This window comes from Tursiops truncatus, chromosome 11, assembly GCF_011762595.2.
Source record: "Tursiops truncatus isolate mTurTru1 chromosome 11, mTurTru1.mat.Y, whole genome shotgun sequence".
Classification (NCBI taxonomy): Eukaryota; Metazoa; Chordata; class Mammalia; order Artiodactyla; family Delphinidae; genus Tursiops; species Tursiops truncatus.
In genome coordinates, this window is record NC_047044.1 from 41,042,991 (window position 1) to 41,273,420 (window position 230,430).

General features: G+C 39.8%; 1 protein-coding gene, 1 long non-coding RNA gene and 1 other non-coding gene across 5 annotated transcripts; 1 reads left to right on the forward strand and 2 right to left on the reverse strand.

Moving 5' to 3' along the window:
* Window positions 1–16,814: 16,814 nt before the first annotated feature.
* On the reverse strand, window positions 16,815–111,677 carry LOC117314191 (uncharacterized). 2 transcript variants are annotated; one of them, XR_012324063.1, is made up of 4 exons: window positions 111,565–111,662; window positions 101,026–101,193; window positions 100,075–100,172; window positions 16,815–17,192 (listed from the first exon to the last, which is right to left on the reverse strand). It is a non-coding gene; the product is annotated as an uncharacterized lncRNA (long non-coding RNA). The 2 variants fall into 2 exon arrangements; XR_004528884.2 differs by lacking the exon at window positions 101,026–101,193 and having other exon boundaries at window positions 111,565–111,677.
* LOC117314341 (U6 spliceosomal RNA) lies at window positions 17,912–18,021 on the reverse strand. The gene has a single exon (XR_004529092.1). It is a non-coding gene; the product is annotated as a U6 spliceosomal RNA (small nuclear RNA).
* A 1,074-nt stretch (window positions 111,678–112,751) lies between the features above and the next one.
* Window positions 112,752–145,450, forward strand: E2F7 (E2F transcription factor 7). Of its 2 annotated transcripts, XM_004316065.4 has the most exons (13): window positions 112,752–112,963; window positions 113,639–113,722; window positions 121,276–121,551; window positions 122,668–122,836; window positions 127,495–127,785; window positions 129,030–129,188; window positions 130,659–130,793; window positions 133,503–133,688; window positions 134,195–134,267; window positions 136,426–136,921; window positions 138,030–138,285; window positions 139,889–140,310; window positions 142,435–145,450. In XM_004316065.4, the coding sequence occupies exons 2-13, from the start codon at window positions 113,639–113,641 to the stop codon at window positions 142,603–142,605; spliced, it is 2,718 nt and encodes a 905-aa protein (XP_004316113.2). In that variant the 5' UTR covers window positions 112,752–112,963; the 3' UTR covers window positions 142,606–145,450. The 2 variants fall into 2 exon arrangements, with proteins under 2 accessions (XP_004316113.2, XP_033722198.1); XM_033866307.2 differs by lacking the exon at window positions 127,495–127,785.
* Window positions 145,451–230,430: the final 84,980 nt, after the last annotated feature.

A 230,430-nucleotide genomic window follows, 5' to 3' on the forward strand; every position in this document is an offset into this window, starting at 1 on the left:
CTGAGCCCAGGTCTGGGATCCATCTAAGGTGTAAGAGGCGTCATGGGCAGGTCTGCCATGAACAACATGATGCTGCCGTGATGCCAGCTCAGACCAGCCTAGAGGACCCAATCCCAGCACCCTAGTTTAGAAGAGGTGACTCACCCAGTGAGGTAGCTACTCTTCCCTTACGTTGATTCTCTGGTCACCCTCCTCTAGCATACCCCATCATCATCTTTCAGCCCTGGAGACTTTGCTACTCCCCAGCAACACTCCTGGACACCTAACAGGAAGGGAGGGAGGTTCCATCAGAGCTGCTGCTCCACTTATCAGAAGGTGAGAAAGTCCAGGACCTTGGGACCAGACTCAGGACGTTGATGAACTCTACACCAAGGGTAGAGGGTAATGAAAACCATGACTATACTCTTACAAATGGACACTGGGAAGTACTAGTCCCTCCCCCAACCTCCATAAAGTCCTACAGGCCATTCCAGGCAGTGTTGAATCCTATGTCAAACACAACTTACACTCAGTCTGGTCTCCCCATATCATATTCAATCCTTCCAGATGACAGGCTTTAAAATACTTGATAGCAGCCACCATGCCCCCCTCTGTCTTCTTTCCTCTGGGCTAAGTTTCCCTTGATCCTTCAATTAGAAAATAAGTATGCCTGAATGGAGCCATTTGAACAAAATTCCCAGCAGCCTCACTGAAGCAGGGAACCCCATCTGTAACCATCAGTGTAAACATTAAATAGGGAAATCCCTCGGATACTGTCTACAAGACAGCCATCAACACAGTGGGCCCTGTTAAACAAAGTCATTGGAGTGATGAGAATTATACAAATTAAAAAGCTACTCCCAAGTGAACAAAAGATTATTTTGTTTTGCAAGTGAACTGTCTGGCATTGTTCAAAATGGTTCCCTAGGCACTGATCTTAATGCCCATGAAACTGTAAGCTCTCTGAGGGCAGAGCCAGCATTTCCTATCACTTCCCTGTGACCATGCTGCCCAGACGTGGACACACAGTTTTCACTTAGTACAGGCTTAACGAGATGTTTGTGAATTGAATGTATGCTTTTTCTCCATTCCAAAGGACAGAGGTGTCTACCAAAGACTGCACTGAGGTATACATTTGTGCTGAGAAACTGGCATGCTGAATGGTGGGACTCCAAGATGGAATAAATTCACTTTTATGCAGAACAACCCAATGCACATACTTCCACATGGCCCTAATGAAACTATACCTTGTATCTGATTAACACTGGAATTATAGACCTGAAAATGTGAATGAACTTTAATTGAAGAGTCTTAGAATCCTGTTTTCCAAAAGGATCTACATAATCAATAGGATAACATTTTTTCCAGTTTTAATAAAAAATAATTGACCTATATCACTGTTTAAGTTTAAGGCATACAATATGATGGTTTAATTTATATACATGATGTATAACAGTAGGTTCAGCAAAAATTCATCTTCTCATACAGACACAGTAAAAAGGAAAGAAAAGAAAAAGGAAAAATGTCTCCTTATGAAGAGAACTCTTAGGATTTACTCACTTAACTTTCCTATATGTCATACAGCAGTGTTAGCTGTAGTCATTGTGTTGTACATTACATCCCTAGTACTTATTTATTATAACTGGAACTTTGCACCCTTTGACCACCTTCCTCCAATTCGCCCTCCCCCAATCCTTCACCTCTGGTAACCAGTTTTTTGTTCCCTTTCTGTTGTTTTTTTTTTTTTTTAGATTCCACATGTAAGTGAGATCATATATGTCTTTCTCTGTATGACTTATTTCACTTAGCATAATGCTTTCAAGATTCATCCATGTCGCAAATGGTAGTATCTCCTAGCTTTTTATGGTTGAATAATATTCCTCTGTGTGTGTGTGTGTACCACAACTTCTTTATCCATTCATCCATCAATGGACACTTAGGTTGTTTCCATGTTTGGCTACTGTAAATAATGCTGCTATGAATATGGGGGTGCAGCTTTTTATTTTATTTATTTATTTATTTATTTATTTTTATTTTCTTGGCCATGCCACATGGCATGTGGGATCTTAGTTCCCTAACCAGGGATCAAACCCACCACACGCCTTTCATTGGAAGCGCAGAGTCTTAACCACTGGACCTCCAGGGAAGTCCCTGCAGCTATCTTCTTAGGTTAGTCTCTTCATTTCCTTTGGATATAATCCCAGAAGTGGAAATGCTGAAGCATATGTCAGTTCTATTTTTAATTTTTTGAGGTTCTTCCATATTGTTTTCCATAGTGTCTACGCCAATTTACAATCGCACCAACAGTGAACAAGCATTTCCTTTTCTCCACATCCATACCAGCATTTGTTATCTCGTCTTTTTAAAAAATTAATTAATTAATTATTTTTTGGCTGTGCTGGGTCTTCTTTGCTGCTCACGGGCTTTCTCTAGTTGTGGTGAGCAGGGGCTACTCTTTGTTGCGGTGTGCGGACTTCTCATTGCGGTGGCTTCTCTTGTTGCAGAGCACGGGCTCTAGGCATGTGGGCTTTAGTAGTTGTGGAGTGCAGGCTCAGTAGTTGTGGTGCACTGGCTTAGCTGCTCCATGGCATGTGGGATATTCCCAGACCAGTGCTCGAACCCATGTCCCCTGCATTGGCAGGTGGATTCTTAACCACTGCGCCACCAGGGAAGTCTTCATCTTTTTGATGATTGCCCTCTAACAGGCATGAGGTGTTATCTTGTGGTTTTAATTTGCATTTCCCTAAAAACTAGTGATGCTGAGCATCTTTTCATGTACTTGTTGGCCTTTTGTATATCTTCTTCGGAAAAATGTCTATTCAGATCTTTTGCCCGTTTTTCAATTGGGTTATTTGGTTTTTTTGCTATTAAGTTGTATGAGTGCTTTGTATGTTCTGGATATTACCCCCTTATCTGATATATGGTTTGCAAATATTTTTCCCATTCCATAGGCTGTCTTTTCACTTTGTTGATGGTTTCTTTTGCTGTGCAGAAGCTTTTAATTTTGATGTAATCCCACTTGTTTATTTTTTATTTTGTTGCTTGTGTTTTAGGTGTCATATCTGAAAAGTCATTACAGAGACCCCTGTCAAGGAGGTTTGTGCCTATGTTTTCTTCTAGGAGTTTTATGTCTTACATTTAAGTCTTTAATCAATTTCAAGTTCATTTTTGTGAGTGGTATAATGTATGGGTCCAGTTTCATTCTTTTACATGTGAATATCCAATTATCCCAGTACCATTAATCAAAGAGACTGTCTTTTCTCCACTGAGTATTCTTGGCTCCCTTGTCAAACATTAGTTGACTGTATATGCTTAAGGTTATTTCTGGACTCTCAATTCTGTTCCATTCGTCTAGTTGTCTGTTTTCATGCCAGTCCCATACTGTTCTGATGACTATAGCTTAATAGTATAACTTGAAGTGTGATACCTCCTGCCTTGTTCTTCTTTCTCAGAATTTCTTTGGCTATTCCAGATCTTTTGTGGTTCCATATAAATTGTAGGAGTGTTTTTTCTACTCCTGTGAAAAATGCCTTTGGAATCTCGACAGGGATTTCATTGAATATATAGATGGCTTTTGCTAGTACTGACATTTTAACAATATTAATTCTTCTAATCCATGAATACAGGATATCTTTCCATTTTCATTTGTGTCTTCTTCAATTTCTTTCATCAATGTCTTGTAGTTTTCAGTATGCGATATTTCACCTCCTTACTTAAATTTATTCCTAATTATTTTTTGATGCTTTTGTAAACGGGATCAATTTCTGTATTTCTTTTTCAGAAATTTTTTTGTTTTTGTATAGAAATGCTAACAATTTTTGTATGTTAACTTTGTATCTTACAATTTTGCTGAATCCAGTGATTAGATCTAATAGTTTTTTGGTTGAGCCTTTAAGACTTTCTATACATAAAATCATGTCATCTGCAGAGAAAATTTTAATTCTTCTTTTCCAATTTCGATACCTTTTTTATTTCTTTTCCTTGCCTGATTGTTCTAGCTAGGACTTCCAATACTATGTTGAACAAGAGTGGTGAGAGTGGGCACTTGTCTTTGTTCCTGATCTTAGAGGAAAAGCTTTCAACCTTTCACCATTGAGTATGATGTTAGCTGTGGGCATGTCATATCACCTCTATTATGTTGAGATATTTTCCTTCTATGCCTAATATGAATGGAATAACATTTTCAGAGAAATCTGACATGGCTTTAACAAAAAATGAGGATGAAACAGTTTGAATAATTTCAAATGTAGTTACCTATCATAAAACTAATTTAATCATGTGTATCTTTATTTATTCAATACATATTTATTTAATACTTGCTATATGCCAAAGAACTAGCCTGAAACCCTGAATAAGATTAGTCAGCTATTGTTAACTATTGCTAATTTAATTAGTCAACTATTGGTGCAATAATTCTGCATAAGAAAAATAAACTCGAAATCTCAGTTGCTTAAACAGCATTTATGTAATTTTCTTGATCATAGATCTGCACATCATTAAGGGTTCAACTGGGCTTGAATCCAGGTTGTATTGAGTTCTGGTTTACACCAAGTGTTTTCATTCTGAGACCAGGAGCTACTCATAGTATAAGCTTCCCACAGAGGACTGCAGGAGGGACGAGTGGAAACACACCATTCCTCTCAAGGACAATTCTAGAAACAGTTATGTCTACTTACTTTCCCTTGGCCAAAGAAAAGCATATGGCCAAGTCCAACATCAGTGTGATAAGGAAATAAAATCTGCCTGCTCTAGTGGGAGGGGCTAAAAGGTTACATGGCAAAAGATATGGATATAAAATCTTTTATTCAAGAAGCAACAAAAGAATTAAGAAAAAATAATCCAATCTACCATGAAGGCATGACTGAGTGCTCATGGAGCTCAGGTAAGAGGGAAAAAATTTTTAAACAAATAATTATTAAGTTCAGTGGGAATTCACTATGTAATTTTAATGGAATTAATATACTGAATATATTTTAGGATGATATTTGCTTGTGAGAACAAGGGGCAGGAAGGTAAGCAGGGAGACCAGTTAGAAGCCATACAGCTAATGATGGTCTGGGCTATGATGAAACCAGAGATGATGAAGAGCAGTGGCCAGAGTTAAGGTAACCTTTAGTGGACTTGGTTAATCATTATTAGATATTGTGGGTGGGGAAGAGGCATGTTTGAAGAACCTCACTTGAGTTTCTGGCTTGAATATCAAAGGAAGTGGCGCTGAAATGGGGAAATATGAAAGGGAGAGTGTCATAGTCTTCATGGTGAATCTCTTCAATTCATTCCTTCATTCCTACAATTGATTAATCTAAGCCAGTAGTCCTAAACAAGGCATGCTCTTCTCCGACCCCTCGCCCCCCACTGCCCCAGGGTCGGGGGTCTTAGAAAAATGTGAGGTTGGGGAAGTTTGGGCTTTTCCTACTGAGAAGTTTACTAGTGTTTTTCATTCAGCATTCCAGAATGGTAAACACCGTGAGATGCATGGGTCAGGCTCACAAAACAAAGATTTGAATTGTCCTGTCCTGCCTGAAGCACCAATACACCCTGTTGAGAAACCCTGGCCTAGGCCTGTTATGATAATCCCATTCCATGCACTAATAATTGGGTTAGGAATAGACCTGGGGCTCTGTCCCGACCAGCTTTAGATGAGGAGAAATGTTCTAGAGACCTGCCATGAAAGGTTCCTTCCCCATAGGAGAGAGACAAAGGAAGAAACGGTTTTTTTCCCTCTGAACACTGTTTGGATGTGATGCCTAGAACTTCTGCGGACATCTTATGAACAAAAGGGAGGCCAATCTGAGGGCAGAGCCAGTGAGGATGAAAGAACCAAACTGTGAAAGGAAATAGGACCGTGGCAACTTCTCTGAGCTGCTGAATCAAACAATCCCAGTTCCCCACCCTCAATCATGATGTTAGATAATACATCTCCTTATAGCTTAAGTCAGCTTGAGCTGAATGTCTTTTTTTACTTGAGTAAGAAAGCATCCTAAATGACAGAGGAAGGAAACAGGTTTAGCAGTCAAAAAAAATTGAGTCCCATTTTGTGAGAGAGCAGGATATGTGAATCCAGACCTTTCAGTATGTGGGTTTGGAGTATATAAGCGGGACTGGATCTACCCTTGATATCAACACTGGAAGACTACATGTAATGAGTGTATATATATATATACATACATATATATATGTGTGTGTGTGTGTGTGTGTGTGTGTGTATATATATATATATATATATATATATATATATAAATAAAATTGAAAGTGCAGCAAACCAGACCTTCATAGTTTATACCATTAAAGATGGCAAACCTAAGATCACTGGGCATTTTGATGAATTATTCTGGCCTTTTCCTACAGTGTAGGCAAGATAATTACTCATCTCAAAGTCATGAAGCCATACACTTATTTATGTTTTCTGGTTGTTCCATGGATACTTGGTTGCTTCTCCCCAACTAAATCATAATCTGCTAAAATTATTTATTCCATATCCACCACAGCACCAAATAAAATGCAAGGCACTCAACAGGTACTAAACAAGCGCTCAATGAATTAAAATTGTTCAAAACATCTGTTGCATTTTTATAGTTGTTAGATAAAGAATAATTTCGTGGACTACATCATGTGCCTTTACCCAAAGGCTACAAATTGGAGACCAACAGGTATGTAATTGTGTGGCTTAACGTTTCAAAAAGTTTGAATTATGTAGTCACCAATATTTAAAAATTGGGAGATTTCACATTAAAATCTGGATGTTTGGCTTCAATTGATGATCTGACAACAGTGGTCCCATTTTCTTTCCTATCAATGAACTAGAGCTGAGAAAAGGGCACTGCCCACCATCCCCCATTTCCAATAGCCAAGTTCACTCACATTTGAGTTAGTGCCCCTTATTTAATCTCTCTGGGATCAGGGCTTACTTCTGTACTATCAATGGGTTGAACCAAGTGATCTTTCTAACACTGTGTGCATCTAAAAGGCTGTTTTTACAATAATACAGTAAATTAGTGAAAATCAGATTGTTTTTCCCTTCCTGTCCATCTCTCCTGAGTATTTAGCCACAACACGGCCTGTCCCTAGTCTTAGCCTACATGTACTGCCTGATGAAAATAGAAGAGTCAGAATTGTTCTAGGCAGCCTCCATATGGTTTGGTTAAAGATAAAGCTACATTTTTCCCTGTTTACCACAAGAGAGCGCCTTCCATTAGTAAGGTGAAAATCTAATAAACCGGGTAAAAGCCAGACAATGCTCTCTACTGAAATGACTCAACCGGCAAGAAGACAAACAGACTCGTCCCTCCATCCTAATACTGAAAGAAAGAGAAATAGCTTTAAAATATATTTTTTTACCTGTGTGTTGATCCATTCAAAACAAAAATTTAATTACTTATAAGTCAAAATAAATGCAATAATATTTATTATTAGATTAATAATAGATAGCTCAACTGGATACTGTGAACTTTATTTATGACCCCCTATTTTCTTTTTCGATGAAGGAGTATTACCAATTTTCAATCCCATTGAGATACTCTAAGAACGCATTTTCCAGCTCTTGTGCCATCCTGCTGTTCTATTCACTCTGTTGCACTAACAGTCCTCCCTCATTTAATCCATTTGAAAGACACACAAAGAGGTGAGACGTCAGGATTTCAGCTTATTTTCCCTTCTCACCTAAGGTTTACTAAAATAAAATGAATTCATGGTCAATAGGTATATTAAGCAGAACTGTAAATTTTTGTACAGGGGTACCTAGGGCTACCCTCTTCCTAACTCTGGAAACCATGTATCTGAAAGCCTCTTCTGCAAAGCACTGTATTTAAAGGCTTTGTACTGACACCTAGTAGATGATACTAATGTAAAAAAGCAAGATTTGGTGTTTCTAATTGCAGAGAAAATAGGAAGCCAACACTCCCGAGAGCAATGAGTTAGACAAATACCCTTCAGGTCATTTATGTCAACCAAGGCAAAAAAATGTAGGGAAGGAGAAATGTAAATCAGTTGCTCAGATGGTCATGGAAACACTGTGACTGTTAAGGTTAGCCTATAATAAGGATGAAAAACGAGATCACCACTCCATTTGTCTTCAAAAATGTCTTTTGCTCTCGTGAACATATAATACCCTGATGCTTTTACTGCACAAATACAATGCACTCTTTTTTATCCTCACTCAACAATGTGCTTAAACAGTGTGCAGTTAGACAAGCAGCAATAAGTAGTAATAGAGAGAATGATCTTTTATTCATTCAAAATGTTAAAAAAAAGATGACTAAGTATTAAGATTATGTTGACTTGAAAATTTTTTTCAGCTATGAAAGAATGTATCTAAAATAGAGAGTGCATTTAAAAGTTTTCAAATGTTATTATACCAAGGAGTGATTATACAAAACAAGTCTCAACTTCCATATACAAAGAGAGATACCTTTTACTAAGATATTTGGAAAAGATGCTTTAGCTTCTACATTGTCTAAACACTGCAGCTAGTATGTGATGTGATTCATGAGCATAACATTATCTGGAATAAGCCTTCATTCACTATTCTGTATTCCACTTATGGCTTCCCTCAAAGAGACAATAGAATGTCCAATAAAGCTTGAATCAATAGAATAAGACAAATCAGCACTGGTGAAATGCCTGCTTGTCATTGTCTCAGACATAGATTTAATGCTTCAGAATGCTTACTTTATCTACATTTTGATAAATTCCTTTCACAGTCATATTTTCTACCATCTTGGGCCAGTCTGCATGTTTTTTAAGCTTTAAGAATGGAATTTGAACCCCATTATTCAAATTGATTATTTTAATCTTTTCTACGTGTATTGGAAGAATATAAGTACCTACTCTGAGTAAAAATAAAGTATATATTACTGATGTAATCTAGAATATAGGAATGGAGTCCATTATTATAACTTTATTCTGGAGTGATGTAAGTGTTCAAAGTAAAAATTTGTCCTACGAATTCTTTGGTTTAGAAATTTCTAAATGTGAAATTGAATGATTTAATGATATTAAATGTAGATAAGAGACAACAATTTTAAAATTCTTAGGGAGCAGGTTCAAAACCAGGGTTATATAATTATAAGAAGATAGAGAACAAACCCATAACTGTTAAGGTCTTCTGGATTAATAAATACATGATATAAGTCAAATACTTAAGAGCTTTCAACCTTATTTAAAAAATAAAATATGGTGGGGCTTCCCTGGTGGTGCAGTGGTTGAGAGTCCGCCTGCCGATGCAGGGGACATGGGTTCGTGCCCCGGTCCGGGAAGATCCCACATGCCGCGGAGCGGCTGGGCCCGTGAGCCATGGCCGCTGAGCCTGCGCATCCGGAGCCTGTGCTCCGCAACGGGAGAGGCCACAACAGTGACTGGCCTGTGTACCGAAAAATAAATAAATAAATAAACTATGGTGAAACATTTAAACTTATTCAGAGAATTCCCTGTGTTGGCTACTTAATACTTTTATCTCTTCACACATTCATTCATTCATTCAATGTTTATTGAACCCTTACTGAATGCTAGGACCTGATAGAAGTTTAAAAAATACTAATTGGATGACGTTTTCCATAATCATAAAGTGTATACACACACACACACACACACACACACACACACACACACACACTGTTCTTATGTTCCTGTATCTGTTCATAAAAAATATAAAACATGTATTGATCTAATTAGCCAGCAGTGGAAGTGAGCAGGATAACAGTGTATGGCTTAGCACTTTCGCTACCTAGAGAGAAAGCTTTGGAGCTGCTATCTCCCTGGGGGAGACGCTGTCACATAAGCCTTTCTGGGAGGGATTAAGAAAGCCAGAGCAGCTGGGACCCATTTTCAAATATAAAACTGGCAAGAAAGGCTTTATGTGAATTACTAAAATGCTAAGTTCAAATAAGCTGGAAGAGCCTAAGAAGGGGCTGTCTTGGTGTTAAAACCAAAGAAAATTGATTAGATCACAAAACGGGCAGGTTTAACTTCTGATTCTGTAAGCCTAGGAAAACGAAAAACAACGATCTGCACCCTTATTTATCAGTCTTCTTGCATATTATAGTCAGAAGATGATAAGAATTGAACGTTATATAAGAAATGTAACAGGCTGAACTAAAATAATCAATACTACGATCTGGGTTAAAATCTTTCACTTTCCAAAATTTTAGATAACTTTTGGTATATCCCATTTTTGAAATTTAAAAGATGAGGAGCTTTTTGCTAAGACAAGGTAGCATTTGCCACTTTCTATTCCTTTGTCATCTCCTCCGGGGAGTAGCCTTTCACTGGTTAAGTGGTACTTTTTCTTGAGCATCTTTATACACAAGAAGAGTTTAATGTCAACTTAAAATAGGTTTTTATGTTATATTCTTAGATATTAAAGTATTTTGGCCCTTTGTTTCAATTTGAATTATAGTTAAATGAGATGTAAGAGTCCTAGGAGTTTAGAGTGGGGTCAAATTAAAGTGAAAATAATGAGACAATCCTATTATACTTCCTGTCTCTCTATAATCGAGTGACGATAGTGATGATTATTAGGTTTCTAGATATTTGGAAACAAAGCACCTATGAAACAGCACTTTGATGTTTCCGAAGGGTCAATTTCCTAAAACAAATATAGAAACCCAGCAAATATCACAAGCACTTTCCACCATCACATTACAGAAGTGTATCGAATTAGTAAAAATAAAGAGAAACAGTACACTACTTAATAGTTGATAGCCAGAAATGTTTGTTCATGAACGCTTTGCTGATTTTTGTTATATACAGCCTCTTACTGAGCCTGGCTCGAGATTCCACATGGTATGAATCACCATAGAACTACAGGTACCATTTAAATGTCACAACTTCAGGTTCTGAATAAAAAGCCATTTCTAAATTACACACTTTTCAGTTACTTAGAGAAATGATCATTCCAATGTTTTTTGATGGTAGTAACATGTAATTCTCATATTCTCTAAATTTTTCTTCTGCTAAGAAACCAAAGAAACATTCCCAATCGTGAAGGAAGTGGAATTATTGGTGTTGCGGGGTGGGGGGTTCTAGAAAACCTACTCTTTCATCCTTTCCCCTATGGGTTCTGATGAACTAGAAAAACAATTAAGGGAGATAAATGAGGATAAAAAAAAACTACTGAATGGATTTAGCACTCTCTGGTACTGGCTACATTAGAGTACTAGTAAAGCTCCCTAATACTTGTCCCACTCTTTCCCCTAATTTAGACCTTGAAGTCTATCTTGGGAAAGGTTGAAACTACTGAGCTCTCTTAGCCAAACACTCATGTGGAGCATCATGACTATAATATCCCCTGTGGCAAGTCAGAGACAGGGATGCATGGTGACTTCACCCACTGGTTACCATGAGCCAACGAATGACTTCCTGACCCCATCTCACCAATCAATATGTCATATAGAAAGAAATCAGCAAGTGACATAGAGAAAATCAGGACATTTTTCCTTCAATACTGCCCTCCTTTCAGGGTTTAGGGTGCAGGCTTCTCAAGAAAATCAAAGAAAAGATGACTAAGTATTCCCCCCAAAGCTGATTTTGTGAAAATTTACCATAATGCTTTCATGTTACTTGTGTTCTTAAAAAGAAAAAGAAATTCTATTGTTTTGCCACAGTACTTTCCAAACTTAATAGATTACACAAGATCATTTGGCCATTTTCTCTCTTCCACAGTGAAAGTCACTAACAATTATAATGATAGCATGAGCCATCTGTTCTATTGACTTGATAGAAAGTCATCATAGGATGTGCAAATTTTATCACGTATATCACTTCAGGTGTGCATCTGAGTATTTGTCTGGTGAGAACCCTTGTTTGTTTAATGGCAGCTGAGATGATCCTGAGGAATACCGGCCTACATAGAAACACTGGAGGAAGCTTTCTTCCAAGGTTCCTTTGCGCATGGATTCACCCACCACATGCCAGTCAGTGTTCAAAGCACTGGAGCAACAGGCAAGGCCCTGTTCTCACAGCCTTTCATTCTGGAAGGTGGTTACAGTCAATAAGCAAAAGAAATACATAAGCAAGATAAGTTTATGTAGTGATGAGTATAGTGCAAAACACTAAATCCACTTGATGCAATAGCAGAAATCAACTGGAGACAGGATAAGGGGAGGAATTTGGAGTAAGTAACCAAGAAAGGCTCTCTAAGGAGAAACCATTTGGGCTGAGAACTAAATTGAAAGGAGCCAGCCAGACCCGAAAGGGAGCACATTAAAGGTCCTAAGAAACGAAGGTCTAGAAATGAGAAGCTACAGTTTCAAAGACCAGCCTATTTTATTCCAAGAAAATTGCTCTATAAGATGTTACCATACAGTCAAACAGCCTACTGCTTTGTAAATAACACATGGTAAACCCGTGGGAAATGGCAGACAACTAACGATGAATCCTGTGGTGCCGATCTGTGATGAGGGATGAATGAGTGAACACATACCCACTGCCTACTAAATACCAGACTCTGATAATGGTTGTTTTATACTCTGTTCCCTGTGAACAAATACATCCATCGTTCATTCAGCGAATTTGAATCGAGTCCTCTGTGTGCCAGGCACTGTACATGGCATTTGATTCAACTGTGAACCTGACACAGTACTCCCAACAGGGCACTTGCGCTCGACTGAGGGAAGCTGGCAATTAAACAAGCAATTGTGATATAGCTTGATCAGTGCCATCAAATGAGTAAAACAGGTACTACAGGTGCACAGAGAGTTGCTCTTAGGCTACTTGGGGAAGAGGGTCAAGAAAGTCTTCCTAGATGAAGTGACACTTAAACAAGGTTTTACAGATGTCCTGGATATAGCCCGGCCGGGTGCCTAGAGAACAAAAGAGGTTAGGGAATTATAAGTTCTTCTCCAGGTCTGGAGCCATAGAAGGTACGAAAAATTGTTAAGAGATAAGACTGTAGAACCAGCAGTGGCAGATCAAACAGAGCCCTATATGCTGAGCTAAGGCTTTATGTGGAGGCAAGAGGGAACCACTAAAGAGCTTTAAGCAGGGGATTGACAGGACAGACTTGTGAGTTTAAAAACAAAAATCTCTCTAGCTTCAATGTGGAGATTCCAAGCTGGGGAGGAAGAAAAGCAGGTTGAACACAAAGTGAACATAACCCATTCAAGTAGTATGCTATGAAAACTTGAAAGCCTCCATTGAGCTGGATTTCTGCTTAAATCTCACAGCGCATTGCTTTAAATGAGCTTAATCCCTACTTATAAACTTCGCTCACATTTTTAATACTCAGGTGGTGAATTTAATCACTTGAGGTTGCGCTGTATTACCGACTTCATGTATTTTGAAATGTGCATTTTTCACTGAGTCAGCACGGCCATATCAGTTTAGCTCAGGAGAACGTGTCAGTCCTTATGTCCCTCAAAACTTTCATGAATACGCATGGCATCAGATTTTTCTAGGTGATGTAAAATTAAATCATGACTCTTTGCAATGTATTCTTTTTCTTTTTTTTTTTTTTGCGGTACACGGGCCTGTCACTGTTGTGGCCTCTCCCGTTGCGGAGCACAGGCTCCAGACGTGCAGGCTCAGCGGCCATGGCTCACGGGCCCAGCCGCTCCGCGGCATGTGGAATCTTCCCGGACCAGGGCACAAACCCATGTCCCCTGCATCGGCAGGCGGACTCTCAACCACTGCGTCAGCAGGGAAGCCCTTTGCAATGTATTCTAATCAGCAACTCCATTAATTGTTTTCAAACGGTAATCAACTTGGCTCCAAATGAACAGTTTCATATTCAGCTTGCTCCATGAATTCTATGAATGCATTTACCATTACAAGTTGTAATTATATTACTTTCAGAAGTCATTTACAGCAATTGAACAAACTAAGAAAAATGCTAAAAATCTCATGTGACAGTGCAATTAAACAATATAAACTGCAAGACTCTACTTCATATTACAAATTTTACTTAAGATGTATTTTCTGAGAAACGATAGTTTTGGAACAAATATAGACATTGTTCAGGTTAAGACTTTAAATTATGCAGCACCAAGCAAAATGATCAGATAACACTATATTTTGTTATATGCTAAATCAAATACACCTCGAACAGAAAGAAATCTTCTCTTTTAATAGGGAGGCAGGTAGAAATGTCTACAACAGAAAGACTGCTTGGGAAAAGCTAATTATAATTTTACAGCACCTGTTATGTGCCAGGCACTGCTCTACGGACTTTATGTATTTTGACCTATGTCATCTCTTTCATCTGAGTAGATAGAAGAACACATCTTCCTCAAATCAGAATCCATCAATTTCAGGTAGTTAGGTAGTTTATAAAAGAGACCACAACATTATTTCAATTATCCACTGCTACATAACACACCACTCCCAAACTTTAGGAGCTTAAAAGAGCAACCACCGTTCATTATCTTTCATCATTCTGTGTGCTGATCAGGCAGTTCCGCCGCTGTGGGGATGGCTGGGGCACTGGGTCAGCTGGAAGGTCTACAGTGGCCTTGCTCACATGGCAGGGAGTTGCTGCTGGCTGCTTGCTGGGAGCTCAGATAGGAGTGTTGGCCAGAGGCCTTGATTCTTCTCTATGGAGGCCTCTCTACATGTTTGCTTAGACTTCCTCACAGTATAGAAATTGTGTTTCAGGAAAGGGAATTCAAAGAGTGAGCATTTCAAGAATAGAAACCTACCATGCAACACTTTGGGGGTAGGTAGTATAATGCCCTCTACAAAGATACCCATGCTCTAATCCTCAAAACCTGTGAATATGTTATCTTACATGGCAAAAGAGACTGTGCAGATGTGATTAAGTTAAGGTGAGATGGAAGATTAGCCTGGGTTATCCATATGGTCCTAATGTAATCACAAGAGTCCTTATAAGAAGGAGGCAAGAGTAAGGGAAATTTGATAATGTTATACTGATGGCTCAGAAAATGGAGGAAGGGGCCACAAGCCAAGGAATGCAGGGAGCCTCTACTGCTGGACAAGGCAAGGAAATCGATTCTCCCCTAGAGCCTCCAGAAGGAATGTGGTCCTGCTGACACCTTGATTTTTGGCCCAGTGAGACTTCTGACCTACAAAATTATAAGATAGTAAGTCTGTTTTAAGCCAGTAAATTTGTGTAATTTATTAAAAAATCGATAGGAAACAAATACATTTGTCAAGCCTCTGTTATCATTCCCTTTGTTAATATCCCGTGGCTAAAGCCCAGAGTCACTGGACTCAATTCATGGAGGCATGATTCACTGTAACAGTCCACTACGAAGTAAGAATCCAACACAAGTACCGTTGCCTTCCAAATATTTTTATTTTTTTTCCTCTTGCATTACTGTTTTAAATTTTAAACACAGATAAAACTCCAAGTCATCACATAAAATGACACAGTCGGAGCCATTCAATCACTATGCTTTCATTGTTTATTTTGAATCCTCTATTTAAAGGCAAGAATATGTCATACAACAGGGACTGCAGATATAATAGCGTCCTAAGTGAACTGGTATGATTCGTTCTTTTTTTTTTTTTGCAGGTATAATAGCGTCCTAAGTGAACTGGTATGATTCTCTCTCTTTTTTTTTTTTAACTGGTATGATTCTGAATCCTCATGAACTTGTTCTTGAAATGAATGTGTGTAGATGGGTCCACAGATGCCCGAGACCAACCGTACAACTGGGAGTCAATGTCCCATTCTGCAAGTCAATGTTCATGTAGGATACAAAATTTACTAAGCGATAATTAACAAAAAGGTGCTAATTTCCAAATATTTTCTGATTTAGTTTTCTGTTGCTACTGTAACAAAGTACCGCAAACTTGGTGACTTTGCGCAATACAACTTTATTATCTCAGTTTCTGTAGGGCGTAAGTCTCACATGGGGTTTGCCAAGCTAAAATCAAGGTGTTGGCAGGGCTGCACTCCTTACCTAGAGGTCTGGAGAAGAATCCAGTTCCGAGCTCATTCTTGTTGTTGGCCGGGTTCAGTTCCTTGGGGTTGTAAGACTAAGGTCCCCATTTCCCTACAGGCTGTCAACCAGGGGTGGTCCTTAGCTCTTCAGTCCTCACATGTGACCCCTTAGATCTCAGAATGACTGACAGTACATAGAATCCTTCTCACACTTGGCATTCTCTGGCTCTTCCTTCTGCTGCAGCTTCCTCTAGCTGGAGAAAGTTCTCTGCTTTTAAGGGATTATGTGATTAGACTGGGTCCACCCATGATCATCTCCCTCTCTTAATATCTATAACCTGAATTACCTCTGCAAAGCTCTTTTTGCCATGTAACATAACATATTCACAGGTTCCAGAGATTAGGGCACAGACGTCTTCAGGGTCATTATTCTGCCTACCACAGTTCTCAGCAACCAGAATCTTCACGGCAAAGAGAAGTTAGAAATTCAGCACTGATCTAGTCTGTGCTGTCTAGGAACAAGCCCTCAAAGGCACAATTAGCACAGACAAACTCATCATTCTGTTCGCTGGCTCCGACAGCATCTCCAGGAGACAGTTTATGTGAGATGTTACTCCTCCAAAATTAGTCACAGTTGGGTATTTCATAACCAGCTCTGCTCCATCGTTAAAGGCCAAGGCTTCTCAGAAGAGCGACAATCCTATTTTTTGCAGTAACCTCATAAACTGCCCTCCATGACAACTCAAAAACCAACTGATTAAAAATGATCTCACGACATCATACGGTGGACTATGTACCGATGGTTGCATCTTCACACCCCTCTTTACTCTCCAAGGATTTTGGACCTTTTGTTCAGTATTCTGAATCTACTAATGGCTTCTTTATTGATAAAAGCAATGTAATTAGAGCATCTGGGGTGAATGTGGTTATCCTATGTTATAAACATCAGAAATGCCTCTTACTTATAGATACATAGATACATAGAATGTCTCTTACATACAAAGAGGGATCGGTAGGTAGAGGCAATAACTACACTTTCAAAAATCCAAACACCTACTGATTCATCTCAAAATATTAATTTTTTAAATACTGTATTGGATATTTAAGGACAATCTTGAAAAACAAAGCCCTAAGAATTAAGCTAAGGAATGCTGACATAGCCCAAGTTAGTGAGGAGAGTTTTAGCCTAACACTTTTATTAATTGTTATTCAACTAGAAGAGAAATATATGACTGAGCTGGTGGAAGGAAAGGACACTTTATACTCACTTCTTATCCATGATGCAAACTTAAATTCTGTTCCTCCAGGGAAAATTTCAGGGCGCTGTCCCTGCCACCACCAGTGATAGAGACGGCTTGGGAAATATTAGAACCACCTAGGAAGAAGTACGTTTAGAAGTTTTTAGTCTAACTTTATACAGTGAGGTGGGAGGGAGCCTCCTTCTGGTCAACTAAATAGAAGAGAACTTTGTTTTGCTCAGAAAGTTCTTCCTTTCCTATTTTACAGCTGAAATTGCAACCAGCTTCTCTTATTGAAAAAGTTTCTGCAGTATTAATACAAGAAAAGCAAAGAAAATGATCACTCTGCACTACCTCAGCAGAAATGTGCCCAAACATACACGCACTTCAAAGTAAAGGAAGTTCTGCACTATTTCAATTACTAGGTAATCATTTTACACAACAGTCAAATTCCAAAGAAAACACAGCCTACACATATGTTCTCAAATTATGAGTAGATCTAGGACAAATCTTATAAGCTAAATAACTTGAAAGTGAATTTTTTCCCCCCACTAGCTATCCATTTTACATTTGGTAGTGTATATATGTCCATGCCACTCTCTCACTTTGTCCCAGCTTACCCTTCCCCCTCCCTATGTCCTCAAGTCCAGTCTCTACGTCTGCATCTTTATTCCTGTCCTGCCCTTAGGTTCTTCAGAACCTTTTTTTTTTTTTGAGATTCCATATATATGTGTTAGCATATGGTATTTGTTTTTCTCTTTCTGACTTGAAAGTAAATTTTTTAAATGACCTTTTCTTTTATTAAAATATTCATTAATTTTATGTAGCCTAGATGTAGACTTCTAATACATATTTTTAAAATACGGACTGCTTCACAAATTTGCATGTCATCCTTGCACAAAGGCCATGCTAATCTCAGTGTAAAATATATTCCAATCTCAGCATATGTGCTGCCAAAGCGAGCACTAGACTTCTAATATTTATTATAATAAATGTACTATAGGAGCATAAATCCCGGTTCATATATTTTAATTTACAAATATATCAGTTTGATTGATGGAGTCATTTTTCTGTCCAATCACATTAAATTACATCCAGAGCCAAATCTCTGAAGTAAATTATGAACTCATTCAGGAAACAGCCTGCCAAGAGAGTATTTAGCACACAGTATTTAGTAGGCAGTCGAAAAATACTGAAAATAATAAACATACATTCTATCAAGGTGTACATAGTATAGATTTTCAACCACATGTAAACTCTCCAATCGAACTGTTAACAACAGTCATTAGTCCCTCATCCAACACACCTGAGAGTTGCTTCCCCTTCCATTAATTGAAATGTATGCTGGAGACAGACATTAACTAATAATAATCTAGCTTACTATGAAAGTAAAGCAATGCTACCACCAATGTACTCTGAGACCATATAATAATGATTTTAGAGTCACTACATTCCTTGTTCCCTCAGTTTATGCTGATATTGAATTGCCTGTCGTAATGTAGAAATAATCACTTGTCAAGAATAATCAGGGAGGGTGAGGTTCAGATGAGTCCTTTCCCATAATCTGGGAACACTTCCTAAATTCTCATTCACGGATATTGAATGGTGGGGGGAGGGTCCCTTACTAGATACTGTGCTAGGCATTGGGTATACAGAAGTGAAGAGATGTGGTTCCTGCCCTCAAGAAGCTTACAATCTAGTAGACAGAAGTTTAAGCTCATACGTGCAACAAAGTATTATACGAAGTGCTGAGGGAGAAAGAATGAAAACACAAATGAGGAAGTTGTCGGTTCAGAGTTAGGTCTATGGGAGAAAACCTGGAAAAAGTGCTCCCATCATACCTGAGCACATTAGTTCCCTGCTATAAAAGGCATCTGAATGTCTCCACCTTCCTGTGAGAGCTGCAGGAAATGTTAAAGAAAATTAAATACAGGAAAAGAAGGCCTGAGACAACTTGAGAAGGACTCAAGATCAAAGCATGGCTTGCCACAGGACATATATAGGACAACAGGCATAAATTTTCAAAAGCCAAAAGCAAATAGAAGAATCTAAGTTCCTACGGGGTGCTGCACGTGGGCACCGCTATGCACACGTGATATCCTGCCTTATACTGTAGATATATTTTCACTTTGGTTTTCATTCACCAGCCTTGGAAATAATCAAGGGTTGGGGGGCTGACTTACCAGGGCCAAAGCACCCCCCCACAATTTTCCCCAGCCAGTATTCTAAAAAGATTTGCATGTCCTATAGAAAAAGGATTCCTGGACGTATGTTTCAAAGTCCCAAATTATCTGAGTTCAAGGGCCCAGTGAGCTCCCTGTCCCACTCCCACCTCCCAGAAGGCTACCCCCAGCCAGCTCTGACCACTAGCACGTGGACATGTCATCCCCAGCAAGTATTATGTCTCATACTTCTTGCTTGGTATCCTCCTTAGCTCCTGCCACAGTGTCCTGCAAGTAGCTCATTAGATGATTGATAATAATGATGATAACAAACACAGAAACTCTCCAAAGATGACCAGAATGGTAAAATCACAAGATTTTTCCACGTGTTAGAAGTTCTGTGAAAAGTGTGGTTGGTGGACAGGATAGCCTATTAAATACGTTCTATTTATTTTCTATTCCCATTCTCTCTTCCCGACAGTATTGCAGATGATAGCGGGTAGGCTAACATACGTGTTCTTTATTTACGCTGCCCATGAAGAAACACAGAGGCTCCTGTTGGTACCAAATAAGGCATTTTATCTGCTTAACATAAGTCACCATATGGAGCAGGTTCTACCTGAGGCCTGCCTGAGTGAAGTCCAAGTCATCGTGAGACCTTATGTCCAACTTATCTAGGGTTCTGATTTACTAAGGAATGTCTCAAGGAGCTGCCACAGATGCAAGACCTGTGTTAGTAGAACGAGACACAAGAGCCCTAAGCTGTGTCCAATAAGCAGAGGGAAGTCTTTGATCTCCCTGGGCAGCCACACTTCTGTTGCTCGCATCCCCTTCTGAACCCATGAAGCTCCTATTTGCTGCAAGAGGATTTATTTGGAAAATTGAGGGACAAAGGGCTTGTTTGCTTTAATAAAAGCTAAGAACAAACTCACTAACTGATGGGAAGTTTTATTTGACTCCTGGGTCAGTGGTTTAATTTTACATATGTTCTCATAAATGTAACCGCAGTGTTTTGTGCAAGGATCATCCTGTAAACTAAATGTGCTGGCAGAGGAAAATCCATTTGTGGCACCCAAGACATTAGGGGAATTGGCAGCCATGGAAAACACCTGAAAAGCTTTCCTCCCCAGCCTCACAGATATCCACCAGAAAAGGAATGCTCTTGCTCCAAAACTCTCCTTGCAAGTGGTGAGCTCTTCTGCCAACTGACCACCTCCTGGGTAAATTTTAATATCAGCAAGGAGAAGCTGGAAGTAACACCAGCACTTATCTCAGTGCTGTTGTTTTGAAGAAAAATATTATATGACTTAGTAATCAGTCTCTCATGTCTCTAACACATTCCTAAACAATGGCAAATGAAGGTAAAACAAATTAAATGGAGAAATTCTCGGGTGTGTGCATGTGCGTGTGTGTGCACGCACGTGAGCACATGCGTGGGTTCACATGCTTTGTTTTCAAGTAGCCAAGACTTACATATTAAAATATACTTACGGGGGACTTCCCTGGTGGCACAGTGGTTAAGAATCCGCCTGCCAATGCAGGGGACACGGGTTCGAGCCCTGGTTCGGGAAGATCCCACATGCCGCAGAGCAACTAAGCCCGTGTGCCACAACTACTGAGCCTGCGCTCTAGAGCCCGCGTGCCACAACTGCTGAGCCCGCGTGCCTAGAGCCCGTGCTCCACAACAAGAGAAGCCACCGCAATGAGAAGCCCACGCACTGCAACCAAGAGTAGCCCCCACTCGCCACAACTAGAGAATGCGCAGCAATGAAGACCAACGCAGCCCAATAAATAAATTAATTAATTAATTAAAAATAATAATAAAATATACTTATGAGAACTTTAGAGCCTTGTATGTTTGCCTCAACCTTACCAGGGACAGAAAATCCAACAGTGCAGACGATCCCCATCTGAAGCTGCTGCTATTAAATGCTGGTGGTGTCATGAAATTGACTCAAGACAGTCTCTTCATTTTTTGTAAGCAATCCTGACACTGGGGTTCCCTAATGTGGTGATCAAAGGGTTACGATAAGACTCAATGGCTGAAGCTACCAATCGTGATTAGGACCTACCAGATGACACTGTAATAGGTATATTATCTTTAACCCCTTTCCCATACTGCTGAAATCTTACAGGACATAAATTGTTATCCCTGTTTTACAGATCAGGAAATTGAACCTCAGAAAACTTAAAAAGTGGAAAAAAATGATCATGAGCTTAAATTAGTCTGACACCATGGTCAAGCTTTTCCTACATACACATAGCCACTGACTTCATATACCTCTAGGACTACAGCCAGCCACCCAACCTTATTTCCAAGAAACCTGCTTTTCCAGGTGGTTAAAACTCTTGAGAGACACGTGCTATACTTATACTTCCCAGCTAGAAGTAGACATAGTCATTTACCCAGTCTGCTGAGCTAGGACGAGAGGGCATCCCTCCTCCCACCTGAGATATCAAGGTTTACGGAACATCAGCCACTCCTACAAAAAATCTGAGGTTTATCACGTAGTCAATCATTCATTCAATAAATATTTACTGAGGGACTGCTCCATGCCAGGCACTGTATAATGTGCTGGACTTAATGAGCACAAGATAGCGCCACCCTCAATACATTCACAGTATTAGGGAGACAGACTAGCAAAAGAGCGATTGCTATGCAAAGAGATAAAAGCTACTACTGGAACAAGCACGAGATTATTGGACACAGGGCAAGGACAACCACTTGTCATGGAGTGTTTAGAACAATTTCCAGAAGAAAAATAGCATCCAGGCAGAGTCCTAAAGAACAAATTATGGTGAGCCTGGCCTTTGAAGGGAGGTGGTTACAAGTTTTCCAGGCAGAAAGGATAGGATGTACATGGACCTAAAAGTGAGAGAGAGCCTGCATGTCCCCAGACCTGCAAGCTCTCCCATGTTACGTGAGCGGGCAAAGGGGAGAAAATAATCACACTGGACAAGTAAAAACAGGACAGATCGTGAAGGTCCTGGTGAGAAATGTTAGGACTTCATCCGGGAGGGGACAGTTTCCCTAAACAGACAGTTATAATTTAGATCCCTTAGCCATCCAAGTAGAGTCTCAGGGAGCTAAGGACATTGCTCACCTGACCCATCTTGGGAGCAAAACACTACACTCATAAGGTTTGTCCCCATGTGCTCCTCACTCAGCCCTAAAGAGTGATTGTGGTGTTTTTCCCTCATGCAGTGATGTGATTTTCTAGCAGTCTCATGAATATTCATGACAGAACTAAGGGGACCAAAGCAGGAGAAGGCTGGCTGCTGCCAAAGAGGTTGTCATTCATTCACTGGTCCATTCACTTGTTTGATCATTCATTTAATCCAGGCCATACAACAATAATGATTTAAATCAGGGGTTGGCAGTCTGCGCCTGTTAAGTCAAATGTGACCTACCACCCGTTTTTGTAAATAAAGCTTTATTGGAACATAGCTATATGTGTTCATTTATGTATTGCCTGTGACTGCTTTCATACTACAAGAGCAGAGGTGAGTTGTTGTAACAGACCAAGGGTATATACACTTGGGAGTCAATCACACATGACATCTTTAAAGCCACAGCACTAGAGGGAAAAAAGTATGTGGAAAGTAGAGAAGGGTCAGACACCAAATTCAGTTGAGGTTTGTGGGCATAAATTTAAAGTTAGACCAGTAAGCACTGTTTCATTTTTTCCAGTTATTTTCAGTTGTGCTGATGCCGGAGTGAAATAGGAAGAAAGCTGAATTTACTGAGGGTTGGAATTTTGCCAGGCAAAAACAGAAGGAGCGGGACAAGGGAGCTGAAACTATTTAACAACAGACTGAGAAATCTTAACCAGGTAAAGATGGATATTCGCCAGTGAGATGGTAGGAAGGTCAACGGACTGGGGTTCCTAATGGTGTCCAAGATTTACTGGAGCAGAATCATTCTCTACTTACTTACCCTAGAGTAAGTGAACTGGAGAAGTAAGAAGAGGTGGTCAAACAATAGACAGAAATAGTGATGTGAGAAATTTAGTAAACTAATGACTAAAATCCTTAATGCATGGGGCAAGCGATGGAGAATAAAGTAGATCACTGTAAAAAAAAAAAGGGGGGGGAGGTTGGGGGGCAAAGCGATACAGCCTAATTCCATGTGCTTCAAAGGACTAGAGAGAAAGCGGAATTAAGGGTATAAAAGCAGTCTTGAGGGAAAAGGTAGGCACCTACCCTAAATAACCTCAGTCACAGATAAGCAACTAAGAGAGAAATGATTACACAGTAGAGGCTAAATGTAAATAATGTAAAGAGAGTACCTTATTAGGATAATACTAGCTGCTGTAAGAAACAGATAAAACCCCAAAGCCCAGTGGCTTAATAGAAGTTTATTTCTTACTCAATAAATTCAATAGAAGTTTATCTCTTAGAACAGGAAGGGCTCTTTTCCATGTAAGTATGCAAAGACTCAAGTTGAGGGAGGCTTTCCCATCTGCAATACGTGGTTTCTAAAGCTGCCAGGGGTGTTGACATGAAGAGGGTAAGAGAGGAGGAGAAAAGCACTGCATTGTGGGCCAGGCCTGGAAGTGGCCAATATCAGTTTCTCCCATTTAGTAATTTGGCTGGGAATGGGGTCTGTATTTTGTGCCCAGAAATAAAGGGAAATAAATTTGATTCCTCGCAATGGAAGTCTACGGAACAGTGTAACCAACATGCTTTGGTGGAACTTTATCAGAAAAAAGAAATCACAGTATAATAAAAAATATCATGGACTCAGAAGAATTTGATTTAAAAACCTATCTTTGTCAAACATATGACCTTAAACTGGTCATGTAAACTTACTAATCCTTACTTATAAAATTGGGATAAATAACAGTTCCCCTGCCTTAAAAGGTACATGAAAATATCAAAATGAGATGTGCATTAAAAACATTAAAAAGTCTTATAAACTCTGAAGCACTGCACAAATGTCAGCTAATATTATTATTATTACTACTGAGGACATGACTGATATCTGCCCTATTCTTGTTACTTTAAATTAACTATACACTGCTATGCAAACTGGCATTATGATTCTGTAAAAAGCTGCTTCAAATACCTACATTCCCTGTCCGAAGTTTCTGCATACATGCATATTTCAATACCACCTAAGTCCCAGCTCTTGGCAACCCCAACTTCCCAGGTCCCCATATTGGTGCCACACGTAGCTCTCATTTTCTGCCTATCTCATAATATCGAGACCCAGCTTCCGGGTTTCCATCTTGTTTCTGCCCTCTGACACATCTACAGGACACAGATTTGTGTGTGTCAATGCCTGTGTCTTTACAGAGAGTGACCCTTACATTTCTGTTCCCTGCCTTTGTGCTTTTGAAGGACCTTTGCATGTAGTTGTGCAAGCTGTATACTGCACAACCCTAGAGGCCATCTTTCATATAATTGACTGAGTTATTATTACAATGTTCTAGCAGGTGGCAGAAAAGCATTTTGCTCTATCAAGACAATATTCTGTCAGAGAGAAAGTATGTGTCTTGAGGAAGAAGCTACTTTTCCTAATCCACACTAAGGTGGCACATGGACTTGCGGTGGTGCCTCATAAGAGGTCTGTTCCTGCCCAAATGTGAAGGAGAGTCACGTGTCCTGTCCAGAAAGATTAAGCACAAAACTCAAGAAGAGACTGTAGCTTAAAAGAACCAGAACTATGTCAGAGCCTTGTCTCTTGCAAACCATAGATTAAAAATATTTACCATTTCCCAATGACATGGAATTGTTGATTAAAAGAATAGTACAACAGTAAAACACATGTTGAAATTTGTTATACATGTGCCTGTGCTCATTACCGTATAAACCCATGCATAAATTTCCCATTGTAATGCTCTGGTTCTTCAAAGAAAAAAACAACCTTTCTTTCAATGCCAAATCAAAATACTCCATTCCATCACAGTTCAAGTGAAAACAAACGAACCCAGTGTCCAGGCTTTTAGGCCCTAGGCAGGTACTTCTTTGTCTTCTGGACCACAATATACACTGAAAGTCATATAACTGATGCCCAAAGATCCCTCCTGAGTTGGGAACTGCAGCTAAAGTCACATATAGACAACCACAGTAAACAGCAATCAAAATATCCATAACCTAAGAGGAAATTGCCCCAAGGAAAACAAATAAGAAAGATGATGACTTGGCTTCTATCTCAGTACATGTTACAAAACACATGCTTTGGAGGAGCTTCAAGATGGCGGAAGAGTAAGACGTGGAGATCACCTACCTCCCCACAAATACATCAGAAATACATCTACATGTGGAACAACTCCTACAGAACACCTACTGAACGCTGGCAGAAGACCTCAGACCTTCCAAAAGGCAAGAAACTCCCCACGTACCTGCGTAGGGCAAAAGAAAAAGAAAAACCAGACAAAAGAATGGGGATGAGACCTGCACCAGTGGGAGAGAGGTGTGAAGGAGGAAAGGTTTCCACACACTAGGAAGCCCCTTCGCAGGCAGACACAGTGCGTGGCAGAGGTGGGGAACTTCAGAGCCACGGAGGAGAGCGCAGCAACAGGGGTGCGGAGGGCAAAGCGGAGAGATTCCTGCGCAGAGCATCAGTGCCGACCAGCACTCACCAGCCACTCACCAGCAAGAGGCTTGTCTGCTCACCCGCTGGGACAGGTGGGGGCTGGGAGCTGAGGCTCCGGCTTTGGAGTTCGGATCCCAGGGAGAGGACTGGGGTTGGCTATGTGAACACAGCCTGAAGCGGGCTAGTGCGCCACAGCTAGACGGGAGGGAGTCCGGGAAAAAGTCTGGAACTGTCTAAGAGTCAAGAGACCATTGTTTCGGGGTGCGCTAGGAGGGGGGATTAAGAGCACCACCTAAACGAGCTTCAGAGACGGGTGCGAGCCGCGGTTATCAGCGCGGACCCCACAGACGGGCATGAGATGCTAAGGCTGCTGCTGCAGCCACCAAGAAGCCTGTGCGCAAGCACATGTCACTCTCCATAACTCCCCGCCCGGAAGCCTATGCAGCCCGCCACTGCTGGGGTCCCGGGATCCAGGGACAACTTCCCCGGGAGAACGCACGGCGCGCCTCAGGCTGCTGCAACATCACGCTGGCCTTTGCCGCCGCAGGCCCGCCCTGCACTCCGTGCCCCTCCCTCCCCCGGGGCCTGAGTGAGCCAGAGCCCCCGAATCAGCTACCGCTTTAACTCCGTCCTGTCGGGGAGCAGGGGCAGGGGGGGGGGGGGGTGGGGAACAGACGCCCTCAGGCGACCTACATGCAGAGACAGGTCCAAATCCAAAAGCTAAACCGCAGCAGCTATGCAAACAAAGAAGAGAAAGGGAAATCTCTCCCAGCAGCCTCAGGAGCAGCGGATTAAATCTCCACAATCAACTTGATGTACCCTGCATCTGTGGAATACCTGAATAGACAACGAATCATCCCAAATTGAGGAGGTGGACTTTGAGATGAAGATTTATTATTTTTTCCCCTTTTCCTCTTTTTGTGAGTGTGTATGTGTATGCTTCTGTCTGTGATTTTGTCTGTATAGCTTTCCTTCTACCATTTGTCCTAGGGTTCTGTCTGTCCGCTTTTTTTGTTTGTGTTTTTGGAGTTTTTTTAGTATAGTTTTTAGCACTTGTTATTGGTGGATTTGTTTTTTGGTTTGGTTGCTCTCTTCTTTCTTTCTTTTTTTTTATTACTTAAATTTTTTTAAAATAACTATTTTTTGTGTTAATAATTTTATTTTATTTTATATTCTTTTCTTCCTTTCTCTCTCTCTCTCTCTCCCTCCCTCCCTCCCTCCCTCTCTCTCTCTCTCTCTCTCTCTCTCTCTCTCTTTCTTTCTTTTCTCCCTTTTATTCTGAGCCGTGTGGATGACAGGCTATTGGTGCTGCAGTCAGGCGTCAGGCCTGTGCCTCTGCGGTGGGAGAGGCAAGTTCAGGACACTGGTCCACAAGAGACCTCCCAGTTCCACGTAATATCAAACAGCGAAAATCTCCCAGAGGTCTCCATCTCAACGCCAAGACCAAGCTCCACTCAACAACGAGCAAGCTACAGTGTTAGACACCCTATGCCAAACAACTAGCAAGACAGGAACACACCCCAATCCATTAGCAGAGAGGCTGCCTAAAATCATAAGGCCACAAACACCCCAAAACACACCACCAGATGTGGACCTGCCCACCAGAAAGACAAGATCCAGCTACATCCACCAGAACTCAGTCACTAGTCCTCTCCACCAGGAAGCCTACACAACCCACTGAACCAACCTTAGCCACTCGGGAAAGACACCGAAAACAACAGTAACTACGAACCTACAGCCTTCAAAAAGGAGACCCCAAACACAGTAAGTTAAGGAAAAAGGGAAGGCAGAGAAACTCAAAGCAGATGAAGAAGCAAGTCAAAAACCCACCAAACCTAATAAATGAAGAGGAAATAGGGAGTCTACCTCAAAATGAAATCAGAATAATGATAGTAAAGATGATCCAAAATCTTGGAAATACAATGGAGAAAATACAAAAAACGTTTAACAAGGACCTAGAAGAATTAAAGAGCAAACAAACAGTGATGAACAACACAATAAATGAAATTAAAAATTCTCTAGAAGGAATCAATAGCAGAATAACTGAGGCAGAGGAATGGATAAGTGACCTGGAAGATAAAATAGTGGAAATAACTACTGCAGAGCAGAATAAAGAAAAAAGAATGAAAAGAACAGAGGACAGTCTCAGAGACCTCTGGGACAACATTAAACGCACCAACATTCGAATTATAGGGGTCCCAGAAGAAGAAGAGAAAAAGAAAGGGACTGAGAAAATATTTGAAGATTATAGTTGAAAACTTCCCTAATATGGGAAAGGAAATAGTTAATAAAGTCCAGGAAACACAAGAGTCCCATACAGGATAAATCCAAGGAGAAACACGCCAAGACACAGATTAATCAAACTATCAAAAATTAAATACAAAGAAAAAATATTAAAAGCAGCAAGGGAAAAACAACAAATAACACACAAGGGAATCCCCATAAGGTTAACAGCTGATCTTTCAGCAGAAACTCTGCAAGCCAGAAGGGAGTGGCAGGACATATTTAAAGTGATGAAGGAGAAAAACCTACAACCAAGATTACTCTACCCAGCAAGGATCTCATTCAGATTTGACGGAGAAATTAAAACCTTTACAGACAAACAAAAGCTAAGAGAATTCAGCACCACCAAACCAGCTTTACAGCAAATGCTAAAGGAACTCCTCTAGGAAGGAAACACAAGATAAGGATAAGATCTACAATAACAAACCCAAAACAATTAAGAAAATGGTAATAGGAACACACATATCAATAACTACCTTAAATGTAAATGGATTAAATGCTCCAACCAAAAGACATAGACTGGCTGAATAGATACAAAAACAAGACCCATATATATGCTGTCTACAAGAGACCCACTTCAGAAATAGGGACACATACAGAGTGAAAGTGAGGGGATGGAAAAGGATATTCCATGCAAATGGAAATCTAAAGAATGCTGGAGAAGCAATTCTCATATCGGACAAAATGGACTTTAAAACAAAGACTACTAAAAGAGACACAGAAGGACACTATATAATGATCAAGGGATCCATCCAAGATGAAGATATAACAATTGTAAATATTTACGCACCCAACATAGGAGGACATCAATACATAAGGCAAATACTAACAGCCATAAAAGGGGAAATCGACAGTAACACATTCATAGTAGGGGACTTTAACATGCTGATTTCACCAATGGACAGATCATCCAAAATGAAATTACATAAGGAAACACAAGCTTTAAATGATACATTAAACAAGATGGACTTAATTGATATTTATAGGACATTCCATCCAAAAACAACAGACTACACATTCTTCTCAAGTTCTCATGGAACATTCTCCAGGATAGATCATATCTTTGGTCACAGATCAAGTTTTGGTAAATTTAAGAAAATTGAAATCGTATCAAGTATCTTTTCTGATCACAACACTATGAGACTAGATACCAATTACAGGAAAAAAATCTGTAAAAAATACAAACACATGGAGGCTAAACAATACACTACTTAATAACCAACAGATCACTGAAGAAATCAAACAGGAAATCAAAAAATACCTAGAAACAAATGATAATGAAAACACGACGACCCAAAACGTATGGAATGCAGCAAAAGCAGTTCTAAGAGGGAAGTTTATAGCAATGCAATCCTACCTTAAGAAAACAGAAACATCTCAAAAAAACAACCTCACCTTACACCTAAAGCAATTAGAGAAAGAAGAACCAAAAAACTCCAAAGTTAGCAGAAGGAAAGAAATCATATTTCTTGAGAAATATCAGATCAGAAATAAATGAAAAAGAAATGAAGGAAACGATTCCAAAAATCAATAAAACTAAAAGCTGGTTCTTTGAGAAGATAAAACTGATAAACCGCTAGCCAGACTCATCAAGAAAAAAAAGGGAGAAGACTCAAATCAATAGAATTAGGAATGCAAAAGGAGAAGTAACAAGTGACACTGCAGAAATACAAAGGGTCATGAGAGATTACTACAAGCAACTCTATGCCAATAAAATGGACAACCTGGAAGAAATGGACAAGTTCTTAGAAATGCACAGCCTTCCGAGACTGAACCTGGAAGAAATAGAAAATATGAACAGACCAATCACAAGCACTGAAATTGAAACTGTGATTTAAGATCTTCCAACAAACAAAAGACTGGGACCAGATGGCTTCACAGGCGAATTCTATCAAACATTTAGAGAAGAGCTAACATCTATCCTTCTCAAACTCTTCCAAAATATAGCAGAGAGAGGAACACTCCCAAGTCATTCTAGAAGGCCACCATCACCCTGATACCAAAACGAGACAAATATGTCACAAAGAAAGAAAATTACAGGCCAATATCACTGATGAACATAGTTGCAAAAATCCTCAACAAAATACTAGCAAACAGCATCGAGCAGCACATTAAAAGAATCATACACCATGATCAAGTGGGGTTTATTCCAGGAATGCAAGGTTTCTTCAATATATGCAAATCAATCAACGTGATACACCATATTAACAAACTGAAGGAGAAAAACCATATGATCATCTCAATAGATGCATAGAAAGCTTTCGACAAAATTCAACACCCATTTATGATAAAAACCCTCCAGAAAGTAGGCATAGAGGGAACCTACCTCAACATAATAAAGGCCATATATGACAAACCCACAGCCAACATCACCCCCAATGGTGAAAAACTGAAATCATTTCCACTAAGATCAGGATCAGCACAAGGTTACCCACTCTCACCACTATTATTCAAAATAGTTTTAGAAGGTATAGCCACAGCAATCAGAGAAGAAAGAGAAATAAAAGGAATCCAAATTTGAAAAGAGGAAGTAAAGCTGTCACTGTTTGCAGATGACATGATACTATACATAGAGAATCCTAAATATGCTACCAGAAATCTACTAGAGCTAATCAATGAATTTGGTAAAGTTGCAGGATACAAAATTAATGCACAGAAATCTCTTGCATTCCTATACACTAATGGTGAAAAATCTGTAAGTGAAATTAAGAAAACACTCCCATTAACCATTGCAACAAAAAGAAGAAAATATCTAGGAATAAACTGACCTAAGGAGACAAAAGACCTGTATGCGGAACACTATGACACTCATGAAGGAAATTAAAGATGACACAAACAGATGGAGAGATATACCATGTTCTTGGATTGGAAGAATCAACATTGTGAAAATGACTATACTACCCAAAGCAATCTACAGATTCAATGCAATCCCTATCAAACTACCAATGGCATTTTTCACAGAACTAGAACAAAAAATTTCACAATTTGTATGGAAACACAAACGACCCCGAATAGCCAAAGCAATCTTGAGAAAGAAAAACAGAGCTAGAGTAATCAGGCTCCCTGACTTCAGACTATACTACAAAACTACAGTAATCAAGACAGTATGGTACTGGCACAAAAACAGAAACATAGATCAATAGATCAGGATAGAAAGCCCAGAGATAAACCCACACATATATGGTCGCCTTATCTTTGATAAAGGAGGCAAGAATATACCGTGGAGAAAAGATAGCCTCTTCAGTAAGTGTTGCTGGGAAAACTGAACAGCTACATGTAAAAGAATGAAATAGAACACTCCCTAACACCATAAACAAAAATAAACTCAAAATGGATTAAAGACCTAATGTAAGGCCAGACACTATAAAACTCTTAGTGGAAAACATAGGCAGAACACTCTATGACATAAATCACAGAAAGAACTGGAAGTAAGAACAAAAATAAACAAATGGGACCTAATGAAACTTCAAAGCTTTTGCACAGCAAAGGAGACCATAAACAAGACGAAAAGACAACCCTCAGAATGGGAGAAAATATTTGCAAATGAAGCAACTGACAAAGAATTAACCTCCGAAATTTACAAGCATCTCATGCAGCTTAATAACAAAAAACCAAACAACTCAATCCAAAAATGGGCAGAAGATCTAAATAGACATTTCTCCAAAGAAGATATATAGAGTGCCAACAAACACATGGAAGAATGCTCAACATCATTAATCATTAGAGAAATGCAAATCAAAACTACAATGAGATATCATCTCACACCAGTCAGAATGGCCATCATCAAAAAATCTACAAACAATAAATGCTGGAGAGGGTGTGGAGAAAAGGGAACCCTCTTGCACTGTTGGTGGGAATGTAAATTGATAGAGCCACTATGGAGAACAGTATGGAGGTTCCTTAAAAAACTAAAAATAGAACTACCATACGACCCAGCAATCCCACTACTGGGCATATACCCTGAGAAAACCATAATTCAAAAAGAGTCATGTACCACAATGTTCAGTGCAGCTCTATTTACAACAGCCAGGACATGGAAGCAACCTAAGTGTCCATCAACAGATGAATGGATAAAGAAGAGGTGGCACATATATACAATGGAATATTACTCAGCCATGAAAAGGAACGAAATTGAGTTATTTGTAGTGAGGTGGATGAACCTTGAGTCTGTCACACAGAGTGAAGTAAGTCGGAAAGAGAAAAACAAATACCATATGCTAACACATAAATATGGAATTAAAAAAATAAAAATGAAAATGGTCATGAAGAACCTAGGGCAAGATGGGAATAAAGACGCAGACCTACTAGAGAATGGACTTGAGGACACGGGGTGGGGGAAAGGTAAGCTGGGACAAAGTGAAAGAGTGTCATGGACATATATACACTACCAAATGTAAATTAGATAGCTAGTGGGAAGTAGCTGTGTAGCACAGGAAGGTCAGCTTGGTGCTTTGTGACCACCTAGGGGGTGGGATAGGGAGGGTGGGAGGGAGGGGACACACAAGGGAAGAGATATGGGAACATACGTATATGTATAACTGAATCAGTTTGTTATAAAGCAGAAACTAACACACCATTGGAAAGTAACTATAGTGCAATAAAGATGTAAGGAAAAGAAAACACATGCTTTCACATGATACTAACCCATGTACTTTATGTAGCCACTTTTATCTCTGCCTATTTAGTCCTCCCATCTTTAAATACATAGCTCAAAATCAACATTCTTCTTTAAAAGGTAAATACTGTATGACCCCACTTCTCTGAGTGATCTAAAATAGTCAGATTCACAGAAACAGAAAGTAGAATGGTGGTTACCAGAGGCCTGGAGGAGGGGAAAAGGGGGAGCTGTCCTTTAGTAGGTACAGAGTTTCTGTTTGGCAAGGCAAAACAGTCCTAGAGAGCTGTTGCACAATAATGTGAATATGCTTAATGCTACTGAGTGTACACTTAAAAATAGTTAAAATGGTAAATTTTATGCTTTTTTCCTCCACAATTAAAAAATAAATTAACACAACATTGTAAATCAACTATACTCCAATAAAATTTAAACAAATAAATAATTAAATAAAAATTGTAAAGTTCTACATTCTTCTGAAATCAGCCTTCCTTGCTTGAAGTAACCCTGCCCTCTTCCCCCAAATTACTGTCTGTTCTTTTACTTGTTGCTTAGTCATGTGCTTTCTTGGAACAACTACCTTTGTCTGAAACTTTTAACTTAGAATTCTAACATAACAACTTTTTATCTATTTGAGTTTTAATTAGACAATGATAATGAAATTATTTTAAAACCAGTAGCTGCATTTTACATCATGTTCCGTTGGTGCCCTGCCTATAATGGCATTCAATAAGCACCTGCTGTTTTTACTCAGCTGTGTCACGGCAGGAGCCACCAGATTTGGAGAGCTGAGGCTGAATCTGAATTCAGCATAAAGGCTAGTGTGAGAAATAGATTAAAAGTAAAAGTCATCAGAAAAGGCACAACGGGCAGTCAAGGAGAACTAAGCTGATGTTGGCCCCTTTCATTTGCTCGTCCTTTTATTCAGTAAAATATTATTGAGCTCCTACGTCTAAGACACCATACTTATTCTGTGGGGTACACGTCTGACACAATATCTACCTTTAAGAATTTATAATCTAGCAGTTTCTGATTCTTTCTCCCAAAAAAAGCTGGGGGAAGAGGGCCAGCCAGGTTGGCCCATGTCAGCCTAGGTTCTGAGGGCTGAACGTCAGGAACAGTAGCAACTCAAGGAGGACAGAAACATGTGCTAAAATATGTGCAAGGAAAAGAAATAAAGAAACAATATGAGAAGTTAAATTGTCATGGGTACAAGAAGCAAGCACAAAGGCCAATATATGAAATGCAGACAGAGGTAAGGTAAATGCAGTAATGGAGCAAGAAGTAAGAACCAAGACTAGACTAGGACAAAATTTAAAAGGATGTTGGCCATTGTCAGAAACAGGATACCCTGAATTCTCCCTTAATGGGTTCATTTCCAGTTACAATAGGTGGATTCACCAGGGGTAAAAGCAGAGCAGGCAAGTAGGATAAATCTACAAGCAATCAAATTAAAAGTACTAAGTCCGGAGAAGGAAACAACCTAAGTGTCCATCGTCAGATGAATGGATAAAGAACATGTGGCACATATATACAATGGAATATTACTCAGCCATAATAAGAAACGAAATTGAGCTATTTGTAATGAGGTAGATAGACCTAGAGTCTGTCATACAGAGTGAAGTAATTCAGAAAGAGAAAGACAAATACTGTACGCTAACACATATATATGGAATTTAAGAAAAAAAAAAGTCATGAAGAACCTAGGGGTAAGACAGGAATAAAGACACAGACCTACTAGAGAATGGACTTGAGGATATGGGGAGGGGGAAGGGTAAGCTGTGAGAAAGCGAGAGAGAGGCATGGACATATATACGCTACCAAACGTAAGGTAGATAGCTAGTGGGAAGCAGCCGCATAGCACAGGGAGATCAGCTCGGTGCTTTGTGACCGCCTGGAGGGGTGGGATAGGGAGGGTGGGAGGGAGGGAGACGCAAGAGGGAAGAGATATGGGAACATATGTATATGTATAACTGATTCACTTTATTATAAAGCAGAAACTAACACACCATTGTAAAGCAATCATACTCTAATACAAATGTAAAAAAAAAAAGTACTAAGTCCCATTAGGAAGGAGCAAAATAATATGAAACTGCACAAGAGGCAACATAACAGAGCAGGTAACAGCACAGATACTGATGTCAGAATACCTTGGTTCAAATCACAACTATGCCAGTTATTTGCTGTGTAACCTTGGGCAAGATAAGGATATGCCTCTGTTTTCTTAACGATAAAACAGGGACAATAACTATGCCTTCCTTATAGGAGGCATAAGGGTGAAATTAGGTAATATATGTAAAAGTTCGAGGAGAGTGCCTAACACAGAATAAGATGCGTGTCAGTGTTAGCTGTCGTGCTTTAAAAGCAGGAGGGATCACTTCTAGCTGTGAGGGGCCAGGGAGAACTTTGTACAAGAACTGACATTTGAGTTTGCTTTTGAATGACAGGGACAACTTGAATGTATGGGATAGGAGTGTGATGTCAGGTCAAAGTGACACAAACGCTCAAACTGTGTTTAGAGGCATAGATATAAATACAGGGCATATGCCAGAGAATAACAGGAGACAGGGCTGGAAAGGTGATTTGCAGCCAGCTAAGCTGAATGCCAGGCTAAGGGGTCCGCCTCAGAAAGCAATGGAGAATCATCACGGGCTTCTGAACAGGGGGGCGGTCTGGTCAGAGCAGGAAGATGAATCTGGCAGCCCTTTACTGCATGGACTGTGGAGTGAAGAGATTGGAAGCAACATGCCTGGGTAAGTAGTAAAACTGTCCAGGTAAGGTATTAAGAATCAGGGAAAAAGAGTTAGGCACAAAAGGCATCACTAAAGCCTTGCAGAGCCCTGAGTTGTAAGAAAGTGCCCTTGAAAAGAGCGTAACATACAAAATACATAATGCCTGTTCTACTGTGACAAGAGAGAATTGGAATCCCTATTCACTACATTTTTATCTACCTGGATTGTTCAGTTCTATGAAAATTCCATAAGAAAGAATTCAAATTCCACCAAAATACTACCTTAACCTCGGTCTCCAACCTTCCCTCTCTCCTACCCCAACAATACACCCCGTGCCACAGTCAAATTGCATTGTTATTCCTGACCAGTGAACACACTGTGTATCATAAAGCACCGTGAAAACCTGAAGTTTTATTTATTCTTTTATTTTTTTTTCTTCACGTTGGGCCTTGGCTCACCCAGTTTTCTCCCTCTGGAAGAGTCTTTTCATTTACAATGACCAAAGTCCTATGCACCCTTTGAGGCCCAGCTGAAACTCTGCTTTCACATGAAGCCCTCCCCAGGCTCTCCAGCAGAAAATGATCTCTCTCTTGGGCTTCCCTGGTGGCGCAGTGGTTAAGAATCCGCCTGCCAATGCAGGGGACAGGGGTTCCGAGCTCTGGTCCGGGAAGATCCCACATGCCGCGGAGCACCTAAGCCCGTGCACCACAACTACTGAAGCCCGCGCGCCTGGAGCCCATGCTCCGCAACAAGAGAAGCCACCACAATGGGAAGCCCCCGCACCGCAACGAAGAGTAGCCCCTGCTCGATGCAACTAGGGAGAAGCCCGCGCATAGCAACGAAGACCCAATGTAGCCAAAAATAAATTAATTTACCTTTTTTAAAAAAAGAAAAGAAAATGATCTCTCTCTTTTTTTTTTTTTTTTTCTGTACGCGGGCCTCTCACTGCTGGGGCCTCTCCCGTTGCGGAGGACAGGCTCTGGACACGCAGGCTCAGCGGCCATGGCTCACGGGCCCAGCCGCTCCGCGGCATGCAGGGTCTTCCTGGACCGGGGCACGAACCCGTGTCACCTGCATCGGCAGGCGGACTCTCAACCACTGCGCCACCAGGGAAGCCCTGATCTCTCTCTTATCTATACTTTCCAAGCACTTGATATATTATCCTCACAATGCTATAATTTAATGCAAATAAGTTGCTATATTTCATTAATAATTGCTATAATTTAATAGCAATAAATGCTGTTTGTGAACATCTCATAACCCTGCCATTACTAATCAATTTTTAAAATTGGAATAGTGCTTGAGAGTTGACAAAGCCATGTCTCATTTCCATGTAGGATAATCTAATCCTTTTAACCACTTGTTCATACAAAAGATAGGAAACTTATTATTACTCTCATTCCTTACTGCTGATGAAAGAATAAATGAATTACCCAAATCACACAGCTGGAAAGCAGCAGCGCCAGGGCTTGAACCCAGATCCAAGGAATTTCCCACCACATGCTCTCCCACCCACTAAGGTCCTGTCACCCTCCCTACCTGAACTGCTGACCCCCAAACCTCTCGGTCAGTGCCCATGATGTGCTTGCACCAGTCCAACGAGCAGGATCTCCACTGTGTGCCGTCCCCAAGGGCAGAGGCTCTGTCATTTTCACTTTTCAGTTTCCAGGCCACCTGCCCGTGGCAGACATTACCACCGTCACAACACTCTTTCTGCGTCCAGCTGTTTATTGTAACGCCCCAAGCAGCCAGGACCAACTGACCAGAGCTGCAGTCAAAATGAAGACTATTTGCCTCCCTGGATAAGGAAACATGGAGGAATCACACTATCCATCTCAGAAAAGCAAAGACTGGATCAGATTACATCATACCTGACTACCACTGGCTTCGTACAGTTTTCTTAGCACAGATGCTCAGCAAGACATCAGATATTCTGCCCAGATTCCACCCAGTGCAGGAAGGAGGAAAGAAGATAGAGGAAAGTGAAGGAGTCCTCAGCGTTTTGCATGAATTTATAATATTCTGTGACTTTATTTAAGCATCTTGCTTTTTCTGTCACTCAGTTATAATGGATAGTTTGTCATTTTAATTTTGTAGCTTCTGAGTTAGACCAAAAGGGACAATCTAAGGGGGAAAAATGATTGATTGGTACAAGGACCTAATTCATGAAGTCCTTTGCCAAATGCTTTTCCTTGTCAAATTTTTGCCAGAATCAATTGGCTATTTTTGGAATTATTAAATATAGTACTGAATCAAGCAAATTATGCCACAAATAATATCACAAATGCTATGCAGAGAAAGAAAATAATAGACGATTAAATATCTCAGTGCAGTCTTCCCAGGACAGTGTTTTCTAATGAATTATATGATGTAGATATTTAGCAAACTATTTTCCCTTCAGAAGAATGCTCCTTTACTGACTCAGAAAAAATCAGAATGGAGTCCCACACAAATAGTACAAATTCTTGGTTTTCAAAGAGTGTTTTCATTTAAATAACAAATGTACAGGGAGAATAATATTCAATGATCTAATTTCACATTTTGAGGACTTTTATCAGTTTGATTTTCTTAAATCTTTACAGAAAAATCCAATGCTTCATCACATCTTTATCTGAATCTTGCCTGCTTTTTCTGATTATAAGAATAATGCATGCTACCATAAAATTCATATATTTCAGAAAAGCATTAAATAGAAAGCCAAGAATCCTACAATTACTCGGAATTGCTACTCTTCTAAAAATCTGTAACTACAGCTTCAGATTTTCTCAATCTATGAACTCTCTTCTAACCTCTCAAGATCAGTCCAGTTGCTTCTTTCACACTACAGCTCTACCTTTCCAGTCCACGTGCTGTTAAACATCCCCCATAATTTAAAATATGTCCTTTGACCCTTCAGTCTCTTAGTCCTACAATTTATATCTCTTTTCATTCTCATCTAAACATCTCAAGACTAAGCTACATTCGTTTCTCATATCACTGTGATTTCGTTTCTCTCCCTTCTCTTCAACTGAAGCCATGAGGTTCTGATGTCCAAATATAGCAAACATATGTGTTATCTCAGAAATCATCTCTCCAACTTCAATCCTGCTGATTCCTCCCTCTTTAAAATACATATCCCATTGGTTTGATTACATTTCTCTGCCCTGGTTCTCTTCCTACTTCTCTGGTAATGCTTTCTTGATCTCCTTTATTATCCCCTCCTCCTCTGCTTGTCCTTCTTATGTTGCTGTTTTGTCTTTGGTCCATCTTCCTTCTCACTCTATGTGAGTTATCTCATCTGAGTTGTCTAATTGATCTCAAGGTTTTTACAGCCACCTACTGCAGACTGATAACTCCCAAATCTTATTCATCTCCAGCCTTTAATATCTTCAGGCTCCATACTCATGCATGTACCTGTTTTTCCCAAAGGTACCTTAAAATCGACCTTGTACAGAGTGAATTCTTCATTGCCTCCCCCTTTTCCAAGCCCAGAGAACTCCTTCTGCTGTATTCCATGTGTCAGATATTGACACCATCACACACCTCATCACCCAAGCAAGAAACTGGGCAGTCATTTTTTACTTGTTCCTTTTCCTCATTCTTCATACAGACCTAACCATCCAAACATATCTTGAATCTGTTCCTTTTTTTCTAATTTAGACCCTAACCTTTCCTTTGTACCTTCTTATGAGACTAATTTTCTAGAGTCCAGTCCCAGCCCCTCATATACATATACATATATATATATATATATATATACACATATATATATATATATACACACATATACATATACATACTGCTTTCAACATAAATTTTGGAAAGTTAAAATCTGATCCCATTATTTCCTGTACTAAGATGATCAATGATTCCCCAAAGCTTTCAGGTAAAAATCCAAGCTCTTTAGTTTGGCATTAAGGTCTTTTATAACACGGCTTCTATAATTTTTCTACTACCATCTCACAATTTATGATCCAACAACGCTAAATTACTCATAGTTTCTTGCACACATCATGCTCTTTTCTTTATGTATGCTATTCCCTCTTAACTTTCTCTGTTTATACACATTTACTTGTCTAATTTTTCTCATTATTTCTTCTTTAAGAATAATAAAATAATGGTTAGCTTTTACAGTTTCTGAGGTTCAAAGGACATCCATAATGCACTTCTTTTTTCAGTAATAGTAGGTCAGACTGCTGCAGAACCACCTCCTGCTGGGGCAGGGGAGAACCAAAAAAAGCTAGACAAAATTTTTTTTAAAGATATGATTGAAGATATATGAGAGGTTCCAAAGCAGTGAGGATTTAGGTAACAAATACCTAAGAGAGAAGGAAATTATGGAGAGGTAAGCCCAATTTTCCCCTCAAAGCATTTTCTGGTGGGAGTATACGTTAGTACAACCCCTTTGGAAAACTGTTTGCGAGTATCTACTAAAGCTGAACTACTCATACCCTATAACAAGCAAATTCTATTCTTAGGTTTATACTCCACAGAAATGTATATCAGAAGCCACGTAGAAGAATTTACATAGCAGCATTATTCATAATAGCCCCAAACTATTTCCATCAAATAACAGAATGAATGAATAATCTGTATTATATTTATACAATGGAATACTATACAGCAATAAAAACGAACCAACTACTGCTATACATAGCAACATGGATGCATTTTCTAAACAAACTTAGTATGAAAAATGACAGATACAAAAGAGTACCTAAGGGACTTCCCTAGTGGTGTGGACTTCCCTGGTGGTGCAGTGGTTAAGAATCCACCTGCCAACGCGGGAGACACGTGTTCAACCCCTGGTCTTAGAGTCTGGTGAATGCTTTGGATTGAGGCTGCTGCAAGGCTTTTCCCGGACTTTGCAACAGGGGACTGTTTTTTACTGTATATGGGTACCTAGAAGACCTTCCAGGTTTTTTGTCTTTGTGTTCTGATGCAGAGTGGGCCTGCACAGACAGTCCTGTGCCTATCAAAGTGCCAGAAATTATTTCGACAGCTTCCAGGTGTTTTTCTAGTCTTGGGCGGGGGGATCTTTTTTAAATTAAAAGATCTTTATCTTTCAAATAGGGACCAGATTAACTATTAACATTAGATCAGTGCATCTAGATAGTAAAAATGGTGTCCAAATGAGCATCTTCAGCTTGTGGTCCAACAGGAATAGAGGAAGGAACATGCAGGAAGATGCAGGGTTAGGCATCCACCTTCTGGCTACCTGTTGCTTCCACCTGGGGTTACAGAGCTCAGCAGCCAGTCATTCCCACATCTGACCACCATGCTTCCCCACACACAGGCACAGTACCGGTTCCTTGGGCAGACATAGTAGGATGGCCTTAACGAATGGCAATAAGCAGAGAGCCCATATGTGCTTTCCTTCCTAGAGAGAAGTAAGCTCCCCACCTGTCATCTCCTAGAGTTAATATTCATTGACATAGCCCAAGTCACATTCTCCCTGGCCTCACAGAATTCTAAGCCTACGTGGAAACTCAGATATTTAAAAGTCCCTTACTCTGCAATTCTGATAAATGGGCCTTTGCTTTGTTCCCCTAGATACAAGTTTCTACTTCAGTAAACTACTCAGATCAACAACTCCTATAAATATGTGGTTTCTCTCGCTTACTCTTGTTAGTGTCCTTCTGGGAACCAGAATCTGCCCCTTACTCCCCATTAGGTGTTACTGAAACGTTTCTCTGAAGTTGATTGCTTTCCTATTAGTCTGACTTTATGCCTACCTATCTGCCTGACCGCCTAGAATTCCAGAGGAGTTGTTCACTTCCCACTGTTGTGTTTTACCTACCAGTTGGGAATTGTTTATAATCTTGCATTGGATTCTCACTCCCACCTCTATATCAAATGCTTTCTGACTCAGAGACTGTGGTCAGGAAGAGAGGACACCTCCCAAGCTCCAGCAATTGTGTCTAATGTTCCTGTAATGGACAGACACTAAGATGGTCCCAAATTATCCCCACCACCTGGTTTCCATGCCTTTGTTTCAGTTCCTGGCATCAATCATATGAACTCCGGAGAGGCTCCTCAGTCAAGCCTCAGATGAGACCCCATCCCTGTCCAACAACCTTGACTGCAGCCTTATGAGAGACCCTGAAACAGAAGACTCAGCTAAGCCATGCCTAGATTCCTGAGTCACAGAAACTATGAGATAATAAATGTGTGTTGTGTTAAGTCACTAAGTTTGTGGGAATTTGTTACACAACAATAGATCATTAATATAGTTTCCAATAACTACCCAACACTCAAAGATCACTGAAGTTAAGTGGGTTAGTCCAGACCAGTCCTAAGTTGTCACATTTTTAATAATAAGCCTCTAACTTGATAGGCTTTTGAATGTGAGGAAAGAACAATATATTTACAGAGATAAATCTAATGCTATTAAATTGTGCCATTTTTGACTGTCTGAGGTGAGTTGGTAAATAGTAAACTTCTAAATATTTCTTTTGTTCAAACTGACACAGACGTTCATTTTTATATCCTGTAGCAGATTGTGCTTCTCAAAGATGCCTGTAACAGTATCTTCCATCCTACTTGCTCTCATGCAATGTGACTTTACCACTCCTACATCAAAGGTAGAGTCTAGCTCCCCCTCCCCTTGGGTCTGGGTCTGGGTTTGTGACATGTTTATAATCATAAACACAACCAGGAAGTAGTTCTAAAAGATGGAAGAATTGAACGACTAGAGTTGGGACTTGAAAGGAAAGAGGCTGAAATCCAGAAGCTGAAAAATGTGATCACGCAAGGGGAGGCAAAGTATAAAGAAATAAAGACAAGAAATGCAGTTATTGAAAATGCTTCAGGAAGGTGAAATGAAAGATAAAGCAGAAATGCTTCTGCAAGTTGATGAATCACAAGTATCAAGAATGAGCTAACTTCACTTCACGCTGCATCAGAAAAAGAAAAATCTGAATTGAGAATATAATATGCAGAATTAGCCAAATATCAGGGTGGCAGAAAAAGGAAAAGAAACTCTGAATCCAACTGGTACAGGCAATTCCATTAGCCTTTGAGGTCAACACAAAAATGAAAACTTTCAGGGTTTTGCAAAAATGTATATATTTAATGCTGGGCAACTGCTAAACTATGCAGTTTTTGTTGAGGAAATTTAAAATGATTAGCTCAAAAACAGTCTAGAATTTTACGTCCTTTCAGCTTAAAGTGAAAGGAAGAAAAATAGAATTCCAGCAGAACTCAATGTTTATTGTTTATTCTCCATACTGTTTGTCACTTTAGTTTTTCATTGGTCAATAAAACTAATTTACTCTTCCAAAAAATAATAATAATAAATAAAATGTGCAGAAGTGACACTGCCTGATTTTTAGGGCTAGATCAGAAAAGGCCATGTCGCTGCTGCCTGGTTCTCTTGACCCTCTGCCTCTCAGGGCACTTCCCTTCAAGTTGCTTTATCTCAGAACTCTGCTACCACACTGTGAGAAGCCAAAGCCAGATGAAGAGGCCATGTGTAGGGGCTCCAGATGACTGGTTCAGCTGAGCCCAGCCTTTAAGTCAGGTACCAGAACCATGAGTGAAGAAGTCTTCTAATGGTTCCTGGTAGTTTGGATCACCCCAACCATTTGAGATTCCCTGGCTAAATTCCCAGACCTTGTGGAGCAGAGACAAACAGTGATGGTCAGTTTTACATGCCAAACTTGGCTAGGCTACAGTGCCCAGTTATTCAGTTAACCACCAATATAGGTACTGCTATGAAGGTAAGATATGATTAACATCTCCAGGTGACTTTACGTACAAAAAGATTATCCTGGATAATCTGGGTTAGCAGAATCCAGTGAGTTAAATGGCCTTAAAAATTGAAGTTGCCCTGAGGAAGAAGAAATTCCACCTGTGGACTGCAGCCTCAGCTCCTGCCCAAGAGTTTCCAGCCTGCCCTTCCTGACCACTTGCCCTTCAGATTTCAGCTAGTTTAGCCAGACCCCACAATCGTGTAAGCCAATTTCTTGCAATAAGTTTCTTAATATGACAATCTCTAGGTCCGTCCATGTTGCTTCAAATGGCATTATTTTGTTCTTTTTTATGGCTGAGTAATATTCTGTTGTACTATATATGTATCACATCTTCTTTATCCATTACTCTGTTGATGGACCTTTAAGTTGCTTCCATGTCCTGGATATTGTCATACTGAGTGAAGTAAGTCAGACAGAGAAAGACAAATATCATATGGTATCACTTATATGGGGAATCTAAAAAGGCTACAAATGAACTTGTCTACAAAACAGAAATAGAGTTACAGATGTAGAAAATAAACTTACAGTTACTGGGTGGGGGGGAAGGGGAAGGGGAGGGATAAATTGGAACATTGGGATTGACATATACACACTACTATATACAAAACAGATAACTAATAATGACCTACTGTATAGCACAGGGAACACTACTCAATACTCTGTAATGACCTATATGGGAAAAGAAGCTAAAAAAGAGTGGATAAATGTTTATGTATAGCAGATCCGCTTTGCTGTACACCTGAAACTAACACAACCTTGTAAATCAACTATACCCGAATAAAAATTTAAAAATAAGTTTCTTAATATACATCTATTCTGAAGGTTCCTTTTCTCTGGTGGAACCCTAACTATTACAGAAGTCATCTGGCCATGCCCTGTCTGAATTCCTTACCCATAGAACCCATAGCGTAATAAAATGGTTGCTTTTTTTATACTACTCAGATTGAATTTTTTGTTACGCAGAAATAGGTAAACAGAACATATCCTGTCACTTAGCCACCTTCTAAAGAATTCTCTAAATCAGGGGAAAACACTAATTGTGAGTATGTACTTTGCATCCCTCTCATACTTCAAGCAAAATTAAAGGAAAAGTAGAATACTGTTCCTGAAGCCAAACACATTTTCATTCATAACATTGAGCTCAAAATCTAAGACACCTTTCTTTATCTTTAGTCAAGACTATATTAAAAATAAACAACAAAAAAAATTTTTTAAAAAATAAACAAGACAAAAAGTTTCCTAACCTATTGTTAAGGAAGACAACTACATTTGTAACCTGGATTTTCCCTTGATAATATCAATGTGTCAGAGTCACATAAATAATAATAATAGGGGGGACCTTCAAGATGGCAGAGGAGTAGGACATGGAGATCACATTCCTCCCCACAAATACATCAAAAATACATCTACATGTGCAACAACTCCTACAGAACACCTACTGAATGCTGGCAGAGGACCTCAGACTTCCCAAAAGGCAAGAAACTCCCCACGTACCTGGGTAGGGCAAAAGAAAAAAAAAAAAACAGAGACAAAAGAATAGGGACAGGACTTACACATCTGGGAGGGAGCTGTGAAGGAGGAAAGGTTTCCACATACTAAGAAGCCCCTTCACCAGTGGAGACGGGGGGTGGGCAAGGGGGAAGCTTGGAGCCACGGAGGACAGCGCAGCCACAGGGGTGCAGAGGGCAAAGGGGAGAGATTCCCGCACAGGGAATCGGTGCCGACCAGTACTCACCAGCCCAAGAGGCTTGTCTGCTCACCCGCTGGGGCGGGTGGGGGCTGGGAGCTGAGGCTCGGGCTTCAGCTGGCTCCCAGGGAGAGGACTGGGGTTGGCTGTGTAAACACAGCCTGAAGGGGGATAGTGCACCACAGCTAGCCAGGAGGGAATCCAGGAAAAAGTCTGGAGCTGCCTAAGAGGCAAGAGACCATTGTTTTGGGGTGCACAAGGAGAGGGGATTCAGAGCACCACCTAAATGAGCTCCAGAGATGGGTGTGAGCCGCGGCTATCGGCTCAGACACTAGAGACTGGCATGAAACGCTAATGCTGCTGCTGCAACCACCAAGAATCCCATGTGCAAGCACAGGTCACTAGCCACACGCCTCTCACCTCCCCACCCAACCTGGGAGCCTGTGCAGCCCACCACTGCCAGGGTCCCATGATCCACGGACAATATCCCCAGGAGAACACATGGCGCGCCACAGGCTGTTGCACGGTCACCCTGGCCTCTGCCGCAGCAGGCTCACCCCACATTCCAATTATGACTACCATAGACCCACTTCCCCCCGGCCTGAGTGAGCCAGAGCCCCCTAATCAGTCACTGCTTTAACCCCCTCCTGCCTGGGCAGGTAACAGATGCCGGAGGGCGACCTACACGCAGAGGCGGGTCCAAATCCAAAGATGAACCCTGGGAGCTGTGCGAACAAAGAAGAGAAAGAGAAACTACTCTGTGCAGCCTCAGGAGCAGGGGATTAAATCTCCACAGTCAACTTGATGTACCCTGCAACTGTGGAATACCTGAATAGACAACAAATCATCCCAAAATTGAGGCGGTGGACTTTGGGAGCAACAGTAGACTTGGGGTTTGCTGTCTGCAACTGATTTGTTTCTGATTTCTATGTTTATCTTAGTTTAGTTTTTAGGGCTTGTTATCATGGGTGGATTTGTTTATTGGTTTGGTTGCTTCTTTTTTTTTAATTATTATTTTTTATGTTAATATATTTTTTATTTTTTTATTTTTTATTTCTATTTTTATTTTTCTTTCCATTTTTCCTCCTTTTTCTTCTGAGCCGTGTGGCTGACAGGTGCCACAGCTGGGTGTCAGGCCTGAGCCTCTGATAGGGGAGAGCCGAGTTCAGGACATTGGACCACCAGAGACCTCCCGGCCCCACGTAACATCAATTAGCGAGAGCTCTCCCAGAGATCTCCGAATCAAGGCTAAGACCCAGCTCCACCCAATGGCCAGCAAGCTCCAGTGCTGGATGCCCCATGCCAAACAACTAGTAAGACAGGAACACAACCCCACCCGTTAGCAGAAAGGCTGTCTAAAATCATACTAAGTTCACAGACACCCCAAAACACACCACCAGACACAGCCCTGCCCACCAGAAAGACAAGATCCAGCCCCACTCACCAGAACACAAGCACCAATCCCTTCCACCAGGAATCTTACACAAGCCATTGAACCAACCTCACCCACTGGGGGCAGACACCAAAAACAACGGGAGCTACGAACCTGCAGCCCGCGAAAAGGAGAGCCCAAGCACAGTAAGTTAAACAAAATGAGAACACAGAGAAATATGCAGCAGATGAAGGAGCAAGGTAAAAACCCACCTGACCAAATAAATGAAGAGGAAATAGGCAGTCTACCTGAAAAAGAATCCAGAGTAATGATAGTAAAGATGATCCAAATCTTGGAAATAGAACGGAGAAAATACAAGAAACATTTAACAAGGACCTAGAAGAACTAAAGAGCAAACAAACAATGATAAAAAACACAAAAAATGAATGAAATTTTAAAATCTCTAGAAGGAATCAATAGCAGAATAACTGAGGCAGAACAACAGATAATTGACCTGGAAGAAAAAATAGCGGAAATAACTACTGCAGAGCAGAATAAAGAACAAAGAAAGAAAAGAATTGAGGACAGTCTCAGAGACCTCTGGGACAACATTAAATGCACCAATATTTGAATTATAGGGGTCCCAGAAGAAGAAGAAAACAAGAAAGGGTCTGAGAAAATATTTGAAGAGATTATAGTTGAAAACTTTCCTAACATGGGAAAAGAAATAGTCAAGTACACGAAGCGTAGACAGTCCCAAACAGAATAAATCCAACGAGAGACACGCCAAGACACAGATTAATCAAACTATCTAAAACTAAATACAAAGAAAAAATATTAAAAGCAGCAAGGGAAAAGCAACAAAAATAATACAAGGGAATAACCATAAGGTTAACAGCTGATCTTTCAGCAAAAACTCTGCAAGCCAGTAGAGAGTGGCAGGACACGTTTAGAATAGATCCAGAATAGATCATATCTTGGGTTACAAATCAAGCCTTGGTAAATTTAAGAAAACTGAAATCATATCAAGTCTCTTTTCCAACCACAACGCTATGAGACTAGATATCAATTACAGGAAAACTCTGTAAAAAATACAAACACTTGGAGGCTAAACCATACAATACTAAATAACCGAGAGATCACCAAAGAAATCAAAGAGGAAATAAAAAAAAATCTAGAAACAAATGACAATGAAAACACAACAAACCAAAACCTATGGGAAGCAGCAAAAGCAGTTGTAAGAGGGAAGTTTATAGTAATACAATCCTACCTCAAGAAACAACAAAAATCTCAAATAAACAATCTAACTTAACACCTAAAGCAATTAGAAAAAGAAGAACAAGAAAACCCCAAAGTTAGCAGAAGGAATGAAATCATAAAGACCAGATCAGAAATAAATGAAAAAGAAATGAAGGAAATGATAGCAAAGATCAATAAAACTAAAAGCTTCTTCTTTGAGAAGATAAACAAAATTGATAAACTACTAGCCAGACTCATCAAGAAAAAAAGGGAGAAGACTCAAATCAATAGAATTAGAAATAAAAAAGGAGAAGTAACAACTGACACTGCAGAAATACAAAGGATCATGAGAGATTACTACAAGCAACTCTATGCAAATAAAATGGACAACCTGGAAGAAATCAACAAATTCTTAGAAAAGCACAACCTTATGAGACTGAACCAGGAAGAAATAGGGAATATAAACAGCCCAATCACAAGCATTGAAATTGAAACTGTGATTAAAAATCTTCCAACAAACAAAAGCCCAGGACCAGATGGCTTCACAGGCGAATTCTATCAAACATTTAAAGAAGAGCTAACACTTATCCTTCTCAAACTCTTCCAAAATATAGCAGAGGGAGGAATACTCCCAAACTCATTCTATGAGGTCACCATCACCCTGATACCAAATGATCACGGAGAAAGATGTCACAAAGAAAGAAAACTACAGCCCAGTATCACTGATGAACACAGATGCAAAAATCCTGAACAAAATATTAGCAGACAGGATCCAACAGCACATTAAAAGGATCATACACCATGATCAAGTGGGGTTTATCCCAGGAATGCAAGGTTTCTTCAATATATGCAAATCAACCAATGTGATACACCACATTAACAGACTGAAGGGTAAAACCCATATGATCATCTCAGTAAATGCAGAAAAAGCTTTCGACAAAATTCAACACCCATTTATGATAAAAACCCTCCAGAAAGTAGGCATAGAGGGAACCTACCTCAACATAATAAAGGTCATATATGACAAACCCACAGCCAACATCATTCTCAAAGGTGAAAAACTGAAACCATTTCCTCTAAGATTGGGAACAAGACAAGGTTGCCCACTCTCACCATTCTTATTCAACACAGTTTTGGAAGTTTTAGCCACAGTAATCAGAGAAGAAAAAGAAACAAAAGGAATCCAAACTGGAAAGGAAGAGGTAAACCTCTCACTGTTTGCAGATGACATGACACTGTACATAGAGAATCCTAAAGATGCTATCAGAAAACTACTAGAGCTAATCAATGAATTTGGTAAAGTAGCAGGATACAAAATTAATGCACAGAAATCTCTTGCATTCCTATACACTAACAATGAAAAAACTGAAGAAGGAATTAAGGAAACACTCTCATTTACCATTGTAAAAAAAGAATAAAATACCTAGGAATAAACCTACCTAAGGAGACAAAAGACCTATATGCAGAAAACTATAAGACACTGATGAAAGAAATTAAAGACGCTACAAACACATGGAGACATATACCATGTTCTTGGACTGGAAGCATCAACGTTATGAAAATGACTATACTATCCAAAGCAATCTACAGATTCAGTACAATCCCTATCAAACTACCAATGGCATTTTTCACAGAACTAGAACAAAAAATTTCACAATTTGTATGGAAATAAAAAAGACCCCGAAAAGCCAAAGCAATCTTAAGAAAGAAAAACAGAGATGGAGGAATCAGGCTCCCCAACTTCTGACTATACTACAAAGCTACAGTAATCAAGACAGTATGGTACAGAAATATAGATCAATGGAACAGGATAGAAAGCCCAGAGATAAACCCATGTAGATACGGTTACCTTATCTTTGATAAAGGAGGCAAGAATATACAATGGAGAAAAGACAACCTCTCCATTAAATAGTGCTGGGAAAACTGGACAGCTACATGTAAAAGAATGAAATTGGAACACTTCCTAACACCATACACAAAAATAAACTCAAAATGGGTTAAAGACCTAAATGTAAGCTAGAGATTATAAAACCTTAGGGGAAAACATAGGCAGAACACTCTATGACATAAATCACAGCAAGATCCTTATTGACCCACCTCCTAGAGAAATGGAAATAAAAATAAAATAAAGAAATGGGACCTAATAAAACTTAAAACCTTTTGCACAGCAAAAGAAACCATATACAAGATGAAAAAACAACCCTTAGAATGGGAGAAAACATTTTCAAATGAATCAACTGACAAAGGATTAATCTCCAAAATATACAGGCAGCTCATGCAGCTCAATATTAAAAAAAACAAACAACCCAATCCAAAAATGTGTAGAAGATCTAAATAGACATTTCTCCAAAGAAGATATGCAGATTGCCAGCAAACATATGAAAGGATGCCCAACATCACTAATCATTAGAGAAATGCAAATCAAAACTACAATGAGGTATCATCTCATGCCAGTCAGAATGGCCATCATCAAAAATCTACAAACAATAAATGCTGGAGAGGGTGTGGAGAAAAGGGAACCTTCTTACACTGTTGGTGGGAATGTAAATTGATACAGCCACTATGGAGAACAGTATGAAGGTTCCTTAAAAAACTAAAAATAGAACTACCATACGACCCAGTAATCCCACTACTGGGCATATACCCTGAGAAAACTATAATTCAGAAAGTCATGTAACCACAATGTTCATTGCAGCACTATTTACAATAGCCAGGATATGGAAGCAACCTAAGTGTCCATCAACAGAGGAAGGGATAAAGAAGATGTGGCACATATATACGATGGAATATTACTCAGTCATAGAAAGAAACGAAATTGAGTTATTTGTAGTGAGATGGATGGACCTAGATAGAGTCTGTCATACAGACTGAAGTAAGTCAGAAAGAGAAAAACAAATACCGTATGCTAACACATATATATGGAATCTTAAAAAAAAAAAAAAAAAAAAAAAAGGTTCTTAAGACCTTAGAGGCAGAACAGGAATAAAGACGCAGATGTAGAAAATGGACCTGTGGATACGGGGAGGGGGAAGGGTAAGCTGGGACGAAGTGAGAGAGTAGCATTGACATATATACACTACCAAATGTAAAATAGCTAGTTAGTGGGAAGCAGCTGCATTGCACAGGGAGATCAGTTCAGTGCTTTGTGACCACCTAGAGGGGTGGGATAGGGAGGCTGGGAGGGAGATGCAAGAGGGAGGGTATATGGGATTATATGTATACGTACAGCTGATTCACTTTCTTATACAGTAGAAACTAACACACCATTGTAAAGCAATTATACTCCAATAAAGATGTTAAAAAAATAAGATACAGCATTGGCCAGTAATTCTGAGATGGACAAATGCTTTTATTGGTCTTAAACATTTTCTTATTGGAAAAGTTATTTAGAAACTATCATTTGGGTGAAAGTGGTCAAAAAGGACAAACTTTCAGTTACGAGATAATTAAGTTCCGAAGATGTAATGTACAACATAATATGGTTAGCAATACCATACTGTATATTCAAAGGTTGTTAAGAGAGTAGGTGCTAAAATTTCTCATCGCAAGAAAAAAAAATGTAACTACATGAGGTGATGGATGCTAACTAAGCTTATTGTGGTAATCACTTTGTAATATATATATATATCAAATCATTATTATGTACAACTTAAATTTGTATTATGTTTTGTCATTTATATCACAATAAAACTGGAAAAAAGAAAAAATAATATTTTTATTATCAATATTATTATTACATTAATAGTAATGAACAGTATCTCTCTAGCTGTAGCCCTACCTTCTTTAAGAGAGCCTCCATTCTCTAAAAGTTCCCCTTCCCCATTCCCAAACTTTTCTGAGAATAAACTCATTCTGTCTGCTTCCACCTGGTACCCACCATTTTTTCTGCACACTTCTTCAGCACCGTTTGGAGTATCTAGTGCTGAACCTCCCACTTAGTAAAGCCCTGTGAGGATGGTGCCCTAGCACGCTGCCAGTATCTGCTGTCCGTGGTGCTAATTTTTATTTTTTTTTTTATTTTTTATTTTTTTGCGGTATGCGGGCCTCTCACTGCTGTGACCTCTCCCGTTGCGGAGCGCAGGCTCAGTGGCCAGGGCTCACGGGCCCAGCCGCTCTGCCGCATGTGGGATCTTCCCAGACCGGGGCACGAACCCGTGTCCCCTGCACTGGCAGGCGGACTCTCAACCACTGCGCCACCAGGGAAGCCCCGTGGTGCTAATTTTTGTGCCAAGGACACTGTACCCTAAGGACGCAAAGCACTGCCTCAAGTTACTATTGAATCCATTGCCCCCAGGCATTACAGCCAGAGACCCAGACATTGGATTTTGCCAGGTACCGCTGTGAAAGGTCTTGAGTGTTCCCATGGTGCAAGGGGCAGTGTTTGGCTAAAGCCACAAGTGTTATTAATATGTCAGTGCCCTAAATGTACCAAAGTTCCATATTCCCCGTACCCACCTTATTCATCTTTCCATTTCTTGAACCATGATCTTTTTTAATGGACACCAATGCAATGGCGGTTATGCTCTTAATGTACTATTAAATTTTTAGTGAAAATGAATTTTTCTGTTTTCATCTTCAGCCCTCAGTCTCCTAGAGATTAATTCATGAGCATCATGCTGAAAAGCAAATCTCAGTAGCAAACAGTATGTTGTACTCAAAATTGGTCCTCACTTCTAACTACCAAGCATGCTGTTAATTCTCTTGGCTTGGAATAAGCTCACTCTCAAGAGTTTTGCAGCCCTTCTTCCAAACAGACCCTGAGTGAACCTGCCCTGATGAGGCTAATTCTACGGTGATCAACACTTAGGCTTTAGCTGGGAATGCCTACCACACTACAGTTCTGCAAAAAATTTAGTTTAGTTCAAGGAAAGCTGTAAGTTCTTATTCCATTCTGACAAGTAAAGAATCCAGAACCCCGATTTTAATAAAAACATCTTATTTTGGCGTGTTGGTTTATTTGGATTTACTGATTCTAGTCTAACAAAGAGTATAGTAGTTAAGAGATGGACTCTGGAACCAGATTGAATTCATCTCAGGTTCGCCAATTACCAGCGGTAAGACCTTGGAAAAGTTACGTAATCACCGCCTGTGCCTCAGTGTTCCCAGCTATAAGATGAGAGTACTGATAGTGAACACACCAGGTTTTAGTGGAGATCAGTTCACATGAATAAGCAGCAGTGGCATAGAACAGTGACTGGTATATAGTAAGCTATATAGTAAGCACTATCTATGATTTGCTAATGGTATTTAACAATTGTTTAGCTGCTGTAACTTTACCAATGATCACTCATGCAAAGACTTTCTCATTTAGTGATACTGGATGAGTAAGAACCAATGTGGTCTGGACATATGACAAAGAGTTTATCTAGTTAACACTTCTGTGCATTCTGAATTGGAGAAGGGGGGTACAAAGAGGAAACTGTGCAAATGTTTGTACTTATTTGTAATAAGACATTAAATTCTAGCACATGTTGCAATGGGAAGAGGGTGTTTCTTGCGAGATAGTCTATAAGCAAATGTGTTTCATTGGCATATAGACATCTTTCCTGTGTAAATACAGTCGTGCACTCTAACCAGCAGCTGGCATAGTTACATGATGTTAATACATTAGATGTACATGTAGCCAATATACAAGCTCCTGTGTGTCAGGTTATATTATTTAATTATTCCACTGACATAAATGTCAAAAATACTCCTATTTTGACCAAGAGGAATACCTCCAACAAAGACAGAATCTCTAGTCACCGCTAACTTGTATATTTTCCTTATTCATTAGCCAAAAATATTAAGTACCTCAAACTAATTAACAAAATAAAAAATAAAGTGCAAATAAAAACGTAGATTCATTCACACACACACACACACACACACACACACACAAATGTGTACACGAATATTCATAGAAGCTGTATTTTTCTCAATAGCCAAAAACTGGAAACAACCAAAATGTCCTTCAATGAGTGAAAAGGTAAACAAACTATGGTACATCCAAATCATTAAATACTACTCAGCAATAAAAAGGAGGGAATTTTTAAATTTTAATTAACTATAGTTGATGTACAGTGTTTCAGGTGTACAGCAAAATACAGGTATACAAAGAATACTCTGTACAAAGTATTCTTTTTCAGATTCTTTTCCATTATAGATTATTATCTTTTTTAAAATTTATTTATTTTATTTATTTTATTTTTGGCTGCGTTGGGTCTTCGCTGCTGCACATGGGCTTTCTCTAGTTGCAGTGAGTGGGGGTTACTCTTCATTGCGGTGGCTTCTCTTGTTGTGGAGCACGGGCTCTAGGTGCACAGGCTTCAGTAGTTGTGGCACGCGGCCGCTAGAGCACAGGCTAAGTAGTTGTGGCACACGGGCTTAGTTGCTCCGTGGCATGTGGGATCTTCCCGGACCGAGGCTCGAACCCATGTCCCCTGCATTGGCAGGCGGATTCTCGACCACTGCGCCACCAGGGAAGCTCCTTCATTATAGATTATTAAAAAATATTGAGTATAGTTCCCTGTGCTATACAGTTGGTCCTTGTTATCTATTTTATATATAGTAGCAATATTGAATATAGTTCTTGTTGCTATACACAGAGAACTATATGGTCCTTGTTGTTTATTTTAAATATAGTAGTGTGTATCTATTAATCCCAAATTCCTCAACCATCCCTCCCCTCCCCTTTCCCCTTTGGTAACCATAAGTTTGTTTCCTATGTCTGTGAGTCTATTTCTGTTTTGGAAATAAGTTCATTTGTATCTTTTTTTTAGATTCCACATATAAGTGATATAACATGATATTTGTCTTTCTCTGTCTGACTTACTTCACTTAGTATGATACTCTCTAGGTCCATCCCTGTTGCTGCAAATGGCACTATTTCGTTCTTTTTTATGGCTGAGTAATATTCCACTATATATACATACACACATACACACACACAAACACACACCCCACATCTTCTTTATCTATTCATTTGTAGATGGACATTTAGGTTGCTTCCATGTCTTGGCTATTGTAAATAGTGCTGCAATGAACATTGCGGCACATGTATCTTTTCAGATAACGGTTTTCTCCAGATATATGCCTAGGAATGGGATTGCTGGATCATATGGTAGCTCTATTTTTAGTTTTTCAAGGAACCTCCATACTGTCCTCCATAGTGGCTGCACCAATTTACATTCCCACCAACAGTGTAGGATGGTTCAAAAAGGAATGAATTATTGATACATGCAACAACTTGGATGAGTCTCAAGGGAACTGTGCTGAGTGAAAAACAGTCAATCTCAAAAGATTACATAGTATATGATTCCATTTATATATATAACATTCTTGAAATGACAAAATTATAGAGATGGAGGACGAATGAGTGGTGACCAGAGGTTGAAGGAAGAAGTAAGTGCATGTAGCTATAAACAGGTAGCCCAAGGAATCCTTGAGATGGAACACTCTGGTATTTTCACATGAATCTACACATATGACAAAAATTACATAGAGCAAAATAGTATACACACATACAAATGAGTACATGTAAAACACCAAGCAAAATATAAATAAGATTGATTCATTTTATCAATGGCAATCTCCCAGTTTTGATACTGCACTATAGTTATGCAAATTATAACCATTAGGAGAAACTGGGTCAAAGGTATGTGAGATGTCTCTGTATTATTTCTTACAAATATATGTGGATCAATAATTATTTCGGAATAAAAAATTTACAAAAAGAAAAGAAAGTGCACCTAAGAACTTTCATAAGGTCTTGTATAAAATGTCAAAAATGCAAAATCTAAATCTAAAAGTAATATGACTTCATTACCCACAGACTTACAATGTCTGCTATTTTTAAAGCAGCAATCCCATGATTCTGTTTCAGTAAATGTTTACTGAGTTCTAGGCCTAATAGTAGGCCTTTGAGCAAAAAAAATATTATATGACCTTTAAGGACACTCTTGTGGTAGGTATACAGTCGCTACTTTACAAATGACGACATAGATCCAGTGACATCAAGGAACCTGCCCAAAGCCCCACTATCCATATACAGCAGGCCTGGCACTTGCCTCCAGGCAATGCTTTTTCCAGCACTAAATCAGAGCAGCCTCTGTCATAGAGAAAGGTACTTCATAGTACAAAACAGCAGCTGTTTAGAATGAATTTAGGAACTTAAAAACTGGACTTTGTGTTTAATTTTCTATCACAACAAGGGGGGGTAACTAATTTCATGTTGCTACCACCCCCAAGTTTTGTTCTACTATTCTTTTGCCCCATGACCACAAGAAAAACTCTCCCAGCAACATCTTTAAAAACCATCCCAGTTCTTTCCCACTTTCATAAATGTCATATAAAATATCAACCTAAAAATGTAAAATCTAAAAGTAGTATGATTTCATTACCCATAGGTTTACAATAGAACTTATCAATCCTGATTCAATCTTTAAATCCTCTTTGTTCGCCCCAACCAGCCCCTGAGTGGCTGAGCTGCTGCACACTGGACGATTGTGGGGAGTGGTACCATAGTGAAGTCACGACCTCCAACCTTGGAGCCACAGTCCCCTTCCCTGCAAAATGTACCAGCTGGTCCCAGCCTTTCCCTTGATCTGCAAAGTGCAAGTCTATTCCCTTTTCTCACAATATTACTCAAATATTTGAAATAAGTTATCAAACTGCCCAAGTCATCTTTTTCTCCAAGCTGCTGAACACACTCCAATTGGTCCATGTCTCTTTTAAGGCATGGTGACCAGAGATGGACTATAAAGTGACTGTAGGTGGGGTCTGCTGAGAGCAGAGCAAGCTTATTCTCCGCCTCATTCTAAACACAGTGCTTCTTACTAATGCAGAGAAGTTTACATGAATCTCCTTGACGTCCAGTCACTACTCATAAAATGAAATTTTACATGCCACTTCTAAGCCGTATTTCCCTTTTCCTATAACTGTGCAATTGGGTTTTGTTCCTTTGTTTTATTTTATTTTTTTTACCAAGGTGTAGGTCAAAAATACATTCAACAAACACATTAAATACCTTAAATACCTATTTTGTCTAGCATTTTTATTAGTGCTAAAGTTAGATAAATAAACAGTCTCTGACTTCAAAAAGCTCAGAGCTGTGGGGGATGGGGAAGGAGGGCAAGCAAAACAACCTGATTTTCTTACAGTGTGATGAGAGTTAAAAAAGTAAGCACAGAACTAGAACAAAAAATTTCACAATTTGTATGGAAACACAAAAGACCCCGAAAAGCCAAAGCAATCTTGAGAAAGAAAAACGGAGGTGGAGGAATCAGGCTCCCGGATTTCAGACTATACTACAAAGCTACAGTAATCAAGACAGTATGGTACTGGCACAAAAACAGAAATATAGATCAATGGAAGAGGATAGAAAGCACAGAGATAAACCCACACACATATGGTCACCTTATCTTTGATAAAGGAGGCAAGAATATACAATGGAGAAAAGACAGCCCCTTCAATAAGTGGTGCTGGGAAAACTGGGCAGCTACATGTAAAAGAATGAAATTAGAACACTCCCTAACACCATACACAAAAATAAACTCAAAATGGATTAAAGAACTAAATGTAAGGCCAGACACTATCAAACTCTTAGAGGAAAACATAGGCAGAACACTCTATGACATAAATCACAGCAAGATCCTTTTTGACCCACCTCCTAGAGAAATGGAAATAAAAACAAAAATAAACAAACAGGACCTAATGAAACTTAAAAGCTTTTGCATAGCAAAGGAAAACATAAACAAGACCAAAAGATAACCCTCAGAACGGGAGAAAATATTTGCAAATGAAGCAACTGACAAATGATTAATCTCCAAAATTTACAAGCAGCTCATGCAGCTCAATATTACAAAAACAAACAACCCAATGCAAAAATGGGCAGAAGACCTAAACAGACATTTCTCCAAAGGAGATATACAGATTGCCAACAAACACATGAAAGGATGCTCAACATCATTAATCATTAGAGAAATGCAAATCAAAACTACAATTAGGTATCATCTCACACCAGTCAGAATGGCCATCATCAAAAAATCTATAAACAATAAATACTGGAGAGGGTGTGGAGAAAAGGGAACCCTCTTGCACTGTTGGTGGGAATGTAAATTGATACAGCCACTATGGAGAACAGTATGGAGGTTCCTTAAAAAAACTAAAAGTAGAACTACCATACGACCCAGCAATCCCACTACTGGGCATATACCCTAAGAAAGCCATAATTCAAAAAGAGTCACGTACCACAATGTTCATTGCTGCACTATTTACAATAGCCAGGATATGGAAGCAACCTAAGTGTCCATCGACAGATGAATGGATAAAGAAGATGTGGCACATATATACAATGGAATATTACTCAGTCATAGAAAGAAACGAAATTGAGTTATTTGTAGTGAGGTGGATGGACCTAGAGTCTGTCACACAGAGTGAAGTAAGTCAGAAAGAGAAAAACAAATACTGTATGCTAACACATGTATATGGAATCTAAAAAAAAAAAAAAAAAGGTTCTGAAGAACCCAGGGGCAGGACTGGAATAAAGACGCAGATGTAGAGAATGGACTTTAAGATATGGGGAGGGGGAAGGGTAAGCTGCAACAAAGTGAGAGAGTGGCATCGACATAATATACACCACCAAATGTAAATTAGATAGCTAGTGGGAAGCAGCCACATAGCACAGGGAGATCAGTTCGGTGCTTTGTGACCACTTAGAGGGGTGGGATAGGGAGGGTGGGAGGGAGATGCAAGAGGGAGGAGATATGGGGATATATATATATGTATAGCTGATTCACTTTGTTATAAAGCGGAAACTAACACAGCATTGTAAAGCAATTATACTCCAATAAAGATGTTAAAAAAAAAAAAAGTAAGCACAAGAGTGCTAAGAATTCAGCAAATCATCCTCAGTCAACCCACATAGGGGAGAGCTTGAGAAGTGGTTTACAACAGACAGCAACGCTCAAGCTGGGTCTCAAAAAGCAAGAAGAAGGTAGCCAAGGAAACGGCAGAGGGGAAGTGATCAAGGGTATTTCCGATACAGCAGGTAGCACAGCCCGTCAGGAAGCCGCATGTTCTCATTGTGACTGGAGTAAACCCTGACAGAGTCTGTTCTGTTAGGCTCAGGACTCATTCCATAGAAATCTTGTGTCTCAATTCCATTGCCTAATATGTTAGTTATCTTGTCAAGCTTTATCCACAAATTTGATAAGCATGTCTTTTTTTTTCCATCCAAGTCTCTGATAAAAAGGCTTCTTGTCCTATTACACAACTTATATTTCTACTCTTCTCCAAAAGGGTATTGTGAGGGACCTTCCCAAATGTCTGCCTAAAAGTCAGACACTCTGTAACCACTGAGTTATCTTGATCAGTCAGACCAACAACTGTCAAAAAAGGAAGGAAGGAAGGGAGGGAGGGAGGGAGGGAGGGAGGGAGAATTGATTTGTGAAATATGCTGACTTCCAGTTGTTGCAAAATGCCTTCTAAACTGGCCAGAAGAATTAAACACAAGCTATTTAAAAGTCTTTAACTCAGCCACAGGTAGGGGTGAATTGACCAACCAATGCTGGGAACTAAAGATGTTTAGGAATCCTAATTTTTAGTATTGTGAATAATGAAGAAAGTTACACTAACTACCCACTTCCTTATTCCAGACCCTCGCCTCCAGCTGGCTCCCAGGTGGCCTCACAATTGAGGGATTTGCCCCACCCAGGGGGTGAAATGTTAGTGAGCCCCCCAGACTAGGATGTGCTTGTACTGGATTCCTGTCAAGGGCCCTGTCCAGGGAAACCAAATGGGGCTGGGTAGGTATTAGGGCATCTCTCAACCAAGAAGACTGTGCCAGACAGAGGAGCCTCACCTTCTAACTGAGGAAGGGTCTTTCCATAGTGTTGTCACTGTACTCACCCACCACCATCACCACCCCAGCTCGAATTCCTGTCCATCAGAGGTGGGCCTGGTCGTCACCTGTCCCTCTCCCTTCGGGTTCCTGGAAGCAAGGACTTCTCTTTTACTGGTCATTTACCCGTAAGACTCAAACAGAGAAATGGGAACTTAACCATCATCGAATGAATTGGTCCACGGTAGGAACCTTGAGGCCAATAGGCTAAGAAAAACAATCAAAATGTGCTAGTAAAAAAAAAAAAAAAAAAAAATGTGCTAGTAACATTTTAAAAGTTGAGATTTCCATCTTCTCTTGGAAAGCTGTATACAGCAATAAAGGGCAGATGCTGAGTGGGATACACTGTATGTATTCATACAGTGTAATACAATGGACATACAGGGCTCCCTTCCAAAAAGCCAGGCACTCTATAGTGCTCCACAATTCCAACAGGGTCTGCCTCATCCATGGGGGTTGCTGCCTGGCCCCAGTGGGCATTCCAGTCTGCAACCTTTGACTCAGAGAGGCAAGTTTTCTTTTTCTTTTAAATGACACCTTCGATAATGTGTCTTAGAGAATCTTTCCTGGGGCAACAGGCTCGCTGTCCAACAGTTTGCAGAATGCACTTTCTTACCCTTTGTGAAAATTCAAAGTGAACCTTGGACATTAGGAATACAAAAAAAAAAAAAAGTAGTACAATAGCAAAAGGCTCTACTATGGAAACAGGGTCAAAGGAGTTAAGGATTTAAGGTAAAAAACAAACTACATTTCTTTACTGACCATTTCCTATGGCAAGGGGACTGGCTAAGTATTTTAACGTGCATTGTTTTCAATACTTCCCAAATTTTCCTAGTGTTTCTTTAGCTTCTAGACTCCTACCCTTGGAGATTGCTTCACTGGGTCTGGGCTGAAGCTGGAAACAAGCACTCCTTGGGATTCCTGTCATCAGGGAATTTGGTAAATACTACATTATCTTATTTAAGCTTACCCTAATTCTATAAGGCTGGTACTATCCCTAAAGGAAAACCACAATTAGGTTAACACACACGGACACACTGCTGGTGAAATCAAGAGTTCACATAGATGAGGGGTCCACAAACTATGGCTCGTGGACCAATTCCTGCTCACCGCCTATTTTTCTTTGTTTATTTTAGTAAAACATATATAACATAAAATTTATCATTTTAACTTTTTTTTTTTTTTTTTTTTTTTTTTTTGCGGTAAGTGGGGCTCTCACTGCTGTGGCCTCTCCCGTTGCGGAGCACAGGCTCCGGACACGCAGGCTCAGTGGCCATGGCTCACGGGCCCAGGCGCTCCGCGGCATGTGGGATCTTCCCGGACCGGGGCACGAACCCGCGTCCCCTGCATCGGCAGGCGGACTCTCAACCACTGTGCCACCAGGGAAGCCCCATTTTAACCATTTTTAAGTGTGCAGTTCAGTGGCATTAAGTACATTCACATTGTTGTGTCACTATCACATTATCCGTCTCCAGAATTGTTTCATCTTCCCAATGGAAACTGCCTACCTGTTAAACAATAACTCCCCATTCTCCTATCCTCCCTCTCCCTGGTAACCACCATTTTATTTTCTGTCCCTATGAATCTGACTACTTGAGGTACTTCATATCAGTGGAATCATACAATATTTGCCCTTTTGTGACTGTCTTATCTCACTTACCATGATGTCCTAAAGGTTCATTCATGCTATAGCATATGTCAGAATTTGCTCCCTTGGTAAGGATAACAACATTCCTCTGTATATATATGCCACATTTAAAAAAATCTATTCATCGGTCAATGGACACTTGGATTGCTTCCACCTTTTTGGCTATTGTGAATACTGCTGCTATGAACAAGGGTGTACAAATATCTGCTCACGTCCCTGCTGCAATTCTTTGGGGTAAATACCAAGAAGTGAAATTTCTGGATCATATGGTAATTCTATTTTTAATTTTTTTGAGAAACTGCCACGGTGGCTGCAACATTTTACCTTCCCAACAGCAATACACAAGGGTTCCAATTTCGTCACAGCCCCACCGACGCTTGTTATTTTCTGGATTTTTTATAATGACCATCCTAATGGGTGTGAAGTGGAACCTTACTGTGATTTTGCTTTGCATTTCTATAATTATTCATGATGTTGAGCATCTTCCATATGTGTATAGGTTATCTATATCTTACTTGGAGAAATGCCTACTCAAGTCATTTGTCTATTTCTTAATTGGGCTGTTTGCTTTTTGTTGTTGAGTTGTAATAATGTTTCATATATTCTGAATATCAATGCTTTATCAGATATATGATTTGCAAATATTCTGTGGGTTGCATTTTCACTCTGTTGATACAGTCCTTTGATGTGCAAAAGTCTTTAATTTTGATGAAGTCCAATTTATCTATTTTCTCTTTTGTTGCCTGTGCTTTTTGGTGTCATATTTCAGAAATTATTGCCAAATCCAATGTCATGAAGCTTTTCTTCTATGCCTTCTTCAAAGCATTTTAAAGTTTTGGGTCTTATGGGTCTTTGACCCATTTTGTGTTAATGTTTATGGTATAAGGTCCAACTTCATTCTTTTGCATATAGATATCCACGTTTCCCAGCATATTTGTTGAAAAGACGGTCCTTTCTCCATTGAATGGTCTTGGACCCTTGTCAAAAATCATGTGACCATTTAAGCAGGAGCTTATTTCTGGCTGTCTATTCTATTCCACTGGTTTACATGTCCACTCTATGCTAGTACCACGCTATTTTTACCTTAGCTATGTAGTCAGTTTTGAGACCAGGAAGTGTGAGACCTCCAACTTTGTTCTTCTTCAAGATTGTTTTGGCTATTTGGGGTCCTTTGAGACTCCATATGAATTTTAAGATAAAATGATGTTCTTAGAACTCAACGTATGACCAAGTCCTTGCTGACTCAGAATAATCGGCTCTTTACTTTTTCCCAAATTCTAATAACTCACACTGATGCCCTATCTCCAAAGGAATTTGTTTGTACAAAATTGCAATTTATGTATCAAATTCTTTCAATGTCTGCTACATACCAATTAAAGGTTTTTCTTTAAATCCACTGTTTCCCTCACAATCCAGGAGCATGTATTATTTAATATTCAAAATTTTCCAAGATATGACTTCCTAGTGAAAAAAAATCCATTATTTGAATTTTTAAAGAAGTTTGCCATTACCTTTATAAGCATTAGCAGCAATGCCATTGATATATATCATGCTAAATCAAAATATAATCTCCATAACTAGCTCTTGTTTATATACTAACCAACCCCAGGAAATATCCAGACCTTTCCAGATGCAGTCTCAAAGCAACAGAGGGGAACAGGTATTATCATCACTCCCAGCCTTCTCCATCTCAATAATGGCACACTTCAGTCCACCAGTTACTTAAACCAGAAACCTGGGAATCATCCTTGACAGCTCTTTTGCCTTCATCCCCACATTCAATTTATTAATGAGTTTTGTCCATTCTGCCTTTATAATACATCCTGGATCCTTCCCCTTCTCTCCATTTACACTGTGAACCCTAAAGGAAAGTCCACCACCATTGTTGTCAATTGGACAATGTATTTAGTGTCTTAATTGGTCTCCCTTCAATCCATTCTCCACACAGCAGCCTGAAGGCTCGTGTCCCTCCTCATCTAAAACTCAATGGCTTCCCACATCACTTACAATAAAACCCAATCCCCTGAACATGACTGAGGTTTGAGAGGCCCTGGACTGATCTAAGCCTCTCAAACCTTGGCCCAGCCTATGACCACTCCCCTGTTTCTTAAGCTACAACCACATCAGCTTCCTCTAGGTTCCCTCAAACATGCCACATCCTTTCTCACCAGGGCCTCTGTAGGTGTTGGGTCCTTGTCCTGGCACAGCCTTCCTCCTTTCTTCTCTTGAAACTTGCCATCTCCTATTCAGCCTTCAAGTCTCTGCTCAAATGTCACTTCCCCAGAGAGACTTTTCTAACCAGCAAACCTAAGATTGGTTTGCCATCAGCCCCCTGGTTCTCCCTCATAGCATCCTGTTCTTTTCCTCCAAAATCTTTCACAATCTGATATTGTATTTTTGTTTACTTCTTTCTCCCGTTATATAATTTCTAATAAGGCAAAGACTGTTTCTGATTTCATCACTTTATAACCATGCCTATCACACTGTAGGCCCTCATTAAAAAATTGGTGAATGAATGAAAGGACAAATGAAAAAATTGAGGCTGGAAAATATATGCTATTTGTTCAAGGTAAAAGTTAAATAATTTTCTAAGCCAGAAATAGAACCATAATTCCCTCTGTTTTCATATAGCACTGGAGCCATTGTACCGTACTTTTCCTAAAGGAGTATAAAGTATTGCTTTTCACGTAATACATGGAGTGTAACTGTAAAAACGAAAGACTTTCAGAATCCAAAACCCTAATTCCAAAGCTGCTGCATTCCATGACTAATGAGAAACATATACCATCATTACTATAGATTCAACTATTTTGAATGTGACTATTAATTCTTTTATTTTTTAACATCTTTATTGGGGTATAATTGCTTTACAATGTGACTATTAATTCTTAATCAATAATGAATCATAGCTATTTTCAAACTGTAAACTGTCTAGAGAATAGTTGCCACTTCAATGTATGTTTCACTGATGCATAACGTCAAGATGATGCCTTATTTTACTGTTAAATTCAAAATAATGAACATTCTAATGAGGAGTTAATATGAGCAACTTTCAGCATAATATCATAAACATTTGTTCTGATGACTCTGTGTATTGTGGTTCATTTGTACCTACTAGCCTTCTTGTTCTCTGTGTTTAAATTTGAGAAATTCTGAAAAAATGAGTTTTATAAGTTATACCAGAAATGTCAAAGATTGCATGCTAAATTGGTTTGAATCGAAGTTTTTCTATTTTATATCACTTATTAGTCACAGACTGTACAACTTGGAAGAACTAAAAGTCATAATGCTTGCAAGAAGTCATAAAAATGTCTAATAAGCATTTGAATTCAACAGAGTTCTTTGATTTCTAATTTTATAGAATTTCTTTGAAACTCTTCTCAGAATTGATTACTTTACCATATTCAGTCTATAAGGAACATTCCCACTTAATTCTGACTATTCTTATAATCTCCAGATGTGTATCTATCCCTGTTATAATCGTTGTTTTACAGTGATGCATACATGATCTCTTATTATACATGACCTCTCGTTCTCCCCTATTCTTATATATTTTGTCCGTCCTCCTCTTTAGATCATAACCTTCTCGGGATGGAAATCACGTCTACACTTATTTTCTTTGAAACTTTCCACCCAGCCTTGCAAAAACACTCTGGCAGTTGTAGCTACTTAATAAACATTGGCTCATTGCCTGAAGGAAGCAATTGACAATCCAGTCATAAAGAATTCACAGTGGTGCATAAATTTATCAATTTAATTTTTTATGTTCCTGTGAGAGGTGATGTACCAAAATATTTTCTAATCTTAGCTGAGATCGACTCTGGCAACCAGACAAGAAAAGGAATAAAGTGTCACTTATTGATACATTCAGTGCTGGCTAATTTTGTGATAGCAAGCTTTTCAGTGTGTAAAAGTTAAACTTGCATAAAAGAATGTATTTGTTGGTGTGGAGTTCTTTAATGTGCTCCTTTTCTTACTGCCAAGATTTGTAATATATAATATCAACTTGGGAGACATATTAACAATCATACTTCCCTAAGAAAAGAAAAACATTCCCTAAGATACTACAAAAATGCAAAACAGTATGTTGCATTTGTTGTTGGGAGAGTGGGCTTTGAATCTGGCTTTCCTGGGTTTAGATCTTGGTTCTTCCACTTATTCATTATGTGACCTTGCATGGGTCACTTATCCTATCAGAGTCTTGGTTAATTCAACTGTAAAAAAAAAAAAAAAAAAAAATTAAAAAATCTACCACATAGTGTTGTTAGGAGGATTAAACGAGTCAGAACCTGTAAAATGTCAATCACTGCCAGTGTGAGCCAACGCCTAGCTAATATTTTTATTACATTTTCTTCCACAATAGCTTCCCTTTTGTTACAGATACCGGTTGCCAGAAGGAGAGCTGGTGAGGGGAAGAAATTATGTAATCTTTTCAGTAATCAGATAATTGCTGTAACAGGTAGCAATATTCCCCACACCAATTTCTCCCCTGCCCCTATTCCATCTCCTCACTACAAGCAAGATTCATCAGCAACAGCCGTCTCTTAAAAAAATCAACCGTAGTGTGCCGTGCACAACATTTATTTGCATAGTTTTCCTCTCTTTTCTCATAATACTTTCATTCTAAAATAGAAGATAAGGTTACGGCAACATCTGGGGGCTGCCCGCCAGAATCTTCGATAATCATTAAGAGACTCATCAGTCTCAAGTCTGATCAAGTGCTCCCCAGCATTCTCTCTCTCCCTACTGCAGCCCAGACCTCAAACATGTCACCAGAAGTCTTATCTTTTTTTTTTTTTTTTTTTTGCGGTACGCGGACCTCTCACTGTCGTGGCCTCTCCCGTTGCGGAGTACAGGCTCCGGATGCGCAGGCTCAGCGGCCATGGCTCACGGGCCCAGCCGCTCCGCGGCATGTGGGATCCTCCCGGACCGGGGCACGAACCCGCGTCCCCTGCATCAGCAGGCGGACTCTCAACCACTGCGCCACCAGGGAAGCCCCCAGAAGTCTTATCTTACAGTTAGCTTTGGTGTTGTCTTTCCTTGCTAGAGGACGTTCTGGCACTCACCATTCCCTAAAGTTAATATCCTTACCTTGGCTGTCATGGCCTTCCAGTCTGACACCCTCTGCCCTCCACTCTTTCCTCTCAATATATCTTGTCACGAGGTCAAAGAGAGTTATTGATCAGTGTTGAACACGCCCTAAACTACATGCCTTAATTATTATCGTTCTTTCCACCTGATATGCCCACTTGCCATTTATAACTATTAAACTTATCCTTTCTGTAAAATACAAATAACATTTCTTACTTTCTCTGGCTTAACCTACCTGAAACTCCCTCTTACCTCATCTTTATTACCTAAGCACCTACTCACCACTTGAATTCTAAATGCTATTTCGTCCTTGAAGCCCCCTAAGGCTGAATCCCTACCTCCCTAACCTCAGGTAGAACTGATCACTGCACCAAATTATGTGCCATATCTTCCCCTCATAGTCTGTCTCTATCACACTTTGCTGGTCTCACTTATTCACACCGCCCCCATCAAAATCCAGGTCTCTGAAGGGAAGGCACTGCATGCCCAGCACACGCCACCAATTCTTCCACTTAGTGTCCGTAAATGTATTTGCTGAATGAATAAACCCCTCCATGAGACCTGCACTATTCTCCCCCAGATCCTATTCAATAAATCTTTTTTTTTTTTAATTTCCTGTAGCTCCACGGCACTCTGTACCTCTCTGATTGGACTAACCCAACCACATTACTGCTTGGTATGTGGTTGTGTACTTGTCTTTTCCTCCCTACAAGACAGTGAGTTCCTTGAAGGCAAGAACGGGGTTTTTCCAAAGAGGGGCTTGTGCCTACCACTGTTTCTCATACAGTAGTGTTTAGTGCGTATGAGCAGTTTTGTGACTTTTTAAACTATGTGAGACAGGCCCCCAGAAGTGGGGCTCATGATCACACCCTAAAGAGGAAACACTACCATTCACAGAAGTTAGCACCACCTAAATCTAATTTTTTAAAATATAAATTTATTTATTTATTTTTGGCTGTGTTGGGTCTTCGTTGCGGTGTGCGGACTTCTCATTGCAGTGGCTTCTCTTGTTGCGGAGCACGGGCTCTAGGCACGCGGGCTTCAGTAGTTATGACACGTGGGCTCAGTAGTTGTGGCTCGCGGGCTCTAGAGCGCAGGCTCGGTAGTTGTGGCGCATGGGCTTAGTTGCTCCGCGGCATGTGGGAATCTTCCCGGACCAGGGATCGAACCCGTGTCCCCTGCACTGGCAGGTGGATTCTTAACCACTGTGCCACCAGGGAAGTCCCTAAATCTAATTTTTAAATCCCTAAAATAAGACAGGTCCACCAAAACTCTCTAGTCCAGGAGTTAGAAACTGGCTGGTACTGAGAGAATGATACACTTTGGTGTAAAATAATAGAGAGTAATAGAGACGAGGACAAACCTGATAAGAGTGTTTGACCACTGTCAAACATTGTTGCCAAATCTTCCAATTTTTCAAAAGAAGTGCCAGACATGTATTTTATATAATATCTCCCCAAATTTTAAATGCTGGAAACCAACTCATTTAAAAAGAATCGAAAACACTGTGCAAGCCAAACTAAATACATTTGTGGGTCAAATGAGGCCTACAGACTGTGTTTTTTTATCCTCTCTTCTGTATTGATGATAATACTTCCTAGCTGTCGAGGGCTTACTTTGAGCAAACCCTGCGCTAAGAATTTTGCATTAATTATATGAGTAAATGTGCATTCCTATGGTCTGAGTACTGCTGATCTGGGTAACATTAAGACACCTACTTCTCAGATGAAGAAACTGAGACACTGGGAGTTTAAGTTACACACATCAGGTGACAACATCAAACATGTCACACTCCCACGGGCACACACAGATTTTTGTCCAGCTGCAACGTAAAAATGGCTGTGAGGGCTTCCCTTGTGGCGCAGTGGTTGAGAGTCCGCCGGCCGATGCAGGGGACACGGGTTCATGCCCCGGTCCGGGAGGATCCCACATGCCGCGGAGCGGCTGGGCCCGTGAGCCATGGCCGCTGAGCCTGCGCATCCGGAGCCTGTGCTCCGCAACGGAAGAGGCCACAACAGTGAGAGGCCCGCGTACCGCAAAAAAAACAAAACAAACAAACAAAAAGGCTGTGAGTCATGTGCAGTTGCAAGCATGCTGTTATTTCAGTTCTCCCTCTCCCACTGACCTCTGAAATACCTGATCAAAACAAAGTCAAGGCTGGAAATTGCTTCTCTATATTCTGAAATTGCTAAAGTTTGCTACATACCCTATGAAAATCCTACCTTAACATTACAAATATTAGTTTTTCAAAAGACAGCCCACCATAAATACTGAATAGAAAAAAAATCTTAAATATCTTCATCCAAATATGAGATTGAAGCCAGGAAGAATATAAACGAACAGGGGGAAGGCAAGAAAAATGGCACAGACATTTGGAAAAGATTAGAACTAACGTGCTGCACTCTGCAAATGTTTTTGAGTATAGACTACATTCAAAGCTCTGTGCAAGAAGTTATTTTAAGAACCTGAGGCTAGGATGACTTCAGATTTGAGAGAGATTTTAAAATTAGAATTAATAGGAATTGGTGACTAACATGAACTGGAGGGTATGGGAGAGGGAGTAATCAGAGATGATGCCTCAGAAAGCAAGAAGAGGCTAGTGGAGCCGTAAACCAAGATGAAGGCACAGAGGAGAAGGAGCAAAGCTTGGTGTGGACGCACTGACAGTAAAAGAGGGTTCCAGAGGGCACAGCAAAGTGGGCAGATGAGCAGTCAGTAAGACGAGAGACAGGTGGGGTGAGGTTGAGACGGACAGCAATGAGATGGCAATGACAGTTTGGGAGAGGGCAGCAGGCCAGGCATCCTTGCTTTCTGGGCGATGATCAGGAGCCACAAAAAGAAGAGTCAGAAAATTACCAAACTGCCTGGAGGGACATGGGAATGATGGGGGGGAATGACACATTAGGAGCTGAGTTCCAACATCCCAAATAGTACTTTGCTGCCACAGTTCAACCGTGTCCTTCTAAAATACCTTCCTAGATGCTTCATACTGGATGAATTCTCATTGTGGTTCAACTTTATGGAATCATTGTTTGTAGCTTCAAATGTAATCAAGGGCACTGGGTTTTCAAACTGTGCTGTGCAAAGCCCTAAGGATTTTATGGAGGGGCTTAGGATTCAAAGACCACTGAAGGGATAGAGTTCTGGGCCCCTAACCTAACAGTGAAATTCCGTCTAAATTTGTTTTATATGTTGGGCTTCTCAGATACAGCTCCTGTTAAAAAGAATTCCACTGCTAACGGTGCTTTGTGATTGCCTGGAGGGGTGGGATAGGGAGGGTGGGAGGGAGGGAGACACAAGAGGGAAGAGGTAAGGGAACATATGTATATGTATAACTGATTCACTTTGTTATAAAGCAGAAACTAACACACCATTGTAAAGCAATTATACCCCAATAAAGATGTTAAAAAAAAAAAGAATTCCACTGTTAAGAATTTTTTTTAAAAGAAAAAATAGCTTTAAAATTCACTGAAGTGTTTTGATCAATTATGAAGTGAGACTTAAGTAAATTGTTATGTCTCGTAACAACGCAGTTTATAAATTTTCCATAAATTACAGATTTAAAGATATCCCATTAATAATGTCACTCACACTAACATTTCCAGTTGCATTCTTGAGTGAGAGAGAAAAGAATAAAGATATAACTAATACAGCATGAATTTCACAAAATTCAGCTACGTTCACAGGAGCGTGTTGTTTGCGTGAAAGTTATCCTTGATAACTGTTGATAGAAATAAAGGTTGAGAACTAGTGATCTCAATGATATCCAAAGTCCTTAATGCTTGTAGAATGTCCAATCCCCCCACTTCCCATCCAGAACCAGGGAAGAACAGATGGTTCACTAAAGGGTCAGAGAGTGAGGGCCTTCCTAAGGGCCACAAGTCAGAGCTGTGGACACCCTTACACAAAGGAGTTCCTTTTAAGGGTTTCAGAGAGAAAAAGGGACACACCAGGCTAAAGCCTAATCAGAAAAAAGTGAGCATGAGGGTGCTGAGGAAGGAGATTGAGTCAAAGTAAATTCAGGCCTTCAGCTGTGTAAACCACAGGAACAGTGAGCTATCTTCAACAGCTGGAGCAGGCAACGGATGCTCTAATTCTATCCCAAAGAGCATTTAATTCTTTAAGCCTTAGCAACAATGGCTTTTTAAAACTATATCTCAACTTTTGTAAGAATTCATGGGAAGTTTTAAATGAGAGTGAAGAAGAGAAAAATACATTTTATAAGACCTGATCAACAGTATGATTTTACTGTACCCTCAGGTACAACCTTCTATGAAAACCACAGAGTTAGCTAATACTGTTTCTACATTCAAGATTGTGCTTCCACGGACATTGTCTCAGCCCAATCATACAGGCATGATGAGATTTACAAAGCAAATAAAGACTTCATGCAGGGAACAGTCTAGGAAAAAAAAAAAAAAAAGGATGCTTGTCCACCAGGAGTTGAAACTGAACTTTGTTGGTGGCACACAAATTTAAAAACAGAAGCGGCATCTTTGGGGAGTAAGTCACTGCATACGATAAAAAGAGAATCTTCTGGAAATGCAGTTCTAGAAGCCAAGACACAGTAATAAAGCAAAGACTGAGCAAGCAGACAGTTTTGCCGTAGGAAAGGAGATCTCTAGAGTGCTAAAGAGAGGATTTGATATAGCAAACAGACCAACACTCATTCAATTCCAGGGCTGCAGTAGAGGTTTATTAAGCCCATTGTTAAGAACCAATGTAGAAACATCAGGACCTGCCTGTCATCTCAAGAAACCTTTGTTCTTCTCTGTCATATTGCTTTCATTCATATGTCTGATAATAAAAATATTATGTTAATAGTCTCATTAATAATGTATAGAATATTTATTACTAGGCATTATGTTGAATTTTAAAAATATATCATTTCACTTAACCCTCAGAATAAACCAACATTGTTATTAGGAATGAGGATGCCAATGTTATCTTTAACACACACACACACACACACACACACACACACACACACACATGCAATCAGCCACTCCCCATTCTTTGATACAGGCAATTGAGTTTTTGAAAAGCATTATGCAAACTCAGTGTAAACTCCCCTTCCAATCATATTGCCAGCACAAGCCACTTCTAAATAGAAATTTTGGCACTGTCTCTGATTATTATCCCCACAGACGAGGAAATAAGGCTGAGAAGTTCAGTGCTATACCCAAGGTCACACAGCCAGGATTTAAATCCAGGAGCTCTGGCCACAGAGCATACGCTCCTAGTGTCTACATGCCTTACTGACATATAGAATGGGGATTCTGTGACACCTTTAGCCTAACGTGTATAACCTGCAGATTTTACACTTTATGCTAATTGTTTCTGCTAATTAAGCCTCCTATTATGTGTATATGCTAAGGTCTGTTAGGTTGTAAGATACAAGCACTCTTGGTTTAACCTGGTGCTGGGAGTTGGTTGTAAGGATGCACAAGGAAATGGAAGACCCAGAAAACTCTTTCAGTAGCCACTCAGTTTGACCTCATAAGCCTGGTAAGTCATTCATCCCCGTTCAGAAAACAACAGACAGCAACACCTCCAGAGACCCAGTAGTATCCCTCCCTGTCATCCCCTGAAATGCATTCATCAGCTGTTGACTCATTCTTGTGACTTGGCTTCCCATCTCAGCACATGTTCAATTCTGTTCTCCCTCTACTACTACTTTTGCTGTGTATCACCTTAAAAATAAAAAGAGTGGATCCAATTTGGTTGGTAGGTCACTATCCAAAATGGAATCCCCCTACGGTATGTTACAAAACATTTGAGGAAAGCCTCTGACATGAAAGACAGGGACACAATAAACAGATGGAAGAAAGCAAACTGGAGAGACTATGCAGGATGAGGAAAACCTCAAAAATATATTAACACATTCACAGAGGTAAAAAGAAAAAATACATATCCATGAAAAAATAGGATGGTATTTAAAAAGGATATTTAGAAGTCAAGAAAAGAGTTCTTGAAAAAAATTAAAGATGGTAGTAGAATTATAGTGAATAAGCCAACAGTGAAAATAAAATGGAACACTAAAAAATATTCACTGATTCCAAAAGAAGGCAGAAAAATATGAAAAATGAACAATGATTAAATGGGACAAAAAGGAAACCAACAGCATAATGGTCAACTTAAATTCAACCAGATAGATAATTACATTAAATGAAAATGGTCTAAACACTCCAATTAAAAGGCAGAGATTATCAATTTGTATGGGGGAAAAAAAAGACACAACTATATGATAATATACATGAAGCCACTTTAAATGTAAAAATAGTTGAAAGTAAAAGGGTGAAAAGATGTACCATGAAACCCTGCAAAGGAGCAAAAGAGAATGTTTTGGTATAATTGAAATGGTTCATATATTAATTGAATATACACTGTCAAAATTTATCAAACTGTACATTTAGTGAGTGTCTTTTGTCATACATAAATTATATGGTTGTAAAGTTGATGTTTAAAAATTTAAAAGATGATTGTTGAAATTCAAAACACAATGGAAACCCTGAAATAAATATTAGTTATCCCTCAGAAAATAGAAAAATAACATTAGTGCATTAGTTTTCTATAGTAGAAGAATGATAGGAAAATGAGAGCATTAATATGAGATCCAATTGCATTATAACAGGTGTGTTCCACACGAGAATGTACAAAGTGAAAATCAAAATCAACTTCAGAAAGTGTTAGCAGAGCTGAAAAACATGAGTTTCCAGAGTGAATGCCTAACAACAGATGAAAACAGACCAACATTAATGGTGCATTCTCGAAAAGTAACAGGACACTAGAAAGAAGAGCAGATATAAAATAATCATCCCAAGAGAACAAGTTTTACACACAAACCATCAAAAACAATGATGACATTTTGGCTTATCATTAACAACAGTAGGAGCTGCGGAACGACAGAGCAACGTCTTTAAAATTGTAAGGGAAAGTGATTTGCCACCTAGAATTTTGTATCCAGCAAACTATCAATCCAAACTATCACTTAAATGTGAAGGTGGAATAAATACATTTTAGAATATGCAAATCTCAAAAAGTTTACCACCCATCCTTTCTTTCTCAGGAAGCTACTGAAGGATGTGATCCACTAATATAGGGGAGGAAATGAAGAGAAAGACCCATAACTGAAGGAACAGAGTCTTCAACATAAGAAAGAGAGAGATGAAGGAAATCCCAAGATGAGATCCTAGAAGGACAGCAGGTCTTGAAAGCCACTGTCTAAATTTTAGTGAGTTAGAAGTCTCTGGGTGTGCTGTGCATACTGTAGCAGTATTAGAAATTTAAGATGACCTCCTTTATACCTGACCAATCTCTTAATTTTTTTTTAACACACTGACTCCTATTTTCAATTGATGTTTAATTTGTATTATATTCACTACTTTTTAATTTTTCTCTTATTGGTTTAGGAAACTTCTAAAAAATCTTCACAAACACAGCTATTTTATTATGTTAAAAGTTTTAATGTTTTGATTTCCAACTGTCATCAGCAAAGTTTTAATATATTCCACAGAGGAAAAAAAAAAAAAAAAAAGAAGTCCCTGGGAAGGAAAGTTATCTCCAAAAGGTGAAGTTGATAGAATATCTAATGTGTTAATAAGAGATTTAGACAACTGGATGAGAATTTGTGATAAATACATAAAAAGAATTATCATCAGGACTTCCCTGGTAGTCCAGTGGTTAAGAATCGTCTTCCAATGCAGGGGACGCGGGTTCGATCCCTGGTCGGGGAACTAAGATACCACATGCCGCAGGGCAGCTAAGCCCACGCCGCAACTACTGAGCCCACACGCAACAACAAAAGATCCTGTGTGCCGCAACTAACACCTGATGCAGCCAAAAATCAATCAATTAATTAATTATTTAAAAAAGAATTTTCATCCAAAAAAAAGATACTTGTTAATTCCAGGAAAAATAAAATGTGCAAACAAAGAAAAATAATTATAGTATACTACATTACTCAAGTATAACCAGCATTTGTATAGTTATGGTTATTTAAATGCTGCATATGGAGCCAATGAAATTTTTAAATACTATAAAACTTTACTGAGAGGATGGGATAGTGGGTGGGAAGTGTGTGTGTGATTAGGGTGGACAAGGTGTCCATATGTACAACAACCACAAAATATCCAAAAATAGATGCAAGTGTTTGCCTCTTGGTAATGGGAAATGTGAAAGGTGGGGGAGTGGAATTGGAGGGACTGATATTTTTTACAACAAGCCTTATAGAACTCTGTAAACAATGTGAATGTAGTGCTTTGACACAAGGAAGACTTATTTTAAAAAATATGAAAAAGCCTAAAAGATATTTGTTAACAAAGCTAAAACAGATTGGGAGAGCAGTAGTTGAACAGATTTATAGGAGTGGATATCACATTGCTTCTCTGAACCCCTCCATCACTCCTTTCATTAAGTAGACCAGCAGCAGTAAAGCCAAGTCCCCTCATAACTAGTTATATTACTTATGAGATTGACATAGTCTTTCCTCTGAAGAGCTCAGCTGCTTCACTGAGAATATTAAGCATGGAACATTTTAATACCATAAAATTAAAAACAAAGGAAGTATACAGAGAGAAAAATAAAATTGAGAGATTATAAAGAGCAAATGAAATCAAATCTTCATCAGAAGACAATTAAGACAAAGCCCCTGAATAATTCTGCAGCCTCCCCAGAATGCTAGTGATAGAAATCAGTAGTGCTATTAGTTTTTTCATGAACCATTCCCACAATATGGCGCTACTTATCACTTCTGCCTTTGTCTTCCTGAAAACACTTACATACGCTTTGACCATCTGAAGTTATCAAAAACCAATCTATACCACTTCATGTTAAATATTAAGATTACCTGAGTCTACTTTGGGGAAATATGTAATCAGGGCTAACTGTGGCTTGATCTCTCTTTTATTTGTGCTTTGCACTGCCCTTTGGAAGGTCAAATAATTACTTAATCTGGCCTGGCTCAATCCTGGATACGTGGAACTTTTCTTTCTGATTTGGCCTCTACTAACAGACATTCAGGCACAGACTTGCAAAAAGTTAGGAATACCTCATTAACTCTTTGGGCTCAAAATTTGTCTACTACTGATCAGAACTGGCTAAAAATTATTAACCAGAGCCAAGAACATCTCATTCTCATTATAAGCTGGTCTGTTCATCTCCTACTTCAGGACTCCCTTTTCTGAGACTTCAAACAAACAAACAAAACCAGGGCTTGGAGGAGGATATAGGGATAATTAATTTTATTCTGACTTTTACTATAAAATATGAGGTCAGAAAAGGATTGAATCAGAGAAGACCTGACATTAATCCCCTTTTATTGTGCACTCCCTGTGCTAGCCACCATGTTAGACCCTTTATATAATATTATCTCTAGTCCTCATTATACCTCTTCAAGATACCTATTATATCTGCAATTTACAGGTGAGCACACCAGGGCTTTAAGCAACTAGTCTTTCCTATATCACCTGAGGAGCTACAGAAGCAGCGTGACCAGCTGGAATCCCATCTTCCCATAATTATGATCTACCAGTGCCTTGTAAGGAGGTGTGTCCTGGTACCATAAAATTATACCTACCCCAAAGTTGCTGCAAGGATTAAATAAATAAAATAATACAACTAAAGCACTTAGACCAGGGCCCTAAACATAGTGAGTACTTTATACATAACAGCTCTTAATGTGATTCTAACTGCCGTTATATATTTTAAAAGCTAGTAACCTTACCTTCCTCTTCTTTTTATTTTCTCTTCTTCCTTAGCCTAAAGGAAGTAAGAGATACAATATGCCTGTAAGTAGAAAGGGGTGGCTCCATGACTTAAGAGATTTAAGTAAATGCACTTCCTCCTCCAGATATTCTATGCTGATCAGGGCACAGCTCCCATAAGACAGAGCCTGTCACAACCTGGCTATTTAACAAGAGCTGGCATCCAGTCTGAAACCCACTTTCCAGTCTACCGTTGTCCTTCCGTCAGAACAGGACTGAAGGACACGTACTGCTCCCTGTGAGTTCCAGGACCAGCATCATAAATAAAGTGATGCTGACTGAGATGATTTACTCTTGCTCATTCCCGTCTCTCACACACAGACTGAGGAGAAATGAGCCCAAAATGGAGTTTGCATGGATTTCTAACACTCTTTGATTAGCAAGTCACAGCACTGTTTTACATGGATGTGAGCACAGCCGGCGTCCTACTTCGAGCACATGATCGTCTACAGCTAACTGCCTGAATACAATTACTCCCGTCAAGAGCCTCTCATAATGTTGCTTTACATCCTCAACCAATCACTGTTTCGTGCACTTATCTTACAATTTTCCCTATGGGCTCCCTCACACATTCCCACATATTCTAAACCTTCATATAAGTTCCTTCCCTTCATCCTTTCCCAACAAATACCACCCAGTTACAGGTGAGTTTTCCTCCCTTTTTCTCCTCACATGCCTGGGTCTTTCGTTAAATCTCAACTGCTTTTCTGAGTCAATTCTTATCTCCCGTCTCCGGGCTGCTGGCGGATACACAGCTGCTGGAAGGCCGCTCACCTCCTCTCCTCTGCAGGCCCCTCTCAGAGTTTCTTCCAACAATAATGCGAGAAGGGAGCTCTTTGGTCTCCTTCTCAAGTGTTCGCCCACCGGAAAGATGAAAAGAAGGCTCAAAATCTGGGAAACATTTTGTTACTTACCTCTCAGCACAACTATCTGCCTTACTCCTGACAGCACATGAATGAGTACAGATGTAATTCTTCTGCTATGACAATGCAGCGTGACAACAGTGCCCCTCATAAGACCCACGTGTGGGCACACTCATTCATCCATATAGGAATCCATCCAATAAAACTACCTTACTTGCTTGCCATGTGTTAATCACTTTGGTAAATGCCAGAGATACAAAGGTAGCTCAGATGGAAACTGGATCAGAGGAGGAAGGGCCAGACTAGGACCAAGGAAGCCAGTTAAGACGACATGGCAGTAGTTCAGGTCAGAAATGATAAGGTCCTGAATTAACCCAAACATTGGCAGTGGAGCTAGGAAGCAGAGTCAGAAACATGAGATACAAGGAGGGTATGTCAGAAGGGTATTTATCGTATGTGAGGAACAAGGGGAAAAGAGACGAAAGCCTAGGATGACTCCAAGATTTCTTGATGAGACAGAGTTAATGATGTTATCACTCCCTGTCAGAGGGACAGGACAAATAGGTTTGGAGGGAAATAATGAGTCCAGTTTTGGAAACTGAGATACCTGTGGGATCTCAAGGTACAGACAACTACTAAGTATTTAGACTAAAGCTGGAAATTTAAGTCTGTGAGATTGAATACTTGCCTCAAAATAGAATCTCATGCTCAATGTCCTCAACAGGACTCAAATGCTCTTTTAAAAATATATTTAGGGAGAACTGCTTGAAAGAACAAAATAATCTTCACTTCAAGATACTCTAAAACATTTCTTTAGGGACAAGAACCATATTGTATTGGCTTCATACTGTCACAGAACTGCTTTAACTAAATTGAATCTTGTTCCGATGCCACTGTCTAAATGGAAGGTGTTTATAAGATACAGACTCTGGGAACTCATGAATGCATCTTCTCTAATGACTTGGAGGATTTGACCCTTATCCTTTGGAGGCTTCCTCGCCCCACTCTGAAATTCTTGCTCCTTTCAGTAGCAGCAATGGTTGTATTTCTAAACAATCGGTTTGTGTATCTTACAGGCAGTTCTGGATTGTGTAACCATGATGAGATTTTACCCTTATCTCATTGGTTTCTCAAAAGCTTTGAACAAAATTTGAGACTTAGAGCGTACTTAGCCTCACCCCTCCTGGGTGATATTATGTTTTCTCCCTCACTTTTCTTCGTTCTTTTTGCCTCATACTTAGTTTGTGCTACTCAACTGGATTTTTTTGTATCCCTATTCGCAGTTTTAAATCATTCCTGAGACAAGATGTATTGTTTAGAAAGTAATTATTCATTCACTCACGTTCCTTTAGAGTTCATGAAACCTCAACCTATAGATGAAAGCCACAGAAGAGGATGAGATGTTCAGTTGAGCACATGCAAAAAGAAGAGGAAAATGGATCATTCACATTTTAGGGTGGAAACAATAGGAGGAACTGGTAGAGGAGACTGGAAAGAACTCATGAGATGACCCTGAGAGAACCGTGCCATAGAAGCCAAGGAAGAAAAGTGGACTGTGGGTCAAATGCTACAGAGAGATTAAACTAAAGTCTGCAAACGGCCCATTGGATTGGATAATTAGGCATTGATGACCAGAAGCAGAAACTTCACTGACCTGGTGGAATCTGCTGCCTGGTTTCCAAAGAGAGCATCAAGGCAAAAAATAAAGATAATTCTTGTGAGGCATTTGACTCAGAAGGGAAGAGGAGATATTAACAGACAGAGGCTGATTTTCCGCCCCCCCCCCCCCAAGAGGCTGATTTGTGATTAGGGATGAAGTTCTGTTTCATACTGAAGAGATTTGGGCATGTTAAAACTGCAGGGAAGAACTAATTGAAAGAGCAGAATAAAAGCACAGGAAAGAGCAATAAGAAGCAGTGGGTCGGGTTTTGTGTGACTGAAGGTTAGGGGTAAAAACTGAGTTAAAGATTTCAAAGGTGGTGCTGATTGGGTCCAGCACGTAGCCATGTGGGTAGTTGGAATACAGGAAGGTCAAGAAGCTTTGAGACTAAAGTATTGAATTTACCATCCATGTAGATGGTAAAGTCACCCAGGATCATGGCAGGATCCTTGGATGACCGTGATCCAGATGTCAAAACCCTCCCCAAATGAAGAGGAGGGACCTCAACTGGATGACAGCCAGAACAAGGTTAGATGGTGGTATGGTCAGTAGGCAGAGTCCAAAATGGAAGGAGGTTTTGATTAAAGGTAGAAGAGAGATGGTTTGCCAGAAGCAGTGGCAATCTGGAGGACAGTCCAGTGCTGCCTCGGAGCCTATGGGATATGCCTCCAATAAAAGGGAACATTTTATGCAATCTCTGCGTGAGACTTCTGTAGGGAGGCATGAAGAGGGGACCCAGCTGGAAGAAAGCTGAACTTCAGTTAGGGCAAGAAGGTGAGAGGTTAACTGCCACTATGATGTGCATTTGGAGAAAGGTTAGAGATGGGGGTTAGAGGAGAAAAGTTCATACCCATCCATCTCCCATTTCCTTGAAAAAGTAGCGATGACCACAAAACACACAAACCTCCAGATAAACACCTACATGCCAGTTTAGGGATGTCAAGCCTGGAAACCAGATCTGAAATGTTGAAGAAATGGAAACTTCTCCCAACACATAAAGTAGCAGCAGCCACAGCGTTTACCATGATATGACCCATGCTAGGAAACTTCTCTTTATTTGGAAGAGGAATGAGACAGAGGGATGAGTAAGATGACTGCATCGCCAGTGAGTGTCTATTTGTCAGGGTGGGGTGGGGGAAACAATGCTTTTAAGGCATTAATAAATTAACAGCTCTAATTAGACACACGGGGCACCCAACTGGGTGAAGAGCTCTACTATCATCCTGGGGGAAGAAAACCTGGGCTTGTTTGTGTCCTTTCACAAATTGAAGGACATCAAATATACATGACTGTCTGGCTCGTAACTTTTATTAAAAAAAAAAGTTTCTTTCATGTTGTGGAGTTAAAGAAAATACCTATTAGTAGCTACAGTCACTTTGATGTTCTAATAATTCTCAGAGAGCATTTTTAAGGAAATATAGAAGTCCATTAATGGTCCACATGGGATTCAAACTCTTGAGCATTTGGGCAGGAGGTAGGGGAATCCAAGTAATCAGATTTTTCTGTAAAGATCATTGTGTATTGTATGTTATCACACTTATATCTTAAAGAGTTTTAACTCAGAGCTTTGAATGTTGCACAGTCTGGGTAGCAGCCAGATTGGCTCAATAAATCTTAATGTCTCTAAATTAAAAAGTCAGTAGCTATTTGCCAACTAAATTTTCAATCTGCTACATCAATTTTTGCATAAAAACTATACCCTCTAGAATTCTACATTTTTACAGCTCTCTTCCTCATAACAGTGTCTACTCAATGCAACATCGAGCTCTGCCCTTTTTGCTTTAAGTTTTTACATTTATGTAACTTTCTAAATAATTTTTTATAAAGCTTAAAAAAGGACTGTTGCAATGGTTATTTCCATCAGATTAAATGTACATTATAAAAAACAATTAAGATATTAAAAATTTTTGCTTTCTTCCTTTCACCAAAACAACCCACTTCCAATTTAGAATCTGGAACAGCCAAACTGCTCTAATATTGCTATTTTATACATCTGATTTGCAATCATTATGTTTTCCCCATCATTATCATCTAATTTTTAAAACTATAAGAATCTATTGAATACATGGTTCAGAGTAAAAGCAATAATTTAAAACAGACTTGCTTTAAAATATTCCTGAAATTAAAAAGTAAAAGCTCATTGACATTTTCTGCTACCAAAGGGCAGCACTTCAAAACGGAAATCTGAACCATATATGTAGCACAGTTTACAAAAGAAATGAGACATGAAAGTTTTTATCGTATTTAAATAAACTTTTTCTGATCCACCATCTCTCGCCTGCCCAACTACCGTCTCTCACACTACCACCACCCACCCACCACTTTACCTCAATTACTTTTATTAACAGATTGGCAGTAAAATCCAAGTGTTTTCTTGTATGGCTTACTGCATTGGTATCACACTAAAAATAAGAAAAAAGACGGTCCACACTCCAAGAATACTTTTGAAATTCTTCCTCATTTTTTCTAATACACTTATGGGGATTTTTTAAATTAAATATTTAATCTATACTATTTAAATTAAAATGAATGTGAGCTAGAGTTCTAATTATCTTTCTTCCTTCCTTCCTTTCTTCTTTCTTTCTTTCCAAATGTAAGCCAATTACTCCAACACCATGCATTAAATAATACATTCTTTCCCTGTGGAGGTTAATGGCACCTTTGTCATATATAAAATTCTGGCATTAATAATAGTTTATACTTTCACAGTGCACACAACAGGCCAAGCAGTGTTTTAAATACTTTACATATAATACCCTTACAGCAACTCTATGCAGTATGAACCATTTTATCCCCTTTTATAGATGAGAAATTTGAAATACAGAGAGTTTAAGAATTTGCCCAAGTTCACACACTACACTCTCTCATCCGCTACATGTACCTCATCCTGAACTCTACTCTGGCCCATTATCAATCCCTCAGCTGGTATCATACTTTTAATTATTGCAGCTTTACAGTACATCTTGGCATCTCTTAGTGAACCAGCTCCCTCATTGTTCTTTTTCTGTTTTCTTGCTATTCTCAGTCAATCTTTAATGTAAATTTCATCATTCTAACTAACTAATGACAAGTTAGTTTAAAAATATTTTTTCAATAGAACTGTATGAAATTTAAACATTTGGGGAGCGCTTCCCTGGTGGCGCAGTGGTTGAGAATCTGCCTGCCAATGCAGGGGACACGGGTTCGAGCCCTGGCCTGGGAAGGTCCCACATGCCGCAGAGCAACTAGGCCCGTGAGCCACACTACTGAGCCTGCGCGTCTGGAGCTTGTGCTCCGCAACAAGAGAGGCCCGCGCACCGCGATGAAGAGTGGCCCCCACTCACTGCAACTAGAGAAAGCCCTCACATAGAAACGAAGACCCAACACAGCAAAAATAAATAAATAAAAATTTGGGGAGAAGTGATGTCTTTATAACACTGAGTCATCTCATCCAGGAACATGCCGAGATTCTTCATCGACCTGGATCTTCTTTTTGTGCTCTTCAATACAATGTTGTGGTTTTCTTCATATAAGTTTCACATATTTCTTGCTAAATTTATCCATAGGCATTATATTTTTCCACATTTTTCCCATTATATTTCCCATCTCTTACAGGTTAAAAGATCAATCAGAAAGCTCTTGACTTTTTGTATATTTCCCACATCGTACTGAATTTTCATGTTCACTTCTAACAGATTTTCAGTTGATTCAACTGAATTTTGAGGCATTTAACTATAGCTTCTAAAGATAAAAATAATTGTGTCCATTTCTTTGCAATATTTGCACTTATCTGTTTTCCCATGTTATTGCTTTGATTAGAACTTCTAGAACAGGGGACTTCCCTGGTGGTGCAGTGGTTAAGAATCCACCTGCCAATGCAGGGGACACGTGTTTGAGCCCTGGTCCAGAAAGATCCCACATGCCGTGGAGCAACTAAGCCCGTGCGTCACAACTACTGAGCCTGTGCTCTTGAGCCCGTGAGCCACAACTACTGAGCCCACGTGCCACAACTACTGAAGCCCACGTTCCACAACAAGAGAAATCACCGCAATAAGTCCACGCACCGCAACGAAGAGCAGCCCCCGCTCGCCACAACTAGAGAAAGCCTGTGTGCAACAACGAAGACCCAACACAGCCAAAAATAAATAAATTTATTTAAAAAAAACTTCTAGAATATTAAATAAGGTGTTAAGGCAGAAAGTGTTAGTTTTCCCCAGCATCTATTCTTTTCTTCATCCATAGGAAACCCTAGTTTTCAGATGAGCAAAAGGCTACTCAGAATAAAGGCTACAGTTTCCAGCATCCCTTACAACAAAGTGAAGCCATGTGACCAATGACTGACCAATGTCAGCAGAAGTATTATGTGGCAACTTCCATAAGCCACAGCAGACACCACAGTGGTCTCCCTTCTTCTTTACCCATTGTCCTTTCCTCCAACCTTCTGCCTTAAATACAGATATGAGATCTGGAACTTGGGTTATCATCTTAAAATATGAGAATGAAGACCATACCCCAGGAGTGATAGAATGAATCTGGGTACCTGAAGAGGCCATGAAGTAGGCCTACTCTACCACCCTTAACTACCTTTCTCCAGTTTTCTTGAAAAGAAGAAGAGAGAGAAATAAAACCAAACCTAATCCTAACAGATACAATTGTAATAGTGATGATCACCCTTTTACCTGAACATAATAGAAATACTACTTAGTATAATATTTGCCATTGGCTTCTTATATATACTGCTTCTCAACCTAATAAAATTTCCTTCAAACTGATTTACAAAAATTTTTTTTAATTTTTATTTTATATTGGAGCATAGTCGATTAACAATGTTGTGTTAGTTTCAGGTGTACAGCAAAGTGATTCAGTTATCCGCTTACGTGTATCTATTATTTTTCAAATTCTTACTTTTATCAAATGACTCTATTTAGATCAGCACTGTCCAACAGAACTTTCCACAACGATGGAAATGTGCATATCTGTGTTAACTCCATAGCCACGAGGCATATGTGCTTATTGAGTACTTGAAATATGGCTAGTGGGAATAAGGAACCAAATTTTTAAAAATAATTTATTTATTCAAATTTCTACTGGAATAGCTATGTGTGGCTAGTGTCTACCATGTTGGACAGAGCAGATCCAGATAATTGTATAGATATTCTCTTTTAATCTATTAATATAAGATATTGAAATAATAGATATAGTGATATTAAACCAGCTTTCATTTCTGGAACAAGATCTACTTGGTAATGCTAGATTTGACTTGCTAATATATTATTAATGTAGTAAGATGGAGGAAATTGCATTCACCAGGATTCTTAGAGAAAGCACTATATTTGTTCAGAAGAAATGCTTCATAAGTCTCTTGGGGTAGTATGTAAGATCTTGAGGGAATGTGCAAATAACAAGGATAATGGAACTTGCCCTCCATAATAAAGGAGTATGGAATTTTATGTCCTAAACAGAAAAAATGACAGGGCAGAGTAGAGCCTGCGAGGCTGAGTACTGCATGAGGAATGAAGGAGAGACAAATAAGACATTAGTGACTCCATAGAAAGAGAACGAGAAAGAAGAGAGATTTCAGATAGTTTTCTGAAAGATTGTAAATATCACGTGATATAGTTCTTCCTCTAGTCCCCACAAATTTTCAGTAAAGTCCACAAAGATCATTAATGTTGCAGAGTGTGTGTGTGTGTGTGTGTGTGTGTGTTACTTATTGGACAGGTTCACAGATATTCTATTTCTTTGTCCTTCCAGACATGTAGTAGGGTTTCGTTTTCTTAACCTCTTAAAATTAGTTGCGGCTTGCACCGACCAATAAATGTGAGTGGAAGTAACATGGGTCATTTCCAGAAAGAAGTTTTTGGTTCCCATGCGTGGTTTTCCATATTCCCTTTTCCCTCTCATGGCCATGACTCAGATAGTGGAATCTCTGACAGCCTGTGTCTCTGAATGAGAACTATATACAACAGAACCCACAGTCAACCTGTGACAGACACAGTGTGAGTGGGAAATAAGTCTTTGCTGTCTTGGGCCACTAAAATTTTTAGATCGTTACTGCAACATAATCCAGTCTATTCTAACTAATAAGGAAATTGATAGCTTATAGTGGAGTGTTGCTGCATTTTAAAAAAACATTAAAATATTTGGCACTAGATTTAGGAATGGGAGGTAGATGGTGAAGAAAACATTGAGCACGAAAAGATGAAAATCTATTTTATACAGTGAGAAATCATTTGGAACAAGGTAGAGAAAACAAAGACATACAGCAAAATGGGAAATACGTCCAGAAAAGAATTATGGTTACACCTATTGGTACATGGAGCTGACTGAAATCAAATAGGAAATTAGTCATGAATGTTTTTCAGTGATTTGTACTGCAAAATACCACCAACCTGGACAAAAAATGATTCTAGACTTATGACAACCATAGGTCCCAATCTTCTATTGAACAGGAAGTGGGCCAGTAACGCTGCCTGCCCCAGTAAAGGATATAGTCCCTGATTCCCACTTCAGATATGACCAAAGAGAATAGTGGAGAAGGAAGAATCTCTTAGAGGTAGAATCTTGGTGCAATGAATAATAACAGATGTTCAAGGAGCCAAGTCAGGACTCAACCAAAGGATAATCCCCACTTCCAGAAAAGGGGCTCTTTTCACGTTACCCAACCCGTGTGTATATTGAGTGAGGGGCAGATAACATTTTAGTTCACAAGTCTCCAGATCTTGATAGAGACTCTTTATTAGGCATCACCTCCTTGTTCATGAACAGCCCATCACACATCACCCAGAGATCCTGGACTTTAAGTCTGGTTTTGTTAGACTATAGAAATTTTGGGTAGTGTCCTTTGGAGAGGGGACAATTGTATTTTGAATGTGGAAAGGAGAGTGAAGCCAGTAATTGGTGACCAGGAAGGAATTCTCTGGTAATTATTAGGACTGTTTGCAAATATTCCAGACCTTTCTACTTCCATGATGAAGGTAGGATTCTTCTTAACCTTTAAAAGTTAGATGCAGACATGTGACTTGCCTTTGCCAATGATATCTAAGTAGAAATTATATATATCATCTCTGTAACAATACATTAAGAGGCCAGAATACGATTCCCCATATTTCCTTGGGTAATCATAATGACTGCAATTTAATGATAGCAGTCATTAAATAATTTTCCAAATGGTTGATATTCTGAAAGCCTGTATCCCTATGTGAGGAAATCCCCAGCTGACCCTCAGTTGAATAAGCAAGAAATAAGCTTTCATTGTTTTAAACCACTAAGGATTTGGGGTTTTTTGTTACCCTAGCAAAACCTTGAGTATCCTGGCAGATATAATGTGATTTGAGAAACCCTAGGAAAAGGGTGAGTTCTGCACTGAATGGTGCAGGGCCAAACAGAGTTGTCTTGTGAGGACTTGTAGATAGATGTTTTCTGGGACACATTTAGGATATATGCAACTATATTCATGTATATTCATTGTTTTCTTTTTGTGCTATAATATTTCAGTTTTTATATCAGTTATGCTAGCCTTAAAAAATGGGTAGACAAATGTTATGGGTTCTCTTTTCATATGCTTTGGAAGAGTAAAAGGAACAAAGGAATGATCTGTGCCTTAATTCATTTTTTAAGTTCACCTATAAAACCATTTTGATCAGAATTATTTCACTCGCAAGTGAAAGACTCCTAAATTAAACTAGCTTTAGCAAAAGAAAGAAAGGAAGGAAGGAAGGAAGGAAGGAAGGAAGGAAGGAAGGGAGGAAGGGAGGGAGGGAGGGAGGGAGGGGGAAAGAAGGATGGAAGGGAGGGAGGGAGGGAGGAGGGAAGGAAGGAGGAGGGAAGGAGGGAGGAGGGAAGGAGGGAGGGAGGGAGGGAGGAGGGAAGGAGGGAGGGAGGGAGGAGGGAAGGAGGGAGGGAGGGAGGGAGGAGGAAAGAAGGAAGGAAGGGAGGGAGGGAGGGAGGAAGGAGGAAAGAAGGAAGGAAGGGAAGGAGGGAGGGAGGAGGGAAGGAAGGAGGGAAGGATGGAAGGAAGGGAGGGAGGAAGGAAGGAGGAAAGAAGGAAGGAATGGAAGGAGGGAGGGAGGGAAGGAAGGAAGGAAGGGAGGGAGGGAGGAGGGAAGGAGGGAGGGAGGGAGGGAGTAGGAAAGAAGGATGGAAGGAAGGGAGGGAGGGAGGAGGAAAGAAGGAAGGAATGGAAGGAGGGAGGGAGGGCGGGAAGGAAGGAAGGAAGGAAGGAAGGGAAGAAGGAAGATGTATTGTTTCACACATAGGAAGGACAGGAGTAGCACCAAGGACTCAAACAATGCTGGAATCTTTGTCTTTTACTTTATTTCCATGTCTGAGTTCTATGTCTGCATGTGTGCCTGTCTCTCTCAGGCTCCATCTCTCAGTCAAAGAGTTTCTTATTGTGTGTCTGTCTGTCCTGTGTCACCACGCCCCTGCTCCCGATCCCTTTCTCTCCCTCTCTTTCTTGTCTTCCATTGCAGATGGGCTTAATTTATATGGGAGGGAGTTGTTGCGACCACATGTAGTTATAGGCTTACATCATTCCCATTTAGCAACCAAGACGAGGAGAACTTTTCCCACGGATGTGAACACAATATTCCCAGAAAAGACTTCGATTAACTCTACTGGGGTCACGTGCCCACCTTGGATCCTTATATACAAGGATATATACTAATATGGTTCAGCATGATTGGTTTACTTCTGTGGCCAGGAATCAGTGCAATATCCCACTATCATAATATCATATAACTGAGGTGGGGGAGGAGCCACCCCCCAAAGGAAGAAGTGGTACTGACTGATAAAAGAAAAAGAAGAGAGATATAAATGTAGGGAGAAACATAATACTTAGGCAAATAAACACAGTAGATATACACCGCCCCCCCAGAAAACTGGGCTCAGCTCTGGAGGGGAATAAATCTTTGACAACCTTTTTCAACTCCCTCCGTGGTCATTGGTCTATTTGGGTTTTCCTAACTCCACTTGAGTCAATTTTGGTAATTTATATTTTTATTAGAAAATCACTTATTTCTTCCAGATTTTCCAATGTATTGGCAAAAATTGAACAGGCTTTTCCTCATAATGTCCATCAAAATGAAAGCCAATGGCATAATGCCATGGGCAATTCCATGCAAGCAATTCTCTGGGGAACTAAACCAAAAGTATTTCAGGCTGCAGCTCTCTCTTGGTTTGGTTAATCCAGGAACAAAATTGAGTGTGTCTAAAGAACAGATGGACTGCATATCCTTCAGGCAGTTCTCCATATATATTACTTTTCACAACTGAGCTTTTGATAGGTACTGGGCAGCCGAGATTTCTAGGTTATAACCTCTGTCAAGAACCTGGAGTACAAATTATTTTACAGAGCCTCAATTTCATGTTTCATAGGTCAGTCAAAATGGAGAGAGTTGACATTCTCTTAAGAAAGCTGAGACATCTAAAATAGGACACATGTCTGAAGAGAAGAGTCCTCAATACCTTAGGTATTGAGGTAGGTAGGTCCATGGAATAAGTACTCATGGACAGGGCCAATCTCTTCTCAGATCAACTAAACAGCTGAACGAAACACAAGACAGAACGACAGACAGCATTCTGTGAGAGCTCAGAAAGAGCCAGTGCACTGCCATCAGAGGGTATGGATAAAGCAGGTGGAAAAGAAAAATGACATACAGGTTTCATCACAAAAGTGGTAGTAGAGATGGGCATTATAGGATGGGAGGGACTTCAAAGGGCAGAAGGGAAGCAGAGGGGCAAGAGAGAACTTAATGAACGAGCATGTCTTGTGAAATATATGCCTTTACAGTTTAGGGAATGCCTGAAGGGATAAAACAAAGGTCGGATGAAAAGATAAACCAAACTATTATCCAGCCACTGTGAGGTAAGGAGGTCCAGGCCGAATGATGTGGAAAGCGGCCACATGAATGACGCTAAAGATGATCACAAAAAGCAGAGGAAAAGTGCAGCTGAGCCCGGCCTGAATTCAAACCAACGCTGAGAAATAATAAACGGTCGTGGTTCTAAGCCACTACATTAGGATGTGGCTTGCCCTATTAGGTATACGGTCAGGTCTGGAACTGCCTGCCCAGTCTTGTGCTACCCTTATACTAAGTAGTATAGTATACTACCCTTATAGTAATATATATTTGCATTCTGAATCTAAACCCTCCTTCACAAAGGATCCTGAATTTCTTCTATGAGAAGGAGGATTACAGAGGTCCATGGATACTGAAGAAAAAAAGTAAATTCAACACCAGGTTTGTTACTTATACTGTGACTATTAACATTCACCTTGTGTGCACTTTCCTTTTCCCCACATGATAAAATGTTTCCTTTTATTACGATTTCAACAATGCTGTCTAGACGTTCAAAATCCAAGGTTCTATCTTTTTCCCATGAAGATGTACATGATGACTGACACTGACACGAGTGACACATTAACGTGGGTTTACTGCAGGGGCTCTGAAAGCCCACCCCACTGACTATATAATCCTCCTGCCTTCGTTCCGTAGTGCAGCCAGTTTGGAGGGGTTAATTTTGTGAAATATTTATGAAATATTTGGGAAAATTTAGAAAGCAATTTGAAAAATCATGGAAAGTCTGTCGGAATAACTTGTTCCTTGATTCAACATTCCTCGACAATGGGAGAAAAAAACACCCTGATTCTTTGCTTACACCATTCCCCTCTGTGAAGGCGGCCCTTCCTTCTCTTTCACCCCTAGATAACTCAACCTTTGATAGCCACTTGCTATCTCTAATACGCTCTCAAAAAGCAGAAATCAATTGTTCTTTCAACTGCTTCTCCCAGCCTTTTAAATGTACTTCTATGACAGGGAACTGCGTGTTATTAAACTACTTCTGTATGTGTCTCGCACTGTGAGGACAGGTCCAGTTATCACTTTTACTTTTCCAGTTCCAGGATCAGTGCACAGCAAATAGCAGGCACTTAGTAATTCTCGGCAGAATTAAAATGAAATGTGAAAACTAAAAATGTTAACTGTTTAACAGGATGTAAATAAACTTAAATGGAAGAAAATAGTCTCAATTAATTTCGGCAGGACCTTTTTAGAAAGAAATAATTTGTGAAATGATGGGGAATAAAAGAAAAAATCAGAACCAGAACAACTCAAATAAACATGTAAAAATTGTGATTAATTCTAAAAAATAATAATGCAGTGATAGCACAATTGCTTTTTTAGCTTTCTAGTATCCTCTATTCCTTCTAGAACTTTATATCTGGCTTATAATTTGACCCCAGAAACAATTACTATATTCCAAGTCAGCATATTATCTAAGACGATATGGAGATCCTTCATCATTAATCTCAAGGCATGCGCTGAAATAGCAGGAGAATGGAGAAAAGGGGAAACAAAAATGCTGACATTTAGGACTTTAATTCTTTTACTGATCTTTATGGCCACAGAGGAAATAGAGGTAAATCAGAGGCTGGAGACAACTATTATAACATTCCAAATAATATCATCAGATAATTTGGGAGCTACTACATTCACTAAAATAAGAACAGATGTCAACACAAACTATTAGAAATGCACAACCTTCCGAGACTGAACCAGGAAGAAACAGAAAATATGAACAGACCAATCACAAGCATTGAAATTGAAACTGTGATTAAAAATCTTCCAACAGACTTCCCTGGTGGCGCAGTGGTTGAGAGTCCGCCTGACGATGCAGGAGACACGGGTTTGTGCCCCGGTCCGGGAGGATCCCACATGCCGTGCAGTGGCTGGGCCCATGAGCCATGGCCACTGAGCCTGCGCGTCCAGAGCCTGTGCTCCACAACAGGAGAGGCCACAATGGTGAGAGGCCCGCGTACCGCAAAAAAAAAAAAAAAAAAAATCTTCCAACAAACAAAAGCCCAGGACCAGATGGCTTCACAGGCGAATTCTATCAAACATTTAGAGAACAGCTAACACCTATCCTTCTCAAACTCTTCCAAAATATAGCAGAGGGAGGAACACTCCCAAACTCATTCTACGAGGCCACCATCACCCTGATACCAAAACCAGACAAGGATGTCACGAAGAAAGAAAACTACAGGCCAATATCACTGATGAACATAGATGCAAAAATCCTCAACAAAATACTAGCAAACAGAATCCAACAGCGCATTAAAAGGATCATACACCATGATCAAGTGGGGCTTATCCCAGGAATGCAAGGATTCTTCAATATACGTAAATCAATCAATGTGATAAACCATATTAACAAATTGAAGGAGAAAAATCATACGATCCTCTCAGTAGATGCAGAAAAAGCTTTTGACAAAATTCGACACCCATTTATGATAAAAACCCTCCAGAAAGTAGGCATAGAGGGAACCTACCTCAACATAATAAAGGTCATATATGGCAAACCCACAGCCAACATCGTCCTCAATGGTGAAAAACTGAAACCATTTCCACTAAGATCAGGGACAAGACAAGGTTGCCCACTCTCACCACTATTATTCAACATAGTTTTGGAAGTTTTAGCCACAGCAATCACAGAAGAAAAAGAAACAAAAGGAATCCAAATCGGAAAAGAAGAAGTAAAGCTGTCACTGTTTGCAGATGACATGATACTATACATAGAGAATCCTAAAGATGCTACCAGAAATCTACTAGAGCTAATCAATGAATTTGGTAAAGTAGCAGGATACAAAATTAATGCACAGAAATTTCCTGCATTCCTATACACTAATGATGAAAAATCTGAAAGTGAAATTAAGAAAACACTCCGACTTACCACTGCAATAAAAAGAATAAAATATCTAGGAATAAACTTACCTAAGGAGACAAAAAACCTGTATGCAGAAAATTATAAAACACTGATGAAAGAAATTAAAGATGATACAAACAGATGGAAAGATATACCATGTTCTTGGATTGGAAGAATCAACATTGTGAAAATGACTGTACTACCCAAAGCAATCTACAGATTCAATGCAATCCCTATCAAACTACCACTGGCATTTTTCACAGAACTAGAACAAAAAATTTCACAATTTGTATGGAAACACAAAAGACCCCGAATAGCCAAGGAAATCTTGAGAAAGAAAAACGGAGCTGGAAGAATCAAGCTCCCTGACTTCAGACTATACTACAAAGCTACAGTAATCAAGACAGTATGGTACTGGCACAAAAACAGAAATATAGATCAATGGATTAGGATAGAAAGCCCAGAGATAAACCCACGCACATATGGTCACCTTATCTTTGATAAAAGAGGAAAGAATATACAGTGGAGAAAGGACAGCCTCTTCAATAAGTGTTGCTGGGAAAACTGAACAGCTACATGTAAAAGAATGAAATTAGAACACTCCCTAACACCATACACAAAAATAAACTCAAAATGGATTAAAGACCTTAGATGTAACGCCAGACACTATCAAACTGTTAGAGGAAAACATAGGCAGAACACTCTATGACATAAATCACAGCAAGATCCTTTTTGATCCACCTCCTAGAGAAATGGAAATAAAAATAAACAAATGGGACCTAATGAAACTTAAACACTTTTGAACAGCAAAGGAAACCATAAACAAGACTAAAGGACAACCCTCAGAATGGGAGAAAATATTTGCAAATGAAGGAACTGACAAAGGATTAATCTCCAAAATTTACAAGCAGCTCATGCAGCTCAATATCAGAAAAACAAACAACCTAATCGAAAAATGGGCAGAAGACCTAAATAGACATTTCTCCAAAGAAGATATACAGAGTGCTAACACACACATGAAAGAATGCTCAAAATCATTAATCATTAGAGAAATGCAAACCAAAACTACAATGAGATATCATCTCACACCAGTCAGAATGGCCATCATCAAAAAATACACAAACAATAAACGCTGGAGAGGGTGTGGAGAAAAGGGAACCCTCTTGCCCTCTTGGTGAGAATGTAATCTGATACAGCCACTATGGAGAACAGTATGGAGGTTCCTCGAAAAACTAAAAGTAGAACTACCATACGACCCAGCAATCCCACTACTGGGCGTATACCCTGAGAAAACCATAATTTAAAAAGAGTCATGTTCCATAATGTTCATTACAGCTCTATTTAAAATAGCCAGGACATGGAAGCAACCTAGGTGTCCATCAACAGATGAATGGATAAAGAAGATGTGGCACATATATACAATGGAATATTACTCAGCCATAACAAGAAACGAAATTGAGTTATTCGTAGTGAGGTGGATGGACCTAGAGTCTGTCATATAGAGTGAAGTTAAGTCAGAAAGAGAAAAACAAATACCATATGCTAACACATATATATGGAATCTAAAAAAAAGATGGTCATAAAAAACCTGGGGGCAAGACAGGAATAAAGATGCAGACCTACTAGAAAATGGACTTGAGGATATGGGGAGGGGGAAGGGTAAGTTGGGACAAAGTGAGAGAGTGGCATGGACATATATACACTACCAAATGTAAAATAGACAGCTAGTGGGAAGCAGCCGCATAGCACAGGGAGATCAGCTTGGTGCTTTGTGATCACCTATAGGGGTGGGATGGGGGGTTGGGAGGGAGGGAGACTCAAGAGGGAAGAGATATGGGGATACATGTATATGTATAACTGATTCACTTTGTTATAAAGCAGAAACTAACACACCATTGTAAAGCAATTATACTCCAATAAAGACGTTAAAAAAAAAAGAACAGATGTCAACAAAAAGAGCAATCAGAGAAATCAGAGAAATTTCTGGAATGGAGTAGCTCCACCAGTAATTTCAAAGCCTTCCTGACTGTAGCACCCAAATTAGACACCATGTTCCCACTCCACTGGCCATGAAGAACAGCCAGGTTAAACTAAGGTGAGGTGATCAGACATTGATTTCTTTGCCATCCATCTTTTCAATCAGCTTTATTGAAGTATAATTTACATATGATAAACTACACTTATTTAAGTATGCCATTAGAAGAATTTTGACAATTTATAACTACCACAATGTGTAACTACCACCATAATCCAGATACAGAACATTTCCTCACCCAAAAATGTTACTGTGGCTCTTTGTGGTCAACCCCATCTCACTCCCAGCCCTAGGGAACCACTTACGTGCTTTCTGTCCCAGTAGGTTACATTTTGCATTTTCTAGAATATCAAGTAAACAGAATCACACAAAATGTACTATTCTTTGGCTTCTTTGCTGCATAATAATATGTTTGAGATTCTTCCATGTTGTTGTGTTCCTTTCTATTTATCACGGAGCAATATTCTGTCATATGGCTATACTACAGTTCGTTTATTCACTCACTTCTTGATGGACCTTTGAGTTGTTTCCAGTTTGGTGCTATTATGAATAAAGTTGCTATGAGTTCATGATTAAGGCTTTGTGCTGACACAAAATTTCACTTATCTTAGGTAAATACGCACACATAGAATTGCTAGATAATATAACTGCATGTTTAACTTAAACTATATAACTGTTTTCCAAAGTGTGTGTACCATTTTATACTCCTTCCAGCAATGTATAAGTTACAGATGCTCCACATCTTTGCCAACACTTGATATTGTTAACCTTTTTCATTTTTTAAGCATGCTATGGGGTCAGTAGTGGTATATCACTATAGTTTTTGTTTGCATTATTCTGATAAATAATAACGCTGAGCATCTTTTTATGTGTTTATTGACCATTTATATATCTTTTTTGCCATGTATCTGTTCAAATCTTTTGCTCATTTATTATTGGGTTGTTTGTCTTCCTATTTTTGAGTTGTCGCAGAGCTTTATGCATTCTGGATGCCAAAAGAAAATCCAGAACAAGGATAAAAGTACCTTTTTCGTATATATGTATTGAGAATAATTTCTCCCAGTCTATGTCATGCTTTCACTTCCTTATTCCAAGAATAAAAGGTTTTAATTTCAATGAAATCTAATTTATCCTTTTTAAAGATTTTACAGTTTGTACTATCTCAAAAACTATTGCCTACTCCAAAGTCACAGAGATTGTCTCATACTTTCCTCTTAAGTTTTATAGTTTTGGCTTTTACATTTAGGTCTATGATCCATTTCAAGATAGTCTTTGTGTAAAGTGTGAAGTATGTGCTGAGAGTCATTTTATTCCATGTGGATATCCAATTATCTCAACATCCTTTGTTGAAAACATTACCATTTAATCCACTGAATGACCCTGAAATCCTATCAAAAATCAATTAATGTGTGTATATATTTTTTTTCTGGACTCACTATTCTATTCCATTCATCTGTATGTCTACTCTTAGGCTAAAATTCATTATCTTAAGTCCTATAACTTTATGACATCTTGAAATTAGATAGCATAACTTCTAACTTGATTCTTATTTCTCAAATTACATTGGCTAGTCTAGATCTTCTGTATTTCCATATAAATTTGCCAATATCTATAAAAGAAAGGCTACAGGAATTTTGACTGGGACTACGTTGAATCAATAAAACAACTGGGGGAATTTTGAAATTTTAATAGCATTGATTCCTCCAATCCATGAATCTAATTATGTGCATCCCCATTTGTTTAGATCTTTAATTTTCCTCAGCAATGTATGGTAATGTTCTATATGCACATATTCAATATATTTTGTTAAATTTATTTTTAGGTATTTTATTTTTATGCTAGAAAATAGTACGTGTTTCTTTTAATTTGATTTCCCAATTATTTGTTGCTAGTATTAAAAAAATTCAATAAAATTTTGTATATTGAACTTACGTCATCTGGCTAAATTCACTACTAGTTCTAGTAGTTTTTTTGCAGCTTCATTGGGGTTTTTTACATATACTATCATCTTCTACAAATAGAAAGTTTTACTTCTTTCTTTCCAATCTATACACCTATTATTTGGTTTCTTGCCTGTTGCAACAGCTATAATCTCCAGGAAAAATCTTGAATAAAAGTAGTGAAAGTACATACTCTTGCATGTTCCCAATCTTATAGGAAAAGTATCCAGTATTTCACTATTAAATATGGTATTAGTTGCTGGGTCTTCAAATTCCCTTTATCAGGTTGAAGAAGCGTCCTATATCTAGTCTCCCAAGGATCTTTTAAATCATTAATTAGTGTTGAATTTTTAAAAGTACTTTTACTGTACCTATGAAGATAATAATGTTTTTTCCCTTTTATTATTCTTTAATTACATTTGAATTACATTAATTGATTGTTGAATACGAAACCAATCTTGCATATCTGGGATAAATCTAATTTGGTCATGTGTGTTACCCTATTTATAGATGATGAATTTGATTTGCTAATATTTTGTTAAGAACTTTTCTGTGTTCCTAAGGAATAATGGTCTTATCTTTTAATATCTTTGTTATCAGAGAATTTCTGGTCTCATAAAATGACTTGGGAAGGGTTTCTTTCTCTTTTATTTCTTCAAGCTTTTATGTATGACTGGTATTATTCTTTCTTAAATTTTTGGTAGAATTCACTAGTAAGTCCATCTGAGACTAGAGTTTTCCTTGTGGGAAGGCTTTTAATTATAAATTCAAATTATTCAAAAGATATAATGCTATTCAGATTTTGTTTCTTTTTGTATCCATTTTGATTATTTGTGACTTTCACTTATGTCCATTTTCATTTATCTCAATTTTAGTAATGTATTTCTGTCCTTTATATCTTTTTTGTCTGATACAAACGTGTAAGAGTTTCTGTAGGATATATACTTAGATGCGAAATTTAGTGCTTTGTTTATCCTCTCCATTGTATCTTTATTTTCGTTTACATTAATCTCTGCTTTTATTTTTATAATTTGTTTTCTTTGACTTTCTTTTTCTTTATTCCATTTTTTTCTAACTGTATGTCTTCCTCCTTGATTTTCAACCTACATTCTTTTTCTTTAGAAAGCATTTATTACTATAAATTTCCTTCTAAATACCTCTGTTGCCCATCCCTCAAGTTTTATCCTTAGTACTTTCATTATCATTGAGCTCTAAGTATATTTTAATCTTCAATATTATTCCTTTTTGACTTAGAGTTATTTAAAAATACATTTTTAAATGTTCAAAAGTGTGGGGTTTTGCATTTTTTAATATCTTTGTTATTTTGATTGTATACCAGATTGCATTACTGACAGAAAATATGAATTACACGATACCTAATCTTTGAAATCAGTTAAGGCTTGTTTTATGGCCTAGCACATGGTCAGGTTTGTTTGTTTGTTTGTTTGCTTGTTTGTTTTAATGTTCCTCATATTCTCCAGTATAATATGCATTCTTTAATCAGTGGTCCTAGAAACATGGTTCTATACATATCTATTAACTCACAGCTGTTAAATGTGTGATTCATCTTCCATATGTTCATTATATATTTGGTCTACATGACCATCAATAATTGACAGTCATGTGTTGAAACATTCCATTCGAGTATTTCATTTGTCCACTTCTCATATAGTTTTATCAATTTTGTTCTATATATTTCGAGGGTTTATAAATTTTACATTGTATTTTAGATATTTTATTGAGCTCTGTAAATTTAGAATTACTAGAACTTCCTGTTGAAATAAACCTTTTATCATTTTTATGACTCTCTTATCCATAACTATATGTTTTGTCTTAAAGTTTAAGACAAGTTTAATATAACTACAGAAACTTGAACTTTCTTTTCGTTAGTATTTTCCTGGTATGTCTTTTTAAAATTCTTTTAATTCTTTTACTTTTCCTTCACTTTCAACCTTTCTTAGTCCCTATGTTTCAGGTGTGTTTCTTATAAACATGCAAATGGATTTTGCATTTTTATATCTAACAACCTCTGTCTTTTAGCTGATAAGTTCAGATGATTTACAGATACTGTTAGCTGGACTTGTTCCTATCATCTTGCTCTTTCTCTTTACTGTACTTTTTAATTTTTTTTTATTCTTTCTTTGAGCAAATTGTTGGTTTGCTCTCATTTAAAAAATAATTTTTATGGTAAAATACAAATAACATAAATTTGCCATTTTAATAATTTTTAAGTGTACAATTTAGTGGCATTAGTTACATTCACAATGTTGTGCAACCATCACCACTATTTCCAAAACTTTTTCATCACCCCAAACAAACTCTGTAACAATTAAACAATAATTCCCTTATTCTTCCCATCCCCCAGCCCCTGGTAACTTTAATCTACTGCTGTCTCTATGAATTTACCTATTCTTTTTTTTTTTTTTTTTTTTTTTTTTTTGGGGTACGCGGGCCTCTCACTGCTGTGGCGTCTCCCGTTGCGGAGCACAGGCTCCAGACGCGCAGGCTCAGCGGCCATGGCTCACGGGCCTAGTCGCTCCGCGGCATGTGGGATCTTCCCGGACCGGGGCACGAACCCGTGTCCCCTGCATCGGCAGGCAGACTCTCAACCACTGCGCCACCAGGGAAGCCCCAATTTGCCTATTCTTGATATTTCACATAAGTACACTCATGCAGTCTTTATCCTTTTGTGTCTGGCTTATTTCACGTAGCATAAAATTGTCAAAATTCATCCATGTTGTAGCATGTATTGTAACTTCATTCCTTTTTATGTCTGAATAATATTCTATTGTATGTACATACCATAATTTGTTTATCCATTCACCTGCTGATGAACATTTGACTTGTTTCCATCTTTTCTATATTCTGAATAACTGTGCGGTAGAAATGGGTATGCAAATATCTGCTCAAGTCCCTGCTTTCAACTATTTTGGGTATATACCTAGGAGTGGAATTGTGGTTTGCTTTCTTGTTTGATTTTTTCCTTCTACTGGCTGAAGATTACAGACTCTGTGTCTACTCTTTACTGATTATCTTTTAAATAATATTGGGTTGGCCAAAAAATTCGTTTGGGTTTTTCCGTAAGACATTACGGAAAAACCCAAACGAATTTTTTGGCCAACCCAATATCTTGCATTCATAATAACTAACAGTCTATAGTTAATATTTTAACCCCCTCCATACACTACAAGGAGTTTAGAAACTTAACTCTGATATCCCCCCTCTTGGCCTACATATATTTGTTGTCTAGAATTAGGTTTGTCTTCTTTTTAACCTCATAAATTATTTATTATCATCATTATAATTATTATTACTGGTATGCTGATATGATACAAGTTAAATAATACCACTGAAAGAGTATAAGTAGAGTAAGACTTAAAAAATAAACAGGAGAAGAAAAAATAAAATCTCGATTTAAAAAAAACTGTAAAAGTATCCAGATATTTTTAGTCACTAATAAAAAAATAAATTAAAAAATTAAAATTCTCAAAAAAAAAATCAATACTGTGCAGAGCAAACAAAACACCAGGGTAGCAAATTTCTGCTCAAGTTTAAAAATCTGTGATGTTAAGCTGACATCGCCACTATGTCTAACTCTGGTTTGCTCATATTTACAAACTGACAGAATATATCATTTATCTTGACTGTACTAATGAGTTCTGAACTAAGTACCTAATTCCCTTCCTCAATGCTTTATCTGTGCCTTAGCAGGCCAGTAAGGTTCAATTGTTTATTTGGTCAGCATATAATCCTTGAGTGTCTGGTACATGGCAGCACAGTTCCAGGCATGAGTAACACAGCACTGAAGCCACAGATGAAAATCAATGCCTTCAGATATTATTAAACATTCCTCCAAAGACATACAAATAGCCAATAAGCACATGAAAAAATGCTCGATATCACTAATCATGAGGCAAATGCAAATCAAAACCACAATGAGATACTTCCTCACACCCATTAAGATGGCTACTATAAAGCAAAACAAAACAAAAAAACAGAAGATAACAAATGTTGGCAAGGATGTTGGGAAATTGGAATCTCGTGCATTGTTTGGAATGTAAAATGCTGTAGTCACTGTGAAAAACAGTATGGACATTTCCCAAAAAGTTCAAAATAGAACTACCATGTGATCCAGCAATTCCAATTTTGGGTACATATTTAATTGAATTGAAATCAGGGTCTCTGTGGGATATTTGGGACATCAGGGATATATGTATACCCATATTCATAGAAGCATTATTCACAACAGCTAAAATGCAGACGTCATCCAAGTGTCCATAGACAGATGACTGAATAAGCAAAAGGTGATATATACATATAATGGAATATTATTCAGCCTTAAAAAAGAAGGAAATTTTGACATAGGCCACAACATGGATTAATCTTGAGGACATTACGCTAAGTGAAATATGCCAGTCACAAGAAGAAAAATACTGTTTCATTCTAGTTATATGAGATACTTACAGTAGTCAAAATCACAGGGACAGAAAGTAGAATGGTGGTTGCTAGGAGATGAAGGAAGAGGGAAATGGGAAGCTCTTGTCTAATGGGTACAGAGTTTCAGTTTTGCAAGATGAAAAGAGTTCTGGATATGGATGGTGCTGATGGCTGCATAAAAATATGAAGGTTTTTAATACCACTGAATGTCATACATAAAAATGGTTAAGATAGTAAATTTTATGTTGTGTATATTTTACCACAATAAAGAAATTTTTAAAAAATTATTTCAAGGAGTTTACATATAGTGAGAAAGAAAGAAAATGAACAAATACACAAAACGTGATGTGTCAAATCGTGGAATGTTCTAAAGAAAAATAAAACAAGGAAGGAAGACAGGGAATGCTAGGGGTGGCCTGCAGGTGGCTGCAGTAGTCAGGGAAGACTTCACCAAGGAGATGATGCTTGAGCACAGACCTTGTGTTGGAGAGGGCTAGCTGTCCACAATCATTTGCACTCCCCTTCTTAGATTAGAACTGTCGCTACGAGGTGGCCTCTGAGCCAGGATGACATTTCCCAAGCCCTCTCACATCTGGACATAGCCATGTAACTAATTCTCACAATGGAATTGAGCAGATGAGCTTTCTCTTACCTGTAAGCTGGGGTTTTTATGAATCTGAAGTGGCTCCTCCACTGTCTCTTTCCCTTTCTGCCAACTGAAGCAGAAGACTCTGAGGCTTTAGAACAGGGCTGTCCGAGAGAAATACAATGTGAGCCATATACATAATTTTAAGTTTTCTAGTAGCCACACTAATATATATATTGTTACTTTGTGTAAAATATATATATATATATTATAGCTTTGTGTAGTGGCAGTACTGTAGCCAAGGGAGTTCATCCAAGATGTGATTATTGCTAGCAGAAATGGGTTAAATTCATTTCAATAATGCATTTTTGAACCCAATATCTCCAAAATATATTCCAGTATACATTCAATATAAAATATTCATGAACACTTTATATTCTTTTTTTCAAAATCTAGTTATGTGTTTTGCACTTACAGCATATTTCCAGTACTGATGGCCACTTTTCAAGTACTCAGTAGCCACAGGTGGTACCACATTGGACACTGCAGGTTTAGAATATGCTGGAGCCAAGATGAAAGGAGGTGGGTCCCTGAATCTCCATGTGGAAGACAGCCACCCACCAACAGGATATAATAATTTTTAGTGTTATATGAGAGAAAAATAAACTTCTTTTATGTTAATCTTCCAAAGTTTTGAGGTCCATTTGTTACAGAAACTGATTCCTTGAAGTGGTGTCTTAAAAAAAACCCAAAAAACTAAAATATAGAGCATTGACTTGGCAATCAGGTAGGAGATGGCACAAAATAGACATTAGAAGCTGGAAATCAGAGACCCATGTAATGTTAAACTATTACGTGGGCACACTTGTAAGACAAAACAAGTACCTAGTGATCCTGTAGCATTAGAATAAGTCGTTTGAAAGATCCAGAATGCCAAAAGACGCCGTATTAGTCTACTAGGGCTGCCATAATAAAATACACATACAGCAAATACACAGCAGAAGTTTATTTTCTCACAGTTTGGAGGCTGGAAGTCCAAGATCAAGGTGCCAGCAGGGTTGGTTTCTGGTTAGCCCTCTCTCCTGGGCTTTCAGATGGCTGCCTTCTTGCTGTGTCTTCATATGGCCTTTTTTCTGTGCATATGTACTCCTGGTGTCTCTTCCTCTTCTTATAAGGACACCAGTCCTATTGGATTAGCGTCCCACCATTATTACATTGTTTAACCTTAATTACCTCCGTAAAGGCCCTATCTCCAAAAACAGTCACATTGAAGGTTAGGGCTTCAACATATGAATTTGAGGGGGCAAAATTCTGTCCAAAAAAGGTGCTGAATGCTCCTCTCTGCACTGAACAAAGAGTTCAAGAAAGAAATGTGCTCAGGAAAGAACTGGCTAGCTTGCAAACAGAAATGGAACAGAATAAAGAAAATCTAGGAATTAAGGTGGGTTTGAGGCCTTGCAGGCTTAGAAAGTTGACTGCTTCTAGACACCAAGCAGTAGGAGATAAGACCTGAAGTGTTTTGAGCAGAAGCACCCATTAAGTTGCTTTCGTTAAGCAGAGGTGTGCAAAGCTGAAACACAGATCATGGGAACTTATTCTCTTCTCATCAAGCCTATTGCTTCAAGGGGCCTCCAGTAAGCCCCATTAAATTAAGGGAAGTATAGGGGCAAGAAAGGAAAGAAAGAGAGCAGGTGTAAGAATCACTTCTAGGAAAGAACTTGGGATATGATTACCGCACATGGAACTAACTAGAAATCAAGGGAATAATGTTTCTGAAGAATAGTGGTCTGGGCCTTACAAAGCCTGTGACTGTAAAACATCCTCCCAAGGACCTCAATATGTACCAGCAGGAAGCAGGCTGTAAAAACGGTGCGAGCTCCAAGGAGGTCATATTCCTTAATGCTCATCTTAGGTATCAGCAGAAAGGATAATGGACAAGAAGAACATCCCAGAGGCCAGAGTCAAGGACCACAGAGAAGAGTGAACAAGCAAGTTCCACCCACTGAGCAGGAGCATGGTCTAAGGAAGAATCTGCACCACGTCCCGGGCAGGGAGCCTTCACAGCACCTGCCCAGTCAGATTCCTCATTGTTATGGACCAGTTACCGCCAAGGATCTCCCAGTCTGCCCTTTCACAAACACAAGTTTCTGTTGTGGTTATCCTGTTCCTCGTCCATATTTTTTTTTTTTTTTCCCAATATGCGGGCCTCTCACTGTTGTGGCCTCTCCCTTTGCAGAGCACAGGCTCCAGACGCGCAGGCTCAGTGGCCATGGCTCACAGGCCCAGCTGCTCTGCGGCATGTGGGATCTACCCAGACCGGGGCATGAACCCGCGTCCCCTGCATCAGCAGGCGGACTCTCAACCACTGCACCACCAGGGAAGCCCGCACTTCGTTTTTGAATTCATAGGTCTCTGGACCAAAGGAACACATTACCCAGAGTGCCTGGACTTTGTCATGGATGAGGCACCTGGGTGGTACTTTGGGTTGTTTCCTTTAGGGAGGAGGTCACATAGATATTGGGTGGCCAGGAGGCAGTCTGTGACAGAAATGACTAGCTGCCCCAGGAGTCTTTACTCCCTGTTCACAGTGTTAAAGTTTTGCTAGGACATGCTACAGAGCCAGTGACTACGATCACAGCTCCCCCTTGAATCCAGCGTGGCCCTGTGACTAGTTGTTCTCTCAAGAGGATGTGAGTACAGGTGACGTATGCCATGTCCACTGTCTGATTTCCCTTCCACTAACAAGAAACAGAGGCCCTGGGGGCCTGGCCAAAGAGACTGCAGAGTCACAAAGAGAAGGAGCCTGGGTTGCCAAAGAGTTGCCACTTACAGGAAAGCCACCCGCTATCCAGGTACACCATTATCAGCTGTTATAGGAGTGAGAGGTACACTTCTGCTTTGTTAAACGCACTGTAAATTTAAGGTTTCTTTGCTACAGAAGCGAACAGCACCTGAATTAATGCTCCTGAAAAAAGTGAAGGAGAGAGGTAAGCAGCTCTCTGGACAAAGCGCATTCCAGGCAGAGGGAACAGTCAATACACAGCCCTCAGGCAACAGAGTAAGTGTGCCCAGGGATCAGCAAGGAGCAGAGTGTGGCCAAAGCCAAGCAAACAAGGGGAAAAGCTGAAGACGATAAGATCAGAGGTGTAAAAAGAGGTCAAATCCTTAAGACCTTGCTGGCCATTGTAAGGACTTTGGCTTTTACTTTGAATTAGTTGGGGAGCCATTGAAGTGTCTGGAGAATGAGGACATGACCTTTTCATTTGGACCACTGTAGCTGGTGCTTAGGGATAAATTACAGAGGGACAACAAATAGAGAGATCTGTTAAAACAATCCAAGGAGGAGGTGAAGGTGGCTTGGAATCAGGAGGTGATGGTGGAGGCAGGGAGCTGTGTTTGGATTCTGGGTATGTCTTTAAGGTAGTGCCAAAGGCTTCTTGTCGGAAATTCAGGCATAAATGCTATCTATGCTTCTGGTTGGCTCACGACAGACAACTATATATGCATCAAGAGCAGAAATTGGCTCCCAGCAGCTCATAAAGTACTTGGTGTCCTCAATAGTGAAAAGGGCTCTGCCAATGCATAACAGCATTATTGTTTCATTACAGGTATAAATAATTGATGTGTAGGAACTTCCCTGATGGCTCAGTGGTTAAGAATCCGCCTGCCAATGCAGGGGACACAGGTTCGAGCCCTGGTCCAGGAAGATCCCACATGCCACAGAGCCACTAAGCCCATGAGCCACAACTACTGAGCCTGTGCTCTAGAGCCTGCGTGCCACAACTATTGAGCCTGCGAGCTACAACTACTGAAGCCCGCGTGCCTAGAGCTCATGCTATGCAACAATAGAAGCCACCACAATGAGAAGCCCGCGCACCGCAACAAAGAGTAGCCCCCGCTCGCCACAACTAGAGAAAGCCCGTGCACAGCAACAAAGACCCAACGCAGCCAAAAATAAATAAAATAAAAAAATAAATTTATTAAAAAATAAATAATTGGGCTTCCCTGGTGGCGCAGTGGTTGAGAATCTGCCTGCTAATGTAGGGGACATGGGTTCGAGCCCTGGTCTGGGAAGATCCCACATGCCGTGGAGCAACTAGGCCCGTGAGCCACAACTACTGAGCCTGCGCGTCTGGAGCCTGTGCTCCGCAACAAGAGAGGACGCGATAGTGAGAGGCCAGTGCAACGTGATGAAGAGTGGCCCCCGCTTGCCACAATTAGAGAAAGCCCTTGCACAGAAAAGAAGACCCAACTCAGCAAAAATAAATAAATAAATTACTAAACTCCTACCCCCAACATCTTAAATAAATAAATAAATAATTGATGTGTAAAAAGTAAACAAAACTAACTGAAGGTCTTATGAATGCTTTCTGAGCTACCCAGCCCATAACAACTTTTCATTGAGATTTAATACTATTAAAATATATTCATCCTCAGTGCTGTCATTAATATTAACCATGAAACTGCCATTAGCCTGAGAGACAAGATTGCTTTGGATTCTTTCAAACAGTCAACTGTGATTGTTCTAAAACAAACAAAAATGGCAGGCTACCACTTTAAATAAGAAAACGATCAAGATGTCAGTTTTATAGCCATGAAAGTCAGTGAAGCTTGACTCACAGACTGCATGGAGGGTTAACCTCTCTTACTTCTAATTGCATATTTAACAAGAGAATTATTAGATAATGGTGAGAGCAAAATTAATTTCTTTCTATTGTACAAATTTTAATCCATCTCTTGCTTTTCCTTTTAAAATTTTAGTCCTATTGTTACAACATGTGGTATTCCTCTCTGGCAATACTGTCTGCTTTCCTCTCTTTATAATATGTTCTCAGTTATGCCTCAGCTGAGTTTGTAATTTTTAACTAGTTTAGAAGAGTCACTGAAAAAACATGGAATCCATTTACATAACTGTATTGTTCTCCAACTAGCAACTTTGCCTGGTTTAAGCTGACACTGACTAAGGTGGAAACTTCTTGAAATCTGTAATTGTTTTTTAAAAATCACAAGATTACAAAAGGTTTAGGAAAAGAGCAAACACAAAGTACCCTGAGGATACTCTAGCATCATGTCACTGTAATTGCAAACATCAATAAAATATTTAATCATGAGACAAGAAATCAGTAAAATGGAAAAACCAATTCCAGAGTAAATTTCAGCAAGCTTAAGAAAATAATAAAAGTGGCCACATGGGAACATAATTAAACAATAAGAAATCCAGTAAACTGGGTGCTGGAAACAGGAAGAAGTCTTTCTTGAGTCAAAAGGATAGGCAGAATTTAACATCATCAGCTAAAAGCATGTTGAAAACTGAAACAAAGAGGAATTAGACACATACGCACTCACAAAGGATATTAGACCAGTTTACTAAAGAGGTGTAAGGCCTAAGAGGGGAGAAATAAATGCAACAAAATATTGGACATTATTTGCAAAAAGCAAAACACATAAGGAATAAGAAAATATTCTCGGGACTTCACTGGCAGTCCAGTGGTTAAGACTTCACCTTCCAACGCCTGGGGTGTGGGTTCCATCCCTGGTCAGGAAGCTAAGATCCCACATGCCTTGGGGCCAAAAAACCAAAACATAAAACAGAAGCAGTATTGTAACAAATTCAATAAAGACTTTAAAAATGGTCCACATGAAAAGTAAAAAACCAAAAACAAAACCAAAAAAACTTAAAAAAAAATATTCTCACTTTACTTAAACTACATAAAGCATAAGACAAAATAAAGGAAACTATGCTGTCTTACAAATAAGGACTTACAACTTTAAAAAATAACATTAAACAAAAGAATGTTTCGGCACTCCTTTGCACAAAACACAATCACTTTTGATGGGGCTTTTATAACAGACAACATGTGGAGAGGAGAGAAAGAGAACTTAATTAAAGTAATTATGGCATCATTAAAATGTAGACCAAAAGACTATGTCCTAATTTGCAAGGGCTTACAGGTCCCCATGCTAGATGGTATCATTCTTTATAAGTGCAGCCAACTATAAGAACAAAAGTCTCTGTTGTACCAACATGGACATGGCAGTTTATTGGACAGGCATGCTGTATCTAGAGATTTTACCCACTGCAGATTTTATTCATATCTTAAATCTCTGACAAGAATAATAATCCAAGAATCCCAAACAATTCCATTAAGTTGGTCAAGCAAGCCTCCATTTTCTCACACTCCTTTCTGAATCTTTCTCCTTTTCTCAGGAGATTCTTTCTCGTCCTACCCCACTAGGAACATAGTCACCTCCATTCAAGCTTTCCTCCTGCCCCCAATCTTACCTGATTCCACTTCCATCTGCCCCACTCAACTATGCCTGCCCTGAGTTCTCTCTCCTTGTAGGTTCTATTGTCTACAGACACATTGATAAACTTATCTAAGTATAATGAGGACATTAATACACATCCAAGAATTGGCCCTCTTAGTTTGCAACTAGAGGAGGAGAGAGGAGCATTTGGGGAAATAATTCAACCAAAGAGACCAAAATTTGGTCCAATTACAATGTCCCAACCATGGGGGGGGGGGAGGAATTATGAGTATAACACAGTGCCTACTACCCAGATGTGGTCCACAGCCTGAATGCTTAGGAATAAGGATAATAAGTGAAAAACAACCACCAAGAGGGATTGTTCTCTGACTGCCTATTTCAGCATAGAAAGGAACTGACCTGATAAGACTTTGCTGGGGGCTGAGAGGAGGGTGCAGATGGGGGTCAAGGCCATCTCCCATACTCTCCGGCAGCAGCACCAGTGAAGATCCAGATCTGGCTTCACTTGATGGCGGCAGCAGCAGCAGCTGGCGCCCTTGACAGAGGACACAGTGGCATCACAGGACATCCCTGACTTTCGGAGTGACAACAGCTTCATCAGCAGGAGTAGCCAGGCTACATGGAGATATCTGATGTCATGCATCCCCAGTAGGGGTAGAAAGAAACCAACATATTGCAGTGGAGGCCTTGGGTATCAGGGAGGTTGAAGGGACTTGTTTCAGAGTATGTGTGACTGGGGGCGCCCAGAATTCACGGGAGAGGCAGGAGTGAGTCTCTGAACAAGGCTAGAAGGTCCAGTGTTTTATAGGAGGTATTACAAAGAAACAATGTTTTGTACTTTAAGGTTAACCCAATTTTTACCCCCAGGTGTGGTCTGAGGATAAATGTCTCAACATGCTACATGGATGATGTTGGTTAAGTGATTACTCTTTCCAGGAACAGTTTGCATTTTAAGAGGGACTTCTTGGAGACAATACCTTAACCTTTGTATATCAACACTTCCCCCAACTGTTTAGTGAAGTTGTGGGCTAATGTATCTCCATTTGGGCTCAATACTCTACTTGTCCAGTTTTTCCAAGGCTGAAGGCCCCTGCATACGATGAGATGGCTCTAGGTTAGGAAAAGATAATATTTGAAGTATTTAAAGTTAAGTTTCCAGTCCCTGAGCCCCTAACCCCAGACTCTTCTTTCCACTTCACAATGAAAACATTTTCATTTGGTCCTACAAAGCATTATAATGAAAAAATGCTATTAAAATAATGCTATTAGGAAGGTATAAAAAGTTACCTGCAGCCTTTAATTCTAACCTTAGAAAAATAGAGATGATAAATGTCAGTCTTCGGCCTGATGTTTTTTAACATTCTCATTATTAATGTACGTATGTACATAATGTAATACGATTAGTAGAGATGTGTCCAGTTTCACCAAATATGGAAATAAAAAAGTGACTTCAGCAAACATCTTACACATCCACACTATGTGATTAGACGCCAGCAGCAGTTTTAAGAGGATATCCTAAGTGTCCAATAAACACTTAGAATGACAGAAATGGAAGGTTCTTCAAAGGTCCTCCAAATCACACAAACCAGTTTAAAGAAAAAAACTGAGGCCTAGGTAGGCAGTACCTTTTGTTCCACGGCCAAGCTTGATCTAGAACCTATGTCTCTCCACTACTCAAAGTGAATTCCTTCCCTTCTAGATAAGGCTCTGGAGATTAACGGGATGCCTGTCCCCCATTTTAGCCAGAATCTCGGTTCCAGGGCAGCGGTCAATCTCCATTTTTACCCTCCAAACATTATGGTCTCTCCAAACAACCACGCCCAAACCTGCAGCATAAATGTTCCATCACGTAAAGCGGTGTCCCACTATACACTCTCCGTTATCACATTATTCCCGGAAACACCTAACCCAGCTCAAAATCCATCCTATCTGCTGTGGTCTGAAATGTTACAGCACAACCCACTCCCTGCATCCTTGCCTATAACATGCACACATAAGTACACACATGCAAACATGCACACAAAATATGCTATCTTTTCATTAAGTGAGGACGCAAATCACACAATCATTAAGGAAACTGACCTTGCTCAATAGTGCCCAGGATGACAAGGAGTCTGTAAAGATAAAGAATGAATTCCCTCTGTTCCCTATGGGACACATAACCACAGCTTAAGCAGCTCTCTTTGAACAGCTGGACATCTGGATGTCATTTGAGATGGGAGCCATAACTGCCCTTTGGTATTAATATCTTTTTTTTTTAATTGTTGCTAAGGCCATGAGGAGGAACCAATCATGAACTCATTCTCCTTCTGACATTGCTTACAGTCAGCCAAGAATAAATTTTCTGCCTTCTCTGAACCTGCAAGCAGTTAGAGAAGCAAATATATCACATTCTCAGACCCAGGAATAGCTGAAGACAAAGGCCATTTTAAATGGCAGCCCTCAGTTTAAGAAGAACCGTTAAACCGATCCAGTCAGAGACCTCAGAACTGCCAGGATGTGAAGTCAAGGTCCTTCTGTTATCCATGTGGTGAAAAATCAGTTTCTAATTCCCTTCTGTGACTGAATTCTTGCGAACAGATGTTACACCAAGATGACTGTGCTTGCAGTGTAGAAAGAAAGGAAAATATCAGAGGAAGCTGATACATTAACTGGACAACTCAGGCTAAATGACATGGATCATATTTCACTACATTTATTCTTTCTGTAAAGTGTGATAAATCTTGAGATTCAGAACCCCAAAAGGGCAAAAGACTATGTCCAAGTTTGAGAAGGCATGCAGTACGTCTTGTATACAGAGGAATGTCAGTCATCATCTGTGTATATTCTGATCACAGCCCTTGCTGTTCATTCTTCTGTTAACCTCCACCTGCCCATCAGATTTCTCATTTACAACCTCATCTCCTTCCGAAAACCAGTGATGACATGGCCATAAACCAGGAAGATCCAGCCCTTTGAAACGTCTGCACCTATTCCAGAGAGCAATACACCTGCCCAACTCTTCCTGTCCTCACTGATGGGACCTGAGGATCCATTTCTGAAACCACTGAGTCAGAGGCATCCAAAGGAGTCGATGCATAACCATACAATTAGCATGTGCAAAGGAACAAGACACTAGGAATTGAAAAAAAACTTAATACCCAAGTCCAATTCCAGATCGACTCCGTTAGAAATCTCTGAGTGTGCAGTTCAGGCATAGAAATTTTAAAAAAATCTCTCCAGGTGATTTTAAAGCACGGACAGGATTGAGAACCACGGGCTTAGCACAATACAGAACCCTGGGGACTGTGGCCACGTAGGTAATATTATACTGTTCCAAAGTCAATGATCTTTCAGGCAAAGATTATCGAGGTAGTACTGTAAAATACTTCAAATAGCATGAAACGTGGTGTGGCAATTTTAAAATATGGCCCCAAATTCTTTGTCACTTCTCCCATTGAGAAGTAGGGTATATGTCCTCACCTCTTAAATATGAATGGATCTTTGACTGCTTCGTTTTAAAAAGTACAGAAGAATTGATGCTATCTTAGTTCTGAGGTTACATCACAAAAGTGCGCAAAGTAAAATTTCCACTTTGTGGGCTAGGAGACTCTTTTTGGAGCCCTGAGACACCATGTATGTCCAACCAACTTGAATCACCACGCTGTGAGGAAAATCAAGTCGCGTGAAGAAGGCACATTTTCTCGATGTCTGACCTGAGCTCCCAGCCACCATCAGCTTCAACTGAGAAACTGACAGATTATTTACAAATTCTGGGACTTGAAAACATCAGTATAAATAAGTGGTACAATATAAATGGAGTACTGTCTCTGAATTTGCCCAACAAACATGCATTTTCTAGTGTTTGTTTTGTTTTGTTTTTTTTGCAGTACGCAGGCCTCTCACTGCTGTGGCCTCTCCCGTTGCGGAGCACAGGCTCCGGACGCGCAGGCTCAGCGGCCATGGCTCACGGGCCCAGCCGCTCCGCGGCATGTGGGCTCCTCCCAGACCGGGGCACGAACCCGTGTCCCCTGCATCGACAGGCGGACTCTCAACCACTGCGCCACCAGGGAAGCCCACATTTTCCAGTTTTCCTCCAAATCTAAGATCACTCTTGCTTTAAGCAATCAATGAAATTACAAGTGTTTGAGGCTCCATATTGTTTTTCGTGTTTTGAATAGATAGAGGCTACATTTTAATTGAAATAGATGGAAAAAATACTCTGAAAATGCTAGGAAAAGGTCTGTAACATAAAACTGCCTAACTTCAAAGAAACAACCAATATTATTTTGAAATATTAGAGAAATGAATGGACTTTAATCATTGAAATGGTGATCTAGAAGGCTGAATGGGGGTCCCCAAAAAAGGCACATCCATGTCCTAATCCCTGGAACCGGTGAATGTTACCTTATTTGGAAAGGTCTTTACAGACGTAATTAAGGCTCTTGAGATGAGATCATTCTAGGTTGTATAGATGGGACCTAGATCCAATGACAGGTATCCTTTCAAGTGGCACAGAGGAGAGATTTAAGATCCACCAAGAGGAGGCAATGTGACCACCAAGGCAGAGATCTGAGTGAGACAGCCATACATTCGTCAGGACTGCTTACAGCCACCAGAAGCTGGAGGAGACGAGGAAAAGATTCTCTTCCAGCGCACCAGAGGGAGTGTGGCCCTGCCAACATCTTGATTTCAGACTTCTGGCCTCCAGAATTGTGAGAGAATAAATTTCTGGCTTACCAACCAGTCTGTGGTAATTAGTTACAATAGCCACAGGAAATCAATACAGTTGGGAAAAAAAAATCTTCATCTAATTTTCTGCTTCTACACAAGTGCAAAATTTAATAAATTGCAATTTTATTCTTTATAGTTGTCTCCTTATGCTTCTACTTACAAGACAGATTTCAGCTTAAAATATCATTTCTATTATAAAAGTGTCAAATTTTTATAACTATTGTTATTTTTCTTTAAGTTTAATATTTCCCATGCTTTTTTGGGGGGGCTTTTTAATGTATGATCTAGCAGTGATTTTTAGGCTGTATTTATCAGCAACCTAAATAGAGTACAAAGTGAAGCACTTGACTGAGCATTCTGAATTGTGCAGAAAGTTTGTTTAAGTACGTTTATATGTTTAATATATAAATTCGGGAGGTGAGGGGTGGAAAGTGAAGCACTTGGTACAGAAAGGATAATAAGGAGAATGATATCCTTGCTAGAAAGGATACAGTTTGTAGGGAAATGTCTGCAGACATGCTTTAAAGAAGGCTGGCAAATTCCAATAGTGGAACATCCTACAAAAGAACTTACCAGTCAGTACTCCTCAACATTGTCGAGGTCATCAAAAATGAGGAAAGTATGAGAAATTGTCACAGCCAAGAGGAGCCTATGGAGACATGAAGACTAAATGTAATGCTGTATCCTGGAACAGAAAAAAGGACATTGGATAAAAATTACGGAAATCTGAATAATGACTTTCGTTAAGAATAATATAGCAATATCGGTTCATTTAACAAACGCACTACACAGTAAAGATGTTCATGAATAGGTGAAACTGGGTGCCAGATATGCGGGAACTCCCTGTGCTATCGTCTCAATTTTTCTGTAAATTTAAAGCTGTTCTTAATGTCTATTAACACACACACACACACACAGACGGCTGTCTCTATCAACATTCCTATTTTAAGTAAGAAACTAAGGTTGAGGGAAGTGAAACATTTCATACAAATCAGCAATGTTGAGGAAATTTTCTCGACTTTCCCAGAATGCTAGTCCATACTGCAGAGAGTTATTTAATAAGGCTAATTATTGGCGATGATCTGAAAAGGTAACAACACCAATAAACTTTTCTGGACTTGCAAAGAAAAAACAGCTGGTTCTGCTGGCAGTCGAGTTTCCACAGCTAACTGGCGTGCCATCTGCTCGCAGCATAGAGTGGTAACCATGGTTCACGTGTCACACCAGCGTTCGTGTTAAGAAGTTTGCCCCAACAAGCCTGGACAACTTCGCTTCCGCGCAGGTTGCTGGGGGGAGGGGTGGCGGCGGCAGCATCCAGAGCATGTATATCGTTTTTCCACACTCCATCTGCTCTCCCCTCCTCAGGCTGTGCCCGCGGTCTCCCCGCGCCGCAAGCCGCTGGACGGGCGGGTCTTTTACGCATAACAAAAGAGTCCTCCTCCTCCTCCTCCCGCCGCCCCGCGCCGCCCCCACCTTGGCTTCCCGCGGCCGCCCGGGCCCGCGTACCCGGCAAGAATTGGCTCCCGGGCCCGAGGTTTCCAGGTACCCGGAAGGGGGAGGGGGCGAGGCGGCAACAATTGGGCGGGTGAGGTCGAAACGCGCGCCCAGGAGCGCCAAGACTCCGAGGGGCGGCGAGCCCGGGCCGTGCCGCCGCGCGATTGGCCGGCGCAGCCTCGCCGGCCGCCGCTGATTGGTGGATTCTCAAATTCGGTCTCAAGGCGCCAGAGGAGGTGTTTTAGCGGGGACTGCGATCCGGAGCTAGAGTCGCGCTCGGCGTGTCGGAGCGCTGGCGCTGCCCGGACGCCGCGGGGTCCCCGCTAGCGCAGGGCACTCGGAGCGGGGAACTGCGCGCCTCGCTTTCCCCGCCCGATGTCGCCGCCCGGCTGCTGATCGACTCGCCCAGCTGATCCCGCGCTGCTGTGGGGTCGTGGAGGTCCCGGTAGAGGCAGGAAGGCTCCTTCGCAAAGGGGGAGTAAGTAGCGTGCGGCCCCGGCGCTGGCGGGGAGGCGGGAATTGGGGCGAAAGGGGACCCTCCCGCCCCGGCTGCCAGCCTGCCACCCTTCCCCTCCCCGGCTGCCGCAGGACCAGGCGTGCGAGGGGTGTCTGGGCTCCAGCTCTCCCTCCGGCCGGGCAGTAGGGAACTTGCCCTTCCTCACGATCTGGGGGTTTCATTGGAAAAGTTTATATTTGGGGTCTGCTCGGAGGCCTGGGAAAGAGCTGCGCTGAGCGCTGAGTGGGTTTGGTCTAGCGATCAGGTTTCCTTCCCCCCTGATTCAAAACCCCTCAAAGCCGAATTCCTCCCCGTTCTTTGCGCCAAAATTAACTGACCTAGGAGACCCTGTGCTTTCTGACAGATTTGCCCTACACTCTCCTGACTTGAAACTTAATTTTGTCCTGTTGCTTTTCATTAAAAAGTATTATTTTTATCGGGGTTTTTTTCTTCCCAATTTCAGTAATTACTAAGCACACTTAAGTGTTTGTGCTCGTTCGTGTGCGTTTCGGAGAGTTGGAGTGGCCACAATCCTGAAAATTCCCAGGATGAGTTTAGGGAGCGGAAGTTCATGTTCATGAGCAAGTAATAGATATTTTTGTTGAAGGAAAGAGTATCCAATTTAAAGTCATTTTCTAATGTAACTGTGCATTACAGATGGAGGTAAATTGTTTAACACTAAAAGACCTGATCAACCCCAGACTAGATTTTGCAATTGAAGATGGGGAAAATGCCCAAAAGGTAAGTGAACTTAAATACCTTAAGTTCTATCATATTTACGATGGTGATGTCTAATTCAATTCAAGATTCCAAAATGCCACTTGTATTTGTCTTAAAAACATAATAATCTTGATGAACATTTTAGGACTATGCTTTTCTTTTTTTTTCTTTTTTTTTTTTAATGGAGGAGGCATCCAACCATTATTGTTGAATTTCTCAGTCATTGTGCAGTGGTTAGATGTAATGTTGAAACTGACTTATATGAATCAAAGATATGCTAGACACTGCAATCAAAGGTTTGTAATAACTGTAGTTACCAAGAGTAGAATTAGCTAATGCTGGGCAGGAATATTAAGCCTCAGTTCCCAGGAAAATAGACTGTTTCACTCTAAATGCTAGATTATTAAAGTGCAGTGAAATGTTCTTCATCCTGATGGACCAGCTCCTAGAGGTGGTTCCATTCTCCCAAGAACATGACCAGTGTCTCCCATATAGGGAGATAAAGTGACTGAGCTCACCAAGGACTCTTTGAATATTTTACAGTGTTACTTCTGGTTTTGCACTGAGCTTTCCCTTGTGGTTTTTGCATGACTTGTGATCTGTAAGACAATAGTAGCATCTTCAAGAAACATTACAAAGTGAACCGGCCATAGCAATGTCTAAACAGGACCCATGTCAGCACCAATGCCCTCACCAGCCGGTGCCCTACCGAAAAGGTGTAATAGCTTGTTAGTAGCGAACACCTAAGCATTTTTGGGCAGAGGCAAGTAGATATGACAAACCTGGGTTTACAAACTTTAAATATCAATCTGAGCATAGCAACTTCCATAGGCATTGAACTTCTCTGGTTCCTGGGCTTAATTTTAGGCTTAGCACCCACAATGAAATTGCCTGGTTGCAAAGCACCTGTTATATGGGCCTTTGAAGAATACTTGACAACCGTTAATTTTGGGTAGGTGTGAAACTGTATGCTTTTTCATGTAGGGTTTTTTTTCCCTCTACCATTTGGTTTATTTTTGTTAGGAAAAGAAGTATACCAAAACATTATTCTTTTAAAGAGCATTTTTAAAGAATTCGCTATGCCATCTGAGAGTGGCAATGCCCAGACTTTAAAGTATATATTCAGAGTTTTGGCTTTGGGAGTTTCAGAGCAAAACTTTTTGTTTTCCTTTGTAATTTGAATGGGACAGCCTTGAAAGAATGTGTATACTTTTATATAAAGTCAAAGTGTCCACCTCTTTCCTTCTGGGTCAATGACTTTTTATCGTGCCTTCAACAAGGTTACTTCTCCTACTCTAGTTAGCCCAGTAAGTGCTGTGCCCAGCTGAGCTTTCATATTTTAGTGGGTGTAGAGAAAACCTCAAATGACGCCATAGAGGTTTGGGAAAGTGGTTAAAATGTTTGAAATAGAATACACGAGCAGGGCTTATTTCACCTGTCAAAGAGACGGCAAAGGAAGAGAACAGAGCGCTCCTGCGAGATGCTAGGCTGGGCTTTTGTCTCTTTTTTCACAGTGCTGTGAAGTAAAGGAAGGAGGATTTCTAGGGCTGCCGAGAACGTGGGATTCGGAGTCAGAGAGATCTGGGTGTGATTTCCTGCTTTACCATTTGTTAGCTTCATAACCTCAAATAAATATATTTATTCAGTCTTTGAACAAATATTTATGTTTCAGGGGCTGGGGGTATAGCGGTTTAATAAGTCTCCTAGCTTCCCTAAGCCTATTTTTTTCTTCCATAAATTGAAATTAATAAGTAGCCTCTCCTCTTTGGGTGTCTGTAAAGCACCCAGCAACCCATACTGTTCACACCTTACTCTTTTTTTTTTTTTTTTTTTTTGCGGTACGTGGGCCTCTCACTGTTGTGGCCTCTCCCGTTGCGGAGCACAGGCTCCGGACGCGCAGGCTCAGCGGCCATGGCTCACAGGCCCAGCCGCTCCACGGCATGTGGGATCCTCCCGGACCGGGGCATGAACCTGTGTCCCCTGCATCGGCAGGTGGACTCTCAACCACTACGCCACCAGGGAAGCCCCACACCTTACTCATTTGAACTGACAGCCCAAAGATGAATATGATGCAGGCCTGGCCCTCGGTTACCTGAGACACTTTCAGGGACTGAGATGTAAAACTCACCAACTAGACTGTGATTTGGTAAGAGCTATAGGAGTGGGAACCAAGTGCCCCAGCAGAACAGAAGATTAAGAAAGAAATTCATGGGGAGTCTAGGGCAAGTTGGAAAGCTTCACAGAGGTAATATCTGGGCTGAGGACTTCAACTATAAGGAAACAAGAAGGAGTAAGACGGTCATTATAGGCAGACTCTATATGAGTATATGTGCTGTGGACATTCAAGAAATGTTCAAAGTTTCCAGAGTGGCCAGAAGCTAGTGGTACTTCTTGAAACCCTCTGGTGGGTGCCTGGAACAGTATCCTATGGGTCAGTCGGCATTTAGAGGACTTATCTTTCTTGACTGTCTGATCTTCATTGCTCAAGGTCTACAGGTAGGCATCCATCTTCTTACCACTCACGGAGAAACTTTTCTTTAAAACATAGAGGAGTTTTCAACGCCATTACCCCATCTTACTGTGCGCAAGTTGTGAGATTATAAGCAAGACTCTCCTCTTCAGTTGTCTACAGTGCATTTAGGAATGACAAAAGTAGAAAAAGGATGCTTTGGAATGAAGCGGTGGACAACAAGGATTGAGCTGTTGGGAGGGCTTTGTGAAGGAGATAACACTTGAGCTAGGGCTTGAAGGGATGAGTGCTAAGACTTAGGCAAGTAGAGAGGAAGGAAACTAGTAAAGAAGTAAATCAGCATGGTAAATTTGGGGACACGCCTAGACTTAGTGGGCATGGGTTTTCTTTGAAGGTCATTCATCTTTTGGGAGTGGTTAAAAAAGAAGGTGAGTTCAACTTGAAGCATGTATTTGTACCCGTGTGATTACAGGTAAATAAATATGTACAAGAGGCAGTTGGTTGCCTGATCTGGGAATTCACGGAAAGTCCTAGCCAGTTACAAACTTGGGAATTAACAACATACAGGTTGGTTTTAAAGCCTTGTACATGAGTGGGTGAGCTGCCCCGGAGAGAGCAAACAGGGAGGTGTGGAGGGCTGAGTTTCTAAGAGGGGAAAAAGAGGAGCCAGTGAAGGAGGCTGAGAAGGAACAGTCAGAAGAGAACCAAGAGAGAAAACAGTGGTAGCTCAGAAGGACTGAGAGTTTTATAAAGCAAATAGTCAACAGTCTTAACCGTTGCAGTGAGGTCAAGTGCAATATTTTGCCATTGACTTGTCAACTGACAGATGACCGAAGTGAGAGCAGTGGATCAGAGCAGACTGGTGGTTTGAGGAACCCCCTGGGAGACAGGCAGGGGAAAGCCCTCCGTGTGGATTACTAATTCTGGAATGTGTGCTCTGAAGGGAAGGAGAGTTGTTAGTCAATAGCTAGAAGGAGACGCCTCCTGACATGCCTGTCATATTTGCAATGAGTCTTAAACAGCAGGTCGGGTTTCAGTGGGCAAAGCTTAGCCCATGGCTTTAGAGTCAACGTGATGGTGTGCTCAACGGCTCAGATGTGATAAAATTTGGGGCAGGTTTGAAGAAGAACGATGGACTGTTTGGACAAAATGTGGGACGTGCATGAGATGGGACCGGAAAAGAGGTTGGCAAAATGTCACCAAGGGCCTTGAACAGGCTGATGTCTATGTACTATTTGAGGTAACATGATCAAAGCTGTATCTGAGACAGAAGCAAGACTAGAACCGAGATCTTCTAATTACCAGGTCCTTTCCATGTCAGCTTACAGCTCAGTCATAATCCTGGTATAATAAATAATAATGATGATGATGGTGATGAACATTTGCACAGCACTTCACAGACTACAAACTGCTTTCACTCTCATTATCTGATCTAATCCTCACAGCAACTGCATGGCAGGTAAGCCAAGGTGCATCACCTCCATTTGCACATGAGAACTGGAGAACCCGTTTCCTGGGGACTGTCTCCAGGCCCTCTCTAATTGAAGAGGTGATTTCCAGGGTGTTGCAGCTTGACTTCCTGGCAAGCAGATCTGACGTGGAGATTAGTGTGCAGGTGGTTTATTAGGGAGTGCCCTGGGGATGGGAGCCCATTTAAGGGAAGGGAAGGCAGCAGAATTAGACAGAGGGAGAAGCAGAGCTGCAGAACAGTCTCAGTGGAAGTTGGGTTTACCCCATAGGGAGTTCTGGGACGACCCCTCGGAGGAGTCCTGAGTCGGGGTAAGGGGACCAAGCTGTTACATGTCAATGCTGCCTCTCCCAGCCACTGAGGACAGTACCGGTCTCTCGGGAAGGCGTGTGATCCCGGATGAGTCAGCCCTCTTCAGCCAAAGCGTGAAGAAGCTTACTATTGACATTACTCCAGCAGCTGGGGAAATGAGTCATTCATTCCAGAAGTGAGCCAGGTGCATCCCAGTGTCCACCACATGGCTGGGTAGCCTTGCTGGAAAGCCTTGGAGATATATAATTTGGTCTGAACCCCTTATTTCAAAGATCTGGAAACTTGGGCCCAGACAAAATGAACAATTTGTGCAGTATCAGAAAGATATAGAGTGGAGTCAAAAACCGCTCTATTTCTGAATTCTCATTCCAATCCCCTTTCCTTTGCCTTCTACAGTGTCAGGATTGCAGGATAGACAGACGGATGGATCAGGATGTGATTAGATTGCAGCTGACTTTCTGCCCACCTGAAACCTCAGAAAACAATTTGCTTGGCATTTTTTTCTGTTGAGTAGAGGTGTGATAACGATCGTAACCTACCATGTGACATAACTCCCCTTCTACTTTAAGTATTACTTAAACTGTAGTGAAAATATGTCAAAGTGCTGGAGGAAATAATTCACCTGAATTGCTCCTTGGTAGGGAAAAAGTAGGAGCTCAGTGTTCCTGGGAGGACAGGTACCATGAGGGCTGTGGAGAAGAAGGATGAATCTCTGCACCTCAACAAGCCTGGGACACGCCCTCCACCGTTGGGATACCTTCTGAAATAACTAGATAATCAAGGCCCTGTGTTCCTTGAGCACATGCGAAGGGGAAGGCATTGTGCCAAAAACTGTGAGGAATGGGATGTGTGGAACTAGCTCCCTGACCTCCAGAAGTGCACAGTCTCGTCAATGAGACAAGACACATGCCCAGGGAGTTAAATAGCAGTACACTGTGCTATGTTATATTAGCTCTGAGGGCCAGGATGGATGGTAATAAAGAACAGGAAGTGGAGCGGGGGGAGAGAGAATAGCTAGGTTTTATTGAGTGATCACTATATACCAGGAACTATTCTCATAACTCTGGAGATCAGTGTTTTTATGAACTTCATTTTCAGTTGAGAGAATTAAAGTGAGAAGGGAATTGCCTGCTCTCACCCTGCTGATAAGTAGCAGAGGCCGGTAAGCTGGCCCTACCAGCCCACATGCAGAGCTGCTTCCCATGCTGCCTCTCCACAGAGGCTAGTGGGGCCCCGTGGCCTGCTGGATACCTTTTGCTGGAGCTGCGAAAAAGATAACTTCCTCCCAGTTCACACCCAGGACAAGCTTACTTCTAGATGCAGAATTTTGGAAACTTCTGCTGTCAGCTATTTCTTGCCTTACCAATGACTTTTATACTGACTGAGGTTGTATGTGACCTTGGGCAAGGCACCCTCTGTGTGCCTCAGTTTCTTCATCTGTAGGCTAGAAAAATACTACTACCTCGGTTACAGGATTGGATGAGGAGTTAATAGGTGTAAAGTGCATGAAACAGGTATCATGTGTAGCACATAATATGCACTCGGTACTTTCCCTTGAGAGTTCCCTGTAGAAGACTTCATCAGAATTGTATACTAGTAGGGATTTGTTAAGAGATTTGAATAGATGCACTGCCTCAGGCTGGATGCTTACTGCGGCAGTGGTGTGAGAAATCGTCACCCCCATCTCCACCCCTTTCCTGCTACCCTAGGACAGAACCTCACCATGGCTAGCTGGCAGCTTCTGCTGATCCAGAAAACAAGAGTTGGCCTGCTACCGCAAACTCCAGTTTCTCCCAATTTTTTAAAATTTATTTTATTTATTTATTTTTGGCTGCGTTGGGTCTTCGTTGCTGCGCGCGGGCTTTCTCTAGTTGCGGCGAGCAGGGGCTACTCTTCGTTGTGGTGTGCGGGCTTCCCATTTCAGTGGCTTCTCTTGTTGTGGAGCACAGGCTCTAGGCGCGCAGGCTTCAGTAGTTGTGGCTCGCAGGCTCTAGAGTGAAGGCTCAGTAGTTGTGGCACACGGGCTTAGTTGCTTCGCAGCATGTGGGCTCTTCCCGGACCAGGGCTCGAACCTGTGTCCCCTGCATTGGCAGGCGGATTCTTAACCACTGCGCCACCAGGGAAGTCCATCCCAAACAATTCTTTTTCCTTCTTCCTATGTTGCTCGTTTATAGGAAAACACTTTTTTTTAAACCACTGTTCAGCCAAAATCCAAGCATGCAATAATCTATAGAGTGATATTGTGTGCAGGAAAGGGAGTGACAGATATGTAATTCATCCACCTTCCTAATTACGTAAAGGCACTATTACCTGGAGGTGAGTTCAACTATGGGAAGAGCAGAATCTTTCTGGGTTTGAATGGCAAAAACTTATTTTAGGGGAAAGAAATTTGTTTCGGTAATTTAGTAATTCCAAACGCGAGTTGTGTGTACTTAGTCCTTTTTCTTAATGGATTAATGAACCCATCATTAATCTTTTCTTTTAATTATCTAAGATAGTCTACTCAAAGAGTCTGGGGGAAGGTGCTAGGCCACAAACTATTATCAAGCTGCAACACATCACGAACAGAACTTGAGAGTTCAGCACTTAGAAACCTCTACAGTCATTCAGTCGATCTGGCCCCTGTGACCTCTAAACCTGTGCTCAGTGGTCGCTTCTTGTCGAACAAGCTGTAGGTCAAGTTGAGTGGCAAACTCAAGAGGAGAGTCACATGTGATGGGAGTTGCATATGAGTCCTATGAAGTAAGACCGTGTATCAGTCTCCGGGAGTTTCCAGTCTGTGAAAAACCCTGGTCCTTCACCAGGGGTAGTTTGAGAAGCACTGCTCTGGGGGAGTGACATTAGATAGCTGGGTGGTTTGAAATGTGGCATTTTGTTGGATGCCCTTCCATTCATCTGTCCTGGTAATTGCTCTATTAGCACTGGTGAACATTGAACAAAAGCATAATTGCTCTTCACTAGTTAGTGCAAACTCGTAAATAGTGTTTAAAAAAATATGTCACTTAGAAGCAATATGGGCTCAACCCACATTTGCTCTTATTATCGTCCCCGCCTATTACAAGCATTCACCGCGACGCATAACACTCATGACTTCTTTCACAGAGGTGCCGTGAAAACCATGCTTAAAGGGAGTAGCAGCCACTCTTCGGTTCCCATGATCCTTCTGTTTATTTTCATTAGTCCTACCTATCCTGATACTTTTCAGCCCTGAACGTATAGGTCTGTTTGTATTTTCATGACTTAGTGAATAATGGGAATAAAGTGTACTGTTAGCTGATACCTGCCCTTTCTCATTTTCGCTAAAAGGTCTCTTTTTTAAAATAGGAAAATATATTTGTTGATCGCTCAAGGATGGCCCCAAAGACGCCAATAAAAAATGAACCAATTGACTTATCGAAACAAAAAATCTTCACTCCAGAAAGAAATCCCATCACTCCAGTTAAGCTTGTCGACAGACAGCAAGCAGAACCATGGACACCCACCGCTAACCTGAAGATGCTCATTAGTGCTGCCAGCCCAGACATAAGAGACCGAGAGAAGAAAAAAGGACTGTTCAGGCCCATTGAGAACAAGGACGATGCATTTACAGACTGTCTGCAGGTAAACAGGCTGTGCTCCTAAGACCTTTCATAGAATTTTAAAATGTTTACCTGATCATTAAAAAGTCACAGAATTCTCAGTTTTTCGGTTACTATTGAGTCAAAAGCAGTACTCCACTTAATCTTTTTATTTATTTACAGCTGAAGTGGAACTCTTATTCTATATCTCATTTTTCATAATGAATGCTTTCTTTTCTTCTGTATGATACTGTCTTCACTAGTACACATTTTTAAATGATAATTTTTTTAAGCAATGATATTTAATAATTTTGATCTAATGAAGAAATTTGGATTTTTTTTAATGCTGCCATGAATTATAATTTTTGCTTTGATTTTAAGGGTAATATTAATCTAAATGTTTTTGACTTGGGGAATTTTATCATTCTCATGTATGTTCAGTTCGTTGGTTTGGGGCTTTAAAGTTAAATCATCTTTAAATTACCTGTCCTGTAGGGAACCAGAGCTACTGAATAAGCAGCATATCTATACTTTAAAAAAAAGTTTTTCTTGGGGCTTGAACTGAGCCTTTTTCAAATGTGAGTTGATAAGACAAGGACACTAGTTTAATGTACTTACAATAAGGAAGAATAAGATTTAGCTCCCCCTGTTCAGTTCCATCAACCCTTGGTAAATTGTGAAAAATAAAGAGTCTGGTGACACACTGCAGGCAAGTACATCTCAAATTTTCACGTTAATAGGAATTACACAGGATCTTAGGAAGAGACGGATTCTGATACATCAGGTCTGAGGTGAGGCCTGAGGTTTTATACCTCTTAACATGCTCCTGGTGACGCTGATCTCAGTCTAACAAGCACGCTAGTAGCAAGGGTGTAGCAACCTATAAATCAAGGCTGTAGCAACCTATAAATGACTGCATTGTTCATTTTTTATTTTAAACAGTAGACTCAGCCTCAAATCACAAAGGAGGAAAAGTTCAGTTCAGAGAAAGCAATAGGTAAAATGTTAAGAAAATTAGATTAGGAAATGCATTTTAACCAGAATCTAGGATGGTATGGATTTAGATGTTCCCCTCCACTCGCCAATACCACCCATTGCAATTTCTCTGTTCAGATGTTAACTGTGACATTTTCCCCCTCCCTCTGTCTGCCCTCTGTAGCTTGATGTTGTTGGGGACAGTGCTGTGGACGAATTTGAAAAGCAAAGGCCAAGCAGAAAACAGAAAAGTTTAGGACTCCTGTGCCAGAAGTTTCTAGCTCGCTATCCAAGTTATCCACTGTCAACTGAGAAAACTACCATCTCCCTAGATGAAGTTGCTGTCAGTCTCGGTATGTATTGTGGGATCACCTGGAGGCCTGTCTCCGGTTACGGTGAGACGTTGATTCCTCGGGCAAGCCAAAGGCTTCAGATCACCTCCTTTACTAAGTAAAGAGTTGACCCTCAAAAGAGTGAGGACAGGGGCTTCCCTGGTAGCGCAGTGGTTGAGAGTCCGCCTGCCGATGCAGGGGGCACGGGTTCGTGCCCCGGTCCGGGAAGATCCCACATGCCGCGGAGCGGCTGGGCCCGTGAGCCATGGCCGCTGAGCCTGCGCGTCCGGAGCCTGTGCTCCGCAACGGGAGAGGCCACAGCAGTGAGAGGCCCGCGTACCGCAAAGAAAAAAAAAAAAAAGAGTGAGGACAGAGGAGCAGGTAGAGCTTTTCTTCTGTCATCATCATTATGCATAGAATTCCAGGGAGCCTTTTAGGCCTGAGGGTCAAACAAATATTTGGTTTTTTTAAGCTTAAAAAATATGTTTACAGAAAACTCACATTACAAATTAATATCTAATATCTTAATCCCATGTTATTTCAGACAAACTCAAAAGATATTTAGAAATATCCTTCTGTTTATTTTTTAAAATGCTTCAAAGAGTTCAGAACTGGTGTTATTTTTGTTATAAAGCACGATTTGAAAGCAAGAGCACTATGTTTGAAGCCCTATACTGTGACCTTCACAGCAAGTCTGCCCAACTAGTAAAAGCACATCTGGATATAACTCAAACAGCTAAGCCTTATAACAAAGAGGAATACATGCGTTCGCACGGCGTGGGTGTGTGTAATGTGCAGTGGTGTCTGGACTATAAATATGCCGACTGCCGATTCAGAATAGAGACTCCTAGTGGACGTGGATTGCTGTTGGTTTCAGAATGAACATACTGTTGACAATAAATAAGTAGAAATCACATGATTTGAAGATGTCAGAGTGTCCCCTTAAAAGATTAGGAGGGTTTACATACAGGGGAAAGAAAGGCTCGAAGAAATCAGCCCAGTAGGCTTTATGATAGAGTATATTTTTAGTTTGTTTATTAGTTCTATATCTTCCCGTAGCCCAAAGAATGTGACCCAGTAGATGGTTATCACTCTGAATTATTCAAACTGATGGCTAAAAAGATTTTATTTGCTGGAAATTGAGGTAATGAGGAACCAGTGTGTTGTGATGGGAAGACCATGGGCTGTACTTTGAGTAAGACAGAGCTGGATTTCAAGCCCAGCTCTCTAATTTACAAACTGTGAGAGCTTTAAAAAGTTAATTATTCTTTTGTCAACTACAGCCTAGGGACCATAGCACCTACCTTGCAGAAACTTAGAAAAGTTGGAGATAATGTCAGTAACATGCCCAACTCAGAGCCTGGCTTACTCTTATTGCTACATGGAACAGTTTCTACTCAGCTCTCATTAGAGGTACTCCCCCCACCCCCTCCACCATCTTCAAGCCATCCTGTGATCCTCTACAGCTAGGAGGAAGCAGAGGGCTTTGACGGGGGGCCATTTTAGAACCCGGAAGTAGAATACAGTATTCTGGCATTGGTAGCAATGAACCAAGAAGGGGAAGGTGAGCCAGCTGGACAGAGGCTTGGTGTTGACATAGCTGAGGAACTGGGTCCGGAAACTAGTCTTAAGAAGATGAGGGTAGGGACTTCCCTGGTGGCGCAGTGGTTAAGAATCCGCCTGCCAATGCAGGGGACACGGGTTTGAGCCCTGGTCCGGGAAGATCCCACATGCCGTGGAGCAACTAAGCCCGTGCGCCACAACTACTGAGCCTGCGCTCTAGAGCCGCAAGCCACAGCTATGAGCCCTCGTGCCACGACTACTACAGCCCGCGCGCCTAGAGCCCGTGCTCCCCAACAAGAGAAGCCACTGCAGTGAGAAGCCCGTGCACCGCAACGAAGAGTAGCCCCCGCTCGCCACAACTAGAGAAAGCCTGCGCTCAGCAACAAAGACCCAACACGGCCAAAAATAAATTAAAAAAAAAGAAGAAGATGAGGGTAAAACAACAGATCATACGATGTCTTTCTCATTGGGGTTCACGAAGCCACCTTCATCCATATACCCAGGCCTCATCAAGAGTCCTTGCACTGATATCAGTGCAGAAGACAAAAGATTAGATGTTGGAAAGCTACATTACAGGTCCCAGGGAGGACAGAAGAGTGGGATCCTACTCTCATATGGGCTGTAAATCCCCATGTTATAACCGCCTGGAACAGAATGCCAAAGATTTTTGCAACAGCTTCCTGCTGTTTCACAATTTCCAAGACCTGCCAGATGAACCTGCCATCTCTCTTCACGTGAGATCGTAAAAATGGAGTCCCTTCCTGGAAGCTGTTTCAGGGGTAACCATCTCCTGGGATTGAGTCTAAACTCCTGCTCTATCCCAGGTCACAAGCTTTAAGACCATATTTTAACCAACGATGTGCAAAGCATTCAAATTGCATTCATTCCCAGTTTCTGGTCTCATGTAGATTCGATACTGATATTATAGAGAAGAGGTTAAAGAACTGGGAGTGACTTTAGTAAATGGAAAGTTACACAGCCTGGGAAACTATTTATTGAGCTGAGATGCTCTTGATAAGCTCTATGGGGCATAAGGGAAGCATGGTAACAATTGGTAAATCCTCAAGGGCATAACTAATGCCATGCCTACGATTAATCGGATTGCCTTGAATACAAAAGAAAAAGAAGGCTCAGCGCCAGGGAAGACTTTCCTGGCAGAGCAAGCCCCAGAGTTACCTGCAGGACTTGAGACCTGTGACGTGGGAAGTTTAGGTGCACCCAGCCAGTGGACAGTTAGTCCAGATTGCAAAGGTGAGTGATTATTCAGGCAAGTAGCTGCCTATGGGCTTTTGCCAGCACCACCTTCTGAACACTTATGGTGCACAGCAAGCATCATCTTCCTCTCTTAGTTGTCCCAGTCTTCCTTTATTTCTTGAGGTGTCTAGCCACTAGATGGAGACTTAGCAGCTTGTGTCTAATACAGAATAACAAAACAGCCAGACATATGGCTGGCCCTGGGCTGTCTCAGTTGCATTCACATGACATTTCTAATGGGAAGGTTTGTAACGTTCCACTCTCAACAAGATGTGTTAATATATGAAAACAGACTGGAATAAGGAGCCAGGCAGATCCGGACAAGGGGCTGCTGACTGCTCTGGCCAACACCTTCCAGCAGGCATCTGGCACCAAAGCCTGAGCTTTTGAGAGTGAAGAACCTTTCCAGGTCACGAGCCGAAATGTTCTGACTGCAAAATGCCTCTTCATGCACGGGGTAGAATCTCCTCTCAGCTCCACAGTTTTCATTGTAACCTGGTTTATTTCTTGTGTTAAATCTTTGAAAGGCCAAGAGCTACGTGCACCAAGTCTGCCCTGATTATAGAACAGCTCTTGGCAAGTGAAGAGAAAGAAGGCATTTTTGTACCTGGGCCAGTCTTCTGAGAGATGCCTGGAGGCTTTTGTTACGGATACTTAGGCGAGAGCACAAGGGGCCAGTTGAGTCCCCAAAGCCTAAGGGCCTATTGCATAACAGGATGAGTCAAGATGGAAGATTTAAAAATCTGTTTCTACTGTCCCCTCTTATGCTAGCAGGAATTTTATGTATCTCCAGTGCCACGCAGGAAGTACTGATATTTACCAAATAACATACAAACAGTAGATAAATTAACACCTATCAGAAACCCTTTAAGTTTATGATCACATTTAATCCTCATCATTTTATGAGATAAATACTAAGGCACAGAGAGATTAAGTAACTTCCCAGGCTCACCCGACTAGGAAGGGATAACGCAGGGATTCCAATTCATGCAGTCTGACCCTGAAGCCCCCGCACTTAACCAGCGTAAATATTTTTAGTAAATTCAATAGACTGCTGGTAATCCTGGCTATTTAGGGCGTGTTGGGAAAGTGGGTAGGGAATTGATGAACTGGATGGTCAGCCTCTGCTAGAGTTTCTTTCTGTGCTTTATCAATGGGCTGTTTGGCAGGATACAGTGAGTGGGAGCCCAGGGAGAGTTGTCCACAGGTGTGATGAGCAGAGGGCGGCCTGTACGTTGTTCCAGCCCTGGCACTAGCTTCCTCCAGCAACTTGAGAAGGGTGCCCAAGCCCTTGACTCCTGAGTTGCCAGTGCAAAATGGGAAACAAAATATTTACCATCTGTTTTCCTTACTGGCCATTAAGAGAATTAACAAGTAATTTTTTCACATCATTCAAACTCCAGGAAAGGAGAATATGGTCCAATAATGAGTTAACAGTTACCGGACACAGTTCTATAGTCTGTATAACTAGGATCACAAGTCAAAATCAACCATCCAACATTCATCAAGCATTTATTACTATGACGTGTGTTGCTGAAGCCCACCCGTTTTAACGCACTGAAATGTTCATGTGGTTTGCCTAACAGGTCCAAAGAAAAGTTGCTCTACTGTTTATGTAATACAGATGGAACTGTCATCCATCTCAAGGTGGATGTTTATCCTAGATCTTATCGAGAGTTGGATCCCAAGAAGAAAAAAATTTCTTTTGCTTGCATTCATATAGTATGAATTTGTTGAGCAATTTTATTTGCTGGGCAGAGTATCACACAAAATAGTCCACAGACAAGGTCCAAGCCTTCAAGGACTTTATACTCAAAAATGTTGGTCGGCATGATGATGGCTGGCTTCTCTTTTTCAAACAGGCGTTGAAAGGAGGCGCATCTACGACATTGTGAATGTGCTGGAGTCGCTGCATCTGGTCAGCCGGGTGGCCAAGAATCAGTACGGCTGGCACGGACGGCACAGCCTGCCGAAAACCCTGAGGAACCTCCAGAGGCTAGGAGAGGAGCAGAAATACGAAGAGCAGATGGCACACCTCCAACAGAAAGAGCTCGACCTGATGGATTATAAATTTGGGGAACGCAAAAGAGATGGCTGTCCAGATTCCCAGGATCCACAGTTACTGGATTTCTCTGAACCGGACTATCCCTCTTGTGAGTCCACGGTACCCACACGAGTAATGGCAGGGAGAGGGCGATGGTGTCTTCTGAAGAGAGTCACTGCTAAGATGGGAGGAACCAAATGGACCACCCTGGAGGGAGATGTCCTCTTATTCTCTCTCCTGAAGACAGGGAGACAGATGGCTTCCCGACTGGGCTGCCCACTCAACCTCACTGAAAAACTGTGTAGTGGCAGTTTCACTTGGTATTTGGTGTGTTTGGACCGTAGCTCTCGAACAGCGCTGCCGTTTCAGATTGACAGCCCCATGCTGATTCCTGCTTGTGAGCCTTTAAGGAAAATTTACTTGGAAAGAATTTCTCTCTCCAAAGGATCCTGTTTGTTTAATTATATACTGGAGTAGATGACTTAGAAAAGAACCCCATTAGCAGAAAATACTGATTAGAAAGATGGACAACCTTTATTTGATGCAGGTTTTTTTTTTTACTTATATTACATTGTTCTTCCCCTCCCAGCTCATATTTATGCTGTCCCTCCTTTAACCATTGATCTTCATTCTCACCCTGCTGCTCCTTGCTAAGATAATAAAGTGCAGGTATCCCTAACGTTTCACTTGCATTTATAAGCAATAGGAATGGAAGGGTGGGCCTGGCTTTCATTCCATTTACTACCTCATGCCTTTTAATTCCACCCTATGAGCCAGTTCTTATCCTCGTAACCAGAGGAGACAGCCATCTGTCGGCGACGGTTTGCCTGCCATCAATGGCAACACACATCTAATCAGTGTCTCCTATTTACTTATTGTTTATTTCTTCACTTATTTCTGAAAAACAATGGAAGAGGTGGGTGCCTGCTATGTGGAGGGTACAGTCTAGCTATTGTGGGCTCAGAGACATAAAAGTGGAGACCTTGCCATTGAGGGAAGTGTTGATGTTCTGAAAATAGTTCCTGGTCCCTAACTCTATCCTTTTATCCCTCTACTTTGATCTTTTCCAAAACTGCTTCAGGAAAACTACTTCATGGCTTCTATTCAATGAAGTATGAATATAAAGCATTCCAGAATTTATACCTACTGTAATTTTATGACCCACAAGAAAATCTGTCTTATTTCTTTGTGAACCATCATTTTATGATGTGTGTCCAGCAGGCTTCCGCTGATCACTGTAACAAGAGTGATGTTTCCATCTGCTGATACAGTTAGATAGGTCTGGCAAACTAGAAGTACAGTCTCTCTTGTGGTAAATTACGTTTTGACGCTTTTGTCTTATTCCCTTTGTAGCATCTGCAAACAGTAGAAAAGATAAGTCTCTGAGAATTATGAGCCAGAAATTTGTCATGCTGTTCCTGGTCTCCAAAACCAAGATTGTTACTCTTGACGTGGCTGCCAAAATACTGATAGAAGAAAGCCAAGATACGCCGGATCACAGTAAATTTAAAAGTAAGCATCTTCACCTAAATCCACTTATTAGCACAGAAAGAGTGGGATGTCATATGCTGATGTTTGCTGCCTCAGAGATTTAGAAAATTATTTTTTTTTGAGACATGCACTCCTTCCTGCCTTCATAAAGGTTCTTGGTGCTGTGAGAGGTAAGCTGGTCACATACCAGAATTCCTGTGAAAGTTCTGTCCGATGCCTTTTCCCCGGCAGAGTGGATGGTAGAAGCAGAATGGCATCCCACAAATGCACGTCAGGGAGGATGTAAGAGGCTTTGCATTTCTCTTTAGTATCGCTGCATCCAAGACGGAATGTCTGAGTGTTCTTTCCCTTCTTTCCTTGCCCCCTGCATACTCTTCTGATGGGTGGACATGAAAGTTGTCTACAGGTAAGAACCAGAGGAATGAGCAGGGTAGGGTGTAGGGGTGGTGGGACATGGCTGCTGGACGAGGAAAGTGTTTCCAAGTTTCACACCCCGTGCATCTTCCTTTTCCATCAAACCTGGGTCCTGAGCCAAAGGCCCCTGGCTCCTGGTAGCTCATTCAAGTCCTGAGAAACCATGAGCTGAACATTCTCTAGCTTTTTTTTGTTTGTTTCCAGCTAGAAGTATAGCCACCCTGTGGGAGAAATGACTAGATAAAATCCAGCTCTATGAGGGTTGGGAAGACTATGGCATCTGGGGTGAATGCTTGATGTTTCTGGTCGGTAATCAAAGCCCTTTGCTTGATCCTAGCCCTAAGTTCAAGTAGGTTTCCGACCTATACGTTGATTGCTTGAGTAGAACTTACTTTGTGGGCATGATCCTGCCTGTTTAATGTGTTACCACCCCTCTGAATTTCTCCCCCAATCCCTGTACTTTCAAATGTCTCTCACAAAACCTCTTCAGGCTCAGGGAATGCCCATCCCACCCCTCCCCCACTGGGTGGCCAGAACACTGGGATTAAAGGTGAGGCGCTGCCTGTCTTCAGCACAGTCATACCTCGTAACCTGGAGCCCTAGACAGTCTGTGTGCCCAGCAGTGCAGTCTCAGGAAGCTCTGGGGAATCCCTGTCATTTTCACAGCCTAGCTGCCTGATGGAGCAGGTGCCACCACCTCCTGCTGGAAGAAACTCCAGGCAGGCTTTTCACGAGCCACAGATCAGAATTACATTTCCTAAGCCTTTCATTACAGCCCATTTCCCTCTCTTGGTACGTTTGCAATCACAGCGATCCTGGCCTGTCACCAGGTTCCTCTTGTATGAGTGTGAAGTTGTGGAAATGGGAGAACACAGTGACCTTCCCTTAGTAGTGTCATCAGATACATAAATCCTGGGTGATTTCACGCCGGAGCCACTGGTCTCCTTACGCTACCCCACTGCTCTCTGCTAGAGGCTTATATATGGTGGCTAGAAAGTGACCTGTCACATAAACTAAAACGTAATGGTGTTGCTGACCAATGTATGGCATGACCACAACTGTCTTTATATCTTCTAGCAAAGGTACGACGCCTCTATGACATAGCCAATGTTCTGACCAGCTTGGCACTGATAAAGAAAGTGCATGTAACAGAAGAGCGAGGCCGGAAACCCGCCTTCAAGTGGATTGGGCCTGTGGATTTCAGTTCCACTGGTAAGGCATGGTTTTGCTAGGGACCATTTTAGGTATAATCCCCAGTTCCTTTTCCAAATCATACACCCACCACACAGTGAAATTGATCTTCACCTTCATTTCCCATCACCCACATCACATTCAAAATTACACTAGTGACATCAGTCTTGGAACAATGAGCCTTAGTCTACAAATGGTTATGCTGGTTGGCTTACACACAGGTAACTTAGAACCTGGCAGTTTCTGGAACTATTAAATCACAGCTCTTTTGCATTTTTTATTTTATTCCAAAGTTCCTGGAAGTTTGGGACTGAGGATTAAAAATGACACTTCATAAAAGAAAAATTTTTTTAAATGACACTCCTTATGAACTCTGGTTGTTTGTGCATTAGCAGAGTAAAACATTGTTTTTCTTTGAAATTCCAGATAATGTAAAAATTATATCAATTACTATCCCAAAACTAATATGTGGTAAGATGGCTTCTAAATATAGTATGGATGTAACGAACACCTTTTTTGTAATTTATTTCAAAGGTTGCTAATGTCATAATTTTACTAAATTAGAGCAAAAGAGGGTATTATCTTCTGCTTACTTCAAAAGTAATATTTGCACAACCGGGGACTGGATCCTTCTGCACCAGCTACTTTATGTATGGCTATGCTGCCTGGAAAAAAGCCATTAAAGTTATTTTTAAGTTACCTTTCCAATTTTAGTCTTAGTAGTATAAATTCCGGCACTTAACCCAGGCTTATAAAAGATATAGCTCTCTACCTCATTTGTAACACATTATTCACTTAGGAACTAGATGAAACCACTTAAAATCAAGTCTAATTAATTCAACCCAGCAAGTACTTACTGCATGTGGACTATACAGGCATACTTCATTTTATCACACTGTGCAGATACTGTGTTTTTCACAAATTGAACGTTTGTGGCAACCCTGCGTTGTCAGGTGATGCTTAGCATTTTTAGCAATAAAGTATTTTTTTAACTAAGGTATGTACATTGTTTGTTTAGATGTGATGCTATCGCACACTACAATATAGTGTAAACCTAACTTTTATATGTACTGGGGAACCAGAAAATTCATGTGACTCGCTTTATTGCAGTGGTCTAGAACCAAACCCGCAATATCTCTGCAATATCTCCGAGGTTTGCCTCTTCTAATGCCGTGAGAGATTCAAAGACGTATGTGATACAGCCCCTGCCAGCGTGAAGTGTACAACTTTGCCACTTTCTACTCCTCTGCTTCTGGCTTCTCCCGGTCTTTTCACCTGGGAAGCTCTCTTCCCCCTTTCAACATAAAAATATTCTACTCAACCTTCAAGATGTCACTCAAACATCAGCTCTTGCATGAAGTTTCCCCTGATCACCCAGAGCAGAGCGTCTCATCTAAACGATTGCAGTTTAGCATCATGCTATTGTACTTGGTGATATTATGCTTTGTCCCCGCTGTACAATTTTGAGGGCAGACACAGTTTTTATTCACCTTTGATTACACCCTAGTACCCAAATCAGTGCTTTATGCACTTCAGTTGGTTAATGAGCTTCTGTTGAAGGTGTATAATTAGCACACATTTGAAAATTAGATAACTCTTAAGCACTGCGCATGGCAGTACCTGCTCAGTAGGAATTCAGAGAGGTTAAGTTCTTCCCAGTGACCTCTGAGGGATCACTGTCCCGATGTCCAGTGTCTTGAGAGCCATTGTTTTATATATTTTGTCCAATATTTTATTTGTTTCAGGAAGGAGGGTAGATATGATCCATTACTATCTTGACCCATTTTCTTCTTTTTGATTCTATAACCTCTGATTTTTTTTGTTTAACTTCAGATTTTCTAAACAGAACATCTGTTGGGGTTTTGTTATAAGAAAAAGAAAACTGTAAGGTGATTTTCTTTTTCAATATTTGTGTGTTTTAGAAAATGTAAGTCTAGCTGGGCCTTTCAGTTTATTAAATCAGTCTTATAATTTGAATGTACATGCTTTGAACTTACAACAAAATAGCACAGATGAGCAGGGTAGGAATGACTATCTGAACAACAGGGGTCATTTCTTTGTAGAATATAGGCCTGGTTCTGTATAGAAATTTCTGTCCTGATTTCACACAGGCTTATTTAAGCATAAAATGTGCCTCCGAGGCCCAGCCTTCTATTATCCTCACTGTTCTGCAGCATTTCAGCCGTGAAGTTTCTGCTGACCTTATTCCTTTGGTCACTTAGTAACTGAGCCTCCTACTGCATAAGAAAGAAATAATAAAGCATAATAATAGAAAACAGAGGTTCTTATACTCATTGCCCTAGGGCTGTGGCGTAAGAGGCTGATCTCAATTAATGTTAAAATCTCTAAATCTGCACATTGGGCTGAGTATGATTGGGTTTTTCTTGGATATCTCTGCCCAAAGAAAGCATCTAAAATGCCAGGTCCATTCTAATTTGGGTTATAGAACATCCTGTTCTACTTTTGTTGCAGTTTAGATAATTTTAGAATATATATGGATTCAGTCTTACTTTAAAGTCATCCACTAACTTTTAAAAGGGACTAGTACAATACATTGAAAGGAATTGGGGTTTGACACAAGGCTCATAAAATTCCTTTGATTGTCTTAGTTTTTAATTTATAGGGTAGCTCCGTTACAATGATAGGTCCTCAAAGCCATATCTTAAAAAGGCTAAAATTATCCTGAATTATAGCTGTATAACAACACTACCAATTCTCTTATTTATTTAGATGAAGAACTAGTGGATGTTTCTGCATCTGTCCTACCAGAATTGAAAAGAGAAACTTACGGCCACATTCAATTATGTGCAAAACAGAAGCTTGCTCGACATGGCTCCTTTAACTCAGATCAGGCTTCTGAGAGGATCCAGAGGAAAGTGAACTCAGAACCCAGCAGCCCTTACAGAGAAAAACAAGGTATCTGCCTTTACTTAATCCATGGAATCCATCAGTCACCATGTAATTGCAGCCCGACCCATGCACTGTCATTTTAAAGTGAGCTGACTCTAGGCTGTGCCTGTTTTTTTCACTTACCTCAAGTGAAATGATTTGGGGTGGTGGGCGGGTAAAAGAGTTGGTGACTTCAAGGTTATAAACATAGCCCCATGCCTGAAATTATTCTAGCCGGCCTTAAAAGACTGAAGATCATTTGGTTTGCCATGGTTGGCCTGTTTGATGCATCTCAGCAATTCATCAGACTTACAAAGCAATACTTGCTTTGTTTTGTTTTCTCACTAATCTTTGATGAGACCTGCATTCACCATTAACAGCTAGCTTCTGGACATTTCTCTATTTGAATCAAAACCAGAATGCATTTGAGGTAGTCTTATAATCCCTGAGCTGTGAATAATGAATCCTGCTGTATATAATTGGGGTGTATAAGTCCCTTGCTATAGTCACTAGACCTTCATTTTCCTTTTTAGGGTCAGGTGGCTACTCCTTAGAAATCGGAAGTCTGGCAGCTGTCTACAGGCAGAAAATAGAAGACAATTCACAGTAAGTAGTCTTAAAAACTCCAGGTATATTTTTTTCTATTTCCTAGTCTTAACTTTGACTAAATTGAAATGCCACCCATCAAAAGGTAAAATTTAACAGTCCTGCTCAAAAGTCAGCCATTTGTTTATTAAGAATTTTGTAAGTTTCCCCTTGTGCCCAACACTGTGCAGGATATGGCATCAGGGACACAAAAGTATGAAAAATTTATTCCCCTAGGCCATGAAAGCTTACAAGGAAAAAGATAAATAAAAAGACAAATACAATGAGAAAAGACAAGTCACTACTAATGTGACACTGAGAAATGACACATAGTCCCATGAATCACTTTGTCATCATCGTAGCTAACGTTGTTTATGAACTACCAGGTACTATTCCTGAAGTTTTATGTGTATTATCTCATCTAATATCACAAAAACAACCTTTTGAGGTTGGTACTATTATCCTCATTTTACAGAGAGGAAACTGAAATCCAGAGAGGTTAAGTAACTTGCCCAAGGTCACAATGCTATTAAGCGACAGAGCTGAATCAGATTTGGGGTCTGATTTTCAAGGAAATCATATATTAGCAGAGGAAGCAGAGGAGATGCTAAAGCGAAGACAGGAGGGGTTTATAATGCCAGACATGGGAAGAAACAGATTGTTGAGCCAGGATCAGGGAGTGGAGGGGAAATAAACTGGTTAGTCTGGCCTTAATGATTTGTCCAAATAGGATCATGAAAGGAAGTATTTATAAGAAGAACTTGGGATATTGGAGGTAAGTAGGTCAAGTTGGCAGAAAGCTTTGAAAGCCAAGTTGAAGAGTTTGGACTTATTAGATGGATGGTAAAGAGTTACTGTAGGTTCACTGGAGAAGACCATTCTGGCTGCTTTAAGCAGGTGGGCTTGGAATAGAGAAGGGCTTCAGATTAGGAGATCATAGAATAGAGCATTCCTAGTCATTCTGGTCTGCTGTGGTGCTGGTCTGAGCCGTGTCAGCTGGGGATGGAAAGAAATGGAAATCAGTATAAGACAGTGAGTCGGCAAGAGTCACTGAAGTAGAAAAGAGGCATCACAAAGAACACCTGGGTCTCAGGTGACGGTGATCTTACTGGTGGAGATGGGGAGGTTGAAGGTGAACGGCCAGAGGTAGGGCAGTGGGTGCGACCATCAGCGTGAGCACGTTGTTTCATGGAGCTGAGTGATAGCCATCACTTGTTCCGGGAGGCTGTGGTTGGAGAGCTTTACTCATCTCTGCAGCCCCGTGCACTCCGCTTATTCCCAGCGCCACAGGGGGCGAGAACGTGGGCAAAATTGCTCTCCGTGATTCCCTCACAGAGGTTTAGGGAAATCCCTGTTCTCTATTTACTAGTCCTTAAAGGAGTCTCAAAAGAGTCTTCCTCATCTACTTGCAAAATAATACTAACAATATAAACATGCTTTCTAGTATTTGGAAATTTTTCTCTATAAAAGGCCCAGACATCGTTTATAATCTCCTAGATTGAGGGGACTTAATTTTGAATGTGTGCTGCCTAAAAATTCTGTAGTAATATGGAGCAGAATGGGACAAGAATGACAGAAAATAATTTTGTAGATAAATTTATTTCCTCACTCACTGCCCACTTCATTTATCTCACAGAGGATTTGAGACAAACTCGGTATGTCCTTTAAATCAATGTCTGGCCTAGACTCCGTTATCTACCCAGGATCTCTCACAGTGACTGACTGTGAGGCCCCACTGGGTGACCTTCAGTGGGTGGATTCGCCTCTGAGCTTCAGTTTTCCTCCCCAGTAAATGGGGGCAGGGGGGACGGATGAGAGTAGCTAGTGTTATAATAATTATGTGAAATTATTACCCTATTATGCTAGTCATCGTAGCATCTGTGTGCCTGGGAAGGGGTACGTGCTGGGTAGCTGATGGCTACTGGCTGTGGGAGAGGCAGGGGAGGAGCCTCTATTAGCCCTCACCTGAGATCCCCCTACCCCAGCCCTAACCATCCATCCAGGTGATATGGTCATCTGCCTCTGGAGTCGGCTCACAGGCTCAGAGAGTGCGCTTTAATGGCATCCTGAGCAGTATCCTCGCACTCCTGCTTTGGTACATCTCTCTTTAGGAAAGCAGAGCTGGGAGTTGGCAGAATGTGGTAACTGGATGGGTCCCACTCTGTTTCTTTTATTCCAGGGCAGAAACTTTTGCCAATCAGAGAGCGATACCTCCGTCAAGCAGCCTGGAGGCCGCTGCTCCTTTCCCCGGCCTCTCTGTTGACTCAGAATACTGTGTTAATGCCTTGGCCCACCCAGTACTTTCCGTGGCTCCAACGGACTTGCAGGCCTTCTCTGCCCAGAATGGTCTGAACGGACAAGGAGGCGTCTCCCTCGCCTCTGCCGCCTTGGACGCGGAGAGCCTGAAGCCAGCTCTGCTGGCCGGCCAGCCCCTGATGTACGTGCCCTCCACCTCGCTGTTCATGCTGTGCGGGAGCCTGCAAGAGCCGCCGTCCCCGGGGTCAGGGTCAGAGAGGGACAGCAGGGGCTCAGAAGGCACAGCAGAGCGCTCAGCCACGCCCTCAGTTCAGAAGCGCCTAGGGGAGGAGAGGAAGCCCCAGGAGGAGGAAGAGCCGGCCACGAAGAGACAAAGCAGGGACTACGAAGACGGCCCCCTCTCCCTCGTCATGCCCAAGGTAAGGGGTTCCGGTGGACGTGCTAGCTGATTGGCCCGTCGACCTGTAGTTCCTTCCCAATAGAGACACACAGATAAGCTACTGAGTCTGGAATAGGAAGTGGTGCATGTGTCACTTGTCTAATTAAGGACTGGCAGCCCCAAATAATCTTGCCATGAAGCAGTACTGTAACAAAAGTGATTTTTACAAAAATCACACTTTGCATAAAACGCTAAAAAGTATAAAGGGAAAAAAACCTACCCATGATCCCACCACATAGAGGCAATCACTGTCAACATGTTTGCATATTCTTTCCCAGTCTTTTTTGCTATACTTTTTTTTTTAACACGTTGATGAAATAATCATCTTAATCCAGGGTGCACCTGGGGTCCACAGTCAAGAATGTAGGTGCCGTTTGGCCCTCAGTGTCTATGTCAGTGCTCGGGTCACTGCTTAGAGGGCCCGTTTCCCTAGCCACAAAATGAAAAGAACAAACATCTGAGCTGTCCACAGTAGCCTTTCGGAGGTTAATGAGATATGACTGGTCAAACTCCCAGGAAGCAGAAGCACTCTCCCTGCAGCCGTTTGTAGAGCATCAGGGAGGCACACCTCATGGAAATCAGTCCATTAATTAAGACCCTTCCTCCTCTATGCCTTCCTTCTGCCAGAATGAATTTTTCTAATTTTGTATATAGCCTGGGGTTGCAAAACGGAAGGAAAAGACTGACTGGTATATCTACATATATGTGTCTTAGATAACCAAGACAGCTTTGGGTCAGCCCTGCAATTCTTAACAAGCCCTAAAAGCCTGCAGCATCAACACCCTTTACGTGTTCCAGCTCAGAAATTTATTTCACAGTCTAAACACCATACCCAGTTTCCCATTATTAAAATCTCCATCGTTTCTGTGCTTAAGAGATCGTAAGCCTACAGAAGCACATGACGTGACAGTGATCTTCAGGCCGTTCCTATAAATATGACAGAAACAACTGACATACACTAATCACGGTGGCATACAGCTGTGTCTGACCTTTTTGTTTATATGTTAGCTATTTGGAGAAAGCTGTTATTATAATTTACTGCTGGGATTTTGACTTGCTTTTCTGGTTCCTGGTTGGGTTGTGCTTAGAAACCCTCAGATTCCACAGACATTGCCTCTTCCAAGACCGTGGATAAAAGGGGACCTGCACCCCATGAAGACATTCACATGAATGGACAACTTTCTGCTGCAAAGGAGGTTTCGGGGAAGGCTACAGCAGACTGCTTCATTTCTTCTGAGTGGGGAAATCCTTCTAGAAATACAGAGATAGAAAAGCCTTCGAAAGAAAATGAAAGCACCAAAGAGCCCTCTTTGCTGCAGTATCTTTACGTGCAGTCGCCAGCAGGTAAGGGGTGTCATGTCTTCGAGTCCCTTGGGGTACTCGGGTCATAAATTTGATGTTTAAATTTTTGTTCATGTCACCCGACCAAGCTGGTGCATTGATGAGCTGCCTCTGAGTCATTTCAGTCCTAGCCCCTTGCTTTCTCCATCGACGAAATGAAGGCAGAGGCTGCTTTCACTTTCACCAACCTCACGGATGAGGAGAAAACAGTTAGGGCAGGTAATTTACTTTTAATGCATTCAACTTTACTTGGTGAAAAGCACAACGTATTCAGAAGGTGATTCTGTTTTTATAATTCAGCTGAATCTGGCAGTGGTTCAGTTTAACAATGTGAACGTCCTGGCCACCATGTGCGGCTCACATGCTGATCTCTTCAATATTCAGAAGTGCTGACATGTCCTTGTGGTCGAGTGCAGGGCTGGAGTGAGAGGGCTGGACATTAAAACCACTTACTATCTGCGTGAACTTAAGTATTCAGCCCTCCTCATTGGTAAAACAGCAATAATAAGAGCACCTGCTTCATGGGGGTGCTGTGAAAATTGGATTAAATTTAATAAGATAATACATCTAGAGCACTTAGAATAATAGTGCCTGACGCTTAGTAAGACTCAATAAATGCTCTTACTCTTGAAATAAAGCTGAAATATAACAGATACCTAATTTTTAAAATATGCACTGTGTACATGAGGCTGCTCTCTTACAAAGAGACTTAAAGTGATTTTCTTCAATCCCTTGTTCCCATCACAGGTTAGGTAGGTGTTTGTTATTTCTCATTTATCTAGAAAACATTCTTTATTCCTTTAGCAAATATTTTGTTAGCGCTTCGTCTAAGCACGCTACTCAGTGTTACTGATACCTTAATAAATAAAAAAAACAGACCCGGCTTTTTCAGAATGAAAATGACAGCCCAGCATAGGGATCAGTAGCTTTTTCTGGGCCGTGGGCCCTTGGACTCTATGGTGAAGGCTGTGGATTCCTCCTCAGGATGTTTACAAATGCAGAGAGTTAAATACATAGGATTACAGAGGAAGCCAATTATATTGAAATCCCGTTAGAAAAGGAATTGTTTTAAATTATAGTAATAAAAAGATCTGACAGCAAGTGCAGGCCTCTCATAACTTCAGAGTTGTGGGGACCGTTAGACTCTTAAGACATCTGCCATCGTGGTGACATTACATGAATACACCTGTGCTTTTTACTAGTGATAAAGTCAAGGTACCGTTCATTCTGTTGTGATTTGTTGCCCGTGGTCTTAATTGAGGGAAATATAAATTTCTGTTAGAAATTTTGTAAAAAGGAAGCTATCATTGTTCCCAACCAAGTTCACTTTCCTCCTCAATTTGGATTCAGTGGAGCTCATGTTAATAAAGTCTCTCAGGAGACTCAGGCATCCACCAAACTGTCACATAGGTAACTGTGGGAATTCAGCGGTGGCCCCTGTGGCAAGAAAGCAGTGCGGGGCTGGGAGAGCACAGAGCGGGTGGCCAGGCTGCGGCATGAGGGTTGATTGACAGTGGGCTCCCGTTTGAAAGGGCCCTGAGGGGTGGGAGCTTGGATGGTGTCTTCACATTGCCCTGACTTTCACCTTGTTCTGCTTCTGATCCAGGATTAAATGGTTTCAGTGTGCTCTTATCTGGCAATCAGACCCCCCGTGCTGTGGGACCGCCTTCAGGTCAGCTGCCGCCGCTCAGTGTTCCATGCATGGTCTTGCCATCGCCGACGCTGGGCCCTTTTCCTGTTCTCTATTCACCCACGATGCCCGGGCCGGTGTCCTCTGCTTCCAGTGCTCTCCCAAGCACGGGACCTGTGAATCTTGGCTTGCCTGGCCTTGGATCAACAGCTCACCTTCTCATCGGCCCTGCTGCCCTGGTTAATCCAAAGTCATCGACACTCCCCTCCACAGATGCTCAGCTTCAGGGTCCACACTCACTTAACCTGAGTCCGGTGATGTCAAGATCACACAGCATCATCCAGCCCGAGTCCCCCGTTTACGGAGGACATCCAGCCTCTGTGGTAAAATTACAACAGGTGAGTCCTGAAGGTTCATTTCAGCTCCGCACAAGGAGCATCACTCCGTGATAGCATTTGCCTGCATTTCATCAGATTTTAGTCAAACAACCATAGGACAGGGGTGCTACAGCAGGTTCTACCTGGCTTCCATTGTAGACCCAGAGGTATCTGCTTATTTCATAAAGCATGGAGACAGAAGGTGGGAGATCCTGTGCTTTAGAGGCAAAACTCGTTTTAGGTGTCAGTCTGTTTCTTAGAACCAGAAGGAACTTATTTAAAGCATAGTTCATGGGGATTTCTGATGCACGCTGAATATTCAGATGATTTCTCCAAGCTCTCATTTCATTAGGTCAATAACGGAGACCATCCTGAATTTTAATTGTGCAGCTATAGAAACAATCAAGGGAAACGAAAGTCTTGATACTAGCTCAAAGATTTTTAGCTTCTATCATTTCATAAAATGCACTGTTTAGGAGGCAATGGCTATATGTTAATACATCCATTGTTTCCTTGATGTGTATATATATACATATTCAAAATAGATACAGATGTACATAGATAAATGTCTGTAATCGATATAAATTGATCAGTACTTTATTTGCCTCCCCCAACTCCATCTGTAGTCCAGTCAGTGAGCATTTGCTGAATTCCTGTTATGCATTAGGCATCGTTCAGAGTAATTATTTCTCTCCCAGAGAAAGAGTTACGTTGTGACCAAAAGTATTTTAGATAAGTAATTCAGGGGCTCAAAAGTCTGTTAGACATTGAAAGATACATGTTAGTTTTTAAACAAGGCGATTATAATATAGCATATGCTTCTTGATCACCAGTTACGTGCCAGGCACTGACCTAGGCAGTAAAGATGTAATAGTAAACAGGATAATGGTCCCTGCCCTTTTAGGGCACATTAAAGGGATAAATATTTAACGTGAGAGGATAAATATTAGCAGGTAAACAAAAAGAGCAAAGACACATGCACATACTACTTGCCTGGCATGATCTAAAGTGCTTTATTAATCTCACCTCCTTTAATTGTTGCAACCCTGCTAAGTTGGTACCTTTATCATCCCCATTTATGGATGAAGAAACTGAGGAACAGACTGGTTAAGTAATTTGCCCAAGGTCACACAGCTAGTTATGGAAGAGCCCAAACCCTGGCTGCAGGTGTCAGTGCCACACTTGGCAGAAAGGCAGCAGACTAGGCTGCCTTTCTGCACACAGAATAAATCAGCTAATTTCCAACTGTGGTGAGTGTTGTGAAGGAGATACATTGGAGGAGTGTGACAGAAAAGCAAAGAGGATGGAACACCTGCGTGGGGATCACAGCGACACAGGTCAAGAGGGGGCTCCTACAGTGTTAGTGGGAATGTAAGTTGGTGCAGCCACTATGGAAGACAGTGTGGAGATTCCTCAGAAAACTAAAAATAGAATTACCATAGGATCCTGCAATCCCACTCCTGGGCATATATCCAGACAAAACTATAATTCAGAAAGATACGTGCACCCCTATGTTCATAGCAGCATTATTCACAATAGCCAAGACCTGGAAACAACCGAAATGTCCATTGACGGATAAGAAGATGTGGTACATATATACAGTGGAATACTACTCAGCCATAAAAAAGAATGAGATAATGCCATTTACAGCAACGTGGATTTAACTAGAGATGATCATACTAAGTGAAGTAAGTCAGAAAGAGAAAGACAAATACCATATGATGTCACTTATATGTGGAATCTAAAATATGGCACAAATGAACCTATCTACAAAATAGAAACAGACTCACAGACATAGAGAACAGACGGGTGGTTGCCAAGGGGGAGGCAGGACTGGGAGTGTGGGATCAGCGGATGTAAACTGTTATATGTAGGATAGATAAACAACAAGGTCCTACTGTAGAGCACAGGGAATTATATTCAATATCCTGCAATAAACCATAATGGAAAAGAATATAAAAAACGAACGTCTTTGTGTATAACTGAGTCACTTTGCTGTACAGCAGAGATTGGCACAATATTGTAAATCAACTATACTTCAATTAAAAAAAGAAAAAAAAAGAGGGGGCTTCCAGTTGAGAGACTGGGTACAATTTGACTTCACTTCTGTTTTTATGTACTCTTTTTTTTTCTTCTCTATTTTAGTCACCAGTTCCAGTGACCCCCAAGAGCATCCGACGCACACATCGAGAGACGTTTTTCAAGACGCCTGGCAGCCTCGGGGACCCTGTCCTCAGGAGAAGAGAAAGGAATCAGTCACGAAACACCAGCTCAGCACAGAGGAGGCTCGAAATCCCCAGCGGCGGGGCCGACTAACCTGACACTTTGCCCAGCAGGGGTGAGATGGAGGTGCCTGAATTTCCCTGTGTTACAGGTCATGTCCTAATGGTGAACAGAAACTAGAACGCAAACCATCTGGTCTTCAGCATGCATCCTTCCTCTCTCCTGCATCCCCTGGTTCTAATGTTAACTATCCATCTTCAGGAAGCATCTATTTTCCTGAAAGTAATTGTTCCTAATTGTGCATTTCTTACCAGTTAGAGTCCAGACTCTGTTCGTGGTGTCACAGTGGAAGCACCAACTGACTGTTGTGGTTTTCATTCAAGAATCATCTTGTTGCTGGAAGGAGATCTGAACAGCCTCCTGGAGCCTTGTGGTTTTTCTAAAGTGGGGGAGGCCCGTCTAGCACTTAACTGGGTTGAGCGTTCTTGACGTGTATTCCCACTCACCCCGAGTAGATCTGTGGTGAGAGAAACTTCCTTTCTGCAGTTTGAAAAAGCTACTGCTTCCTTCGGCTTCATCAGGAAGCCAACTTCAGTTTGAATCCTATGGTATTATTTATTTTTTTCCTGAAGTGGGATTTAGTGCAAAAAGTTTACAACGACAGCAAAACACATGTTTTTCAGGGTATGACGACTTGAATGTTTGTACTTTTTTCCTATAATTTGCCCTGCACTTACTTTACAACCTAGTAATAATGTGGATAAGTGTATATACATGACGGAATGTCAAGACCAAAATAACTGTGAAGACACACCTTGCTATAATGAACTGTGCTAACCTGAGCTGGGCCTGAGAATTAAGATGAACTCTAGCAGCCAGATAGCTGCTTCTCAGTAACTGTGTGAACAGTGAGGTTTTACTGTTCGTTTGTAAAAAAAAAAAAAAAAAAAAAAGTCCTACTATGTTCAGTTTCCTTCACTACATGCCCTTGTGTTTTAATTTAAATGTTAACTGTAGAACATCAGGTATGGGATGTCTTCTAGCAATTGCTGTTTATTGAATAAATCAGGATGGTAGAAAGGAATTATATGGAAAATTGGAACCTAGTTGGGACCTTTTAGTAGAATTCTGAAGAGTGACAGTGTAGAAATTGATGTAGGACAATAGGTGATACTTTATTTTTTTTCTTTTACTTTTTTTTCTTCGTGTTGGGAAGAATAAGAGGGAAAACAGACACATTGACGTTCAGAATCCAAGAATATTCAAATCAGAGTTATTTTTCCTAGAACTGCAAAATAAGAACAGAGAGCGCAGGGGATCGTTGTTCTAGCATAAATATAATTCTGGAAATTTACCAGTATCCCTTTGTTAAACCGTATTACTTTAGGGTTTCATTAAGTAGCCAAACTAGATCTTTGTATGCCTAGATGTATTATTTACCTCATTGTCTCTTCAGAGTAAATGGCTTCCTCCTTCCCTCCCTCCCTCCCTCCTCCCTCCCTCCCTCCTCCCTCCCTTCATTTTTCCCTCCTTTCCTTCATTCCTTCCTTTCTTTATTCCTCTCTCCTTTTTTATACTTCTTAGATGTGGAATCTTGGTGTAGGATTTTATTTTTAATTTTTGGACCCAAGAAAATGTTATATGAAATAATAAAAATATTAATTTAAGAGACTCTGGGAGTCTGAATAAAGTAGCTTTATATTAACTACAGGATAATATTAGCCTTATCACCCCCACAAGATTTTTGAAAACTTGAGGTAGGTAGCAAGATTAAATAAATTTGCTATTATATAAAATTTTTATCAACACCAAACTTTTAAAGTTTACAAGATGATATTTTTTCCCCCTTGTTCACAAGACTGTGAACTCTCTAGAGTTTAATTCTCTAGAGTTAAACTGATAAAAAATGTGATTCTCATCATCAGCTAATCTAATTGCATGGTAACGATTACCCTGAACTAATATGATGGGTTCCCTATCGAAATAAAAATATGCCTTTTTCAAGTAGATTATAAGACACATGGCATATAAATCTGCATAGGATACATGCATTTTAAATATATCAATGCTTCAGACCTTCCACAAAATATTTTCACTTGAGAGGTCTATATTTAGATGAAAACACAGACACTGTTCTTGGATGCCCACCACTTTAACTTCTCTGCTATCTTTTTTTTTTTTTTAATTCTGTTCATGATATGACCACATAAACCTCAGAGGATTCACAGTTCTTGAGGGGTGTTAAGAAACAAACCCATAAATGAGATTATGATTCTGTGACCATACTTAGCAATAGAAAACCAAGAGCAGGTTCCTTTTGTTTTCAGTACCCACTTCTTCATGTGTCTTTGTGATGTGTAGAAATAATAATGCAGTGGTTGTTTCCGTCGGGAATGTGAATTTGTTTGTTACAGAGCAACTGATGGTAGTGGAGCAGCTGAGCTAGACTTGGATATCAGGGGTGGTGAAGAAGCCGTGGCAATCTTGAGTCTATCATTGTATAATTTCGTAAAAGAAGAAAAAAAATAAAAGATTGTCAGTGATCCTGCTAAGGAAATGCAGCTTTGAGTCAGCACTGAGGGAGGTGTGTGTGTGTGCCCTACACTGTCCAGGGTTTGTGAAACCCTTTCATTCTGGTACAAGAGTTGGGGGTATAACTTTTATACTTGAATCTACCTACCAAGTTTACATTTCTCAGTTCCTTTTTGTAAGGTGCTATTTCTGTATTTAAGTAACTTTTCCCAGTGTAAAGCTCTTTCTGCTTTATCTATGGCGCTGCTAGTCTTGTGTAGGTATTAATTTTATTGCTGCTTACTGCTTCTTTTGTATCACTTAGCTCTGCTCTTTCTTTTAATGGCTATATTATCTATATAATTTTTTCCTTTAGCAAAGTATTAAGCTTTATAAAATAGCAATAAAAGTTAATTCCTTTTAACAAGAGTTGTTGGTTGTGTTTGTTGGGCTTTCTGTGGGTACCAATTTCAGTAAAACCATTCACCGTTGCAGAACAGCCAACCAGACCTTCATAAACCCAAGTGAGATCGTTTTGCTGAGCCCTTCCAGTGGTTCCCAAATGCCAAAACTTACTGTATCAGAATCATGTGGGAGCTTGGGAGGGTTGAGGGACTATACTGTTGAGCTTTTGATTTCTACCAGAGATAGAATCACTGGGGGCTTGGAGCTTCCAGATGACTCTGAAGCTTCACCAATGTAAGAATCACAGGTGAGACTACCTCCTGATTTCTCATGTCACCTGCAAGGTTAAATGCTTCTCAGTCTAGCAAGTGCCCACCTGTAGTTCAAAGCCAAATTCTATTGTTAACCCTCACTTCTAAATGAACCTCCACGCTGACCTACTCTGACTTTCCTTAGCTCCTGTGATCTCCAGAGTCCGTTAGTGGTTGCGTTGTTGTCAGTCTCCCCTGCTAAATTGTCAGGTGCTGGGGAAACAGCTTTGAAACCCCAGCGTCAAGCCTGGCACTTGGGACTCCGGAAACCCCCAAAATGGTGAAAGGAGGGACCGTAGGACCTGCTGCAACAGGTCTCGCCCCTCTGCCAGCCTTCAGTTAGATTCAGCACATCACTTCTTGTCCCAGTCTTTAGCCTTCATCTTACAGATGTGTCTAAAATAACCCAGGATAGATTTGCTTCTATACACGCGACAGGATTAGGATTTTACCAGCCTATATTTAGTGGCATGTTACGTTATAACAAGGCCCTGCTGTATTGCAGGCATCTACCAATATCTTCTCACACATGCCCGTCTCGGTTGTCTTTAACGGTGTAAAGGGTACATTGAACAAGCAGAACTCATGGGGTAATCGTGGAAGCAAGTTGGTTTTGTCTCCCAGTGTCCCTTTAAGCCTGGTCAATGGGGGTAATGCACTAACCCTTGTAGGAACATGAGGTCAGGTGTTGTGACCTCCTTGTTACTGTAAATAATAGAAGCTCTATAGTCATTTTAAGTTAAGACAGTCTCCGTTCACGATGCCGAATGAGCATTTAAAACTTCTGCCACTGGGGCTCGCTGTAGCCTGGTCACCGATGATGGTCCTTTGTCTTTCCTCTGCTGGGCATCTCTCCTCTCCCAGTGAGCTGGCCTAGATTTCTGTGCCCAGCAAGGTCAAAGCAGGGGCAGTGGGAGAGGTAAAGGCCACAGCATATCAACGGTTTAACAGGCGCTGTCGTAAGCAGGCTTCTCATACGGTGGGACTGGCAGAGGTTGGAGCTGTTTTGTGTGGACAGTTCCTCAGAAGCCTCAGCTTGGGAACACTTGCCTGAACTTTCTGTGCTGCAGGCAATTCATTTTCCTCCAGCGGATATTCTCCCCCAGTCTCTGGTTTTCCTGCATCCACTCCAGATAGCCTACTGGGCAGGATTTAGAACAGCCCCAGGCTGCCTCTATCTGCCGTCTTAGCCCACATCCAGTGCTCTTTGTCTGATTCTTGGAGAGAAGTCCCAGCCAAACTCACGCAGCCTCCCCGCTCTCTGCCAAAGCTGCGATCCCACCCAGATCCCCCAGGCCAGAGTCATACAAGAGAACGCGTCTCAACTGCAGGCAAGAGGTGAGGCGAGCAACACCCCACAGCTCCCCTTAGTGGAGCCACAGGTGAAGAACCACAGCGTAACTCTCCACAAAATCCGTTTCTATTTCCATTTGCTCCACCCTTTCAAGGCTCTTTCAAGGCCTTGTGGGTTAAGGGGTTCCACAGTGTGTAACTGGTTTGCAAAAGCTCCTTGATCAATGTTTTGGAATGCAACTATAATTTGCTGCTGCGGCCAAGCTCACCATTTAACATCCTGTTACAATAGTTATAACCTTCCACTGTCCAAGATTTGCATCTTCCTAGATGATTGTTATGGCACTTAATAGCTCATCCTTAAGAAATTAAGTTTTGATAGCTATTAATGTTTTTAGTATTAAGATTGGTTTGATGAGTTCAATGTCCTTTCTGTCCTGCAAATGCTTCTGAAATGAAATCATACCTGAAGCTACAGTAGTTTTCTTCTTTTCATTCTCTCATATCTAAACCCTTTTTTTGTAAATAGCACAGTGGTAGCCTTCAGTTTGATTGGCTCTTCTATACAAGCAGCTGGTCTTTCCCCAACTGTGCTCTGAAGAACTCAACTGCTGATACATATTAGGAGTCAACAGTGGGTAATTTTGGTAAAACAAAATTAAATAGTTAATGTTTTACTACAGGATTTATTAGAGGTTGAAATTTGCAAGAGGAAATAAAATACAAATTCTTTAAACCTGGTTTGATAGTGGGACCATTTTTTTTCTTAGCATCTTACAAGATGTTCCTCTTACAAGGTTCAGCAGAAGTTACTTTGAGAATCAATGAATTAATCTACCAAATAACCCTCTAAAACTTTCTTAGTCTTTACCGAAAAGAAAAAGGACATTAGCTTCTTAATGTCAGAGACCACGGGGGCTTTATATCTGTATTCACAATGCCTGCCACAAAATGTGCGCCCAGTAAAAAAATGGGTGGAGTTAGCACAAATACAGTTAACGCTTGAATGACGTGGGCATTAGGCACGCTGACACTCCATGCAGTTGAAAACCCATGTATAACTTACAGTCTGCCCCTTACCCTCCATATTTGATGCTCTTCCACATCCTGGCTCTGCATCCACAGATGCAACCAACCTCAGATCGTGTAGTAGTACTCTAGTATGTATGTATGTATGTATGTATGTATGTATGTATTTTCGCGGTATGCGGGCCTCTCACTGTTGTGGCCTCTCCCGTTGCGGAGCACAGGCTCCGGACGCGCAGGCTCAGCGGCCATGGCTCACGGGCCCAGCCGCTCCGCGGCACGTGGGATCTTCCCGGACCGGGGCACGAACCCGTGTGCCCTGCATCGTCAGGCTGACTCTCAACCACTGTGCCGCCAGGGAAGCCCTCTAGTATTTATTTTTGAAAAAAAAAAAAAAAGTGTAAAAGTGGATCCGCACAGTTCAAACCTGTGTTAAGGGTTGACTGTACATAATTTTTAAAAAACCTTTAGAGGACTTTTTCATTGCATGGTTATACATATATTATTTATTTAATAAATTATTGTGGTATAGAGCTTGGGGTTTCCTTCGTTTAGAAGAATGGCATCTACTATGCCATCAATGCTTATAAAACCGATTGAATTGTGAAAATCCTGCTTTTAACTTTCAGTGGCATCCCATGCAGCATTTTCTGATACTTTTAGCATGCCTTTCCAGTCCCCTCACAGTCTGGTCCCAACTTGGCTTCCCAGCTATGCTAGATATTGTCTATTGACCCTCAGCATTCATTCCCAATCCCTTTCTGAGTTCTTTATCACAGGGTCTGGGAGGCTGGGAACTACATTTCCCAGATCCCCTTGCTACCAGGTTCTAGATGTGATCCTGTCAGTTAAATACACTCATGCAGGATTTGGTAGAGAGAAAGGAAGCTGAAGTTGTTCTTCCTCTTACACTATAGTAACAGATGGCATCAGGCTGAGTTTTTTACCAGCCATACTTTATTCTACTGTCCAGTCAAAGACTATGTACCAGCTGTGATATTGGCAGTGGTTTCACACTGTTCCCAACCATTGTGAGGAAACAGCATCCCCCAACCTCTGGGTAGCAGCCGTGGTGACATGACGTAAACACTGCACAACAACCCCCTACTTCATTTCCATCCCTTCCAGCAATTTTGTAAGCATCTAATTCTCTCCGTTAAAACCTTCCTACTAGAAATACCTAGAGTGTTTTCTAAATCCTCCCACCACCTATCCTCTGTTGATCACTCCACTCTCAGTGCTCTTCATATTCTTTTCTGCATCCATGCCTTTGCACCAGCCATCCTCTCTTCCTAAAATGCCCTCCTCCCAACCCCATTTCTCTTTCTCTATTGGGCTATCTCATATACATTTTCCAAAATCCAGTTTAAATGCCCCTACCTTGGGAAGCATGAATTGTTTTCCCCACCACGGTGGGAGATCCTCCAAAGCAGGACTTGAGTTTTTCTCATCTAGTGCCTAGCACTGTGCCCAATGAGTATGTGAATAAATGGTCAACCAAGCTGAAGAATACATAATAGGGTACCCTAAGTTATGAAGGTAGCTATAGCTACTAGCAGCTATAGCTGCTAGTAAACAGCAGCTTCTTACCGGCATCAATATTTGCATAGCTCTACCTACCTCACCAAAATCATGCTAATCATTTATTCACTCCACAAACATTTATTGTTACTATGAAAATGGCAATAGTCTTTGGGGGGGGTGCATTTTTCTCTCCCTTCCTTTATCTCTCTTTGATAATGGTAGAGAATTATAGAAATGTAGAATTCAAAAGTACCTTGAAAATTCATATTCACTGTATTTTACAGAGGGGAAATGGAAGGGGCTTAAGTGACTTGGCCTGGATTACACTGCTACTTAACCACAAAGCTGGACCAGAACACAAGCCTCCCAATAACCTAGTCCAGCACCCTTGTCCTATGCCATGCCAGTTATCAGGTGAAAGCAAAATCTTCTAACAAGATGTTGAAGGAGACATCCATACAAATCTATCAAATTTTCAGGATGTATGAATTTTATAGACTCACAAACTTGGGTGTGCAGAAACCTGTGACTTTATTTCCCAGGCAGTTCTCTCTTTACACAGCAAGCTGAAACTGTGCAAAGCAATCTTAGCACCTGACCTGGGTTTTAAGAAATGCATATGAGATTGCCAGGTAGAGAAACAGAGGTGGGAGGAGGGGCAGAAGGAATGACTGGTGCAAAGTCACGGATGCATAATTACAATTGTTCTGTGATCTTTAAACATTTTAATCAAAACATTAAAAACTTTCTTTCTGTTGACTATAAATATTTAGGGAAATGAAAAAGCAGTAAAACTAATATTGATTTAGTATGTAATTTAAAACATTAGAAACATTGAGAATTAAAGTGTTTTATTTCTTTATAAAAAAAAAACTTATCAAGAATAGTTTGGGGACTTCCCTGGTGGCACAGTGGTTAAGAATCTGCCTGCCAATGCAGGGGACATGGGTTCAAGCCCTGGTCCGGGAAGATCCCACATGCCACGGAGCAACTAAGTCTGTGTGCCACAACTACTGAGCCCGCGTGTCTCGAGTCCATGTTCCGCAACAAGAGAAGCCACCACAATGAGAAGCCCGCGCACCGCAACAAAGAGTAGCGCCCACTGGCCGCAACTAGAGAAAGCCCACTCGCAGCAATGAAGACCCAACACAGCCAAAAATAAATAAATAAATTTATATTTAAAACAAAAAGAATAGCTTGAATAGCGCCTAACTTCTCATCCTATAAATTACAGAGAGTACTGATCATCTTTTCTGTGTCTTGATGGACTATTATACTCCTTCCTAAGTTTGAGTCAGCTTCCAAATTTTATCCTTTGCATTTTCAATTTCATGAAATATCTCTATGAGGTCATTTAGTGTGGCGTTTTTGCAGGCAACACTCTCTCTGGGGGCATCTATATCCTTTTCATTCCAATCGCTTTCCTTGCTTACACTGATAAATTCACCTTCATTCTTCTAACTGTTCTTCTAACTGTATATCGATAGTCTCTCAAATGGTGGCAGGGTCTACATCCTCACTATCAATTTTTTTCTTTCTAACTACATTTATATTCAGTTCAAATTTCACCTCCAGCATTATCGCTTTTTTTCTTGCTTCGCTTCACTTTCATTTTTTTGGCCAATTCTTTCTTTCCAGTATTGATTTTATTAAAATATCATGTGTTTGCATCACTGGGAAACCCAGAGGCAACATGACTACATGCCTTTCTGTCTGCATGAACAGACTTTGTGCATGAACAACAGACTTTGAAAGAACTGACGTGATTGGTCATTGGTCACAATGGGATCTGTTATTTATGTAGTGATTTGTGGACTGAAACAGCGAAGTTGATACTTTTATCCAGTTACACACAGTTAATATATCACATCAGAGTAACTGGAATTTGAACCATGTTTATGTAACTAAACCATGGTAACTGACATGCATGCCTATCAGAACTGTGCAAAGCAAGGACTGCTTGTATATATTCTGTGATTAAAATTAATATCTATTTGAAGGCTTAAAGACTTAAACATAAGACATCACACCATAAAACTCCTAGAAGAGATCATAGACAAAACATTCTCTGACATAAATTGTACCAACGTTTTCTTAGGTCAGTCTCCGAAAGCAATAGAAATAAAAACAAAAATAAACAAATGGGACCTAATAAAACTTAAAATCTTTTGCACAGCAAAGGAAACCATAAACAAAACAAAGAGACAACCTATGGAATGGGAGAAAATATTTGCAAACGATGCAACTGACAAAGGCTTAATTTCCAGAATACACAAACAGCTCATACAACGCAACAACAAAAAAACAAAAACCCAATCAAAAAATGGGCAGAAGACCTAAACAGACATTTCTCCAAAGTAGACATACAGACGGCCAAACAGGCATATGAAAAGATGCTCAACATCACTAATTATTAGAGAAACGCAAATCAAAACAACGATGTATCACTTCACAATGGTCAGAGTGGCCATCATTAAAAAGTCTACAAATAGCAAATGCTAGAGAGGATGTGGAGAAAAGGGAACCCTTCTACACTGTTGGTGGCAATGTAAGTTGGTGCAGCCACTATGGAAAACAGTATGGCGGTTCCTCGAAAAACGAAAAATAGAATTACCATATGATCCAGCAATCCCACTCCTGGGCATATATCTAGACAAAACTATAATTCAAAAAGATACATGCATCCCTATGTTCATAGCAGCACTATTCACAATAGCCAAGACCTGGAAACAACCTAAATGTCCATCAACAGATGAATGGATAAAGATGTGGTGTATATATATACAATGGAATACCACTCAGCCATTAAAAAAATAAACCGAAATCATGCCATTTGCAGCAACATGGATGGAACTAGAGATTATCACACTAAGTGAAGTAAGTCAGAAAGAAAAGACAAATACCATATGATATCACTTATATGTGGAATCTAAAATATGATACAAATGAAATTGTCTACGAAATAGAAACAGACTCACAGACATAGAGTAGACTTGTGGTTGCCAAGGGGGAGGGAGAGTGTGACAGGGATGGACTGGGAGTTTGGGGTTAGCAGATGCAAACTATTATATATGGGATGGATAAACAACAAGGTCCTACTGTATAGCACAAGGAACTATATTCAATATCCTGAGATAAACCACAATGGAAAAGAATATAAAAAAGAATGTGTATACACGTATAACTGAATCACTTTGTTGTACAGCAAAAATTAACACAACATTGTAAATCAACTATACTTCAATAAAAAATTAATTTCTATTTTAATCTCTCATTCTACCTTATGGCAGAAATTAATCTCAGTCAATTTGGAATAATATCATTCAATTCAGCACACTCCCCATTCCTCAACTTACACTTCCTGCCACTCTCTAGAAGCAGTACTTGTAGTGACAAGTATTTAAAAACATAATTCAAACAGGCTTAAACAATAAAGGGCCTGGTTTGCTTACATCATTAAAAGCACAGAGGTAGGACCATGATTCAAGCTCAGTTTCACTTCAATTCCTTTGGTTCTGCCTTACTCCACATGCCAGTGTTATCCACAGGCTTCAGCAATTACATTTCCACTCAAGCCAAGTTCAAAAGAAGAGAAAAACAACGTGTTGGAAGTTCTTCCAAAGGAGTAAGAAAAGACTTTCTCAGAGTTCCCCCAGAAAAATCTCTCCTCAGTTCTTATTGGCTCAAATTTTATTACAAGTCCATTTTTAGACCAATTACTGGCAAGGGATGTAGGATTACCTTTATTCCATTTACACCTATATTTGGAACTGAAACATATGGGCTCTGTAGGGGAAGGGTTGACACCTGAACAAAATTGGGTTCTAGTAGAATGGGAAGAGCAGGAAGTAGCAATTGCAATTTCACTACAGCCCATGGCATCAGGGCACCAGGAAGGATATATGGGTTCTCAGTCCTTATCTGTTCAAATTGACATCAGCTCAGCTGTACATTTTTCCTTCTAATCTTTGGTCCTTATTACCCTTTTGATACTAAGTCCACTCCCAGCCCCGGCATTCCCCGCTGGGCCACTTTCATCCAACCCCAAGGCATCTCCAAATCTGCTGGTTCTCAATCCCATGTTCACCACACCACTCACAGCCCCCAGGAAAACCTAGTTTTCTAGGATGATGATCTTTCATCTGCTTTGAGCACAATTCAGAGGCCCATGAGAGCCTTGTGAAGCTGTCTCTGATTCTCTCTGCCCAGATAGTTTCAGGAAGACTGGGCCACAGTGTCACTTTTTGTTGAGTCTGCCCCTTTGGAGCCACCATTTGTAAAGCTTCAATTTGGTATGCAAAAGCAATTAGCTTTTCGACCCTGCAAGGCCATTCTGGTGAAGTGTTTCAATTAGAGGGCATAAATCTTAGAGAAACTCTTGTCTTATACACAGAGATACATATATAGGTGTTTATCATTCCATTGTAACAGCAAAAAGCTATAAATGAACTAAAGTTCCAACAGCATGGATAAAGTGTGATCTATACATTATCTCATGCTACTGCTGAATACTTTAAATGAACAACCAGATCTATATGCATCAACACGGATACAACTAAAACATATAATGTTGAGTGGAAAAAGTTGTAGAAAGATATATACATTTTACATCACGTATATTTTTAAAGCACTTTGTAACAAATATATAAAAGAATAGGCACAAAGAAAATATACTAACATCAGAATAGGGTTAATTCTAAAAAGTTAGGGGTTTAGAAGGGGAATGAGATGGCATTACTGGAGGTGCTTCACCTGCACCTACAATGTTTTATTTCTCTTTGTGACAAAGGGATCTGAGGGAATATGGCAAACGTTAACAGCTGGTAATTTGGGGATATAAGTACTCACATCTTTGTGATATTAATCTCTATACTTTTCTTTATGTTGGAAATATTTTATAATTCTAGAATTAAAATAGCTATTTTAATTTAATAATTTTAGAAAATGATTACCATCTGTTGACTGTAAATCAATGGTTCCTAGAGTTGGGGTTTTTATGGCTGTGGGGGGCTTGTACTATCTGTCAGAACATCTGTTGCCTCTTCCTGGAGCAACTCTGTACTTCCTCACCGTGTTGAACTCAGCAGAGGCCATGAACTTACTTTTCTTTTTTTTTTTTTTTTTTTTGCGGTACGCGGGCCTCTCACTGCTGCGGCCTCTCCCATTGCAGAGAACATGCTCCGGACGCGCAGGCTCAGAGGCCATGGCTCATGGGCCCAGCCGCTCCGCGGCATGCCGGATCCTCCCGGACCAGGGCACGAACCCGCGTCCCTTGCATCGGCAGGCGGACTCCCAACCACTGCGCCACCAGGGAAGCCCATGAACTTACTTTTTCCAGAAATGTAGATGGAAGTGATGCGTGTCCCTGGGAGCAGGAGTTTTAAGAGAATGCTCATGATTTTCTGTGCCACGATCCAGCTGTCCGAGAGAGGGGCTGCTCTGTCATGGTCTTAAGCCGACCTGCGATGAACATAGACCGTGAGCAGAAATAAAACTTGTTCGCAAATCACTGAGATTTGGGCTTGTTTACTACCTCAGCCTATTCAGGCTATTCTAACTGGCACAATTTAAAAAGCACTGTAAGTGAGACACCAGCATGGCATGGGCTTTCAAAATCAATACTGACATCTCTTAGCACCATATTTCTTTTCTTTTTTTTTTTCAATGCAGAAGACATTACAGCAAAATAAGGAAGAGTTATTTAAAGTCAGCAAATTTAACACTTTGAAAACGTAACACTGCCCCCCTCTGCCCCTACCACCACGGTCCTATTTGGCATCAGACTTATGGAAAGCTTCATCATAGACTGGCTTTTGGGATAAACCAGTGATTTCAACCTGGGATGTGCAAAGACTTTGCAAGATTATATATATATATATATATATATATATAAAATTTAAAGGGAATACATTTCCCTTGTATCTTCAAATTCCATTTGTATTTGTTTCCAAATTTGATAATCTTGGTAATTTCTAAAACTGATAAACTTGATAGCCCTGGTAATCTCTGGCCAGCTGTTATGCTGGTATAACTGTGATGCTGTGTCATGTTGTTCTGTGTTGTATTGTTATAGTTCTCTGTTCCCGTCTCCCCTTTTTCCCATTAAAAAAGAAGAGCTTGGGGGGAGGGGAGGCTCCCCTGGTGGCGCAGTGGTTAAGAATCTGCCTGCCAATGCAGGGGACATGGGTTTGAGCCCTGGTCCGCGAAGATCCCACATGCCATGGAGCAACTAAGCCCATGCGCCAAAACTACTGATCCTGTGCTCTAGAGCCAACGAGCCACAGCTACTGAACCCACATGCGCTCTAGAGCCTGTGCTCCGCAACGAGAAGCCACCACAATGAGAAGCCCGTGCACCGCAATGAAGAGTAGCCCCTGCTCGCCACAACTAGAGAAAGCCCGCGGGCAGCAAGGAAGACCCAACACAGCCAAAAATAATAAATAAATAAAAATAAATAAATTTTTTTAAAAAAAGAAGAGCTTGGGGAGTTCCCTGGAGGTCCAGTGGTTAGAACTCAATGGTGTGGCCAAAAAAAAAAAAAAAAAGAGCTTAATTCCCACACAACCAAAGTTTACAAAGGTACGCTGTTTGGGATACAGGTATCTATGGGACATCCATCACAGGAACAATTTTAAATACTGGTATCTGTGCTGAGAAAGTAAATGATTCTAATGACTGGGTTTCTAATCCTTTTGTGGGTCAGGTAGCTTCCAATTCTTTTGCTCTTAATAGCATTGAACCAAACTTAGCCAGTTGCCCACTGATCATTAAAAAATATATCTTGAAAGAGTACTAGGTTATATTTAGCAAGTAACTTAGAAATCATTCAAAAAATTGAGTTACATTGCCTAATAAAAGTTCTTCCAGTCCCATTACTTACTGCTGTGAATGAAAGTTTCTTGAGGTTTAAAACTAGAAAAAATGATAAAAAACAGAGAATATGGATGCGGACCCGTCTCTCATGCTAGCAATAATGAATATTCATCACAGATAATTGAACTAATTTTTTAAAATCCCTATATCCCACACTAAGATGTAAATTTCCAAGTAAAACACTACTTTATAATTTTTTATAATTGTTGATCAACATTTATATTTGTTTTTAATCAAATGTACATGTAAAAAATATAGATAACTAAAACCTACAGTCACAGAAATATTTTGTAATTTAAAATCTAATTTACATACTTATTTTTTTTACAGAGAACATATATAAGACTTTATATATATAGCATTTTATATATATAACATTGTATCTTATATATAAGATATATATGCATAAAACATTACAATATAAGTCTTTTGGGGAAGTAAAATTCAAATACAAGTTTAAGGAGAAAAAGAATTGTGTGAAAATTATTCATTTAAAATTTCTTGCTCATGTAATATTACAATGGCTGATGGTGTACATCAAATCCCTTTGGCATTTAGCTTCCATTGTATACATTTAAAGGAGTGTTACAGCAGTTTTATTTTAAAATGTCTATTTCCACAACCACAGGAAAATCTATTCCTTACAACCATTCAAACTTATAATTTAAAGTTTTACGTATGAAGTTAAAAGTGTACTTGAATTTTTCAAAATTATTCTAAGGGGTACAGACCACTATCATATTCCCAGAGACGGACCCTCTCTCATGCCCATCCTTCACCCTTCATCTCCCAGTAGGCTTCCAGCATTGTCCACATGGTGGCAGTAGTGTCTGTGCAGAAGGACGGATTTCCAAATCTAGATGACTTCTAAATCATTCCCATATTTCATTTTCAATCAACATGTTAAATAAACAGTGTACATATAGCATTAGAACAATAAAATGTCCACTGTGACTTACCACTGTTGAATTTTAAAATATTTCATTAAATTTTCCAGTCATGTAACAAATAAGCTGTAGTTATAACTACCAGAGCTATGTAAATCTCTTTTCACCCACCTGGGAATGACCTGGACATTAAATTCATTTTTTACACTCCTCTCTGCTTTTCTCTTCCCTGCTGCTTACACAGTCTCTGGCCACCCCCCAGCTTCAGTTGCTAAGCAACTAAGAGAGCTTCCTTGTTTTTGAACACTAACCATTAACTGCCCTCGTTTTCTCTAATGAGAACATGGCTACAGCCCAAAAATCACCTCCTTTTTCTGAAAAACAGAGCAGGATGCTTATGACTTATGCTAATAGTACAGCAAATCACATCTCAATAGAAAAGTGCAGGAAAAGGAAACCCAGAATGTTTGAGCAACTCTGAACACAATACCCAAACACTGTGCTAATAAGGGTTCAGTTTGCCTTATTTTTAAAAATCATGATATTATTAAGCACCTATTATATGCCAGGTACTGTGCTAAGTGCTTCACATTTATTATTTCTTTTAATCTTCAAAATATTATTTCTTTTAATACTCAACCCTATTTTTTGAAGGTTTTTACAACACTGGACAGAGTAACTTTATAAGATTCAGTTGAGTGCAAGGTACATTGTTTTTTTTTTTTAGAAAGGACTATTGCCAAAAGGGAGGAAGGAATAGGAAACTTTGACAGGTAACCATTCACCAGTCATTCTTAGGCAAATTTGTTTTTTTTAATTTTTATTTTCATTTTTCAGACTGGAAAGCTGAGACCCATAGAAGTTAAAGGACTTGCCTAAGTCACAGAGCCAACAAATGGCAGATTTAGATTCTGTCTGACTTTTACACCATTATGGCACACTGCCTCTTGCTCATATTAGGTTCAGAATGTGACAGGAATTACTATCTTAGCTCATTAATTCATAAAATGGTGCACTTTTTCCAACATGTAAAAGTACGATGAGAATTTCAGTAGTAAAGCTCTAGCAGCTCTACACAAATGGAATGTTCTCAGTCCCTGTGTGAGCAGAGTTAAACTAACCCAAGTTTAAACTTTGCCTTGCCACTCGTATAACCTGAGAAAGGGAGAAAGTCACCTCCTCACATTGAGCCTCAGTTTCTCCTCTATAAAAAAAAAAAGAGCATCTATTGCATAGAGATGGTTTGAAAATTAATGTTGTATGTTCAGCAGGATATGTTAAACTGTTGCAACACATGGACTCCCAAATGTATAACAGCTCAAACAGTACAGAAGCTTCCTTCTCACTCTCACTTTAGCTCAAGGCGGGCGTGCCTCTTTGGCAGCACAACCTCTCCTTCAAGGTAGCAGGCTGCTAGCAGTTGTGCTACCTTCAATAAATGACTTTTAAGATCACCCTGGGCATCAGCTCCATCCAGGTAAGCTAGACAGGGGAAGAGTTGGAGAAGCAAGTTTGAGAGCTTTGTAAAGCCCCTGGAGGTGGGATACCTCACTTCCAGTCACATTCCAGCTGGAACTCAGGCACATAGATGCAGCCATGTGTAAGAGCCTGGGGATGTAACCTGGCTGAAGGCCCAAGAAGAAAAGGACCTCGAATTTGGGGAACATCTCAATCTCTGCCAAGGGATCATGTTTCTGTGACCATTTCTTACCACACACAGAGTAAGAGTTGAGTAAATGTTAGTTTCTTCTCTCCCTCCCTTCTTTCTTGCTTGCTTTTATTTTTCTCTTTCTATCATCCATTCATCTATATAGGAAATATTTCTCATATAAGACATAACCATTCATTGTGGTGTGATAACTCTTCAATTGACATTAAAACAGTAAAGTAGCGATGAGATGATTTTTATAGTAAACAACTTTTTGTCAAGCGGGAATCTAAGTCTTCTCAATAAACATTAGCTGTTTCGTTATGATTATGATTTCCCCTTTTTTAAGTTGTCATTGCCTATAAAATACTTGATCTACTAAGTCACAAATAAAGAAATATTTGAAACAATACTGGATCCTCCATGTTTCACTTTGTAAATATTCTAGAATACTGTAAGTTCTCAGAGTTGGAAGGGCCTCTCAAGGTCAATTTGACAAATATCCTCAGTTCAGAGGTGAGAAAAATAAAGTGTAAAGTGAGGTGATATGCCCAAAATCCCACAGCTAGTCCATGGCAGGGCTGGGTCTTTGCACATCTAGTCAAGCTCTTATCAGTGATCAAGAAATGGTGTAAATATTGAAGAGGGGCATGCAAAGCTCTTTGAGAACCCAGAGAAGCTTAACAGAAATGTAGAAACAATTCTGATTTCCTCAGAAGGCTGATGTTAAAATGCCAATTTTATCTAGAATCAACATCATTTTGGGTTGAAGTCATTTATCAAATTAGCTAAATAATTTCAAGGCAAGAAAAAAAATTAGGAGAATTGACTTTTGATGGAGGGATGAAGTGAGAACTGGGGAAGGTCCAGACCAGGGTGTGAGGAGGGATTTTGAAAGACAAACATAAGTGGAGCAGAAGATATTTGCATGGGGGAGGGATTGGGAGAGGGGTGGGGGAAGGGCTTCAGCTGCCAAGAACCAGCAATAAAGCCTTTGAACATCTCAGACAGAGGGTTTTTTAACCTTATTTATTAAGAGTTTATATAGCAAACAAAAACAGAAACAAAAACAAAAAACTCAGAAGGCGGATAGTGAGAGCTTATATAGCAAAAAAAAAACCTCAGAAGGCAGATAGCAGAACATTTTAAAGATGAGCAAGTTAATGTTCAGAAAGCAAAAATGACTTGCCAAAAGAAATAGCAGAGCTGGGATTTGAACCTGGTCTTTGGACTCTGAATCCATTAAACTTTCAACTAACATATGCTATAGGAAAGGGAGCATTGAGTTACCAAAGACAAACTTCATTCACTTCATGAATTCACTGTTACAGGCCATTGGTAGACATTGTAAATATGGCCCCAATTCTCCACTCGCCCTCATTTATCCATTGCTCATTGCAATGCAACTTTACAAATTCCTCCTCTCAGTTGGTAGAATCCATTTTCCCATATCTTAAATCTGACTGGCCTAGTAACTTGCTCTGGCTAAAAGAATGAAGCAGAAATCATGACATGCCAATTTGAAGTCAAACTATAAGAGACTTCATGTGTTTCAGCTTTCTCCACTTTGGACTTCTGCCTCTAAATTAAGAAACAGTTTGGTCTAGCCAGATGGAAGATGAGAGACCATTTGGTGTAGAGATAATTCATGCCAACAGAGACCTTCCTAAACTAGCCAGATCCCAACCAACCCACCAGCTAACAGGAAACACATGAAGAATCCAGACAATATCAGTCAAACCTGGCCCAGATCAGCAGACCTGCCAAGTAGACCCACAGATTAACAATAATAATGGTTATTTTAAGCCATTACATTTTGGGATGATTTGTTACTCAGCAAATGCTAACTGATACAACGGGAATCTTGCTTCAGAACTAGCTTGAGGATCAGCATAGCCCAGCAATCCATAAAGATTTGCCCAAACATTATAGGAATATACTGAAAATTTGTGCCAACTACCTCTAGTTTCCACAGTTTTCTTTTGTAACTGGCAAAATATATATTGCTCCTCCTCTGCAAAAGCAGAAAATATCCTTAAATGAAAAAACAAAAATCTCTCCTCTCAGTCACAACCATACCCCATTAAAGAAATGCTGAACAAATGTCTTTTAAAAATTAATCCTAAGGTCATCAAATAATTAGGTTGTCAAAGAGCCTCTTTGTTTTTGTTCAACCTTGTCTGTTTTGTGTATAGATCATGGCATAGAGATGCTAATAGGGTCATGTACTAATTGTCCTCATTTCCTTGGAAAACATCAAAAGAGAACAGCAAGAAGAGTACTTTTTTAGTCCAGAAATAGAGAAGTTATTAGGCCTTTGAGAGGTAATATCAGGTCAAAAACTGATGGCTGAAAAAGATGTCTCATTCCTCCAGTCTGTAAGTCTCCCCTCTTTCCTAAACAACTCGTCCTGTGTAACAGGCTAGCCTTTAGAGTATCAGTTCTAGACAACAACTCATCTTCAGACTTTGCTGAGTTTGGAGGGTCAAGTTTCAAGAAAACCAGGCAAAGTCAATTATGAGTTATGTGAGAATGGAAATTCCATATGGTTTCTGACTTGTAAAAAAATATTTTTTTTAACTCTATCTTCTCCACCCAAACTTGTTTTTTTTAAGTATAACCTTGTCTTGTGGTTACTCTCTAAAAGAAAGTATTTTAAAAGGTCTACTTTGGAAATAAAAAAGTACTTCAAGTTCACCTTTGGTCTGTGTCAGCAAGTGTTTCCACAGGCTGTTTGCCAGCAGGCTATTGGTGCCGTGCAATTTGTTCAAGGCAGCCTGCCCTTCTTCAGACCTACGGTAGATGAAAAAAGGAGAGTGATTTGACAGTTACATTTTAAATCTACTTAATATTGAAAACATTTAAATAGAGCATAAGGAATTCAGTTCTCTTATGCCAGAGGCCAATTATTCCCCCACTTAACTTATGAGAAGGTGTTATCCCATGGTTGGGAGCATGGCTTTGACACTCCAGTTCTGCCGTTTACTTGCTGTTTGGCCTCAGTTTCTTCCTCTGTAAAATGGGCTGATACTAATGTCACAGAGTGGTTTTTAGGAAAGGATGCCAGGTACATAATAATAAGTGGCCAACATTTATTGAGCTGAGCCCTGCACTGAACATGCAACACCTCATTTAAATCTCAGATGAGGAATTGAGGCTTGGCGGTTTCATGCTTAGGCTATAGCTTGCAAATAGCAGAGCTCATATTTGAGCTCAAATGTGTCTGATCTGAAACCTCCTCCACGCACTTCCTCTTCCCCTTCTGCCAGCTCTTTGCAGATAAAGAAGACTCTAGGGAACAGCTGAGACACAAGCAGGAAGGGATTTGAATTGCTGATTCCACACGTGGAGGGCAGCCTTGCTCTGGGAGGTGAGTGAGAGAGTAATAAACTTCAATTATGTTCGAGCCATTGTATATTGAGGTCGGTCTCTTTGTTACAGCAGTTTGGTCCACCCCAACCAATACAGTTGACAAGTACAGAATTCAACACCAAATATGTTAGCTGAATGATGTTAAAGGCTAGTGAGATCAATCTGTGATGATCTAATATCCCCACCTCCTGAGGAAAACATACATGAGAAGCAGGAGAGCAGGGAGGTAAGAGCACGATCTTCCATTTCAGACAGACCTGGCTTGAGCCCAGCTCTGCCACTAACGAGGTGTGAGAGAGCAGGTAAATTGTTGAACCTCCCTGAGCGTTGGTGAACCTAGGTGTAAAGTGGAGATGATAATAACCACCTAAGGTTTTGTCAGGATTGGATGATATCATAACATAAAGTGCTCAGCACAATTAATAGATTCTATGACAATAATCATATCAAAATGCCATCCGATTGGGTGAGAAAGTTTCCACCAGCTGGTCAGAGCACGCTTGCTAAAAGACAGCGATATGGTGACATGTAGACAGTTCTTACTCTTCAGGCTGTCCTTCTTGTCTCCGGTTTAACTTACTCATCCTCCTTGCTCCAAGGGTAGTCTTTCAGATGTAACAGTAACATTAGGTAGGTTACCACTTTCTCTCACATTCCATCTAGATTTGATTTCCAGTCCTTGCCATTCTTCCTTTTGACCTATGACATTTCCTTTTTTTTAAATGCTATTTTACCAATTTAACTTAGACTAAGAGAGCAACAGTATTTCCCTGTTTCCAAGGTTGAATGCACTCGTTCCTCTGAGCCCCAAGTACTAATCACAGATATTCAATTCTAGGCTCACCTTGCCCGCTCATCGGTGGGAGGAAACTCAGATAAAGAAAGAATATCTTCACAGGCCAGCCTGGCCACTCCACGGAATGAAAAGAACGCCCAGATCCACTTACAACTGACAAGTAGCATTCATCACTGGAAAATAGCCCCACTGAAATTTTCTACATCAGCTGAGGCAATGACACCATCTGTGTGGGCTTGCGTCACGTGACAAAGGACGCATAGTTACCATCCACCCTCATTTATCCTGATGAGGTGAGAATCTTGGGATCTGCCCAAAAACCAGAGAGACAACCTCAAAGGGGCAGGTGGCCCCTCACTGAGGTGGCGGCTGCCATGAGGAGAATGTCCTGGGTCTTGAAAACCATCTTGTGTCTAAATTTCACTTCTTGCCGAAAGCTTGGGGCAAGGCAGTTGCATAGCAATCTGCGCCGCAGGCCAGGAGGGTTAGATCATTTATTTATCCCCTTTCCATTGCCTTCCACCCATCCCCTAAATCCCACTAGTGCTACAGCTCTTCAGGGTGTTTGGTTGTATGTCATTCTCCAAAGGGAAAATTCCCCTCCCTCTAAGTCTCACCCTTGCCATTTAATGATTTTTCTTTAAGATTTTTTTGATGAGGACCATTTTTAAAGTCTTTATTGAATTTGTTACAATATTGCTTCTGTTTTATGTTTTTTGGCCACGAGGCATGCAGGGTCTTAGCTCCCCGACCAGGGATCGAACCCTCACCCCCTGCACTGGAAGGTGAAGTCTTAACCACTGGACTGCCAGGGAAGTCCCCATTTAATGTTGTTTAAGTATTTCTACTTTGTCTTGTCTTAATATTTCTTGTAATGGACTAGATTCAACAAATATGAGTGCTGATTATTCCTAAGACAATCTGCTCAGTCTATATTTCCAAGTTTCTAGTAAAATCCCTTTGGCTTCTCTTGGGTCCAGTCACCATGATCATAACCAGACTACCAAGTTCATAAAAATCTTCCATAACACATTAAGTTGCACTCTAGTGCACCATTTTTCAGTTGACTAAATTGGTGCTACTTGGCTACAGCTGTATGACCGTTACAGTATTTCCTGGAATAACATTTACTTTATTGCAAAATACTACAAACCACATTGTTTCACAGTAATATTCAGCTAGTATTTTAACTCCAGTATGCCTGGCACACCTAAACTTTTTCCTCCTTTTCTCCTGTTCTAATGTTCTTCAGTATCTGAGACAAATGGGCAAGTAGGAGTTATTCAAGAAGTGGATACAATTCTTTGGAAAATGTTATTTTTTTCCGAACCACAATTCAACCAGTGTTACTGGAATTTCTACCAATGTAGGAATTTAAGCAGCTGTATATATTCTCTCTCTCTCTTTTTTTTGATAGCAGTTTCTCAGTGCTATAGATTAGGAGTTGGCAAACTATAAGCCCCAGCAAATCCAGCCTGTAATCTGCTTTTGTAAGTGAAGTTTTACTGGAACATAGTCATGATCGCTTGTTTTGTATTGTTTGTGAATGCTTTCACGCTACAACGGAAGAGTTGATGGCCCACAAAGACTAAGATGTTTATCATCTGATCCTTTACAGAAAAAGTTTGCTGACTCCTACTGTAAATGAAACACTTAAGTGAATCAATTTGTATCTGTGAGGTTGGGGATGGGATGGAAGAGATGAATTCCACATGATCGGCAGGAAGGTTATATTTAGGATTTCCCCTCCATAAGGGGTTGAATAGCTTCCCCCCAAAATTCATGTCTATCCAGAACCTGTGAATGTGACCTTGTTTGGAAATAGGGTCTTTGCAGATGTAATCAAGTTAAGATGAGGTTATATTATGCATTAGGGTGGGCCCTAAATTCAGTGACTGGCATCCTTATAAGGAGAGGGAGGTTCGGAGACACACATAAAAGAAGGCCATGTGCCAACAGAGGCATAGATTGAAGTGATACTATTATAGCCAAGGAACGCCAAGGATTGCCACAGCTACAAGAAGCCAGGAAGGGGAAAGGAAAGATTCTTTCCTAGAACCTTCAGAGGGAGAATGGCCCTGCTGACATCTTGATTTCACGTTTTTCGCCTCTGGAAATGTGAGAGAATAAATTTCTGTTGTTTTAAGCCACCTTGCTGACAGTAATTTGTTACAGCAGCCCCAGGAAATTAATACACCCTCTATTCGGGTTTCAGCTGTAAAGTCCTTTGACTAGCTTTCTCTTCACCATGAAAGGACGACCAAGCAGCTAATGCAAATGCAGGTCACAGGTGCACAGAAAATTTTACATACATGTAAAAATGACTTAAAATATTTTTTCAACTATGTAAGCTAGGACTGTGTTAGAGTAGAGATGAGAAAGTAAGGGAGTTAAATCAGATAACTAAGAAAGTATATGCTCTTACTGTGCTCACATTTTTCACTTTAGCATGTAGAAAAAGATTATTACCTCTGTCAATTCTCAGAGCCACATATTAAACATTTTCTTTCCCTCTAATTTGAGCACTCTTTTTCCTATAGCCACATTGCTCACTCCCTCGTTTCCTTCAGGTCTCTGCTCAAGTGATACTTTATCAAAGCCTTCTCCTGCCACCTTACATAAAACACACACACACACACACACACACACACACACACACACACACACACACACATCTTTGCTCAGTCTCTTTGTATCCTCTTCAACCTGACTTTTCTTCCAAGCACTTATATTCATTTATTGTCATCTCCCCTCACTAGACTATAAGCTCTGTGAGTTCAGGGACTTTGTTCTCCTTTGTTCACTTATGTATCTCCAATGTTTGTGTTTATGAAGCAGGAACATGGGGAGATAGGGAGAGTGGCCTGGGTTCAAATTTTGGAACTAGCATCTCCTAGCTGTGTGATCTTGGGTAAGTTTTTCATCTCTCTGAGCCTAACTGGCCTCACCTATAAAGCAGAAATCAGAAGACTGGTAACAATACATGCTGAACACATTGTAGCTTCTGATATAACATTATAGTCCATGTGGAAACACCAGACTTTAAGGTAGAGTAATTCCAGTCTTCATTCTCCATTTTCTGGAGCAAGTGGGGCACTAGTGGCTTCACAATTGAGACACATATGAAATTGACCTTTAAAAATAACTTTTCATACTCAGAATATGCAATATAACCAAAATGTCTTCAAAGTCGTAAGATACATAAGAATTGGTTTGCCATTTTATCTTTGAGAAGGATAAGAAAAAGAGACGACTGTTCAGTTAGTTTAAACTAAAAGGGGATATTTTAAAACTAGGTAAGAACGTGATATCCAAGATGAGGACTCAGAAGGGTCTATCTGCGAACCAGGAAGTCAGGAACCAAGGCATCTTCTCTCTTCTTTTCTGCTCTGCCCCTCCCTCCCTCTGCCTCCCTCTCTCCTTCTCCCTCATGCTAGCTTATTTAGAGTAACAGACTCACTTTTCTCTGTTTCTGCAGGCACACAACGGTGGCTGTAGTCCTGGCTCCACACAGTCCTGGCTCTCAGCTGACCTGCCCAGCAAGCATCTAGGGCCAAGTTTCAAAGTGTGATTTGCATCAGAATCTCATGGAGGTGCTGGTAGAATATGGACATTTCTGGGACCGACCAGAAGGGGAGCAACTGGACTCTTCCTTCTTCACAAGCGCTTCATGACCCTTATGCACCTGAAACTTGAGGGCCACAGAACTGAAATCTGTGTTCTAATTCTAAATCACAGGAGACAGAGACTGATTGGCCTAACTGAACATATGCACTGGTCTCTAGTCATCTATGGGCAGAAGGGGACAGAGTCACAGAATATGAGTGGCCGCAAAGGCCCATATCTGAAATAGGACGTCAGCCTCACAAATAGGAATGACTTTTGCAAAAATTACATCTGCCTCTAAACACCCAGAAAGGACTTCCCTGATGGCGCAGTGGTTAAGAATCCACCTGCCAACGCAGGGCACATGGGTTCGAGCCCTGGTCCAGGAAGATCCCACATGCCGCGGAGCAACTAAGCCTGTGCACCTCAACTACTGAGCCTGCGCTCTAGAGCCCACGAGCCACAACTACTGAAGCTCGGGTGCCTAGAGCCTGTGCTCCGCAACAAGAGAAGCCACTGCAATGAGAAGCCCACACACCACAACCAAGAGTAGCCCCTGCTCACCACAACTAGAGAAAGCCCACATGCAGCAACAAAGACCCAATGCAGCCTAAAATAAATAAATTAATTAATTAAAAAAATAAACAAACACCCAGAAAGCTGGAGACTGGACCTTGGAATGCTGCTGTGTGAAAGGTTCACACATCCAGAAACTTACATGCTAGAAGCAATGGCCAAGAACCACAGGAAGAGGGTTTCTACCTTATTTCCACCTTTCAGATCTCTCTTGGGTGCATTAATTAGCAGAAACAAATTAACGTTCAGAACCCTAGCTGCAAGGGAGTCTAGAAAATGTAGTTTTATCTTTTCAACCTCTCCAACTGGAAGAAATGGAGGTTGAGTGAGCTAAAGTATAGTATCTAACATAAATGACATCCTTTACTATTTTTGTACTTCTGTAGCATGGTAAGAATCAAGTCACCATTTTATCTTTAGATTTTCTTCTATTTAGATTTATGTTTAGATCCCCCCCTATTTAGAAGAGGAAAACTAAAACACGTTCAAAAACAGTCTGACATCTTAGTAATAAAAGTACACTGTTAGGACTTTAAAGCAAATTTGGCCAATTTGCTTTAAAGTCATTGGATTAAACACATGCAATCCAAATGTCATAAAGAAACCTTCCAACCCCCAAACCCCAGTAAAACCAGTTTAAACCCCAACCCTAAATACCACAACTTGTGCCAGCATAGAGCCCACCCCCAAATTCTCATGCACTCCACATGGACTTAGGTTCCCAAAATCAGTTTGATCTTGGGGCTCCTGCTTCCACATATGGTCTCTCTGTTATGCACCTTTTTGATCCAGGTGAGGAATTTAACCCTTGCTAATTTCCGCAAGATTTCATTCACAAAATATTAAACAAGCAAATAGGTTTTACTACAATAACACAGCATTGCAAACAACTTTGAACAATAGGCACTGTAATTATTGAAAGATCCTCTGTCCACTCCAGTGCCATGAGGTTTAATGACCTTAGTCTCTACTTAGTTTCAACCATACTCCATCTCGTCAGCTGAGTCATCTGTTCTTTGGAGCAGGGGGGAAATCTCACCCAGAAGGGTTTAGTCTTATTAATTGACAGGAATAGTATTTATCTGCAAGTAAAGAAACAGAACTACAATGACCTAAACAAATAGGAGTTTATTTTTCTGATATAACAAGGTGTGCTACAGAGAGAGGCAGTCCAGGGCTAATATAATTTAGTCAGTGATTGCATACGTGTCCCAGGCTCTGCCAGTCTTTCTGCTCCACTATTATTAGACACTGTCATTTGTTCTCATGTATATGGCCTCCTGGTTACAAGATGCCTGCTGCGTTTTCAAGCATCAGGTTATTCTCTAAGTGATTCTAAGGCTCAAGTTCAGATACGTGTTAACTATGGTATTCATTATGTATTTTTAACTACATGAACCACACTATACACAAAATTTCAGAAACTAACACAGAATTAGATTTTTAGTATATAATTGCCTGAGCACATGCCAATGGATGTCCTGGTACAGAGATAAGACAATAAAAATATTTAAAATTATAAGAGCTCCTCTATCTTAAATGTCTCTGTGTTATGTACCAGATAGGCACTTTACATTTTATTTAATTGTCATGACTCATCATTTTACAGATAAAAAGACTGAGGTTAAGTGTTGTTAAATGAGTTGCAGAAGGTCACACAAATCCCACGCCTGGTGAGCCTAATTCCAAATTTCATGCTGTACCTCCAGGGCGTGGAGCCTGCCTTCTTTTTTCCACCAAAATCCAAAAGCACCCAAGCCACAGTCCCTGAGGACTTCCAATGCATGTTTGTGCCCTGTGATTTTTAAAATAAATGAAAGAAATGAAATATATTTTATGAATGTTCTACTTTAAGATACGTTAGTGGTAGTGTGAAGGTCGTTATATTAACGACCTTAAAATACACCCACAACATTTACTTATGATGAGATAGGTTGTGGATCTAGTCTTTGACTACATTCTGTGGCCCAGATGTTACACCATACTATAACGGTGCCTCCATTACAAAATCCTCTGGAAAAAAGTTGTGTTTAAGAAAAATGTATAAGTTATGCAAAAGAGCTGGCTGTGTTTGCAGCTGTGTGAAAAATGACCCTTCTATAGGGCTCCAAAGGGCACAGGGCCAATGGAAAGAACACAGTCAATCAGAGCTAGACACAGTGTTTAGTTAGTATGGCATCTTCAGTACTCTTTCTACAACTTATCCACCCTCATGGATTTCCTTCCTTTGTTTTAAATATGGTAAGAGCTCTAGTTTTCCTCACTACTTCACTCCACCAAAACAAGGAAGGATCTATTAAGTGGGTATGTGCGTTTGCTACAGCTGACTAACGACACTTTGCTGAAACATATTCAAACTAAACATTACTTCATCTAGACATTTGCATTCTGTTTTTCACATTAAATTGCAGTGTGAAAGATTGCTGCTAGTAAAGGAAATTGGCATGTGCAAGTACACAAGGAAATATGCAGAGAGAATGAGCAGAGGGACAATTAAAATAGAGTAGATCTCTTCTGTTAAACCTGAAGGCAAACTTAATTAACTCCTGTTAAGGAGATTTGGGGATGAAAATAGGAGGAACTGGTAACCTCCTCTTTCTTCTCCTCCTTACGATACCGATTTCAAAACAGAGGGTACCAGAATATTGATCAGCATCAACATCTTTGTCATCATCATCATCATCCTAGCACACTGTGTCCCTGCATCTGCAATATCATCTGATATCTGACACTCCTCTCACTCTGCCCTGACCCAGGTCCATCTCTGCAACACAGAAAGAGACAAGAGCTGCCCTTCTGTCCACCAATCATGTGCCAGGCCTGTGCTCAGTGTTTCACAGGCATGATCTCCTCACCTCTCCTATGAGACAGAATTAAGTATTTCCCAAAGGAAATTGGATTGTGTCAGAATTACTTGAGGTGCTTATTTAAAATGAAGATTCCTGGGCCCTGCACCAGTTTTATTGCATCACAACCTTCCAGCAATCTTATGCACACCAAATTTGGGGTATTGCTAGGTGCAATCACTAGCCCAGTTTTACAGCACAGAAGTATATAAAGAAGTTCAGTAACCTACTCACAGACACCTGGTTACTAAGTGGCAGGGGTCTGGCTCCATAGTCCCTGCCCTTAAACTCTAAGCAGTCTTTTTTTTTTTAAAACATATTTATTGGAGTGTAATTGCTTTACAATGGTGCGTTAGTTTCTGCTGTATAACAAAGTGAATCAGCTATACATATACATATATCCCCATATCTCCTCCCTCTTGCATCTCTCTCCCACCCTCCCTATCCCACCCTCTAGGTGGTCACAAAGCAACGAGCTTATCTCCCTCTGCTATGTGGCTGCTTCCCACTAGCTATCTATTTTACATTTGGTAGTGTATATATGTCCATGCCACTCTCTTACTTCATCCCAGCTAACCCTTCCCCTCCCCATGTCCTCAATACCATTCTCTGTCTGCGTCTTTATTCCTGTCCTGCCCCCAGGTTCTTCACAACCTTTTTTTTTTTTTTTTTAGATTCCATATATATATGTGTTAGCATATGGTATTTGTTTTTCTCTTTCTGACTTACTTCACTCTGTGTGACAGACTCCAGGTCCATCCACCTCACTACAAATAACTCAATTTCATTTATTTTTATGGTTAATATTCCATTGTATATATGTGCCACATCTTCTTTATCCATTCATCTGTTGATGGACACGTAGGTTGCTTCCATGTCCTGGCTATTGTAAATAGAGCTGCAATGAATATTGTGGTACATGACTCATTTTGAAATATGGTTTTCTAAGGATATATGCCCAGTAGTGGGATTGCTGGGTCGTATGGTATTTCTGTTTTTAGTTTTTTAAGGAACCTCCATACTGTTCTCCGTAGTGGCTGTATCAACTTATATTGCCACCAACAGTGCAAGAGGGTTCCCTTTTCTCCACACCCTCTCCAGCATTTATTGTTTGTAGATTTTTTGATGATAGCCATTCTGACTGGTGTGAGGTGATACCTCATTGTAGTTTTGATTTGCTTTTCTCTAATGATTAGTGATGATGTGTTTGTTGGCAATCTGTATATCTTCTTCGGAGAAATGTCTATTTAGGTCTTCTGCCCATTTCTGGATTGGGTTGATTGTTTTTTTGATATTGAGCTGCATGAGCTGCTTGTAAATTTTGGAGATTAATCCTTTGTCAGTTACTTCATTAGCAAATATTTTCTCCCATTCTGAGGGTTGTCTTTTTGTCTTGTTTATGGTTTCCTTTGCTTTGCAAAAGCTTTAAATTTCATTAGGTCCCATTTGTTTATTTTCATTTTTATTTCCATTTCTCTAGGAGGTGGGTCCAAAAGGATCTTGCTGTGATTTATGTCATGGAGTGTTCTGCCTATGTTTTCCTCTAAGAGTTTTATAGTGTCCGGACTTACATTTAGGTCTTTAATCCATTTTGAGTTTATTTTTGTGTATGGTGTTAGGGCATGTTCTAATTTCATTCTTTTACATGTAGCTGTCCAGTTTTCCCAGCACCACTTATTGAAGAGGCTGTCTTTTCTCCACTGTATATTCTTGCCTCCTTTAACAAAAATAAGGTGACCATATGTGCATGTGTTTATCTCTGGCCTTTCTATACGGTTCCATTGATCTATATTTCTGTTTCTGTGCCATTACCATACTGTCTTGATTACTGTAGCTTTGTAGTATACTCTGAAGTCAGGGAGCCAGATTCCTCCAGCTCCATTTTTCTTTCTCAAGATTGCTTTGACTATTCGGGGTCTTTTGTGTTTCCATACAAATTGTGAAATTTTGTGTTCTGGTTCTGTGAAAAATGCTGTTGGTAGTTTGATAGGGATTGCAATCTGTAGATTGCTTTGGGTAGTAGAGTCATTTTCACATTGTTGATCTCTCCAGCTGCTTGTATCATCTTTAATTTCTTTCATAAGTGTCTTATAATTTTCTGCATACAGGTCTTTTGTCTCCTTAGGTAGGTTTATTCCTAGGTAGTCTATTCTTTTTGCTGCAGTGGTGAATGGGAGTGTTTCCTTAATTTCCCTTTCAGATTTTTCATCATTAGCGTACAGGAATGTAAGAGATTTCTGTGCATTAATATTGTATTCTGCTACTTTACCAAATTCATTGATTAGCTCTAGTAGTTTTCTGGTAGAGTCTTTAGGATTTTCTATGTATAGTATCATGTCATCTGCAACAGGGACAGCTTTACTTCTTTTCTGATTTGGATTCCTTTTATTTCTTTTTCTTCTCTGATTGCTGTGACTAAAACTTCCAAAACTATGTTGAATAAGAGTGGTGAGAGTGGGCAACCTTGTCTTGTTCCTGATCTTAGTGGAAATGGTTTCAGTTTTTCGCCATTGAGAACGAAGTTGGCTGTGGGTTTGTCACATATGGCCTTTATTATGTTGAAATAAGTTCCCTCTATGCCTACTTTCTGGAGGGTTTTTATCATAAATGGGTGTTGAATTTTGTCAAAAGCTTTTTCTGCATCTATTGAGATGATCATATGGTTTTTCTCCTTCAGTTTGTTAATATGGTGTATCACATTGTTTGATTTGCGTATATTGAAGAATCCTTGCATTCCTGGGATAAACCCCACTTGATCATGGTGTATGATCCTTTTAATGTGCTGTTGGATTCTGTTTGCTAGTATTTTGTTGAGGATTTTTGCATCTATGTTCATCAGTGATATTGGCCTGTAGTTTTCTTTCTTTGTGGCATCTTTGTCTGGTTTTGGTATCAGGGTGATGGTGACCTCGTAGAATGAGTTTGGGAGCGTTCCTCCCTCTGCTATATTTTGGAAGAGTTTGAGAAGGATAGGTTTTAACTGTTGTCTAAATGTTTGATAGAATTCATCTATGAAGTCATCTGGTCCTGGGCTTTTGTTTGTTGGAAGATTTTTAATCACATTCTTAATTTTAGTGCTTGTGATTGATTTGTTTATATTTTCTATTTCTCCCTGGTTCAGTCTCAGAAGGTTGTGGTTTTCTAAGAATTTGTCCATTTCTTCCAGGTTGTCCATTTTATTGGCATATAATTTCTTGTAGTAATCTCTCATGATCCTCTGTATTTCTGCAGTGTCAGTTGTTACTTCTCTGTTTTCATTTCTAAGCAGTCTTGCATCTAACACCACGTTACTAAAGATTCTGTGTATAGCAGGGGCTATCCTCTCAGACAGCTATCCCAGCACATTCAGGGTCAAGTTCTTCAGCGTTTGAGGATATGACAACTTCTATCAAATTGCCTGGGTTCAAATGTTGGCCCCATCCATTATCAGCTATGTCATCTTTTACTTAATTTTGCTGTATCTCAGTTCTTCTATCTACAAAATGGGAATAAAAGTACCTACTTCATAGGGTTCTTGTAAGGCTTAAACAAATTACTACACAGAAAATACTTAGAACAATGCCTAATATATTGTAAGTACTCAATGCATTGTGTGTAAGCATTTCCTGGCCAGACAGCACCTCTAAGTTGAGGCATATTTAATACCTTTTGGTTCACTTAATCTTTTTAGATTGTATCTAATTTTTTTTTTTAATTCTATAGCTCTGATCTAGCTGACTACTGGAAGGTGTTACTCTTACATTAATTCTACCCTTGTGTTTCTGACTAAGGGGATTATTTGATATTTTTAAACTTGGAAAAGCAGCCAGCTCAACGTTATTTTAGAGCATGGTTTATATTGAGATTTATGGATAAATATCACCATTCAGAAATAATTAATGCCTGCAAGAGCTTGACCTTTATGCTAGTATGTTGTAGACATTTTGGAAGAACTTGAAGACATCAAAATACACAAGATAGCCTATTTATCACTTGCTGCCATTTCCCTAAAAGTGTGTCCAAAAAGGAAAAAAATAAGACCTCTGTTGGAATATATGGATGATGGATGTTCTTCTTCTTGGTGTCTTCACTGTATTTATTCTTCCATCGGACTCTTAGACTGAATAAACTGATGTAAACAAGATTAACTAGATTAGGAAACTGTTTGGTTAAAGTTTCAGCATGAGAAAAGTCACTAAACATTAAAGTGAAGTGTGTTAATTCTTTTAGGCAGAAGCACTTGAATTTAAAAAAAAAAGAGAGAGAGAGTTTTGAGGTTAAGTTTCAACTAAAAATTATCTTTGCTAGTTCCTAAAGTCACCTGATTTTTCCACATTAGTAACAGTTTTCCTTCCATATGGCTAGATTCTTACCTCAGAATCCAGTCATTCTTGATACTTTTACAATTTGTCCATAATTATTTAAAGTAAAATGCTTTTAAGATTACGCCAACTGAGCAACAATTGGTGAACTTTCCAATCTTGTGACCAAAATATCATATTCTCTTACTCACTAACCAACTCACTTTTGTGAAACTTTGCTGTGACCAATTTAAAATAATGGGTGGTGAAGGTAAGCTTTCAAGTTGAGTGAGTCTACTTCAATGAATAAACATCAGTTGAATCAAGAGCTACACTGTTTCTGTTGGAGTTAAGAGTGCTATGGTTGGCACTAACTGTATGGCAAGCAAGAATTGCCCAAGGAGAGGTTCCACAGTAGAGAGCTGGCCTCCAAGGACAAGCCCTGCACTTCTTTGCAGATCCCTGTTACTCTTTAAGCTGTCACCTCATACCACTTCACCAATTGCCTCATATGATCAGCATCAGTCAGTCAGATAACTTTTCTTCCATTGGTTTGGGAAAAGGCACCTTACTTTATCTAGCCAATGAGAGGTAAGTAAATATTTGCACTGGGAGGATTTCTGGTAAAGGTTTATCTACTCCTTAAAAATAGAATTGGATGAGAAGATTCCTCTTCTTTTTCTAGATGTTGTCAAACCATGAAATTCTGAAGATGAAGCTAACAGAATCAGGCAGAGCCCAGAGGTTACAGAGAAGCAGAGGAAGAGCCAAAGCATTGATACAATGTGCCTGGAGCCCACTGTGACTCTGAATTTCTCATTGTAGAATACATTTACTATTATTTTAGCTAGTTTGAATAAGAGTTTACCATTACTTGAAGATGAAATCATCCTAAATACAGTCTCCTTAGTCCAGTGAATTGCTCCAGCTTTGGTTTGCTTATGCTCATCCTCTATCTCTGTGCTGGGGCAGGGAAACGTGAAGTACAACTGATGAATTGTTGAAGGTTCAGTGTGGTTTTGATCTGAGAGATAAAAACTCTGGGGGCACCTAGTCATCAGGAGGCTCCCACACTTATCTGAGTTTTAATATCAGAGAAAAATATACCCAAGCTTCTGGTGGAGGGAGGGGAAAAGGAACCACTTTTTTTTTTTTTTTTTTTTTTTTTTGCGGTACACAGGCCTCTCACTGTTGTGGACTCTCCCGTTGCGGAGCACAGGCTCCGGACATGCAGGCTCAGCGGCCATGGCTCACGGGCCCAGCCGCTCCGCGGCATGTGGGATCTTCCCGGACCGGGGCACGAACCCGCGTCCCCTGCATCGGCAGGCGGACTCTCAACCACTGCGCCACCAGGGAAGCCCAGGAACCACTTTTAAATACAACAGAGCACTCTATTCTTAACGAGTTCTGCCCTCAGGAGAAACTATATAACCTAAGCCCAAACTGTTGGAGTTTTATCAGAGCCTAACTGACTTGGGGGAAGGGAAATACACAGTTCCACCTCCCTCTAGCCTTCCACATGGGAGAAGGGAAATATCCAACTCTAGCCATCCTGTCCCACCTAAAGGGGGCATGGGGAACAACAAAGAAATACCTGTGAGGTTCACAGTCCAGGGGCATAGCGTCACTAAAAGAATGCGATCTAATCATAGGACTGCAGAACACTTTCGCCCCGCCAACAACTCATTACCACATTACTAAAAACCTATTTACAGCAATTCCTTTTACCTGGTATAGTAAGTCCAGTTGTCAGGAAAAATTTACAAGGTATATAAAAAGGGGGAAAAAAACACAGTTTGAAGAGACAGAGCAAGCATCATAAGCAGACGCAGATATGGCAGGGATATTGGAGTTATCAGACCAGGAATTTAAAACAACTATGATTAATATGCTAAGGGCTCTAATGAATAAAGTAGACAGCATGTAGGAACAGATGGGCAATGTAAGCAGAGAGATGGAAATTCCAAGCAAGAACCAAAAAGAAATGCTAGAGGAAAAAACAAATCTAACAGAAATGAAAAAAGCCTTGGATAGCCTTATTAGTAGACTAGAAACAGCTGAGGAAAGGAACTCTGACCTTGAGGATATCTCAATAGAAACCTCCAAAACTGAAAAGCAAAAAAAAAAAAAAAAAAAAAAAGGACGAAAAATCCTCTCCAGAATATAGAAGATCATCTATGGGACAGCTTCAAAAGGTGTAACAAATGTGTAATAGGGATACCACAAGGAGAAGAATGAGGAACATCAGGAGAAATGTTTGAAACAATGGTGACTGAGGATTTCTCCAAATTAACATCAGACACAAAACCACAGATCCAGGAAGCTCAGAGAAGAAAAGACAGGATAAATGCCAAAACAAACAAACAAACTACACCGAGACATATCATATTCAAATTACAGAAAATCAATGATAAAGGAAAAATCCTGAAAGAAGCCAGAGAGACAAAACATCTTACCTATAGAGGAGTAAAGATAAGAATAAAACATGACTTCTCCTTCAAAACCATTCAAGCAAGAAAAGAGTGGGATGAGATATTTAAAGTGTTAAGAGAAAAAACCCATCAACCTAGAATTCTATACCTGCAAAATTGTCCTTTCAAAAGTGAAGAAGCGGGCTTCCCTGGTGGCACAGTGGTTTAGAGTCCGCCTGCCGATGCAGGGGACGTGGGTTTGTGCCCCGGTTCGGGAGGATCCCGCATGCCGCGGAGTGGCTGGGACCGTGAGCCACGGCTGCTGAGCCTGCGCGTCCGGAGCCTGCGCGTCCCGAGCCTGCGCGTCCGGAGCCTGCGCGTCCGGAGCCTGTGCTCCGCAGCGGGAGAGGCCACAGCAGTGAGAGGCCCGTGTACCGCAAAAAAAAAAAAAAAAAAAAAAAAAAAAAAAAAAGTGAAAAAGCAATAAAAACTTTCTCAAACAAATAAAACTGAGGGAAATTTATCACCAGTAGACTTGCCTTGCAAGAAATGTTAAAAGAAGCTCTTTAGAGAGAAGGAAAACAATACAAGTCAGAAAACTGGGTCTACATAAAGAAAGGAATAAATGAAGGTAAAATAAAAACTTTTGGTTTTTGTATTTTTCACTGATATAACAAACAACAATTTGTTCAAAATAATGAAAGAAACAATGTATTTGATTATGTATGATTATGTGTATATATATGTATCCTGCATATATACACACATATACTTATGAAATGAATGACAGCAATGATACAAGAGATTGGAGGAAGGAATTAGAATTATTTTGTTATTAAAAGTTATTTACGCTACCTGTAAAATGATATTGTGTTATTTGAAAGTGACATTGCATACTGCAAATTGTAGGGCAATCACTAGAAAAAGTAAAAACAGAAGTATAACTGATATGCTAAGAAATGAGAGAAGATGGAATCATACAAAATGCTCATTAAAATTACAAAAGGCAGAAAAAGTGGAAGACAAAAATAGGAAGAATAAAGGCAACAAACAGAAAACGGTAACAGATAAGTACATATTAATCCAACTATATGAATGATTACCTTGACTGTTAATTGTCTAAATTCACCAATTAAAACACAGAGGTTATCAGAGTGGATCAAGAATATAAGATCCAACTATATGCTGTCTACAAGAAACACACCTTAAATATAAAGACACATACAGATTAAAAGTAAATGGATGGAGAAAGATACACCATGCTAACACTAATCAAAACAGAGCAAGAGTAGCTATACTAATTTCAGACAGAGCAGACTTCAGAAAGTTATCAAGGATAAGGAGGTTAATTCTCCAAGACAACATAACAATCTTTAACATGCATGTACCTAACGACAGAGCATAAAATACCATAAAGCAAAAACTAGAATTGCAAGGAGACATAGATTAATCTGCTACTATTGTTGGGGACTCCAACACCCCATTATCACAAATGGACAGATCTAGCAGGCAGAAGATAAGTAAGGACATAGCTGAACGTAACAACATTAATCAACTGGATATAATGGACATCTATAGACTACTTCATCCAAACCGCAGCAAAATACACATTCTTCTCAAGTTCACATATAGAACACTCACCAAGATAAACCACATTCTAGGCCATTAAACACACCTTAACAAATTTAAAATAATAAAAAATTTACGATGTCTGCTCTCAGACCACAATGGAATTAAACTAGAAATCAATAACAGAAAGATAGCTGGAAAATCCCCAAATACTTGGAAATTAAACAATATACTTCTAAATAATATATAGGTCCAAGTAGAAGTCTCAAGAGAAATTTTAAAATAGTTTGAACTTAATGAAAAGGAAGACATCAAATGCTAGTGAGGGTGTGGAGCAGTAAGAACTCTCATTTATTGCTAATGAGAATGTAAAATGGTATAGTTACTTTGGAAGGCAGTTTGGCAGGTTTTTTTACAAAATTAAATGTACTCTTACCATATGATCCAGCAATCATGCTCCTTGGTAGTTACCCAAAGGAGCTGCAAACTTACGTTCATTCAAAAATCTGCACATGGATGTTTAAAGCAGCTTTATTTATAATTGCCAAAACTTGGAAACAACAAAGATTTCCTTCAGTAGATGAATGGGTAAACAAACTGTGGTACATCCAGACAACAGAATATTATTTAGCAATAAAGTAAATGAGCTATCAAGCCATTAAAAGACATAAAGGAAACTTAAATGCATACTACTGAGTGAAAGAAACCAACCTGAAAAGGCTACATATTGTATGATTCCAACTATATGACATTCTGGAAAGCCAAAACTATAGACAGTAAAAAGGTCAGTGGTTTCCAGGGGCTGGAGGAGGGGTAATATGAACAGGTGGAGCATAGAGAATTTTCAGGGCAGTGAAAATACTCTGGCTGATGGTGGATATGTGTCATTATAGATGGTCCCTGACTTACCACATTTCAACCTAATGATTTTTCAACTTTATGGTGGTGTGAAAGCGATACACATTCAGTAGAAACCGTACTTCAAATTTTGAATTCTGACCTTGTCCTGGGTTAGCGATACAGTACTCTCTCCTGATGCTAGGCAGCAGTAGTGTGCCACAGCTCCCATTCAGCCATGTGAGCAAGAGGGTAAACAACTTGATACAATGATTCTGTACACATATAACCATCCTGTTTTTCACTTTTAGTACAGTATTCAGTTAATTACATGAGATATTCAACATTTTATTGTAAAATAGGCTTCGTGTTAGATGATTTTGCCCAACAGTAGGCTAATGTCAGTGTTCTGAGCATGTTTAAGGTAGGCTAGGGTATGATGTTCAGTAGGTGTATTAAAAGCATTTTTGACTTACAATGGGCTTATCTGGACATAAACCCTGTAAGTCAAGGAAAATCTGTATATATTTGTCCAAACCCATGGAATGTACACCAAGAATGAACCATGAAGTAGACTATGGGCTTTGGGTGATATGATTTGTCAATGCAGGTTAATAAATTATAATAAATGTATCATTCTGGTGAGGGGTGTTTATAAATGCAGAAGCTGTTCATGTGTGGGGACAGAAGATATATGGTAAATCTTTGTACCTTGCACCCAATTTTGCTGTGAATCTAAAACTGCTCTAAAAAAAGTCTGTTTTTTTAAACGAATGATGATGATATAGGTTCATAATCTCTTATCCATAATTACAAAATCAAAAGATCTCTAAAAACCAAAAGTTTAAAAAGAATTTTTCCATGACACAATCTGACCTGAATCAACATGAGACTATTTATGATATACTTTATATGAATATTCATGTGTTTCACTACAGAAATACGAATGTATTTAATTTGGAAGTGCTGGCGAAATGGTGCAAGATACTGTATATCTCTCTTATTTCTATTTTAAACATCTAAAAAAAATTGAATTCCAAAATACATCTGATACCAAGCATTTCAGAGAAAGAATTATTGGCTTATAACATAACTGGTATTTACTAGGAGCTATTCTAAGCATTTTGTGTTTGTTAAAGCAGTTCATATAATTAGTGTAATTGTGGTGTTTCCAAAACTAGGGCACCTCCAGAAAGACATGCAATCCAAGAGTACATGAAAAAAGAAAATGTTTCGTGTACACCAGTCTTTTGGAGAACTTTGATCACTCTCTCCATGTCACCTGGCAGAACTCAAATCTCAGGGATCCAACTTTAGAAAAGATGTGCTGCCAATCCCCTCTTGCAGGTGGAGATGAATTTCAAAACCTTTAATCTACATATTAATTCATTGAAGCTTAGAGAAGAAAGAAAAGAGCTCTTTCAATGTTAGGTCTTATTTTTTTGACAACAACTGGTGAAAAATAAGTGTGAAGGGGAAAAAATGAAGCAAACAAGAATGAAAATCTAAAATATATTTCCATTTACAGTAAAATCATTAGACAAATTTTACTCCATAGCTCTGACCAGTTACTTCTTGAGAAAATATATACTGGAGGTATGAAAATTACTTTTGGAAATGAAATTTTTTATCTGATGAGAAGATTTCATTTTTCAACAGAGTACTGAATAAATATTTATTGGTTTCTAAGGATGAATGACTAAGGAAACTGCATTGAATTAATACTGTAATTCCTTTCTTTAGTTATCTACTTCCTGATGCACAGAACTAAATCAAATCAATGGGAAATTGATTTCATGCTGGGTTTGAATAGTAAAATATAACCAGTTAACCTAATATTCCATGTTACTTACTACACCTCCATTATATAGAAAAGAAAGGCTGAATAGGCCTCAGTTAGATGACATATCATCATATTACATTGATTACAAGCTTGACTTCTACAGCACACGGCCTCTAATTTCAAGAACTATGCAAATGAAGCTAAATTAAAAAGCAACAAAAAGAACACTCCCCTTGCTAACACAATATAAAAAAAAAAAGGCAATTTATCATACCTGAGCGAAGAAGTGGTAACTGCCCTATTCACCTAATTCTTTGAACTTTTTCAAAAAAGTTCAAGGAGGAATGCATCTTTGTCATCTAGCCCTTAATAGTGGTTTACAGAAGTAAAGCATTTTTTGTCTGGGAATATCAGACTAGTTTATCCACAGGAATTATAATGAGAGATGCAGAATTTTCACTTAATATGTCTAGATGAAATCCCAAATAAAATGACAACTGACCCTATATCTTCCATTTATTCACTAATTTAGCTGACTTGGTATAAACCTTACTTCCAGGTTCAATAAAGAATAAGATAAAGTATCAGAATAAGCTATGACTCCTGCTTATCTTCAAAGAGCAAAGAGCTTTTAGTCTATTGCAGAAGATAACAATATTATGTTGTTGAATTCAATTTTTCAAAATCATTGAGTCTTTGGAAAGCAATATTTGACCTATTATCTTAGTTGGAGTCCCCAGAAGCAGACCCTGAGGTGAGGGTTTGTGTGCAAGGAAGTGCTCCCAGAAGAAAATGGTAAGGAAGAGAGAGAAACACAACAAAGAAGAAAGTAAATCAAGAAGGTTTTAATTTCAGCAAATTCCTGGGAGAGCAGTTTCAGCCTGATTCCACATGATGTTTCTGGAGTATAAGTTACAGCCTCAGAGCTGTGGTACCTTAAGGCTAGGGGCTGGACTCTCATCTCCCAATGTGATCATTCATTAGCTAAGCATTACTTTAGGGAATCATAAATTCCCAGGCCCTTCCAGTTCTCTGTGTCTGTGGGCAAAGCTGCTGCAGTAGTCTGAGGACAGTTCTTTGAGGAAGAGTAGCAGCTGAGGAAGTTGAAAGCAAAAGCACATTAAGACTGGGAGAAGGTACACGGAAGAGGTAAAAGGAGTCTGAGGGTACCTGTGCAGAAAATGGCAATGTCCACTATCAAGATATGTGGGAAAAAATTTGAGAAAAGATTTCCTATGTAATTACCTCCCCCCACAAAAAACAAAACCCACATAGATTGAGTGAGATACAGGTGTTTCTTCCAGAAAGGTATCTAATGCAGAGATTTAGGTGTTTACCCCATTATTACAAGAACTAGAGGAGCAGCCATAGACTGGGCATCCAGGAATGGTTCCCAGTAGGAAGGACCTAGAGGGAAAAAAGAACAGCTTCTATCTCAGCCACAGTTAGGAAGCTGACGAATCAAAACTGCTATTGCAGCTGTTGCTGGAGGAACACATCTCAGCTGCGCTCTAGGGAAGTGCTGCTGCAACTGTGGGTTCCAGAGCCACGCTGCCCCTGCTGGAGCCTTGCCAGAAAAATACATGAGTAAATGAATAAATGAATCAATCAAGTAGCAGTGAAAGCGTTTTCCATGATTTTTTTTAAATCACAAAAATGTATTACCTTGTAAGATTTTTACTTAAAATAAAATCAAATACTGGGAAAATAATGAACTATAAAATACAGAAACGTACATTGCTCTGCATGGGAAGTAAATAAGCAAATAAGTAGCTTTGTTTTATAACAATCTTCTTTTTTTTTTAATCTCCTTTACCTATTTCTCCTACCCCTTATCCCCCATCTCTGGCAACCACCAATCTCTTCTCTGTGTCTATGAGCTTGGGGTTTTGTTTGTTTGTTTTCTTTGTTTGTTTTAAGAATCCACATATAAGAGAGTGCATATGGTATTTGTATTTCTCCAACTTTTTCCCTTAGCATAATGCTCTCAAGGTCCGTCCATGTTGTTGCAAATGGCAAGATTTTGTTCATTTTTTATGACTGAATAATATTCCACTGTTTATATATATACATATATATATATACACACACATAATGTGTATACATATATATATACCACATCTTCTTTATCCATTCATCTATTAATGGGCATTTAGGTTGCTTCCATATCTTGGCCATTGTATATAATGCTTCAGTGAATATGAGGGTGCAGGTATCTTTCTGAGTTAGTGTTTTCATTTTCTCATGATAAATACCTAGAAGTAAAATTTGTGAATCATACGATAGCTCTATTTTTAGTTTTTTGAGGAACCTCCATATGGTTTTCCATAGTGGCTATACAATTTACATTCCCACTAACAATGCACAAGAGTTCCATTTTCTCTGCATGCTTGCCAACACTTGTTATTTCTTGTCTTTTTGATAATAGCCATTCCAACATATGTGAGGTGATATCTTATTGTGGTTTTGATTTGCATTTCCCTGATAATTAATTATATTGAGCATCTTTTCATGTATCTGTTGGCCATCTGTATGTCTTCTTTGGAAAAATGTCTATTCAGACCTTCTGCCCATTTTTTAATTGGATTTTTTGTATTTTTGCATTGAGTAATATGAGTTCTTTGTGTATTTTGGATATTAGCCCCTTATCAGATGTATGATTTGCAAATATTTTCTTCCATTCAGTAGGTTGCCTTTCATTGTATTGATTGTTTGCTTTGCTGTGCAGAAGCTTTTTAGTTTGATGTAGTCCCACTTCTTTCTTCTCGCTTTTGTTGCCTTGGGTGTCAGATTTTAAAAATCATCACCAAATCGCTTACTGCCTATGCTTTCTTGTAGGATTTTTATGGTTTCAGCTTTTTTTTCTTTCTAAGTGCTCTAAGACTACAGTTCTGAATGTACCATGGAATCCTCCTTGTAGAATGTGCATATCTTTCATGGTCTTCCTTATAGTAGTTGGATAGCTTTTCTCAACTTAAGTTTCTCAAACTTAGTTCGTGAGGTCGTTCCTGGAAGTTTGTGTTAAAAGTGTAGTAACAACAGTTTCAATCTTTACCTATAGCAATCAAGCAATAAAATGATTATTCATTTCTTTGCATTTAAAACTGTACATTTTAAGAGCTTCCAAATATGTATATAATGAGCATGTGTAGCAACCAGTGGCAATCAGAGGAGCAAGTTTATCAATCAGCTGAGCACTGCTCACCACGAGAAAAGGTTTGAGCGCTGGGGGTTTTCTTCTGTTCCAATACCAGAACATGCTTCCAGGGTGTCCCCAGTTCATTGCTAGGTATCAAATGAGCCAGCTCTAAAACATTCATATGAAGGATTATTTTCATGAGAAGGTATTGGAAGTGAAAAGATTTTTAGAATTCTAGGAATATTATTGTTTTTAAATGTATCTTCTTCCAGATTGGGTTTAAATGACATACTATGTCATATTGTTTAGATCATCTTTTTAAATGCTTTTTAAAATTTTATTTCCATGAAGAAATTATATATTAGTATTTAACATTTTCTTCTTATATTAAACAAACTGATGCCAAATTGACTACAGTTAGATAGGGCTAAATAGTATATATTCTATTAGATTGTACTACATTATAAGGTATTCATCTATGAATTTATGTTGTTTTTATTAAAATTATATACACACACAATAGAAACTTAAAAACCAAAAAATGCCCAGAAAAAAATTAACAAAATCCCATTATCTATAAATAACCACAAATAACATTTCAGTGAATATCTTTCTAAAGAGAAAAAGATAAGTTTACATAAATGAGATCCTGCTTAGAGCACTTTTCACCTTTTTTTTTCACTCAACAGTATGTCACAAACATCTCTGGGGCAATAAATATTGAGCTACGTCAATTTAATAACTGAAGAATAGTATTGCATTTATGTGCAATATGTTACTTCATCAGACCACTATTGGTGGATGTCTAGGATGTTTCCAATTTTTGTACATTAAAAACAGATTTATAAGAAACATTCACATGCCTGTATCTTTTCATTCTTATGTTATATCTGCGTCAGAGTCTGATTTTTATGCATTGCTAAACTGTGTTCCAGAATGGATTTGCAGCATCCTTCCTTCCATTCAATGCATAACCCTAAATGTGACTAAAAAAAACCTTTATTCCTGGAGGAATATAGAGAGACATTATTCTTTATTTTCTCTAAAGCATTTCTCATTAAAATGAGAGTCTCTAAAAACTAAAATAACTAATTCCCACAAAATTTGTTCTCAACAAGTTTTAATTTTGTGGTAGTTGTAAAATGATGTATTTAGGTTTCAAGAAAAATAAAAATTGATTGCTTTCCCCACTAGCATTTAAAAGTTTTGTTACGTAGGAAAGATCTAAAATGCATTCACTCTGAGAATATCCATTTTTCTGTTATTAAAGCAACTGAAACATGAATGTAAAATATAGTGATTAATTTTAGAAAAATGTGCAAATCACCAGTTATTTTCAGGACAAGAGCTATTTTATTAAAGCAAGGAATAGGGATGAAATTACCATTTTTAGTGACAAAATTGAAAGTGATTCTGTCATCCCATCCAAGTTTAATTGAGACAAGAAGTTTGCTGTGCTTAAATACAGACCCTGAAACTTAATAGTTCGTACATGTTAGAAAGCCTAGTCCCAGAGCACTTGAAATGAGGAAGATCTTATTTGTGGGAAGAAGAAATAAGAAAACTTTATTTGCCCTCTAGGTATGAAACATAGATCTGTCTTCCATTTATATGACTGACTTAGAGGTAAAATCAATGATTGTCCCTCACTCCTGGACATGTACTAGTCAGTGTCTACCAGCTCTGATATCTGGTGTGTCTGGGGATCCATATTCTCTATGGAAACAGCACAGTCAGTGCTGGTGAGGTTTGCAATGTCTCTATTCCTTTTAAAGGCCAAGAGTGAACATGTGCAGTAATGACTATGCAAGGTTCATAGGAAGACTGCTGCTTTGGGAGAATAATTTTGCAAACAGGCATCAAAACCCTTAATTTATTTTCCTTTACTATGAAAAATTCATAAGCACCACCCCTCTCTCTTTGCCCTGTATATGCACGGTTTATGCTACATTTTCACTCTTTATTTTCCTACTTGAATTAAATCTCTATTACCATTCATTTACATCATTTCATTATATGTTTATTGAAAACCTACTAGAGGCTAGAAATGGTTCCAAACATTGAGGAAATAGTAGTCAATATAACAAATTCTCTTTCCTAAAGAAGCTTAAATTCTAGTTGGAGAGATAGACAATAATCAATTAAATGCGTAAATAAATATGTGGTGATACCAGCTTCTCATGGAAAAATAAGTTAGGTAAGGGAGATAAAGGATAGCAAGCAGGGATGGCGGGGAGCGTTACGTCAGATACCATGGTCAAGGTGAGCCTCTCTGTAGAGGTTATATTTGAGCAGGGGCCAAGGAAATGAGGAGTGAGTCATGCCAATATATGGAGTAAGAGAGTAACATTCCAGGCAAAGTAAACACGAGGTAAGATGAGAAGATGTAGAAGAGTTTTCAAATAATTATTCTGACAGCTCTGTAGAGGGGCCATTGACTGGTATAAAGAAGATCATTGGATGAGCAGGATTGGAAGAAGAAATCAAGGGTTTGCTGTTAGATGTGTTGGATTGGAGACATCCAAGTGAAGATGTCAAGTAGGCAGTTTGATATACATTGTATGAAGTCCAGAAGAGACACCTAAAGATGTGTATCATAAAATGAATCATACTATCTCAGGATTAGATGATTTAAATATTGTCTATCCCAAACACCTATCAGATGCTTGAATCTCCCTAAAATATTCCTGCCCATTGATTATACAACCTAACTCAAACCTTTCCAGCAATGGGTAATTCATTATCCCCATGGCCATGAAGCAGCCCACTCCACGCCAAGACCGTTTGGACCAGCAGAAAATTCTTCTTGATAGTAAAAAAAATCAGTCTCTCTGTAAATTCTACTCACCAGTCCTAGCTCCATCCCTTTGATTCCTACAGAAAGTGTCTATGCAAAGTAGTATCTAGTCAAATATAAAGGACTTTCAGCTCCTTGTAAGAAAGAACTATTCAACTTTTAGAGCTATCCTAAATTTAGATTTGGCATTTCATAAGGGGATAAAGTTACAGAGTGCCGTAATTTAGGGAGAAGTTGGATACAGATTCCAAGGATTCCTGCATCAACTAGAGTTTTGAGATCCTTTCTGAGGTTAATGTTCTAACTCTGATAAATTGTCTGTTTACAGTATGTCAAGTCAATATATCATAACCTATATTTAATGTTGGTTTGGGAGAATAGATCGCTCTCTATGAAAGTGCTGTGTGCCTGCTCAACAAATCTCAACTCCATATGTTGAACCCTATTTTTATCATTGATGCATTTGGAAGTCAGAAATATTATCAGTAGTCTGGTTCCCTCTAGAGACATAATCTCTTTAAGAGCTGTGTTCCAGTAACAGACATCTGGAGGGAGGAATAAATTCTCCAGCTTGGCTCCTATTTCAAAGTGGTCATTTTTACAGAAAGTAGGGGGAAGGATTCTACCTCCTATGGGGGCACCTTAGGGCCCTAAAGGGTTAAACTAAATCAAAAATAAACACACTTCGGGCTTCCCTGGTGGCGCAGTGGTTGAGAGTCTGCCTGCCGATGCAGGGCACACGGGTTCGTGCCCCGGGCCGGGAAGATCCCACATGCTGCGGAGCGGCTGGGCCCGTGAGCCACGGCCGCTGAGCCTGCGCGTCCGGAGCCTGTGCTCCGCAACGGGAGAGGCCACAACAGTGAGAGGCCTGCGTACCGCAAAAAAAATAAAAAATAAAAAAAAAAATTAAACACACTTCAAATCGGACAAATGTAAAAATTGATAGAGCAAGTTAGACATTGCACATTTGCACTGACCTATTTCAGTTTTATGTCTAAGTTTAAACTTCAAGAGGTTTATGGTTCATGTCAAAATAACCTGTTGTTTCTTCCATAAATTTAACAGAATCAGTGGGAATAAAGTGTGAGAATTTCTATGCTTACCCAGAGTTATGAAATGTCACCAAACTCAGAAAATGGAATTCTATTTCAAAAGTACTGAAGTAGTGGACTTCAAATAAATGCTCCAACCTGCTCATTTTCAGAGTACTGTGAAATGCCTACATTCATTTTTTTATTCAGCAAACATTTCTAGAGTTTACTATGAGTCGTTACAGGGCCAGGCACTGAGAAATTCATTTTCTACCTCTTTGAAGGAAAAATAGGCTGCAGAATAGAAAAATAGTGTAAAAAAAAAAAAATAGAGAAACTGTTGGCCTGATAATTACTGGATATCAACTTGGAAACATAAAAAGATCATTTCAGTAACTACATCCTGTGCAAGACAACCCAACCGTGGGAACAGAATATATTATTATGAAATAACTTTTGTTACTACTCTAACAAATGAAAGGTAAGCAGATTCTTCCCAGTGGTTTAAGTTCTGAAATATGCCGAGAGTTCTTTTTCCTAAAGTTAACATTTTAGGCAACATTCACAAGGCACCTGTCGAGCTCATTATTTAAAAATGTAAATAAGTATTTACACACTCGTGTCACTACATTTTATCCTGGACTCATAAAACGCTCAGTTGGAAAAGTGCTTAGCCAGGTGATAAAATCATTTCACTTTTGTATCTGCACATAATTTCTTCCTCTTTAAATATAATTTTCACTGCTAAAATGGGGACGGGAGCAAAGGCTTATGGGAATCCTAAGGTGATGTTGCTCTCACAGTTTTGAAAGCAAAGCAGCTGTCACAGCAGAATTCCTCACCCCCGGACCACCCTAAATCTACAAGGCCTGGCAGGGCTTCAGAATGAACCACAATCCCTTTGGCGAATCAGAATTTCATGTGGCCCCAATAAATCACACCACTGCTCTGTGTGGAGGTACTTGACCTTTTTAAACTACCAATAACAGAAAGAGCTGGGATTTGTTTTTAATTTTTATTTTTAACCACAGAGAAAACAGAAACAATGAAAGACAATAGAAAGCATTTAAAGGAGGGTTTTGTTTATCCTGGTACTTCAAAAGAAGAACGTGAAAAAAACATTTCAAAGGCATCCTTGCCAGGAAGTCAACCTCTGTCCAGAAGGCAGAGGGAACAGGGCCTCTGTGTTGGTCCTTGTCAAAATATACTATCCTGTTTACAGAATCCCCATGAGGCCGAAGCCTGAATTATGTCCTCCCTGGGCCCCAACACACTCAACCCAAAAAGGGAAGAGGAAGGAATATCAATAATGGCTCTCTGGATTTGGGATTTTCTTTCTTTTTTTTTTTTAAGAGCACCAGAACACTTTCTTCAAAAGAAATCGCACCAGGGAGTCCAAAATGAAAAACAAATAAAACGACAAAAGTAGAGGTGCTTTCTGCTTCAAAGGTGGGTGCTGAGAGGGGGGGCCTAGGTAGCTGATTTCATACTTGTTCCTGTTCTAATTGTGAATCATCTCTTAATGAATCATCATTATTTGAATTTAGATCATACAGACAGGCAAGCTTTCCTACATTTTGCTACATGTGACATCAAATCTAATCATTACCTGGTTAGTTCTGATCCTGATTTTGGCCCAGAGCCTGATAGATGTGTCCCCTGATTCAGTGAGCAAAAACTGAAGAAATTATAGTTATATTTTAAAAAAGGAAAACGACATGAACACACTGTGCTTAAGGTGGGAAAAAGGGCTCTTTTCCACTTGAACCCAACATCATTAGTTGATTCTGGAGCCATTAAGTTCATGACTTTTGGAATCATAATGCCTTGGTTCAAATCCAGCCTCTATATTTGTTATCTGTATAAAGCAGTTAACCCTTTCAAAGACTCTGTTATGGCCACTATAAAATGTGAATAATAATAGTGCCCACCTCACAGAGCTGTTATGAGTATTAAGCTCTCATAGTAAATTGAGTAAAGTTCTTAGCACATAGTATGTGCTCAGCAAATATTAGTTACTACTATTTGTGAAGGAGGATGCTGCATTCTGCCCTATGGGGATGGTACCAGTACAAGTAGTATCCCAGCTTCAGCACAGCAAACTGGTGTGGAGCTGGCTTTGGTGAATAATAGTCAACTTTGGCACATCAAAGACTCCAGCAACCAAAACTCTGGCAGCCATCTGGCCTACCACCCACCACCAGACCAGACTCTCTGGTTCTCACAGTAACAGGACACGGTGTCTGCTGGTGGTGGCTTGGTGGTGGGCTCTAGTAGTAGTGAAGAACTTCTGCACACAGCTTTGAGGGTGCTAGAGGCCTCTTTCCTCAGGCAAGCCAAGGTCCCTGAGACAGTCAAGAGTTCAGCATGTTCAAAGAACAAAAAGATGAGCAGTGTAACTAGAGTGGAGTAAGCAGGGGAAGACAGAAGGAGGTGAAGCAAGAGAGGCAACAGGACCAGATCATGGCGGGAGGGGTGTGCCTTATAGGTTATCCTACAACTTTTGATTTTTAATCTGAAGGCGATGGAAAGCCACTGCAGGTATCTGAGAAGTGAAAAATCATCAGCTTGGTTGAAGTAAATGTCTTAGACAAGACTTGGAGCCAAGTGGTCCATCAGTTTTAAGAGACTAAGTAGCCATACAAGGCCAAATGAACTGGGTATGCTTTGATCTTGGTAATCAAGCAAACTACACACAGGTCATTCATTGTGATCTCAAAGTCGATTTTTCAGGTATTTAATAGTATCCAAATGATTGTAGAAATCATTAGAAGTATCTGGATAACTGTCAAACTTCCTTTAGATGCTGTGTTATTACTGTATTATTTACTGAATTATCGAACTGTGAAATACATATCAAGTATAATTACCACAAAGTCTGAATCTGAACTCTGAAGCAATTGGAAGTTGGTGTTTGTGCCAGCCACGGGTCACTGAAAGTGCTAATCCACACTGGAACAGTCCAAATTTGATAAAACCAGAAACAAGGAAAAGCCTATAAATATCAGGAAACTTTCAGTGACAACCACTCCCAAACCAGAGATTGTGTATACATAACTCAAGTTTACAACACTCAAGCCCTCTGCAAGGTTGGCTCCCTCACGCATAGCAAATAACCGCTCAATGGGTTTTATTTCAGTTTTAATGTAATGTGTCAGCGTTTCCTACTCTCTGGATCTAAAGCCAATCCCATCAATCATCTTTGAGGCCAGCTCTGTCATAAACACCCCAATGAGCTGAGGTAGTATTTTCCAAGAACCAGCAGTTACATGCCCCTTTACTCTCTCTGTTGTAGAAAATTTTCTAATATCTGGTCACCCCACCCAAGAGATGAGCTACAGAGTAAATGTTCAGCCAAGTAAATGTTCAGTATCTGGAATATTTACAGCACATGGTGTGTTGAAACATCAAGTGAAACTTCTATAAAAGTTCTTACATTAATTAGAATGTTGTTATTTCCTGATTGTGGTCCCTAACCAATAACAACGTGATTCATGGAATCACAGTTAAAAAAAATGGAATCTTTAATGTTATCTGGTCTATTGTCTTCACAGAGGAGGAAATTAAAGTCCTAAGAGGTTAAGGGATTTTTCTTAACCTCTTAACTCACTAAGCAAGTGAGTCGCAAAGCCACAACTACAGCTCATGCCCTATGACTCCTAGCTCAGGGTTTCTGCTACTTCATGATGCTTCCACCCAGGCTGAGTGAATTAGTTAATGTTCTATGGTAGCAAGCAACAGAAACTGTCTTGGGAAACATAAACGCAAAGGGAAGGATTAATTGAAAGGATATGGGGGAACCACAAATTGGAAGAAAGAGAAGAAAAATCAGTCTTGAACGAGACTAAATCAAGTGACTCCAGAAGGTCTTTGTAGTTGAAACTGCTGTCAATCATGCCCAGATTGTACCATTGGCATTCAGGAGCTCCAACAATAATATTTTCCAACCTGGCATAATTCCACTCAAGACTTAAAGCTGCATGAGACTCTGATATTATCACGTGCCTACATCTAGGTGGTTCTTGAATGATAAGATAAAGGATCCGATAGAAGGAGCCTCTAGAAATCACTTTACAGTCCATAATGGCAGAGCAAATACCTGGGTTTACCACCAGACCAAGACACAATGGAGAGAATTAATTTCCCTAAATACAATCAGAGTGTAGGTAGGAAGAGGTATTGGTGCTGAGTCGTCAATAACTGACAAATGTCACTACAAGATGAAATAATACATGAGATCTTGCACAACTTGAAAAGGAAACTAAATTTTAGAAAGCAGAGACCTCCTAGAAAATTAGACAGTTGAGCAAAATATTTTTCTAAGTTGATAAAATTGTATATCAATTCAAGGAGTGACATGAATAGTTAAGGATTGATTTATTGGATGATACTGTGTTGAATGAGAAACATGGTTAGAACACTCAACTCAATTTCCATAACTCTTGGACATGAAAGGGAAGAAGTACTGATAAACTTATAGCCTCCATTAACTATTTCAACTACTGAAGAGAATTAAGTCATTCTTAATAGAGCAAGGCAGTAAATGTTTTGAAGATTTACTTACAAAATTAGTAAGAAATGACAATCTAGAAGTGAGTATGTGTGGGGTTATGATTGTGGGGTTAATCCATAAGACAAGTGGATTTGATCTCAGCGGCCAAGATACTTGTTTGTTAAAAATACCATTAATAAAATGTTACTATAATTGCATTCAGTAAATATTTATTGGGTCCCTACTTTATGGCAGACACTAATACAACTTTGAATAAAGCCTAATCCTTGTCTTCAAAAATATTATACACTTTTGGTGAACACACACACACAGAAATGAATTTCACCACTTGCATGGGTAAATGAGAGTTCAGCTTTTCAGCTACAGCCATCATTGCCCCTCTGGGGGTTAATGTTCATAGTCTCCACTGTGGCATTTCCAAAGGTATGGGGATTTTGAGATGGTGGTTGGCCCTCTTCAACCAGTTGATTAGGTATTGAGCAAAGTTTTGTGCAGATGGATATCACTCTGTCACTCTGTCAGATAATCAGTAAGTGGTGTGCTGATTCCTGACTCTTAGGGGGGACAGCCTCTCCCTCATCCCTGATTTTCCTTTAATGTCAAGAGCAGCACAACTAATGTAACACTGCTGGCTCTCCAGCCCAATTGTGTGAGAGAGGTAAGTATAATCATTTCTATATCTGATAAAAGTGGGAAGAACAAACTGGGCATGTTCATATCATCTCCCTTTTTCCTCTCTAGAGCAAACTTGCTTACCAGGATGAGCAGTGGGAGTGGCCAATAACTTCACGGGACACCCCATCACCTCCCGGAGAGAGGTCCTGCCCTTCCTGCAGCACTGCCAGCGAGGAGAGAAGGTGCATCTAGCTCATCTGGGGTTCTATAACACATACTCTACATCTTCAACCTAGGATTTATCAATAATAAGGGTGATGTTGTGGTTCTTGTTTGCCACTTCTTGGTTTTACTTCTGAATTTGTTTAGAGCTCAGGCATATCCCATCATCCCAGATCTCACCTGTCTCTGCCTCTCAGTAGGTTATATTCCCTCTATCTCCACCCCTCCCCCATACTAGGGGACCCCACACTAATGAGCAGGACAGCTAAGGTGACATAAAATCCACACTGGAATGAGACTGGACTTTCTCATACAGTTCCCTGGTGCTGGTGCCAAATAGCGCTCACTCTAGAGGATGGTCAGATGTGAGCAAGCTCTCTCTGGAGACTGTTGCAGGCCTATCTGTGTGAACCCTCCGGACCTGGTGTATCATCCTGGATCCCATCAATCTCTGCTCCCACTAGGCTCTCTTCCCTCCATCTCATCCCTGTCTCCCATACTCCAACTCAGGGAATCCTAGCTATGGGTTAATTCTTCTCTAAGTCATCACACCTTTATCAAATCTATTGTCTCTACATGGGTCCTTTCTACTTCCGTGATGCCCAGGCTCTAAAACTCAAAGGTCAAACATCGACTTCTTTTTTGTGTCTATGCATCTACTCTACCACCCCTGCCCTGAGGCAATGAACAAAAACTGCTCAGCTGGCTGAATGAGGTAAAGGGCAAGGGATAAGAGTAAAGATGCGAAACAAAAAGCTTATTCAGAAATATTATTCCACTCCACAGGTGACTAAGCAATTACAACTTGATGTTAAAAACAGGAGGACTGGGCTTCCCTGGTGGCGCAGTGGTTGAGAGTCCGCCTGCAGATGCAGGGGACACGGGTTCGTGCCCCGGTCTGGGATGATCCCACATGCCGCGGAGCGGCTACGCCCGTGAGCCGTGGCCGCTGAGCCTGCGTGTCCGGAGCCTGTGCTCCGCAACGGGAGAAGCCACAACAGAGAGTGGCCGCGAACCGCAAAAAAACAAAAAACAAAAAATAAACCAGGAGGACTAAGCACAGAGAACTATACATGGATACAAATGAAGACCAGATCATCCAGTAGGCTTTGGGGAAGACATGAAGAAAAACTTTGGGGAAAAGAGCACTCCAGGTCAAGGCTTGAAATTGTCAGAATAAAATCTGAGCTCTTACAAAGGTGTATGTATTTGTGTGTATGTTTGTGCTGTAATGATTTTTAAATTTTGGTTGTTTACTTTTGGAAAATTCCAACATAAAGGTAGAAAAACACCATGAATCTCCAATACCAAGTGCATCACCAAGTTGCATTAATTATCAACTCATGGCCATTCTTATTTCATTTAAACCACCCATCTCCCCCCACCCAAATTATTTTGAAGCAAATTCTAGACATCTTAAAAGGTAAGGACTTATAACATTCAATCACAATGCACATTAAAATCACGGATATTTCTTTAATATTATTAAATAACCAGTTAATCAGCATACAGATTTCCCCAATTGTATCCAAATCAGATTCCAAACAAGGAGCTTCATACATTGTTTTTGTCTGACATTAATGTTAAGTCTCTTTTCACCTATAGCTTCCCCCTCCTTTTTTTCTTGGCAATTCATTTGTCAAAGAAACCAGACTGTTTGTCCTGTAGAGTTTCTCACGTTCTGATTTTGATGAATAAATTCCTGTGTCATCTTTTTATACATTTCTCTATCCCGTCTACTCACTATAAACTGGTAGTTAGACTTAAAGCTTAATCTGATAAAACTTTGGATTTTTTTTGACCAAAAAATACATTACGGGTGATATTGTAAACTTCCAATAGGAGTCACATAATTTTCTATTGCCCCTCTGTGATGTTAATAACCATTGAAAATGATTACCTAGATTCATTATTTCATTAGGGCTTTTTATTTGTATTTTAAAGGTTTATAGCAAATTCCACAAAAAGGATTCATATTCCACTGTGATATGAGGGAGGGTATTTTGTGCTGTCATACAGTTTCTAACACTGTGGGGCTAGAGTCAAAAGAGTGGGGAAGAGGAGTCCTCAACAGCTTCACCAGCTACTGTGAAATAAAGCTTTATAATGTTTCAAAGTGCAGTAATAAATCTCACTTGACAGAAGGACTGTGATACCCAAAAATTGATGCTTACATTGAAAATAGATTTAAATGCAGTTTCTAGAGCAATTCTACCATGAAATAGAATTCTGGAATTCTGATTTCACTTCCCCTGTGCTCACCATTCAATCACTTTCCCTTAGATTCACTAAATAAGAATAAAAAACAATTTATTCCATTTGTATCCATTCACATTTTCTTCCTTCACTGACAGATTTCCCTCCCTCTAGTTGAAATTCTCCATGTCATAAATAAAAAATCATTTGGATTTATTTACAGACAGTCCTGCCAAGGATAAAAGATCACTAAACATGAAAAGCCAAGACAACACTACGAAACAAAAGCAGCATGTATTTCCATACCCAGGACATCTGCAAGTAGTTAAGGTGTGGTAATAATTCTTTTCCTTTATGCATCAATTGCTAAGCCACCTGTTAAGTTTTCAGTACTACTCACTTCACAATGCAGACTGAGAATTTACTCTAAATGAAGAATCGCTCCCAAGACTAACTCTTTTTAAAATAAGGCATGGCTAGATTCATTTCTTATCTAACAATCAGTAATGAAAAGCAATGTTTATTTCACATTTGTTTCATAAATCCCAATCAATCCTACAAAAAGAATTCTTACTTTCCTATATATCTAATTGAAGGCAAAAATTCAAATGAAATAATAATCATACATTTTAATCACCCAAGGAGTATTAGGGTGAGTGTTGGGGGAGGGTGGGTTGGCAATTGTGAAAATAACAGATTTCCCCATCATAAATATGAACACCATATGAGGTGCCTAAACTCACAGCTTGGCATTATGTTACAAACCACCATTGCACTTACAATTTGTCACATTTCAAAGAAGCCTAGATATGTTTTCAAGTGTAATCTTTAACACTTTGAACTCCCTTTGATGTGAGTTCTATCAGGTTTTGTGCCTGTTTCTGAATATGTTTAATTAAAAACACAAATCATTTCAGCTCTTCATTTCAGAAATGGGCATAGAAAATAGTACCATGCCTGATCACTAACTAGTTGTTTATATCCTGCCTTACTCATGATGGATATAGACGGCTCTTAAGATACACAAAATACGGTGAGAAAAAAAGAAGCAAAGAGACAACAATGAAGACATAAAACGGAGGTGAAAATGAGGCTAGTCCACAAAAGGTGTGCCTGTATTCTTCCAGAGGGTACTGCCCATGCATGAAGAGACTTTCTAAGATTCAAGGACATCACTGAATGAAGGCAAGTGGGATTGACCTCATGTGGACATTGCCACTCAGGCCATAATCTTGTGGTAACTTTCTCCCAAATTATCATCAGTTCTATGACTTTAAAACTTTTAGCTTCAAAAACAAATAAGTCTTTAGATGACGCATACAATAGAAAGCCACAATTTTATCCAGTTCAGATCATCAATTCCTCCAGATTTCTTTAGCAATATTTCCCTTATCCTGCAGCTAGTATAACTATAAAGATCATACAACTAACAAACATCATAGTATACCCTTTGAGCCTTTTGTAAAAAATTAATAAACAGAAACCTCAATCAAATAGTCCTGAGACCAGAACTGGGAGCTCTCATGCCCCAGGACGATAGCAGAGCCCAACAGGAAGAAGACAGACTCCTCTTCTTTCCTGACAAGGACTCAGCCAATGAAAATTCATGGACATTTTGTTTACTGTAGCCTTCCCAACTTCCTTGTTCCTTCTATAAACGTGTTCTCCTTCCCTTGCACGTGGCTATCCACAGTTGTAGACCCTGAATTGCAATTCTCTGCTGATCCTGAATGTACCAATCTTTGCTGGAGAAATATCTGGCAGTCTACTTGTTTTAGGTCAACACTTTCTAAGCCTTTTGAAGAGTTTCTAAAAATCAGAGTCTGGATTATTTAAACCATTTTCTCCTAATTTCAGCATGGAAAATTTTTTGCACCACATTCTAACTCCAATCAGTCTTGTAAAGAGTACCCCATAAACCATCCTACACTGTTGGCGGGAATGTAAATTGGTGCAGCTGCTGTGGAAGACAGTATAGAGCTTTCTTAAAAAACTAAAATTAAGGCTACCATATGATCCAGCAACCCCACTCCTGGGCATATATCCAGAGAAAACTCTCATTTGAAAAGATACATGCACCCCAATGATCATAGCAGCACTATTTACAATAGCCAAGACATGGAAGCAACCTAAATGTCTATCGACAGATGAATGGATAAAGATGTGGTATATATATACAATGGAATACTACTCGGTCATAAAAAATGAAATAATGCTATTTGCGTCAACATGGATGGATCTACAAATTATCATACTAAGTGAAGTAAGTCAGAAAGAGAAAGACAAATACCATATGATATCACTTATATGTGGAACCTAAAATATGATACAAATGAACTTATTTAGAAAACAGAAATAGACTCATAGACATAGAAAACAAACTTATGGTTACCAAAGGGGACTGGGGGGGGGAGGGGGGATAAATTAGGAGTTTGGGATTAGCAGATGCAAACTACTATATATGAAATAGATAAACAACAAGGTCGTACCATACAGTACAGGGAACTATACTCAATATCTTATAATAAACTATAATGGAAAAGAATGTGAACAAAAATTATATATGTGTGTGTGTGTGTGTATAACTGAATCACTTTGCTGTACACCAGAAACGGACACAACATTGTAAATCAAGTATACTTCAATTAAAAAAAAAAAAAAAAGAATATTCCCTAAAGCCTAATGTGCCCTTGGCGGCTGAAAGTCATTCATCCACTCTTTTATTTATTCATAAATTCATCAATTTAACAGATATTTATTGAGCACTTTCTATGTTCCAGAAGTGGCACTAGGCAAAACGAAGTAGGATTGAACAGGATATATGTTCTGTCTTTAAGGAACAGGCAGATGTGAGGCCTGATCCCAACCCCCTTTCTTCGTATTCCCCTCCCCTATGGAGTTTCTCAGCTCCCAGGCTTCCTGAAGCTTGGTGTTGTCACTTGACATTGTTTAATGAGATATACAAAAATATCTGCTCAAATTTCCGGGAAAGCTTTCTTGATGAAATGAAAGACTTAGCTGAGCAGAGACTTTGGCTCTGCAAAGATCAGCTGTAAACCAATGCCAGCAGCTGGTTTCTTTCATCTTGACATACTGTATGTAAGAAAAACAACCTCTGTTTAAGGCACCCTGAGTCAAATTTGTGTTAATTGCAGCCTAAAGCATTCCTAACTAAATCAATGAACTCACAGTCTATTTGAAAAATTAGACACAGATAACCATAAAATATAAGACAAAAAGAAAAAAAAGTCTGTTAGAGAAGTTCCAGTAGAGTATTATTAGCTTTGAGGAATATAAGTCATTTCCTTCTAAGAAATAATTGAATAGAAAGAGATGAATGGGGAAAAAACGGGGAGGAAGGGGAAAAAACGGGGAGGAAGGGGAAAAAACGGGGAGGAAGGGGAAAAAATGGGGAGGAAGAGAAAAAAAGGGAAGCTTTTTGCTTTTGCATGTATTTGTCCCAGCAAATCTACTTTAGAAATTATTTGAGGCAACGCTTCAATCAAACTCAGACAACAGAACAGTTATCCTGCAGACCTGGGTAACATGACAGTCAGGCTGGGACATTAGGGAGAGAGAGAAATTAGGAAGAATTAATATTTTTGGACAGAATTGGGATAGCTGCACTGTGAACCATAATTTGGGGAGAAGTGCACTTTTAGGAAGTTTTGATAGATGTTGAATGGGATTGCTCCTTTCTCTTTTAGATGCTCCATAATGATTTGTATTGTTTCTTAGGGCTTTTGGAAATGGATGTATGTTCTATTAACTGAAACACTGTACAAAGCAGAAACTTTAGGCAACTTAACAAGGGCCAGAATATTCAAGTTTCCCACGCATTATCATATTTAATCATTACAGCTACTCTATGAAAAAGCTAATTTCTTTTAAATATGAGGAACTGGGGCTCAAAGGACTAAGGTATTTGCCTCAGCTCTTATCTTCGGAAGGTTGCATAATGAAAATTGAATAGACTTTGCCCATTTCCAAAATCCTTTCTCTTTCTACTATACTTTGTGGCCTGGAGAAAAAAAAAAAGGGAAGTCGAGAAAAATAGGAAGGAGGTAGATACAAACAGGGCTGAGAGAAAAAAATTCCTTAGACAGGAATTTCCCTGAAATTCCATAGTAGATAACCAGAAGCCAAAAGGAAGGTTCGAAGGCAAAAAAAAAAAAAATAAAACCAAAAAAACCCAGAGTTTTTTTGTTAGGTGAAAGGTAGCTACACTGCTAACTATCTGGGTGAACTTGGAGGACATACTCAACGTCTCTGGCTCATTTGCAGCAACATGGATGGACCTAGAGATTGTCATACTAAGTGAAGTAAGCCAGACAGAGAAAGACAAATACCATATGATATTACTTATATGTCGAATCTAAAAAAGATGATACATATGAACTTATTTATAAAACAGAAATACACTCACAGATATAGAAAACAAACATATGGTTACCAAAGGGGGAAGGGGGGAATGAATTGGGGATTTGGGATTAACATATACACACTGTTACATATAAAGTAGATAATGACAAGGACCTACTGTATTGCACAGGGAACTGGAGTCAATGTGTTGTGATAACCTATAATGGAAAAGAGTCTGAAAAAGAATATATATATATATGTATGTATACGTATAACTGAATCGCTTTGTTATATACCTGAAACATTGTAAATCGACTGTACTTCAAAAACTAAACAACACAAAATCTCTGGCTCTCAGTTTTCTCATCTGTAAGACCGGTCACTCTGAGGATTCAATGAGATAATGCATATAAAGTACTTTGCTATAGTGCCTGGTATGTTTAAGTTTCAAAGCTGTGAACTATTGCTTTTACCACGATTCCTCTATTTCTCTTTCCTGGTCCCAATCACTGCTCAGCTGCAAGTGAGAATTTGTCATTGTATTCCTCTTCTGTTAAGGTATGTTAAGTTTTCAGTACTACTCACTTCACAATGCAGACTGAGAATTTACTCTAAATGAAGAATCGCTCCCAAGACTAACTCTTTTTAAAATAAGGCATGGCTAGATTCATTTCTTATCTAACAATCAGTAATGAAAAGCAATGTTTATTTCACATTTGTTTCATAAATCCCAATCAATCCTGGAATTCTGAAACTAAAGAAGATTAGTTTCCAAGAGGTCAAAAAAGGAAACAAGAGGTGCCTACAAGCAATGGAAAAAAGTAATATCCGAAGAACATTCTGCAACATGAATGATCCTGGACCAACACCAAGATCAGCAGGACCTCACTCCACAGCCGATAAATACCGTTCACACCACTCTTATATGGAGCAAGGCTTCTGGAATGTCAAAGCAGCCGGTCTTCTGTGGCTGGAACGGAAGTTTTCATGGAGGGAGACTAAAAGCAAAACCAGAAGGTCACAAAGGAAGGGGCCTCCCACTCTCTAAGAAAGATGAAATCAGACTGTTTATCCCTTGATGTTAAAAACACAGCGTGAACTCAGTGTTTTTAAAAGCATTTGGACATGCCGTAATTTTTTTGCCTGCTGGTACACCTGAAACGTTTTCCTAAAAATTTCTAAGCTGGATTTCCCAAAAATGTCTAACACTTTTTTTCCCCCTAAAAATGCCTAAACTTGTAGCAGTTATAAAGAAACCCTTTGTCGGAATCCTAGGAATTGATTCTTAAAACTTTAATATAGCTGTAGGTAATGGTTTATAAACTGTTGAAGAGCCAGACCAAAAATGTCTACTAAGCAACCAAGGGGATCCAGGAGGGTAAACAGTTGAAGGCAGGTGCATAGCTTCATCTACACCAAGCTGGGAAAAGGGCCTTAAGAAGATAAATTAAGCCTGAGAGGAAATCCCCGGTGAGTGAAATATGAGACACAAAGGAATTTTGCAGTAGGAAACCCCTGAGAATAAGAACAGGCTCTTTGACTGAGTGTCTCTGGGTTCCAAATACGACTTGTGGGGAACAGACTACCCAATGATGGAAGAAGAAACAACTGGCCTTGTACAGCCTTTAATCTGTTCCACCTCTAGACCGTTGTCTCGTCTTTCAGTTTTACTTCTCTCCCTTGGTTTCAGTCTCTGAGTTTGGGACTCAGTGTGAACACAGCAGTTTATTAATGTACAAGTCTTTTAGATTTCAGATACATAATTTTAGCTGGGAAGGATTTGAGGAGGGTTGATCTGGTCCAGACTGGATCAACAGTCTCCTCACTTGGATACTACCAACACAGCGAGGAAAAACCCAGGAGTGCCACCCTCAGGCCATGGGACAGTTGTAGAACTGGGAAAACTGGCTGAAAAGGAAAGTAAGAGGAGGGGAAGGCAGAGAAAGAACAACAGAATAGAAATGCAGCGGGGAGTGGCAGCTACAATTGCCCTACGACTTTGTCATAGCACCTATGACGGAAAGTCTGGTCTTCTCCTGGCCTAGACTTTACCTAAGCCATTCCATATATGACTGGAAAGGAGAGATATAAAAGAACAGTGGTTGGAGGGAAACTCAGTCTACCCTTTTGTGAGCCTACACCCCCAAGCAGTGTTTTGGTAATAGGCAATCAAATCCTCCCAGACTCTCAGCTTAGGCAAATGGGACACGAGCTTTTCCCATATACCACCATAATCTCCTAAATGACACATGAGAATTATTATTTACTTAGTATTTTATAGTTTGCAAAGCAATAAAGTTTCATGGTTAAGGCTTTGGAATCAGAGAGCCTGAGATCAAATCTTCTCTCTTACTGGTTGTGTGACACAGGGGTGCAAGTTAGTTCATTCATTCAGCCAATATTTACTGAGCCATAATATGCCAACTAGAGACATAGCAATAAACACAGCAGAAGTCTCTCCTTATCGCATGGAACCTATGTGCCAGTTGGGGAGAGAGACAATGAACAAATAAGTAACTGTATGAATATTAGACCATGATAGGTGCTAAAGGGAAACTATAAAGCAGAGTGCCTGCTCTATCTTAGAGTAGACTGAGCAGAGAGAAGGGTGGAAAAAGGTAGACCAGTCAGGAATCTATTGCAATATTCCAGGCAAGAAAGATGATGGCTTATATTAATCAACATCTCCATGTGTCTTCTCCCTCATCTACAAAATGGGTGTAGTAATGCTCACTGTTTGTGTTAGTCCGTGAGATGTTGCATTAACTTATGTAACAGATATAGCAAACACTCAACTATTCACTCTTACGTGGTCTTCTTCGAATTTCTCAATTAGCCCCCTTTGATGGACACAGAAACTGAAGCGTAGGAAATTTAAAGGACCCCTCTCAATATCTGGAAAGGATTACAGGCAGAACTTGAACATGGGACTTAAGCCTGTGTGCTTTACAGTGTGACATGTTTTGCTACTTTCAGAGGAGTCATTCACTCAACCTCATTCTAGCCAGTGTTTGCTCTGACTCTGTTCTTCAGATCAACCAGTCACCCAATATGGTCCTGAGGTAACCCTGGACCACAGAACACATAGCTCTGATGGATGGAAAGAGATGGGGGCGGTTCAGAGCATAGGGTCACTCCTAGTTAGAGCACGCCCACCCTGAGAATATAGGGAGGATTAACAGGAGATACCTTATGGATAAGGCAAAAGAAAAATAGAGAAAGAAGATTAAACATGGGCACACAGGAAAAGCAAAAGAAGAAAAAGAAAAGTCTACAGAGAGAGAAAATTAAATCCCAGAGGCAAATTTTACCGTTTTCAAAATCCTATTCAGGGCTGTCCCTACAGTCCTTTTTAGACCTTACAATTTTCTTGAATGACTTTGCTTTTGACCTGCCCCAAGTTTTCCACAACTCTCTTTAGCATCAATAAAATGCAGACAGCTAGGGTCAGTGGGAGGGATAGATTGGGAGTTTGGGATTGACATGTACACACTGCTATATTTAAAATAGATAACCAGGGACTTCCCTGGTGGCACAGTGGTTAAGAATCTGCCTGCCGGGCTTCCCTGGTGGTGCAGTGGTTAATAATCTGCCTGTCAATGCAGGGGACACGGGTTCGAGCCCCGGTCTGGGAAGATCCCACATGCTGCGGAACAGCTAAACCCGCGCACCACAACTACTGAGCCTGCACTCTAGAGCCCATGAGCCACAATTATTGAAGGCCGCACACCTAGAGCCCATGCTCCGCAACAAGAGAAGCCACCACAATGAGAAGCCCGCGCACCGCAACGAAGAGTAGCCCTCGCTCTCAGCAACTAGAGAAAACCTATGCGCAGCAACAAAGACCCAACGCAGCCATAAATAAATAAATAAATTTAAATAAATAAATAAATAAAATAGATAACCAACAAGGACCTACTGCACAGCACAGGGAACTCTGCTCAGTATTCTGTAATAACCCAAATGGGAAAAGAATAGATACATGTGTATGTATAACTGAATCACTTTGCTGTACACCTGAAACACAACATTGTTAATCAACTATGTTCCAAAATAAAACTTTTAAAAAAGGAAAAAATACATTTAAAAAAATGCAGGCAGCCAATCATACTGAAAACCCATTACTGGGGCTGAAGAAACACAGAAGGAAAGTCCACCTAAAATTAAGGTCAATTGAAGAGCATGCCCATTGTAACCAGGAGCCAATTAAGAACAAAGAGGGATTTCTCCTTGGGATGAGTTATTCATGTTAATTTTATAGCAGAACAGGAGACATTCTTTTCCTGTCAAACCCCTCTTTCTTCAAGGGAAAGATGTCTCCTGTTCTTTTGCTTTAGTTGGTCCAAAAAAAAATCTAGACTAACGAAAATATTCTTAATATAAATGAGCCATCCTTGTGTTGTGAAATATCACAACATGAGTTTAGTTCCACCAGCCCCTATAGCATAGTGTCTTCACCACAAGTGTGCACCCTGCTCTTCATTGGAAAGCTTAATGTGTGCTTATATTCATTAACAAAGGTAATCCTGGCTTAATTAGCATCCAAATTTATATGTCCTGTAGAGATAAGCCCTCGGAAATTAACAAAAATGTCTTCTAATTTATGCAAATCACCATAATCAGATTTGTCGTTAATTTTATGTGCATTAAGTTTCTATTTAGAAAATGAAGAGAGCTTGGTTAAGGCCAGAACACACACAGATCCAAGCCAGAAAAAAAGAACTTTTCATTCCCAATAAAAATGCGGAGAATAGGGGGGATGCACACAGGGGTGAGACCTTTTATTAATTTGACAGCATAAGATGCTAACAAGGCCATCTTCAAGTTATTTCATTTATTCTCTGGTTAAATGGACTCTGGAAGATAGAGTCAGAGACCTGGGGGTTGTAAAAACATCAAAGGATGAGCCAAAGAGCAAAGCCAGCTTTAGTAAGGGCAAGTTCATTTTTGTTGGACTGAGAAAATTAATGGAATGTCCCCTTTCCCCCTGCAAAAAAAAAAACCTTGACAGCTAAAGAAGTAAGAGTCATAGTAACTGACATTTAATCATTTTGACTTCATCTTTAATGGACTGTTAGATAATATCTTCCAAACCTTTGCCAATAAAACAGCAGTCGTGTTTTTTTGTTTTTAATGATTTGCTTTAGTAAATGTAATTAGGGGACTTAAGTAGGAAGCCCCAAACATCCAGCCCCATTTTCATTTTGGTAACAGAGGCAATGGTTCCCCAAAGTTCTTGCCTCTAAGCAGTTACATCTGCTCACCTAATTGACAATGCAGGAGGGAATTGTCGTAATTTGTTTTCTTTGGACTATATCAAAAATATTCATAACCACATGGTGTCAGGGACAGTAACTATATAAATCCATACCAGTTATTCTGATGAGAACTTATAATTTCAAATAACAGACTGCCTTTTTCCGTGCTGCTTACAGTACACTAATATCTGTAAATCTGATACGTATTCCCTTATGGTGTTTGTCTAAGCAGGTCTGGGAAACTGTATCTTTTCTATAGGGGAGACTCAACCGGAGTAAGTTAGAATGAACAGGCAAGAGGAGAAAAATACCTTCTGTTTGTTGAACCAGATTGACGCAAGTCAGCCATTCTATGTCTTGTTTTCAAAGAATATCAAATAAGAATTATCAAGAAAAAAATGCTCTCATTTTCGTTTCCACTTGATCAGTGAGTTTGTATTAACTTGACAGCCTACTCTACCAACTTTAAAAAATAATTAAATTTAGGTAAATAATGTTTCCAATCATTTGCACATGTAAATGTTAACTTTTTGATCCTGTTATTCTCATCTGTTTTATATTTTTAAAACGAGCAAATATAATTAAGCAGAGTTTGAATAATTCGAAGCATACCCTAGCTGGAAAATCTTATTTCTCTGAATTGTAATGAAAGATATCAAGAGAATTATTTCAACCAAATCCAACCAATTTTCCCCAGGACTCTTTCACCGAACAGCTCCCAGAGGTGTTATTCACATCATTAGCTATGGGAATGGCACCCCCCTGAGTTGTGCAGTGCACAGCCTGTGCAGACCTACACTCTGTGGCTTGGGTTTTCCCTAGGCTGCTACTGTCAGATTGCAGACTTCATGAACCAGTTCCTGAGTCTTGACTACTCATTGTGCAAAGCAAAACTTTCATTCAGAGACTGCATGCCATCATAAAGTCAAATTAGTCATTTGTTCCATTTTGCCGTATCTTATATTACTGATCCCATTTCCCATCTATGAATAGGAATCATAACTGAAGGCAGTAGGTTTACCCATTAATATTTATTGAGAAACTGCTATATACTAAGCACTCTTATTTTAATTAATCCTCACAATAAATCTGTGTAATAACATTATCGCCATCTCCACAGGATGATTCAGTTAACAAATTAGAACATGGATTTAAATCCAGATCTCTTTAGTCCCAAAGCACATACTATTTCCCCTTCATAATTTTACCATGTTGCTATTATAAAAGCAGGCTTTGATAAATGGCTATGGGAAACTCCCCAAAATGTGATCAATTGTCATAAAGATGATGCTACAATGTAAAAGGGAGTTTTAAAGTACTGTCTAGACTTCTTAGGGGAAAAGGTGCTGCAGTTAACATGAAGAAGTATATGGAAAGTCCTCCCAATGGAGAGATTGCAAAAAAGGATAGAGTGAACTGAATGCAAATGATCCGGTGCAGAGGAGTAGAGGGGTGACAGAGCCATACAAAGCTAATGCAGACATGATGTGAGGAGTCAGGGATATGAGAAATACAGGTGAAAGGCACCAGCTATTAGACGAAACCATGACCAAGACCAGGGAATCAATGTCGGAGGCTCAGAGGCATTGAAATGAACGTTTAATAAATACACCAAGAACATTGCCTGGCTAAAAGCAAATGAAAGCAAACAGGATTTTGGGGGGTAGGGGGTGCATCCCAGAGGAGCACCAGCTGATTGAATCAGGACCTACAACCAGAGGTGATCCCAAAAGGAAGGTTCTGGTTCTTTAAGAAGAGTTTGGAGCATAGCTAGAGGTGGGGGAGAGAGGGCAGTCTTTCCTCAAGGATTATGCTGTGTGTTTTTAAAGGATAAACTAAGGCATACTCAAATTTTTTAGAGTTTATTGGAACAAAAATTGACTAGAATCTCAGTGCCAAACCACAAGTGGTTAGGAGAGCTCCACAGGCAGGAGCAGGGGAAAGCCTTAAACAGAGAAAATGTGGAAGCAAAGAAAGGAAATTATTTGATTGACTGTAGTTAAAGCCTAGTTGGCTGTTTGTAATTGGTTGTCCTTAGTGTTTTGATTTCATAACCTTGGGGCATTTACAGGCTTAGATTTTGGTTGCCTTTGGGGGCCCCTACGGCATTGGAGCACCTCAGTCTAATGGGCTCCTTGTTGAATTAATTTAACAGCATTCATCAAATCCTACTTCCTTTTCTCCTGGCTCACAGCTCGACTCCTTTCCCTAGTCCCTCTGGCAGTCACATGTGGCCTATATGGTTGAATTTGGCCAATGGAACGAGAGTGAGGTGACAGGTACCACATGGTGGATGAAATCGTTAAGATGCATGTCTGTCTTCTCCAGTCTCCTTCCCCACCTGTTGACTAAATGAAGACAGCAGCAATTTCTAGAAGTAGGTAGAGCCACAAGATGGAAGGAGCCTAGGTCCCCAGATGAGCACATGAAAGTCAATCAGCCATAAATACACACTGTAGTGTGATAAGAGCAAAAAATAAACTTGTGTCGTGAGCCACTGAGATTATAGAGTTTCTCTCTTATAACTGTTAAGAGATCTCTTACTCTTACAATGGTAAGTTTAACTCTTACCCTGACTAATACAGGCTAACAAATTGCTTAGGATTAGGGCCTACAGGAAGGCTGTATAGATTGATAAATGAGTGATAAAAGTGCCTCTGAAACCATTTAATGCTTTAATAGTTTTCCTAGCTCATTGAGCCTCAACTCACTCAGTTATCCTAGTTTCACTCTGCACCAGGCATTGACTTAAGTGCTGGGGTCAATGCGACAAGATAGAGAAGTCCTTACCCTCATGAGGCTTTTATGCAAGACGTTCAGGTAGGAGGGCTGGAGATAGACGTTAATAAGTATCTAAAAAGTAATTCATTTCAGATAATTAAAAGTGCTACGAAGGAAATAAAATTGGGTGATTGGATGGAGGTGACAGGAGGGCTAGCTACTTCAGTTACGGTGGCCAGGAAGTCCTCTCTGGGAAGCAGTTTCTGAGATGAGAACTAAATGATGAAAACCAGCCAGTCACATAAAGATCACGGAAAAGAGGAAACAGCAAGAACAAAAGCCCTGAGGTGAGAACAAGCTTCATATGTTCCGTTAACAGAAAGAAAGCCAGTATCGCTACAGCACAGGGAAGGAGATGCAGAAGGTGAGGTGAACATGGCAAGTCACATGGGACCTTGCCGGCCGTGATCCAGAGTTGAGGTTTTCTTTTTAAACTTATTCTAAATACAACAGGAAGCAGTGAGAGGTTTTCTAATATTCTGAATTTTATACTCAGTGTAATGGAACTTAGCTTAGCTGTATATGATTATATGTATTGAACGTCTTACACTCTGTAGCAAAGTTTGTTGTACTTTGAATTGGATGAATGGGTAGAGACAAAGAAATATCCCTGATTTTAAGGGGAAAAAAAAAGTCCAGATGGAACTCCACCCCCCCCCCTTATCCTGGGTGGTGGTAAAGTTGAATATGACATCTCCTAAAGATGGCAAGTTAACCCCACAGCAGACTTTGAATACATTTGCCATCATTGTCAATGCCTGTATTGCTTCTTGTGTTATTTAAAAAAAAATCACCAGTCAGATATTGGAAAATATGTATTGGTGGGGGGAATTTGTTCCCAGTCTTTCTCCAGGCCATCGTATAACTTACTTCATATCATTATTCTTTCCCCTGGAGTGTCATTAAAAGAACAACAACAATTCAGAAGCCTTGACATTTGTGTGGATGGATGTGAAATACCACAGTATGTTTTAAATTGCAAATAAAGAAACAAGATATTTTAGTCGAAAGGACAAATATGTTAGTGGCACTCTCCCTTCTAGCCAGTCTGATGATCTTGAATGCCAAGGTTCTAAGCTTCCCACAGATGGCTGTTAGGGTCAGTTGTCTGTAGGATTCATTCTTGTAATGAGAGAATTGTGATGTCGAAATTTATATGCACCAAGCCATGGTAAGGCCCTGCTAGCAAGAACAGAGAGTTTCCTTGTGTGCCAGGGACTGCCCTTGGTGGCTGTGCGTCAGGAAGCAAATTCAGCAGCACAGACTGTCCACCTGACGTGCCTTGCTGTGCAGCCTGGAAATCTGTCTTGCTGCTACCAAGCACCGGACAAAGCAACCAGAGGTGGGTCTCAGACTGTCCAGAGCACGGAGGATGATAACGAACATCTGAAATGGTTTTTTATATGCTAGAATTACCCATTTATACATATGTACATTTATACAATGTGCTTTGTACATTTATAACTGTGATTTTACTAGCAGCCTTATTGTGTGTCCAGCCTAACACACATGAGGTATCAGAATTCTTACCAGAATGTCTTCCTTATAAATTTTCCTAGGACTAACCAAAGTCTGAGAGAGATGTGAACCAACCCTTATCAAGAAAGGTACACCTTGCCTGCTCTACACCAATTCTCCATACGGTAGGATGGATCTGTTAATGCACTTTGAAGGATGAGCTCTCCTAGGAGGCTCTAAAATGTTTGTTGTGAAAGAAAGGATTATAAAACCACAAGATTCTTCAAAGCATGCCCCAATAAATATCCTGTGATACATTTTTCTTTTTGTCCTTTCCCAGTTAGATTCAAACTCAAACTTCTTTCAAATTTTTCCAATATTTGCTATTTTCCCTCTTTTGCTCTCTTCAGAATTAAATCACTGCAAAGAAATTTCCAACAGTTTAACCCAAGTTCTGCAGCAAATTACCCTGCAAGTCACAGAAAAGTGCTAAACCATTTGAAAAGATGCCATTACACTTCCAAGATATTTATCCTTGATACAATTTATATTTCCTGCAAAAATATGTATGGTGCCTATTGCTGCCTTCAGAAATATGAGTAATTTGATTAATATAAAAGGCTTTAAAGAATGAGTCTGGAAGTCTTGATTATTAATTACACCTAACACAAAGTTAATTCTCTCTAATGATTTATTAACCACTGCAGTTAGCCCAAAATGAGTTCCTGCAGAAATTGGGTAAAATTACATGGGATATTACTATTCTGCATAAATTAGATAAACTATCCCTAGGTTATATATGTGCCCAAGTAAATTACATCAAGAAAGCAGCAAGTAATGTAACTCATCACTCTTCCAACATGTGGTTTTGATTTTCATATTTTAATCGAAGGGAGATGATAGACAAGAAATTTTTTAAAAATTACACTGGGTTTTCATGTAAGTATATCTAGTAATTTATTTTATTGAGGATATGTAATTTCTTCTGTAACCTTCTAAACATTGTCTTCATTATCTATGAATACAAATTTTCTAGGATGAAAAATAGCCTTTTACACAAACATTTTTGTTTTCTCTAATTTTCTAATTGAAGAAAATGAAGTCTGATTCCATTGTTTACTAATTTTAAAGAACTGCTTTAAAACATATTAAGGTGGTATCTAAATTTTTATAGGGAAAATTAAAGATATTCTGCATGATTGTTTTCTTTTTATTAAAAAACGGTGAGCATAAAGTATCATACCATGTTAACGAAGTACGATGCACACACTATTCACATGCTACAGAATTTCATACTGAAAAATTTTTTCTGGTGTCAGAGACAATTCAAAGGAGTGCTAAAGATATGCTTCCTATAGTTCAAATATCATCAGGATTTAATATAAAAGTATCTATAAATTTTGTTTGTCTATAAATTCATTTAATGATTAAAAATGCATTTCACAGAAAAGAAGGAAGGCTCAGATTATTAAAAGGTATGAATAATAAGGTTCTGGGGTGACAATTAGATTTTAAACATACCAAGGCTAGAGTTCACTGTGAAGATAAAATAAATAAACTTGTTTTTGTCAATTATAAAGTCTCTATAAATGTTGATTATTTCCTGCCCAACAAAATTTATAGGATTCTTAGGAGGATTACAAACATAGTATTAAAAATGACCATCCCAGGGCTTCCCTGGTGGTGCAGTGGTTGAGAATCTGCCTGCTAATGCAGGGGACACGGGTTCGAGCCCTAGTCTGGGAGGATCCCACATGCTGCGGAGCAACTGGGCCCGTGAGCCACAACTGCTGAGCCTGCGCATCTGGAGCCTGTGCTCCACAACGAGAGGCTGCAATAGTGAGAGGCCCGTGCACCGCGATGAAGAGTGGCCCCTGCTTGCCACAAGTAGAGAAAGTCCTCGCACAGAAATGAAGACCCAACACAGCAAAAATAAATAAATAAATAAACTCCTACCCCCAACATCATCTTTAAAAAAGAAAATGACCATCCCTTTTCACTATGAAAGTGATGTATTTCTTTTTTATAAATTTATTTTATTTATTTATTTTTGGCTGTGTTGGGTCTTCGTTGCTGTGCATGCAGGCTTTCTCTAGTTGCAGTGAGTGGGGGCTACTCTTCGTTGCGGTGTGTGGGCTTCTCATTGCGGTGGCTTCTCTTGCTGCAGAGCACGGGCTCTAGGTGCACGGGCTTCAATAGTTGTGGTATGTGGGCTCAGTAGTTGTGGCTTGTGGGCTCTAGAGTGCAGGCTCAATAGTTGTGGCACGTGGGCTTCAGTAGTTGTGGCACACGGGCTCAGTAGTTGTGGCTCGCGGGCTCTAGAGTGTAGGCTCTGTAGGTGTGGTGCATGGGCTCAGTTGTTCTGTGGCATGTGGGATCTTCCCAGACCAGGGCTCTAACCTGTGTCCCCTGCATTGGCAGGCGGATTCTTAACCACTGCGCCACCAGGAAAGTCCCAAAAGTGCTGTATTAACATTACTTGGCATTATACTTCCTTCCCAAATTATCATATCTCCCTTAAAGTGGAACGTGCCAATTAAAGTCTGGTGGCACTGACTTACTGTGTGGAAATCCACTTAAGCTCCCCAGGAGTCAGCTTCCACCCAGCAGTAAAATGAGAACCATCAGCCTACCAGCCTTACAAATGTATTGTCACTTATCAAAAGAGACCATGAAGGTGAGTCCATTTTGAAAAATCAATATTAAAATTAAATGGATTATGAATAACTGATGATTGTATTGGCCCTCTTGGATTGAAATAAATCTTTTCCACAGCTTGTTTTGTGTGGCCCAGAAGCTGTGAATGGTTTTCACATTTTTAATGTGTTGAAAGGAAGGAAGAAAGGAAGGAAGGAAGGAAGGAAGGGGGGAAGGGGGGAAGGGAGGAAGGGGGAAGGGGGGAAGGGGGAGGGGAGGAAGGGGGAGGGGAGGAAGGGGGAGGGGAGGAAGGGAGGAAGGAAGGAAGGAAGGGGGGAAGGGGGGAAGGAAGGAAAAAGGAAAGGAAAAAGATGCTACAGAAGCTGAATGTGGTCTGCCTAAAATACATACTACCTGGCTCTTTATAGAAAATTTTGCAATTTATGATCTAGTTACCACAATTACAGGCAAAGTTGTTTCTTGTCCCTCAATTTAATAAAGGTGCTAAATATATATTTCCATTGGTGGATATTTGGAATTTTAATTTTTAATACTTTACTGACATACACTTTACATGCAATAAACTGCATATATTTAAAGTATATGATTTATGAGTTTTTGAATGAAACTATCATCCCAAACAAGATAAATATTTAAATACTAAATATTTCTATCACCTCGAAAAGTTTGTTCATGCGTCTTTGAAATTAATCCCTCCCTCCACTCCTTTCCCCAGACAACTACTGATTTGCTTTCTGTTGTCATAGGTTGGTTTGAATTTTATATAAATAAAACCACAGTACATAAGCTTTTTCAACTGGCTTTCATGCAATATGATTTTGAGATTCGTCTGTCTGTGGTGGGTATTTGTACTTTGTTCCATTTTAATGCTGAGTAGGATTCCACTGTATGGATGTACCAGTCTGTTCACCCATTCATTTTTTGATGGGCATTTTTTGGGGGTAAAAATACAAAAGCAAAATTTCTCAGTAATAATGGCAATTATATGCTTTACTTTACAAGAAACTGGCCAACTGTTTTGCAAAGTATTTGTACCACTTCAGATTCCCCCACAGCAATCCTTGCCGCACACCTTTAACGTTTGCTATTGTCATATTTTTCTAAAGCAATTCTAGCTGTGTAACGTTATCTCATTGAAGTGCTAGTTTGCATTTTCCTAATGACTAATGATAAAGACTCCCTCCTTGACCACACTCTAGTCAGGCTTCTCTGAGCCCTTTCTTGACTAGGCCTCTCCCTTGGTGTATAAAAACTGCAGAGTCCCCGCACAAATGATTTTCTCCACCCACACACACAGACACTCGAACCAACACTAGCGTAGTTTCTAACATCTCAAGCCCTTATCCGCTGGATGACCCCAGCCCCCCCCTTAACATGGTGATAGGCAAATAGGCCCATGAGTCTTCTCTTACAGAAGTTTCTTTAGAAACTTTGCAACAACAAATCCTTTCTCTACCCTTTGAAATATAAATCTACCACCTAAAATTGTTTTCTCAAGGACCCAAGAGCCATTTCTTTGAAAGGCAAACTTTCAGGGGGATAACTCACATCTTGCTCCCGGTCCCTGTGGGAGGATTGGACCCAGCTTTACTGGGTTCCTTGGTCTAATGGACATCACCGCCTCCTGTCGTAAAGACGCAGAAGGCTGCTTCTCCTCCAGATGAGGGCTGATCAACAGAGCCAGATGACGTGGTCCTGTTCACTAACCTCCTCTTCGTGCTCTTTCTGAATTCCTACCTCCATGACCTGCTCAAGCCCCCACTGTTTGCCCTCCCTGCTCCTCCACGCTCCCTTGAAAACGCCCTACACCTCTGCACAGGTCAGTGTTGACTTCAGTTCACACTGGACTCTTCCCTACTGCAGTAGTATCGCTGGATAAGATCTGTCCCCACCGCTCTGAGTGTCTGGCTTTGTTTATCTTTGACACGAATAACATTATCTTTTTTCTTTTTCTTTTTTAGTGTTGAATATCTTTTGATGTGCTTATTGGTCACTCACATACCTTCTTTTGTGAAGTGCCCGTTCAGATCTTGGTCACTTATTATTGCCTTCTTATTACTGAGTTATAAGATTCTTTATATATTCTGAATGTAAGAATTCAGAATGTATATACATATATATGTATGTATGTACATATATAATGTACATATTTAATGTATATACATATATATGTATACACACACACACACACATCAATAGATATAATAATTTCTGCCAGTCTGTGGGATGACTTTCATTTTCTTCATGGTATCTTTCAAAGAGTAAAAGTTTTCATTTTGATGAAATTTAATTTATACATTTTTCTTTTATGATTTTACGTTAGGATTCTCCACAGAAAACAAAACCAATAGGATGTGTGTATGTGCAGAGATATAGATTTATAGATATAGTTATATAGAAGAGAAAGTGTCCTGATAATTCTATATATATCTATACACACATACGTCTTGTTGGTTCTATATCTATCTCTACATATCTATACATCTACATCTGTATATATGTATAGATATATCTCTATATCTAATATAATCTGTATATCTATAACTACATATCTACATAATACAGAGGTATAGATATATTTTATTTTAATTAACTCCCACAACTGTGGGGACTTGACGAGTCCAAAATCTGTAGGGTAGAAAGTAAAACAGAAGGTATCTTTAAAAAGCTTAATGGTTATACCAAGTCGGGTCAAAGTGAATTAACTGGATAACGAATTTATATATGTATAATCAGTCTAACTCTATGAAGTTCGTTTTCCTGGGAGCTGTACACACTGAAGTAAATGAGCCTTTGCTCCCTTGTCACCTGACCAAACTCACATTTGGCTGAAGAGTGACAGCCAAGTTGAGGCACAAGGGAGGTATAAAAGGGAGAGGGGCCGCAGGGCTCCGGTACTGAGTGGAGATGCTGTGAAGGCCTTGGAGAGAGGCAACAGAAAGTCAACAGGGAAGGAATGAGGAGGAAGCGGCTTTCTATCTGGTGGTATCCAGAGCCCATTCCATCACATAAACACCTCAAGCACATTAAGTACTGGCGCTCCATGAAAGCACTCGTTTCCTTACTTCAAGTAATATGAGAATAGGAAAAGTAAGTAGCTTCTGGGAAGAAATCCAAAAAGTACATTTCATAAGAGGGCTATTTTCTCAAATCATAACCTTAGATATTCCAGAAAAGGAATATTAATCAAAGATACATCCTTTTAAAAATACTTTAAAAGATTTGAGCTGCACAAATGTGGTAACATGGAAGGTTTTCCTCATTGAATGGTGGGTAAATGTTCTACAGAGCAGAGTCATTCTGGGGGAAATGCAATTTAATTTAGTAAGAGAATTTTCTTCCAATACATTATTGGCTGTCAGCACGGACAGGCTGGACTAGGACACTTGGTCTTAAGGTTTTAGTCCTAGTTGTGCTATAGAGCAAGCTACTGAAGGAGGACAAAACATCTGACCCCCTCCCCAACCTCCTTTCTTAGCTAATCCCTCCACAAAGCACTTTCACATTTATTATCTTAATAAACTGAGAATACATAATAAAAGTAAAAATCTTGAAAGAGAGGTTTTTAACAAATTATAAAAAAAAGAAAACTTTGAAAGGTAGGTATTAGTATCCCCACTCTACTGATGAGAATTACTTTCGGATGAGTTAAGTGGTTTCTCAAAGTCACACAGCTAATGGCAAGCACAGGAGTAGAACTTAAGTCTCATTTCCAAGCGGTGTTTTACCATTACCTTATCTTTGTAACTAACTCACACATCCATCCAACCATTCATTAAACCTTATTAAACCTACTATATTCTAGGAATTATGCCAGGAGGTAGAAACACAAGGATGAATTAGACATAATCCTTGCCCCCCCCAGGGAGCTCACCATCTTACCAGGAAGAAGACGTACGACTAAATATCACTGGTTCTTACCCACGGGTACAATTTTAAGAACCAAGTGCCTTGCAAGGACATCTCCCAAATCATCAAGTATTTCTAAGACCCTCACAAGTCTCATGAATACATGTTTGTTTGGTTTTTTTTTTTTTGGCTGCACTGGGTCTTGGTTGCTGCGCAAGGGCTTTCTCTAATTGCAGCAAGCGGAGGCTACTCTTCGTTGCGGTGCGCGGGCTTCTCATTGTGGTGGCTTCTCTTGCTGTAGAGCTCAGGCCCTAGGCGTGCGGGCTTCAGTTGTTGTAGCACGCGGGCTCAGTAGTTGTAGCACGCGGGCTCTGTAGTTGTGGCTCGCGAGCTCTAGAGTGCAGGCTCAGTAGTCGTGGCGCAGGGGCTTAGTTGCTCCGCGGCATGTGGGATCTTCCTGGACCAGGGATCAAACCCGTGTCCCCTACATTGGCAAGAGGATTCTTAACCACTGCACCAACCAGGGAAGGCCCTCATGAATAAATTTTATTAGCTCCTGTAGATTTGAGAAATAGTGACCAATGGTCTATAAGGATATAAAGATATTGTTGGATGTGCATAGTATTGACCTGCATGGTTATCGTTATTTTAAAAAAATTTGAATTAGTTGCTAACTAATTTTACCTAAAAATATCGATTTTGAGCTTTCTTAAAAATGTAGAGATCCAGACCCCACATTCTCATGCAGCAGTGATAGGCTAGAACCGCATAGTAGTTGTCCCTGATTGACAAGGTAATCAGTCTCCAGTTTACCAAGGACCCACCTCTCTCGGTTCACTGACCTAACCTACTTTAGCACTTACTTTACCTGCCTGGCCATCAGCCAAACTTTCCTCTCCTCCAGCCCTGACCTTCTCAACTGGTTACTGCTGTATTAAAGTCTAAAAACTCTTAGTGAGTCCACAGAGTCCCACAAGAGATTTCTTCTGCAGGAGACTCTGGGGAAGATGCTGTGGTCAAATGGAGAGAACAGGCTCATTTTTGTGCCATGCTCTCTAGGAGGGATACAAAACACTACTGTTTCTGCAGAAAACCATCTTCCAATTTTTTACTTCCATCCTCTCAGATTCATATATAGGTCCACGGAGAACTGAGTGGAAGTGTGTATCAGTCAGGTCCAGTGGGAAAATAGCAGCCATCTTAGTGATTTTAACAGAATTTATAATAGGGAATTGGTTAAACAGGTATTGGAAGACCAAAAAGCAAAAGGGCACACCAAGGTAACAGAGTAGTAACTGTCAAAAACAGCCATTGTCCATAACTAGGGGAATAAACAAGAAAGGTTGGGATTTTTACAACCTAGGAGCTTGGAGGAGACCCTCAAAGCTGGGATTCGACCTTTGATGAAAGGTGCCGCCCCAATGCCCCTGGCACCTCTGAGGGCGATTGGTAATCAGATGTACCCGGTGAGATGCTATTACTTAGACACAGAATAGAGAACAAACTGGAACAATCTTTCTTGTCTACTTTTGCATCCCCATCTCCCTCTAGTGCTTTCTATTGGCAAAGCAGAATCCCAGCCCCAGCGTCAGGAAGAGTACAGAACACGGATTCGGAGGTGAAGAGGAAGAGCTAAGAATCAGCACACAGACATCAGGTCAAAATAACCTGCTTTGTAACAGCGGAGAATGTTTTACAGGACAACTTGTTATCCTTGGCTTTTCTGCCCTCAAGTTGAGTTTTCTCCCAGAACGGTCCGCAGTCCCTTATACAAACACATTTCTGGAAGATCCGCCTGCCCCATAGGGTTATCAGACATTCTGACTCCCAGAGTATGAACAGCGAAATCTCAGGTTGGAGAGCTTGCTACACAAATAATTATGTGCAATTAATATTAGTCAAAGGTATATACAGCATGCAGCAGTGAAAAAAAAAATCAAGGAAGAGGTGACATTTGACTAGCATCTTGAAGGACAGTTAGAGAGTTACCAGGAGGAGAGAGAAGAGTCTTGTGGATAAATGAAGCAACCTCATCTCCTTCTATATCCTCCCTCCTCTACTTCTCATCTCCTTCTATATCCTCCCAAAAGGATGTATTGCTGTGTTGCTGCCTATAGCCATCAAGCTGGATTGCACTGCCCTGCCTGTGCATATGCCTGGAATGCTCTCCCAGACTCTCCCTTGTCTGCCTCTTCATCCTCTTTTAAAACCCCACTTACGGACTTCCCTGGTGGCGCAGTGGTTGAGAGTCCGCCTGCCGATGCAGGGGACACGGGTTCGTGCCTCGGTCCCTAGGATCCACATTACCCAGGCCCCTTTGCTTCCTGACTTTAAATCAGCTTTGACCTATAGGGGGAACTGGTAGGAGCTCAGAGGTCAGAAGGAGAGAGAGGTTAGAGTATTTCTTCCCTATCCTTCCTTGCCTTTTCACCAAAGTGCCTCAACCTCACTGTTGGTCCCCTTACCCTGACTATACCTGTATAAATAGATACTCTTCTAAATTCTTGTTTTAGTCTCATTCGAGTGTTCCTTCTGTCTTTAGACACTGTCTTTTCTGCGCCTATTTTATACAGTTTGATTATGGCAGTTTGAGTATGTTTTAACATGTACCCAATTTATTATCTGACTGAAATACTCTTCTACTCTTATTCTCCAGTATTCTTCTATGTTTTCAATATTTTCTTGGAAATTTTAACATGTTCATTTTTCCACATGAGATAAAGTAATCTGGTCAGTTCAAAAAAATTGCACCTATGATTAAAATGTATTGAGTTTGGATGTCAGTTGGGTAGCGATCATCAGTCTTATGATGTGGGTTTTCCCACCACTGAACAGGGTACTGCTCCAGATGTTCAAATGTCGATTGCAAACCTCAACTCAATATACATAAAACTAATCACTGCCTTTTCAAAAATCTGTTTTTATTTTTAATTCTCTCTCACTTAATGGTATTCACACTATTGCACATGCTTAAACCTAATGTCATTTTCACTCACTCTTTCTTACACCCAATGGTCGCCAAGTCCTACACATACTAACTGGAAAATATCTATCAAATCCTTTCCTCAACCATCTCAAAACTGCAGAACCAAGTTCTCATCATCGCTTGAATGAACTGTCATTTATGTCCCTTAATTGGCCTCCAATCTCCAACCCTCCTTAAACCTATTTCTCACACTGCCTCCAGAATTAGAGTTCTAAAATACAGATGTGAAAATATCATTCTTCTGCTGAAAATTTTCAATGGTTCAAATGTCATGAAGTCAAACATATTTCATATTCTTGCCCCAATTTATCTTTCTGGTTCCTTTTCTTCAATTCACCAACCCCTTCCAAAACGTATACATACACACATACACACACACACACACACACACACCATGCTCTAACCACACAGGTCTACTTGTAGTTTCCCAGACATCCTGCTTCGTGCCTTTGAAAATGCTGTATTCCTGCACTGCCCAATATGGTAGTCACTAGCTACATGTGGCTACAGAGCATGTGAAACGTGGCTAGTCCAAATTGAGATGTACTATGCATGTAAAATGCACACTGGGGGAATTCCCCGGCAGTCCAGTAGTCAGGACTCCGCACTTCCACTGCAGGGGCCTCGGTTTGATCCCTGGTCAGGGAAGATCCTGCAAGCTGCATGGCATGGTTAAAAAAAACAAAACAAAACAAAACATGCACACTGGATTTCAAATGTTTTTTACCAAAAAGTAATGGCAAATATCTCATTAATAATATTTTATTAAAAATTATTATACATTGATAATAAGTAGAAAATAGAGTGGCACTAATAATTTATTGGATATCCTGGGTTAAGATGTATTATTAAAATTAATTTTATCTGTTTCTTTGTACTTTCTTTATGTGGCTACGCATTGTTTTCTGTTGGACAGCACTGCACTACTCTGTTTTTCTCCTTCTGATAAAATCTTCTTTGTGCTTAAAATCTTACTTCAGATGTCACCTTCTTTGTGAAGGCTTCCCAGGTCCCCCACTCTAGGGAAAATTAATGATTTCCACCTATGTCCCCTAACCACTTTGTCCATACCTCTATCACAGCACTGACCTCACTATAATGTGATTGTTTATATGTCTGTCTTTACCATTTTTTCAAATCTTTGTATCATTTGTTTCCTTCCTCTCCAAATAGGCTTAGTGCTCAATTTGTGCTTGTTAACTTGGAGGAATAAATAGTTCTATCACAAACGGACACTAAGGATCATCACTAAACAGAATCACAAGATTTACCCTTAAGCTTAGTGCACATAAGACAGGAAAGGAAAATATTTTATATAATTCCAATAAGAGAAAGTTTTTGGTTTGTCGGGAAACCAAACATTTTCCCAGCACTAACTCTAGGAGGGATTTATTGCCTGAAACCTTATATGAGACATTGAACCACATAGTACGTCAGGTCTTTAATCAGGGGTCTACAGATAATACAGAAAAATTCCTTATATGGCTGTTTCTTATATCAACCATGCTGCAAGCAGACAACATAATATTATAGCTCTGCAGAAAGCAAGCATTTTATAGACTGGAGTAAGATGGTCCAAATTGAGTTCTCTGGTGATCTCACTTGATGAAAAGAAAGAATCCAGAGAATACAGCTGGGTTTTTAAAAATCCACTCTGACAATCTTTGTCTTTTACTTGGAATGTGAATTACAATTTATTAAAATTATTGATATTGTTGGGTTCAAATTTCTCATCATACGCTTTGTTTTCCATTTGTGCTATTTGTTCTTTGTTCCTTTATTCCTCACTTTTCTTCTCTTGAATTAAACAAGTATTTTTATTATTCCATTTTCTCCTATATTAGCTCTTTAGTTATATAGTCTTTCATTTTTCCTTTAGTGATTATCTCATTAACAGATAAAACTTTAATTGTGCTTAAATATATGGTGTTGACAAGAGAAAATATTTAAACACAAAGGACATAGAGAAATTCAGAGAAAGGGGGTTGGAAAAGACAGAAATACATAGTAACCAGAAGAAAGCTGCTGCAGCTATATTAATATCATATAAAGATGATTTTAGGACAAAAATGTTACATAATGACAAAGAAACAATTCACTTAAAGATATAACAAACCTGAACATGTCAGTTAACAACATGGTTAAAATATATGTTTAAAATATGGACAAAATTAAAAGAAATTTATAAATCCTTAATCGTAATGGATGATTTTAGCATCCTTCTCTCAGCAATTTATACATAAAGCAAACCCAAAGTAGTAAGAATATCAAGAATTTAAACAAAATAATGATGAAGCTTGCTCTAATGGTAATCTATGTATAAACCCTGAGCAGAGTATTTATAAAATCTGACGTTACAGTAAGTCACAAAGCAAATCTCAATACTACCCCAAAAATCAGCAAAATACTCACAAGTCATTAAAAATAGAACATATTAACAAAAAGATAACTTCCCAAAATACCCACATTTGGAAAAGTTAAACTATAATTGTAGGATTTCTGTGGATCAAGAAGTAAGCCAGGGGCAGAGACTGGGAGCAGCCGGAGCACAGGGTGCGGATACCTCAAGTCGGTGCCTGGCAGATCAGAGTCCGAAAGTTGGAGCCGGGGCCTGGAGCCGTGTGGCTGACAGGGCCTTGGTGCTCCGGCTGGGTGACAGGCCTGTGCTCTGAGGTGGGAGAGCCGAGTTCAGGACATTGGTCCACCACAGACCTCCCAGCTCCACGTAATATCAAATGGTGAAAGCTCTCCCATAGATCTCCATCTCAACCCTAAGACCCAGCTCCACACAATGACCAGAAAGCTACCCTATGCCAAACAACTAGCAAGAGAGGAACACAACTCCACTCATTAGCAGAGAGGCTGCATAAAACCATAATAAGGTCAAAAACACACCAAAACACACCACTGGACATGGTCCTGCCACCAGAAAGACAAGAACCAGCCCCATCCACCAGAACACAGGTACCAGTTCCCTCCAACAGGAAGGCTACACAACCCACTGAACCAACCTTAGTCACTTGGGGCAGACACCAAAAACAATAGGAACTAAGAACCTGCAGCCTGCGAAAAGGAGACCTCAAATACAGTAAGTTAAGCAAAATGAGAAGACAGAGAAATACACAGCAGATGAAACAGCAAGGCAAAAACACACCAGACCAAACAAATGAAGAGGAAATAGGCAGTCTACCTGAAAAAGAATTCAGAGTAATGATAGTAAAGATGATCTAAAATCTTGGAAAAGAATGGAGAAAATACAAGAAACATTTAACAAGGATCTACAAGAACTAAAGAGCAAACAAACAATGATGAACAACACAATAAATGAAATTAAAAATTCTCTAGAAGGGATCAATAGCAGAATAACTGAGGCAGAAGAACGAATAAGTGACCTGGAAGATAAAATCGTGGAAATAACTACTGCAGAGCAGAATAACAAAAAAGATTGAAAAGAATTGAGGACACTCTCAGAGACCTCTGGGACAACATTAAATGCACCAACATTCGAATTATAGGGGTCCCAGTACAAGAAGAGAAAAAAAGAGGGACTGAGAAAATATTTGAAGAGATTATAGTTGAAAAATTCCCTAATATGGGAAAGGAAATAGTCAATCAAGTCCAGGAAGCACAGAGACTCCCATACAGGATAAATCCAAGGAGAAACATGTCAAGACACATACTAATCAAACTATCAAAAATTAAATACAAAGAAAAATATTAGAAGCAGCAAGGAAAAAACAACAAATAACATACAAGGGACTCTCCATAAGGTTAACAGCTGATCTTTCAGCAGAAACTCTGCAAGCCAGAACGGAGTGGCAGGACATATTTAAAGTGATGAAAGGGGAAAAACCTACAGCCAAGATTACTCAACCTAGCAAGGATCTCATTCAGATTTGACGGAGAAATTAAAATCTTTACAGACAAGCAAAATCTAAGAGAATTCAGCACCACCAAACCAGCTTTACAACAAATGCTAAAGGAACTTCTCTAGGCAGGAAACACAAGAGAAGGAAAAGACCTACAACAAGAAACCCAAAAAAATTAAGAATATGGTAATAGGAACATACATATCAATAATTACCTTAAATGTAAATGGATAAAATGCTCTAACCAAAAGACACAGACTGGCTGAACAGATACAAAAACAAGACATGTATACATGCTGTCTACAAGAGTCCCACTTCAGACCTAGGGACACATACAGACTGAAAATGAGGGGATGGAAAAAGATATTCCATACACATGGAAATCAAAAGAAAGCTGGAGTAGCCATTCTCATATCAGACAAAACAGACTTTAAAATAAAAACTATTACAAGAGACAAAGAAGGACACTACATAATTATCAAGGGATCAACCCAAGAAAAAGATATAACAATTGTAAATATTTATGCAACAAACACAGGAGCACCTCAATACATAAGGCAAATGCTAACAGCCATAAGTGGGGAAATCGACAGTAATACAATCATAGTAGGGGACTTTAACACCCCACTTTTACCAATGTACAGATCATCCAAAATGAAAATAAATAAGGAAACACCAGCTTTAAATGATACAATAAATAAGATGGACTTAACTGATATTTGTAGGACATTCTATCCAAAAAAAACAGAATACACTTTCTTCTCAAGTGTTCATGGAACATTCCCCAGGATAGATCATATCTTGGGTCACAAATCAAGCCTTGGTAAATTTAAGAAAATTGAAATCGTATCAAGTATCTTTTCTGACCACAACGCTATGAGACTAGTTATCAATTACAGGAAGAAACCTGTAAAAAAAAACAAGCACGTGGAGGCTAAACAATACACTACTTAATAACCAACAGATCACTGAAGAAATCAAAGAGGATATCAAAAAATACCTAGAAACAAATGACAATGAAAACACGATGACCCAAAACCTATGGGATGCAGCAAAAGCAGTTCTAAGAGGGAAGTTTATAGCAATACAATCCTACCTCAAGAAACAAGAAACATCCCAAATAAACAACCTAACCTTACACCTAAAGCAATTAGAGAAAGAAGACAAAAAAAAACACCCAAAGTTAGCAGAAGGAAATAAATCATAAAGATTAGATCAGAAATAAATGAAAAAGAAATGAAGGATACAATAGCAAAGATCAATAAAACTAAAAGCTGGTTCTTTGAGAAGATAAACAAAATTGATAAACAATTAGCAAGACTCATCAAGAGAGAGAACTCAAATAAACAGAATTAGAAATGAAAAAGGAGTAACAACTGACACTGCAGAAATACAAAGGATCACGAGAGATTACTACAAACAACTCTATGCCAATAAAATGATCAAACTGGAAGAAAGGGACAAATTCTTAGAAAGGCACAACCTTCCTAGACTGAACCAGGAAGAAGTAGAAAATATAAACAGACCAATCACAGGCACTGAAATTGAGAGTGTGATTAAAAATCTTCCAACAAACAAAAGTCCATGACCAGATGCCTTCACAGGCCAATTCTATGAAACATTTAGAGAACAGCTAACGCCTATCCTTCTCAAACTCTTCCAAAATATAGCAAAGGGAGGAACACTCCCAAACTCATTCTACTATCACCCTGATATCAAAACCAGACAAAGATGTCACAAAGAAAGAAAACTACAGGCCAATATCACTGATGAACATAGATGTGAAAATCCTCAACAACATACTAGCAAACAGAATCCAACAGCACATTAAAAGGATCATACACCATGATCAAGTGGGGTTTATCCCAGGAATGCAAGGATTCTTCAATAGATGCAAATCAATCAATGTGATACACTATATTAACAAATTGAAGGATAAAAACCATATGATCATCTCAATAGATGCAGAAAAAGCTTTTGACAAAATTCAACACCAATTTATGATAAAAACCCTCCAGAAAGCAGGCATAGAGGGAACTTACCTCAACGTAATAAAGGCCATATATGACAAACCCACAGCTAACATCATTCTCAATGGTGAAAAACTGAAACCATTTCCCCTAAGATCAGGAACAAGACAAGGTTGCCCACTCTCACCACTATTATTCAACATAGTTGTGGAAGTTTTAGCCACAGCAATCAGAGAAGAAAAGGAAATAAAAGGAATCCAAATTGGAAAAGAAGAAGTAAAACTGTCACTGTTTGCAGATGACATGATACTACACATAGAGAATGCTAAAGACTCTACCAGAAAACTACTAGAGCTAATCAATGAACTTGGTAAAGTAGCAGGATACAAAATTAATACACAGAAATCTCTTGCATTCCTATAATGATGAAAAATCTGAAAGAGAAATTAAGAGAACACTCCCATTCACCACTGCAACGAAAGGAAAAAAATACCCAGGAATAAACCTACCTAATGAGACTGAAGACCTGTATGCACAAAACTATAAGACACTGATGAAAGAAATGAAAGATGATACAGAGAGATGGAGAGATATACCATGTTCTTAGATTAGCCAAAGCAGTCTTGAGACAGAAAAATGAAGCTGGAGGAATCAGGCTTCCTGACTTCAGACTATACTACAATGCTACAGTAATCAAGACAGTATGGTACTGGCACAAAAACAGAAATATAGATCAATGGAACAGTATAGAAAGGCCAGACATAAACCCACGCACATATGGTCACCTTATTTTTGATAAAGGAGGCAAGAATATACAATGGAGAAAAGACAGCCTCTTCAGTAAGTGGTGTGGGGAAAACTGAACAGGTACATGTAAAAGAATGAAATTAGAACACTCCCTAACACCACACACAAAAATACACTCAAAATGGATTAAAGACCTAAATGTAAGGCCAGACACTATAAAACTCTTAGTGGAAAACATAGGCAGAACACTCTATGACATAAATCACAACAATATCCTTTTGGACCCACCTCCTAGAGATATGGAAATAAAAACAAAAATAAACAAATGGGACCTAATGAAACTTAAAAGCTTTTACACAGCAAAGGAAACCATAAACAAGACAAAAAGACAACTCTCAGAATGGGAGAAAATATTTGCAAATGAAGCAACTGCCAAAGGATTAATCTCCAAAATTTACAAGCAGCTCATGAAGTTCAATATCAAAAAAACAAACAACCCAATCCAAAAATGGGCAGAAGACCTAAATAGACATTTCTCCAAAGAAGATATACAGATTGCCAACAAACACATGAAAGAATGCTCAGCATCACTAATCATTAGAGAAATGCAAATCAAATCTACAATGAGGTATCACCTCACACCAGTCAGAATGGCCATCATCAAAAAATCTACAAACAATAAATGCTGGAGAGGGTGTGGAGAAAAGGGAACCTTCTTGCCTGTTGGTGGGAATGTAAATTGATACAGCCACTATGGAGAACAGTATGGAGGGTCCTCAAAAAACTAAAAATAGAACTACCATACGACCCAGCAATCCCACTACTGGGCATATACCCTGAGAAAACCATAATTCAAAAAGAGTCATGGGGGCTTCCCTGGTGGCGCAGTGGTTGAGAATCTGCCTGCTAATGCAGGGGACACGGGTTCCAGCCCTGGTCTGGGAAGATCCCACATGCCGCGGAGCAACTACACCCGTGAGCCACAACTGCTGAGCCCGCGCATCTGGAGCCTGTGCTCCGCAACAAGAGAGGCCGCAACAGTGAGAGGCCCGCGTACCGCGATGAAGAGTGGCCCCCGCTTGCCACAACTAGAGAAAGCCCTCGCACAGAAACGAAGACCCAACACAGCAAAAATAAATAAATTAATAAACTCCTACCCCCCCCCCCCCCGCAAAAACAGAGTCATGTACCACAATGTTCATTGCAGCACTATTTACAATAGCCAGGACAGAGAAGCAACCTAAGTGTCCATCAACAGATGACTGGATAAAGAAGATGTGGCACATATATACAATGGAATATTACTCAGCCATAAAAAGAAACAAAATTGAGTTATTTGTAGTGAGGTGGATGGACCTAGAGTCTGTCATACATAGTGAAGTAAGTCAGAAAGTGAAAAACAAATACCGTATGCCAACACATATATATGGAATCTAAAAAAAAACAAACAAAACTGGTTATGAAGAACCTAAGGGCAGGACAGGAATAAAGACACAGACTGGGAATGGACTCTAGGACAGGGAGTGGGAAGGGGAAGCTGGGACGAAGTGAGAGAGTGGCATGGACTTATATAAACTACCAAATGTAAAATAGCTAGCTAGTGGGAAGCAGCCGCATAGCATAGGGAGATCAGCTCCATGCTTTGTGACTACCTAGAGGGGTGAGATATGGAGGGTGTGAGGGAGACCCAAGAGGGAGGAGATATGGAGATATATGTATATGTATAGCTGATTCACTTTGTTATAAAGCAGAAACTAATCCACCACTGTAAAGCAGTTATACTCCAATAAAGATGTTAAAAAATAAAAAGCCAAATGGAAATTAGAAAACATTTTAGAATTGAAAAACATGAAAATGTTATGTATTAAAATCTATGGGATTCAGCTAAAGTAGTACTCAGAATGTTATCTACACTGTTAAATGCATAGACTAGAAATGACAAAGGACAGAAAATTAATTCTTTCAACACAGGTAATGGACAAAAAGGCACAAAAGAGAAGTTTTGGCCAAAAGAAAGGCCAAGAGAAGTACAAGAGATAGTAAGAATATAATTTATTAAAACTGGAAACAAAGAAATACCAGAGAATCACACACAAAAAACCAAAAGTCAGTAATTTTTGAAAAGCTAAGAAAACAGAAAAAAAATTCCTGGCAAGTTTGATCAGGGCACCAAAAAAAAGGCACAAATATATTAGGAATAAAAAAAGGGATTCAGTATTCAGTAGACTTTTTTTTTTCTAACCATATGTATTAGTTTTAACCCTTTTTGGTCATAAAGGATCAAAAACCCAACATAAACTGACTTAAATAATATTGAGTTTATTGGCTCATATTAAAGTCCAGAGATAGACATGGCTTTAGGTAAAGACTCATCAAGGGTTTAAATTATATTACCATGACCCAAATTCAACCCCATTTCTCTGTCTCTCAATTCTACTCTCCTCCATGTTAGTGTCATTATTATCAAACACACTCTCCTCTCATATGGCAACACAGCTAGACCCAGTAGTCTCATAACTATACTCAGGAGCAAAAGGGGAAGGATCCCCTTCCCATTGTCTCAGTAGATGTATTATTGCATTTTATTGGCTTTGATTGTCTCATGAGCCCATCCCTAATCCAGTAACTGTAGCCCAAGGAATGAGCTGCTCTGATTGGCTGAGCTGGAATCACATATCTCTACTGCAGTAGGCAGCATGATGGGTAGTACAGCAACCAAAATCAAGGTGCAGTTAGAGAAGCATGGTGAATGGCTGTGCTGGGGTAAAAAAAAAAAAAAAAAAAACTGGATGTGAACTATACCACAACTTCATGTGGTATTTTAAATGCGACTCCAACCCTATGAGCTCACCAAGATGAATTAATTGCCAAATATCCCTTCATATAACAAAAAATTTAATCTGTTGCGCGCAGTGATTCAGTACTACCCAATGCACCTGAATGCTATGGGCCATTCGCCAGAACTGACTATTCAGATTTGGGCACATTTGGTACCGATTTGTTCTTTTTGACAGATACTAGCCAACAGATTCAACAACTTCTCGGCATCCATTCCTAAATCACTTGGCTCCTTTCAGGTAGGTTTTTATCAACTGAGTATCTTGTCTTAAAAATACCCCAATGCTCTGTATAAAGCTTGTTCTTTATTCTTTTATTTAAGAAATATTTATTGAGTGCTGACTAGGCATTTCATTTCCTGCAAGGGAAACAAGAGCAAACAACAAAGACTCGTATCCCTGCCCTCATGGAGTTGACAGTAGTGAGCCTAAGAGTAGAATAAAATTTCAACTACTACACTGAAGTATAATGGTTCAAGAGCATGAGTTAATTTTATATCCTTTTTAAAGGATTTTGCACTGCAGATTTCACAGGCCATTAATTTGGCCAAGCAAGGAGAATATTTTGCTCTTGTGGAAATGTTCTCTGGGCACTGGGGAATGTATCACTAGCGTTTAGACGGGGCTTTAAGGTGAAAGGACAAGAGAAACTGGAACAATTTGTCCAGCCTGTCATCTAGACCCCATTCCCTGCCCAACTACAACCTGGCAGACTTTTAAGGGTCGGGGGTTTGGAGGAAGGGAGCAGAGTGTAACAAAAGAAAGGAGCAGAAGCATAAAAAGAGGAAGAGAAAGTTAGGAAAGAGTTGGGGGTGGGGAGAAGAATAATGATACAGGTTGAGTTGTGCCTTCCAGAGCACAAATAAATATTTGTCCATTAATTGTTGCCAGCACTTATTTACAGTTCTGGGAAAGATGCCTTCTCTGAATGATTCACTGACTTTATTTCAAGTGATCTTCAAAACTTTGAACAAAACCACTATTGACTGAAAACCCAGAAAACTAATTTTATACCATCCTGACTTAATTATGGCAAAGAATAACTGATTTCATATAAAAGTTCATGTTATATTCATGTCCTACCTCTTAGCTAAAACAGTTCAGTTTAGATTTCACTTACATACTTGGCTAACAAGAAAATGATATTTGATTGGAAAACAAAGGAAAGAAAATCAAAATGCAGATTTGAATGGGTGGAAACTATGCATTTTCAAACAACGAGAATAATTATGTATACAACATCATAAGCTAGTTTGCAACGAATGTAGGCAGGGATTGATGTAAAGTATTTCTATGAGTAAACAAAAGACCTCTTTTGAATAAAGACAATAGCATATGTAATTTACATTTATTGCTGAATAAAAATGTATTTCAAAAAGGATTTTTAACCAAGAAATTAAAGAGTATCATACCAATGTTAGGAGTAAAGTTTGAACAGCTTACCAAATAAAAAAAGTTAGAAAGTTCTATTTGAAAGCCAGGAGAAAGAACTAGGAAAACTGGTTAAGTCTGTGGTACCCAGCTGGACAGCTTTCCATATGCAAGGCTCTGTTGCCTCTGGAAATCAAAGAGCAAGTCACTCTTTTGCAGAAAATCTGCCAATGTTTCCCTTGTGAACACCAAAGTTCTGATAGTATCTTTTTTGTTCCTATTCGATTTGGCCTTGCTTCTCTACCTCATCTCCTATAATTCTGTCCTTGACCACTGCCCTCCAGTTGTGCTGGTTCCGAGCTGCTTCCAAACCACAGTCAGGCCTATATCACCCCAGGGCTTTTGTATTTGTCCTTGCCTTTGATTAGAACCCTCTTCTCTCAAGTTTCTACATGGTTCCCTCTGTCCTTCAAGTCTGTTCAAATGAGGCTATTCCTTTTTTTGGCCCTTTTTGGGGGGAATCTTAATTCCCTGACCTGGGATCGAACCCGTGCTCCCTGCTGTGGAAGAGCAGAGTCTTAATCACTGGACTGCCAGGCAAGGCCCCTTAAGTGAGGCCATTCCTAACACCCGATTTAAAATTACAGACATCAAAAAAGAAAAAAAAAAAAAGGGCTTCCCTGGTGGCGCAGTGGTTTAGAGTCC

Bases quoted from the DNA above. Each gene is read 5' to 3' on its own strand.
- E2F7 (XM_004316065.4), top strand. From the start codon at position 113,639: ATGGAGGTAAATTGTTTAACACTAAAAGACCTGATCAACCCCAGACTA. The intron at 113,723-121,275 runs GTAAGTGAACTT...TTTTTAAAATAG, and splicing joins ATGGGGAAAATGCCCAAAAG to GAAAATATATTTGTTGATCG. The intron at 133,689-134,194 runs GTATCTGCCTTT...TTTCCTTTTTAG, and splicing joins CCCTTACAGAGAAAAACAAG to GGTCAGGTGGCTACTCCTTA.